Source organism: Eubalaena glacialis, chromosome 16 (assembly GCF_028564815.1).
Source record: "Eubalaena glacialis isolate mEubGla1 chromosome 16, mEubGla1.1.hap2.+ XY, whole genome shotgun sequence".
NCBI lineage: Eukaryota > Metazoa > Chordata > Mammalia > Artiodactyla > Balaenidae > Eubalaena > Eubalaena glacialis.
The window spans coordinates 71,974,578-72,262,935 of NC_083731.1; the positions used below are offsets into that span (position 1 = coordinate 71,974,578).

Sequence of the window (288,358 nt, forward strand, 5' to 3'; positions counted from 1 at the left end):
TGCTCAGCACCACCAATCATCAGGGAAACCCCAATCAGAATCACAATGAGATATCATCTCACAGCTGTCAGAATACTCTATTATCAAAAAGACAGTAACAAATGTTGACAACGATGTATAGAAAAGGTAACCATTGTGCACTGTTGGTGGGAAGTAAATTGGTGCAGGCACTATGGGAAAAAAGTATGGCTATTTCTCAAAAAAAATTAAAAATAGATCTACTATATGTTCCAGCAATTCCAATTCTGGGTATTAAGCAAAAACACTAATTGGAAAATATATATGCACCACTACATTCACTGCAGCATTATTTATAATAGCCAACCCAAGTGCCCATCAATTAATGGATAAAGAAGTTACACACACACACAAAATGGAATATTAGCCATAGAAAAGAATGAAATCTTGCTATCTGAGACAACATGACGAGACCTAGAGGGTACTATGCTAAGTGAAAATAAGTCAGACCGAGAAAAACAATAACTGTATGATTTCAATTATTTGTGTAATCTAAAAAACAAAGCAAATGAACATATAACAAAACAGAAACAGATTTGTAAATACAGAGGAAAAAACAGGTGGTTGCCAGAGGAGAGGGGAGTGGGAGGAGGAAAGAAATAGGTGAATGAGATCAAGAGGTACAAACTTCCAGATGCAAATATAAAACAGTTTTGGGTATGAGATTTGGGAAATATAGTCAGTAACTATGTAATATCTTTGTATGGTGACATATCATAAACCGACTTACTGTGTTGATCATTTTGAAGTGTATAGAAATATCAAATCACTGTGTTGGGCAACTGGAACTACCAGTGTTGTAGGTCAATTATAGTTCAAAAACAAACTCACAGGAAAAGAGATTTGTCCTTACCAGAGGCAGTGTGTGCGTGGAGAAGGAATTGGACGAAGGCAGCCAAAAGTTACAAACTTCCAGTTACAAGATAAATAAGTACTAGGGATGTAATGTACAACATGATAAATATAATTAACACTGCTGTATGTTATATATGAAAGTTGTTAAGAGCGTACATCCTAAGAGTTATCACAAAATTTTTTGCTATTTCTTTAATTTTGTATCTATATGAGATGAATGCTCACTAAACTGATTGGGATAATCATTTCATGATGTCTGTATGTCAAATCCTTATGCTGTACACCTTAAACTTGGATACAGTGCTGTATGTCGATTATATCTCAATAAAACTTAAATAAATAAATGAATAATACCTTAATAAACCTAACTTAGGAAAAAACTTTATAGCAAGATTAAGTGAATCCTATGCCAGGACTCCAATGTTTTGGTTGTTAGGAAGTATATTAATATAACTAATCAGCTTACAAATTTAGGAAAGGCATGTGACCAACTTGATAGATGCAAATAAAGTAGCATGGTAGAATATTACAGGTAAAAATTATAGAAATAAAGAAGATATTAATGCATATGTACTCAAAGAAATGTCGCATACCCACAACACTAGTTCACCTATAGAGAAATAATAGATTAATTTCCTCTAATTGTCAGAAAGATCACTAGGAGACATGAACACCTAACTTACTTAACACTTTGAGGTATTAGTAAAAAAAAAAATTACCACTGGAAAAGAAGGATTAAAATTATCTCCATTTGCAGAGCATATGGATATATATCTAGTAAGCCCAAAGAACAAGTGGAAATTTCTTACAGAAAATAAGACAATAAAATATTTTAAAGACTATAACATAAGCATGTAGTACACAGTTCATATAGACACATCGCAAGCAGTTACCAGGTATGTTAAAAGGGAGGCTGCAATTTTTAAAGTATAAAATAAAAATAAATCTAACAACACATGTGAAAAGCCTATATGAATAAAATTATCATGAACTCCTTATATAGATAATACAGATTCGAAGAAAAGGAAAAATCGATTTCCTTAAATATAATAAGAAATCTTATATAGAGAGAAAAATATACCAATATGCATATGTGTATGTATATATTTGTGTGTATATTTGTGTGTATATGTGCATGTGTATACATATATATACACACATACAAATATTTTTCTGGGGATAGATAATTTATTGTTTACATAAAATATGAAAAAATATATAAAATGTACATAAGATAGAAATTATTAATTATTTAATGAAATGTTATTTTATGAAATTAAAGATTAGTTATTAACTTAAATATATTTTACATACAAGATACTTTATATATGTTTCATGGAAACTACAAAGAAAAAAAAATCTATTGTAGTTACACAAAAGATTAATCCTTTTTCTTTAAAAAGAATTAATTCATATCACATCAAAAAAAAATACAAAGGAACTACAACAACAACAACAAACAGAAAATAATGAGAGTCCTTATCAACAATTAACTTAAACATTAACAGATGAAATTCTCCAATTAAATGACACAAAGTGGTTGAATTAATTTTAAAAAAGAACCTACAGGGAATTCCCTGGTGTTCTAGTGGTTTCACTGCCGGGTACCTGAGTTCAATCCCTGGTCGGGGAACAAGGATCCTGCAGGCAGCATGGCGTGGCCAAAATAAAAAATAAAAAAATAATTTTAAAAAGAACCTACAATATGCTGTCTACAAGAGACTCAATTTAACTTTAAGGACATATATAGGTTAAAGTGAGAGGATGTAAAAATATATTCCATGCAAATGGCAACCCAAAAGAGAGCAGGAGTACCTATACTTAGATAATACATATTTTCAATCAAAATCAGTCACGAGACAATGTTACTCTACAGTGATAAAGGAGTCAAATTATCAAGAGAATATTACAAGTATAAATATGCACCCAACACTGGAACATGTAGACATTTAAAGCAAATATTAACAAAACTACATACAGAAAAAGCAATAAAGTAACAGGGTACTTCAGTACCCCATTTGTAAATGTGGATAGATCATCCAGGCAGAAAAATCATGAGAAAACATTGACCTGCACAACACTTTAGAAAAGTAAACCTAACGGATATATACAGAACATGCCATCCAAGGGCACCAGAAAACACAGTCTTTTCAAGGGCACATAAAACATTCCCAAGGATATGTCATTCCTGGGCCAAAAAGCCAACTTTAACACATTTAAGACTAAAATCTTATCTCAAAGCTTTCCAACCACAATATGGAACTAGAAATCAATAGGAGAAAAATCTGGAAATTTTACAAATACATGGAAATTAAACAACACACTCCTGAATAACCAGTGGGTCAAAGTAGAAATCAAAAGAGAAATTAGACAGTATCTTGAAAAAATATAAATACAAAATACCACAATTTAGGGAATACATCAACAGTAGTTCTTATGTGCCTACATTTTAAAAAATGAAAGTTTTCAAAAACAACCTAACTTTACACATCAAGAAAGTAGGAAAATAAAGAATTAAGCACAAGATTAGAAGAAAGGAAAGAGAAAAGATTAGAGGATAAACAATGGATAAAGAGACTGGAAAAAAAAATTAAGCTAAGAGTTGGTTTTAAAAAATAAAGCAAACTGACAAACTTTTAGCTAGACTAACCAAGGAAAAAAGAGAAGTCAAAAAATCTGATAAATGGAAGAGGAGACATCAAAGAAATACAAAGGACCATAAGAGTATATTATTAACAATTACATACCAACAAATGAGATAAATTATAATAAATAAATTCCCAAAGCATGAACCTACCAAGACTGAATCATGAAGAGAAAGTCTGAACAGACCAATAATAAATGAGCACATTGAAACAACAAACATAAACCTCCCGACAAAGAAAAGCCCAAGACCAGATGGTTTCACTGGTGAATTCTACCAAACATTAAAAAACTGGACTTCCCCGGTGGCGTAGTGGGGAAGAATCCGCCTGCCAATGCAGGGGACACGGGTTCGAGCCCTGATCCGGGAAGATCCCACATGCCATGGAGCAACTAAGCCCATGCACCACAACTACTGAGCCTGAACTCTAGAGCCGGAAAGCCACAACTACCGAAGCCCGCGCACCTAGAGCCCGTGCTCCACAACAAGAGAAGCCACCGCAGTGAGAAGCCCACGCACCACAACTACTGAGCCAGAACTCTAGAGCCGGAAAGCCACAACTACTGAAGCCCGCGCACCTAGAGCCCGTGCTCCACAACAAGAGAAGCCACCGCAGTGAGAAGCCCACGCACCACAACAAAGAGTAGCCCCCGCTCGCTGCAACTGGAGAAAGCCTGCGTGCAGCAACGAAGACCCAATGCAACTAAAAATAAATAAATAAAAATAAAATAAAAATTTTAAATCTATAAAAAAATAATTAACACCAATCATTCTCAAACTCTTCCAAAAAAATTGAGGAGGAGGGAAGACTCCCAAGCTCATTTTATGAGTTCAGCATTACTCTGACACCAAAGCCAGATAAGGAACACTACAAGAAAATAAATCTATAGGCTGATATGCCTGATGAACATAAATGCAAAAATTCTCAGCAAAAGTCTAAATAAATCAATAAGGGTGATACACATTGCTAAAAGAATGAATATATGATCCTTTCAATAGATGCAGAAAAAGCAATTGACAAAATTCAAAACATTTTTATGACAAAAGCTCTCAAAAAATTGGGAACAGAAGAAGCATGCCTCAAAATAAGACCATATAATACACAACCACAACTAACCTTGTACTGTACCTTGTAACCCTGAATGGTGAAAAATTCAAAGCTTTTCCCTTTTAATCAGGAACAAGATAAGGGTATCCACACTCACTATTATTAAAGACAGTACTGAAGTCCTAAGCAGAGCAATATGACACAAAAATAAGAAATAAAAAGGCATCCAAAATGGAGAGGGAAAAGTAAAGCATCCTCTGTTTTCAGAAAACATGATCTTATATACGACCTCTCCTCCCCCCCAATATGGTAGAAAATAAATTCAATAAAGTTGCAGGACATAGAACCAACATACAAAAGCCAGTTGCATTATATGCAATAGTAACAAAATATTTGAAAGAAATAAAATAATTCCATTTACAAGTAATTGTTGTTCTCGACCACCCTAAGGGTCCCCGGGCGTCTGTGACAGCGCGGGTCCAACCTCTTTAGTCGGCTGAGGCACCCATCCCCCGTCCCCTCCTCCCTGGTATTTTATCTAATAGCGGAAGGAGCGCAGAGGCACTTGGCTAAATCAGGAGACCTGCTAGCCTGTGGATGAGTTTTAAGCCCGAGAGCGCGAGAGGCAATTAAACATTATTGGAACCCACTGTAAGCGGGGGGAGGGGAGGTTAGGAGGCGGAGTCCCGCCGCAGCGGGTCCCGCCCCAGGACCCCGCACAGACACGCCCCCGCCCCTTCCCCGCCGTCAGGAGGAGGGGCTCTGCACCTCCCCCTCCCCGATTCCCCCCAGGACGCGCAGGTTTCCACCCCCACCCCGGGGCCCAAGCAAGCCGGGCGGAGGTCAGGGGCGAGATGAGGGACCCAAATTCCTCTGGACTAAGGTGCTACGGGGCAGCTCTTCCTAAAGAGCAGTCGCAGCTCCGAGCGAACCCCTGCGACTCGAAAGTTGGCCTCACGACCCCCCCGCCGCCCCCGCGGGCGGTGCAGGGTCCGGGCCAGCTTACCTGGCCCGAGTCCCCAGGGGCGGCCGGGGCCTCAGCGGGCGCGGTCCGTCGTAGCGCAGCGGCCGAGCGGCCGTGGGCTGGCTCCGCGTCGCGCCGCCCTCCCCTCTGGCTCCCAGGCAACTCAGCTAGGGCGGATGGATGCAAGAGAGGCCGTGCAGGGAGTTCGGGCTCCGTAGGGACCTGGGCTCCATTGCGGGCGGCGGGGCGCTGGGCGCTCAGTCACTTGCAGGGCCTTTTGTCCGTTCCCTTCCTCGCCCCACCCCGGGCGTTAAACGTCAGGTGCCCCGGATTTAGGGCAGGTGGCGGGCATCTAGTCACGTGACCCGGCTCCACTCACTCTGCCTCTCAAGCCTGAAACTTCAAAAGTCGGAAACTTCTCCTTGATCCCAGCACCTAACATAACTTTTGACGTAAAGGCTGGGATCAATGACTGTACAACAGATGGATAAGCGAGAACCTTCTGCTGAGGGGAGGGGCGTGGGGACAGGAGGGGGAGGCTCAGATGGAAAGGGAAGAAGGAAGTTGGGGGAAAACTCGGAGAGGAAGGGCACAGGTATGAGCACAGCCCACCCACCAAAATACCACCGCTTTTACAGGCTCCACGTTCAGGACCACCAGCCCCGTTTTCCAGATGCCAGCACCCACGCAGGCCTACAGCTTGCAAACTGCAAGCCCAAGAGTCAAGCCAGGTATTTCTGGGTCCAGAGTCCTGCCTCTGGAGAAGCAAAGGGCAGTCACACCGCAGACAGCCTGTGAGGCTGTCCAGCCACTGGGCCACCTGACCAGGCTGGAAGTGCCCCATCGGATGCTGAAGGGGCAGACCTCTGTCCTCTGTGTGAGGCGAGGCAATTTGGGCTAGAGAGTGAGAAGCGCCCGGTTACCAACCCCTCCTCTCTGGGCACGTCCTTGGGGTTCCTCCATCCCCATTTCCCAGCCTGGATGTCTGGCCGGGAGCTGCGGGGGGGATCCGCCGGTGCTCCGGCGCCCTCTAGCGGCCGTTCGCTCTAAGGCCAACTCTTAGCCCTTCCTCCTGCCTCCCTCCCCAGCCCTGGGGGCTGCACTGGCCTTGGGCACCTGCCAGCCTGATTTTGTTCTTCCTCTCCCTTTAAGCACAATGAAGTGCCCTACAGAGGTTTAGAATCTCTTGGAGAAAGAAGCTCTTTTAGTCAATACACCTTGACCCTGAGAAGGTGGTTTCTAGAATGAACCTGAAATACTGTATTTTTCTCCATGTGTTTCCAAGAAGAGAGAGCTCTAGTTTTCTAAGTCAAAAGAAACACAAAGTTATAAATACGATGTTGTGAGCCAGAGATGGAAAATCAACATTTTAGAAAGTTTATTTTTTTTGAATGGACCTTTCATTGAAGACAGAATAAAGGATTCCCCTGTAGATTCCTTAAACTGTAAACACATAAAATCTCTCTGGACTTGATTGATTCAGTTGTGACATTTAAAAGAGAAAGCTAAAACTGTGCATGAGCAATTCTTCTTGACAAAACCGTTCGATCAATCAGCCCCCTCAAATCCTGTGACCCCTGTAGATCAAACAGGCCCCTTAAATACTGAGACCCCCTTTGATTTATCAGCCCCCTTAAATCGAGTGACCCTTGTTGATTCATTAAGTTCCCTTATATCACGTGACCCTTTTTGATTAAAATAGCCCCCTTAAATCCTGTGACCCCTGTATGATCAAGCAGCCTCCTAAAATCCCGTGACCACTGTTAGATCTATCAGCGGCCTTAAATCCCATGACCTTCTTTGATTCAATAAGCACCCTTAAATCCTGTGACCCCCGTTAGCTCAGTCAGCAAGATAACGGTTCTGGTTTCACAGGGAAATACCAGGAAGTGTTATCAACAGCACAGTCCTATTTAGGCAAGCTCATGCAAAAAAAAAAAAAAAAAGGCTTTTGAGGTCTGTATACATATCCTACTATTTAAGACTTGCAGACCATTTATCTCCTTTTCCTCAACTTTAGAATTTCCATTCAGCTCAAAACACATTTGAATCTTTTATTCTGGTTGCTTTGCACCTAATGAGGCTTAAATTATGGCTTCAGTATCTTTAGCAAAGTTCTTCTGACTGATAAACGATTTATGATTTTCTTTTGTCCTCGGTTGCTTTACCTGCCTTTCAGGGACCGCCCTCATTTTCAAGAACTTGAGAGTGAGACTTTGTGATTAGAGGGATTCCAGAAGAGGATGCATCCTTATAAGGTTAAAAAAAATAAAATAGTGTCATTTAGTAGTGTACAGAAGTGTGAGGGCCAAGATAAAGGATGAAGTTCCAGCTTCTTAAAAGTGTGGAGGAAGGGGTCTTCTGGTGGCGATAAAGACATGGGTTAGAATGTTTCATGAGGGTCACTCATCACCACCTGGTCCCCCTCCCTCTTCTGGGACCACAAGCCAGTAAAGAAGCTGGTCCCTTTCAAATCGTACACCCGTGTCCCTGAGAGGAACCAGGTGAAAGTGCGTGGCTGGATCAGAGTAAAACACACATCTAAAAGGATCTGCGTTAATGAGGCTGAAGGGCTGGGACTACTGCCTTCGTATACAAAGGACAGTCCTTTTTATTTTATGTTATCTCTTGTCTACTTGATGACAGCCATCCTGACAGGTGTGAGGTATCTTATTGTGGTTTTGATTTGCATTTCCCTGATGATGAGTGATGTTGAGCATCTTTTCATGTACCTGTTGGCCATCTGTATGTCTTCTTGGGAAAAATGTCTATTCCGTTCCTTTGCCTGTTTTTCAATTGGATTGCTTGATTTTTTGCTGTTGAATTGTAGGAGTTCTTTACATGTTTTGGTGTTTACCCCTTATCAGATATATGATCTACAGGTACCTTCTCCTGTTCTGTTTGTTGCCCTGACTTCTGCTTTCTGATATATGATCTACAGGTACCTTCTCCTCTTCTGTTTGTTGCCCTGACTTCTGCTTTCTGGGTGACAGGGGTCCAGGCACTCGGGATCCTCTGCTTCTCACACATGTGGTTACAGTAGTGGCCGGGGCTGTGTTCCGATAAAACTGCACGTGGCCATGGATCACTAACCCCTCTTCTAGGAGGTGGCATGCGGAGTGCAGTGGTGGGCGGGCACGATTCCCCTGAAGTCATCAGTCAGATGGTCATGTGGGGTTCACATCTCCCAGCCCCAAAGTGATGGGGCAATTTGTAAAGGGAGGACCTTGCAGCTGAAACACTGAGCAGGTGCTCTTGTTCCTTGTTGGAACGATCTGGAAACCAAGTTGTGTGGAACAGGGAACTCCCCCAAGTCACAAAAGCTCAGTTCAGACTTCCTGGGATGCTGAGACCTGCTGCGAGTCACTCTCACTGAGGAGGGAAAGACCTCAGGCAGGGACGGGAGGAGCTGCTGGATTGCCCTTGCCCTGCTGGTCAAGGATCAGCTCTGCGATGTGTGGCACATGCCTTTTGCTTTGGGCATGTAAGAGGAGTGGTTCTTTGGGGAGACTGGCTTTTTCCTCTGGTCGAGGGCCTCCTGTGTGCCAAGCACAGCAATCCTCTGTCACGGTTGGAAAGCTAGGCACAGAGAGGTCAGGGAATGTTTCCAGGTCACACAGCCGGTAGGGGCAGCGCTGGGGTCTGATGCAGACCAGATGCCCAGCCCTCACTCTCTCCACTTTCCCAGGAGCCATCGTGATCCCACATGTCAGCGTCCCTCAGAGAGGCCCAGGCATCGGCGCTGGGAGCCTTCCCTGCCTAACAAGCCAGGACGCCGTAAGAGGGAGGACAGGATGCCCAGAGACTGCTCTCAGCGAGGGACCCAGCACACACTGGGCGGTTTCTCCTTGGAAACACATGGAGAAAAAATACAGTATTTCAGGTTTATTCTAGAAACGACCTTCTCAGGGTTAAAGTGTATTGACTAAAAGACCTTCTCCAAGAGATCCTAAACCTCTGTAGGGCACTTCATTGCACTTAGAGGGAGAGGAGGAATGGAATCAGGCTGGCAGGTGCCCAAGACCAGGGCAGCCCCGGGGCGCTGGGGAGAGAGGCAGGAGGAAGAGCTGAGAGTTGGCTTTAGAGCCGATGGCCGCTAGAGGGCGCCAGAGCACCGGAGGCTCCCACCTGTGGCTCCCTGGCCCGACCTCCAGGCTGGGAGATGGGGTTGGAGATGGGGTTGGTGAACCCCAAAAAGGTGCCCAGAGAGGCGAAGCTGGTTACCGGGCACTTCTGACTATCTGGACCAAATTGCCTCGTCTTCCTGTTTAGGAAGAGCTGCGCAGCATCCTAGTCTGGGGAATTTTGGTCCTTCATCCCGCCCCTGCCCTCCCACCGTCTCGCTAGGCCCAGTGTGGGTGGGGAGGGGGCCCCGCCCTGCGCGTCCCGGGGGAATCGTGGAGGGGGAGGCCCAGAGTCCCGGCTGGAGTCGCAGCGCCCCTCCTCCTGACGGCGGGGAAGCGAGGGGGGTTGGGAGGGCTGTGCGGGGGACGGGGGGTCCCCGGGCTGGACCTGCTGCGCTGGGACTCAGCCTTTCAACCTCCTAACCCCCCTCCCCCACCCCGCCTCCCTTTCAGTACGTTCCAATAATATTTAACACAGATCCGTGCGCGCCACCTCCAGAGTTTATGATTCGGTGGGTCTAGTATTAGAGCCAAATAATTTGTCTCTCTGACAGCTTCCCAGGAGCTGCTGCTGCTGCTGTTGGGAACCGCACGCTGAGAACCGGCGCTTTAGCTATTCACTTTACTTAGACAAACTGTGCATTTTCTCTCCTGGGGGGTACAGTGGATGACAGCACTGATGGTGAGGAAGCGATCTGACATCTACTGAGCACCTGTGACATCTGCCGTGTGCCAGGTACCTCAGCAGCACTTTACACGTATTACCCTACTTAATCGTCTCACTCGGCCCGCCAATCAATTCGTAATTATTTATTGAGACCCCGTCCTGTATCATGCCATGTGCTGTGCTAGGCTCTGAGGATGTGAAACCAACCCCACAGACATAATCAGGGAAACATTCTTGAGCAGATAATTATAAGGGCAATTAGCCTAATCCATAGAAAGTGGAAGACCAGAGAGTTGAAATAACTTGGCTTGGGTTACGCAGTTAGTGGGTGACAGAGGAGACAGAACAAAGACCACTTCGTTCCAAAATGTACAGTCCTTCCGCTAAACCAGAGGTTCTCTGATTTTTGGTCTCAGGGCCTCTTTACACTCTCGAAAATTATTAAAGACCCAAAAGATCTGTTTGAGTTAAATCTATCAACATTTACTGTACTGTATTAGAAATTAAAACAAAATGGTTCACACTTTGAGAACCACTGCACTAAACCAGGCTGCAAATAGTGACATCTTTCTTAGGTTCTGAACCCTGACTTGTTTTTTGTTTTTTTGTTTTTGGCTGCGTTGGGCTTTGTTGCGTCCCATCTTCGTTGCTGCGCACGGGCTTTCTCTAGTTGCGGTGAGCGGGGGCTACTCTTCATTGCGGTGCGTGGGCTTCTCATTCCTCTAAGATGTGCACAGATCCTCTCAGCTGACACAGCTGGGCATGCTATCCCCTGGCCCCCAGGACTGCACTCAACCCTGACCAGCTACTGTGCAGAGGGGGAGTTCCTGCCACTGTTCAGGGCAGCTCATTGCTGACAGAGGTTGGAGGCGGTGTGGGAAGGGAACATCACACCTTTTCCTGGTCCCCGTTTGGTCTCTGCCAACATGCCATGGCTCCTGTCCTGGGCAGAAACCCCTAGGCTCTCATGGCCTCAGTAAGGGTACTGAAGTGGGTTTGGTACTGAGTAGGATAAAGCTGTTCTTATCCTTTGAACAACCAGGCCAATAAGGACTCTTTTTTTTTTTTTCTTTTAATTTTGGGGAGGTTTAAGAAATGCTGGGTGTCTGTGGTCCAAAAAAAATAGGTGTTCCTCTGCACCAGCAAAGTTCACAGTTATAGGAAAATTCCCTGTGGGTGGGAAGGGCATTGAAGGAAGAAGAAAGGAGGAACAGGATGGAAGGAACAAGTGAGGGGAGGAGGGGCAAGGCCCCAGTTACAAGGTTTTAAATAGTTGCTTTGCCTGTCCTGTGTGTTTCCCAGCATCACTAATGGGGGAGAGTATTCAAGGAAGGGACAGGAAAGAGCAGGCAAAGAGGAGGGGGCTCTTCTAACAGCCCAAGACTTTATATTCTGTGGCCAGAGGCCCATTTGCCTCTGTAACTGAAAGGTGCAGGGAAGGTGGCAGGGAGGGGTGAGGGTTGCTGGGTCTAGTGATGAAGATCAGCGACGACAAGGAGAATGGCAGCACTGAGTCCTGTTTGGATCCTCACATACCATTTCCTATATACGAGTCCCAATAACATGCACAGCATGCAGGAGGTGGCTGCGTACCAAGGGGACGCTTTTAAAAGTAAACCTTAATTAGTCCCTGGGACTCACTGAAACTAATTTTTAGAAGCACATCACGTACTCTGATTCTAATCTTGCCAGACACCTTTATATCTGGTTTTGTCTTGTTTTTTTCTTTTAAAGGTATCCCAAACTAGCCTGCCTAAATTAAAACATGCTTATTCACTCCACATTGCTTCCCATCAAGGGCCAGGGAGCTACATTTTAAGGCTTTCACCTCAAAGAAAGAGTACTGGCCTGGGCTGAAGCAGAAGCCTGGGTCTTGGACCTGCTCAGTTCCTGATGATAAACCAAAGTGATTTCTAGACAGAAGGGGGAGGGGGGAGGACTGGGAAGAGGCTGAGGCAGTTCCGTGGTGGTTTGTCCTGAAACCGTAGTGGAGAAGCCAGTAGGAGGCACCTGCTGAGAGAAGCGCCCAGAAACCGCTGGCTGCATCTGTAAGGAGTTAACAGTAAAGAGGTAGGAGTGTGCTTCTGAATCCAAGCGGAAGTGTCTCAAGAGGGCCCCCACTGGTGGTCCCTGAGCTGCCTCCCTTCCACGAGTGGGAAGAGCGAAGCCCATGCAGAGCTGAGATGAAGCAGGGATGGGGTTCAGGTGGGCAAGAGCTGTGCTGTGCCAGGGAGCCCCACAAGTCAGAAGAGAAGAACTAATCATTTGTTGCAAGAAAACTTGCTGAGTACTGGGGGCAAAAGTGAGAGGGGCCACAAAAGGAAGGTGGAAGTTCTTTGATGGAGAGCAGAGAAGCTTAGGCACAGTGGCCCTGAGTCCACACTCGCCCTGATCTTTTAAAAGTGATGTGTCCCGGCTATTGTAACTAGTGCTGCAGTGAACATTGGGGTGCATGTATTGTGGAACTAAGCCCAGTCAGTGTTAAGTCCTAAGTATCTCACAGGTTCTAAAACTCCTGCCTCTGAGCCCTGGGTTTGAATCCTGCCCCGCCATGGGATCAGTGGACAATCGGGCCAGTGACCCTCTCTGCGCCTCGGTTTCCACACTTGTAAAGTCAGGATAATAAGAGCACATGCCTCACAGGTGGTTCTAAGGTTTGAGTTTAGTATTTGTGAAGCACCCAGAACAGGGCCTTCTCAGAGCAGGCACCAGCTCGGCCATAGATGTTCTTAGAGGGTCCTCACTGTCTTGCATCCCCCCACTCAGCGCTCCCCATGCCAGGCCACTCTCCTCCTGACCGACCTTGCTCTGACAGGCAGGATGCATGTCACTTCCTGCTGAAAGGCCAGCTGCCTCCATGATGGCCCGAGATCCTTTGGGTGGCATTGAAGGCTCTCCTCCCGGCTCCCTCCACGTGTCCACACGCCCAACACTCAGGGCACACACCTGTCAGTCTCTGGGCACACGTGCTTCATGCTCATGGCCCCTTCCGCCCAGATTCCACACTGGAGTGGAATTCCCTCTCCCACTGGCTGCGAGCCCCGCAGGGTAGCTGAGGGAGCTCAACATGGGAGCGTCCCCTGGGCCGGCACATCACAGACTTTGCCTCATTGATTCCCTGTGAGGCAGCTCCTCTTTTTGCCTCATTTTACAGGTAGGAAACTGAAGGTCAGTGATTCTCAAGATCAAACACTTGTAGTGGAGCTGGGATTAAGTCCAGGCGTAGCTGTCCCCAATGTCTGCATGGGTCCATCGACACCGCACAAACCTCTCATGTCGCTTAAGAGGAAAAAACAGCCAGAGGTCTTCAAGGGGGGAAAGACATTAAGAGGATGTGGAAACACCTCCTCCAGTGCAACACGTAAGTGGTGGGTTTGGGATGTGTCCATTTAGCTGGAACACGTTCCCAGTTTCCTCTCCTGCACGGTGATGAATTAGGGCTGGGGTCAAGAGAAAGTTGGCAGTGTTGCAAGTGGAAATGAGGTGGCAGCCACACTTTCCCCGGGAAGGTCGGGGCCATCACAGCGCAGGATGTTGCCGCAGGCCTGCTGGCTCACCCTGCCGCTGGGGCCTCAGCCCCCCTGCCCCTCCTCCGTCAGCTGCTCCAAATCTGGGCTCAGCTGGGGGAGCTGTACAGTGAGTTGTGCGGTCTTACAGTCAGCCACGGCGTCGGAGGTGGAGGCTGGCAGGCCGGGAAGGCGGTGTGGGTTCCAGATCATATCCATGGATTCCAGCTGTCCTCATGGGCGCCCACTTCAATCTATCTTCCCTTCCCTGCTGACTCAGGCCCAGTGCCAGACGCAGGGGACAGGCTTACGAAGGCTACTTACCCAGCCCCCACAGCACATAGGTCTGACCCCTACAGTAACTCTGTGGATCAACCCCTGACGGGCACAGAGAGTGAGTTCAGTGAATGTTGGTTGAATAAATAAAGATTTTGGTTGCTTTATCTAGGCTTTAAATTTCAGAACTAAAATGAGGGGAACTCATTTTTTCAACCTTCGCTAATGGATAAATTATTAATGTATATTACAACAACATGTTCTTCCAAAAGGCCCCTGCGATCACAGCTTTCACGTAACATAGATGGCTCACAGGGCAGTGATTAAATTACAATCGATATTGAATTAAATGATGGTAAAGGGACTGGGACTTTTTGTATGGTTCTGTGACTTTCAGGGTATTGGTAATTGTACACCCTCCCCCTGGGAGGGAGTGATGAGGGACTTGGTGATCTCAACAGGATCGTTTGTACATGCATCAGAACGTCTGCCTTGTGGTAGCCCCGTGGTGCTGGGCCGCTGAGGAATCTGAAATGGAGGCACGGCTGGCTGGGCAGCAACCAATCTATCAGGAAATCTAAGCTGATATTATGTCCAACTGCAAAAGTCAGTCAGGAAAACAGAAGCAGATGCAGAAGAGTGGTTTGGAATTAACACCTGTGTAGAGTCAAGAGATTGCTCAAAATGATACAGAAATTCAAGATGGGATAACCATGCATAGGTCTAATTTGATCTTCCAACACCAGACAACCACATGGAGCAAAGTTACCCCCTGAAATGAAACTAGCTTTTGAAATCTTTCTATTGAGTTATCCTTTAGGTGGAATCCAGTATTTCCTCCTTTCCTTGGGGGCCATGATGAATGAGGTGTCTGCCCCTGGGGTGGAGTCGAAGAGCAGGCCTGGCGGGAGGCGGCTCAGACATGCAGCCTAGTTTCCAAAGACATGGGCTCTGGAGTCAGACTGGCCCTCAATCCTGGCTCTGCTGCCAGCTGTTGGACCTGGAGAAGTTACTCACCCTTTCTGTGATCCAGTGCTCTCATCCATAAAGTGAAGAGTGATACGACAGGGTCTCTGAAGAGGCTTAGTGCTGGCCAGGCTGATCATTTTGTCATACTTTGCTTTAATTACGGTAGTCACATAACAGCGCTTTCTGTATGTCAAAAACAAAATCACATCCTTGTTCACAGCCATCTTCTGTCTTTTCGATCTTCTTAGAAAGACTAAGTCTAGCTTTTCCAGGTCTCTTTTTGTTTCCAGCCTTTATCTAACTATGGGCCCTCATTAAAATAGCCAACACCTTCCTGAAAAAACACGCATGAAAAGATGTACATGCCATACGTACAACATTCTTTTGGATAAAACAGAAAAAAAAAGTAAAAGATATAAATCTTAATTTCCTCTAGTATAGTAGACTAGAAAGATCTGTAAACCTATTTTGAAACAACTATCTTTTCATATTAAAAAAAAAAATCCTAGTGATTTTTGAATTTCATTTTCCTTCACTTTATTACAATCACTTTCAAGTCCTGCGTAGTTTCCAGACAGCACTATGGCTCAGAGCAGCTGCGTCTCACACAGACCAACCAGTGTGGCTGGCGACAGAGGCTTTGGAAAGCTTGCTGCCCCTCCTCAGCATACACTGCTCCCCAGAGCCCTCCAGGACGAGAACCCACAGAGGCTGGCAGTCAGAACACTTGCTCAAGGGCTGAGTGCCTCTCGGCCTTTTCTCCCAGGGTAATAATCCTAACATTTGGGCAGATGCCTGGCTTTAGCCAGAGCCTCGTCCAAGAACATTATGATTTCAATCCATCCTGGCTTCATTCTAGGACCTTCACCCCCGGGAGCCTACCAGGCAGCAGTGGGGGAGGGCACGACATAATTCCCCACCCCCAGGACCTCCCCTCGTTCACAGCCTTGAGGATGAAAAAACGAATAAGAGCAGGAGCTTGGCCTCCGGCCACCGTGGCTTTGTACCCCAAGTCTAGTCCACACTGTCTGGGATAAACTGCTTAGAGCCTCAGTTTCTTCAAATATAAAATGGGAATGACTCTGGCTGTGGTGAAGCATCAATAACGTGAAGTGTTTCTATACTGCCTGACAGGCGGCCCTTCTTGGTCAATGGCAGTGAGCCTCACTGGGAGGATGGGACAGCCAAGGACAGGGGAAGTGGGCATGGGGCCTCTGGGCAGCCTGGGGTGCCCTCCGCCTGGGGCTTTCCCTGTTTGGAGCAGTGACAAGAACACAGAGGCGGGACATGCAGAGGAATGAAACCGACCAAGGAATATGTGGCACCTTTTCATTTAGTCAGTCTTTATTTAAATGTGTGCTTTTGAAATAGCTTATTAAATATGACTTTTTCAAAACTCAATTCTCACAATATTTACAGTGACTTTTATGCAAACATATTTTAACTGTGAGCTTCTTGCTCCCTCTTTCACGTTAATAATCTACAAATTTGTATCACAGCAAAATCCCAGCTACTTCATTTATGGCCTTTTAGACTAGTTTTGTTTGTGAGGTACTAAACTAGGATAAGGGATTGCTAGGAACGAGCTAATTCAAGCTCGGAGGAAATAAAATATGTTTTTATTTATCAAAAAAGAATTATAGAAGATGGCCGAGTAGAAGGACGTGCTCTCACTCCCTCTTGCGAGAGCACCAGAATCACAACTGGCTGCTGGACAATCATCGACAGGAAGACACTGGACTTCACCAAGGAGGAAACCCCACGTCCAAGGACAGAGGAGAAGCCACAGTGAGACGGTAGGAGGGGCGCAATCAGAGTAAAATCAAATCCCATAACTGCTGGGTGGGTGACTCACAGACTGGCGAGCACTTATACCACAGAAGTCCACCCACTGGAGTGAACGTTCTGAGCCCCACGTCAGGCTTCCCAACCCGGGGGTCCGGCAACGGGAGGAGGAATTCATAGAGAATCAGACTTTGAAGCCTAGTGGGAATTGATTGCAGGACTTCGACAGGACTGGGGGAAACAGAGACCCCACTCTTGGAGGGCACACACAAAATAGTGTGTGCATCGGGACCCTGGGGGAGACTGAACCAGACATAACTGCTGGTGTTGGGGGGTCTCCTGCAGAGGCAGGGGCTGGCTCTGTTTCACCGTGGGGACAAGGACACTGGCAGCGGAGGTTCTGGGAAGTACTCCTTGGCGTGAGCCCTCCCAGAGTCTGCCATTAGCCCCACCAAAGAGCCTGGGTAGGCTCCAGTGTTGGGTTGCCTCAGGCAAAACAACCAACAGGGAGGGAACCCAGCCCCACCCATCAACAGTCAAGTGGATTAAAGTTTTACGGAGCTCTGACCGCCACAGCAACAGTCAGCTCTACCCACCTCCAGAGCCTCCCATCAAGCCTCTTAGATAGCCTCAACCACCAGAGGGCAGACAGCAGAAGCAAGAAAAACTACAGTCCTGCAGCCTGTGGAACAGAAACCACATTTACAGAAAGATAGACAAGATGAAAAGGCAGAGGGCTATATACCAGATGAAGGAACAAGAAAAAACCCCAGAAAAACAACTAAATGAAGTGGAGATAGGCAATCTTCCAGAAAAAGAATTAAGAATAATGATACTGAAGATGATCCAGGACCTTGGAATAAGAATGGAGGCAAAGATTGAGAAGATGCAAGAAATGATTAACAAAGACCTAGAAGAATTAAAGAACAAACAAACAGAGATGACCAATACAATAACTGAAATGAAAACTACACTAGAAGGAATCAATAGTAGAATAACTGAGGCAGAAGAACGGATAAGTGACCTGGAAGACAGAATGGTGGAATTCACTGCTGCGGAACAGACTAAAGAAAAAAGAATGAAAAGAAATGAAGACAGCCTAAGAGACCTCTGGGACAACATTAAACGCAACAACATTCGCATTATAGGGGTCCCAGAAGGAGAAGAGAGAGAGAAAGGACCAGAGAAAATATTTGAAGAGATTATAGTCAAAAACTTCCCTAACATGGGAAAGGAAATAGCCACCCAAGTCCAGGAAGTGCAGAGAGTCCCATACAGGATAAACCCAAGGAGAAGCACGCCGAGACACATAGTAATCAAACTGGCAGAAACTAAAGACAAAGAAAAATTATTGAAAGCAGCAAGGGAAAAACGACAAATAATATACAAGGGAACTCCCATAAGGTTAACAGCTGATTTCTCAGCAGAAACTCTACAAGCCAGAAGGGAGTGGCATGATATACTTAAAGTGATGAAAGGGAAGAACCTACAACCAAGATTACTCTACCCGGCAAGGATCTCATTTAGATTTGATGGAGAAATCAAAAGCTTTACAGACAAGCAAAAGCTAAGAGAATTCAGCACCACCAAACCAGCTCTACAACAAATGTTAAAGGAACTTCTCTAAGTGGGAAACACAAGAGAAGAAAAGGACCTACAAAAACAAACCCAAAACAATTAAGAAAATGGTCATAGGAACATACATATCGATAATTACCTTAAACGTGAATGGATTAAATGCTCCAGCCAAAAGACACAGGCTTGCTGAATGGATACAAAAACAAGACCCATATATATGCTGTCTACAAGAGACCCACTTTAGACCTAGGGACACATACAGACTGAAAGTGAGGGGATGGAAAAAGATATTCCATGCAAATGGAAATCAAAAGAAAGCTGGAGTAGCAATACTCATATCAGATAAAATAGACTTTAAAACAAAGAATGTTACAAGAGACAAGGAAGGACACTACATAATGATCAAGGGATCAATCCAAGAAGAAGATATAACAATTATAAATATATATGCACCCAACATAGGAGCACCTCATTACATAAGGCAACTGCTAACAGCTATAAAAGAGGAAATTGACAGTAACACAATAATAGTGGGGGACTTTAACACCTCACTTACACCAATGGACAGATCATCCAAAATGAAAATAAATAAGGAAACAGAAGCTTTAAATGACACAATAGACCAGACAGATTTAATTGATATTTATAGGACATTCCATCCAAAAACAGCAGATTACACGTTCTTCTCAAGTGCGCATGGAACATTCTCCAGGATAGATCACATCTTGGGTCACAAATCAAGCCTCAGTAAATTTAAGAAAATTGAAATCATATCAAGCATCTTTTCTGACCACAACGCTATGAGATTAGAAATGAATTACAGGGGAAAAAACGTAAAAAACACAAACACATGGAGGCTAAACAATACGTTACTAAATAACCAAGAGATCACTGAAGAAATCAAAGAGGAAATCAAAAAATACCTAGAGACAAATGACAATGAAAACACGACAACCCAAAACCTATGGGATGCAGCAAAAGCAGTTCTAAGAGGGAAGTTTATAGCTATACAAGCCTACCTAAAGAAACAAGAAAAATCTCAAGTAAACAATCTAACCTTACACCTAAAGAAACTAGAGAAAGAAGAACAAACAAAACCCAAAGTTATCAGAAGGAAAGAAATCATAAAGATCAGAGCGGAAATAAATGAAATAGAAACAAAGAAAACAATAGCAAAGATCAATAAAACTAAAAGCTGGTTCTTTGAGAAGATAAACAAAATTGATAAGCCATTAGCCAGACTCATCAAGAAAAAGAGGGAGAGGACTCAAATCAATAAAATCAGAAATGAAAAAGGAGAAGTTACAACAGACACCGCAGAAATACAAAGCATCCTAAGAGACTACTACAAGCAACTTTATGCCAATAAAATGGACAACCTGGAAGAAATGGACAAATTCTTAGAAAGGTATTACCTTCCAAGACTGAACCAGGAAGAAGCAGAAAATATGAACAGACCAATCACAAGTAATGAAATTGAAACTGTGATTAAAAATCTTCCAACAAACAAAAGTCCAGGACCAGATGGCTTCACAGGTGAATTCTATCAAACATTTAGAGAAGAGCTAACACCTATCCTTCTCAAACTCTTCCAAAAAATTGCAGAGGAAGGAACACTCCCAAACTCATTCTATGAGGCCACCATCACCCTGATACCAAAACCAGACAAAGACACTACAAAAAAAGAAAATTACAGACCAATATCACTGATGAATATAGATGCAAAAATCCTCAACAAAATACTATCAAACAGAATCCAACAACACATTAAAAGGATCATACACCACGATCAAGTGGGATTTATCCCAGGGATGCAAGGATTCTTCAATATATGCAAATCAATTAATGTGATACACCATATTAACAAATTGAAGAATAAAAACCATATGATCATGTCAATAGATGCAGAAAAAGCTTTTGACAAAATTCAACACCCATTTATGATAAAAACTCTCCAGAAAGTGGGCATAGAGGGAACCTACCTCAACATAATAAAGGCCATATATGACAAACCCACAGCAAACATCATTCTCAACGGTGAAAAACTGAAAGCATTTCCTCTAAGATCAGGAACGAGACAAGGATGTCCACTCTCACCACTATTATTCAACATAGTTCTGGAAGTCCTAGCCACGGCAATCAGAGAAGAAAAAGAAAGAAAAGGAATACAAATTGGAAAAGAAGAAGTAAAACTGTCACTGTTTGCAGATGACATGATACTATACATAGAGAATCCTAAAACTGCCACCAGAAAACTGCTAGAGCTAATTAATGAATATGGTAAAGTTGCAGGATACAAAATTAATGCACAGAAATCTCTTGCATTCCTATACACTAATGGTGAAAAATCTGAAAGAGAAATTAAGGAAACACTCCCATTTACCACTGCAACAAAAAGAATAAAATACCTAGGAATAAACCTACCTAGGGAGACAAAAGACCTGTATGCAGAAAACTATAAGACACTGATGAAAGAAATTAAAGATGATACCAACAGATGGAGAGATATACCATGTTCTTGGATTGGAAGAATGAACATTGTGAAAATGAATATACTACCCAAAGCAATCTACAGATTCAATGCAATCCCTATCAAATTACCAGTGGCATTTTTTACGGAGCTAGAACAAATCATCTTAAAATTTGTATGGAGACACAAAAGACCCTGAATAGCCAAAGCGATCTTGAGGGAAAAAAACGGAGCTGGAGGAATCAGACTCCCTGACTTCAGACTATACTACAAAGCTACAGTAATCAAGACAATATGGTACTGGCACAAAAACAGAAACATAGATCAATGGAACAAGATAGAAAGCCCAGAGATAAACCCATGCACCTATGGTCAACTAATCTATGACAAAGGAGGCAAAGATATACAATGGAGAAAAGACAGTCTCTTCAATAAGTGGTGCTGGGAAAACTGGACAGCTACATGTAAAAGAATGAAATTAGAATACTCCCTAACACCATACACAAAAATAAACTCAAAATGGATTCGAGACCTAAATGTAAGACTGGACACTATAAAACTCTTAGAGGAAAACATAGGAAGAACACTCTTTGACATAAATCACAGCAAGATCTTTTTTGATCCACCTCCTAGAGTAATGGAAATAAAAACAAAAATAAACAAATGGGACCTAATGAAACTTCAAAGCTTTTGCACAGCAAAGGAAACCATAAACAAGACGAAAAGACAACCCTCAGAATGGGAGAAAATATTTGCAAACGAATCAACAGACAAAGGATTAATCTCCAAAATATATAAACAGCTCATTCAGCTCAATATTAAAGAAACAAACACCCCAATCCAAAAATGGGCAGAAGACCTAAATAGACATTTCTCCCAAGAAGACATACAGATGGCCACGAAGCACATGAAAAGATGCTCAACATCACTAATTATTAGAGAAATGCAAATCAAAACTACAATGAGGTATCACCTCACACCAGTTAGAATGGGCATCATCAGAAAATCTACAAACAACAAATGCTGGAGAGGGTGTGGATTAAAGGGAACCCGCTTGCACTGTTGGTGGGAATGTAAATTGATACAGCCACTATGGAGAACAATATGGAGGTTCCTTAAAAAACTAAAAATAGAATTACCATATGACCCAGCAATCCCACTACTGGGCATATACCCAGAGAAAACCGTAATTCAAAAAGACACATGCACCCGAATGTTCATTGCAGCACTATTTACAATAGCCAGGTCATGGAAGCAACCTAAATGCCCATCGACAGACGAATGGATAAAGAAGATGTGGTACATATATACAATGGAATATTACTCAGCCATAAAAAGGAACGAAATTGAGTCATTTGTTGAGACGTGGATGGATCTAGAGACTGTCATACAGAGTGAAGTAAGTCAGAAAGAGAAAAACAAATATCGTATATTAACGCACGTATGTGGAACCTAGAAAAATGGTACAGATGAGCCGGTTTGCAGGGCAGAAGTTGAGACACAGATGTAGAGAACAGACATATGGACACCAAGGGGGGAAAACTGCGGTGGGGTGGGGATGGTGGTGTGCTGAATTGGGCGACTGGGATTGACATGTATACACTGATGTGTATAAAATTGATGACTAATAAGAACCTGCAGTATAAACAAACAAACAAAACAACTAATACTAAACTTTCATTGGGTTATTTGTATGGAAATATGTTAATATAAATGTTTCAGACATTACATGAAATTTCTAAAAATCTTATATGTTCTGGTATAATGTTATAAGTCATAATCCTAGTTATTACTTTAAAATGTATATCTCAGAAATAACTAATTTTCTTGTCAACTGCATTATTATGAACTTTCATCAAATCTTTAACCGTGGTCATTTTTAAGTCTTTTGTCATTTACAGACAGTTCTGGGTGTACTCTGATGCTTTTGTAAATATGTTCCTATAAAAGGGTTTCATCTTCAGGAAATTCATGGAAAAGACTCTGACAAGTACAGGTTTCTGGTACCTGACTGTACTGCTGAACTGAATGAATAAGCATTTTCAGAACTCTAATGAAAAACTGATGAGCTCATAGAAGTGCTAACAAAAGATCAAGATGAAAAAAAAAAAATTAATTACATGGGACTGAGTGAACTGATGAGGATGAGTATAATTTTTGTGACTTTCTGTTTGAATTTAAAAAAAGAAAAAATCCCACAAGGACTCAGAGGCAAAGAATATACAAATCAATTTTCACTGCAAAGTAAAGGAGCTGTTACAGTGGAGGATTACTGGACTGAATGTCAATATTATGACATAGTATGAGTGTGTTTCATGTTTGGTAATTGCAATCATTGTTGCTTTTGTTGTGGTCATCCACGTAAAAAAAAAAAATAAAATAAAAAAGAATTATAACAAGGCCTTGCTTTCCAACTGAAAACATGTGTCCCATGATGTGTGGAACAGTATTTAAGCAATGAAATACATTTCCAATGGTCATTATTGCGCCGCCTTCTTTTTTTAAAAAAATATTTACACTCATCTCTCTTAAACAAATAAACAAAATCAGAAAAGTCAAATTTGAAGAGACTATGGACTGTCGGGGAATGTTATAAAAATAATCTGACCTCAGTGACTGAAGAATGAAGGTCATCAGACGGCCCGGCACTGGCCAGAGCTGCTGCAAGAAGGTCCTGCAGGCCCTGCAGCATCTGCCTCAGGATCTGACGCTGGGCACGGAAAGACACAGCCAAGAAGGATGAAACCGCACCAGGTGATTCTTCAGATGCTACATCTACAAGGGCACTGATCCTGGAGAGGGATCTTTCCCTCTCTGGGTGGAGAAATATCTGGTTGAAGAACACAGTACCCAATGTTGTAAAAAGTGAAGATTCCTATGGAAGGCAATAACTCATGATTTGGAAACAGAATTATGAAAAAAATACAGATTAACAATTGTACCTTTAATGTCTTGTAAATATAGCTTAAAATTCCGTTTTATACACTTGATGTCTGAAAACAAACCATGGCCTTTTTAAAAAACACAAATTAATTCCTTAACCATCCTAGTATGCAAGAGAGTATTTGAGACCAACATTTTTATAAGTTTTCTACCTTTTCACTGAGGAATTTGATGTGAAATTAGAACGACAGCTTATTAGAAAATAAAGTGAAAAAAATTTTTAGTCCTTTGAGGATTTTTTTCATGCATTTAATCATTTGCACTTCCAATGGCAACGTTCCCTTATTTATAAAGGCCTGTGCAACCCTCTGGACCCATGGTTTTGCACATGCTAGGCATCTCAATGCAATGATTCCTACTCTAAAACACACTTTCACCACAAAACTTTTTTCCCATAATGAGAAGCATGAATGAAATATTCCAAACATTCACTAACCCGACAGAAGTCTGTGGGAAACAGCAGTGACTGTCACTAGGGCTGTGGTTCTTACCCATCTATTCCAAGTTCTCAAGTGAGCAGGTCCTACCCTGTGGGTCCTCTACGCCCGTGACCCTTGTTAGTCCATCCTGTTTGGACTTAGTTGGTCCCATGCTAACCTGGTCAGAGTGGGGGAGTGTGTGTGTGTGCGTGTACCATGAGTTGGTTATGCTGAGGAGATCCATTGGGGTGGAACGTGGGGCAGTAAGCAGAAAGGTGGGCATCAATTCCCTAGGAAGTTAGGAATGAATGATTACAGTTAAAAGATATGGGCAGGGAACAGAATACGTAATGACTGAAAACATGGATCTTATTTTCTTGGTGCCTTGAGAAATTTGTTTGTCCAAGTACAGATAGGCAAAACAGTTTCGTGCGTCTTGCCCCCATTCCCAGTGCCCCATGCTGAGAATTTAATCCTCTTCGAGGACTCAGTGACGCCCATTCTTTGGGCTCCTACTACTTGGTGGCTCGTGGTGACCGAGGGCTCAGGTCTGCAAGCCCACAGCCTTGTTGCCCTTCATCAAGAAAGGGTTAAAATTGCTTTTATCAATGTCTAAAACAATGGCTCTGATTTCACATAAATAATCACAGACTCGATTAAGATGAATATATTATTCTAAATTAAATTTTTTCTTTCAGACATTTATATTCCATCTACCCTGAACAATGAATTGAGAAAAAAATAGCCACCTCCAAAGCCTTCCCAAGAATGACTACTTTTTGAAATGACACTTTTTGTACAAACTGAACAAATGAGACAGTGACGGTGGCAGGAAACTGGGTGAGACTTCAAGGCGCCGTTTTCTTCAAGTCTCGAATCTGTTTAATCAAGTAGTTCTTCTCATCGGTGAACTGCTCATCGTCCGTCCTTTCTTTTTGGAAGCTGCTCAGAAACTCGATGAGTTTGGGTTGGTTTTTTAGTAGAATCTCCACAATAGGCTGTGTTTTGTGAGGACTGGCCACAAACACCTGAAACATGAGAAGCAAACACCTAGGACAAGGAATGCACATCAGGGAAAACACGGATCCCACCTGAGTCTCATTTGTTACGTGTGTTAGTAAAATACAGAAAGCCCCAGATTTTACTTCCTTATTGAGGAAAATGCGTAATTCCCCATTCATATCCATTTTCTACAGAGAATATACAAATATATTTAAATTATATATTTAATCATATATTTTAAATTACCATTATAACTAAATATGTGATTATAAAATTAAATAAATATATATAATTATATATAATGAAATAGATAATATATAAATATATAACCATATATATAAAATATAAAATATATTGAATATATTGAATATACTTAATATATTCATCTGGCTCAAAATTCAAAAAGGACAAATGTGAAAAGTCCCCCTCTCACCTCCTCTCCCTGGAGGTCACCAATGTTATTATTTTCTTATGTATGTGGAGCTTTAAAATTTATAACTGCCTAGGTCCCACCTCCCAGAGACTCCAGTTCAGTAGATCTAGAGGGGAGGTCTGGCTTTCTGTATTTTTATAAAGTTCCACAAAGATTCTTATGTGCACTCCTAGTTGAAACCATGATCCTGGGCTAATAACTCAGCTGTACTATAAAAGACAGTAACAACTATAATAACAGGACACAATAACTCAAAACTATAATGCTGGGACTTCCCTGGTGGTCCAGTGGTTAAGACTCTGTGCTTTCACTGCAGGGGGCGCGGGTTCCATCCCTGGTTGGGCAACTAAGATCCCACATGCTGCGAGGTGCGGCCAAAAAAAAAAAAAACCAAAAAACCAAGCATATTAAAAAAAAGAAAAACTACAATGCTGACTGGTACAGTATTTTGCAAAGGACACACTTCCTAGTAAGATGCTATATATATAATGACATGACCAGAATACCCATAAAACTGTTGACCGCTATATAGCTCTCTGGTTTCATGTTCTGGGCTCCTCACTCCTCAGAAGGGCTGAGTGCTTCACCACCAGCCCCTCTGCACACCACCTTCTCATCCTGAACCTTCAATAGTGCACAACTCTACTCCGAACACACTATGGCCAGTGACTGGCTATGGGGACAGTGGGAGCTACAAGGTTGAACACTCAAGGTTCCTCCAATCCAGCAAGCATGAGGAAGGAAAAACGACACCAGGATGTTAAGGACCTATGAGAGGGAAATGAAAAGCTGTGGAGGTTCAAAGGAGGTGGAGATAACATTCGATTTCTGAGTTTGGAACAGGAAGGGCTCATGGTGTAGGTGAAATGAGAGTCCATGAATCAGATTTTCTCTCTTTTTTTTTTTTTTATATCAGTTTGGTAGTTTGTGCATTTCTAGGGATTTGTCCATTTAATCTAGGTTATCTAATTTATTGATGTACAATTATTTGTAGTATTCTCTTATAATCTTTTTTATTTCTATAAGGAGGTTGAATCAGTAACCAAAAACCTCTCAACAAAAGCCCAGGACCAGATGATTTCACTGGTAAATTCTACAAACTTTTAAAGAAAAATTAACACCAATCCATTTCAAATTCATCCAAAAAATAAAAGACAAGGGAATACTTCCTAACTCATTCTATGAGGTCAGCATTACCCTGATACCAAAGCCAGACAAAGCTATCACAAGAAAACTACAGACCACTGTCCTTTATGAATAAAGATGCAAAAATCCTCAACAAAATACAAGCAAATGAAGTCCAGAATAATATTAAAAGGATTACAAGCCATGACTAAATGGGATTTATTCCAGAAATACAAGCATGGCTCAACATAATAAAATCAATTTATGTAATACACCACATGTACTAGACTGAACTGCATCCTCTAAAAAGATGAATGTTCAAGTCCTAACCCTTGGTACCTGTGAACATGACCTTATTTGGAAATAGGATGTAATCAAATTAAGATCAGTTCATACTGAGTTAGCTTGGGCCTGAATCCAATTACCAATATCTTTAGAGGAAGAGGGAATTTTGGACACAGAAACACACAGAGATACGCAGAGGAAACTGCCATGTGAAGATGGACACAGAGATTGGAGTTATGCATCTATAAGGCAAGGAATGCCAAGGATTGCTGGCAACCACCAGAAGCTAGGAGAGAGGCATATAGATTTTCCCTGAAAGCTCCAAGAGGAACCAACCCTGTTGACACCTTGATCTTGGACTTCTAGTTGCCAGAACTCTGAGACAGTGACTTTCTGTAGTTTTAGGACACTTAGTCTTTGGTACTTTGTTATAGCAGCTCTAGGAAACTAAGATGACACATTAGTACATTGAAAGAAAACCATATGATCATTTCAACTGATGCAGAAAAAGTATTTGACAAAATCCAACATCTTTTCATAATAATAATAATAATAAACACTCAACATGGGACAACTAGATATCCACATGCAAAAAAATAAAGTTATACCCTTACGTTGCCCCATAAACAAAAATTAACTCAAAATTGATAAAAAAAAACTAAATATAAGAGCTAATAAAACTTTTAGAGGAAAATATAGGGGTACATCCTCATGACCTTGTATTTGGCAATGGTTTCTTAGCTACAACATCAAAAGCATGAGCAACAACAAAAAAAATGGATAAACTGAACTTCATCAAAATTTAAAAATTGTGTGTATCACAGGACACTATCAAGAGCGTGAAAAGACAATATACAGAATGTAAGAAAATATTTGCAAATCATATATATGATCAGCATCTAGTATCCAGAATATATAAAGAGCTCATACAACACAACAACAAAAAGACAAACAACCTTTTTTAAAAAGGGGCAAAGGGGGACTTCCTTGGTGGTCCAGTGGGTAAGTCTCCGCGCTCCCAATGCAGGGGGCCCGGGTTCGATCCCTGGTCGGGGAACTAGATCCCGCATGCATGCTGCAACTAAGAGTTTGCATGCCACAACTAAGAAGTTCACAGGCCGCAACTAAAGATCCTGCATGCCGCCATGAAGATCCCGTGTGCTGCAACTAAGACCTGGCACAGCCAAAACAAATAAATAAATAAATATTAAAAAATAAAATAAAAAGGGGCAAAGGACTTGACATTTCTCCAAAGAAGATATACAAATGGCCAATAAGCATGTGAAAAAATCCTCAACATCATTAGATCATTAGGGAAACACAAATCAAAACCACAATGAGACTAGGCCAGCTACAATTAAAAAAAAAAAAAACAACTAACAATAACAAATGAGGAATGGAGCAATTGGAACCCTGTACACTGCTGGTGGGAATGTAAAATGGAGCAGCCTCTATGGAAAACAGTTTGGTAGTACCTCAGTAAGTTACACACTGAGTCACCATAAGACTGAGCAATTCTGTCCCTAGGTATATACCAAAAGAATTGAAAACATTTGTTCAAACAAAAACTTGTACATGAATATTCATAGCAGCACTATTCACAACAGCCAAAGGTCCATCAGCTGATGAATGGATAAGCAAATTGTGATATATCCTTACAATGGAATATTATTCAGCCATAAAAATGAATGAAGTACTACTGATCATGCTACAACATGGATGAACTTTAAAAACATTATGCTAATAGAAGAAACCGGACACAAAAGGCCACACATTATATCATTTCATTTATATCAAATATCCAGAACAGGTGAATCCATAAAGACTGAAAGCAGATTAGTGATTGCCAGGGACTGTGGGTAAGAGAAAAAGAGGAGTAGTTGCTGAATGGGTATAGGGTTTCCTTTTGGGGGTGATGAAAATGTTCTGGAACTAGAGAGTAGTAATAGTTGTATAACACTGTAAATACTAAATGCCACTGAACTGTACACTTTAAAATGGTCAAAATGGTGAATTTTATGTTATATGAACTTTACTACCATAAATTAAAATTGTTACTTATTAAAAAAAAGTACCCCAGGCTCGTTTACATTGTTACACAAAATGCCTGATGTTTATAGAACACCTAGTATGTTAGGAAATCACATACTGGAGCCAAACGTGTGGCTCCTCTGGCTACCATTAGTTTACAAGTGAGCTGCTGGGAAGTTTCAGCTAGGAACTGTCTGGCATTTGTGGTAACTACAGCAATAACTCATAACAGTCTTTATTCCCAAAAAATTTTTTAGAAGATTAAATATATAGAACAAACTAAGCTTCTCTGTTTGAATCCAAAATAAATGTAAAACGTAGTGGAATTTTGCAGACAAGGCATCACTGTATCAACTCTACTGAATCTGTACACTGTACAATAGACCTAAAAAAATGTTCAATTTGTTTTCAAGTTTAAAATTTTTCCTTATTTTTATTTTTTATGGCTTCTGAACTCTGCTGCCTCTAAAGGTAGTTGCTGATTAGAGGTGACTAATGCTCTAATGCACAATTCCTTTGGGGTACCCGGGACACTGAGGACAACCATTCTTGTTCTGTATACTTTTTCAGGTGAATTGTCAAGCTGGCCTTTGGATTTTGGAATAAGCTAGGGTGGAGCTTCTTGTTTTCATGGAAATGGCTATTGTGGCCAACTGCTAGGATCTGAGCGGCAGAGTAGTACACTCAGGCCCATTTTCGGCAATGGCCATGCTTGAGTTCCAGCAGCTCTGAGAGGTGAGCCGAAAGGCACTGGCCATCCCCACCCTCTAGGTTCGAAAGACAGTGGCAACATGGTCCTTTGCTATTAAGGATGTTAACAGGGAAAGGAAAGAAAGATCAGCTCATAGCTGATCCCTAAATTCACGTTGGCCATATCTCTGGAAGAGGCAGGATCACAGAGACAAAGGTCTCCTGAACCTAGTATCTTAGAATTAGACTTTTGATTTTAATTTAGCTTTTTAAATTTAACATTTTGCAAGTGAGGAAACAGATCCAGATGGATTTGCCCAAAGTCACTGGTGGCAACCGAGCCACAACAAAGACCAAGGTCTCTTGACTTCCATGACTTCCATCTAGTCCTTTCCCATCATACCATCCTGTTCGTCAATAGCAGAGAAAACATGAAATGGCAACTCATTCAAGTCCTTGAACTTTTCAAGCAAGCTAATGAAAACTGGCCACTAATAATCTGGCAAAGACATTTTTAGTCATGTGTTCCACATTTTCTGTACTTTATGGAAGGTACCTGGGGAAAAAGACTATTAATAAAGAACTGTGAAAAAACCCTAGGACTCAGCTGTTACTTTTTCTAAATAACAAAATATTTTTGGCAAGTAAACAATTCAGTTTGCCCTTCAGTGCAACGAACATAGTTAGGGTCCAGAGTAAGTCCAGTTTATACACATACAAGTAAACAAGTGGTCAACTATTTTTAAATGCACCTATTCTGTCCAATAATGAGATGATCCAAATTCTGATCTCAGAGGATGGAAGTAGGTTATTTATATTTTGCCACCCACTGAATACTTCCATAATACTGCATTTTGGAACCAAGTTATATGAAGCATGTTCTCATCTAGGATGATATATTAAAATCCTGTGGGAGCTGGAAAGACAAGACACACAGCCTTCTAAAATTTCCTCAGTCAAAAGGGAAGGGTCTTAAGAGGGCCTATCATTTTATACTCTGCAGGCATTTTCCTGTCCTACAAGAGCCTATTTTTGTCTCATCCAATTTGTGTTTATTCTTTATGAAATAATTCTAACACAGAGAAGAGCACAGCAATAACATATCAGATTTCAAGTTCCCACCATCAGCTCTATCATTTTTGCCATACTTGCCTTCAGAATTTTAATAAAATAAAACATTACAGTTATAATTAAAGGCTATTAGACATTTCTTCATGATATCATTCTCTTTCCTACCCCTCCCCTGAGGTGACTGCTATCCTGAATTTGGTATTTATCATTCCCATGCAGGTTTTTAGACTATAACTGCATATGTCTGAATCCATACATAGTGTTGTTTTGCATGTTTTTAAACTTTAAATAAATAACATCCTTTTAACATTTGCTTATCCCACTCAGTGTTTCTGATACTTATCTACACTGATCCATATAACTCTATTAATTTTAACCCATTACTATATGCTATTGTATGAATACATCACAATTTATTTTCCCAGTCTCCTGTAGATACCCATTTTTTTTTTCCATTTTACAACATGCAAAACAATGTTGCAATAAACATTTTGGTACAGGATTCCTTATGCATGTGAGCAAGATTGTCCCTAGGAAATTGCCAGAAAATGAGATTTCAGGACTGAAGAGTATGGACACTTTCAGTACTTTATTTTGCTAAATTGCTCTCCCAAGTGCTTGTACCAATTTACAGTGTATGACCTACTGCCCTCCAACCTTACCAAAATTTGATGTTGTCACACTTAAACATTTTTGTCAATATGAAAAATGTAAAGTGATATCTCGTTGATATTTTAATGGCCATTTCCACAATTACTACTAAGATGAGCATCTTCACCTATTTGTTGGCCAATCAGGTTTCCTCATCTGTAAATTACCAACTTGTATGCTTTGCCTATTTTTCTATTGAATTGTTTGTCTTTTTCTAAATGATTTGTCAGTTACATGTGTCACATTCTGTCCTGTTTTTCACTTTGCTTATGATGTCTTTTCAAAAAGAAGTGTTAAATTTTAATGTAGTCAAACTTATTTTCTATTATGTTTTGTGATTTTAAATTCTTTTTAAAAATTCTTCCTTCCCCAACATCATAAAAAGTCTCCTATTTTCTCCTTTAAAAGTTAAAAAATTTTGCTTGTCAAGTGTAGCTCTTTACCAGAATTTATTTCTGAATATAGTGGAGAGTAGGGTTTTCTATATGAATAATCTATTACCCTAGAACCATTTATTAACAGTAACCCTTTCTTCACTGATTCACAATCCCTCCACTACGAAATATCAAATTTCATATTTGCACAGGATTATTTCTGGGCTTTTTACTCTGTTTTGTTGTTCTATTTATCTATCTCTATGCCAATACAATATTGTCTCCATTTACTATAAATCCATAATAAGTCTTAATATATGGTAGGGTGGATTTCCCTACCTTGTTTTCCTTGAAAATTGCCATAGATAATCCCAGGCCATCGTTCTACCTTACAAATTTTAGAGTCAGCTTGTCAAGTTCCAGGAAAAGTTCTGCTGGGATTTTGATTGTAATTAAATGGAATTTATAAACTAATTTGGGATTTGAACTGCTCTAGTGGCCTTTTGGACAATAAAGATGTGGTGGCTGAAAGATGGACTAAAATTTTTTTTTACCTCTCAAAGCAACAATTACATACCTTATAAACTGCCATGTCTCCCATTTATAGACTTATAAATTCAATCACTGAATATACATTATAAAGGCCCCCCCCAAAAAAGCCTGGAACTCTCTGAATCCTTAATTCTACTCTAGATACCTATCCTAAGAAAATAATCCTAAATATGGAAAAAATTAGCTGAATACATAAAATGCTCATTGTAGCTACAAACTGAAAATAACCTAAATATAAACGACACAGGAATATTTAAGTAAACTAGAGTAAGTATACCCAATGAAAAACTATGATGCCAATAAAACTACTGGCTCTTTTTAAACACTATATATAACAACAATGAATTAATGTTCACTTACGGCATAGCATTGAGTGATAAAATTAGTGTATCAATTGTGTGTACAATGTAAATACAGCTGCAGAAAAAAACCTTCAAATATGTGCACAGGAAAATAAAATTTACTAAAATCTTTACAATACTTAAGTCAGGGGTATGGGATTATAGATTAGATTTCTTCCACCTACCCTACTTTTAAACAAATCTATTGTTTAAAGTTTCTAGGAGATGATTTTATTACTCTTACATCAAAGAAAAGATATTAGAAAAAGCAGGTGTTATATGGACTACTTTTCTTTCAAAACGCATTAAAATATTTCTAAGCAAGTAACAAAGTGAGTAGTACTCAGTGTTTCTTTAGGTTTCACTTAAAGTTCAAAGAAACACTTCAGGCAGAAGCAAAGCATTCAAATTCTGACACAGGTTTTCGGCTTCAACTCAATCACTGATTATTTTAGTAACTTTTGGGAAACAGTATCCCCCTATTTTCTCAGTGAAAAAAATGAAAATATGTCTAGATATGGATTAGTTAGCAAATCTTTTAGAAACAAATGGGCATTCATTAAAATAACTCTAAAATTTCATCTAAGTCATGCAAAACAGAAAGACTGCCTATTTAATTTTCTCTCAAGTATCAAGGAGGGTACAAAGTAGGGAGTTTGCCATTTGCAACTGGAAAACAAATGCCCACATTATTTCTGCAGCTTGCACTTTACCTTAAAGACGTGAAAGGCTTCAAACTGGATGTTGGGACTTGTATCCCGGAGGAGGTTCATCATCAGTTTGAGGTTCTCTGGCTTGCTGATGTACTTTGTCATGATGGCAAAGTTGTGCCGGTCCAGGATCAGTTCGCCTAGCAGCTACAAAAAACACAGAATCAAAGTAGAATCTGTCCGAGAGTCATCTTATTAAAAATATATCCCACTTCTTCACACTGGAAAGCAAAATATAAATGTGAGTTATGAATGTTGATATGAAAAAAATTCAGAGTCCTTAAGTGCATCTTAAAGCATAGGTATGGAAGCTGTAGTTAGTATTAAGTTATTTTTAAACTTTTCATACAGTTTTGCTAAAGTCAATGCTTAATGCATTTCTGAATCTTTTTTTTTTAAGCCAGTCATTGCTACTGCTTAAAAAAGCTGTCTCTGCTGCTCTCATCAAGAGCTAGCCAGAAATGAATTTATTATTTTCATCCCTTACTTTAATGTGCTTCCCAGTAATGTATTGCTCCTTAGGCATTGAGGTAGGACAAGAATAAAAAAATTGACTTTACAATTATACCTTCCTTATCTGAATAAATATACTCTAGTAGCTTACTGGAAAAACAGGTTATATTAAGTGACTCTTACCTTCTCCCTAAATTTTATTACAAAACCTGATATAGGGCCAGAAAAAAAACTTTGACCCTGAATTCATATGAAATTTAATATGTGCAGCAAGTTTTTATAAAAAAGTAAAGCAAAACATTTTCTGGTGACAAATTATTAATTCCTAAAATGCAGCATTACTCCATGTTATGAACTGAATGTTTATGTCCCTCTAAATCTATATGTTGAAATCCTAATCCCCAATGCAATGGTATTAGGAAGTGGGGCCTTTGGAAGGTGAATAGGACATGAGGGTGGAGCCATCATGAATGGGTTTGGTGCTCTTATAAAAGAGATCCCGGAAAGCTCCCTTGCTGCTGGCACCTTGATCTCAGACTTGCCAGCATCCAGAACTGTGAGAAATAAATGTTTGTTGTTTAAGCCACCCAGTCTATGGTATTTTTGTTATAGCAGCCCAGACTAATACACTTCAAAACAAAATAAAACTACCAAGAGTGAGAATTGTTGAAGATCCCCTAGCAGCATATGGCTGAACTTTTATTCTCACTGTAGTGGTAGCAATTCCTAAAGCTTCAGCAACCAGGTGGCTGAAATGTACCCTTAACATAATTTTATATATGATATACTTAATGATGACCAGGGTTGGATGTTAGATGGTCACCAGTTAGTCTCATACATATGCAGTAGCAATTGCGTAAATTTTTAGTCTTCATCTTTCTTAATCTCTCCTCAGCATCTAAAGCTAACTGGATACTCCCCTGGAAACTTTTCTTTGTTCTTGGTTTCAAGGCCACTGCTTTCTTCTCTTTTCTTATCGCTTGAAGCGAGTTCCTATGCTGCCTGTTACTGATTCCCCTTCCCTTTAGGCACTATACATGCAGGGATTTTCCAAGCTCTATTTTATCTCTTTATCTCCCAACAATCTCATCTTTGCCCATGGCTTCAGCTATGACATCCAGGAAGATGTCTCCCAAGTCTATTACACATCTCTGTTTTAATTTCCTTCCTAAACTCTATACCCACATTTTTAACTCCCCGCCCCCCACCCCCAGCCCTGGTTGAACACTTAGCTGGCCTATCACATTCAACATCTCTACAACCAATTCCCTTTCCTCTCCTCGTTAATGACATCATGATCTGCTAGTCCCCTGGGGAAGAGAGTTGAAATCTTTCTCAGCTCTTTTCCTTCCTTTACTTCTCATACCAAATCTACATCTAAGATCTGCCAATTTTCTGTTTTTAAATGTCTTGAACATCCTTCGTTCCATTTTTACTCATTCAGACCCTCCTACCTTCCATCTGGACTACTGCAACAGCACACACAATGGTCTCTTTTTCAGTCTTCACCCAATCCAACCCATTCTGCACATTATGTCAAATGAATCTTCCTGATGATCAGCCTTATTCATGTTACTAATGCCACTTATAACATGAATGAATAAACAAACAAATATCTAGATTCCTTCGAATTGGGGATAAAAATTGAAGTCCTTAGTCTGGCATTCAAAACCCACTGTGACTGGAGTCATTGCTACTGCATCCTTTCCTCTGCCCCCTCACTTATTCTTTCTCATTCTTCTGCTTCTGTGGCTTCACTACCCTTGCTCCAAATTTTTCCCAGCTTTACTGAGGTATAATTGACAAAACTGTATACATTTAAATTGTACATCATGAAGATTTGATATGTGTATACATTGTGAAATATTTATCACGTGCAATTTAATTAACACATCTATCGCCTCACATAGTTACCCTTTTCCTTTTTGTGGTGAGAATGCTTAAGATCTACTCTCAGCAACTTTCAAGTATACAATACAGTATTATTAACTATAGTCACCATGCTGTATGTTAGATCTTCAGAATTTATTCATCTTATAACTGAAAGCTTGTACCCTTTGACCAGCATCTCCCATCCCCCTCCCCCCCACCCATAACCACCATTCTACCTTCTGCTTCTATAGTTCAACTCTTCTCCTCAGCTGAATTTCCTCTCTTGCCTCTTGTGCTCTTTGTTTTTTCCTAGTTGTACTCACTTTGCCTTGCGGTGCAGAGTTACTCATGAGCTTATTTAGAATATAAGCTCCATAAGGGCATGTGTCAATTCCTACTAGTGTTTGTATCCCTTATAACTTAACTGTGTGAGGTGTGTGGATATTGTTGGGGAAATAAAGTCCAAGCAACACAGAATCCTCTCTACAAAGTGTAAAAAGAAAGAAAGCAGTTTTATTATCGAATAAGCATATTCAGAGCACAACACTGTAGGTAATCTACAAAAAAGGCATTACGAACACATAAAATTCTACCTTATTTATACAACCAAGCAGCTACAATCCAGCACATATATATACTCTCAAGATGAAAGATAACTGGTCCCCTATAAGAGGACCAGACAGCGCCATTTGCTGTGCACCCTTTCATAGTTCACCCTGAATTCACCTGGCCATTGAAGTAGCCATTTGTTTTACTTCATTGCTTTTATCCAACTAATGTAGAGAATAATAAAACTTCTCTTATCTCTCTGACAAGCAAATGGTTACAGCTTGGAGAGAAGCATCAAGGTTAAATTTTTCTGTGATAGACAGGAAGGAGAGCTATCTTCCTAGATGTTTACACTCCAGGGGGATGGCTCCCGGATTCTCAAAAAAAAAAAAAACCAAAAAACATTCTGGGTTGTAAAGCTGACAAGAAGCTTCTAAGGATATATATGTATATATATATATCTTTATATAATTATAATATAACCCTGGTGGTCCAGTGGTTAAGACTCCATGCTTCCACTGCAGAGGGCATGGGTTCAATCCCTGGTTGGGGAACTAAGATCCCGCCCGCATGCTGTGTGGCGTGGCCAAAAATACATATATAGCATACACACATACACATATCAAAAGGTCTTCTAGCAACAGAGCAATTTCATTTAAAAAATTTAAAATTTGTATACATACACACATTCAGTAAATATTTGTTGAAATGACATTTATGAGTTAAATTCAGATTAAGTCATTTCAATTCTTATTACATGGGGATGCCTATATATGAATTCTATCCAATCTATCCTCTGCTTATATAATTTCACTACTTTTTGGAAACAATCAACTATGTTAAATCATTTGGCCAAAAACACTGAATCTTTTAGCCATTAAATATTAATCTATTAATACTGACAGTGAAAAATGCTGCATTTCATAGTAATACAAAGCATTATACAGCAATACTATACTAAGTAAAAGGAAAAAAATTCATATTTTTTACTTCTTTAACTTTCATGTTATAGGCTTCATAGTATACAGTGAAACCATGCACAATAATGAGTTTTTAAAAAACTTTTGTGTTTTAATGATATTGGCCAGAGCTCTCCCCAAATCCAGAATTCCACCAAGTTTCTTTTGAATTATAATCTTTCTAGTGATTAAATACCAGGCCTCCGAAGAAGATAAGAAATAAATTCCTAAGCTATGTCACATAGTGAAAGGAATTTCTCTGTTAATTATTTTTTATTGACACCAGGAACCTAAGCACCCCAAGATAGTTCAGAAAAATTTAGAATTTGATTAACAAAAGGCAGTAGGTAGCAACTACTTTGGAATCAGAAAATAGCCTAGTAAATACACTGTTACATTAATCTAACCTCTCTTGTTTTCTAAAATTATGAAACATCTATGTGCAAAATATTACAGAATCCAGAGATATAAACATAGTAAAATCAAAATAGAACATACTACTACCACAGATCTAATTACCCAAAGGAAAACCCAACAGCACACAGTGGAGCTCTCCAGAACAATGTTCTGATGAAGAAAAGAGCAAACAATACTTAAGGAGCTCTTTCCTTGAATAGACTGGTACAAGACCATCTTAGCAATATATCTGCCTATAATCCAACATTCAAAAAAGGCCAACTCTTCAGTAATGATTTTAGCAATTTTTACATTCTTGATATGCTTTATCTACCTTTTACTAGTGCTTTTCACTGTCTAACCAGTGCTTGGTTTTACCACATTGTAAATCAAATATTTGTGAGACAGTCAACTGTAAAGGATTTTAAGTGGGAGTAGCAGCCCATGTAGTATGTGTGGGTGCATTAATAAAGAACAAGAAAGAGGCCTTATGAGTGGGCTGGGGCATCTGTAAATAAGTAGAAAACAAACAATCAGCGTGAAAAGGGAGAGTTTAAAGGAGACTTTCTATACCACATGCTGTACAAAGTCAGATGCTCTTTGCCATGTCACTGGAATAGCGCTGAGGTCTCCAGCTGGACAACTATGTGAAAAGAGGAAGAGAGGCTGGATGGTGGAGAGCCAGGTGGCAGCAGACAGAGGTGAGAAATAAGTCTTTCTTGCTCCCCTTTGCTACCTGCTAAATTTGTATTACATGTTGTACTAATCATACATCTACTGGGTTAATAGGCTTCGATTTTTAAATGCAAATGCATCCTGGTAGGAAAAAGTCTAACTCATACCTTAGTCCCAATTATTTATTTAGAATAGATCGGTGCCTTCAGTTCAGAGACTGAACTCTGGGGACAGTGACGAGGAATATTTATTAATGAAATTTATTTCAATTTTCTTTAGCAAATATATCCAGGTCTTACCAAGTGGTAGGTTCTGCTCTAACCATTTTACAAATATTAACAAGGGAACAGGACAAGGTGGGGTTGAAGGCATCCTGAGAAGAGAATGAGGGCAATGGGCACATGGGTAGGAGGGGATGACAGGACAGCAGGAAAGAAAAGCAGGAAGAAGGCCAAGAAGGGAAATGTCTGGGTAAAAAACTGTAAGCTTTATAACTTTGCCTAAGGCCCTAGAGACAGTCGATCACAGAAAAATTTCTGTCACAAGCTCTTATCACTGTGGAAAATGGTACAAGGATAAATTCTAAAGTCCATGACCCTCAGCTTTCTTGATCCCAGTTTGGTTCAGTCACCCTAGTTCATATCAACCCCTCTACTTTGGCCCAGTACCTGACAGATTCCACTGAAAATAGGAAGGACTTGGAAAATTTATGAGCAATTAGCTATATATTGGCCCTTCAGAGCATCGTCACCTCTGTTTACTGTTCCAATTTCCACTCCCCGCCAGGATGACTGTCTCTGTAACACAGACAAGCTTTCCTGGTTTGACTGTCCTTGTGTCTATTCTTTAAGTACACGGCTGTCCCAACAGGATGTATCCTTATCTTCAACTGCTTTTAAGAAGCTTTCTGGACATGGGAGAGCACAGCATTGACGTCCCTGCCTTTGCCTGGAGCTCCATCTCATTAATTCAGGCTCCAGCACAGACAGCAGCACACCCATGATATTTTTTTTCTATGTGGATTACTCTGTATGGGTTTCTGCACAAGGAGAAACTCAATCAAGAGTGCTGAATGACTGGCTGAAAATAGTACACTGATCTCTCCATCAACAGGTAAAGCTGGAGCAGCAAGGGCACAAGTACAGGGGAGAGTGGTCAAGGCTGACACATAATCATGGGGAAAGTGAATTCACAAATATGTGGTACAAAATAGACTTAATTTATTGCTTTAGCTTAAAACTGTATCCAATATTTAGAAACAAATGCATTGTTCTATAATGTCATCATTCCAACATTTAAAAAATACTATATTTTTATAATTAATATATAAAATAATATGAATATATAATAATATAAAATAATATTTAGTAAGCTCAAGCATCATACAAATTGCTTGACCAAAAACAGCCAATTATTATCTACCAAAAACATTCTTTTGAATATCTGAGTAGGATCTGAAGGGCAGAGATGCAGCTCTAGCCAATGTCCTACTCCCTCAGGAGCTGTCCCACCTCCTCTTGACCAAATGGCTGCTTCCAGGCACCTTTTCATTGAGGGAGGGAAGGCCACTCACAGATGGATGTGGCCCGATTCTGCCAGGTCCCTGTCTGATGAGGGAGAAAGGCATTTCAACAGGCATTTCATAGGAGATAGAATCTCAAATCAGAAATGCCGTTTGGTTACATACAAATAAAAACATACCCCTCATCCTGTATTTATTCTGTACTTATTACTTATATTGTTACTTCCAAAAAGTATTTGAAGCAGGGCACTTACCTCGTTTTGCTACGAAGTACAGTCATAACGTTGAATGTACTTCTCAAGTTACAAAAAAAGAGAATAATTTTTCTGTATTTACTTGTCCACTATTAAACCTGTCATTTACTAACAAGAATATCAACTTCTGGAGACTCTAACTTAAAGAAATTTGATATTACCTTTAAAGATTGTCTCTTAGTCACATAATTCTCAGACTGAAGCAATTTCTCATAGTCTTCAAAAATCTAATAAAAGAAAAGAAATATTAGAGTGTAAACCCAACAGTGATTTCTCTGCATTAAGTTTGCTTGCTCTCTCACTTCAGAAGTAAATCCCCAACCCTTTAGCCTAGCCCAGCCCAGCTGCTGTGCTTTGTATCCCTGGGCTGATCACCACTGTCCATAGGGAGGTTTCCCCATTTCACCATCCTCATTTACACGTAGGGATACTGGAGGACAAGGAGTCAAGTGATACCAGAGAGATACTTCTCTTTGTTTTATTTTAGTTCTGTAAATTAGAAATTGAGTAGAAAAATGAAGTAATTGAGTCCTCCCAATAAATCACTTTGAATAAAACGTCTGTTAACTCATCTAATGAGCTACAGGATAACTCATTTTATGCCATTTTAAAGAAATCTGTTTATGTAGTCTTGCTGGTAGCTATTAGTCTATGAATAATTTGAGAAAAGATTAAATACACTTAGCAACTCATAAAGAATCAAACTGTCAAATTCATAGCATGAACGGGTAGAGGAATAGGGCTACTTCTGCCACATAATGGCCATGTTAATCCCAAGTGGCCTCTCTGGGGCACTTCCACTCTCCCCAGAAGCTAGGGGACGCTGGTGATTGGGGCCCGTTTCCTAATGTGATTGGTCGTCAATCACTGCCCAGGCCCTTCGGTTGAACACAGAGTGCCAGCGGCTGGCGAAGCTCAGTGTCAACCTCGCATCACACATAGACACACTCAGAGACCACTTAGGTGGGAGGAGCAAGCCTGGCAGAGAACTGAAGGCAAGAGAGCTCAGGGGCTGAGGAGGGTAGAAAAGGGTCCTGGTCCTCAGAGGAGCAAGTGCCAGGTGTGTGTGCGTGTGCATGATGAGGCCAAGCTGTGCACGCTGAGGATAACTTCTGATAGAGAATTAAGAAAGGGAAAAGTAAAAACAAAATCATGCAGCTCACATTAAAGTCACAGGAATTATACTCTTTTACATAAAGGACTTGTTTATTCTAATTGTCATGGAACACAAGGAGGATTTTTCACTAAATCTGTCACACGAATGTCGTGGTAAATTTTAATTGTAACTATAAAATGCAAATACACGCATGTAAGGTATTGTTGACTCCCCAAGCTACCAGTTTCATTACTTTAGGTCATATATCATGTTCTCCAGCTTCAGGTTTACTGCTAAAGAAATATGAAACTCAAGAAGTATGAAATGTTTAGGGAGTATGAGTTCTCAAAGCTAATGTTCAGGTCAGTGTAGCAGGCTCAGCACCTGTGAAACTACTAAATTACACATGAAGTGACTATAGATACAGAGAAAAATTTAGGTAAATAAGGGTCAAAGAGAATGAGTTTCTGGTCTCTCAGATTATTGCTTATTATCCTTGAATGCAAACTGTACAACACGTTTATCTCACTCATCCTATAGAAAAGATTAGTAGTTAATACTACAGGTTTTGTTATAAACTATCTTTGCCCTCTTTATTTTCATTTATTATAAATGTAACATCTAATGAGTCTTTAACATTCCATCCAGCATCTATAGTTACTGAACAACTAAACTATAATAACAATTCATTTCCTAACTTCAAAAATATGTGATTTTCTTTTAGTCTTGAAGCTTTTGGATATCTCTGGCAATAATCTTTTTCTCCCTTCATGTTTTACACTTTGATCAAAGTTCTCCAGTTGATCCATGGGTATTCTCTTGATAATTTTAGGATATGAAAATCACTTTTGATTTCATGATCATATTGATAATTCTTAATCTCAAACCAAAGGAAGATCAGCAAACAATTTGTGAATAAAAAATCCATAGTTTAATTTCTGTGACTTGGATGTATGAAGACACAGGATACTGATAGGGTATTTCATATCTTCCCAGAGTCATCTGTTTCCTTTTACATTTTTGTGTGGCTAACTAGAAAATTTTAAATTACATAGTGGGTTGCATTGTATTTCAATTGGACAGTACTGGTCTAAAGCAGCTAAACTAATACTGGAACAAACCTTATAAAGTTTTGCTTCTAGGTTTGTGCTATGTTTCACTTTCATTATGCTATTCCTATTGCTGATACACTTAGCAAAAGCATAGCAGCTCTTGGATGGGTCGGTTCATTCAATATTCATTTAACACCACCAAATGTATGGCACTGAGTTAGGTATTAGGGATGTAAGTAATAATGATAAAAATTAATACATGGTACTATCCTAAAAACTTTAAATCCTGTCAAATTCCTACAGCAATCCTATGAAGCAGGTATTATTAATATCTTCATTTTTTGGTAAGTGCAGTAACTTGTCCGGGATCAAATGATTAGTAAGAGGTAGAGCAGGATCCTGAAGCAAAGCAAGTGGACACTAAAGTCTATACTGTATTCTGAACCACTGTGTTTGACAGATAAGGTTCCTGCCTCCCAGGGAGCTTAAGAACCAGTCAGGAAGATATAAAGACACACCATAATAATACAATGTGGAAAACGTGTGAGAGAGAAGGAGAGAGGGAGAAAGGGAGGGAGGGAGGGAGGGAGGGAGAGGGGAAGAGAAAGAGACAGAGAGAGAGAGAGAAAGAGAGAGAGAGAGAGAGAGAGTGTGTGTGTGTGTGTGTGTGTGTGTGTGTGTGTGTTTGGGGGTGGGGGGATTACAGAAAGCTTCCTAGAAGAGTCACATTATGAAACCGAGCAGGACCCTGAGAGGCTTTCCCAGGAACATACCCTCCTGAGTCCCCCACTTCTTGTTTGTAGAAAAGCTTTAGCCTCCTAGGTCTTCCCCAAGTTTCAAAGAGCAAATTTAATCAGAGAAGTGAGAAAATGCAGAAACAAAGGAAAACAGCCAAGCAAGACAAACTAATAATAGTTTAGCCATAAAACAAAGTCAAGGATCTTTAGTTCCTCCTCAAGGTCTATAGATAATATCCTGAGGCATATCCTTGAGTTGTTTTGCAGATACTGAAACCCTCACCAGGTGGAAGAAGTTAACTGCATACTGCCCACAGGCATGTAGACCTCATACTGGTTGGAACCAAAAGGTTGATGATGTTAACCCCTGAAATACCACCCTGTCACCTTACCACCAACCAGTCAGAAGACTGTCCATGAGCCGATGAGGCACCCCACAACCCTCACCCCTTCCTTGAAAACCATTTGGGATTGGGGTCTTTTGAGCATTAGCCGCTCCACATTCCTTGCTCGGCCTTGCAATAAATGTTGAATTTTCCTTCATCACAACCCGGTGTCAGTAGACTGGCTTTGCTGCATGTTGGGTGAGTTTGGTTCTGTAACAATTACAGCTAATTATCAAAAGGTTGAGATGGATTCACCCTTAGAGAAGGGAGTTGGAAGACAGATGTGTATTTTGGTATTTCTACTAGTAAGTAAAACTAGTTATCAAACCAAGTAAAATGATTTATACTAGTAAGGGTGGGGTGCTCTTCCATTTGGAGTTTGCTACTGCCTCTTAAGGGCAACATGGATGCTCTTAAGTCAAGATCAAAATGAGCAGGTACTAGTTGTTTCCTGGAGCTCCAGAGCACAACAGGAAGAGATGTGAAAAACGAGAGAGCCCTTATCTCCTGCCATCCTCTATTTTCCATAGTTTCTTGATGACCTGGCTTCTAGGTAATAAACCAATCGGGTGTATGGTTGGTTTCAATTGTGTATCATAAATAGGAGTAAGTGCTAACAGATCTAAGAAGGAGAGAGAGAGAGGAAGAGAGAATGAGGTAAAGACTTAAAAATGACTTCTACTTACAGTGTCATAATTTTGTTCTAAGAAGTCTGCTACCAACACTTTATGTCTGGTCAGTAAATCCTAGAAAAAGAACAGTCAAGTGAAACAAAATTATTATAGGTAACAAATGTTATAAATCTATCTTTTTCTTCTAAGATTTTCTAAGTCCATTAATTTGAAACATAAAAGTTTCAGAATATTTTCATTTACATCACAAAATTACTTCCATTCTTAGTTTAAGATCTGAAATACAATTTGTTTCATGCTAAAAACAGCAGAGTGCTTTAAATTCATACCATAGAAATAATTCAACTAGTGAAACAAATGTCACCTAACAGACAAGTGTACAGTATATTTCTTCAAGCCATAACTCTACATTGTGAAAATGATATAATAAATATTCAAATAAAGTTTATGACGATCTTTTAAAAATGTCATTAATAACCATTTATTAAAAAAAGAACTCTGAATGGACTAAAACCATATCTCACAAGTTAACAGATTTTCAACGATTAACCTTAATTTTTCTTAACCACTTTTGAAACGTAAGTGCCTAGGATGCTGGGAAGCACAAGAATGACATTTAACAGAGCCATCTCAGCATCATCCCGCCCTTGGGTTAATGGGCTGGGAAGTGTTGTTCAGTTACTAAGTAGCACAATGCACCCTTTCAAAGTTGAAGACAAGTAGCCTGATCTAACTACAGACATAACTCTCAGAAAATTGAACAAAAGCATAAAGGAATGTTTGACTGAAAATTCATACCTAAGTTATATCCTTAATTCACCTTAATGTTGAAAGAAAACAAGCCTCAGCTAATCCGTTTAACATGCTTAAGGGCTAAATACCCTGTCTAGGTACTATGCAGAATTTAATTAAAAACGTAACAAGAATTTTCAAGTTTTCCAAAATAAATTCTTATACTTTAATACATATTTAATTAAAGTTTCTTAAAAGCATATACAAGATACACAACATAACCTCACAGAGAAAAAGAAGGCAGCAGCAATGGTAAAACTCACTTATTTCTATTTCAATAAAAAGTTAAATATTTAAAGCACTTTGCACTACAATTTTCTTCAGTTTTATTTTTATTTTTTAAAATTTTTATTGGAGTATAATTGATTTACAATGTTGTGTTAGTCTCTGCTGTACAGCAAAGTGAATCAGTTATACATATACATATATCCACTCTTTTTTAGATTCTTTTCCCATATAGGTCATTACAGATTATTTGAATAGAGTTCCCTGTGCTATACAGTAGGTCCTCATTAGTTTGCACTACAATTTTCAAGTTCAAAAATGAGACTGGCTATTAATTTCATTTCCTATTACCTATTGTCACAACTCGATTGACCATTGGGCCGATACAGTAGGTCCTCATTAGTTTGCACTACAATTTTCAAGTTCAAAAATAATGAGACTGGCTATTAATTTCATTTCATATTACCTTTCATCACAACTTGATTGACCTATCAGTGGAGAAATGTACTTTTTTCCTCAGGAGAACATGTAGTACTGTTCTGGAATCGCAATTTTAAAATGGGAAAACCCTCTAAGGAATTCATTCCTGGTCCATCCCAGGTCAAAATTCAAACCAGTTCCTATGTCGGGGGACACCTCAGAGAGTAAGGTAGTTCCACAGCATCCTTTGGGGTCCCTAATCTTTTTCTAAGTGGATATTCGGGATGCCTAGTTTTCAGATACTCTCTTCCCCAATCTCCTGAGCAGTATCAGTGATTTTCTAAGCTGACCCAGGTTAGAAAGTTCTCTCCATGGGCTGCAGCAGACACTGTGGATGGCTGCACCCATGGGGTTCTGCATCTATTATGACAGTCATCAGCTTCGGGTATGAGGACCATGACCTCCCATGGCCTCAGGCCCTGCACATACAGTGATGGTGGCAACGGAAAGAGTACTTTGCAGATGAGTGCTGCCTGGAAAGGTTTTCCATTCGCTATACATTAGTGTTACACCAAAGAAAGAGGAATAAGGAGGGGGTTCTGTTAGTAGCAGCTCCTTCAAATTCTAAGGGAAAAAAATAACTTTAAAATCTGATAATAGAAAATATAATATGGTAGGGTAGAATTCCTCCAGCACACGTGTATGATGATACAGCCAATAAGTGATTCATGCACATACACTCTTACACTTGAGTGTGTATACATTATATATACATAGATACACCCTCCAATTTATATACATAATAAATGTATGCACAAAACTGGAGGGATTATACCATATATATATACACACATACAGACATACATAACATAATACATGTATATAAACATAATACATAGACAAATACAGATGTTGCATTATTATAGATCAAATAATTGAGTGGGAGAAAAATTGCTAGGATCCCACCCAAAAAGGAAAAAGCAGAAAATTGCCAAGAAAAATAAAGTTCAAATTTTAAAGAATTTAAAGTTTAAAAAAAGTATTCGAAATAGTGTACTCTTTCATCCCACCTCATAACAATTGTTTTGACAGGGCTACGTTCTGCATAGTCTAAGTATCATGCTAAAAAAATGTTGATATTGATATTTTAGTGAATTCTTCACAGCTTGGGAGAACTCGGGGTGCAATGACAGAGACAGACATGCAATGGCAGAGACACGATACTACATCAGCCAGCAGCAGCTGCATTTATTGAGTTTTTACTACGTGCTGGAGAGTGTGCCGAGCACCTTACATACGTTATTTCTAATCTTCACAACTCCGCAAAAACAGATTATTTTCCTCATCTCACAGATGAAGGACATATAGCAAGTCAGGTGCAGAGAGAGATGGAATTCATACCACTTCTTATCATGTCGATTCTTAGAGGGAGAGGTGAAAGAGATTGTGGTTGTAAGGAATCTTTTTTGGGAAAGGACAATTTGTAGACAATACCATGACAAAAACATAAGCCAACAATGTGAAAACATCAATGACTAACTGGGCAGTAGTCATCCTGCAGTTCAAAACAAAAAAGGTTAAGCCTAAGAAGTTAAAAACAAAAGCCCAAACCAACCAGCCAACCAAGTAAACAAATCCCCTTGAAACCAGCTACTTAAAAAAAAGTGACTTACGGTCATTACATTATATTAACCACAGCATTTTGGTAAAATATAGAACATAGGCATTTTCAATATCAGTAGCATACTAGGAAACTTTTTAAGGTTATTTAGATTTTCAAGGACTTGACTTAAGTTCAACGGAAAATATGCTCATGTACAAATCACCATAGTTTATTTTTGTGATTCAATATTGTGCTGAAAATTAAACTGAGCTGAACATATGATGCAAGACACTATTATCAAGTATAGTTTATTCTATTAAATGTTGAAAAATCTTTGGGGAAATTTTCAAAAATAAATGCTCAATTGAATTTGATCTTCCCCCTCCATTAGAGTTGTTCTATGTTTACAGTTATTTGTGAAGTCTTATTTATGGATTTTTAAAAAAGGAACTAACTTGTTTCCATGACAGCACAGAGTCATCAGATAGAAAAGGAAAAAAAATGGCACTACAGTAGCTACTAATAGAGAACATCTCCTCAGTTGTTTAGGCACAGATATTTGCTAGAAAGAAATGGAACCATCCTTTGTGTTAAATGTCCTTCTTCCTATTTGATGCACCAAGGCCCCTCCTACCATGTGTTCTAGATATACTCTTGGGGGCTTCATCTGTAGCCACTGTACAACTGTTGTTTTGCCAGGTGAGACTTGTCGCCTATGAAACAGAGAAGGCTCCTGGGGTTTCTCAACACCCTGAGCACAAGTCCATGTTTCTTGCCCTCGCTGCTCCTCTTCCCTCCACCCACCGCCAACTTCCTTAGAGTCTGTCCTCTGCCCTTTCCTCCTCTTTTCCTTCCTTCCCTCACTCTTTGCTCTTCTCACTGGTTTTCTTCTTCCTTACTCTGTGTCTTTGTCTTCTTCATAAGCCCATATGAGCTTATGACAAGCATTTGGAGTTGCTTTTTCCACAATGTGACAGACGGGTCTAATTGCATTCTACTTACTGAATCCTCTTATGATCCACATCATACACAGTTGGCTACGCTCTGACCTAAGGAATACAATTTTCTGCTTTTAAAAGTTAAACTGCCTCTTAGAGGCCAAATGACTAAATGTTGAAATTAAATAACCCAGCCGATTCAGAAAAAAATTACCTTAAAAGTAGCATAGGCGTCTGAAGCAATATCAAATGTTGACAACTCCACATACTTAAAGAAATCTCTGAATTGATTAGAAAAGAGGATGATTTTGGCAAGCGGTTCATGTCGAATACATTCTCTCAGCATAATCCCACAACGTAAGGCGATCTGTGGGGTTTCATATCTAAAGCATAAACAAGAGAGAAACAGAGAACTATGTTGTTTTATTAACAAAATAATATTAATGGTATCAAAAGAACCATTTCAATACTGCTGTTAATGGAAGCATAGATACCATTTGTCACAGTTCATTCAAACACCATTCTTTCAATGCCCACTAAATATCCACAATGTGCCTGGCACTATTCCAGATGCTGGGGATAGAATAGTAAGCAGACAAGGTCACTGCCTTCCTAGCATTCACAGTTTAGTGCAAATGTTTCTGGTGGGGGAGGAGACAGACTATAAACAATGAAAAGATAATTACATATACTTCAGTGCTGTGAAACTGAAGACAACAAAATAGGTACACTATAGAGTGTACTTAATTTGCTTTACTTTAGACTGAGTGGTCAGAGAAGAGGCAAAGCATTCAGGCAAAGGGAACTAACTGTGCAAAGGCTCCAAGGAAAGAACCAGCAGCTTTGTAAGCCAAGGTAAGGAGTTTCATTTTTAAGTGTGATAGGAAGCCTTCGGATAGTTTAAAGAAAGCAATTAACACAGTCTATCATATGCTTTAGAAAAGATCACTCTGGCTACCTGTGGAGAATCTTGTAAAACAAGGAAGAATGAGCTGGGGAGCTAGAGTGGAAGCAGGGAGACTAGCTAGTAGGAGGAACAGAAGCCCAGCTGGGGATGATGGGGGCTTGGATTGGGGTGGCAGTAGTAGAATAGAGGACTGTGGGCAGGTCATGCATATTATTCAGGGGAAGAGTCAACAAAACTTGTAGATGTTGTAGTTGGGGTAGGGTGAGGAATAAATTTGGGGTGAGGGAAATTGAGGATTCAAGAATAATAAAATAATATTCACATGAAATTCAGAATCAAGAATAAAATCTCTTTCCCACAATTTAGGAAATAGGCTACTTTGCAACATCAGATTTATAAATACAGTAGGGAAAATAGCAAAGAAAGGTATTTGACAGAATTCATTAAACCAGTGTGGTATTTATTCATTTTTTCCCCATTTTTATGTGGAATAATATTCACAAATATCATCTGAATATTCCCTGAAAAACTCATATTAACATTAAATGCTAATATATTCAGATAGGCACTATTCTTTGCAGAATATTAAAAAATGCCAGTTTATAGTGTTAGCAATTTCTCTTATCATAAGAATTTGAAAATCAGCCTATTGGCATGCATGGAAGAGTTATAAGGTGGGTTTTATTAAAGATGTTATAAAGATGGGTACGTTTTCTGAAATGTGAAGGAGAAAAACACTATCATTTATTAATAGAGTACTTAGGAGAATATAAAATGAAGACTGTTGACTCAGAGAAAGAACCTAAGGGGCAGACAATTAAAATCCAGACTTATTAGTAAGATATTTATGGACTTTCATAATTTTGCTTTAAACTTAACTTTTCAATTTCATCTCTCATCACATCCCTTAATTCCTTGGGGTACGCCATCCTCTCAACCTAGAATGCCCTTCTCCTTAAGTTTCCACCTCTAAGATTCTCTCTCATCTTTCAAGACTTAGTTCAAATGCCACCTCCTCCTTGAAGTGTTTCCAGTCACCTACCATTCAGAATCACTCTCCCTTCATACTTCATATCTTCCTTCATACTCCTACAACAGCTTGTCTGTAATTCTACTTTAGCACTTTTCTCATTCTGCGCTATAGTACATTGCAATTAATTGTTATAAATCTGTTTTCTTTACCTCATTACAAACAACTTAATTGCTAAGGATATGTTTTACTTATCCTGTTACCTTCTCCTCTCCTCCATATGGTGCCTATGTCTTATTTACTGTTACCTTCCCCCATCCCTACCCCAGTCTCCGAAGAGTGCCTAGGATAATGCTTTTCACAAAGGCATATAATGAATTTAATAAACTTCAAACTCTGATTAAAATTCTTAATACTAGAGGACTCTAATGAGACACAAACTTTGGCTTAGAGAAAAAGCTGTATGATCTCTAGCCAATGTTTTCTCATTTCTTAATTCAATTGTCAAACTGAAACTATCTATAAAAAAAGTTTCTACTCCAACTTTTGTGTATAATTAGTTCTCTTTTTTCTTTCATTTGGTGAAGTTTATTGGAATCATCTGTGATGCACTGACTATTTATTCTTGAGAACCAAGAGAATATTTTAAAAGATGCTACTCTGGGTCAGAACACTTGTCATTCCATCCTAGTAGTTTGTGCCCAAGAGTGGAACTGTCATTTCTCTGAGATGACAACTTCTTAAAGTTAGGAATATATTGGGATATATAAGGAAAGTCCTAATTTTCCTCAGTACCTTTAAGGAATTTATAATTCACATACATCATTTCAACCTGACTACCCTCTAGGATATTGACTTTTGATAGTTTATTGCCTACTATATAAAGAAGTGCTCCATAAGTTAAGCCTACCTTAAGTTTCAAATCCCAAGAACATTAATATACTTAGGTTTGGTAAAGAATCAATATTTACCTCATCTATTTTATTCTACTTGTGGATAAGGGTCTCAAGGACAAAAGACCACGATAAATCACTATGCTCTCCACAACAACTAACTTAATGGCAGGTTGCTGATAAAGGTTAATCCAATGAATGTTGAATCACTATTTTATAGAATTGAATCATATCTTCCTGCTGATTTGTAGTTTGGATCATATAGTCCGGACTATATAATTAACTGTGTCATTGTGGAGAAAGCACACTACTTTATATGTATGCTTATTCAAATAATAACAGTGTGTAAGATCTGTTTCAAATTTAATAAAAGCCAAAGTGTAAGAGAAATGATCTCATCTAGCAGTGAGCTACAGTAAACATTACACAAAAAATGGTTAGGAGAAAGAGCTTGTGCAAGAATATCTCAATTTAAGAACACAGATTATATTATGTAAGGAGAAAAATGACTTTTGTTGTTACTGATGGAAGAAACAAGGTCAGCCAGCTCTAGGAAAAGTTTTGTAAAATGCCATTCAGCAAACACTTGGCCTCCTCAGTATAATCAAGTTTTGCTTCTAATCTAGAAACATTTGCTTACTTTAAAAATAGTGAGCTAACTCTGTCCACTGAAAAGGTCTAGAAGCAATAACAATCCAATGTCAATGAGCATCCCTAGCATCCAGATTATAGTCCCTAAGAACCATTTCTAACTAAAAGGAGCAAGAGTCCTTGGTAGAAATGGCTAATTCCAGGTCTGTGTTAGAAAATGTACAAGATGGGCCAGAAAGCAAGGAAACTCTCACAAACTAATGGGAGTGATATCAAAAGGACATGGATCAACTTGAAGAGGCCACAGACAGATAATCAAGCATCAAAAAATTTTTTTAAAAGTACAACTATATAAGATGTATGAAAAAACACTAAGTCCACTAGTTCATAATGATACTCCAGGGATACAGGGGTGAGGAGAAGGAGGAGAGAAGAAGAGAGGAAGAAGGGGGAGAGGGAGAAAGACAGGGGGAAAGAGAGAGAGAAATAAATGGACACCAATGGAAGTTCCTAGGTTAACAATTTATTACTTTCTAAACTGATAATTGAAGGAAAAGACTTAGGCATTTATTCTTCCTCTCCAGTATGGATTGTACTTCAGACTAATTAAATTGTGGTGGAAGAGGGAAAATTATTCTCTATAAAACTAGTCCAGTCAATAAATACACAAGGAATAATAAAGTTAGAAAATCACCTTTTTGTAACCCCTAACAAAATGACTGAATCAGGCAATGTTCATCAATGGATGATAAAACAATTAAGTGTGGTTGATGGGGAACTTTATAGTGGATTAGGCTGCCACCATCTGAACTCATTGCTAAGTCTTAGCATTACTAAATGTATGTCTCCTGATGTGATGAAACACAAACTACACAGCACCACTTACAAAATATGACTGCCATAATAAAACTGAACCTGAATCTAATCAAGCCTTTAAATATAACCTCCAATGAAGCAATCTGACAAACCTAGAATAAAGGAAATTATGTAGGATAACTGATTCAGTTTTTCAACAAGTCAATGGCATAAACATGGGAGACGGTGCTGTTTTAAATGAAAAGGGACTTAAAAAAGACTTAAGTGACATTATAAGCAAATACAATAAGTGGACCTTATTAGAATTCTTGTTTGAACAAACCAACTAAAATTTGGCGGGGGGGGGGGCAATCAAGGAAATTTGAGTACGGACTGGGTATTAGTTATTAATGAATTATTATTAATTTTAAAGTGCAAAATTACATTGTAGTTATGTAAAAATTATCTTATTTTTGAGATGCGTATTGATGTGTTTAGGGTTGATACGATGATATTACATGAGATTTGAGATTTGCTTTAAAATACTCCAGTCAAAGAAAAGAAAAAAAAAGAAAAAACAAGGGAAGGGGTGTTGGGAAGACAGATGAAATAAACACAGCAAAATACTGACGGTTGTTAAGGCTAGGAGATGGGTACTGTCTTTGTACTGTCTTGTTTTGTATATGGTTGAAAATTTTTGCAATAAAATTTTTAAAAATAAGATTATTAGGAGAAATTTATTATTTTAATATTGGACTTCTGGAAAATCTTCCACTGGCAATGGTTCTTTATGGATCACTGAGAGCAGTTTAGTGACCTCACTCTCAAGTTCTCTCAGTACCCTGAAATGTCATTGGCATGGGCCAGGAGAAAAGTTCGTTTGAAGTGAGAAAGTCCTTTTTAATAATCTTTTCATAAAATTTGGGTTCCAAATACTTTTACCATGTTTTGTATCCCATATCCAAATGATTCTCCTTGATGGACAAGAATCAATTTCTTTCTGTCTTACATTCTTTATGGTTAGACTTAGGTCCAGTATAGCATGTTACTATCATATCCCTAAATGACATCATTTTTTTTATTTCTTTCTTTCTTTTTTTCTTTTTCTTTTTTTATTATTATTTTTATTGGAGTATAGTTGATTTACAATGTTGTTAGTTTCTGTGGTACAGCAAAGTGAATCAGTTATACATACACATATAACCACTCCTTTTTAGATTCTTTTCCCACATAGGTCATTACAGAGTATTGAGTAAAGTTCCCTGTGCTGCACAGTAGTTTCTTATTAGTTATCATTTTATATATAGTAGTGGCAAAGCACTTAGTTCTGTTGAGACATGTTCTTACTAACATGTTTAAAGAATTGAGATAATTTCAAAGAGCAATTCAACTAACAGAATAATGCGGACCTCCATCTTGAGCCATATTCATCATCTGACTCCACTGTCTAGTCTTCTTTTTTTTTGCATTTCTTCTCTTTTTTTAATTTTTTTAAATTTTTATTGGGGTATAGTTGCTTTACAATGTTGTGTTAGTTTCTACTGTACAGCAAAGTGAATCAGCTATACATATACATATATCCCCTCTTTTTTGGATTTCCTTCCCATTTAGGTCACCAGAGAGCACTGAGTAGACTTCCCTGTGCTACACAGTAGGCTGTCATTAGTTATCTATTTTATACATAGTATCAATAGTGTATATATGTCAATCCCAATCTCCCAATTCATCCACACCCCCCTTGCCCCCTTGGTATCCATATGTTTGTTCTCTACGCCTGTGTCTCTATTTCTGCTTTGTAAATAAGATCGTCTATACCAATCTTTTCAGATTCTACACATATGCGTTAATATACGATATTTGTTTTTCTCTTTCTGACTTACTTCACTCTGTATGACAGACTCTAGGTCCATCCACGTCCCTACAAATGACCCAATTTCGTTCCTTTTTATGGCTGAGTAATAGTCCATTGTATATATGTACCACAACTTCTTTATCCATTCCTCTGTGGATGGACATTTAGGTTGTTTCCATGTCCTGGCTTTTGTAAATAGTGCTGCAATGAACACTGGGGTGCATGTGTCTTTTTGAATTATGGTTTTCTCTGGGTATATACCCAGTAGTGGAATTGCTGGGTCACATGGTAGTTCTATTTTTAATTTTTTAAGGAACCTCCATACTGTTCTCCACAGTGGCTGTTATCGATTTACATTCCCATGAACAGTGCAAGAGGGTTCCCTTTTCTCCACACCCTCTCCAGCATTTATTGTTTGTAGATTTTTTTTGTTTTTTTTTTTTTGTTTGTTTGTAGATTTTTTGATGATGCCATTCTGACTGGTGTGAGGTGATACCTCATTGTAGTTTTGATTTGCATTTCTCTAATAATTAGTGATGTTGAGCATCTTTTCATGTGTTTGTTGGCCATCTGTATGTCTTCTTTGGAGAAATGTCTATTTAGCTCTTCTGCCCATTTTTTGACTGGGTTGTTTGTTTTTTTGGTATTGAACTGCATGAGCTGTTTGTATATTTTGGAGATTAATCCTTTGTCAGTTGCTTTGTTTGCAAATATTTTCTCCCATTCTGAAGGTTGTCTTTTCGTCTTGTTTATGGTTTCCTTTGCTGTGCAAAAGCTTTTAAGTTTAATTAGGTCCCATTTGTTTACCTAAATGACATCACTGTTCGATGTCTGAATGCACCAATCGAATTATGTCCCCAGTTTTCAAGCAACTTTACAAGAGATAATTGAGTAAAAATGCTGATCTTTAACAAAGGGCTAAACCTCTAGCATTTCAAGCTAACCTAGAAGATGGTAATGGGTAAAGCTGATTCAGGTGCAGTGGTTCCGTTCAGGGCTTCCTGTCTACTCTGTCCTCAGGGTCTTCTATAATTACCTCTCCCTTCTTATCTGAAGGGCTTCAAATCTTATTAAGGACGTATTAATGGTTAAGAAGATGGGATTTAGAATCAGATCTGGATTGAAAAATTGGCTCTGTTACTTATTAGCTGTATTTATAACCTTGAGCAATAGCCTTACTCTAAGTTTCAACTTCCTCATCTGTAAAATGGTAAGGATAATACCTAGTCCTCATAGTATTGTTAGAAGGATTAAATGAAATAACGTAAGACGTTGAATGTAATACCTGGCACACAGCAAACACTCAATAAATGGTATCTATAAAACAGGATGTGAAGCAATGAGTTTAAAGTTTGGGTTAAAAAATAAAAGAAGAATCATTATAATATAGAATAAAAACCAGAGGAGTCATCATCAAATTGTTGATAATGGTTTCTTTGGGAAGGATTATGGTATGTACTCCCTTTCTATATTATAGATTTCTAAACTGTTTGAATTTTTAAGATTTATTTTTATTGAAGTATAGTTGAATTACAATATTGTGTTAAAATGTCTGAATTTTTAAATAATAAACATGTATTACTTTGAATCAGAAAAAATAAAACATTTTAAAAATATCTACTCTTATACAACATTGTAAAGCAATTATACTCCAATAAAGATATAAAAAAGAAAAGAAAAATAAATAAATAAAAATATCTACTCCTCTTCATCCCCAATATCACCATTAAAGTTCTGGCCCTAATTATCCCTTGCTTGGACTCTTCCAAGCTGGAATCTCAGACCCCCAATTCTCCAAGCCATTTTCTATACTGCCACCAGAACTCATCACATCTAGTCCCTGGATGGTTCCATGTTGCCTTTAGAATAACATTCAGACTCCTTGGTAGGACTGAAAGACTTATGAAAGACTCTTCATAACTTGGTCTTAGCCCTTCCAGCTTTATCCTCATCCCTACTTTCCATTCACACTAGGTTCCAGCTGCATCAGAATTCTTATCATCCTCCAAACACATTGTGCAATTTGATGCCTCTGTGGCTTTGCATGGGAGGTACCTAATCCTTCTACTCTCTGTGTCTATTTGGAAATTTTCTACTTTAAGACCTGCTTCATTTTTGACATCTCAAGCAGAGGTGATGGCTTCTTCATCTGTGCTCCCATAGAATATACTGGTAAAGAAACAACAATGAGTTGTAATGAGTTATCTCTGCTCACTGTAGACTATAACTGCTTGAAGACTGGAAAGCTGGATATTGTTCTGAGAGCACAGATTCTGGAGTCAGACTACTAGAGTTTAAAGCATACTGGCTATGTGACTTTGGACAAGTTACTTAACCTCTCTGGGCTGCAGTATCCTCTTCTACAAGATGGGTATAATAAAAATAACAACAACAAAAACAACAATAACTACCCACAGGACTATTATATAAATACAAAGCAGGGCCTGACATATACTAAGTACTATGTTAACTACTACAATTACTATACTTACTATTATTAGTGCTATTATTACTATTATTATTGTAGACCCCTAATAGATGAATTAATAAGCAGTTTTAGCCTTACAAACTAAACTAATTATTAACTTTTCAGAAGATATGGAAAGACGCTTTATAAAACTTTCCTGATGAATCAGATTTGAGGGAGTTATGCTTAAAATAAACAATTCCTATTTTTCTATTGTGACTGCTATTCAGTGACAGCAGCTACATGAAGGAGATCCTCCAAACAAATAATTACCACTCCAGGAATGAAGTCCGTGGAGTTGCGTGTATCCTTCACATAACGACCCCACGATGGAAGATACTGTTTTAGACCATCCACACAACTTCTCTTCCACATCAGCTGATGGGCTCTCCAATATATTTTTAGGACAACACATTTTAGCATTCTCAAGGGATCATTTATTTACAAACTAACTTTAAATGATTATTTATTTATCTTCACTTCCTGAAACACAAATCTGATATTCTTCTTCCAAAACTCTCCAGTGACTCCCCATTTCCTACAGGATAATGTCAAATGCTTTAGCTTAACATTTTAGAATCTCCAGAAGGGGGTACAAATTGATCATTCCAGCCTTATCCACCAATGACCAGCTGGGCAGATCATAACCCATTACATTTTGTAGATCTTATCTGAGCTAGAAACAAACACTTCCCTTTATAATATTATTCTGACACTTGGGTATGGTCTTAATTGTATTTGTTTAAAATTGCACATATATCTCAATGTGAACTGCAGCTCTTAAGAGGGATAGGGATAATAATTTTTTAGACTAGTAGTTACTGAGTACTGAGTACCATGTGCTTGGTACTATGCTCTGCAAGAACTACCTCACTAAAGACTCAAAATGACATACTGAAGTAGGTATTATTATTGTCTTCATATTACAATGAGGAAATCGAGACTTAAGGAAGTCAGGTAACTTGCCCAAGGTCTTAGCAAGTAAATAGCAGAACCCTGACTGAACACACAGGTCGGTCTGACAATGTATAGTCAAAGGCATATAACGCAACATTATTTTAGGCAAAGGTAATATTACAAATTTTACTCTTATTTTATAGATAAGAAAACTGAGGCTTGGAAAAGTGCAGTGACTTGCCCAAAGTCGCAGAGCTAAGAAGTGTAAGAGACAAGAAACAGGAATAATCAGAGAGCAAAAAAAGAGCTCTTATAAATTAAAAATAGGGTCGCTGAAAGGAAAATTCAGTAGAGTTTATCTTCAATGGAAGATACAATGAAGAACATCTCCTGGGTAAGCTGGGATGAAGTGAGAGAGTGGCATGGACTTGCATATACTACCAAATGTAAAATAGATAGCTAGTGGGAAGCAGCCGCATAGCACAGGGAGATCATCTCGGTGCTTCGTGACCACCTAGAGGGGTGGGATAGGGAGGGTGGGAGGGAGACGCAAGAGGGAGGAGATATGGGGATATATATATGTATAGCTGATTCACTTTGTTATAAAGCAGAAACTAACACACCACTGTAAAGCAATTATACTCCAATAAAGATGTTAAAAAAAAAAAGAACATCTTCTGACAAGTAAAACAAAAAGACAAAGAAACAGAAAATAGAAGAGATATGAAATCAATCCCAGAGATTTAACTTTGACTAATAGGAGAGCGAGAAAGTGAGAACAGAGAATATAGAAGGGAATAAATTTTCAAAGAAACAGTATGTGGCAGAGAATGTTAACTGTCCACAGAAATCCTTGCTCCTCTTCTTCCTGGGCACTAACTACATTTCTCAGGTTTCCTTAAGAATTCAGAGGTCAAGTGACTAAGTGCTCTCAAATGGAATGTGAGTGCGAGTAATGCAAGCCATTCCCAGGCCTGGCTCATAAATTCTCCCAAGTATTTTTGCCTTCTTGTGGGCTGAAATGGCAATCAACAAAGTGATCTTAGGAAGCACATGTTGAAGGAACCCCTGCTGACCTAGAACATCTGTTCTTCTCTATTATGTGAGAAATAAATTTATCTTGCAGTTGGCCACTCTATTTTGGGGTCCATTTGTTATAAAGCTTAAGGTTTGTTATAAGTTTAGCCTACCCTAACTAATACGTGATACAAGTATATTTCCCTTTCCAGAACTGAAAGACTGAATTCTCCAGTAAAAACAATATTTCGTACTAAAAAACAAAGTAATTATAGTACACTACTTTGTTCAACAATGAATAATAATTATATAGCTATAATAATATAAATGTGACTAATAAAATAAAAAATTGTGATAAAGTATATTGGGAGGGTTAAGAGAAGGAAAATGGAGTAACAGTGGGGGTGGAAATACTAAATTGTCATCTAGTCTATGAGAAAGTTAAAAGATATTTTTTAAAATTGGTAAATCAAAAGTTAGTAAAAGCCCATTATTGATAATATAGAGGTAAATACCAGCTGAACAAATAAAAAAGATGAAAGTGGTTGTCTTTGGGCAATGGGACTGAGGAATAGAGAAGGAAGAGGCAAAGAGCTGATGTTTGTTGATATTTCTGATTTTTAAACTATGTGGTATGTATTATTTTGATACGATAAAATGTTTTAAAATGTACAAGAAAGGATTTGGGAATTGAACACAGACGAGATGGACTAGGTATGGAAGAGCACAGTAGGTTCAAGATGGTAAAGTAGAAAGATAGAGAAGGGGAGACAAAAGATAGTCTGCTATCCCCAAGCCTTTCTACATCCATATTTCTGGTTTTAGGAGTTGGAGTAGCCTCAAAATGCCCAAGAAACATTTGTAAATGAGTACACATAAAAAGTAATAATCAGGAATTCTATTATCTGACCAGACTTTAGTTTTTTGGCTGCCCTGTGGTCCCATATACATACAGTGATATTTATTCTATCCTCACGTGGAAGCATGTCACCATAGTAGATGCTAGCCATTGAAAGGATATCGTGTGTGTGTGTGTGTGTGTGTGTGTGTGTGTGTATTTGTGTAATGAGGGGATTCAGTCTTATGCAAAGAGGCTAAGTGGGCAGCTAGAAAAAGGGCAGATTGGAAAGCACAAGCAATAATGTAATAGGAAGAGATAACAGGAAAGTGGAGGAAAGAGAGGCAGTAAATGGAAGGGAATTTATTTAGAAAGGATTTTGCTGCAGCCTGAGTAATCCCAGAGACATAGATTTGGAGGGCTAACTTCAAGCGTGGCAAATATGAATCCAAAAGGGATCGTTTTCTCAAATGAGGCTAATGCTATATATTACTTTTAACAACTTTTCTAAACTCAAACCTACTTTAAAGGAAAGCACGCACCTACCCTTTGAGGAGCATAAACAGGATATGAGGATGAGCACTAATGTACTCCACAGTAGGACTCCGAGTGCCTATCTGTCGTCTCAGGATGTTGTTAAATATCTGGGTCACGTCTTTTTTTCCCTGTAAAAGAAACAACCAACCATTAAGTTGTATACTTTAAATGGGTGAATTGCATGGCATGTGAATTATTTCAAAAGCTGTTTATACACACACACACACACACACACACTCATTCCATTTAATATGACATAGTATTTTCCCACCTGAGACTGTGAATTCTTTGACTTAATTTGTCTAATGATAGGTACAAAAATATAAACAACCAAAAAAATCAAGATCAAATAAAATCAATGCCCTACACATATAGTAAGCATTTCAAATTGTTAAATGCATGAAGTACAGTCAAAGCTTGTGTCTCAAGGCTTTCTGATTTCTCATTTTTATAGTAATAAAACCAAAGGTTAAGGACCACTTTTTAATGAGGGCCAGGGAACAGAAAAGGATCTTTAGGGGATGGAAATTTTCAAAAACTTAGGACCATAAAATGGCTTATTGAGAAGCTGATCCTGGAGTGCTTATTTTGCTTATTTTTTTAAAAACGTAGCAAGAAATAATCATTAGAGATTAAATTATCACAGTAGGAAGTTTTCTGCTTTTTTTTTTAACATCTTTATTGGAGTATAATTGCTTTTCAATGTTGTGTTAGTTTCTGCTGTATAACGAGGTGAATCAGCTATACGTATACATATACCCCCATATCCCCTCCCTCTTGCGTCTCCCTCCCACCCTCCCTAGGAAGTTTTCTGCTTCTTTGAGCTGCTTTCTAATTCAAACTGAACAGTTGACTTTGCATCCACCCTATTTTCACAAGGCACACCTGCCTTTAAAATGAATGCATCAACTCTTACATGCAATACATTTTCATCCTTTGATCTCTTATCACATTGTGTTTCAAAACATCAAAGAGTCTAAAGCTGTGTCTTGAATAGTGGCCAAACATCAAAAAACACAGCTCTGAGTTTGATCCTGAGCCCACAAATCAGAAACCTTGCAATCTCAGCCATAACTCTTTTTTTTTTAACCTCATAAGAATATGCTGAAGTATTTTTTTTCTGTCAGCAATTTTAAGGCTTAAAGGATTAGACAAAAATTTATGGCTATAAAGTAATGAGATTTTCTTTCAAACAATTTTAACCCAAAGGTCTGTCTTCTAACTAGCCGTTATTCACATAACAGCAGGATCCTCCAGTACTTTCCTCACCCCAATGGACCACTTTCCTCCTGATTCCTGAAGAAGAAAATGGGTTTGCCACACAGATTCCTGAGTCAGTCTCTGCTACCCAATCTAAACCAATGCCTTGGGCCACCATCACTGTTGTCAGCTCTGGATTTCAAATCCCTGCTCCTAGCTCCTCTCAGCCCTTGTTCATTGTCTTGCCTTCTACAACTAGTTATTTTCTCAACTAGTTATTTTATATACTGTTTATCCAAGTATAGAAAACCGCCTCTTCTCCTTCATTTGACATATACTATTAGTACATAGTTCTTTTATCAAGGGTTTAAGGGTAACAAAGGGTAATTATAGCACAGTGCAGAAACAACTTCAAATTGAATCCTACACATCATAATTAAAGATTATTAAAGATTCCTCAGCATTCCTGATCGTCTTTTTCCTTAAGCCCCTTCCTCTGTCATGGCTCTGGAGCCTTCTCTCTCCCTTACTCCAAAGCCTTCTCCTATCTCTCTTCTATTTCCTACTCCTATCAAATTTAGCCAAAGAGACGGCATTTCTCAAATTTCTGTTATTTTACTCTGCAAAGGGAATCTAAGCTCTTTTCTTTCAGTCTTTTTCCTTCCAAACATTGCCTAGAGACCTCACCTTTCACAACTAACAAAAAAGCCCATGTAGGTGTCTTCTAAACAAAAGTTCTTTTTTTTTTTCTGTAAGGAATGCTCCATCCTTTTAGGTTATCTGGCAAAAGCTGCAGCCCTTCCGTAAAGTAATAATTTTCCTTTCCTGTTATAAAAATATACCAAAGATTTTACAGTCAAATGACTGTTATACTCTTCAAAGAAGCCCCAGGAGAGGCTATTCACTTACTGAAGTATTATCATTATTCTTGAATTATGCTCTACACATTTACTAATTCTTTAAGAAAAGTGGCTTACTGCTGTGCTTCAGGACATCTTCCTTTGTTCCAATTCCCTTACCTCTGCTTCTATTTCTCATTCTCATACCTACATTGATTCATTCATCCAACCAATAGATATGGAACTAGGCGTGGGAAATGCAGTCTTAGTACTCAAGATACTCTCAATCCAGAAGGAGCTGTACCAGGGCTACCTAAGAACCAAGAGATGAGGAGGGTGGGGTTCTGTGTGATTAGACTGAGTTTTGAAGTTAGGGGGAGTTTTATCAAATGGTCACTAGTTTATATGGATACTTTAAGCTTGAGAAGGAAAGTTGCTGCCTGTGGGCTGATCATTCATGCTTCCAGTCCATAGCAATACACAGCACATTTCTGCAAGCGGGCTCATAATGCTAGTAATGGTGCATCCTTCCTGAAAATACTATGAGTATATAGCTGGTGGAATGCTTAAAACTGAACCATTTTCAATTTTAACTGTTTTTCATTCATTCATTCAACCAAGAAGTATTTATAAGTATTTATTTTCTATGGGTTTGATTGAGGAGGACAGCTTCACCTACTGAATATCACATTCATTTATAACTATGTTCTAGGCATCAACTGAATGAACAAAGTCAAGAACCGTCTGGTCAATTATTCCTCAATAAAGCTGAAAAAAAGAACTGTCTGCAATTATCATGATAATAGACCTTCATAATGATAGTGTTGAGCCATCAGTAAAAAATTATTACATCTAGTATATAATTTTGGAGGAGAGGCAAGTATACAATGCATGTTATAAAGAAAATGTAAAGTAATCCACAAAAGTAATCTACTTAACTTTCTTCATTTGAAGAGTTAATCTTTAGCTACATGGAAAATGCACATATTCAGAAAGATAATTTTTTTCCCAAGGATTCCAGAGAATAAAAGTTTACTCTACTTGATAATGTATAAGTCAATTTTTAGGCAATTGAATGTCTTAATCACCAAATAATTTTTAAGTAAACTTCTCTATATTTATTTCCAGTATACCATGTAAAATAAGGGAAATTTGCATAAGTGTTTTTTACTGTTCCTCTTTTGTTTTCTAAGCCAAAGCTGCACAAAGTTGTGAGGCACCCAAAGTTGTTCTCTGGTCTACTCCCATCTCCCCAATTCTTGGAGAGCACTTTGAACCTATGCTATTCTGTGGTCGCTCAAGGCTTCTCCAGGTCACTGGACCTGATGACATCTCATCCCTGACTCATTCTTCAAAACATAACCAACCTTGGTCATATTCCTTCCAGCATCCCATTGCAAATTAAGCTAATCTCATAAACTAACTCAAGCTAACATATTAATTAGTGATGACAATAGCTTAATACATTGCTTCTTTCAGGGAAATGTGCAAAACAAGGGGAGATTTATAGAAATATAATACTGTATTCCAAGAGCAGGGAGTTTCCCAGTTTTGGTCACTCACCAACTAAATTTAAAACTAAAATAATAAACAAAGAAACAAACATCAAAGGTTATAACAAAAATAAACCAGCTTACATTTAACTTAAGTTTGAGAAAGAGAGAAGATGAAAATATACTATCTGACATCTGTATATATTTGCACATGTATTTAGTGTTCTTCCATAACATGTATATGTATATATATTTTGCTTTGTTTAATATTTTAAAACAATGATATAAGTTCATATTATTCCTATTTTATAGATGAGAAAGTTTAGTCTCAAAGAGGTTATGATACTAACTATCAAATGGCAGAGCAGGGACTCTATAAACAATCCTAAATCCAAGTCAAGTGTTTTTCCACTATGCACAGCTCCTACAAATGTCCATAATACTTCATTTTAAACTAAATTTAAAAAACATGAAAGTATATAAACACAATGATAAAACTACACTTTAACTCCACATATGCCAGGTTTAAAAAGGAAATGGGGAGTAAGATGGGGAGGGAGAGTGACAAGCCAGGCAAGAGGAAAAAGTAGGAAAGGAGATTATTGAGCAGAAAATGTCAAGGTTAGAGAAACAGATAAGAGAGGGAAGGAAAGAAAAAAACAGGTGTTTCTGAAAGGAAGGCTGAGTTGAAGTCTGGGCCCTGAGAGGCCCTCAGTCAGTGTAGTTTCTAGTCAACACACCTGACTTCACATCTCCAGAGCAGTCTTGCCCTGCATTCCTCCTCCTCTGCTCCAGTCAGCCAAAATCTTCCCCTATCTAAACCATCCAGAGAGCTGTGGGCTAGTATTTCCACAGATCCCCAGAGCCCTGACCTTATCTTGGTCTAATCACTGTAATGAGTTTCTTTTAACTTCCTTGGTGACAAAACTAAAAGCAATTTACTTCAGAAATCTCCATTCTCTTCTATCTTTGAGAATTAACGGAGATCCAAGCACTTACCTGAGAGTATCAAAAGCCTGATAGTAGTAACAAAACAACAAACAAATCAAAACCAAGACTTCCATCATTGAAATGTGCCTTACGTATATATATTTCATTGAAAAACCACTGTTCTAAGTTAGATGTACCATAGATAATAAAATGTTTACACATATTCACCACTTATGTTTCTAGGTGTTGTTTTATTATTTAGGTAATTAGGTATAATTGCTTTCAAAATGAGATAAATATCCTATATTAGTAGCATTTAACAAACTTCTTAAATCATTGGTATAAATATTTCAATTAAAGAAACAGGTCTGGAGACAATAAGTTTGAATCTCAGCTTAGGCTCTTAGTAACTGAGTGACTTTGGGGAAATTACTTAATATCTTTGAACTTTAGGGTCTTCACCTGTAAAACAAGACTAATAGTACCAATCATATATAGGTTGCTTTAAGAATTAAATGAGATGAGTGCTTGGAAACTGTACAACATGCAGTAAGCACTCAACAAATGTTATCTATTATTATTATTATTATTGACCAGTAACTTTCTTACTTAGCTGCATAAAACTTAATTCCAGTATACCTTTTGCTTTTTTAAAAAAACGATTAAGATGATTTTAGAACTTTCAGGGGAAAATGGGATTTTAAATAATATATAAACAGTAATAATAAAAAATTACAGTCAAATATGTATGTACACAAATATGTATGTACATAAAAATTGAAAAGCAGAATTGTCATCCTTTTGCAGATAGTTTACCTCAAAGTCTATCAGCTGTAGGTCGGCTATCAGTGTCACCAGCAGCCCACTATTGTAGAGTTCTTGTGCTAGCTGAGCCACAGCTTCTGTTGGGGGTTCCTTGTCACTTGTTCCACACAGAATTTCCTTCATTGCTTGCAGTGATTTCGACACTTCTTCTGAAGCCTAGTGACCAAAAAGTATGCTAATAGTTGAGTAATAAAAAATTTCAGGTTATAAACAAACAAACAAAAATCACTTATTGAGCCCTGCTTATTTATGATTAAAGAACTCTGTACAGTTACAAACAAAAACCATTCAGTAAGCACTGCGTTTTTTATTTCAGAAAATGTTACTAAAGTTAATTTATAAAAGAGAGATCTTTAGTATTTCTACTTAGAATAATTGAAATGATCTTCCTTTATTTTTAAAAAAATTTTTTAAATTAAAAAAAATGTTTTTACTTTTTGGCTGCACTGTGCAGCACGTGGGATCTTAGTTCCCTGACCAGGGATCGAACCCACACCCCCTGCAGTGGAAGTGTGGAGTCTTAATCACTGGACCGCCAGGGAAGTCCCCATGAACTTCCTTAAATCATACTCATACTGAACTTTACTAGTGATTAATTATAAATTTAACTTATAAATTAAATTTCCATTTTGAAGACTTATCAGTAGCTAGTAGTCTTTATTTAAATCATTTGTTAATGTTTTTCAACAAATCCCTATCATTCTGGTTTTTTTAATGGAGTAGGTACAAAATCATATATTGTCAAAACCCATAACCTTTGTCAGTCCACTGATCCCTCACACATAACCATTATCTTTTTGTTATCTATGAAACTTAAAAAAAAAAAAGCAAAAAATCTCACTACATTTTTTAAAATGTCCTCATATTTTATATGTTACTTTGCTTTTATTAATTCTTAAAAAACTTTTTAAAAATTAATTTATTTTATTTTAGCTTGTGTTGGCTCTTTGTTGCTGCGCGCGGGCTTTTCTCTAGTTGCGGCGAGCGGGGGCTACTCTTCGTTGTGGTGCGCAGGCTTCTCATTGCGGTGGCTTCTCTTGTTGCAGAGCACGGGCTCCAGGCACGCGGGCTTCAGTAGTTGTGGCTCTCGGGCTCTAGAGTGCAGGCTCAGTAGTTGTGGCGCACGGGCTTAGTTGCTCCGCGGCATGTGGGATCTTCCCAGACCAGGGCTCGAACCCATGTCCCCTGCACTGGCAGGCAGATTCTTAGCCACTGCACCACCAGGGAAGCCCTCATTACATTATAAAGAATAATAGGAGAATACATAGTGGTAGACAGTACATTAGTGAGTATTAGGGCCTGGGGAAGGGAGAACGAGGTGCTGAAAATGTTCTGAAATTAGATAGTGGTGATGGTCACACAACCTTGTGAATAAACTAATAACCACTGAATTGTACACTTTAAAATGGTGGATTATATGGTATCTTAATTATATTCAATAGAAAAGTTTTTTAAAAACAGGTGAAGATAAAAATATAAATATATAAATAAATAAATAAATAAATAAAGCAAGCATGGGATACCAAAAAAAAGGTGAAGAAAAAAAAACAGGCCAATTAGTTAACAATTTGCTGAATGTTTTTAAAGAAATACAGTTTTATTACTTTCAAGTATTGTACTCTAATCATTATAATTGAAGAAGGAAATGAGAATAAGGGAAAATAATAAAAGTAACTCATAGTAGCATGACACTACTTAAAAAATTAATTTCCAGATACATTTTATGATATTGCTAAAGCAATCCTTAATTTATTAAAGGTTGGAAGTTCCTTAAATTGTGACATATATCCACAGAAGATTACTTTAAACATATATAGAGTTAAGAATAATTATAAAGCAAACACCAGTGTGACCATAAGAGAGGTCAAGAAATAGAACATTTTTAGCATCCCAGAAGTCACTTGAATGCCCCTTTTTCAGCCGGAAGTAAATCCTTTTATGTTTTTGATGACAATCATTTATTTACTTTTCTTTATAGTTTTCTCACCTATGTTTGTATCCCAAAACAACACAGTTTAGTTCTGCTGATTTGGAATAGTACCTGTACCCTCTTATGATTTGCTTCTTTCACTCAGCACTGTATTTGGGAGGTTCATCCTTGCCGCTGCATGTAGCAGCAGTTCTTTAACATTCATTGCTCTCTAGTATTCCATCAATGGCTGGACCACAACTTCTCACTTCTACTGTTGATGGACATCAGGATTGTTTCCACTGAGGGGTTACTATGAACAACAATGTTATGGACATTCTTGACACACATCCTGGTGCGTGTTTGCAAGAACATCTCTAGAGTTTATACTAGGAGGGGAACTGCAGGGTCTTAGAACACGTATATCTTCATATTTAACAGATAATATACTAAACTCATTTCCAAACACCAATTTATACTTTATCACTCATAGTGAATGAAAGTTCTTATTGCTCTCCACACTTGTCAACATTTAATACCATCAGACATTTTTCATTTTTGACAAGATAGTAGGAATGTAATACAAATTTACTGTTGTTCTAATTGGACTTTTCCTGATCACTAATGAAAATTAGTGTCTTTTTATGTCTTTTCCTTTTTCCTCTCTTTGGTTATTTAGATTCACTCTTATATGAAGGTCATTTCTTCATTCTATTGAGCCAATATTTCGCTCAATATTACAAAGCACACTAGAAATAAAAATATATTTCTACATTCCTTATAAGATGTAGGATAAAAAATATATTTCTACATCATTACAAGAATACAATATTGTATCATTCACTGGGACAGAAGATACTATTAACTCAAGGGTATTTATTTTACAGATATCTTGAATCTTGCCATAAACTAGTCACTTTAGAGACAAATTATATATGTAGGATTCAATGTCCCTTTGAAGGAATAACTAAATTACTAAAAACCCCTTCCTCTGAGGAAGCCCTTCTTGGTAGGACTTAAAAACAATGTTAAAATGAGGCTGCACTGGGAATTCCCTGGCAGTCCAGTGGTTAGGACTCCACGTTTCCACTGCAGGGGGCGCGGGTTCGATCCCTGGTCAGAGAACTAAGATCCCACATGCTGTGTGGTGTGCCAAAAAAAAAAAGAGGCTGCACTGTAGTAGAAACTATCAGTTGAGCTATAAACATAAACGTTTTACCCTCCATGTCAGTATAATATTATACACCAGTATAACTCCTTAGATTTTTTTTTCATTCTGAGTTTTTTTCCTTCCAGTTTTATTAAAATATAATTGACATACAGCACTGTATAAATTTCAGGTGTACAGCATAATGGTTTGACTTACATACATCATGAAGTGATTATCACAATAAGTTTAGTGAACATCCATCATTGCATATAGATACAAAATTAAAGAAACAGAGAAGAAAAGAATATATTTTTCCTTGTGATGAGAACTCAGGATTTATTCTCTTAATAACTTCCATACATAACATACAGCAGTGTTACTTACATTTATCATGTTGTACCTTACACCCCTAGTACTTACTTATCTTACAACTGGAAGTTTGTACCTTTTGACTGTCTACATCCAATTCCCTCTCCCCAATACCCCTGCCTCTGGTAACCACAAATCTGATCTCTTTTTCTGAGTTTCTTTGTTTGTTTTTGAAGTATAATTGACCTACAACACTGTTAGTTTCTGTTTTACAACATAGTGATTCAACATTTCTATACATTTCAAAATGATCACCACAGGACTTCCCTGGTGTCCAGCGGTTAAGACTATGAGCTCCGAATGCAGAGGGCCCGGGTTCAATCCCTGGTCAGGGAACTGGATCCCGCATGCCGCAACTAAGAGCCTGCATGCTGAAACTAAAAGATCCTGCACACCGCAACTAAAAGATCCTGCACACTGCAACAAAGATCCCGTGCGCCGCAACTAAGACCTGGCGCAGCCAAATAAGTAAATAAATATTTAAAAAATATATATATAAAAACCCAAAATGATCACCACAATAAGTCTAGTTATGATATGTCACCATACAAAGGTATTACATAGTTATTAACTATATTCTCTACACTGTACCTTTCACACCCATGCAACTGGAAGTTTGTACCTCAATCTCCCTCAGCAATTTCTTCCCCCTCCAACGCCAACCCACCTCCCCTCTGGCAACCACCTGTTTGTTCTCTGTGTCTATAACTCTGTTTCTGCTTTATATTTGTTCATTTGTTTTGTTTTGTTTTTTAGATTCCACATATAAGTGAAGTCACACAGTATTTGCCTTTCTCTGACTTATTTCTCTTAGCATAATGGACCTCTAGGTCCATCCATATTGCTGCAAATGGCAAGATATTATTCTTTTTTATGACTGAAATGGATTGGTGGTTGCCAGAGGTGGAGGGTGGGTGTTACCCCTTAGTTTAAGTCTAGAGGGATCCAAGGTTGGTCGTAGGCTCTAGAAAGTGAACGAAGAGTTCAAGATAACAGACTCAACAATTACCAGTTGCATAAAACCTGGAATCAATTTAAACATACTTACAAAGACCCTACAAGTGCATCACAGACCATGTTTAGGATTCTTCATTAAGCTTTTACATTGGCTTTTTTGGTCTATTCATGTATTTTAATAAAAATGTTATTATTTTAGCTCATACCTTATCTGTCTTTTTGTCTTGCTTTTCCAAAATGGCCATGTTGTCTTTCAGAATTTTCACGATTTCTGCTGGATTTTTGTGCGATTTACTAAACAAAGGCATTTTTTCATCTATAGAAATCTCTTCTTCCAATGTGAAATGCTGAAAACAAACAAATAAACAAAAATTATAATTATAATTCTTAACATGATTAAATTGTTATACCAAAATGTCTTATAAGTTTTCAATAACCAATTCAGTAATATGAAACATTAAAATCAGTCAAACTAAAACAAGTTTCATTGGGACTTCCCTGCTGGTCCAGCAGTTGAGACTCTGTGCTCCCAATGCAGGGGGCCCGGGTTTGATCCCTGGTCAGGGAACTAGATCCCACATGCCGCAACTAAAGGTCCTGCATGCCACAACTAAAGATCCCACATATCAACTAAAGAATCTGCATGCTGCAACTAAAGATCCTGCGTACTGCAACTAAGACCCGGCGAAGCCAAATAAATAAATACGTAAATATTAAAAAAAAATAATAATACAAGTTTCACCAAGTTTTGTGCCAAATTTAAATTAATATAAAATTTAAGAAAGATATTTTTTAAAGTTTACCTAGAAGTTTTTACTCAAAGTTTAAAATCTTTCCTCTAATAGAAATTCAAGATTTATGCAAGAATGGGAAAAGGAGTATTTTTAGAGAATAACCTGATATTTAAAACTGGATATTTTGACTAAAGAGAGTGATGATGATGATGATGATGGTGATAATAATAATCATAGATAAAATAAAACATGTAAAACAAAAGTGGGATTAGGATCCACATACTTTGGTAAAGCAATATTTAAAAACATGCCACTCCATAGCAATCACAAAATTACAATGTACAATTGTTTAGAATCTGTTTTTTATTTACTCTTCAAATATTCAGCTGGCCATACTCACTGATGAAATGAGGACTACCATGATGGGGGGTGAGGTGGGAGGGGAACAGGAAAATCAGTTCTTCTTTTTGAGAACATCTATTTACATAGAGCAGAGAAAGCCAAATATAGCTGTCATTGCCCTATTTACACTAAAAATGTGTTATTTTTTTTTAGAAAAAAATCTAAAATTAAAGGCTCCAGTCAGTAGAGGCATATTCATTTACTTTACATTTATTAGCAAAAATATTTCAAACATTACAGAAATATGATGTAATAAATCAAAGGCTCCCATTAACCAGTCATCCAGAGGCAACAACTATTATCAGTTTTGATACATATTCCTCCTGAATTTTTTCTATGTATATAAAAATATATTTTTTAAAACCAAAATAGAATACTAAATATAGTATTTTTCAACTTTTCCCCACTTTTTATATCTTGAGTATCATTCTATGAGTATATGTTTAGATGCACTACAATATTTTTATAGCAATATCCATTATACAGACATATTATGTAATTACTTCTAGTATTTGGTAATTTCTTATTAAATTATTATATAATTTATTTTACCAATACCTTTATTGATAGACTTTTGGGTTAATTCCATTTTTCCTCATATTTTTCTTATTAACAATGATGCAATTAATCAATAAAGAATATTACACACAAATGGACACAGCAGTTGATAGCAATACTCTAAGCAGTTATTCCTCTGGCATAACCTTGGCTACGGTTCTAAATATTTACTTCATCTCCCTAGACTCCTACTTCCCAAATCTGGTTCCCTAGGACTTCTGTCAAATCTCGGAGTTACCTTATACCCTTCCAAAAAATTTCTTCAGTATTTGTTCTTTGTGATCAAGAATAATGCTAACTGGCAGTCAACATACCTGCTAAACAAACAGGAGGTACTTAAACCCCCAAATTGTTCTGAGTTGGTAATTCATCCACTATGATTCAGAAGTTATCACCCTTGTCTGCACGTCATTTGCTCTATCTGCAAAATGAGTGTTTTGTTTCTTAACTGTGAATTCACCTAGTCATATCATTTAACTCATATTTTTTTTCATCTCATTCACGAAGATATCAAGAAAAATTTTGCCAAATGCTCTGGGAAAGCCCAGATACATTATATTTATTTGTTAGTACCTGTTTAGTTACCTTATTTTATTTTTTAATACATCCCCATGACTTACTTATTTTGTAACCGGAAGTTTGTACCTTTTGACCCCCTTCACCCATTTCATCCACACTCCACCCTCTGCCTCTGGCAACAACCAATTTGTTCTGTGTACTTATGAGCTTGGTTTTTGGTTTTTTTAGATTCCACATATAAGTGAGATCATACAGTATATGTCTTTTTCTGATTTATTTCACTTAGCATAATGCCCTCAAAGGCCCATCCATGTTGCCACAAATGGCAAGATTTCATTCTTTTTATGGCTGAATAATATTCCATTATACATATATATATATATATATATATATATATATATATATATACACACACACACACACATACACACACACACACATAGAACATATGCTTTATCTGTTCATCCATTGATGGGCACTTAGGTTGTTTCCATATCTTGGCTATTGTAAATAATGCTGCAGTAAACATGAGGGTGCATATTTCTTTATGAATTAGCTTTTTCATGTTCCTCGGATAAGTACCCAGAAGTGGAATTGCTATATCATATGGTAGTTCTTTTTTTAATTTTTTGAGGAACCTTTATACTGTAAGGGGGATTCTTAAAGAAAGATAGAGCATCATATTTTGAATTAGATAGGCCAAATACAGCGAGCTCTAGCATATTCATCACTGGTCCACACCCATTCTAACTCCATCAAGGCCAAAGATAAAGTATGTAAGGTGGAGTCCTGAAAATGGTGCCTCCTTGGGATAAAGTGGTAATAATAATAAATTCTACGTCAGAGTTTTTAGAACACACGTTATATTTCAACAACACAAGAAGCAGGAACAGGAGAAGATGCCACGCTAAGTCCAACAGACTGACACTAGGTGAATGCCTCCTGGGCACTGAAAACTGTGGTGAGGTTGCACACATCAACCTGCCCTCCAGTGTTAGTGCTGACAGCAGGCCATGCAGCACACAAATATCAGAGGACTGACATGGGCCCTATTGTACTTTTCCACTTTCCAAAGTAAGCGAACAGAATAAACAACAAATAAATAGGTTCTACTAAAAAAGAAAAAAGCACAAGCAAAGGGGAGAAATGCCCTGTGGACTTCGACAGGAAAGGTTACTTCCAAAATTAATTCTCTGTAGGAGATAGAATAGATATAATTGGTAAAATAAAAATTAAAAAAAGGAAGAGAAGAACTTAGACAAAAAGGGAGCTGGTCAAGATAAAAGATCAAAAACACATAATATACACACATATACAGAAACACCCCAAAATGCAGCATGGCAATCCAAATCTGCATACAGCAGAAATGACCCCACAGAAAATTGACTGAGGACAACCAAAAGGTACACAATTAGTTAGTCTATATTTATTCATTCAGAAAATATTTACTGAGCACCTGTAAGGTGTGAGGCGTTGCACTAGTAAATGCAAAATAAGCCTCGGAGGGTGCACAATGTAGTGGGAGACACAGCCACACAAAGGGTTTTGCCAGAATGCCAGAAAAGGTTAAACAAACTTAAATGATGGAGAAAAGGTACTCGGCGTGTGTTCGTGTGTATGTGTGTATAGTATACATTATGGAAATATGGAGAAGATACAGTGTTATATCCTATAAAAACGGGTATTACAACAATGAAAAGAGGTGGAGGAAGATAACAAATGCAAAAGGAACTAAAAAATGGAGAGAAGCAACAAAGATAAAACAGCTTAAGCAGAAAAAAAGATCTAAATGTGGTCATTTACAGGATTTTTCTAGTTGAGATTAATGATGAGACCCCAAATTCAGTGCCTTGTGGCTTTTAGAAGAAACCAACATTCTTCTCTTAAAGCTCATTCCTACAAAATGACTGTCAACAACAAAAAGGATAAAAATTAAGTTGTCTTTGGACTTCCATAAAACTACATGTCATAAAACCATGGAGAGAATCTATAGAGTTCTGAAAGGGAAAGTCTATAACCTCACAATTAAGTCTCTAGCCAACATATTTATGTGTGAATAGACTGTGTACAGTTACTAAAATTTTTACAAAAAGATGAGATGGAGTCAAACCCACAAGAGTTCAGGAAAATAAATGCTAAAAGCCAGAAATAGTTCTTGAAAGGGAGCCTTGATATTGCTGGCAGAACATTTGGGAGGGTGTAAATCTACAATTCATTCATGTGGGAATAAAAATAAATAAGGATTCAACTAAATAAGTTAAAAAGGAAACTGCCTCAAAAATCTCAAGAAAAGAATGATGGAAATAACAATAGAATTAGAAATAACTGAATCAGGAAAGTAAAAGAAAAAGAAAATCTCTGGTACTTTTTGGTGCCTGTTTTTTCTGGTGCTAGACCTGTCTGCTCTCCTTTCCACCCAACCCTACCAAAAGGGTGGGAACATGACCCAGGCGGGGCCAGAGTATTCCTTCCACTGCCCTGGCTACAGCAATTGGCTCACAAATGGATTGTGACACCATCAAGCTAATCAAAACGCTTCAACAGGACTTTTTCCCCTAGGTATTTTAATTTAATTTAGTTTAAATAAAATATTTAGGGCATCTAGAAGAAGAAATAGAGAACAATGTAACAAGTTCCTGTCTATTTACCACCCAGCTTAAAAAATAAAACAACTAAAGCAACACCCTTGGTACAATTTTCTGATCCCATTTCCCTCTGGCTCATACTGTACCTATTTATCATGTACCCTTACCTATACATGCTTTCACACTTCTACTAATATTACAGACAATATGTGATATTGTTGTGTATGCTTTAAAGCGTTATAGAAATGGTATTACATGGCCAGTTTCTTTTTTTCTCCCTCAACACTGTGTTTAAGAGATTTATTTGTGTTAATACACAAATCTCACGTTTATCTTACGTGCTGTATAGCAGCCCACTGTATGACTATACCACAATTTATTTATCAGTTCTCCGAGTTCTAATTGTTTTCGATTGTTTATTATTGCACGCATAATCATAACACAGATTCTTTTGCCGGTCTACTTATACATTTGTATGAGAATTTCTCTAGGGCAGTGGTTTCAACTTCTTAAATAGTGACTTGTAGTAAGAAATGCATTTTATATTGTGATCCAGAGCAAAGGAATGTATAAATGATTGTACAATTGTTTCATGAAACAATACTTGACCTCTGGATAGATTCCATTCTGTTCTATCTGTTCTATCCTACATTATTTTTTTTAAAAGTGCTGATCATTATCCATTAATTCACTACCTGCTAATTAGTATGCAAGATGTCATTACAGGGGGAAACTAGATGAAGGGTATACAGGATCTCTCTGTATTGTTTCTTATAACTGCATGTGAATCTTTAGTTATCGCAAAGTAAAAAGTTAAAAATAAAGAATCCATCACTGTGGAAAATCGACAGTGATAATCCAACGTAAGGATAATTACCGTTCCTGAAGTAGAAAACGAACAAATGAAAGATGTACTTAAAGATGTACAAGATGTGTCTATTTGTCTACTCAATCCTTCAGCAAGCCACCCTTTAAATTGTATACAGCCACAGAACTACTTCTGGAATGTGGCTCAGCTAATGTTAATGGTATTATCTGAATGAGATTTGTGATACATCTAAAATTTTTTCATCTTGATGTTTTTCTGTATTATCTATAATGCGCACATTTCTTCTTTCCTGAAATATAAATAGAATAGTGGGGAATAAACCCATGTAACTAAGAAAAGAACCGAATAGAAAAACCTATTTTGGTTTTGAATAGAAAAACTGAATATTATTAAAATGTCAATAATCCTAAAGTCCATAATTTGATACAATTCCAGTCACAAGTCCAAAAAAGTTTTTAGTAACTAAATTAAGCCAAGAATACCAAAAAAAACTCACAAGGATAACGAGTTTTAAAAAGGAAGATTTCTTACAAGGGAATGAAATTAAAAGTGTTATCAAGTGCTATAAGTGAAACAGTGACACAAGAAAAACAGACCAATGGAACAAAAGAGGCCAGATACAGATGTTACTATAAGTGACTTTCAAACTTCTGGATGTAAAATAATGTCTCCAATTTTAGAAGTGATGAAATAAATCTCAAAAAAAAAAAAAAGACTGACATATCAGTTAATATAAATATGTTACAAATCTAATAAATTGTTTTGAATTTTTATGGATAAAATAATAAAAACATTGTAGGCAAACAACAAATAAGAGAATTCTGTGATATGAATATGAAAGACAGAGGGCTAATATCATTATAAAAGGAGATCTAAGACAAATAAGAAAATCATTAAGAAATAATGCATAGATATTAGAAAACTGCAAAGGAGGAAATACAGTTAAACACATAGTAAATGTTTATTCTCTATAATGGAAAAATGCAAACTTAAAGTGAAGGACTATTTTGCCCATCATATAACAAAGTTTTTTGTTGTTGTTTTGAGAAAATTCAATTCTATTGATGGTGAGATGCAACAGGCCCTCTCTTTTCTTACTGGTGGGAGTATAAATTGGACAATAATTTGGCAATATGGATCTAGAGCCTTTAAATATTCACAACCTCTGACTTTAGTAATTCTGCTTCTATCAATCTGTCCTAAGAAAATAAACTAATAAAGGTTACCTTTATAACTTTTTTTCCCACATTTTAACATCTCTAAAATGTGCATGTGTCTTACAATTGATGGGACCTTACACTAACTGGCAGGGGATTTTTTTGTTTTTGTTTTTTTTCTTTCTTAGTGGTACAAGAGTATATGCCTTACAACTAATGGCTTCTTAGATTTGATGAAATATAGTATATGGCTATGAAAATGTTTACAAAGAATGTGAAATAAAATGTACATGTTAAAAAAACACCATCCCATAATATAGAGCATAACTACAACTATGTAAAAGCAAACAAAACCACAAATACACAAAACCTATGCATAGAAAAAATAATTTTAAAAAGTTAACAGTGATTGCCTCTGGGTAGTTGGCTTATAAATACTTAGTTTTCTTCTTCCTTCAAATTTTCTCTTTTGTCCCCAAACTTTGTTCAATAGATCATGCAAATGTTTTTACAATGGAAACACCTTCTCATAAATGATACTTTCAATGACTAAATAACCGTTTTTTAAAGTTCAAACTGTGGAATATCTGATCATCATGTCTTTTCAAAGCACTAGTCAAACAAATATGATTTCTGTTACTTTGGCTATGAAATTTCATTAAGAGTAGCACTTGGCTCAGATTCTGGAGAGAAAGCCAAAAAAAATTCTTCAGCTCTGCTCCCAGGGAACTCAGGCCCTGTAGATTTTTAGTAGATTTTGGCAGCTTGGCAGCATTCCCTTTCCTAAGACACAGTAGAATACTTCATATTCCTAACTTATGTGTGAGTGCCTCTAAAGATGACCCAAAGTCAATCACTCAAATGCCTCATCTGAACATGTTCAGTGACGTAAGTGGAGAGGAGTGTGTTTGAAGGGGGACAGGGAAAGGGAAGCTAGGAGAAGAGGTCATTTGGGGCATTAAATACCCTCACTGTTATCCCTTAAAGTATTTTAAAGGGGAATAAATGTCTATCTGTAGGTGGCTAATGAGTATCTCTAGGCCTTTATGTCTAACCTCTAAATGTGCCGTTCAATAATAGCTTTCATTTCAAAGATTTTCCACGAAAGCTTAAGGGAGTGGGAAATTTATCACTGAAGACAAGAGAAGTCTCAAGATTTCTATAGGTAAAACCATAAAAAGCATAACCAAACTGCTAACTTATTGTAAGAAAGTCAACTCAAAAATGAGCCTTGTTTTCCTTCATATAGTTATTTTACAATGAACAATAAGTAAGAAAGGAACATTTACAAAAGTCTTTCATAGAGCTTGCTAATTTAAACTTAGTCACAGGTACCTTCGCTCAAACTAAAAAAGTTAAACCATCACATTAAAATAAATTTCAGGAAAGTTCAGTAATTACCATTCTTTTATCTTTTATTCCAAATAGGACTCACAGATAGAAATAATGCAATCAAAAAGTACACCTATGGCAGATAATTGGGCCAATAAGGTTCATTTTTAAAAATCAATGGGATGGAGATTACATGAGTACATGTATTTGTCGATATTCAGTGAACTGTTCTCTTAAAATGGGTACATTTCATTGAATGTAAACTTTAAAATAAAAAAAAGTACACCTAAAAGTTCTACTGTATTTGTTGCATCCCAAATAGGCCTCTTCCCACCACAAAATCATTGATTACTTTCACAGATATAATAAATTACAAAGCATATCATTATTGTTATATATGTTATGATATCAAATCCATTATAAAACATATTACATATGTCAAAGTACCTTCCAATCAATGCCCGCTATCCCTCAACCATTCCATTTTAAAATATACTTCCTAGATGTAATTAGAAGACACCACAACTGCATTTTGTACTTGAAAACCTATAGAAACGAGTGAAAATCACTGGACAAAGTATAAATAAGAACTTTCACTGATCATCCTTTTTCTCAGTTCAAAATGACTACGAATGAACCTGTTTTTATAAGTTTTGTTAACAGAGTTTGAGGGAGCACCATTTTCAAAAATGAACAATTTACATAGAAATGAAAAACTTGTAAGAAGTGTTTTATGCACCCTTACTCATTTGGAAGCCTTGATCAGACTTACATCAGAATAAAAACTCTTTTACAAGAAAAAAACCCATGTCCTTGGGAATTGCTCCTTAATTCTAATGTATTGTAACCACTGAAACAATTTAAAAATAGAACTAGTTTATGAAATTAGGAAGACATACAACTACCAATTTATTATTATAAATATTAACTTACTAGACTACTGTTCCAGGAAAAACAACCAGAAACTTCATTCACCGTAATGTTTCTGTTGACAGCTCCAGTCATTTGTTGGAGTTAAAATTTTCTACATCTATTAGCTAATAAAGATTGTCAATGGATAATAATTTTACATTTGAATTTCATAATCTCAATTTATAGCAGAGAACTGAAGCTAGGTCAGTATTCTCAAAGACTAGGAAGTGTAATCAAAGCATCAGTTCTCACTGAAATTCACAAATGGCTATTTTTCACAACAGAATTATCAAGGGAAACTTGTAATTCTTTTTTTTTGGGGGGGGTGTCTTTCTTGTAAGCACATACATATACAAAATAATCATCAAATTTTGGTTAGATACTGTTACTGGTATTAAGGCAAAGTTTATAGTTACAGTGTGAAATACAACCATTTCATAGCTTCAGTAAGCCCTGCGCCTATCTATGAACTCTCAATCTATAAAACATTAACATGGGAGAGTAAAGATGAATGTGATTTAGCTGAAGTTATCTCTCATCCTATAGACTTCCAGGATTGTAAAGTTCTTCTGGATGGGTAAGTTAATATGACCTCTCATCCTTCCACAGCTGGAAGAGACTAGATGAGTTTCTGCTGGAAATTTAAGACATATAAGTCATAAAATTAAAATATTTATTATTTCATTTAGAAGCAGTAAAGATTTCATCTTAAACCAACTATTTTAATTACCAGTGGAACACAAGTATGTCCATAATTAAAAAGCATGCTAATATAGATTTTTTCCTTGTTAAGGGAATCTCAGCTAAATATTACCTTTAAGCTGCATTATAAATCTATACATGCATGTACACAGACATCCATACCTCAGAAATGGAAAATTGTCCAAACTATTCCACATTATTTCATTCAATCATTCAACAAATATTTATTAAGCACCTATTATATGCCACTTGGGACTACTCAAAATCATTACTTTTAAAATATGATTTGAAATAGAACATGGAAAGTATTTTTTGATCAAATGGAAAGGTTTTTCTGCCACTAAAAATCATCTAAGTATAATCTGCATTCATTGTATTGTTTATTTCATTACATATGTTTACTGCAGTACTAACTTTAACATTTTATATCTTGGCCTTTTAGAGAGACTTTTTTTTAAAAATTGAAGTATAGTTGATTTACAATATTGTGTTGGTTTCAGGTATACAGCAAAGTGATTCAGTTATATCTATATATATATTTTTTCCAGATTATTATCCATTATTGTAGAGAAACTTTTAGGGCCAGTGTAACTAAACTTAATTTGGATAGACCTAATTTGAGTTTTCCGAATAGGCCACATTTCTTCATATGGGTCCTAGTACACATATGCAAATACATAATTCTTCTGAGTTAAAGTTGACACCTTACTTCAGAATGTCCCATGTACTCAAGATACCAAGCCTGTAAATTGCCTCCCCTCATCACCATCCCTACTCATTCAGGATTACCCCCAAGTTACACCACAGTCTTCTCTTTTTCTCTTAACAGTTAGGCCTATTCTGTACTACTATTGCTTTGTTTGCTTCTTAAAATTCAATTCTTGACAGGCCCTCTCTTTCTTGTAATGAAAACTGTGTGCCCCTAAACCCCTTTCCTTTTTGGGGTACCTTGGAAAAACTACTCAGTTCCATTTTTGTAAACCAAAGAAAGAGTTCAGTCCCTATCTGGTAACTATTTATTAGGTACCTACTTATATGCCAGACACTGGGCTAGATCTCAGAAATGGCTGATAAGCATAAAAGCAATGGCTAGAAATATTCCTGTAGCAAGGAAAAGAAAAATCACTGATTTTAATATAAGATTAGATCTCATAAACAGTGCAATTAATCTTGGAAGCTCATAAAAGTACCTAGAAATGCTGTTTATAAACATACTGCTTTTCTTCAAGTATTAATATTTAGGAAAAATAATGTCTTATTCAACCTGTAATTGTTTTTATATTTAGTTTCATCACTGTAATTGATTTTCTAATATTTTTCAGGGTGGCGATGGTTTTTCTATTGTGTAAGTGAAATATAAACTTAGGCTATAATAAACACCAAGCAATCATTATTTGTTAAATTGTTTCCCAGAGAAGATGGTTCCCAAATTCCCAACAACCCACTAACAAATAAACTTCTAAGGTACGAAACACTTCGAAATTGGGGATGGCTTATTTTTTATTTCTATATTTACAATCCTATAGGCTTAAGAAATGGTGCCACTACTAAGATAATATCAATGAATTACTAGTTTAAAATAAAAAATTATTCGGAAGATTGTGAAGCTATGTGCAAATCTTCCATCAGTCTAAGGACTGAGTGTCGGAAATTCTGTAAAGAAGTAAAATTTGGTTTGTGATATAAACTCTATTGTATTTACTTTTGACTTCAAGTATAAGATACTAGTCCTGAAAAGGTTTTCACAGACAAGCCAAGTTTCTTTTTAGACACTGGTCAATAAGTTAAAAAAACTCCACAAAACAAAACCTGTTCTACAGGCTTCTGCACACATACAGGAAATATTAGAGAGAGTACAGTCGTTTTACATTATATCTAGAGTACAAACCCTTTTAATAGGTTCATTGACACCCTGCTTAAGTTTTCATTTCTGCTAAGTTGTTCTGCCTTAAAGGACTCACTTGAATCAATAACTAGGACATCTTTTTTGAGGCTGGCAAACTAGAAACATTGCTTAGAATGATGCATCTTTAAGCAATGACTCACTTTTGCAGCTAACAATATATACTTCCTTCTTACACAGAAGAACGATTACATGCCTTCCATCGATGCCTTTAAAAAAACATATACAAAATTAGCATACAATCTCCCATGTTAAGATTGTACAAATGAAGTTTTTATTGGAATGTGAATATATATTTTAAGAGTTTTTTCTTTTTTCTCTTCTCTATTGCTTACATACATATATGCATCTGGTTAAAATAGTTCTTCAGCAGAACAACAATATTATATAAGAGTTTGGTGCCAGCTATAAGAACAAAATAACTGCCTTATTCCTTAATTTGAAATGTGCATTCATTTTGTATCAAATGGTAAATTTGATATGTAAATTGTCTAATTTTTATTTTCACTCCAGAACTTTGAAAAAAATCATGTGTCGCTTATTGGATCTAACAGAAGCATTCAACATTCAAATTACATATCCCTTTATTTAATGGCATCATTAACATTTCTAATTGAATTATGAGGGAATGCTGTAATTTATAATATTGATAATATCAAACATCACAATGATTATTTTAAATTTACTGAAAATAGACAGAACGAGGTAACTTTTGAATTTTTATTCAGTTGAAAGAGAAACATGAAAAATGGTATCCTGCCACTATTTTATTTTTGGAAACTCTTTGTAAATAAAAACCCATTTCCAAAATAAGATATTCCATGGACACGGAATAGTTGGTAATGATTCAAGTGCCTTAGGCAACAGAGAAGTATTGTTTTATAGTTGTTTTTTAAAACCTCTCCTAGTAACAGCAGTTTATCATGCACAAAGAAACAAGGTAACAGCACAGTTTAAAATGAAAATATAAGCAATAACTGTAAAACCTCAACTAAACTAAAGGTTATCATATTAACTCCATCTCTGTGAACCATTATAAGTAACCTGGTTGATACTCACCAAATGTTACAGAAAAGCCTAGGCTCGCCTAAGCAACGAAAAGTAGACACGTGGTGAGGTGCTGAAGACAGCTCTCTCTGGGGCTCAAAGCACTTCAGATGAAGTAGCCTTTATCTTCCATTTAATAGAGGGTGCCTCCTATTACCAAAGAGTGGCAGAGAAGAGTTTCCACAATCCTGTCTTGACTTTCTGTCTGCCTCTTTGAAGAGTAAGTTACCACCGGAAAAAGTTAGCAGAAAATGATCACTGAACACTCACACAGGGCAGCTGTAAATTTCCACTCTCTTTGCTTGCTCTCAGATTCCAAGCCTTGCTTGTCTCTTAATCTGTCACAGGCAGTTCTGTTTCTGGTCAAACCAGCTTGCTTATGCGTTCTCCTCTCCTCCTCTAATGCACTCTTTTAGATACATACCACACAGTCACAGCTCCCTCTTTTTCTTCCTCCTTCCCAATCATGCAATGTCACAAGAATGTGCGTAAAGCAATTAAGTTGAGGCAAATTTAATTCTTGGCCAAAGGAAAAAAAAAAGAGTCTAGGGATAAACAAAATTTTTTTCTCATCACATTTTTTCCTTTTAAGTCCTATACTTGTTCATGCATGGTTTTGTCAACAAATTAAATTGGCCTGACCATCTTGTTTAAAAATTTAAATAACAAAGGCATGTTGATAGTGATAATAACAGATTCATTTGCTAATATGTTAGTTCCCCAGGGAAGATGCTATTCCTAATCATAATAAGAAAGTGTAGCAAGTAAATACACAAGTATTGTTAATTTAATCTTGAGATTTTAAAAAGCAAGGGAGGCGGGGGCGGTGGGGGGGGGGGGAGCGCATTGGCACAATGGATAACGCCTCTGACTACGGATCCGAAGATTCTAAAAAGCAAGGGAGGTGTTAGAATGAGTATTCATAATTTAATTTCAGTTTAATTTTGTGAAAACTTAATTTTTTAAAAAATACGGTATATTTTGAAACTTAGAATCAATTTAGTTATAAAAAGGAAATTATAAAGAACATAGAGAAATATTAACACCAAAACTATTAAATGGAGCAGTTTACACCATTTATGTGCAAACCAAACGTAACTATTTGGTGTAGAATGTCTCCCCCTCCCTCCCCACCCCATCACACACAAGCACTATTTGTCAGGATACATAATACCTCTTCAATGAGAATTTTAAAAGCTGAATGTTTCAAAAAACATTTTTTCATTAATATACATGTATAATTATAGAGTAAAATTTCTTAAAATTATGGATCTTTCTGCAAGGTTTGAGGATGAGGAATTAGGTAGAAGGCTGAGTGGGATGGCTAGTGACAGGCTTAGATGGCCTTTATTAGATTCTTTGGAGTTAAAAGGTAAGCTTGGAATACATGCTAGCTCTGTGAGGATGCTAGTCAGAGCCTGCTTTGGGGTTTTCTTTTTTTAATTAATTAATTAATTAATTAACTTATTTTTGGTGTTGGGTCTTTGTTGCTGTGCGCGGGCTTTCTCTAGTTGCCGCGAGCGGGGGCTACTCTTCGCTGCGGTGCGTGGGCTTCTCATTGCCGTAGCTTCTCCTGCTGCGGAGCACCAGCTCTAGGCACGCAGCTTCAGTAGTTGTGGCACGCGGGCTCAGTAGTTGTGGCTCAGTGGGCTCTAGAGCGCAGGCTCAGTAGTTGTGGTGCAAGGGCTTAGTTGCTCCGAGGCACGTGGGATCTTCCTGGACCAAAGATCGAACCCGTGTCCCCTGCATCGGCAGGTGGATTCTTAACCACTGAGCCACCAGGGAAGTCCTCTGTTCCAGTTCTTTAGCGCCAAAGACTTTTAGGTTCTCTGTCTCCCACTATGTTTCCAATCAAAAGTCTTGTGCTCTTCTAACAGATCTCCCAATTACAGAGCTGACAGAAATAGTTGTTAGACCTATTATTACTTTAATCTTACTCTCTGCAGAACTAAAATATCTCTAAGAATATGAGCTTAAATAAATTGAAAGGTAATTATTTGTACTTAGTTGTTTATCCTTACAAAAAATAAGCGAATAAATCTTGACTTTATTTCTTAATCTATATATCATATATATTAAATATATATTCCTTAACTTATATATACTTATTTTAAAATATATATTTCTTTATCTGGCTCATTTAAAGTACAGTTTAAAAATTTAAATATGTTACAAGGAAATTTTAACACCTAAAAATTAGGCATCAAGAAGACTAGGGCTTCCCTGGTGGTGCAGTGGTTGAGAATCCGCTTGCCAATGCAGGGAACACAGGTTCGATCCTTGGTTTGGGAAGATCCCACATGCCGCGGAGCAACTAAGCCCGTGCGCCACAACTACTGAGCCTGTGCTCTAGAGCCCGTGAGTCACAACTACTGAGCCTGCGTGCTGCAACTACTGAAGCCCATGCACCTAGAGCCCGTGCTCCGCAACAAGAGAAGCCACCACAGTAAGAAGCCTGCGCACCACAACGAAGAGCAGCCCCTGCTCACCACAAGTAGAGAAAGCCCGTGTGCAGCAACGAAGACCCAACGCAGCCAAAAATAAATAAATAAATAAAAGAAGACTAGAGATTAGTCTGCTGTTTGTTACTTCAAATTAGTAGTTCTGTAAATCTGGAATCTTATTTCCTATTTTTAAAGAAACAATAAATGGAAATTATCCCCAAACCCTAAAGGGTATTAAGAGCCTACTATCTTTTTAAGATTATACTCAAAGAGTTCTGGTATAACTGAAGAAGTTCAGAATTTGTAAGGGTAGCACTTAGAATAACTATAAGGCTGATTTTTTAAAAGTCACTTTAAAATTAGACTTTATATCAATCTGTGATGGAGTCTAAGGCACAAAATAAAGACAAGGCATTTAATACATAATTAAGCAGGTTGTCTGCATATGAATGTATGTTTATATTTGATTCCTACTAAATACCATTTTTTAAGATGCATACAAAGAAATCACAAAAAGTGACCTTATATTAGGCCACAAAGACATCAGTAAATTTTCAAAGGAGAAATAGTGCAAACTTCATTCTGTGAATACAACACAATAAAACTAGAAGTTATTTTTAAATTTTTCAGAAGATAAGCAAACTGTTCTTTAAAAATACCCTATTAATACCTGAAAATTAAAAAAGAACATTCTTTCAAAAATTATTTGGACAGAGAATTAAAAGTACAATTGTAGGGACTTCTGTTTCAAACTATGATGGAGTAACAGGGACTAGATTTACTCTTCTATCTTACATAATTAAAAAACTGGACAGAATTAATAAAACAATGGTTTTCAGACACTGGACACCAGGCAGCTCAGCCCAGTAATCCCTAAGAGAATGGAAACAAACAAAGGTAAGCTTCACAATTGCCCCAGTCTGCAGAGCAAGAAGGGGAACCCAAACAGAGCATGGCAGTCTCCCTGAGTTCAAAAGACAGAGTTGATAATTCAAGAAGGCCAATGTGGCTAAAATTCACAGCGCAAAATACCGGAGAGGGAGAGCTGCAAAGAGAGCCCCAGAGATCTGCAAAAAGTTCCCCTCAAATCTTCACTGAGAACTGATCAGTGCACGTCCATGAGAAAACTCTCCAAGGCCAAGGAAAGAACCACTGGAAAGAAGCAGGCTGAAGAATTCCCACTACACACACAGACTGAGAATAAATAGGTCATGTTCCCAACAGTCAGAGTAAAGAAATCTCATAATAAATGGGAGATTGGGTTGAGTACTCAGAAAAATATTGCCTCAGTAGCAGGACCAAATTAGTCTTAAAGGTTGTTCTGGTCCCCCCCTAATAGAGCTTACAAGTGAGCTTGAGAGGATCAAATTGTTTCCAAATAACTTAAGTGTATCCTAGAGTAGAATTAAAAATTTTTAGAAATCTAGCACACAACAACATAGAATCCACACGTTTAGCATCCAGTCAAAAATTACCAGGTATGCAAAAAGCAGGAAAACACATGCATAATAAGGAGAAAAACTTAATCAATAGAAAATAACTCAGAAATGACACAAGTAACAGCATTAGTACAAAAAGACATTAAAACAGCTACTACAAATATACTCCATAAGTTTAAGAAAGTATAAAAAAGCATAAGTATGTTAAGGAGAGCCCTGGAATATATTAAAAAGACCCAAATCAAATTTCTAAATATTAAAACTACAATTTCTGAGATAAAAATTATACCAAATAGGATGAACAGATTAGACACTGCAGAAGAAATAATTAGTAAACTTGAAGACAAAACAGAAGTTATCAAAATGAAACACTGAGGGAAAAAAAAGACCAAAAAAAAAAAATTAACAGAGCATTCCTAACTATGGGAAAACTTCAAGCAGCCTAATATATGCATTGTTTGAGTCCTAAAAGGAGAGAAGAGAAAAGGGGAAACAGAAAACAATGTTTGAAGAAATAATGACTAAAAATTTTCTAAATTTAATGAAAATTAAACTGAGAGAAATGAAAGAAGAAAAATACAAATCTACTGCTATAGTCCAAGATATAAATACTCTTCTTTCAATAATTCATAGAAAAAGTAGAAAATCAGTAAGTATATAAAAGACTTGAACAGCACTAAAACCAATTTGATCTGATATATATCAAACATACAAACATAGAAAATATGTTCTCTGATCACATTAACTTAGAAATCAATAATAAAAGATATGAGAAATTCCCAAACATTTGGAAACGAAATAGCACACTACTAAATAATCTATTGGTCAAAGAAGAAATAAAAGCAGAAATTAGAAATTATTTTGGGGAATTCCCCGGCAGTCCAGTGGTTAGGACTGGGCACTTTCATTGCCATAGACCCAGGTTTGATCCCTGGTCAGGGAACTAAGATCCTGCAAGCCATGCAGCATGGCCAAAAATTAAAAAGGAAAAGAAAAGAAAAGAAATTATTTTTAACTGAATGAAAAGGAAAACCTAACATCAAAATCTGTGGGATGCAGGTAAAGAAGAATTTAGAGGGGCTTCCCTGGTGGCGCAGTGGTTGAGAAACTGCCTGCCAATGCAGGGGACATGGGTTCGAGCCCTGGTCTGGGAAGATCCCACATGCCGTGGAGCAACTAGGCCCGTGAGCCACAATTACTGAGCCTGCGCGTCTGGAGCCTGTGCTCCGCAACGTGAGAGGCCGCGGTAATGAGAGGCCCGCGCACCGCGATGAAGAGTGGCCCCCACTTGCCACAACTAGAGAAAGCCCTCGCACATAAATGAAGACCCAACACAGCCATAAATAAATAAATAAATAAATAAATAAATAAATAAATAAATAAATAAATAAAATTAAAAAAAAAAAAGAATTTAGAGAGATGTGTTTAACATTTAGCACTTATATTAGAAAAGAAAGCATGCCTCAAGCTAATGACCTCAGCTTCCACCTGAAGAAACTAGAGGAGTTAAGCCCAAAGCAAGCAGAACCAAGAAAATAATAAAGAGCAGAAATCAATAAAGTTAGAAACAGAAAAACAATGAAAAAAATCAATGAAACAAAACCTGATTATTTGAAAAGATCAATAAAATTGCTCAACATCTTACAAGACTGACAAAGAAAAAAAGACAAAAATATCACTATCAGGAATGAAACATTAAACCATAAAAAAGTTATGAGAAAATGCTGATATTTATTTGATCTCTGGGTAAGATAGTTTTTTCAGACCAGATCTATTTAAGAATAATGTTTTAATTTGTTAAGCCTTCTCTCCTCTTCCTTTTTAAAAACTGATTCTGGACTTTTCAAAAAACCAAGACAATTCTGTTACAGAAACTTTTGAGAATGTGTTTTGTGGTGCCATTTAACTTGTTCTTCTATCCCCTGTATTTCCTATAAAAAGGAAATTAGCTCTGAAAGCATAATAAAACATAAACATTTTTTACAAGATAAGTTCATAATGAATCACACCAAGAGGCAACAGTCTCATTGTCCCACTATTAGTGATCTATGTTTGATGACTGAGTTAGGGTAATAATAGCACACTTCTTTATTGAAAAGACATTTCCCTTTTTGACTAGCTAGTAGGATATAGACTGATATTTTTTTCAACCTGCAAATATGCAATTCTCTCTCAGTGCTTCCTCCAATGATTTTAGTATTCATTGGTGATCCTTCCCTAAATCAATTACTTCACCAGGGTTGCAAACTGGTAATTTTAAAAATTCTATTCTTTCTATGTATATTGGCTGGCACTGTTTTGTAGAGAAGAGCTTCTCCTCAACTATACTTCTAATTGTTTAATTCTCTTTATTTAATTACCAATTTTGAGAGTAGGAAGCTAGTAATATTCACTTCCAATGGTGGCAAATGAGAGATTCGATTTTTGGTGGGGGAAGTCTTTCTCTTCCCTTGAATATCACTATAGGTTCAAAAATTTTTATAAATTCAATATGTTTCAATCAATTACAGGCATTATTCTTTTTGGTGCTGTCCTCGTAGCCTGGGTTGCCCCCCAAAAACAGGGTCTGAAGCAAAAGGCTCATGTAACACTATTTTAATAAGAAATCCAATCACAGTGAGCAGGAATGAGGGAATAGGGGAATAAAGCAAAGAAGGAATATGTCAGCCAATATGACAATGCATCATCAAGCTGGCCACCTGTTAAATCTATCAGACTGAACCTCTTAGAAGCTATATGAACTGCATTTCAGGATCACCCCTAGGGTTCGGGGGTGGGAGGGTGGGAAACGAAGAGGAAGAATTTATCTACTGGTTCTCATCTTGGATTGATCAAAGTCTTTCCCCAAAGGGTACTAACTCCCCTACATTTGAGTTTAACTCCTCTATTCTTCCTGGTTGCACATGTGTGGGTCTGGGCACTGAGTGGACCCCAGAGCAGTGGCCACATGGAAGCCCTGCGGCAGGTAGCAAAGGGCTTGCAGAATGACAGGAGATGAAGCTATTAGGTTATGCCTGCATGAGGGTTTGCATAGAGGTGAAATGAGACAACTGAGTCCTAGAGGATCTGCAATGGTATATAAGAGGTATCTAAAACAATTGCTCAAACTTCCACAAATTAGGCCAGCGGGAGTCCTTTCAAGATAGCTCCTACGTCCTTCTGATACAGTTTCAATAATCTTTGAACTTGCATTGCTTTCTTGTTCAACACAATGGTGCAGGCTCACCTTGTATTTATTTTCTCCCAGATCTGGGCCATTTCTCCAGGGAGAAGTTTTCCAAATGTGAGGAACAGTGCACTTACCCTTGCTCAAAAGTGTTTACGTACTGCATCCAGCTCCAAGATCTCTGTTGGTTTTATGCTTTTTAATCAAATTTGAAGTAGCTCCTTATGGTCTAGCATTCTATGGCTCAATTATAAATTTACTTCCCCACCCACCCAGGACATCTAATAAACAAGGCAAAAGGAACACAGGATACCAGGAATAAATACTCCCACATGAAAAAGGGTAAGTGAAGAAACGTTCATCTGTAATAGGTATGATACTTTGCTGGACAGGAAGAGCAAGCTTCCCTGCCTGGGAATGAGCTCCTTAGCTACCAAACTGGTTGCCCCCGGTTCTAATCTCTCTAACCCCTGGGAGAATCCTTCCTATCAATTGTCCTCCAACGTCACATTTGAGAGGGTCATTGTGGATGGTTCATGACTGACAGCTCTCCTGCTGAAGCCAGTCTACCTGTTTGGGGGCCAGATTTAGGGGTCTGGGAGTTGCCAAGGGATGACAGAACTTTATTTCTCAGGCTTGAATTTCTTTGACAATACAACTGTCTTGGATTATCATTTGGCTTTTAATCACTCTGCCTTTTGTCTTCTACTCATCAAAGCCAGAAACTGTTGAATCTATTGTGATTTTTGTCTCTAACCAGCTTCCTTGGTCCGCCCATTACTCAAGTCCCCAGGTTAAAATGCTTCCTTCTTGGTCTCTTCTTCCAAAAAAACGGGGGAACCTCCCCTTACACCCAGGCCGCATCCCATTAGATTGCTCTGTATTCCGGGGTTGACTGCGCCACAAGGCAGAAGTAGAAAAAGATGCTCGGGTTTTCGGGCTTCTCCTAGATTCTAATCATATCTTTCTCACACTTTGTGCCTCCTTACTTTTGCTCAAACTAATTTAGCTCATGGCTGTGATCACACTGAAGAGACAAATACGCAGGCATAATGCTTAGGAAGTTCTTAAGCTCTCAGGATCTGTATATGCCTTTTTAGTTATCCTTTTCCATATGAGCTCATTATCTCTTACTCAAATTCCTTTGACTCAAATTCTACCCAGGTGGAGCTCTGCAAAATCACATATTGCTCCACTTGAATGATTATGATTCATTTCATTAACCTGTGACTTTTCTTATTTACAATATCATTATCATGAGAAGGGTGGCTTAAAATCTGGCAATTGGAAGTGATGTCTGGAAGGTCTTAAATAAGACATTCTCCCCCTGCCCCGCCTTTTTTTTCTACTTTACTCATATCATTGGGTCATTCAGCATTTTTTATTGCAAGAAGGCAGAAATTTTATAGCCGCCTTTCACCCTTACCTTGCGTGCATTTTCTTAAAGACCTCTTAGCCTAGTACACTCATTACTTAAATAAATTCCTATTTATCAGTTCTATCCATCACTCTACTTCCCATGGTCCACTTCGATATTTAACTCCCTATAGAAAGGGGTCAGCCTCTATTTCCCCCACATTCTTCTCTCCTGATCAATAACACTGTAGTTACCTACATAGATAATAAAGTTTGTTTTTGTGTTTGCTTTAATTACACTTCTAAGGTTGGTGAGGGTAAAATAAAACAAGAACTCTAGTACTTTAACACAGAGTGTAAATTAACATAACTTTTTCCTGTAGGGATATTAACAATAAGTTGCAAAAGGCTTAAAATATTCATATTCCTTTTTATTTAGTAATTCAATGTCTACAAATTTATTCTAAGAATAATAAGTATGCAAGGAAGAATATATAGGGATATTTATTACACTACTTATAGCAGAAACCCCCAAAACTAAAGTCCAAAGTATGTGATTGATTATAATCATTGGGTTCCATGTGGCATGGGTATTGGCCAACCAAAGCAGATGTCCAAACAACCAGCATAGTTGCAGGCCATTCAGCATGCCTACTGAATATCGAGCAGGGTTCATTCATTAATACAGAATATCATGGTCAAGTTGTTTAAGAACATTTAAAGAAATGGGGATATATTTATTGCATAATATCAAGTTTTAAAAATCCAAGATGCTAAACTTAGTAAAGAATACGAGCCCCCAATTTTTGTTCTATTTTTTACATAAATATTTCCTTCTATTTGGACATGGAAACAATACCAAATGTTAACATTAGTTGGAACACCAGTGATTACATTCATATATTCTTGTGTTTTCCAAATGTTCTATAATGAACATGTACAGTCAGTTTTGCTACAAAATGAGGTAAGTGTTCCTAAAAATCTCCATGCTATGCAATATCATGCAATAAGAACCACAGGAATTGTGGGGAAAACAGGGTTGGAGCTCAATACTCAAAAATTTCATCAGAGACGTATTTTTTCTCTTAAAGTAGGAACCTAATAAAAATAGTAGCACACTTTTACACATGTTAAGTGGTTTAAAAAAATACATAAATACCACAATAAATATGGTAGTTTTCCTTGAAAAAGACCTGACATTTTGCTTGTGGCGGTGGATGTTAGGAGACTTATAGCTTGTGAATTATTTCAAAATAGTGGAAATAGGATTATCTGAAATCAGCTGGAGAGTTGTAACACCAAACGTGGATGAATGTGACTCATATAACATGTGGTACACAGAGATAGCTAGTACATGCTTGAGGTGTGTGCATGTCTATGTTTTGTGCATTTCTCCATGGCTTATGTTTTGTGCACTTCTCCATGGCTTGGTTCAGCTGGGTGTTTTTCTGCATTCGTAAAACTGTACAAAAGCAAATGAGAAATCTGCATTATGCTCAAATGTTTCCTAATATATCAATCATATTGGAACAAGTTTGTGTTTTCAAAACAAGTGTTAAAGCAAAAATGACTATTACTTTCACCACTGTAAAATATATGTATATGTATATGTTGAATATGCTAACAAGTACTGTGAACCTATTGTTATAATTTTGCTAATTTGGGTAACTACAGGTTTTTTTTTTTAAGTGGTATTCACCTCTTACTCTCGCTGTTTTGTTTTTTTTTTTTAAACATCTTTATTGGAGTATAATTGCTTTACAGTGTTGTGTTAGTTTCTGCTGTATAACAAAGTGAATCAGCTACATGCATACGTATATCCCCATATCCTCTCCCTCTTGCGTCTCTCTCCCACCCTCCCTATCCCACCCCTCTAGGTAGTCGCAAAGCACCAAGCTGATCTCCCTGTGCCATGCAGCTGCTTCCCACTAGCTAGCTATTTTACATCTGGTAGTGTATATATGTCAATGTTACACTCTTACTTCATCCCAGCTTACTCTTCCCCTCCCCATGTCCTCAAGTCTATTCTCTGTCTGGTCTTTATTCCTGTCCTGCACCTAGGTTCATGAGAACCTTTTTTTTTTTTTTTAGATTCCATATATATGTGTTAGCATACGGTATTTGTTTTTCTCTTTCTGACTTACTTCACTCTGTATGACAGACTCTAGGTCCATCCACCTCACTACAAATAACTCAATTTTGTTTCTTTTTATGGCTGAGTAATATTCCATTGTATACACATGCCACATCTTCTTTAGCCATTCATCTGTCGATGGACACTTAGGTTGCTTCCATTCACTGTCTTTTTTCTCCACACTTCTCATCTATGCTTTTGTTTCTCTATTTTTCTCTTTTCCTAAAGATTACAGTATAGGTACAAAATACCACAGCTACAACTTCAGGTAGCCCAGGAATAACATTTGACTTTTCTTCAATAGTCTTATGCCAAAAAGGGAGCCCCAAAGGAAAGAATCTATTTATTATCTTAGGAGTTTGTCATGCTATCCATGTACCATAGATATCTCTAGTTCTTCTCATAACTCCCATTTCAGACAGAATTAACATCGTGGCCCTGGAACTTGCTTAAAGATATTCAAATTGCTTTCATAAAAGCAGAATATAGAAGAAATGCCAGAGGACAAATGCTTTAGAGGTGTCCAAGTTGCACTGAAATAGGGGTTAATTGATAGAATGAAAACACATTTCCAATTGTCCATTAATTGCTAATCCTTGGCCAAATTTGGAACTCTTTAAAAGTTCTTAACTTCAGCAAGATAACAAAGCTTCCTCATTAGTCTGTTCTCTCTCTTACTCTAACTCTGCTTCCATCTCCTCCTTCTGCTTATTTTAGGAAGGAGGAAGCTTGAATTACAAAATTTAGGTGACATCTCTGCCCATTGGCTGTATTTCCAAAATGTCAGAGCAATCTCTCAAAGCTGAGACCATCAATCTTTTTTTCACTTTCTAGCACTACTCTGGCCCCCTACTGGTACTGCACTGCAGTGGCAGCTGCAATATTTGGCCCTCAGCAGTAACATCTACTATGCCAGTGCAAGGAATGACTGCCTTGTTTCCCTAATGCCAAGATAAAATATATCTCTACGTATAACTATTTAGTAATAAATAAATATAGATATATAGTCTCTGAAGGCCTTTATGTGATAAACTATTCTGAACACTCTTCTCATATCAAGTGCCTAGTTTCACAGTCCATAGCATCTTTGAAATTAGGCAGACCCAGATTTGAATGAAAACAGATTGTACATAAGTAACATATCTTTAAATTGGAGATAACAGTATACACTCCAGGACTAGTTGTGAGCGTCAAGTGAAATAATATACATACATGCCTGACTTAGTTAACTGTTAAATGTTAGACACTGCTCCACTCATAAAAAACAAACAAACAAACAAAAAAAACTCTAGCATATATTAAAAGTACATCATCCAACTTGCAGTTGCTCTGTCACTACTCCTGAATGGGGCAGATCCACTGGAGGAGTCACAAGCAGTTTGTAGTCAACCTCATTTACGAAACACTTAGTAGATGCAAAGTGCTATAGTAGGTGCTCCAGAGATACTCATAACCCACACACCAACAAGTCATTAACTATGTATTTAAGGACTTTTAAATTTGTCTTATATACCAGCTAGACCAAAAGAATTCCGTTAAAAGAATTTTGGGTGCAGCTTTTTTTTTTTTTTTTGGCCACACCACGAGGCCTGTGGAATCTTACTTCCCCGAGCTGGGACTGAACCCCGGCGCTCGGCAGTGAAATCACAGAGTCCTGACCACTGGACCGCCAGGGAATTCCCTGAATGCAGCATTTTTAAAAAGCATAGGATAGGAGTACAGAAACCCTGGAGTTTAGTCTAATTTACTCTAAGCAAAAGACAGAGTTGGGGTGGGGGCAAGGGAAACGGGACCCTTAACCATTTGATCTAAGTAAGAAAATTACAAGAAGTCTCAAAGGTTCCATAAACGGTGCAGGGATTCCAGAATATTTGTGAATTTGAGATTAATAGCAAATTATCAAGGAGATGCTCTATAACAATGTTTTATTTTACACTCGATTAATCCACATCTTTCATTCTAACAAACAATTTGGGGGTATTTTCTATATGACACAAAGTCGTTTTCATAATGAACTTCAATTAATACTGTCCATACTTTCAGGGTTGCTACAAGCTTATATGGTACTTTGGTAAAAGTCAGAAAAAGGGACAGGTGCAGTCAAGCAGACGCATAGATTAACCAGCAGATAGCACCTTCATACAAAGAACAAGTACCCATTTCACAGGCAGATGCAGCCCTGCACCAGCCTGGCAATAGTTTGATGTGACAGAAGTGGGGATGTGAGCTGGATTTCAGGCCCCACTCACTTCCCCGGCCAGGAGCCTTTGGGCAGTGGACAAGCCATACAACTAAATGCAATGGCCCTGAACACTTGACAATGGCAAGGCTCTGTTACAACTTTCTTATCACTTCAATGTATAGGATTCATTCATCCAACCATCTGAGGGAAATCTGCTCTTTGGGGGTACAGAGTAAAATAAGAAATTCATATTTTATTAGGGGATATAAGACATGTACCAAAAATAACTATAGTGTAAGGCAAAAAGTTATGAATTACAAATGAAAAGACTAATGAAATACCAAAAAATTCAGAAGAGCCAAAAAAAACATACCTTGAGGAATCACAGAAGGTTTCATAGAAAAGGTGAACTGAACTCAGTTTTGATGGGTATGATTTGGTCACATGGAGATAGGAACAGAGTATTAGGAAGTACAAGATATAAATAACAATAATTTAGCTTATCAGAAGCAAATGCTATGTGAATGACACTAAAAAAAATTGAAAAAAACAGGTTGGGATCAGATTATGAAGAGCTTTAATACTAGGTTAATGAGTTTAACTGTTAATTTGTGGGCAAAAGGGAGCCATGATGTAATCAAACTCTCTTTCATGAATATGAATGTGGCAGTGTATAAGAAGAATCAAGAAGGCAGAGAAACAGGAGGAGATGAAATTAAAGGCAATTGCACTAGTCTAGGATGGCAATGAAAGTAACTAGGCAGTGGGAATGAAAGGATTACATGAATATCAGAGACAATAGGTTTGGCAACTGAATAAATGTAGATGGTAATTGAAAGAAGAGACAATATGATGAGTTGCCATGCCTGTGTGAAAGAGTAGATGGGTAATATCTTCAAAATAAATAAGGACCAAAGAAGGAAAAACAAATTTTTGCAAAATAACCAGTTGCTTGATATGTAACAAGTTTGAGGTGCCAGCAAGACTTCTGGATATAGATGCCTACAGAGGCAGTTGAACACACAGAATAGAACTTAGAGAGAAAACAGAGCCAGAGATATATTGGGGGTCACTCATTCTGCCAGTGCAATATGAGAGACCAAAAAGAAAGCCAAGAACAAACCTTTAAGGAACGTCTATAAGTTGTGATAGAAAAAACTGACTAAGGAAACAGTAGTTAGAGAAGGACAGGAGAACCAGAAAAGTATACTATCACTATGAACAAAAAAGAGAGCATCAAGAATATGAAGTGTGCAACAATACGGAATACTGTAGAGCAGTGATGAGCATCCTGCCTAAACCTGTAATCTAATTTCTAAGGCCCTCTTTCAATTCTTACAAACCAAAGGTATCAGGGGAAATAGGGATATTCAGAGAACCACTTAGGACAAGGAAAAGGACCTTTAAGAATTCATATTCCCCTAAAAGCCTAAAGACATAGGCTGATAGAGAGGCCAAAGCCAGTCTGGGATCACCAGAGCATACCGTACTACAGCAAAGCATAAAGCAGGCAGAGGACTCCAAGCCAGTCCTTCTGGGAAATTGGTAATATTCGTTCTGATCCAGGTAGCATGGCTCAACTGACTTGCCTTGAACACTGGATGAGAGGTTGGAGTCTTAGTAGTACCTGACACACAACAAACAGTCCGGGGCAAAATTAGGATTGTAAGAGGTTAGGGATGAGGTAATGGAGGCATGAGCATATATTACTGTTTCCAAGTGTTTGATAAGGAACAGAAGGAGAGCTTGAAGGACTAATGAAAGGGATTTTTGTTGCTTGCTTGCTTTTTTTTTTTTTAACTTTGAACTCTCAGTAGATTGGGTGGAACAGATATCAGAAAGATGCAAGATAAGAGGATAATTAGTGAGGCAAGAGTCTTAAGCCCACAACGGAAGATGGGATCAAGAACATAAGTGGAAAGTTTAACCCCCAAGAAGAATGATATATATCTTTCTAAAATGAAAAAGGAAGAGAAAGTGTGAGTAAAAAAAACTGTCCAGGTAAAGAGAAATGAAGCTAGAAAGCACATGATTGCTTCCATTTTCTCAGAAAAGAAGGACTCAAGATCATCTGAAGAGAATAAGAGTGGAGTAATAGAATGTGCATTTGAGCAGAGTGAAAATGGATGTTATCAAAAATCATATAGGGACTTCCCTGGTGGCACAGCGGTTAAGAATCTGCCTGTTGGGACTTCCCTAGTGGCGCAGTGGTTAAGAATCCGCCTGCCAATGCAGGGGACACGGGTTCAATCCCTGGTTGGGAAGATACCACATGTCGCGGAACAACTAAGCCCGTGTACTACAGCTACTGAGCCTGCGCTCTAGAGCCCAAGAGCCACAACTACTGAAGCCCGCGCACCTAGAGCCCATGTTCTGCAACAAGAGAAGCCACTGCAGTGAGAAGCCTGCACACCACAATGAAGAGTAGCCCCCACTCGCCGCAACTAGAGAAAACCTGAGCGCAGCAACGAAGACTCAACACAGCCAAAAACAAAATAAATAAAATAAATAAATAAATAAAAAGGAAAAAAAGAAGAATCTGCCTGCCAATGCAGGGGACACGGGTTCAATCCCTGGTCGGGAAGATCCCACATGCTGCTGAGCAACTAAGCCCGTGCGCCACAACTACTGAGCCTGCACTCTAGAGCCTGTGAGCCACAACTACTGAAGCCCGCCCGAGCACCTAGAGCCCATGCTCCGCAACCACAACAAGAGAAGCCACCGCAATGAGAAGCCCGCGCACCACAACGAAGAGTAGCCCCCACTCGCTGCAACTAGAGAAAGCCCGCACAGCAATGAAGACCCAACGCAGACAAAAATAAATAAATACATAAGTTAATTTTAAAAAAAAGAAATGAAGGGGTGCCAAAATAAATAAATAATAATTTTAAAAAATCATATAAATGTAGTAAGAAGAAAAGCTAAAGGCTATAGCTTGCATACATCAAATTCTAAGGTCAATAGTTACAATTCCACTTACAATTGCACCACAAATAATAACCAGGTGAAATACATGCTATGGTATTCCTCCAACTTCCCAATTCAAGGAATAACAAAGAATGAGGTAAGAAAGAAGTCACGGAATCCTCAGATACAATATATCAATACAATAGCATCATAACCAACAAAAATGGGCTTAGTGCTATAACCATAGTCAGATGGTAATGACTCTTATTTCCCTGCCCTTCTTTGCTGGATCTATTTTCTGTTTTTTTCCACAGTTGATACTTGTATGAAAAGTTCTTCCTTGAATCAATTAGGAACACAACATAGCTTTTAATGAAAGAACAACTCTCATCCTATCAAGAACTGACACATGTTCGTTCTCTTTTTATAAAGTACGTCATCTTCCAATTTCCTGAGTTTTTACAAACTTTCACTTTGCTACAAATTATTGAAATCAGAGCTATACAAAAAATTTTATGTTGGAAAATCATATTACTTCTGTTATAACTCTTTAAAAGTACAATTTGTAAGCTGGTGCTCTAGAACCAAGAAGGAAAACAGGATCTAAAAAGAACACAGAAAGGACAGAGAGATTAGGCTGAATAAAGGGACAGAAGCCCTTGAGTTACAAATTATTCGGTTTAAAATGTCGTGGGAGGGAGAAGCGAGAGGAGGCGTTGGCGGCGGCACTGGAGGGGGGCGCGGGGCGGGGCGCGAGAGTGAGTGAGCGGCTGAGTGAGTATCCCTATGAGGCGGTGAGAGGCCCGGGGCCTACCTCCGAGGAGCGGGGCCGCGGCGCCAGCTAGCAGCAGGCCCCCTCCCTGTCCCCGGCCCGGCGGCGGCTCAGTTGCGAGGAGGCGGGGAAGCGAGTGCCCGGCCCCAGCCATGGAGGGCGTGGACGTGAACCTGGACCCCGAGCTGATGCAGAAGTTCAGCTGCCTGGGCACCACCGACAAGGACGTGCTCATCTCCGAGTGCCAGCAGTTGCTCGGCTTCCAGCTCAACCCGGCCGTCTGCGCCCTCTTCCTGGACATGACCAACTGGAACCTACAAGCAGCAATTGGCGCCTATTATGACTTTGAGAGCCCAAACATCAGTGTGCCCTCTATGTCCTTTGTTGAAGATGTCACCATAGGAGAAGGGGAGTCGATACCTCCTGATAACTCAATTTATAAAAACATGGCGGATCCAAAATTCTGGGGCAGACGCCTGGCCTCCAGGGGTTTGTCTTAAATATGTCATGGGAGACCAATTTGGACATGTGAACATGGTAATGGTGAGATCGCTAGAGCCCCAAGAGATTGCAGATGTCAGCGTCCAGATGTGCAGCCCCAGCAGAGCAGGAATGTATCAGGGACAGTGGCAGATGTGCACTGCTACAGGACTCTACTATGGAGATGTCATCTGGGTCATTCTCAGTGTGGAGGTGGGTGGACTTTTAGGAGTAACGCAGCAGCTGTCATCTTTTGAAACGGAGTTCAACACACAGCCACATCGCAAGGTAGAAGGAAACTTCAACCCGTTTGCCTCTCCCCAAAAGAACCAACAATCAGATGAAAACAACTTAAAAGACCCTGGGGGTTCCAGGTTCGACTCGATCAGTAAAAACACATGGTCTCCCACTCCTGACCAAACCGAGCAAGATGAGAATAGACTCACAGAAGTCTGTAAATCTGTCCCCCAGCAGTCACTCAAACAACTTATCAGTAGTGACTTACAGTAAGGAATCTCCTCTACCCTACGAGATGGCCACGAGAGAGCTCTGTCTGCCAGCATCTCACCTGGATTCTAGCACACTTGCTATTACATGAGATCTTGGGGGCTAGAATTTCAAGTAGCGAATAGCCTTTTCTGAAGTCTTTAATGAAAGGGAAGTCAAACCCAACCAACATCCTTCATCTCCTTGTAGGACTTTAAATAATATGTTTTCATTCACAAAAAATAATAATAAAATAAAATGTCATGGGAAACTAGTCTCAAAGTATCTCTTCCTACATTTTGAAGATTGTTGATAATGGAAAGTACTTTTTGACAAGATATTTAATTTTCATATTCAAACAAAGACACTGACAGCAAACAACACATAGAATTACAATAAAACATATTCACTGAATGGAAAAATCTCTATGGAATTAGTTCAGTAACTATAGTTGGATTTCATTATCTTTATAAAACACATTTTACCATAACTCTGAAGACTTACAAAACATGATCTAGAATAGGAGAAATGATTATAATCTATTAATAACTACAGACCACAGAAAAATACCTTTAATAAATGCAAACACAGAATGGTATCTCGTTTTACAAATAAAATACGAACTAGTGTACTTTTCTTGCTATATTAATTCTTTAAAAATATATCTTTTAGCCTTTTGATTTCAAAATAAATGCTCACTGTAAAAAAAAAACAAACTAACTTTTTATTTTATATGCTTCTCTATTGTTTGAAAATCCCCTCCCTTCCTCTTCTCTAATTACACTCCCCAAGGTTAACTACTAATAATAGTTTAGTTTTATTCTTCCTGACATTTGTTTCCAGGCAAACACAGACAGACACACGTGTTGTTCGAGTACACACACAACTTTTAAAACATGGGATCATACCACACATACTGTTTTATAAGTTATTTGTGTTTCTTAATAGTAGATCCTGGATTTCTTTACATGCCAGATTTGATAGATCAACTTCATTCTTTTTAAAGAGCTGCACAGTGTTCCTTAATATTGGTGTACCAATTTTGTTAACCACTTCTCTACATGTAGATATTACAGTAGCTGCTGCTCCCCAGCCCCTTCTACCTTATAATCTATTTTTAACTTATTCACTGATAATACAAGTATAAATTAGGATTAAAAATTATGATGCCAGTTCCCCTTTGAAAGAAGCTGTAATGTGGTCATCTAATAGTAATAAACTTTTTTTTACTTTAAATAAAGATTTTGGCCTTTCATCACTGATAATCATATGCAAAAGTTGTCATTGTTTTCCATGCAATGTTATCAATAATTCTGAAGATTTTCACATATAACTGATTTTCAAATTAACTACACATTATAGCCTAATTCTCCACTATCACTCAATTACATGTAACAACTCTTTATTGGTGTTTCTACAAGCCTACTGTAGTACGGCGTTGTCTAAGGAATTAAAAATAAGTTTTTCACAAAGGACTTGCCTTCAGGGAGCTTACAACTTTTGGGGAAAAAAACTTAGTTACATATATGAAACAATTACACCAGAATATAAAGACTGGAGAAAATGTAAAGGGAAGAAAAAATAATCAAGGGACCAAGTATTATAAGGTACAATATAGAGATTACCTAGTGAGGAGAGAAAAGGTAAAGAACTAATGGAAGAAATGGGAATTTAGATGCACTTTGGAAAAGTACTAGGATCTGGATAGTGAGATAGAAAAGGGGGGAAGATACTCCCGGCAAGGGAAAATGTTTTAGGAAAATCTTGAAGACTGGCATGAAAAAAGAAAGGGGAAACAGTAGGATAGGGGAAAGAAAAAGAACTAGGAAAAAGGGAGAAAAGAAAATCATGGTTAAGACAAAAGCATACAGGAAAAAGTTTCTGAGATGGAGTGGTGGGCAGGGAGGGTTGTTTGTTGCTTAGGCACATGTATTTACTGTCAGAGGAAGAAGCCTGGGGAGAGGTAAAACTAAAAGATCCTAGTGGGAAAAGAAGTCAGTGGTAAAGGAAAGAGTGAAGAGAACAGTGAGACACAGAGATATCCCCTAGAGGGAAGAAATAACCCAAATGGTAGCTGTTCCCTAAACACTTGGCCAAATGTTTTAGTCCCATATCAACCAACATTTAGCATTCAGCTCCTTCACGGGGTTCTGCAAGAAATCCAGGTACACCAAGGATTTCCTAATTTCCATACGTTTTTATTTGTGGGGTCACAGTGAGAGTCACATTACACAATATACAGCATTTCACTTGGAAAGTCTCATCTAACAACTCTCGAGGGTTCCCATTCCCCTCCTGCCAGATTTTCCCTGTACCTTTCACTTTTTTCTTCCCATTATTTCTGTCCCAGCTTCTACTTCCAAATCTGTGTATGTGACTCATCCTGAACCTTAACAAAACAGGCCCTTCCCATGGACACAACACACCTCTTTAAAAGGCAATTTAACAACCATCTTCTCATACTTGAACAAGCTCCTTGTAGACTCAATATTCATCACAAATGAATTATCAAGGCATTTCTTCCAAACAAATTCAGCATTTTCTGCAAAAACAAAAATTCTTGTGCCAACTACTAAAAGACCGACAATTTCTCCATCTCAGTACAAAATCAAAAATACAGATGAAAAGTTTCCACCTTAGTAAAAGAAGCATAACTGTTATAAGAAACAGAACCAATCTTCCTAAGAAATAGAAGAAAGATTTTTTAAAACATAAACTACCATTGGCAAGAATGTGGTGAGACAAAATCTCATATGCTGCTGTGTAAAATAAAATCACTAGGAATATATCTAGAAAACAATTTATCAGAATATTCATGCTCTTTAACATACTATTTCTACTAACAGAAAGCTATCCTGAGAAAATAATCAGAGATATGGCCAGGTAGTCAACGATGTTATTGTAATGTTATTTATAATAGGAAAGCCTGGACTGTTTACAAAAAAGAAATGGCTGAATAAATTATGCTATGCTACCATCTTATAATAGAATTTAATAGAGGTGTCAAAATAATATTTTAAAGTGTCATATATTCATATAAGAAGAATATGTTAAATAAAAATCAAAAAATAGAATAAATGAGTATTTCAAATTCACTTTTATTTTATTTATTTATTTTTTAAATGTGAGCAGTTTATTAGTGTTGCTTTGAAACACTATCCATCCCTTTGATTCACTCATTTGACACAGCTGATTACCCCCTCGGTTCTTTTTGTTTTTTGTTTTTTTAATTTATTTTGGCTGTGCCGGTTCTTTTTTTTTTTTTAATTAATTAATTTTTTTGGCTGCGTTGGGTCTTTGTTGCTGCACACGGGCTTTCTCTAGTTGTGGCGAGTGGGGGCTACTCTTCTGGCGGTGTGCAGGCTTCTCATTGCGGTGGCTTCTCTTGTTGCGGAGCATGGGCTTTAGGCGTGTGGGCTTCAGTAGCTGTGGCACATGGGTTCAGTAGTTGTGGCACGTGGGCTCTAGAGAGCAGCCTCAGTAGCTGTGGCGCACGGGCTTAGTTGCTCCATGGCATGTGGGATCTTCCTGGACCAGGGCTTGAACCCGTGTCCCCTGCATTGGGAGGGTGGAGTCCTACCCACTGGACCACCAGGGAAGTCCCTCAAATTCACTTTTAAATTATATATATATACACACAACCATTTGTGTGTCCATACACACATATAATTTTACATAGATAAAATTAGAAGGAAATACAATGAAATTTTAGAAGTAATTTTCTTTGGGTGTTAGGATTGATTACTTTTTCTTGTTTTATTCTTTTCTGTAATGATCAGAAGCGAGATGAGGAAGGGAATGTCATCATTTGCAAAGCATAGCAATAAGACACACATGCTGTGCCGCTGTTGTGGCTCTAAGGCCTACCACCGACATGTCGATCTGTGGTAAATGTGGTTACCCTCCCAAGTGCAAGAGAAAGTATAACTGGAGTGCCAAGGTTAAAAGATGAAATGCCACTGGCACTGGTTGAATAAAGCACCTAAAAATTGTATACAGTAGATTCAGGCATGAATTCCCTGAAGAACATCACCTAATCCCAAAAGAGCAGCTGTTGTAGCATCCAGTTCATCCTTAAGAGTTTGAATAATTAGTCACTCAACAAATGTTTAAAAAGAAAAAAATCAAGTTTTCAACCATAGCATTCGTAAGTGGAAAAAAATGTTTCTTTTTTTTAAAGCAGCAGCTACGTTTCTCTATAAACAGGGATTTTTAATTTTTTTGACACAAGAAACAGGTATTTTTTAAAATGTAGGCTCTGATATATATAATGTATACACTCTACACTGTTGTATTCTGTGACTATGGTGAAGTCTGCAGAGTTTCCATTATAACCCCATGTTGAGGAAAGTTATGAGTGAAAAGGAAAGGAAAGGAATAAGTTTGCTGTTGTCCTGATTTTTACTTCGTAACTGACAACTTTAATGACACTAGAACATAAGGTAATGTGAAGGAAGGGAACTTTTGTGTTTTGTTCACTGCTTTATCCTCAGCAAATATTTGTGAATAAATCTCCAATTGATTTTTTAAAATTATGAATCACATTCTTGTTCTACTATATTCTTTGTCTTGAATAAAAAAGTAAGACAAAGAGGAAGTGCTGACTCTTAAGTGATGAATTGGGGAACTCATTAAAAACAAATTAGTTCTGGTTTTGTTTTTATTTTCCTGCCCCTACAAAGGGGATGATGCTTTCTCTCTAGAGAAGCTCATCTTAGGCTTACTCTGAAGTGTTCTACTTTAGTACTAACTTTCTTCATCAATTGTATCCTGCTACTCTGATTAAATCATCTCGCCATCTCTTTTATTTTTCCTATATCTTTTTTCTCTGTGTATGGCCTTCCATGCACAGTTGACCCTTGAACAACTTGAGGTTTACGGGTACCAACCACCAACAGTCAAAAATCTATGTTTAACTTTACAATCAGCTTTCCATAACTGCGGTAACCACATCTGTGGATTCAACCAATTGCAGATCATGTAGTACTGAAGTACGTATTTACTGAAAAAAATTCACACATAAATGGACCCGTGCAGTTCAAACCTGTGTTGTTCAAGGGTCAACTATAGTTTCTTACTCTTTTTAACTGTGCCTTATATGCTGGTTTAACATATTATTTAATTTTTAAGTTCTATTATGGGATTTTTCATTTCTGATATTCTAATTCATTCTTATTTTAATGTGCCTTGTCATTTTTATAGTCTATTACTCCTTATTTATGTTTTAGAATCCCTCTTTTTTTTAAACATCTTTATTGGAGTATAATTGCTTTACAATGGTGTGTTAGTTTCGGCTGTATAACAAAGTGAATCAGCTATACATATACATATATCCCCATATCTCCTCCCTCTTGCGTCTCCCTCCCATCCTCCCTATCCCACCCCTCTAGGTGGTCACAAAGCACCGAGCTGATCTCCCTGTGCTATGCGGCTGCTTCCCACTAGCTATCTATTTTACATTTGGTTAGAATCCCTCTTTTATTTATTAAATATATTTATCTCATGTATTGGATATTTCTAATAGCTGAAATATCTGTAGATCTGTTTCAGTTGTGATTTCTGCTGACTCTTGCTCATAGTGTTTTGATTTTTTCCCCTTGTTATGTTTTGTGATTTTTTTTAAAAAAATGAGTTTATTTGTTAGAATTTTAACTATGATTATTTGATAACTAGGTTGATAATTCCTTCCATGGAGGAATTGTGATTGTTTCTGGCAGGTACTGAAGAGTGTTACAGACCCAAGTCTATTTTCTTTTGGACCCAAGTCTATTTTAAATTAAAACTCTCCATTTGTAGAGTTTAAGGACCATGAAAATAGTATAAAATAAGGCCTCAAATCCAAGTGAATGTAAGCAGGTAACCAGGAATTATTCAGGGGGATTTTAACTCCACCCAGAGCTGTATGCCTCTCCAGGATGGTCTCTGATAGGCCCCCTTCACTTTGCAGAACGCAGGGAATTTTCCTCAGTCTCCATTCTTCTCCATGCACAAGTTTCTATGCCAACAGAAACTGATGGATGCCCCCAAAGTATTCAGTGATTTCAGCACTCGTTTACCTCACAGGATATACTTGCTTGGTTTCTAGCCCCAGAAAGTTTCCCTTATTTTCTTATAGGTTCATCCATTCATTTTAAAGGATTTTTAAAATACTGAATCTAGTATTTTACATATTTGGTGGATGTCTTGTCTATCATACTGCCAGAAATGGAAGTCTATTTAATACTTCTACGATTGCTTTGTAAAATTTAAATCAGGATATTATAATTACTCCTGTAAATTTTATTTTAGTGTGTTAACTGTAATCTATAAGTCTGTCAAGGGTACTTATAATCTTGCGTGAGTTATTATATTAGCTTACCTTAGAAGTTGTGTATCATCTGCAAATTTTCTTCAACTTTCTCAGCCTTCACCAAAGTCACTGATCAACACAGCTTCTGACAAAAAGAAAAGCTTAAAAATTAATTTTAAAAATCTTTATAGAAATTCAACGTTTTTCTTATTATCATGTACATAGAATTATAAATTGAATTTCCATCATAATCATACACAAATGAATCAAATTAAAATAGGAATATCTCCCTACCCCAATTACTTCAAGTGGTAGACTTTTTAAAAAGTAGTACTGAACCAAATAAAAATATTTCATCATTAGGGAAAACCAGTAGAAATGTGAAGGGGTGGGTTGGATGAGGGGAACTCTAGCACCACTGAAATCTCTATCAGCCCTAACCTTCCACAGGAGGAAACCACCTTATCTAAACTAGTATCTTAAAGGCCAATACAAAAAGGTTGTGCAAAGCTTAGAAGAGCTTTGAAGTGTCACGAAGGGAAGCTTTGAAAGGTTTTTTGCTTTTAACAGCATCATGAAAACCCATGCCTGCTAGATTTTTTCTTTTCTGCTTTGCCATAGTTTTTTCACATCTGTCACTAATTTCAGTCATCAATGGCAACTTTTATAAAATTTTAATCTCCAACATCAGTATGAGGGCGTGTATGTGTGCATGTGTGTATGCTTACATTTTCCCATTAGAAATAAGAGAAAACTTACACTCTCTCCTTTAATACAATGCTCTCGCATGAAGAACGTATAAACCACTGACTTTGGGTCTGCATCTTTATTTATTTTCTGAGCAGCAACTACTGGTTTAAACAGAACATTTAGCTCTGGATGTTCTTTCTTCTCAATATTTGATGTATATCCTGCAATAATGTAGTAGAAAAAACACAGGCTTTGGAATCACATAGATCTGGGTTTAAATCTCAACATCCCTCTTAGGAAAATACTATCACAAGTCTCAACGGGTAGCTGCAAGAGCCAAATTATATAGCATATATATAGTGCCCAGCACAAAGCCTGCTACGTAACCTGAACTCTGTTATGTTAGCTGTCCTTCTGTGTAATTTTGTACTTCATTTCTACTTTGCTCAATCTATCAAAGGACTTTCCAGACTAAATTTTCTAAGTCATAGCCCTGATAAACTACTGTGGTTTTGTTCAACAATTAACATTTTGCAACACTTATTTTACCCAACAATAGACATAAAATACTTTAAAAATAGCAATACAACAATTATACTACTGAATATACCCCGCAAAGAAGGTACAGTTATCCCTTGGTATCCACGGGGGATTGGTTCCAGCTCCATCCCCCCATGGATACCAAAATCCACGGATGCTTAAGTTCCTTATATAAAATGACATAGGGTTTGCATATATCCTATGCACATTGCACATATACTTTAAATCATCTCTAGATTACTTATAATACCTAATACAATGTACATGATATGTAAATAGTTGCCAGTATGGGGTAAATTCAAGTTCTGCTTTTTGGAACTTTCTGGAATTATTTTCCCTGAATATTCTCGATCCGTGGTTGGTTGACTCTGCAGATGGAGAATCTGAAGATACACAGGGCCAATGTACAGTCCAAAATCTATGTTCTAAAGTCACTAAAATTGTTCCTTTTCTTGTGTGGCTATGTCACCAAACTTCTATATAGTTATGTAAATTTATTTCCTTTGTAGATTTTTCTTCTCTTTCTACCTTTTTACTTAATTTTTGAATATGTAAACATACATGATTCTGAGACTGAAACCATGTAAACAAGTTATAATTAGAGAAATCTCTCTATCATTGGCACCTTTCCCATTCCTTCCTTCTACATATTTAATAAATTACTCTATATACTCTTCTGTGCCTTTGTTTTTTCCACTTTGTAATATATTCTGCAGATCACCCGATATTGGTACATGGAGACTTTCTACATTCTCTTTATGCCTTCTGGTGAAAAGGGTGACTTGGAAGGGACACCATCAACCTGGAGATTATTCCATTGCTGCATGTACTTTAATCAGTTCCCTATTAATGGGCATTTTGGTTATTTCCAATCTTTTGCTAATACAAGTAATTCTGTTGTGACTAAATTGATACAAATGCCAGTTTATATTTTATGCCAGTGTGTCCTTAGAACAGATTCCTAAGTTTGATGTCTGGGTCAAAAGACACATGCATATGTGATTCTGCCAGATACTACTAAATTCCCTCCTGGGCTTTGTGCTTTTGTATCCCCACCAGAAATGCATCAAAGTGCCTGTTTCCCCGCAGTCCATAGAACATTTTATATAACTATAGATTTTGGTGAGAAAGGTTTTAGTGTAGTTGTGGTTTTTAGAACAGCTTTCATTTGTATTTCTCTTTGTATGACTGAAGTTGAACATCTTTTATATGTTTTGTCATCTGCATTTTTTTCCATGAAATCTATTTTCATATCTTTGGCCTGTTTTTCTACCAGGTTGATGGTAATTTGCCTTGATTTTTGGAGGTTATTTTCATTAAGGAAATGAGCTCTTTGTGCTGTAAATTCAAATATTTCTTCCCAGTTTGTCACTTGTCGTTTGACTTTGTTCATGGCATTTTTCACCATGTAAATATTTTTTTAATATAGTGGAATTTATCATAGTTTTAATTTTCTTCTGAGATTGAGTCATAGTTATAAAATCCTTGGCTTACAATTTCATAGACTTTAAATTTGTTCCATGCCTATTTTGCTTTGTATGTTGCCATTGAGAAGTTTGTTGCTAACCTCTTCTTTCTGCCTGGAAGCCCAGAGGTACTTTTCATGATCTTCAAAGTCCAATAGCTTTATTAGGACATGACTTAGTGTTGACTACTTGGGATCAATTTTCCCAATACACAAGGAGAATTTTCAATACGTAGATTTAAATCTTCTGTTACTTCCAGAATGTTTTCATGGATTTAAGTTTAAATATTACCTCAGCTACTGTTTTTTTCTTCTTAGGAACTCTAATTTTACATATCATCTATATAAATCATTTTCTCTCTGACTTTTTACCTTTCTTCATTTAATTTTCATTCTTTTGTCTGTCTTCATATTTTTTCTCAATGCCCCTTATATTGTTTCCGTTAGGTATCTTGGACTTTAGCTTCATTTTAAAAGATGATTATTTTTTGTCTTCATTTCATTTCCTGAGTTCAGTAAATTCACCTTCAATTTCTTCCCTTCTTTTTTTGTCTTGGGGTTCTGAATTTGAGACTTTATCTCTGCAAATGCTCATTTAAGGGTATTTCATTCGGGTAGGAGTATTTAATTCAGGTAGTTTTCTTTAGCTCTTTAGTTGAGTAAGCTTTGGGGGAGACTTTTCATCAGCTGAAATATTTTGATTCTCATTTTATTTTTTCTACTTATAGTAACCTTATATGGGTGTTGCCTGCCATTTTCTGTTCATTTTGAAGGGTTTCAATTTTCCTAAACTAATTAACAACGGTACATAGACAGGAGTGAGGGATTTGGAAGAAATGCTGGATTTTTTTAGTTCAATAGCACCTTCTGTTGGTTTAATAAAGTACAGACTTTTAAAAATCAGTGACTCCTTTTTGGGTGAAAAAGGGTTCATCTATCTTCTACTCTGTTTCACCAAGATCCTTAATTTCTACTACCTCTTCGTTCTCTTTACCACCAAGCCTCCAGGGAAATGGTGACCCTTCCAAGTCATTCTGTTCCCAGAAGCAATACCTTTCTGAGATGGCCTCTTTGATCCCGTGTACTTTCAAGTCCCTTTTGTCTAAGGAGTCTCAAACCTTAGTATTTCCCTCCTTATGGTGGGGTTTTCTCTTTTTGGAGTTATTTTACTTGCATTCTACTGATGCCAGTTCCTGCTTCCTTTTTCTCTGTTCTGAAGTCTCAACCTCACTTGTCACCTCAGCATGGGGTCCAGAGCTAAGTCTGCTGCATTTCAGTTTATCTGCCTACATAACCATAATTTGAAATTACATTAGTTAGGCAAGAGTGGTGGTGATTTACTTTGCTCTCCTTACAGATCTGTATGGGGTTTTTAAAAAAAATAAATTTATTTATTTATTTATTTTTGGCTGCATTGGGTCTTCGTTGCTGCGCGGGCTTTCTCTAGTTGCAGCAAGTGGGGGCTACTATTCGTTGCGGTGCGCGGGCTTCTCACTGCGGTGGCTTCTCTTATTGTGGAGCACGGGCTCTAGGCACGCGGGCTTCAGTAGTTGTGGCTCACGGGCTCTAGAGCGCAGGCTCAGTAGTTGTGGCACATGGGCTTAGTTGCTCCTCGGCATGTGGGATCTTTCCAGACCAAGGCTCGAACCCGTGTCCCCTGCATTGGCAGGTGGATTCTTAACCACTGCGCCACCGGGGAAGCCCTGTATGGTTTTTTGAAAGGATGTATGGAGAGATTTGGATTTAGACAGTTGCCACCATCCTACAGAAACCCTGACCCAGGTTTAATTTTTTAATTTTTAAATTATTTTCTAGTCTTATTACATGTGGTCAAAATTTTGACTTTTTATATTTTGGAACTGATATATTCTTTGTGGTCTAATACATAACAGATTTTTATAACTGTCCTATGTGCATTTAAGAGGACATATTCTCTATTAATGGATTCAAACTTTGATACAAATCTGTAAGATCTACCTCACTGATTATGTATAATAATGACTAATTTTCTTGGTCCACTTAACCTGACATTTTGAGAGAGGTGTGTTAAAGTCTTCTATTATTAGCAGGTTTCTATTCCTTTTTACATCTAGTAGTTTTTACTTTATGAAAACTATTGATGTGTCATTTGGTAAATAGATATTTTTTAAAATCTTCATTGTAAATATAACCGTTAGCTTTATAAGGGCTATTTTATAATATCCTTCATCTTAATGCTTTTTGAACTAAACTCTGCTTGTCTGATACCAAGATGATGAACCTTGCTTTTTAAAAAATTTGCATTTTTCTGATATGTTTTCACCCTTCCCTCTATTGTTGTTATTTTAAAATTATTCATTTCTTATGAACTCCTTTTATTATTCATACTTTTTACAACTGTATCTTTTGCATACAGCGATCATTAAGTAAGTTGAGCCCATATACATTTATTAATACACCTGATATATTTAGTGTTGTGATGATTCATGTTCTATTCATTTTGTGTATGTGTACAGATAAGTACATATAGAAAATAAATACGTATAGAAATAAAATACATATAGAAAATGTGTGCATATCATTACATAGTTCTCTTTGCTCTTTTTAGGGTAGGAATTTCTTTTAGTATTTGGGAAAGTTTTTGTTATTGGGGTTAACTCTATAGTAATATCTTTATACAATACTCTTCATTCCCCTCCCCTCTTTTTAAGATACTGTAAGTTCCCTGCGATTAGCAGTAACAAAATTAGTAACTTCCTCTTCTCCCCCACCATCTAGTTTTGATCACTGGTATTACTTTTATTAGTGTTTTATCTTACACATCTAAGTATACATACTTATTTATAGTATGATTATGTCCATCAGTCAGCTTCAAGTGCTATCCTTTTCCTTACAGCTAATTCCTATGAGGCAAGCAACCACTTTATTCTACTTTTCACTTACACTCCCCTTCCCCCCTCCCTTTTTCTGTGGGCTATGTTATTTCTACATCATCAGATTATACAACATTTACATACCATTCTACCACAATTATTCCCATCTTACAATCTTAGTGCTACACAGATATACTCAGTGCTTACAACCTGACCTCGTGTCAAAGATTCTCCGGTCATTTCCTGGTTGTCTGAAATTTGTTCTCTAGTATATTCTTCAAGAAAGATTCATAGGAACAATATTCTTTGAGTTGTTTCATGTTCATATATGCTTGTTAATGGCCTGAATTCTTGAAGTATAGTTTGGTCAGATATGGAGTATTTATTTCCTTGAATATTTAAGAAATGTTGCTTTGTTATTATCTGGCATGAAATGTTGCTGCTAAAAAAATCTAATCCAGGGCTTCCCTGGTGGCGCAGTGGTTAAGAATCTGCCTGCCAATGCAGGGGACACAGGTTCGAGCCCTGGTCCGGGAAGATCCCACATGCCGCGGAGCAACTAAGCCCGTGAGCCACAACTACTGAAGCCTGCGCGCCTAGAGCCGGCAACAAGAGAAGCCACCACAATGAGAAGCCCGCACACCGCAACGAAGAGTAGCCCCCGCTCACTGCAACTAGAGAAAGCCCACGCGCAGCAACGAAGACCCAACACAGCCAAAAATAACAAATAAATAAAAATAAATAAATTTATATATTAAAAAAAATCTAATCCAGTCTAATTTTCTTTCCAGGTTTACTTGGTCTTTTTTCCATGGGTGCAGAACTTTTTTTCTGTATTTTTAAAATCCAACAATTCTACAAGAATACTTCTGTGTTAACTGACTGTTCTGGGTTGAATTCCCCAGATTCACAGTGTGCCTTTCAACGTATATAGATTTAAACTTTCTTTAAAGTTTTCCTGAATTATAGTTCTAATAGTTGTTCTGTTCCACTGCGTTGGTTTACAATTTTTTTTATCATGGTAACATAAACAACAATAATAAACAACATAAAACGTACCATTTTAAACATTTTTAAGTATACAATCCAGTGGCATTAAGTATATTCACAATATACTTGTTTATGTTACATAACCATCACCTCTATGCTTTGGTTTAACAAAACCAAATACACTCCTAATACACTTATTTTGGCTCTCTTTGTCTGTCTTGTCACTTTCTTTTCTTTAAAAAAATATTTATTTATTTGGCTGCGCCGGCTCTTAGTCACAGCACATGGGATCTTCATGGGATCTTTGTTGTGCCATGTGGGATCTTTAGTTGAGGCATGCAAGATCTAGCTCCCTGACCAGGGATCGAACCCAGGCCCTCTGCACTGGGAGTGTGGAGTCTTAACCACTGGACCACCAGGGAAGTCCCTGTCTTGTCACTTTCTTTTGGCCCCTTTTCAAAAAGCTTCATCTGTTTGATTTTCTTCTATTTTCTCCTATCTACTCTTTATTTCTCTTATTGTGCTTTCTATGATGTATATTCACTCTTGTTTTCTTTCTAATTTAATCATCATTTAAGATATCCTTTTTTCTAATTCTTTCTGGAGTTCTGCCAGCTCTCATTTCACATCCTTCTACATAGCTTATTCACCTCATTTCTGAGCCCCTTTTATTTCTGATTTGTGTGGTTCTTTCAAAGGTTTCATCTTTCCCTTAATTTCTCTTTGCTTTAGTTTGAAATATTTAATTACCATTTTCACCTGCTCTTTGGCCACTTTTTTTCTGGTGTGTTTTCATTATATGATGCAATGCTCCACGGCTCATTTGGTTTTTTTTCTTATGATAACTTAGTATGTAATTATCTCATAGTCCCTTTTCCAATATATTTATATGTTATCCTAGACTAAGAGGTTCGTTCCTGTGTCACATTGTACGGACATACTTCAGTTTTTAAAAATCCATTCCCCAGTTGAGATATCTGGGTTGTTTCCAGTTTTTGGTGATTATAAATACAACTGCTATAAATACTTGCAGAGGGGAGACTACAGGTTTTCATTTCACTTTTCATGAGAAAAGCATACAGCAGTTGTTGGGGAAATGCAAATTAAAATCATAATAAGATGTCACTTCATATCTCATTATAATGGCTAAAATTTTAAAAAAAAACAACTGATAATTCCAAATGCTGACAAGAGAGAGAAGCTAATGGAGCTCTCATATCTTGCTGGAAAATTTCAATCTAGGAGTGGGATTGCTAGGTCATATAATAAAGGTATGTTGGATTTTATAAGAAACTGTCAAAGTCTTCCAAATGGCTATATAGTATTTACATTCCCACCAGCAAGATTTGAGTCCTGTTGCTTTGTATCCTTGCCAGCACTTGTGTTATTTCTTTTCTTTTTCTTTTTGTTTTGTTTTGTTTTTTTGCCATTCTAACAGGTTGTATAGTGGAATCTCACTGCATTTCCTCAATTACTATTCTATACTTTTCTCATGTAACACAAAATAATGATCATTTTTCTATGTCATTAAATAGCCTGTATCACTAAATACCCTTTGAAAATAATCCTTTTAAAAGGCTGAAATATAGCCTATCGTGATGGGTGTGCCATAATTTATAAAACCATTCTTCCACCATTGGGTAATTTTTATTTCCAATTTTTCACAAGTATAAAATTACATTGTGATCAAAAAGTTTTGACTCCATCTCCATTTTCATAGAAGCTTCCTAGAAAGGGTCAAAGAGTATACATATTTATGTCTCTGATGCATTCCGACAAATTGCTTTAAGTATTTATTTCTTTAATTACAAGTTAAATACTTTTCATGGAAGCTGTTTGTGCTTGTACTTTTGTCACCACGAGTCCATGTCCTTTGCTCATTTTCTGTCGGGTACAGATGTTTTTATATGTTGATTTGTAACAAATGAATACACTCACCAAAAGTATAGACCACACTTTACATGTAAAGCAATATAGGCCTACCTCTGACCTCCCCACTCAATTCTTTATTCTATTTGAAAAATGAAATACACTTCAAATGAACAAACATTTATCCAATATCAACTACATACAAACATGTGTTCATCAGACTCAGGAAGTAGTCTTGCCTTCCAAGGAGTTATTTTGTTTCTCACAAGCTTGTAAGAAGCAAGTAGCATTGTATAAAATGCACAATTTGAGTATAGCGTGATTAGAAGAGATTGTGATTGAATGAAACCTATTTATACTTTAAGAGGAAGTTGAGCTAGGCATTGATTACTTTCAAAAGAAAGTAATTTTGGACAGTGGAAATCATTTTTACACACAGAGAAAAGGAAAGTACCAGTCCCTAGGTCTGCAAGTGATAGGCCATGAGCACAGTATTTGAGGGTCACAAGCAACCCACCTTACTTCTCCCGAATGTAACTGAAGGAACCTAACAGAATCATCAAAAGTTCATGAAATCATAACAGAAATGATGAAATTGTTACTTTAAAAAATTTTGTAAAGATATTAAAAATAACTTTCTAAAACCCAAGGTTGAAAATAAAATCCTACTCCTACTACCACTTGCAAATATTCTGCCCACTCCCCGCCCCCATACATTTTAGCCTTTAAGTTAAAAGCCTGTGGCATATAATGGCAGGAAGTGAAGCAGCATCTTGGTCCACAAGATGGAGCTGTATGAGGATGGCAGAGCAACAGGTTAGAAAGAGCTTGGGCCCCTGACAACTTTTTCTAGCAAAGCTACCTGGTCAGCTCATACTTTTACATAGGAAAGAAATAAACTTTTTATTTTATTAAAAAAATATTTTTTTAGACAACAATTATTTTTCAGTTTCTCCATCACAGAAGCCAAACCTGTATCTTAACTAATACAAAGTTCAAGTTAAGGAGTATGGGCTTTGTCAATAATACAATGGCATATAAAATGTTGTTAAGAAAAAGAAAAGGAAGGCCTAAATTAGGGCAGTGGCAGTGAGAGCAGAAAATGAAGAAAGCCATTTTGGAGGCTAAAGCTACAGATTATACAATTGGGCAAAAGGAGAGGTAAGAATATGAAGTTTTACATCTGAGCCCCTCAGAAGATGCTTATCCCATTAATCAAGATAGGAAACATGAAAGAGGAAGAGTAGTATATAAATTGAGTAGATCTAATTGTCCAAAAGGCTGTGAGAAATGTGTGTTAAGTGCTTAAGAGAGCAGAACTTGACCTTAGAATTAGGGCTCATTTGCACAAAAATGATGGTTTAAACAGCAGGAACAAATGAGATTTCAAAGGGAGAAGTCACAGTAAAGGCAAAACTTTAGTGTTTCAGTTCCCCTATCTTTTAAAAAAAACAAAATATATAATAATTTAAAGTTTACTCCTTTAAGTGAAATATGAATGTCCCATGTGTTTACCTCACAATCATTTTCAGTAGTTAAAGGACATTCTCATGATTCAGGCATCCAATCAATTTCATTGATTAGCTGAACACCACAAACCGCAGTAGTCATTTTGATCTTTATATAGGTTTTTTGTTTTGTTTTTCTTTTTTTAAAAATTGAAGTATAGGGACTTCCCTGGTGGTGCAGTGGTAAAGAATCCGTCTTACAATGCATGGGATGCAGGTTCAATCCCTGGTCAGGGAACTAAGATCCCATAGGCTGTGGGGCAACTAAGCCCACGTGCCGCAAACTACAGAGGCCATGTGCCCTGGAGCCTGCGTGCCACAACTAGAAAGAAGCCTGCGCACCGCAAGGAAAGATCCCGCATACCTCAAAGAAGATTCCGTGTGCCGCAACTAAGACCCAATGCAGCCAAAAATAAATAAATAATAAATCTTTTTAAAAAATAAAAATGAAGTATAGTTGATTTACAATGCTGTGTTAATTTCTACTGTACCACAAAGTGATTCGGTTATACATATATACATTTATTACATTCTTTTCCATTACGGTTTATCTCAGGATATTGACTATAGTTCCCTGTGCTATGCAGTAGGATGATCTTTATATAGTTTTAAGTCATTTTTTTTAGTCACATCATTTAATTTATTCCCATAATGGACCTTATTGGTTGAATACCAGAAAAATAATGGTGAAACACACCAAATTAAGGAGGAATATAGAAATATTTCTGAAAATCTCAAAAAGTTCCCCCAAAGTGACATTTATATGCTCAAAATTATTTACAAAGCCCAGCAAGGTATTTCTGGTACTTCAAAAATCTCTAACATATCAATCTAAGTTAAATGACTTTTACTTAAAGTCACTTAACATTGTTCATGCAAAAGTGATATTTTAAAAAATTTCTACAGATCTTCAGATTATATATTATGAAATCTAGAGAACTGTATTCTTCAAAGAAAAATCTGAAGACACTTACCTAATTTGTTATTTTAAAATTACTTACATACAGAACATATTTACGCAATATAGTAAATGTAAACGTAGTATTTTGACTTTAAGTTGTGTTAAAAAGAAAATAGATTGGGATTGACATATATACACTAAATGTATAAAATGGATAACTAATAAGAACCTGCTGTATAAAAAAATAAATAAAATAAAGCTCAAAAAAAAAAAGAAAATAGAAAAGCAATAAATTTTCTTCAGCAGAAGAGATCGAAGGCACTAATAAGTTTGGTATCATTTACTGAAATTATATGCTTTCAAGAAAAAATGGCAACTACAGCATTATTACTTGAGGGTTCATTTTCATTATCTAAATTTCCCTATAGTAGGATCTCATAAACAGACCTCACAAAAGATTTATGAACCTGTCCTCATTATTACTCACATGTATAAAGTGGAAGCAACAAATAAATTTAGTTCAAACAAACTGAAGGTCAAGTTTTCCAGAAAGCAGATTAAAAAATTATGTTTCAGTTAGGCTAAAAAAATGTATATAGCCATACCTCCCAATTACTGTATGTTTTAAATGTATTCAATCAACAATTACACTTTTGAATATATACCAGGAACTATGATATGTGAACGCTATACAAAAGTTTTTGCAAACATTTACTGAGCGGCTACTTTGTGTTATCGGTGTTTGTTAGCCACCAATTGCTTACTTTTTTTTTTTTGGCTGCACTGCACAGCTTGCGGGATCTTAGTTCCCCAAACAGGGACTGAACCCGTGCCCCCTGCAGTGGAAGCACAGAGTCCTAACCACTGGACCGCCAGGGAATTCCCACCAACTTTACTTTGATAGCCTATACAGTCCTCCCTGGAAATCCGCCCAGGATTGGTTCCCAAACTCTCCACAGACACCAGCATTTCTTACGTACGTAGGACCTTAGCCATCAACTCAACACTAAATTACTGATACTTGAACTCTTGCAACTTTAGTTTTTAAGACTCATGAATAAAAAGTAAAATTGTAAAAGAAAATTAATTTTCATTTATTATTTTACTGCTGTTCTCTTTGGTATTCCTGCCATGGTACTTTTGAGTTGGGTTACCAGTTAACCTTGGATAAATGAAAACTAAACTCAAGGCAATAAGTCTCTTTGCTTTCTTCTCATGAGTGTCAAAACTGCTGAAGTTAATCACAAAATATTAACCTTTTAGCTCGGTTTTCAGATCCGATAAAATTTCCCCTCAAATGAATGACCATGCGTGCTTTCTACTTCGATTTTTTTAAATAATAAGGAGGTAAAGGAGGTCATCCCTGTCTCCCTCCTCCCATCCCCAAAGAGCTCAGAAGTTAAGATGCTTTTTCTTACAAAAACCTCTCCCTACCCATGACGAAGCAAGCAAGGATGCCAAGGCAAACCCGGAGATTCCTAAATCTTCAGCAGATTGTAACAAGGAAAACCAAAATTTGACAAAATTCTTCCTTCATTTCCACTGCTTCTGCAAAGATCAACCACTTTCTTGCTTTTAAAAAAAGATCACTGCAGGAATGCTGGCTGTACACTAATGAATAAAACTGCCCTAACGCAGAACCTGACGCTCACTTCTACCAAAGGAGGGCCTTAGTCAGAGGTTAACTACCGAGTAGGGCAAACACTTTAGCAGTCACTCCCTCGCAAACGAGAGAAAATGAAGACGTCTCTTTCGAATCTGAGGACAGTCGTGAGGTATCTCCCCCTGTCCCCTTCCATTACCAGCAGTGTTCCTTTCTGAATCAGGAAGTCCATCAGCCAACCTCCTTTGTCAGTAAAGAGGGTTGATGGTCAGAATCTTTTCGAGACAAAGATTATTGGAATACTTCCCTGAAACCCAAGGGATCACTGTTAAGGCATCAGAGTCCTCGCCAAGCCCCGACAATAACAAACCAACCAAAGCCTACGATCCCCATCACCGCCACCATTTATCGCTCTTCCTAGCCAGGGCTGAGACTCAGACCAGGAAAACCTTTCCCTTTCAGGAAAGTAAGAAGGCGCCAGGTCTGTTTCCTCAGGCCCTTCCTCTCCTCCACCGCTCCCTCAGAACACCTCTACATCTTGAGCTGCTAAGTACGCTTTCAACCGCCAAGCAGCCCAGTCCCAGACACACCCAAGATGGCTCCAACCACCTACCAGAGGAAACAGCTGAGCCACCACTCCAGCGATGCCGTCCTCTCGACTGCGGATATCCCCATTGGTCCAGCCAGAGAGCGCGAGACAACCCGAGAGTTCTGACAGCCAATCGGGAGACGGCGCGCTCCGGCGCTGCCGCGTTGCCGACGGTACGCGCGCGGAAGTTCTGAGGCGTGGACCCAGTGGGTGTGCAGCCAATGGGCTCCGGGCCAGGTGGTGGGAACCTTCAGTGTCCGACTCCTCCCATTTCGGGTTCGCGTTAGGTAGGCCTGGACGTCAGAGATTGGGCGGTCCTCCGTCCCGGCTGAAGCGAGGCGGGACTGTTTTCGCTGAGGTGAGGGCTAGTAAATGGTGAAGTACTTCCCGGCCAGAGGGCACCTGGGGCCGTGGGGTCTCGGTGGCGTGCAGTGGGAGAGGAGTCCGACCCGCGGGGGAACCCAGCCTCGCCAACGGAGCGGGAGGAGCGCAGCCCTCCGGTCTGGCGGGCGGCGTGGAAACCGCAGTCGAGCCGGTGTAACCGAGGCACGGCCGTGGTTGGCCCTCCCGACGGCTCTTTCGGCCCAGCACCCGGGAACGCGGCGAAGCTCTCGGCCGCGTGGATCCCAGCCCTTGTCACCTCCCTTCTTTCACCCACGTGCAGTCCCGGGCTGGAGAAGGGACTGCGGGCGCACTGAGTTCTCAACCCGCATTCCAGTCTCTTGTCACCCGGTGCACATCTTCATGTGAGGTGATTACTAAGCAGCTGGGGAACCTGAGGCTGTAAAAGGGGCTGCGGGGAGTGGACTGCAGTCCAAAATCCAGAAGCAGAATTTGATGGTTTAACCACTGACCCATTTCACAGGTAAGACCACAAAAACCCTAAATAAGTAAAATCATTTACCCAGGATCACGGAGTTGAGGTCAGATCCTAAGAGCTCCTGACTCTCGTTAACCACAATCCAATAAGGAATTATCCCCAACAGGTAGTAAAATAAAATAAGGAACAGTATGTAATTGTGCTCTTCGGTAGGTGGAAACCTGCAGTAAGTTCTGCATGTATTAATGAGGCGGTAGATTGGAATAATCAAAAAACGGGCTCAAAAACCAGGCTGCTTGGTTCCTTAGTTGTTCTCTGCCACTTACAGTGTGGCAGCTTTAGCTTCCTTGTGAGGAAAACGGGCATGCTAATTTATCCCACATGATTGTTAGGCACATTAATACGAACACGTGAAGTATTTAGAAGCCTGCCTGTCACATGGTTTATACGCAATAAATGTTCCTTACTGTCATCACAAAACATAACAGAGAGGAAATGGTCACAGTTTCCTAAGAGCCTATTTGTAAAAACGAAAAGGAACCATAAATTGAAGCGAAACAGACTATTTTTCTGCCAAAATGAAAAAGAAGGGGAAAAAATATGAGCAAATTTTAAAATCCTGTTACACTCTCAAATAACACTGGTTGTCTCTGGATGATGAGATTATGAGTGATTTAAATTTTCTTCTCTATGCTTTGCTATATTTTGCAAATTTTCTTCAGTAAACATGTTTTAATTTTGTAAGTTCAGTTACTTTTAAATTTTCAGAAGGTATGAACAACACAGGTGAGAGCTTTCTTTAAAACGAAGCTATTACTGAGTGTGCTTATATGCTACAGGTGGAGGTATAAATTGGTAGAACATTTCTGGAAGGCAGTTCGGCAGTATGCTCCAGAAGGCTTTAAAATAGACAGTCCCTTTTTGAAAGTTATATACTTAATTTTTAAATTAGTGCATTTTTACATTTTCCTTTTATGAAATTAGAACCTTACAGATAAAGAGCACAATCCACAATCCCTGAATTACCTACCCCCTTCTCCCCCCATTCCACACTCAAGACTTTGATGCAGAGCCTTTAAGTCCTTTTTAACACTCACATATTCTCTGTAGGTGCATATATGCATTTGTAATTCTAAAAACCAAATGGTATCATACTATATAATTTTGTAATTTTATTCACTTGACTGTTTTTGCAGTGTAAACGTGTTATTTTATAGCTTGTTATGTTATTTACAGCTCGTTTCTTTCACCTGCTCGATAGTGTTCCAATGTATTACTGAATTGTTCTGTTAATGCAAAATATTTCTTTGTCTCATTTATCGATTTTCATGTTAAATTATATTTTGCTTGATATGTACTATGTAGCGCATTTTATTTACCATTCTCCTCTTGATGAACATTAGGTTGTTCAGTTTTTCACCTTTCAAACAGTGCTGCAGGGATATCCTTGTATTTGTTTTGCTGTGCACACGTGCTGTTTCTCAAGAATATATACCTAAAAGTGGAATTGCTTGGTTTTAAGTTATGAACATTTTTAATTTTAATAGGTATTGCCAAATTTGCCTCCAAAATACTTCTACTAATTTACACATCCTACAAAGTAGTCTATGACAGTTCAATTTCCCTACAATCTAGATCAACATGAGATACTATCTTTGTACTTTTTGTCCATCTGATGGATGAAAATTATACTCATTTAAAAATTTTTTTCATTCTCTGATTACCAGTAAAACTGCAGTATCTATTCATATGTTTATTGACCTATAATATATATGTTTCTATAATTTCTTTTTTAAAATTGCCCATTTTTCTATTGAATTATCTTTTTCTTAATGATTTGAGGAGTTCTTTATGCGTCCTGGTTACTGTGTATCCTGTATAATTTTTAAAAATTTCTTTAGAGTCTGTGGCTATATCCACTTTTTGTTATTGTTAAAAAATTTTACAAGCATTTTCTCCCAACTCTTTGATTGGCTTTTAACTTTAAGTTAAAATTTTAAGTTTGTTAGTTTTCAGTTATATTTTTCTCTTCTTTACAATCTTTAGGTCTCTTTTTATTTTACTGTATTTCTCTAAGACTTCCAGTACCAAACTTCCACTGGTGGCAAGTGTCCCCATCTGGTGCCTGACTGTAACGAAAATGCTTCTGATGTTTCCTCGTTGAATATGATATTTACTTCTTTGTTTTGGTAGGTAGTCTTTATCTGGTTAAAGAAATTCTCTTTTATTCCTAGTTTGCAAGAGTCCCTCCTCTTCCCCCGCCCGCCCCAGAATAGTTGTTGACTTTTATTGAAATTCTTTTGTGTGTCTTTCTGTATTTAAGATGCTAGTTTTCCTCTATTTATCTGTTAATGTAGAAATTTACATTGAGTAACTTTACAATGCTAAACTTTTTGGGTATTCCTGGTATAAACCATACTTTGGTAACATACTTTTACTCTACTGCTGCATGTTTTTACTTACTATATTTGCTTCTATACCAAGAAGTGCGTTTGGCCTTGAGTTTCTTTTCTTATGCGTCAAGGTCACAGTAACCTCAAAAAAATGTTGAGTAGCCTCCCATATTATTTCTGCTCTTGAACAGTTTGTATACTATGGAAATTATCCATTCCTTGAAAGTTTTGTAGAATTCATCTATAAAACTTTTTGGACCTGGTATACTGGGAGTGAGAGATGGGGATGTGTGGCATGCAGCTCTGGTAAGATCTTTAATTGTTTTAATTTCCTTTTCGTACTTATCCCTCTAATTGTTTTTTTTTTTTTCTTTTTTTCTTGAGCCTAATTGGTATTTAGTCAGTAAGTTCAATTAGATATTCATGGTGAATTGTTCTGTCAGTGTAAAATATTTGTCTCTTTTATTGGTTTTCATATTAACTTTTATTTTGTTTGATATGAATGTTTCTTCCTGTATTTGCTGGTATGTCTTTTTTTCACATCCCTTCATTTCAACCTTTTGATGACATTTTGTGAGATTTAAGTGAGTCTCTTATTTTAAAATATAGCTAGGTTTTGCTTGCAATTTAATCTGAGAGTCTGTCCTTTAATAAGTAAGACTTAACACATTCACCTTTTTTGTGATTATTAACATAATTGGCCTTTTTCTTGTCGTCTTATTTACCTTGCTTCCCATTGTATCTTTTATATCTTATATTTTTCCATTTCTCATTTTAATTGGTTTGCCCCAAGTTTTCTTTGTTCTGTTTTCTTTTTCATAGATTACTTTTACATTTTTTTCTAAAGATTTATTTATTATTTTTAAATTTTATTTATTTTCGGCTGCGTCAGTCTTAGTTGCGGCGCGCGGGCTCTTCGTTGTCTTGCGCGGGCTTCTTTAGCTGTGGCTTGCACACTCCAGGGTGCGCGGGCTCTAGTGGAGGAGCGCGAGCTGAGTAGTTGCGGCGAGCGGGCTTAGGTGCCCCGCGGCATGTGGGATCTTAGTTTTCTGACCAGGGATCGAACCCACGTCCCCTGTATTGTAAGGCGGATTCTTTACCACTGGACCACCAGGGAAGTCCCTACTTTTACATTTTTAACACAATTATTAAATTTATATTTTCCTAACAAAGTCTACATTTCGTTTGTATTGATATCCTCCCTACGAAGAACTTAGTATGCTTCTACTTTATTTTCTCAGATCTTGCAAGAATCCTCTTCCATCCCTCCTTCAAAAAAGAATATAAATTTCCTATGGTTATATCTTCTAGCATTTTGGTTTCATTTGTCATTAAAACCCATTTTTAATCTGTATTTATCTAGCATTAATGTGTTTTACTCATTTATTTGCTCACTTTTGCTTCTTTTACCTCAGTACTTCCTTCTACGTTAGTTTTTATTCATGAAGTACTTCTTTATTTCTTTCAGAGAGTCTTTGAGTGTCTGTAAAAGCCTTCCCGCTGCCGCCCCCCTCCCCCCCCCACCCCCCCCACCCCCGCCACTATTGAAAGATACCTTGGCTGAAATAGTATTCTGGATTCGGACTTATTTTCCCGTAACATTTTGCATCTGGCATTTCTGATAAGAAGTCTGAGTACCAGTCTGATAAACATTCCTTTTAAGTTTCTGAGACTTTGTCTTTCTTCTTGATATTCTGAAGTTTATCCATGGTTTGTCTAGTGGTATGTGTTAAAAAGTTTATCTTGCTTGATGCTCAATGGACCCTTACCCGCACTAGCCACATTAGTAGGCTAATGTGTTTTCCAGTTCTGAGAATTTTTTGGTCATTATTGCCTCTTCTTCATTCTAGTTATCCCTCCTTTTATTTCTTTGCTCTGTGTTCTGAGTGAATTACTCAACTCAGTCTCTCAGCTTACTAACTGGCTCTTCATCTGAGTCTATGCTATTATATCTATCTATTGAGTTTATTCAATAACTGTTTTTATATCCAAGATAGCCAATTGGTTACTTTTTAAAATTGTATGTTTTTTTCATAGATGAGGTTTCCTTCTTTAGCTCTTTGATATTAAATACAATATTTGCTTTAAAATTATTTTCAGTATGCTCTATTAATTCTCCTCCTTAATGTAAGTTCATCAGTTTGGTGGGCTTGTTAAGTCTCTTTCATGGTATAGCTTTCTTCATATGTTTGATGATTCTTGGTTGTGTATTCATCTCCTCTGAGAGGATTTGCTCTTCCTTTTGCCGTGGTGATGTGTTTGTGGTTGGCATTATCTCTGCAACTTCCCATCTATTTCCTTTCCCCAGAGAGGTCGTGCAGACTCAATCTATAGAGAATTCCCTTTTTGTTTTCAGCATGACTTTATATTTTTAATTACAAAAAAAATTACCATTTCTTCAGATTTGGTGTGGCAGTGGGAGAAGAATTTATATGTTGACTAACATCTTGAGACTAAAATTGCTGACCTCTTTTTGACCTTTTAGTTCTACCTCTAGGTGTATATCTTCAGGAAATAATCAGAGATATGCATAAGATATATTCCAGCCTTATTTATTATACTGGAAAAATAGAAATAATCTAAATGTACACTATAGAGGTTTATTTATAGTACTAATTATTAACTTATTAAATTTTAATTATTGCAGTTCTTTAGTGTAATTTAATATATGGATTATTGACCAAAGTACATTATACAGCCACTTAAAAGTCATATTACAGGAAAACATTAATGACGAGAGAAAGTACAGGATATATTATCAATGAAAGATTATAAAAAATTATATATACTAAAATTCAAATTTTGTTTTAAAAGTATATATACTGAAAGAATAATAATAATTGCTAGCATTTATTGAGTCCTTTGTAATGTGCCAGGTATTATTCTAGGTGATTATGTCTTAACCTCACAACAATCTTTTGAGGTAGTTAGCATTATTATCCCCATTTAAAAAGTTTTAAAAAGTTTTATAAAATGGAGATAGTTTATATTAATTAACATATATTAAGTAGGTGATTCTTAATTTTTCTGTAATTTTCCTAATATTGATATTTTACATGTTTTTCCAGTTAATATGTATTCTTTTTTCATACTAGTTCATGCTGTTTTTAAAGATAGCACTATTGTTATAACAATCTCTTTTTTCTTATATATTTTATTATTTACAAATATGCACCATTCCTTATTGTTTTCCTTACAGAATGTTTCATGCATTCATGGACCGAAAGATGGAGTTGGTTTTTATTTTTAAAATGATATTGTCAGTGATCTGATACGACTATGAGTATTCACTTGATGAAGATGCATGGACTTGTCATTAAGTTGGACTAGTGATCATTTCTGAAAGTTTCTTCAACCACAATTGCTATTTGAAAATTCAAGTATCAAAGAATATTTGGTTTAGAGTGGTATAATGATTCTCTGAGTACTGCAAATTTCATAGAGACCACAGTTGGATTCCAGTTATATTCTACAATCAAAGTGATTCAGTTCTTTGATAAAGTTAATTTTGAAGAATTTTATGTTTGTAAACAACGCCAAAAGATGGGAGAAAAAAATGGTAGGTTGAAAAAACATTGTTAAACTTTATGTTTAAAAGTATATAGACTACTTAATGAAGCTGAATTGTGGAATTTTCAAGGTTTTTCTGTGCAAGTAACTTTTCTGAATTAGAAAGAATTAAGGATTTATAGGATTTACTCTCATGTAGCAACAATTTTGATTGTCTTTATAATTAGTTGTGTATCTGTAATACTAAGTCAGTACCTTAATGTACTTTTAAAAAATACACTTTATTTTTTTTAGAAAACTTACAGATTTACAGAAAAATTGATAGTACAGAGAGTTCCCATATTCTCTGCACCCAGTTCTGCCTATGATTAAAATTTTACATTTGGCTGGTACATTTGTTACAATTAATGAACCATTATTGACCCATTATAATTAACTGAAGTCCATAGTTTATTCTTATTTCCTTACTTGATGTCTTTTTCTATTCCAGGATCCCATCCAGGATACATTACATTTACTTATGTCTCCTTAGGGTCCTTTTGCATATGACAGTTTCTCAGACTTCCCTTGTTTTTGTAAGATTTTGTAGCCAAGTGTTTTGTAAGATGCCCCTTTATTGGACTTATTGACTGATTTTTTTCTTTTCTCGCGATTAGACTGGGGTAGTGGATTTTGGGGAGAAAGACCATAGAGGTAAAGTGTCAGTTTTACAAAATGATATCAAGGGTGCATGTTACCAACATGATTTCTCACCTGTTGATGTTGAGCTAGATCACCTGGCTGACATAGTGTTAAGTGGCTTCTCCGCTGTAAATTACTACTCTTTTTTTTCTCCCTTTCTCTACTATACTCTTTGACAGGAATTCACTATGTGTAGCCCATACTTAAGGAACATGAATTTATGCTCCTCCTCTTTGAGAACAGAATATTTACATTAATTATTCAGAATTCTTCTGCAAGGGAGATTTGTCTCCTTTCCCCAGTATATGTATTTATTCAATCATTTATTTACATCAGTATGGATTCATGGATACTTAGTTTATACTTTGGGTTATAATCCAGTACTGTTTTATTTTGTTCTTCAAATTGTCCCAGGATTAGGCATTTGGAGCTCTTTCAGTCAGCTTCCTGTCCCTTTGACATACCCCCATCAATGTAGGTGGTTTTTGTTTTGTTCTTTGTTTTTGGTTTTTAGCACTTCCTTATCTTCTGGTACTATATGATGCTCCAGGCTCATCTTGTATATTTCCTGCCATAGTCCTAGAATGAGCCATTTCTTAAATGAGCCCTCCTGGTTCCTTTTATTGGAGAATGGTATTACAAACTAAGATCTGGGCAGTAGGTGTATTCATTTGTTATTGGGGTGTCTTGCTTCTGGCCCTCTCAGCTGACAGAGCAAGGTATATATAAATATAATTGTATAAACACATATCTATAAATATTTCTATATGTAACCATCTGTATCTGTATTGAGCTAAACATGAGTTTATACTGATGTTTCTGGCTCTAATCCATTACCACATGGATTATTCTAGCTTACTCTCCTTGCTTATCTATAAATTCCCATTATCTGTTATCCATTTATTTAATTGCTCAATTCTAGTATATATGTATAGCAGTATCAGAAGTACTATAAACTTATTCTCAGGTGTGACACCTCAGTGCTTGTGCAATTTCCTTTTGCCTATAGTTTTACAGAGTCCATTTATTTCCAAAGTTATTTAGGTCAACACCTTTTCCACCTAGCCCTTCAGAGAGGTTGTGTATACATTCCTTCGTGGGATCCCTGATCTCTTAAATGATATTTTAAAATTTGCATACATTAAGCTTCACTCTTTGTGCTTTCAAGTTCTGTAGGTTTTGACGAATGCATAATGTCATGTATACACCACTACAGTATCATACAGAGTAGTTTCACCACCCTTTAACATACTTGTAATACGGGGATTGTTTACAGATTGTAGTACTGATTTCACTGGACAGTTATCTAGGCCAGCGGTTTCAAACTTTCTTTTGGTCTCAGGACTACTTTATACTCTTAAAAGTATTTAAAACCCCTAACAGCTTTTGTTTGTGTGGATAATATCTATTCATATTTACTGTATTAGAAAACTGAGAAGCTTCAAAAATGGTAATTGGCTTATTTTTTTTAAAATAATAAACCCAACATGTTAACATAAATTACATTTTTGTGAGACATAACTATTTTCTGAAACGAAAATAATTAGTGAGAAAACCATTGTTTTATATTTTTACAAATCTCTTTAATAGTTGGCTTAATAGAAGAGAGATTCTCAGATCTGCTTCTGCATTCAGTCTGTTGTGATATGTTGCTTTGGTGTAAATGTGTAAAGAAAATGAAGCTTCACACAGACAAGAAGTTGGAAAAAGGAAGAATATTTTAATAGCCTCTCAGATAATTGTGGATATTTTTCTTTGATACAACTACAAAACTCAACAAGTAGTCATTCCTTCAAGGTTAGTTATAGTGTGGAATCTGAATTCATATCAGTGAGCTTTTTTTACACTATGTTACATTAAAAATCCATTGGTTTGTCTTGCACTTTGATGGGTCTTTTACACATGTATGATTTTATAACATCATGCATTGGCCACTTGGAAAACATTGGTTCAATGAATTATGCAGATTTTTCCAAATGTTGACACATTTGATCATACAGTATTTAAAAATTACATTTGTTAATATTGCTACCAATCTCATCAAAAAGTGATTAGTTATTGAGAAGCTCTCAAGCTTACCATGGCAGATGCAAGTTTTCTAAATTTTCAATTTAAACTTGATAGCTTGAATTTATCATTAGCAACAGATGCTGTTAGTTTTGTCCTTCAAGTGATAGGCTCCCTTTATTCATGTTTGAGAAAATGTGTACCAAACACCCAAGTTGGAAAAAACCATAATTTTTATTAGTGGTTCTTTTAAGGAAAAATGGTTTTCTATGAAAAAAAAAAACCAGCTAGTTTAGATTACAACTCAAACAATCTCCCTAGTGCTTTTCCTTGAAACAGCCATTGTACTGTGGTAATTATTTATGTTGCTTTATCAAGGACCTTCTTAAGTGAAATTGGTGGTAAATAATAACAATGACTTACTAGTAGTTTGGTGCAACTGCCTTGATTCACACTAAGGCTCCAACATTTGTACTCACCAGTGCTTTTGAACCATCAGCTAATGTCAATATAGGGAAGAAAAAGGCAAATAATGTCTTGATATTACTATTAAAATAGCCTGACCTAGCGTATTGTCTGAAAGGATTTGGGAACTCCCAGGAGTTCATAGACTACACTTTGCTGATAACAGGCTCAAAGGTGTCCAGAGATTCTCTGGACCAATGCCCTGAAGCTCTTAAAGGGATGGATGGAGAAATATAGATATATACATATACACATACCTAGGTCATTATTGATGTATTTAGTAAGCACTCCATAAATATTCATCTAGTAAATGAACAGATAAGTGTGATTCATGAGCATTGCCTATTTACAAAGATTTTCTATCTCAAGTGAAATTGGAAGACATATAGTCTAACTATACAATTTACTTGTCTTCCTTCTTTACAAAGCTGCCATACCTCTTGCTTCATGATTATGTTCTTGCAATAAATAGTCATATCTAGATAAGTAATGGAGCAAGCTTGGACAGACAGTAGAGTTATCAGATGGTATTCTTCATTTCTGGAAGCAAGTAGGGGCAATATTAGTATACTGATTTGATTTTCAGTTCCAGTACCTGCTGCTGTATTCCTTCTCAGTCTCCATGGTTCCTTTTTCTTGTACTAATCACTTACATGTTGATGTTCTACAGAAGACCCTCTTCTCATTCTACACATTCTCTCTAACCACATCTATTCTGTGGCTTTAGCAAGAATTTGTGTGCTGTTGACTCCAAAATTTGTATATCTGGACCAGATCTTACTCTGGGGCCTGTGTATCCAGTTTACTCACCCTGCTTGAATTTCTCACTTGTCTCTCTACCTTTACTCCCTATCGCAGTGGATACTGTTATTATACATATGGTTGCCTGAGTCAGAAATGTAGAAATCATTCTTGTCTCGTCCCTCTTCCCACTGCCACTTGAGTGATATTTTTAAGAAGCAAAATTAATAACATAATAAGATGCTTAAACCTCTTGAGTGGCTCCCCATAGCCTTCCATATAAAAATAAAGTTGCTTAGCATGGTACTCAAGGCCATGTCACAGCCCCTATCTGTCTCTAAAACATCATTTCTCATTTTGTCCTTTCACATTGCATTTTTTTCAGATGTTGAAACCTTTGTCTGAACTGTGCTATGGGGAAAAAGGAAAAGAGGCTTAGTCTTGTGTAGTACACATCAGGCCAGAGAGTTAACAGGGAAACAGCACCCCTCCTGAGGCTTCTATGGTAGCAGCAGCCCTAATTAGCCAGAGGTCCCCTTTGGTTAGATGACTGCCAGGGAGAGTTGGGACTCTGAGTGCTAAGTCTCTTTTGAAGAATCTCACTCCATTACCAACTTGGAGGTTCTGGGTTTAATTTTTAATATTAAGGAAAATGTATTTTTTATAAACTTACTGCACTGTCTGCTCATTAATCCTCCCAATGGCTTCTCAAGTGACCTTTCTACAGTGCAGTTATTGTTATGTTTCTCCTTTGCTTAAGGCCCTATTCATTTTAAACATTTTATACATTAATTTTATATATTTTATAAATAATTTGTGTTTAACATTTTAGGTATTTTTTGTTACTTTTAAACATAGTGTAAGATTTGACTTTCGCCAATTTATTTTAATTGCATTTCTTGTATTTCTGTTTTCAGCTTTGAAAGGATGATTTCGCTAGAAAATTTTTGATTAAGGTGTTAGCTTGCTGGGCATCTGAAATGTTGGTTTATCTATATAACTTTATCTATAAAAGCTTTAAACATTATTTTGCCTCCTGTAATTGTGAACAAAAAATGTTGCCTGCCATTTCAGTAAACAATGAATATTGCCTGCCATCAAGCCCTCTTCCACTACATCCGCCCCCAACAGCACGCCCTGAGGGGAATTCAGAGTGTAGAAAAACCGGATACTAGTCCTAGATAGTTAAGATGCGTGTCTGAGGAATAACTTCAATGAGCCCTAACTCTTGCATCTCCCCAGACACAGAAAAGCACTAAAATCATTAAACTGAGATGTCTGTCTTTTGTGATTAGCAGTAATCTTTTGATGTTTGACTACATGTTTTATTACCACCACCACCCAGCCCCCACTCCCCCCAGCAAAAAACTTCTGTATATCCTGGCTCCTCCCTTACCTCTTCGGAGCAGTTCCTCAGAGCTGTCTGAGAGGCTGCCTCCCAGGCTGTGGTACTCAGTAGTTTGCCAAATAAAACATAATGTGCAACTTGTAGGTTGTGCATTTTTCTTTCAGTCAACGTAATTATTAAAAAGTTAATATCAAAGATAGTTTTTAAAGCATTATTGTTAGGCATTTAGTTATTTCAACAATTGTTGAGATGTTTCATTCTGAAACCCTCCACTTCCATACTCAGTGGAGGTTATGTCCTTGAAATTTTTTAAGTGAATATGTGTCTATAAATACACCCACTCCCACCCCTAGAATGAAGTCATTCCTTCTGTTTTCCAGTCAAGAAATAGTGTCACTACACAGAAAGAAAAATAAATTGTTTAGGCATTTAAAGTTTAAAAAAAAAATAGTGTCACTAAAGTTTTCAACACGTTTTTTTTTTTAATTAGCAGAAATAAGTGAGATACCCAGTTCATATTTTTTGCTTGTAGGTCGTTGTAAAGAAACAGTGACCAAAATCTTTTTCTTCAAGGAAAGTAATAGGCCAATTAAATTTTGATTTTTATTTAGAAACCAAGTATATTCTTAATAACATGTGCCTTAGGAAAATTATGTCTATTGAGTTCTTAGGCTATTCACTTATTTTTTCTTTAGGTGATGCAAAAACTTTCTGGATGGAGCTAGAAGATGATGGGAAAGTGGATTTCATATTTGAACAAGTGCAAAATGTGCTGCAGTCACTGAAACAAAAGATCAAAGATGGATCTGCCACAAATAAAGGTATGAAGCAATAAAAAAGTTCAGTACATTTCATGCTGAATATTACCCACTGATAATATAGTATAATTCTGTTTCCAGTATTGCTGTTCGTTTTAAAAGTCAAATAACTTCTTTTGTTTTTTAAGAACCTAACATCAGTTCTACTTGCTTTGTGTGTGTGTGTGTGTGTGTGTGTGCCCCGCTTCTATAAAAACTTGTTTTTACCATACTGTGGACATTTTGTAAAACTGGATGAAGCTGATTACTTTGAATAATAGCTGCTGAATTTATCTCTATTTATCTCATGCTACCTTTTTCTCCCTCATTTTATCTTTTGTTTGGGGGCGTGAGGGGGGTGTACTGCAAAACTAATATCTGCTCATTGTAGAACATTTGGTACATACAGAAGAATATAACAGAAATTATCTATTACCAAATCATTCAGAGGCAACTTATTTTTTTTAATATAAAAGTAAATATATAAATATATTTTGCCTGCTTTAAACAGAACTTGCCTTAGTAGTCTTCAGAAAGCAAACCTTGCGTTCTACATAGGCAGTCAGTTCAGTCAACCAAGTATATTTTCTGCTTCTTTGTCTTCAACCTAAGTGGTTGTAGAACATAGACTTTTATATGGAAATTTCCTTCATTCCATCAGAACATATGATTTTCAAGCAAAAGCTCCCCCGACTATCCTTTATTTTTCCCCAGGATATTCTTAATACTGTATGGATGTTCTTATGACATTAATCTATGATGTGCTTGTCCACAAAATTAATACTATTTTTCATTTTAATATTTCTTCTCATTCCTTCATGAATCAGATATATCTAGGTTTGAATCCAGTTCTACCACTTCCTAGCTTATTGACCTGGAATAAACAGCTTAACCACTAGGCCTTAATTTCTTTGTCTTTAATGTATTCAGTAGATAATCATAAGAACCTCTTAGAGGAGTTGTGAAGATTGAATGAGAAAAAGTATGTAAATTGCCTAGTACAGTAGCTGACATCTTGAGTGAAGATGATACTGCTGCTGATTGTTTTCATTCTTTTTTCCTTTCCTTAACAGAATACATCCAAGCAATGATTCTAGTGAAGGAAGCAACTATAAATAATAATTCAGCTTTGATAAAGGGTATGTACATTTCTAATCCCAATCTAGAATATTCTCTGCTGTTTTCTTGCTTTGAAGCAAGCCAGCCTTAATTATGTCACGTTAACTGAAGACAGTTTAAAATAAAACTGTAAGATCCATATATGGAAATCAGTTTCCCTAGTAAATGAAAAGTCAGTTTCCATATATGGAAATCAGTTTCCCTAGTAAATGAAAAGTCCTACACATCCAGAGATAGGAAATGCATACTCTACTAAACCTCTCCAGGAAGGAATGAACAAATGTATCTCTTCTTCAAAAACGCTTCTACTATAAGAAGGGCAAAAAGAATTCCAAGACTCCAAACCACTATAAACCTATTGATACTTTGTGTAAAGAACAATACTAAAAGGTACATTCTGGTATAGATAAATTGATGGAAATTTTTTTCATTTCTAGATTATTATTAGACCGTGAGTCTAACAAATTTATTTTAGAAGTAATTGAACAAAGATAATGTACCAGGATTATAAAAAGAAAAATTGAAGAGTTATTTTAGATAAACAAGTCCTACTGTATAGCACAGGGAACTATATTCAATATCCTATAATAAACCGTAATGGAAAAGAATATGAAAAAGAATACGTGTGTGTGTATATATTTATATATATATATATATATATATATATATATCTGAATCACTTTGCTGTACACCAGAAACTAACACAACATTAGAGATCAACTATACGTCAATTAAAAATTTTTTTAATTAAAAAGCAAGTTATTTTATCAGAATCACTATCCTATAAATCTTAGACTATCACTAATTTGCTAAAGTGTTGAGGAGGTACATTTACTAAATTTTAATTAATATTGGTAAATATTTTCAACAAATTGTAATTATTTAAACTGTCATAATTTGGAGCCATAAGGTTTTAAATCTCTGAAAAATGGCTTAACATCATCAGTTTTTATTTATTTATTTATTTATTTATTTATGTATTTATTTTTTGCTGTGCCGAGGCATGCGAGATCTTCGTTCCCTGACTAGGGATTGAAGCCATGCCTCTGCAGTGGAAAAGAGGAGTCTTAACCACTGGACCGCCAGGGAAGTCCCAAGTTTATTTTAAAGAAAGCTTTTGTTATTCAAAAGTATTTTCAATTTCAGTAGCTAATGTACAGTTTTAGAAGAGTAGATTCTTTAAGAAAACAGTCTTTCTCTCAGTATCCTTCAATAGCACTTGGAGTCAACACACCCTTAAGGGATTACATTTGCTTTGCAGGAGAGAAGCTTTTAAATGCAGGAGGTGGTAAGAGGAACTAATTCTAAACAATGTTGTTTCTTTTTTTCTCTCTGAAACAATCTTTCCCACTAAAAGAAAGTAGGTTGGGTTTTTGTTTTGGTTCTTTTAAAGTAATGATTTCATCAGTAGAAATACTGAGTACTACAGTTTCATATTTTTATATAGTTCATCTGAAGTGTAACAAATTTATCAAAATAAAAGTATATGTTTGCTAGTGGTAGAGCAATGTTTTAAAAGTAATTGGGGAGTTATGTAATTGACATTGCTAGCATATGTAGGGATTAAACACTTTCTAGTAATAAAGATTCATGTTAGTATTTATATTAAAAGGAATATTGAGACTGGGGGAAACAAAAGGACTTGGTGTTGAGGTCAAAACAAGCCATCCCAGATCCAGCCTGAATTCTCCAAACCACTAATTACCTTTAATTTTCTTTGATTGTGTATAATTCTGTAAATACCTGCTGTATCCCCATACGAAGAATTGGATACTGTTTTCTTGAAAGAAATTATTATTTCTCCTTTCTCCCCTTATCTAACGGTTAATATAAAATCTCCATGTTTTTTAGCAAATCTTATTTCTAACTATGCTTATATTTATTTGTTTTGTTCCTATTTGTAAATATGGCTTTATATGGCTCATTCAAAGAAATTAGCTGGGAAATTCTTAACTTGTTAAACTTATTTAATTTTTAATCAGTTATTATATTATTTACTCAGCTCTCTTCAACTATCAGATTTTAAATCTTCTTTTTTCACCTGGATAACTGAAGAGGGTTATTTATGCTTTCTAATTAGCCAAGGATGACCTTGGATTATAACTTAAACTATTCTTTTATTTACTTAAACTTTTTTTTTCTTTTTAATAAGAGTGGTCTGCACTAAAGGACCAATGCAAGTTAATAATCTAAGGCAGGATGAGAATCACTTTTTTTCTTAAGGTCCACCACTGCATAGGAAAAAGCACAATTAAAAACAATTTTTTAAAACCAAACAAAGAATATTCTACATATCCATTTTTTTCAAAATAAGAGCAGGAAATCTATAACTTTTTCATTAAATACATAGCTTATTTCTATAGTGGAGTCATGTTAGAAAGAATAGATGAAGTTGAAAAAGAAGAGACAAGAAATGAGATGAAATTAAGTGTGGAAAGATATAGGAGAAACTAAGAGAAATATGAAAATACAAATGGAAAGACAAAAAGAGGTACCCAAATACCTCCCTCTCTCCCCAAAAAATAGATAGTAATAGAATAATGAGAAAACAAAAGATACATAAACTTTCCATTTTGTGACCTTAATAGAGCCTTTAAGAGTTATGTTTTTTGTAAAATACAAGCAGAAATAGGGATACTTGATGTTTCACTTTAAAGGTTGATTAAAATTCAGATAAAGTTCGGCCAAACTACAGTTTCTGCAGTAGAAATCTCTTCTATCCTAAGTCTTTTATTTTATCCTATCTTATTTTCTTAATGTTTTTGAAAATGTTGACACCTAATTTTTTGACTCAATCTTGAAATCTTAATATGTTTTCAGATTTAAGGGCTATATATATATCTAGTCAATAAAGATACTATTTAGATTTTACAGTGAGTGATTTTTAACTTGGTATTCTTGTTAAGTTTGTAATTTTTTCATGTAGATCATACGTCTGTGACCCAGAATGCACAGGAAAACAAATCAAGTTCATTGCCCTCTACATCACATGAAGACTCCTTTCCAGAAGACTATACCTCTCTGTATGTATATAAGTTAAATTTATTTATGTCATTAATGCTTTTGCTCCCAAAAAGGGATTTACTGTTGCTAATCATTTGACGTAAGAGTAGATAAAATATATAAAAAAAGATGCTTTCCCATCAAAAGTTTTAAAAGTTGTGTATTTTATGTACATCAGACTTGTCAAGAGCTGGGAAATCAGTTGGCATTCTGTGAAGCCATGTTCTGCCTTGTAGTTCAAGGTGTCTAATGACAAAACAGTTCTCAAGCCAAATACAAAGAGAGAAGCGCCTATAGTGACTGATAGAAGCAGTCACTATCATCAGTTTACCCCTACCCAGAGACTGGCAGAAAGATGCAGACAATACCAGATAACCCTGCTTTACCTACGTATCCTTTGTTTACTTACAGCATTTTTGTGTTTTTGCAGGGTCAGTAACTAGGTCTACAGCACTGTGCATAGGATTGGTTTTCTTTATTTTTGTTTTTGTTTTTTTCCAGTAAAGTATCTTCATACATGTAAGAAAGTTGATCTTTCTCCCCACAAAATTGGATTGAAATTAGGTTACTTAACTCCTGAGATTTGTAGTAGGTTGGTTTTCTTTCATTTGTTTTATGAAATGAAGCACAGATAAAAAAAGAATCATTTCTTTTTTTTTTAAATTAAATTTTAGGAAAAGAATCACTTCTGAGGTTCATATCAGTATTTCATTTCCATGTTTTTCTGCTTTTCTAACTTTTCTTTACAAATATAAAAAGACTTTTCCTTTGTTAATTGCCTGATAACTTGAGCCTTACACCTCTTGATTTTTATTAGTCACCAGAAGAGTACTTGTAAGCCAGCTTAGCTAACTTTCTTGAAACCCTAAATTCCAAATTACAGATTTTACCAGCATGTTTACTCTTACATTTTAGTCGTAAGTAGTTCTAATTGTCTGTTGTTCCAGTAATGACTAACTTAGAGCTGTACTTATTAAGTGTCACATGAGGAAATTACGTAAAAATACATTGTAAACTGTAAATTACTGTACAAATTTTAGTTTTTATTTAAGAACTAATGATAGCTTATATACAATTTTCTCTCTTCCATATACCCTAAGTTAATCCCTTCATATTCAGAGAAGAACTTTTTGAATCTTCAAATTAGTATTTCATATTCCCCTTCCCCAAAAATAGGGGAAATCAAATGATGACATTTGTAGAAAAGAATGCCACAGAACCCAGTTTGGAACATAATTTAGTTGGTTAAGTCAAGCTGAAAAGGGAAATGAAACATTCAGTTTACTGGTTGTACAACACTGTAGCTATATAAATCACTTGAGAGTAAATTAGCCTATATCAAAACAAAGAACAAAGCTGTGAGAGCCTAAGAGAATTTATTACAGTGAGTACTGAATGAAACCAAACAAAGGGATCTATATCTTAGGTAGACAAGTAAATAGTACTGCTCATAGTTCAGAATACATTATAATGAAAAAGTGGTAGAAAGGAACTTGGCACTTAATAATAGGGGAAAAGCAATTCCAGGCACAGGCTTTAAAAAACAAGGAAATATTGGATACCTAAATAAATAAATAAATAAATAAAAACAGAAACGTATTATAGTAGACTAGGTTAAAGAAGATAGAAGTTAAATGGAAGAACAAAACAAAAAGTACATTATAGAATATATTTCTTACTATGGGATATACCCCCAGCATGTTTCAAAAATACTAAAATAGACTGAAGTTATTTAAGGGGAAACATAACTTTACCTCATTTTTTTCTGCTTTTCCCCCCCTCTTTTTTAATGTATTAGGTGCTACTGCATTGTAGTCCATGGGTAGTGATGGATTTGCATTGATCTTTTAGCTGCATTCTCATCCAATATTTTTTGCTATCTTTTCGAGAAATTTTAAAGATTGAAAACATAAAAAGGGATATGGCAGAAATCCATATTCACATCATCCAGAATCAACAGCTATTGACCTTTCATTGTATTTGCTTCCAGTCTCTTTTTTAAAAAGAAAACAAAACACTATAATCTCTTTGAGCCATACCTAACTTCTCACCATGACAAAGTTCTGTTGCCCTCTCTGCTTCTCTAGGAGCAGTCACTATCATCAGTTATTTTTCTAGTTCATTTTTTAATATTTATATAGCCATAAATAATATATAGTGCTATTACTTGTAGTTTTTAAATTTTACATAAATATTCATATATGTACCTTCTTACTTGTTTTACTCAGCATTCGTTTTTTGAAAGTTTTTTTTTTTTAACATCTTTATTGAAGTATAATTGCTTTACAATGGTGTGTTACTTTCTGCTTTATAACAAAGTGAATCAGTTATACATATACATATGTTCCCATATCTCTTCCCTCTTGCATCTCCCTCCCTCCCACCCTCCCTATCCCACCCCTCTAGGTGGTCACAAAGCACCGAGCTGATCCCCCTGTGCTATGCTTTTTTTTTTAATTTAATTTATTTATTTTAATTTTTAAGGCTGTGTTGGGTCTTCATTGCTGCGGGCAGGCTTTCTCTAGTTGCGGCGCGAGCGGGGGTTATTCTTCGTTGCGGTGCGTGGGCTTCTCATTGCAGTGGCTTCTCTTGTTGCAGAGCACAGGCTCTAGGCGCGCAGGCTTCAGTAGTTGCAGTACATGGGCTCAGTAGTTGTGGCTCGCAGGCTCTAGAGCACAGGCTCAGTAGTTGTGGCGCACGGGCTTAGTTGCTCCACGGCATGTGGGATCTTCCCGGGCCAGGGCTCGAACCTGTGTCCCCTGTACTGGCAGGCGGATTCCTAACCACTGTGCCACCAGGGAAGTCCCTACTCAGCATTAGTTTTGAGATCTAATCATGTTGCTTCCGTGCTATAGATCTATTTCATCTCCTTGTTTGGATTTCCATCATGTGAGAATACATTTTATTAATTCCATTCCTTTAAGGATGGATAATTAGATTGTTCCAAATATTTACTATTATAAATAGTAGTGCAGTGATCAGTTTTATCCCAGCCTTTCTTTTAAGAAAGTATTCATTGTGAAAGTTAATTAAGGAAATTAAAGGTATAGTCTGGAATCTTTAAGATTACCCCAAATGGGGACTTCCCTGGTGGCGCAGTGGTTAGGAATCCGCCTGCCAATGCAGGGTACCCGGGTTCGAGCCCTGGTCCGGGAAGTTCCCACATGCCGCGGAACAACTAAGCCCGTGCACCACAGCTACTGAACCTGAGAAGTCCGCGCACCGCAACGAAGAGTAGCCCCCGCTCGCTGCGGCGAGAGAAAGCCCGCGCAGCAACGAAGACCCAATGCAGCCATAAATAAATAAATAAATAAATAAATTTTTTTTAAAAAAAGAAAGATTACCCAAAATGCAGAAGAAAAGAGCAAATGAAGGAGAAAAAGAAGAGAATGATGAATAATGTTCTCAAAAAAGAAGCTATTAACAGAAAACCAACAATTTTAGTGAACACTGTAAAATATTTTCAGGATCATCCATATGTTATAATGTTCTTTACAAAATGTTAAGAATTTCAAGCTAAGGTGACAGAGTTAGGACCAATGTGCTACTGCTCACAACTGCAGTGCAGATTTCACAATGTCTAAACTAGGATTCAGAATTGTTCCAGCAACTAGAAAATGAAAATACATATATTTTCCTTTAAACAATTTGGTACTTAAATAAATATGAAATGTAGATGTTTTCAGTATATTAAAAAATAATGTAAACTTGCCCGACAGAATCATTGCTTTTGGAAAAATCTGCCCTATATTTTCTGAACTAGAACAAACAAATGAACAAAAACATGAGAAGCTAGAATAAGTGAAGCAGAAGCAATAGTCAAAGAAGGTAACTTCTGAGTATAAGAAAATATCAAGTCTGGAGGCAAAAGGTTTTACCAAGTACCACAGAAATGAAAATTACTAATAGATAAGTATTGATTTTTTTAAAAGTTTTAATATCAGTCTTAAAGTATAAATATCTTACAAGTATCAAAACAAACAAACAAAAAAAGCCAACAAAACAGCAAAAATCAGGCTAGCACCTTTGCAAAAGCTCAGAAAACATCTATATACATAACCTTCTGGAAAACTTTCTCAAAAATCCTCTTGCTGACCAAAAGAGGAGTCAGAATGTATAAGACATGTATTTAAGAAATGGCAGTGGCATGGAAACCATCTAAATATAGAGTTAACTATAATAAAGATGAGTCCTTAAACTAGAGACAATGGAGACCCTGCATGGTATGCAAAGTTTTATGTTTATAGTGTATTTCTAGAGAGAGTTCATAGCTTTCATCGGATTGTCAAAGGGTTTATGGCCCTAAAAAGTTTAAAATATCATTATTGTGGATATGGAGCTTCTAAATAAAATTTTAGCAATTCTAATCCAGAGAAATATTAAAAGAATGAGATGACTTAGAATTTATACTAGTCAAGCAAGAATGATTTAGTATTAGGAAATATATTATTTTACAGAAGTAAACCACAGGAAAAAAGGCTTATCTTAAGATAAGATGCCAAAAGACTTTTAAAAGTAATATGAACCATTAGAAATAGAAGAACTTTTTTTTTTAATTTTTGAATTTTATTTATTTTTTTATACAGCAGGTTCTTATTAGTTATCTGTTTTATACATATTAGTGTACATATGTCAATCCCAATCTCCCAGTTCATCCCACCCCCACCCCCCCAATTTCCCCCCTTGGTGTCCATACGTTTGTTCGCTACATCTGTGTGTCTATTTCTGCCCTGCAAACCGGTTCATCTGTACCATTTTAAAGAATTCTTCCTTAATATGGGAGAGAATATGTTTTCTTAAACCAGCATCCACGTCCTATATACTGATGAAACTTAGAGACATTTCCTTTAAATAAAGATTAAGACAGAAGTGCCTGCTATCATAATTGTTATTCAGTATTTTTATGGAAATTCTAGCCAGTATAATAGAATGTAAAAGAAAATATGATTATTGAAATGTACAAAGTAAAATTATTTGTAGATAGTCTTATCCTTCTAGAAAATCTAAGATGCAAGTGTAAATTTATTAAGCTAAAATGAGGGTTTAGTGACATAGTCACATAAAATAAAACTGTGAAACTCTATACCTTTAGAAAATATGAAATTAAGTCCCCATTCACAACACCAGAAAGTAAAATAAATGAGACTAATTACAAGAAGTATATACCTGAGGGAAATTAATACTAAAGATTTTAATGAATGGATAAACTTATTACCATGTGCCTGGATGGGAAAACTGCATATTATAAAAATGGTAATTCTTCACAAATTAATTTATAGATTTAATTTCACATGAAATCCAAGCACTTGGATTCTTTTTAACTTGGCAAGCCATTATAAATTTAATCTCAAAAGATAAAAAAATCAGAAAACACCTAGAACATGTTTAAAAGGCAAAATAGTGAGGAAGGACTTGCCCTGAGAAATATCAGAATGTTCCATCATAGTATGGAAAACAATGTTATATTGGTATAAGAATTAACAGTTCCATCAAAAGGCAGAATAAGTCTAGAAAATAGGAGGACATTTTTATGTATTTCTAAGAACTTGAGATATGATTAAGCTAGTAAGTCAAAAGTCAGAAGGTTAAAGAAGGAGGTATTCAGTAAAAGACTCTGGAACAATTGGATATCATTTGGAGAATTTAAGTTAGATCTTCATGTTACATCAAAATAAATTCCAGATGAAACTGGATTCCCAAACCATAGAAAAATTAATTATAAAATTAGAACCCTAAAAAAACAGAAAAATAATAAATATTAGATCTCTTTCTATAACATGTATCATGGCATTATTCATAATATTGTTTATACTTTATTATGAATACTTAGTTCACTGCCTAGAATGTAAGCTCCTTGAGATCACAGAGCTCTCATCTTTTTTTCCGTAGCACCTGGCGCATAGCAGGCACTCAAGAAATCGTTGATGGAAGAATGAATGAATGAATGAATGAATGAATGAACGAACGAACGAATGAACAAGCCCCCAGTAGGAAAATGGACAAAGCATATGAATAGACAGTTAACCAAAAGGAAAAAAAATCAATAAACATGAAATTATGTTCAAACTCCTTATTATTTAGAGAAAAAAATTAAGGAGGTAATAAAATATTTTTCACCTATGCAATTGATGAAAAATTTTAAAATAATATTCAGGTAGATGAGCATTCATCCATGCTATGAGAGTATAAATTGGTCCAGCCTTTTTGGAAAGCAGTTTGGCATTTTATATTGATTAAAATATGTGTACCTCCTAGTACCATGATTGTAGTCTCTAAATGCCATTTCTCATTAAATGGACCCATAGTCCCTTAGAGAAATGGCTGATTCCAGACCTGAGATATCTTGTGACAGAAAGCAAAAAAGCTATCAAAAAAAAAAAAAAATACCGTATGCTAACACATATATATGGAATTTAAAAAAAAAAAAAAGGTTCTGAAGAACCTAGGGGCAGGACAGGAATAAAGACGCAGACATAGAGAATGGACCTGAAGACAGGGGGAGGGAGAAGGGTAAGCTGGGACGAAGTGAGAGAGTGTCATGGACATACATACACTACCAAATGTAAAATAGCTAGCTAGTGGGAAGCAGCTGTATAGCACAGGGAGATCAGCTCGGTGCTTTGTGACCACCTAGAGGGGTGGGATAGGGAGGGTGGGAGGGAGACGCAAGAGGGAGGGGATATGGGGATATATGTATATGTATAGCTGATTCACTTTGTTATACAGCAGAAACTAACACACCATTGTAAAGCAAAAAAAAAAAATCTGTCACTTTGGTAGTTGCTAGTATACAACTCATCATTCTGAATACTAGTAATTAAAGAAAAAGAATCAAGCATTTATCTGCCTGCTTATACTAACTGTATTTCAGGATAACCCAAGAATTGATGAGTAAAATTTCTTCTTTATGAAAGCACTCTAGCCGGAAAATGCAGTAGGAATGATAGAATTAGAAGACTGTTATTTTTACAACTACTACCCCCATCCCACCCCGCCCCAAAGAAACAGTGGCCTTAGCCCAGTGGTCTCAAATGAATTGTGGTCAGAACAGGTGTTTTGTTTTAAACTTCTAACTTATTGAGGAGTGATGCTCTTGTAAAATGCAGTAAAATGTTGCAGCAATGTTAAATTGCTGTAAAAATTTCTAAACTTTTGCACTTTCAATTTTTGTACTTACCATGAATTGTTAAGAAACCACGGGGAACTGGCACCACCACACCTTAACGTAGCACTGGTCTAGACAACGATCATGAGTGAATGCCAAAACTGTTAAGTGAAAGGAGCTTTAAAATGGATGGAAACACCCAAACCCACTTATAAATCTAAGCATCACTAAACGTGAACAATCAGACATTGTTTGTCTCCTTATGTGATGCAATAGGAAATTCATAGCACCACGTATGAATTATCTCCCCCGACCCCCCACCGAAATTGAACCTGAATCAAATCAGGCTTCTAGAACTGACTACTGCTTTGCCAGGAATGGAAGGGGGTGAGTTAAATGACAACACCACAAGGAAGGCATCAGCCAAATTCCAGAATGTGAGAACTACTATAGGACAAGTGACACAATTTATTTAACTTTAACCAATAAATGTCATTAATGAAGAGGGAGGGAGCACTACATAAGGTTAGAGACATAAAAGACACCTGAATCAAATACAGAGTGTAGGGGTTGTTTGATTCTGATTCAGACAGATTTTAAGACAATCAGGGAAATGTGAAGATGGGCCATTGAGATTATATATTTTTAAAAAGACTTATTTGTTAGAAATACGTACTAAATTATTTCAGATAAGTGTTTGCTTTAAAATACTCCAGTGTTTCAGGATGGGGCAAAAGGGGTGGAGAATAGATTAAATAAAATAGGCAAAATATTGATAATTATTAAAACCTGGTAATAAGTGTCAAACATAAAGCCAGACATTAGCTGTAGAGGTGAAAACAGATTTTATTCACTAACTACTGACAGTAGGAATAAGAGCTGAGCTCCATCATGATTTGTGCTGAGGTGACTGGCGTTTTAAAGGGCAATGGGGGAGTAAGGAAGGGAGTACAAGCTAGGGCTCAAGTGAAAACTTACTAAAGGTTAATCAGTGTGAATGCCCATGAGGCCAGCTGTGTGTGCTGGCTGGCAGTCATCAAGATAAGATTCTGTCCTCCCACAGAGACTGGAGGACAGAGACCCTGTCCTTCCTGATGATTACCTTTCAAAAGAATGGCTTTCAGGTTTTTGAGAAAAATACTCTTGAGTTGTAGAAGGTACATATACATCTCAGAGAGACCCAGGAAAGATTCATAATTTTAAGATCTTCTTAGTAAATGTTCTAAAAAAGGTCAGGGGCTTGTCTTTAGGTGTTGGCTAGAAGAAACAGCCTTGAGCTTTCTCAGGGAGGCATTTTGTTGAGAGGCTGGGGTTATCCTAGAGACATGCATGTCCTTATGCTGCTAGAAGCCTTGCTAGAGTTTGGTTATCACTCAGTGCAGAGGGTTGGACAGAGTCATTATGTGCTGGGAGTTCTGGAGTTCTCACAAGTACATGAGGGTCCAGTATATCAGTCTTTATGAGAATACTCTTAAGTGTATGTTTGAAAGTTTTTTAATAAGAAGTTATTCTTAGTGTATATTCCCCTTGATCAAGTAATTCCTCTTAAAGGAATGTATCTTAAGGTAGTAATCAGAAATTTGGTCAAGGACTTATGTATGAGGATGTTCATCAAAGTAGTAACGAAGAGAAAAATCGGAAACAAATATTTCCAACATTAAAAGATTTATAAATTATAGGACATCCTTTCACCTACTAGATTATCAGAAATCCAGAAACATCAAGAGCCTCTGTGAAAGCAGGCGCTCTCATAAATTGCTGGAGAGGCTGACCCCATGGAGAGCAATTAGGCAATCTTAACAAAATTACTAATGCATTTACCCTGTGACCTAGCATTCCGGTTTCCGGGATATCTTCACATGTATGAAATTATTATATGCGAGGTTGTTCATTACATCATGATTTGTAATAGCAAAAGATTGAAAACAATAGAAGACTAGTTATATAAATTGTGGAATTTATGTAGAGGATTACTATACAGCTGAAAAAAGGATGGGGCACCTCATATCTGTGCATTCAGTATGGTACCAACTAGCTACATGTGGTTATTTAAATTTGAACTAATTAAAATGAAATTTAAAATTCAGTTCTTTGGTCGCAGTAGCCACATTTAAAGGTATGCAGTAGCCACATGTGGCCAGTGGCTGTGTCATTGGACAGCACAGATAGAACATTTTCATCAATGCAGAAAGTTCTGTTGGACAGTGCTGCTTTATATAGTGAGTATAAAAGATTTTCTAAAATACCTATATTACTTTTATAATAAATAACAGATACCTAGAGATAGATTGAAAATATTATGTAACACAAAACAGTTTTTTTTGTGTGTGTGAAAGTTTAAAACCTGAGTTTGGAACACATGGAATCTTCACAGATTTTTTTTCTTAAAGTCAATAACCTCTCCATTTTCTCCTGTAGTTTACCATTTTCAGATGTGTATGAGACCAGGTGGGTTACATATTATAGGGAACGTTCACTTGGTACAGTTGTTGAAGGCAAAAAGAAAAAAACAGCATAAAGGATTCTTAATGAATTAATTATTTTTTTACCTAGCCTTTACTGTTTTTTGCTTGAACCAAGCTTGTCTGAAGACATAACCTTCCTCAGGTCTTTATTTTTATTTATTTATTTATTTATTTATTTTATACGGTACTCTTCAGAACAGTTTTATTTATTTATTTATTTATTTATTTATTTATTTAATTTATTTATTTATTTTTGGCTGTGTTGGGTCTTCGTTTCTGTGCGAGGGCCTTCTCTAGTTGCGGCAAGTGGGGGCCACTCTTCATCGCGGTGCGCGGGCCTCTCACTATCGCGGCCTCTCGTTGCGGAGCACAGGCTCCAGACGCGCAGGCTCAGTAGTTGTGGCTCACGGGCCCAGTTGCTCCGCGGCATGTGGGATCTTCCCAGACCAGGGCTCGAACCCGTGTCCCCTGCATTGGCAGGCAGATTCTCAACCACTGCGCCACCAGGGAAGCCCCCTCAGGTCTTTATTGAACTCATGTCCTACATGAGCTCTAAATTTGCTAGGTGCTATTGGTGTAGATGTAGCAAAAAGTTACCACTGTAATCACAGCTTTCTGGAATACTCTGAAATTAGACTGATATAATAAGAAAGATACTTGCTTTGTCTGGGTCCCCAGCACACAGCTTCTAAAACCTTTGGAATCTCCTGAGTGGTAGGAGTGTCTTTGGCGTGCAAATGAGATGACTTGGTGAGGCGCTCCTAGTTAACTTCAGGATGGAGGTTGGACGCCAGAAAGACAACCTTGGTTAGAAGCCTAAAACTTTCAGCCTACCTCCCAACCTCCAGGGAGGGGAGAAGGGCTGCAGGTGGAGATAATCACCAGTGGCCAATGATTTAATCATTCATGCTTAAGCAGTTAAACCTCCATAAAAAACTTTAAACAACAGGGCTCCTGGAGCTTCCTGGTTGGTGGACAGTTTGAGGTGCTGGAAGGGTGGTGCATTTGGAGAGGGCATGGAAACTCCATGCCCCTTCTTACCTACCTTGCCCCATGCATCTCTTCCATTTGGCTGTTCCTGAGTGTATCTTTTATTATAAACTGGTAATAGTAATTAAAGTGCTTTCCTGAGTTCTGAGTCTTTCCAGCACATTATCAGAGAGAAAGGGGTTGTCAAGAGTGTGGGTGACCTGGAAACTGCATTTGGCATCTGGCATGGGGGCGGTCTTATGGGACTGAGCCCTTTAACTTGTGGAATCTGTTGCTGACTCCAGGTCGATAGTGTCAGAATTGAACTGAATTATTGGACACCCAGTTGAAGAAGTGGTGCTGGAAAAAACACCACATATTTGATGTCCAGAAGAAAAAAACCCCTTCAGGTATAACTTTATGTGGCTGCAGAACATAGTAAGATGTTGATTTCAGAGTCTGGCTTATTTTAGTGTTGTCTAAGAAGAAGCTAATAGGAGTTAAATACCACCTTAGTGTGCAGTGTTTTTTTAAAAAATGGGGATTATGCTATACATTTGAGATACTAATAAATAATTAATTTTAAACAGATCTACAGAAAATAAGGAAATTCCCCCTCTGGAAAATAAAGTTGCAGACTTAAGAGAAAAAGAATCATCTTCAAATTTATCTTACCAAAAGCATGACTGCTCTGGTGCCTGTCTGATGAAAATGCCACTTACCTTCAAGGGAGAAAACCCTCTGCAGCTACCAATCAAATGCCACTTCCAAAGACGACATGCGAAGACAAACTCTCATTCTTCAGCACTCCACGTGAGTTATAAAACCCCTTGTGGAAGGAGTCTACGAAACGTGGAGGAAGTTTTTCGTTACCTGCTTGAGACAGAGTGTAACTTTCTATTTACAGATAACTTTTCTTTCAATACCTATGTTCAGTTGACTCGGAATTACCCAAAGCAAGAAGAAATTGTTTCTGATATGGATATTAGCAATGGAGTGGAATCGGTGCCCATTTCTTTCTGTAATGAAATTGACAATAGAAAGCTTCCACAGTTTAAGTACAGAAAGACTATGTGTCCACGAGCATATTATTTAAACAGCTTTTCCAACATGTTTACTGATTCATGTGACTGTTCTGAGGGCTGCATAGACATGTGAGTAGAAAAACATGGCATTTCAAAAAAATCTTCTGAATGTAGTGGTACTTATCAAGAAGTCCTGCTGTGTATCAGTTTGTCTGTCTGTCTGAAACCAGTTCATCGAGAATCTAAAATAGAAAGATGCATCTCATTAGCAATAGGAAAGAAAACTCTTTGCCAGTTATTTTAGTAATTTGGGAATTATTTCTTCCAATGATAAGTATTCTCTTTAATCTAGTACCATACTCTTAATAGCAGCAATTACAGCTAATGCCTTGGAACTGTGCCAAACACTGTGACAAGTGCTTTACATATATTTGCTTGTTTAGTTCTCACAAAACCCCATGGGGTAGGTAATATTATTTCCATGTTACAAATGAGGAAGTTGAGAAGCCAAGTGTAAGGTCAACAAATTTAAGAACCAGGATTTGAACCCGTGCTCTTAACCATTATGTTACATGTTGTATTTTACTTTTACAAGTCATTTCCTTGCTACTTTTTTTAGAAAGTTAATGGTGCCTCTCCTGATCATAAAATTGACATTCCATAAAAAAAAAAATGAAAACATGTTCTAATATATTAAGACTTTGAAAACCATTTTTTTTCAGGGTGTGTAATTTATTGGTATTTGTAGGTTTGCATATGTAGAGTGGAGTTGCATTATATGTACATTTAATTTAATGCAAATTTAGCTGCCTGTACTAGGAAAAAGAAAAAGCATGAGCGAGATAAAGAGAAATAATTTAAATTATATAGATAGTTTTCACCATCCTCTCAGAAGGAGTGTGAGATGAGATATCAATCTGCTGTTACCTCAATTTGGCTCAGTTTCTTTAGGTCTGTCATAGAGGAAACCTCTCACTGTGCCAAGTTTTATTCTGTTTAAATATAAGTTGTTGTTTTTTCAGCATTGCCTCTAAACGTAACCCATCTACATCTGGCCAAGCCCAATCTCTTTCAGTGATGGAGGAAAAAAACTAACTGTTGGACAATGTTTACTGTACTTTATGGTCAGTTTAACGGGGTTTTTTAAAGAATAATTTTGACTGTATGTGATTTTTGCCTTAGACTGTAGAAAGTAACCCCCATGTAACATGCACCACCAGCATATATATTTTCATCTATTGGTCAGAAATTACAAGAGAAGTCACAAAATAAGCAAAAGCTGAAGCCCACTGGGATCTGGAATTGGACATGAGCACTGTGGCCAGGGATTCTAATCCTGACAGGAATGGGAATTAAACATGTCCTATGCGTGGTAGGGAGTGGGCACTGAGCTCTTTGGAGGGACAGAAACAGGGACCTGCACAAGGCTGGGAAGTAGGCTAATAACTCACAGGGCCTGGAATTGTATTAATAACAACTGGGTTTAGAGCTGTGAAACCCATAGGTCAGAGCCAGAGCAATGAGGAAAGCAGCCAGTGTAGAGGAGCACCCAGGAGTAAACTCCACGAAAAGTTTGATTTCAAATAGTCAAAGCACACAAAGACATTTAGGACCATGAAGGCAGCATAAGTCCCAACAAATGGCAGCATTCACATCTGAAGAATCAGAGGTAAATGTAGAATCTGACTGAAAGAGACTTTAAAATAGGTATGTTTAAAATGTCCAAAGAGATAAAATATTAGCATCCATGAAACAAGAAAAGGAGATTATTTTTTAAAGTATACTGTGTATGTAAAAGAACCATTTGGAAATATGGGAAATAAAATATATGGTCATTGAAATAAAAACTAAATAGATGGACTAAATGGTAAGCATTGGTATAGCTAGAGAAAGAATTAGTGAATTGCAAGGCAAAACTAAAGAGATTCCCTCAGAATGCAAAGAGATAAAGATATGGGGAAAATAAATTTACAGGTTAAAAAATATGGAGGATAAATGAAAAATTCTAACATACATCTGAGAAGAAAAGAGCATTATTCAGAGATAATAGCTGAGAATTTTCCAGAATTGAAGAAAGACAGGAGTCTTCAGAGTGAAAAAGCCTACTGTATACTAGAAATGGAAAATAAGGTAACTATATCTAAATATATCATGATGCAACTTAAAAAGTATCTAGGGCAAAGAGTAAATCTCACACTATCAGATAGAAAAGAGGAAAAATAGATTGACAACACACTTCATCAGAAAGAATAGAAGACAAAAAGGAGGCATATTAGCTTAAAATGCTGACGGAAAATAAATGTAAAACTAGAATTCTGTACCAACCCAGACGGTCATTTGTGGGGAGGGAGGAGGGTCCTCACACAATTACACAGCAGTTGAAGACATGCATAACTACTTTCTAGCAGTAGTACTTTTAAGTCTGTCTAGAGCATTGTTTTTCAAGCTACAGGTTTAGTAGGATGTAAAATCACTTGTAACTAGCATTTTAAAAATTAAATCATACAGAAGGTACCCACATGCATCACACATGATAAGGTAGTTTCATGCCACTTATTTCTGCTTGTACGCATACACACATATATAAATATGCATGCCTCTGTAGGATCGTGAAGAAAATATATTTCTTATTGTGAGTCATAGTCAAAAATATTTGAAAGCTACTACCCTAGAGATGCTTACACATGTGCATAAGAATAAGGATGTTGTAGCATTGTTTGTTGTATTGAAAACTAGAAGCTACTTAATTGTATACCAAGCAACTTAATTGTATATCTAAATGCTGTGGAAAAGTTAAAAGGAAATAACTAGATTTGTATATAACACAGATGGGTCTCAAAAGCATTATATTGAATGAAAAAAGTTGTAGGATAATAACTATAGTACTTTTTAAAAAAACAATACAATATATTGTTTGTAGATAAATATGTATGTAAAAAGTATAAAGGATGCCTCACCAAACCTCTTGAGAGTTTAGTTTTATCTGTAATGCTTTTTTTTTTTTTTTAAGGAAGATCATATATACAGTATATATGTTTTAAATTGCAGTTGGCCCTTGAACAATGCAGGGGTTAGAGCTGCTGACCCTCCATGCAGTAGAAAATATAACATATAACATAGTTGGCCCTCCATATAAGCGGTTCCACATCTGTAGTTCCACATCCGAGCATTCAACCAACCGTGAATCATGTAGTACTGTGGTATTTACTCTGGAAAAAAATCCATGTATAAGTTGACCCATGCAGTTCAAACTCATATTGTTCAAGGGTCAACTAAAAGGACTAGACAAAATGATGACAGCTAATTCTATATGGTCAAAATATGAGTGTTTATTGTATTATTGTTTGTGTTTTCCTGTACTTTTTAAACTTTGCAAACAAAGTCATACTAAAAAAAGCAACAGTAGATTTCTACATCTGTAAATAGAATCCAAATTAATGAATTTATTGCTTGTTTTTTTCTGTTGCAAACAGTAGTTACCACTCTGACATGTATTGTGTATATACAGAAAAATGCAGAAGCAAATCATAGAGGAAAAGACCTTAAAGTCACTTACAATTCAACATAGGATACAGGATTCAGAGATTTTAACCAGCTTACCAGTGGTTACATACCTAGTTTATAGCCAGGATTCAGAGATTTTAACCAGCTTACCAGTGGTTACATACCTAGTTTATAGCCGAGATAACCAGGTTCCTTACTCCCTATGGAGTTATAAGTCCCTGTCATGTTAGATAGTTATCTAAATAGTTAAAGGGAAAATTTTTTTATGGTTGCATGTTTACTGCTTAGCAATGTTACGAAAAACAGATTGTAGTAGCCAGATACCCAGCATCAGTCTCCCCAATTTATTTTCATGTCATTGGAGGGAGAGATAATACAAGACATATGCAAAACTATATATGCCCTTTTGAGTTTGACACATATAAGTTTATCCATTGTAAGAGAGCAGACATAGGAGAATTTTTACAAAGAAGGTTTTGCTGAATAGGAAATGAAAGGAATTCATTTTGAAAAGTTAGAGTAAACTCATAAGGTTAAGTATTTATTTCATGAGCAAAGAGAGGTACAGGGCAGTTTATAATTATTTATAAACTTTTGGTAGATGTTGTCTTTCAAAGAGGTCTTTTTTATTTAGGGAAGAAGTCTAACAGTCCATGAACCAAACAACTATTCTAAATACAATTACATCCTTTACACTTTTGTCAAGACAGTCTCTTAACTTGGTGCTTTTTTATTCTGACTTCTCCATCCATTGCCTTTTAGAACAAAATGTGCATGTCTTCAACTGACAGCAAGGAATGCCAAGACTTGCCCCTTGTCAAGTAGTAAAATAACCACTGGATATAAATATAAAAGACTACAGAGACAGATACCTACTGGGTAAGATACCTTGAGGATCTGTTGCAGGGTGTTTATATCTTTGAAGAAGGGTACTTTATCATTGTGGCCTGTAGTCTTATAAATGTTGTTAAATCTTAATTTCTTATACCAAAAATCTAAATTAAGGAATTAAAAAAAAAACCTATATATTGTTCTTGGAAATGGAAGTCAGAGGGCACACATGTAACATGCAGACTATATCTGACACTCATCTGCTTTGAGTCTGACTCTTTCCCTGCTAGGGTTAGCTTACTTTGGGTAGACGTTTCCCCATTAAGATATATACTGTGCAAAGCTTGTCTGAGAATTGGGAATTTTCAACTTCTTATGGTTGTTATTAATAAAAATAAACAGAAAATTTTCTTCCTAGACTTTCCCTTCCTAGACATTTCCTTCGTAGACATTGCTAGACATTTTTAAAGAGCTAACCTTTACTATGTGCCAGGCATTGGCTCAAGCACTTTGTAGATACCAACTCATTTAATCTTCACAAAACAACCCCATGAAGTAGGTAGTATCATATAATCCCCATTTTAAAAATGGAAAATTGAAGTACAGAGAGGTTAAATTCAAGGTCATGCAGCTAGTAAATGCTGGAGCTATGATGGGAACCAGGCAGTCTAGCTCTAGGAGCCTTCACACTTAGTCTGTCTCCCTTGGTAGTTATTAGTGAGGTAGCAGTATAAAGTGCTTTTGCTTTAAGATGTCTGCTTGATTTTTCTCTTGTATATTTTATTGACAGCATTTATGAATGCAGCCTGTTGTGCAAATGTAATCGACGAATGTGTCAAAACCGAGTTGTCCAACATGGACCTCAAGTGAGGCTACAAGTATTCAAAACTGAGAAGAAGGGATGGGGAGTACGCTGCCTAGATGACATTGACAGAGGGACGTTTGTTTGCATTTATTCAGGTAAAGCAAAGGTTTACTTTCACATTACTCTATAGTAAGATCTACATTTCTGAATCTCCATTTTACTAGTCAGGGCCACTGAGATCTTATAGCAAGGACAAGAGCAACAATATATAGGAGGAGCATCAGAGGAAGAAAAGTGACTGGGAAATTGAGCACTGAAGGGATGAAATGCCTTAGGAGGAGGTATCAGGTGTTCCAGAAAAGAAAGGCTAAGGGATAAAACTTGGGTTATTGTGTGAGGCACATTTTTTGGTCTCTGTGGCTGCAGATGCTTTGGGGTAAGGTAAGAAAGGTTTTTAAATAGGAAATCTAAATGACTGATTTGCTAAGGTAAAGATGATTAATCAAAGACTGTCTTGTTCAGTGTCTTGAGCTATTAGAATTTAATAGGTTAACATTGTAATAAATACCTTCAGGTGATGATTCAGGCAAAGCAGTTCACTCCATTTCAGGGACTCGAGAGAGTTGCCCATGTTCTGAGCGAAACTTTCCAACCAGTGTGTTACAGTTGTGCAATTACTGATTCTTTCAGGCCATATCCCACAGGCCAGACACGTTGGTCTCTAGTTGTCTCTTCCTTTTACCCCAGAGTGTCAGGCAAAAATCCTCACTTTCTGTGCGTACCATGAAATGAGAAAGGTTGGAGAAACACGACTCTCAAGGCAGTCTAAAGGAAATGTGCTAGGCAGCAGGGACTAGAGCAACCCTCCTCATCTGAAATTCCAGGTGCACTTCAGTGAGGGCAAGAATTATCAGAGTTCAGAGTAGTCACACCTGGATCCCTGCCACATACCACTTACAGACACACATACTACACAACTTGCCTAGACAATTCGTCTCTCATATTTCTCAAAATAACTCTGATGAAAGACAGCTGCCCGTAAAATGCCAAATCGTGTCCAGAAAGTATCATTCATTGGCTTTATCTGCATTGCTAGAAAATGCACCTAAGTTATCTCTCTGATCTAGCTGCTAATTTTGACTTGTTAACTATAGTTTTGAGTTCCTTGAAAGAAAATGCGTAAGCTTCAGATGAAGATTTTAATTACACTAGGGCTTAATATGAGAATAGGCATATATCACCACAGATTTAAATAGGTCACTTTATAAAAAGAGTAAAGGTTTTAAATGATAAAGCATTTATAACTAGACACAAAAGCTGAAATTTTAAGACTAGAGTTCACCTCTCTAATTTTCTAGAATGCTTTCTGATCTGTATTTTTGTTTTATATTATTGTAGCTAAATCTCTTCTCTTTCATGTTATACCACAACAGATAAATACTTCTTTTAGATGCCCTGTATTTTTTCATGTACTGGGAGATATGAAATCTCTTCTTGGTCTTTTATATATTATTTCTTACAGTAGCTTTCTAGGATGAGTTAGTGTTTATCTTCATTCTAGAAAGAAGGTATACCTTACAGGATCCTTTAGTAATGGAGCAGAAGAGATTCCCTTTTGTTGCTAGTAATTGTGTTATTTTATGTTGTGTTAAGCTCTTTTACTTTTTTCTTTTAGGAAGATTACTAAGCAGATCTAACACTGAGAAACCTGATGCTATTGATGAAAATGGAAAAGAAGAGAATATTATGAAAAATATGTTTTCAAAAAAGAGGAAAATAGAAGTCACAGATTGTGAGGTTGAAGTTATCCCATTAGAACTGGGGACGTATCCTAGAAGTGCTGTGACTGAGGAGTGTCCACCTAAGCTCCATAATAATCCCAAAGAGCCTATTATGTGAGTGAGATCTTACGAACCCAATCAAGATTGATCTATACTGTATACTATTGATCAAGAGTAGTTCTTTCTCTTTCCTCTTTCTTTCTTACTTTCCACCTCCACTCCTATATATCTCTTGTATATCAACTTGCTTCACAGTTGTAAGTTTAACACTGTGAGAAATCTAGGGCACTTAGATTTAAAAATCTAGCCAACATACTTTATTTCCTCAGTTTCCATTTGTGGAGTTTTACCTTTAAAAACTTTGACTTTAATCAGGTTCTTTATGGATGTCATAACTTTTGCAGTTCTTTTTATTTTCTATCACCATTTTATTTGCAAAGCTTTTCTTAGGTTTTCTTCAGTTTTTTAATATACTTCAAAAATGATTGACTTTAAAATATGATTATACTTTTTTCTTCTAGTGAGGGATAGGCATAGATGTTATAACTTAGATTAATTTCTAATGGATATTTATGTAACAGTGAAGCCTATCCATATTTCAGGGCACGATAAAGAGCATTTTTAGTGATATACAGAATTACTTTTTTTTCCTTTTCAGAGAAATGAAATGTAACAGTATTTCAAGAATTCAGTATCATTCAGTCATTAGAAGTCCTAAAACCAAGACGGCCAGTATTCAACACAACGGGAAAAAGATGGTAAAAACTGCAAAATGTAGATGGTGCCCTTCTGAGAACATTAACTATTACTTAGTTCAAATTGTTTGTGTTACTTAATAATGTGTAGGATTTCCTTTATTATTTTGTAATGTGGTGCTGTTAAAGTGTTAGGACTATGTTTTATTTACTTAGTATCCTCCATGGTGGTTGGCGTGTTCCCAATTAGATATATAAGGAGAATGTTGGTCATGATCTGACAGTGTATTCTACTGAGACTGAGAGCTATCCAGTCTAAGAATTTATAGAAGAAGCTAAAGTGTTCAAGAGTTGATAGTATTACATAATAAGAAAAAAAGGATGGAGTGATTTAAGTTAAGGAGAGATGGTTGTGAGATGTAGGAGAAAGAAGAGAAGCAGCCTAATGAAAGAATCATCAAGAAAGCAACATTTTACATGATAGCCTCTGAAGGTACACTTTTCAGTCTGTACTGAGAAGAATAGTCAGAGACTGTAACTTCGAAACAGAATGATGCAGGAAAAAGAACAGGCAGACATAATGGTAGTTCACGTTAAGGCTTGTTGATGAAAAATAAAAACTCTGCCCTAGGTGGTGTGCAAATATTTGCCCTCTGCTTAGTAACATACAGTAGGTACCTCTTCAGTACCACATGATTATGAAAAGATTGGGCTGGGGGATCACATAGACTTGGGTTTGCCCTCCAGCACTGCAGCTTACTAGCTGCTTGACATCTCTCTGTCTACATTTCTTTATCTGTAGAATGAGAATAATACTATCTATCTCAGAGTTAAGAGGATTAAATGAGATAAACATCAGAAACTTTGTGTAGCACAATGCTTGACACCCAACTAAGTGCTCAACACATGTTGACCATTGAAGTACATAAATAATAATAATAATGGTCAACATGTATGGAGCACTTAGTTGAGTACCAAGCATTGTGCTCAGCATATACCCCTTTTTGAAAGTTAATCATTACCATTTAAAGTGACTGCAGTGTCTGCAACTCATGGAGATAGGCAATTCCTTTAACCTTTTCTTTGAAGTAACTAGCCAAAGAGTGTTTTTAATCTTTGCACATCTTATAGTTGAAGCCAAATTTATAATCTGGCATCAGAATTGAGGGATACAGACAGGTGTGTTTGAATTTTATTTTGAACTTATAATGCCTAAAGAGTGTCTTGACAGTCCTTATAATTTTCATAGCTGTTGCTCACTGAAGTGCTTAGGAGTAAAATACAGCCATAAGGGCTCCAATCACTTCAGAGAGGCTTTCAAAACTAATCTAGTAAGCTATAGCCTATGAAGATTGACACTTGATGAAAGAGGCCTTACTGCTAAATTAAATTTTTTTTCCTGACCTAGGAAGTAAAGACATCTTCCTTGTTTTCTTTTAAGGGATTTACTTCCTCAGAGTCTGTCACCTCAGAAGATAATGGTGGATTTAAACCAACTCAAGTACATCTGAACTCTAAAGCCAAGGAAATGAGAGGTAGGCTTTGTTTCAGTCTGATTGCCTGCCTCTTCTGCCTTTTTGTCTCCCTTACTCAGTACTTGTGGCTCATTTTCTCAGACTCCATAACAAAAATGTGGCATTCATCACAAGAGTTTCTACTGGTTTAGATCAGAGGTTGGCAAACTATAATTGGTGGGCCAAATCCAGCCCACTACCTGTTTATGTATAGCCTATGAGCTAAGATAATTTTTACCTTTTAAATAATAACTGAGAAAAAATGGGAAGATAAGTAATACTTTGTGACACTTGAAAATTATAGGAAATTATAATTTCAGTGTTCCTAAATAAAGTTGTATTGGAACAGAGCCACACTCTTTCATTTACATGTTGTCTCTGTCTACTTTCACACTATAGCAGCAGAGCTGAATAGTCACAACAGAGACCATGTGGCCCACAAAGCTTACAGTATTTACCGTTTGGCCCCTTACAGAAGAAGTTTGCTGACCCCTGGTCTAGATGCCAACCATGACTTGATGCATGGCAGGAGAATGGGGTGGTCAGCTCCAAGTCTGCATAGTCCATCTATGGCTTTGGAAGCATTGTCCAATGCAGCTATTTCCTAACTCTTCGTTTAGCCTCCTTAAAAATAAAGACACATCATTCTCCTGCAGTATTCCAGCCAGTGCTGCTGCAGGGGATGCTTAGCAAAAAGTGTAAATATTGCTACCCTGAGTGCTTATCTTTCAGTGTTACCGGACCTGCCATGGTTAATATTACAACCTGACAAACTTGGATTTTGGTTCATTTGCATTTCAATATATCCCTCAGTGGAGAGGCATTGCTGAGACATGACCCTTTGTGAAGAACTGGCCAACCATTGCCTCTTCTGCCTTTGGGCTTCCTTGCATTTGCACCCCCAACTCCCCACCTGGTCTTAAAGGATGGAGACTGGGGGAGGCAAGGCAGCTCCTTGACAGAAAAGGTCTATCAAGAAAGGGCACTTATAATAATTTCACCTGTAGAGGAGGAAAATCTATTTCTACCCATCTTAAGCTGTCCAGCCAGGGCCCTGTAAATTAGACTGACAAAAGACAGATTGAAAAGAGAAAAACAGAAGTTTATTAGTATGCATATTGTACACATAACACATGAGTACTCAGAGATGAGTAACTCAGAGAGGTGGCTTAGAACTCTGGCTTATCTAGCATCTTAGTCAAAGAACAATAAATTTTTAGAGGAACAACAAGACAGAGGAAAAGGGCCTTGAATCTCTCGGGGTGGAAATTGTGGGAACCCAGATACATGTGAAACCAATGGTAGATAAAGGCTAGTTAGTCAAGTTTGCTATGTAGATTGCTCTGGTTCAGTCTCCAAGCTGATAAAGGTCTAAAGTTATCTCTGGTAATTAACTTTTGTCCTTCCTAGTATTATAGAAGGAGGGACACCTTTGTAAATTTATATCCTGCTTTTAGACAGATGGGGGGAGGGCTGAGCTTTTCCTGTATTGCTGCTTAATTGCCCTTAGCTCAAAATAGTCCTTATGTCAGAGATGCACATTTTGGGATGACATTCTGATATATCACCATTTAATGCATGTGAGCCATACGACTACTGTTACTTTTGGTTCTTTTGTCATTTCCATTGACTGCTACAATGTATATAGCAGGCACCACAAAAATTAGTTATGTACTATTATGGCTCACAAGTAACCCATGATTAAAATATGAGTACATGTAGGAGTAGCAGCCAGCAACAGTGATGATTACAATAAAAACATTAGTTTTAGAGAAGTATAATTTCTTCGTGCCACTGAATTAGGTGACACAAATGACTTTTTAAAAATCAATCATTTTATTCCATTTGACATGCATTCATACTTTTGAATATTTTCAAAAAATTATTTCCATTGGATAAGAAAAATAAGTAGTTCATCTTTTTCTTAAGTACTGTTGTTTGTAAAAGTGTAATTATTGAATGATCATCTAGTAAAAACTCCAAACACTAATGTATACAAAACCCATAGCAATAGTTATTACTATTGTGACTTACAGAGGGTGACTCCATCAGGGTCTCCTCAGGCCTTTCATTGGTATATTAAAGGCCTAAAGTGCTCCCTAAATACCCTCTCTGTTACAGCTGTTTAGAATACACTTAAATGCAGATTCCAAAGTTGAAGAGAGGTAAGTCAATTTCTAAGGAGTAGAGATTAAATATAGTAACAGGAAGCAACATGTATACAGATTCATAAAAAGGCATTGTAATGTAGTAGAAAGAAGGCAGGCTTTGGAGTCAGATATTTCTGGGTTTCTTACCCCACTTCTCATTACTATTGCTAGTTAGGTGAATCCCTTAAGCCTTCAGAGGCTTGAAGTTTTCATTTGTAAAATTGGAGTACTGTCTACCTTAATACATTGTAAGGATTAGCAATAATTAGCACAGCTTGCATTTAATTAGTATTGTTACTCTCAGCACTATTGCTCAGCCAATTATATTTCCTGACAATTCCTTCCACAATGTTTATTAGAGGACTCAAGCTCAAACCAAGTTGAAGATTCTGAAGACAACCCTGTGATTGAATCAGATGTGATAGATATAACTAAATGTAGAGAAGAAACTCCACCAGGGGGCAGATGTCACCAAACAGTCACACTGGATGATCAGAATGAGATTCAAATACAAAAGCCCCAAGAGGAAAAATCTCCAACATGTCAAAACCAGCAGGTCTTTTGTGATAAAGAGTTACCAAGTGAAACCAAGAATGCTTCATCTGATTCTCTAAAGAAGTTCAATGAAGGGAATGTGTTTTTATTGGATGCCACAAAAGAAGGAAATGTGGGCCGCTTCCTTAATGTGAGTATATGGGCTGAGGTTCCTATGTCTAAACACATTTTTTTCCCCTAGGCTTCTTAACAAAATCATGAGGAAAATATGATTAAAAGACTCCAAAGCCAGACTACCTAGATTAGAATGCCAGTCCTAACCAACTATACTTCAATTAAAAAAAAAAAAAAAAAAATGCCAGTCCTCCACTTACATGACCTGGGGCATGTTACTTGACCTCTCTATGCTGTATTTCCCACCCCTATAATATGGAGATAATAATAACTGTCTAGGATGTAGTGAAGATTAAATGTATTATATATAAAGTGCTTAAAAGGTACCTGGCACACAGTAAACATTTGCTTGAGAAAGCTATAAGAAATAGTAAGAAAATCATATATGTTTATTGAAAGGTTTTCAAGATTCATTACTTCAAAAAAAAATCACAATGGGACACATAGAATAAGCTTCTCCTTTGTGTCTTATATAATACAGTATGTCTTATTCAGAAATGCCTCTATCTATTCAAAAAAATCAGTTGGGAGTACTTACGTTTTACTTACTCTCACTAAGTTTTGAGTGGTTTAGTGGCTTAGTACAGAAAACCAGTACATTTATCAGAATATTGCATTTTACTGTCTTACTCCTTTTTTTATTCCTAAACCATAGTCGTTTTCTGTTTCTGTGTATGTTTGGGATATATGTAATGAGATTTATTTTTATTTATACAGAGAAATATTTATGATTTCTCTGATTTTAAGGTTTAAGACCTAAGACTCCTGGCATCTTCATGATAAGAGGGATAACTTGTATCATTGGCCATAACTACTGTGTAGGGTGGAATTGGAGTTACCTTGTAGCTTTCCCATCAAACCGCTATTCTATCCTGCCTCCTACCGTCACACATGCTTATCAAAGAATGTACGGTCCCAGGAATCCTACAGGAAAAAAAAATCCCCTCCAACCTCTAGTCCCAGTGTGTATATAGACTGTCCTTTCTTTGGCCAACTGGACCATGTGGAAGCCACCTGTATGCCCCCTACTCTCTGGGCTCCACTTTGTCCTTGCTTATCCTAACCAGGAGAGTGAAGAGGAGTCGTGGAAGGAGGATGGGAACTTTGATACCCTCCACACATCTTTGGAAAGGTCCACTCTAGTACACTGACCCCTGGATATGGCCTTAATTTTTCTCTTTGATCTGTATCAGAGCTCTTCTTCCTCTCTGGGGTTGAATTAGTGGGATGGGCAGCTTTGCTTTTTCCCTTAAAGTAATGGGAAGCATGCATGGCCCATGATTCTTTTATGCATTCCCTTTGCTAAGCTCAACACCCCTTTTTTTTTTTTTTTTTGGCCACGCCGCACAGCTGGCGGGATCTTACCTCCCTGACCAGGGATCGAACCTGTGCTCTCAGCAGTGAAAGTGGAGTCCTAACCACTGGACCACCAGGGAATTCCCTCAACACCTCTTTAAAATGACTTTTGAGTAGTTTGAAGTTGACGTTCAGTGATTATTTTTATTTTAATTAAATTAATTAATTTATTTATTTTTGGCTGCGTTGGGTCTTCGTTGCTGCGCGCAGGCTTTCTTTAGTTGTGGCGAGCAGGGGCTACTCTTTGTTGCGGTGCGTGGGCTTTCTCATTGCGGTGGCTTCTCTTGTTGCGGAGCATGGGCTCTAGGCATGCGGGCTTCAGTAATTGTGGCGCACGGTCTCAGTAGTTGTGGCTTGCAGGCTCTAGAGCACAGGCTCAGTAGTTGTGGCGCACGGGCTTAGTTGCTCCGCGGCACGTGGGATCTTCCTGGACCAGGGCTCGAACCTGTGTCTCCTGCATTGGAAGGTGGATTCTTAAGCACTGCGCCACCAGGGAAGCCCTCAGTGATAATTTTACATGTAATTCTGGTGCCATTAGAAGAGAAAATACTCTTAAGTCGGAAAATCTTTAAAACCAAAGAGCTTTTCTCCTTGCTAGATAAATCTGTTTATTTGGCTTTTTTCTTTTTCTCTCTCCTAGTTAGGAGGATACTTGGTTAACAGGGAACAGAATCCTCTCCTCCTTTCCTCTTCCCTACAACTGCTTTTCTCTATTCCACTTTCACTACTTCTACACTATTGCCAAACATGCTAGGAGCTATTAAACATACCTGGAGAGCCAGAAGATCATTAAAGAATGATCTCTAGCAAAGGACTGTTGTGGCTTCCTTTCTGGTAGGTTATGTTGAATGGTGGCTGAGCTAGAACTATATGGTTGTTTTCACCAGCTGGGTCCATCCCTTGTTTATAGGAGGAAAAAAACAGGGCTTTTCTTTCTTTTTTAATTTAATTTTCTACTTAGATAATACATTCACATGATTTCAAAGTTTAAATAAAATAAAAAGCCTTAGAGAATACATACATACATACAGCCAAACAGAATTCTGTTTCAAGGTAGCTCTGACCCTGCCAAGTAGGCGCCATGAGTAAAGCTTACCAGGCCCAAATTGAAAAAACTGTGTGGACAGGAAGTTATCACTGAAATTTAATGGTGGCAAATATGTCTGAGGAATATTGCTGGGATTTGATCCCTTTATGAATCTGGTGATAGATGAATGTGTAGAGGTGGCAGCTAGTGGGCAACAGAACGATATTGGAATGGTGGTAATAGGAGGAAATAGTATCATCATGTTAGAAGCCTTGGAGAAAGGAGAAGGTCATGTTCAGCAGAGAAATCAATTACTTATACAGGTACCCTTTCCAACGGGTCTGTTTGACTATGTTGTAAAACTCAGGTCATATACATTCTTCATATTAAACTTTTTGTTTTGTTTAAAAAAAAATGTACTCTGCCCCCATTCACCCTTCCCCCACTCCACCCTCTATAGTAAGATCATTTTTATTACTTTTTTGTGTATTCTTATAGTTTCTTTATGCAAATACAAGTAAATATAAATATATGTTCTTATTCCTACCCATTACATAAAAGATAGCATATTATATTTACCGTCCTACACCTTGTTTTTTTTAAATTAGCAACATGCCCTGGAGATCTTTCTAATCAGTACACAGAGCTCCTAGTTCTTTTTGTTTATATTAATAGCTGCATAGAATTCCAATGTGTGGATATCCTAAAGTTCATGTAACCAATCCTCTTTAGATAGCTATTTGGATTGTTTCCAAACCTCTACTGTTAAAAACAATGTTCAGGGCTTCCCTGGTGACGCAGTGGTTGAGAATCTGCCTGCCAATGCAGGGGACACGGGTTCGAGCCCTGGTCTGGGAAGATCCCACATGCCGCGGAGCATCTAGGCCCGTGAGCCACAACTACTGAGCCTGCGTGACTGGAGCCTGTGCTCCGCAACAAGAGAGGCCGCAATAGTGAGAGGCCCGCGCACCGCGATGAAGAGCGGCCCCCACTTGCCACAACTAGAGAAAGCCCTCGCACAGAAACGAAGACCCAACACAGCCAAAAAATAAATAAATAAATAAATAAATAATAAAAGCTTTCATCATAAAAAAAAGAAAAAAAAACAATGTTCAATGAATAATCTTACACATGGATACATGTGCAGATATATCTGTCGGATACATTTCCAGATACTGGATTGCTGAATCAAAAGATATGCATCTATAATAACGATAAATATTGACAGATTATCTTCTATAGGGGTTTGTACCATTTTGCATTTCTACTGGAAAGATGTAAGAGTGTCAAAACGGCTTTTCTGAATGGATTCCTACCGTCAACAAAATTGTAATGAGCTATGATATTCTATATACTAGTCAGGAAAAAAAGGATATAAACAAAAATAAGTTACCTGTGTTGGAAACAGAATGGTATTCTAATGCTGCAAAGAACAAGGTATCAAACTTTATGCTATGTCTAACCTCTGTGTTTATTTTTTTTAACAGCATAGTTGTTGCCCAAATCTTTTGGTACAGAATGTTTTTGTAGAAACACATGACAGAAATTTTCCATTGGTGGCGTTCTTCACTAACAGGTTTGAAAAATTTTTTTATATGATTAATTTTGAAATTGTGACTTTAAAAATAACAATAGAAAAATATTAAAAGAAGATATATGCTATAGCCCCACATATCTGGCACCCTAGAATATTCAGTTATCCCAAACTGTTTGTGGTCAATAAAATTTTAAATAGCTGAAATTTTCATTCTTATCTCCTCTTAGAGTTAATGCCTGGAAAGGCTAAGGATGGCAGGCCTCAGCCAGTTCAGTTCAGAGGATAAATGATGCAGAATGCTACATCTTTGAGTCCAAACTGCCCCCAACTACCACACCACATGCCTCATCACATTACTGGGTTCCACTGTTTGCAAAACACACTTCCTTCCTTGTGGATATTGACAAGTTTCTTCTTACTTACGATTTTAGTAGATTTGAAATAAAACTTAAATGATTATTCTTAATAAAAGAGCATTCCTAATTGGTTGGTGTTGGAGAGAGAGAGAAAACCATATTTTTGAGGATGGTTAATGATGTTAATATGAAAATTGATATAATCAAATTTGGTTCATTTGGTAGTTATTCAGGGTAATTTATGATTATTTTTAAAATTTCTACTTTCTAGGTATGTGAAAGCAAGAACAGAACTAACATGGGATTATGGTTATGAAGCTGGGACTATGCCTGAAAAAGAAATATTCTGCCAATGTGGGGTTAATAAGTGTAGGAAAAAAATATTATAAATCTGTAGCTAGTGCCTGTTCATGAAATTAGCTTATCAAGCTGAAATTAGAGCCATGCAAAAGAAACCCCAGTGGTCAGTGGAATTAAGTTATGATCCATCAAGAGAATTCCTCTCAGTTTACCCTTGTTGGGGGGTCCATTTGCATTACTTAGAAACGCTAGGAACAAAATAAGGACATTTTCATATGCATAGGGTATCTCTTTATTCTTACTGCTGTTCAACTGTACATGAGTAGGATGGAAGTGTATATTTTATATGAAATACTGCTATATAATTTGTAACTTATTTGTAAATTATATATTAAGAAAGACAAATGGGGCTTCCCTGGTGGCGCAGTGGTTGAGAATCTGCCTGCCAATGCAGGGGACACGGGTTCGAGCCCTGGTCTGGGAAGATCCCACATGCCGCGGAGCAACTAGGCCCGTGAGCCACAACTACTGAGCCTGCGCGTCTGGAGCCTGTACTCCGCAACAAGAGAGGCCGCAATAGTGAGAGGCCCGCGCATCGTGATGAAGAGTGGCCCCCGCTTGCCGCAACTAGAGAAAGCCCTCACACAGAAACGAAGACCCAACACAGCCAAAAATAAAAAATAATAATAAATAAATTAAAAAAAAAAAAAAGACAAATGTCACAATTGATTTCAGCACTTCTTATTGCTTTTGGAATTATCTTTGACTTTCATGGCCCCAAAGGGCCAAAGCTCACATCTTTACCTACAAAATTTATTTATGTTTAATTCCTGGCAAATAATTTACCGTTGTGAACCATAAGGTGGGCAACAGAGCCTGAAGAATCTGTCGAAATTCACTTCATGCATATTACTTCCAAGTATTTTAATGCTAGTTGGAGAAGCTGTATCTGGCTCCATGAAAGTGTCCCATCAGTCCGTTTGAATGAGAAGGGGGAGAAGCTCTCCTGTGGGGAAGGTTTTGGCACACTCTTTGCTACTCAGTTTCTTTTCCACAGATTCTCTTCACTCCTTCCACATAAACACAGTCAGGAAAGGAGGGAATAGAAACTTGAAGGAATTAGAATATTTTTGTTCTAGATAGAATAGAGCCTTAAGAAAAGGAAACTTAGAAAATAGTCAGACATGGCTTATTTAAGCCAGAAGAGATTGTGCTGGGCAAGAATTTCACTTAACAAAACAAAACAATTCTACTGAACTGCAAAGTCTGAAACAGACCCTTGGACTGTCCTAGGCATGATGGGCAAATTATTTTCCTAGAGAAAAAGGGAAAGAGTTACTTTGCTCTAGGTTACCTAACCATGATTGTCTAGTGGAAAGAGGATGAGAATCTCCAAGAGTTAAAACTAATTTTATCTATAACAAAGATGTACATGTGGCTGCCAGGAACTTCCCACTAGGAACCAGGGTGGGAATACTAGCTCAAAAAGGAGTAATTAAAAGTAGCTCTGGTTTTTGAGGGTTTTTTTTCTTTTTTTTTTTGATCTTGATTCTGGGTTTAGTTTGGTTACCTTTCAAACAAAAATCTCTTCTAAGTTTGGACCCGATTAATTTCTTTAAAATATTGAACTAAATAAAAATTTAACTTGAAATTGGTTTAGAGAGTGGAAAACCAAAGAGCTAGGAAAGGGAGCAAAAAATTATAACCCAACAGCCTGTAGACAGATGAGGAAAGTTGAGAAGTCCATTTATTCACAGTAAAGATGCAGGCATTTTAGGCAATGCACTAAAATAAAGTGAAGACACTTGATAAGTATGGAAAATGTTTTTGTGCAGAAATGGACATATTGATCTGCTTCATTCTGTACTGGTTCACAGCTGTCATCTTCCGTCAGCGTCCTGGAGATTCCCTTTGTCTTCCCTATGTCAGGTCTGTTTCTAGTTAAATCCCGTTATTTCCCCTTTCCTTGATTTACTCCCACATATTGGTGAAGCACATCCTCCAGTAGATTTTGAAAGGGAAAAATGAGAGGTGAATATTTTGAGCCCTTGTATGTTTGAACATGTTATTTTTACCCTTACACTTGATTGCTATTTTGGCAGGGTATGGGTACTCAGAGTTCGTGAGTAGCTTCCATACCCAATTTTGAACACATCTGCTACATTCCAGTGTTGCTGCTTTGAAGTCTGAAAATGTTCTCACCTCTGGCCTTCAGGGTGACTGTTGGAAGTCAGATAAAGCCAGCTGTTCTTTATCTTTTGTATACGTGGCCAGTTTTTTTCAAGCTTATAGCATTCTCTTTGTTCCAATGTTCTGTTCCCAGTAAGAGTCAATTTTCATTCCTCATACCAGGTGCTTGGTGGGATCTTTCAATCTGAAAACTTTGTTCTTCAGAGAAATTTTCTTGAACTATTTCTTTAATGAAATAGTTCTGTTGTCTGTTATCTGTTGTCTCTTTCTAGAATTCCTATTTGTCTAGACATTAGACCTCCAGGATTGGTTCTCTCATTTTCTTATCTTTTCTCTTAATTTCCAGCTTTGTCTTCTTGCTCTGCTTTCTGGGAGATTTCCTCAACTTAATCTTCCCAATTTGTCTATTGTGTTGGGTTTTCATTTGGGGGGTTTTTGGGGGGTGGGGATTGGGTTTTGTTCTGGTTAGGTTTCTTTTTTGGTCTCAAATTTCTAGAGCTCTCTTCTCTGAATGTTTTTTTTCTTCAATATCCTATTTTTGGTTCGTGGTTGCAGTATCTTATCTCTTTGAAAATACTATTTATATAGTGTAACATACATACAGGCATTCATATCTATATTTTCTTCTTCCTGAATATTCTGTGACCTGCAAGGTTTGTTTCTGTGTTTTCCCTGTATGTGTCCTTCGGTCTTTGTCTTTCATGTTTTAGGCTTTCCTCAGTTAGTGATCTTGGCAGTCTGCTCATTCTTTTTTTTTTTTTTTAAATAAGGGATTTTTTTTTTAACATCTTTATTGGAGTATAATTGCTTTACAATGGTGTGTTAATTTCTGCTGTATAACAAAGTGAATCAGCTATACATATACATACATCCCCATATCTCCTCCCTCTTGTGTCTCCCTCCCACCCTCCCTATCCCACCCCTCTAGGTGGACACAAAGCACCGAGCTGATCTCTCCCTGTGCTATGTGGCTGCTTCCCACTAGCTATCTATTTTACATTTGGTAGTGTATGTATGTTCATGCCACTCTCTCACTTCGTCCCAGTTTACCCTTCCCCCTCCCCGTGTCCTCAAGTCCATTCTCTATGCGTCTTTATTCCTGTCCTGCCCCTAGGTTCTTCAGAACCATTTTTTTTTAAGATTCCATATGTATGTGTTAAGTCTGCTCATCCTTAAGAGTGGAACACTGAAAAGCTGAGATTATAAACTGAGAGCGGGGTAAGTGCGATGGTCCAGCCACCGCAGGGGGTCTTTCAGGTCCCGACGGAGAGGGGTAAGGGACTGAATAGTACCGTGAGTATGGGGTCAGAAGGACCAAGACAACTGATGGTTGCAAGGCACTTTATATAGAATCTACTGAATCTTATATAGATAGAAGAGGAGCTCATTATTAGACAATGAACCCATAGAATTGTTTATCGTCTCAGTTCAGTCACTATCATGGACGTCAACAAGTTTACAACAACTATCCTTGAACATTATCTTCCCTTAACCAGGCAGACATACAGCCCCCAGCCATAAGGAACAACCAGGACTCTCAGTTCCCTGAGGTCTCCTGGCTTGAGATAGCTTTGCTAATCTCTTTTACATTCCTCAGGCCTGGGAAAAAGTGCATTCCAAGGTAAGGGCTTTGCTTTTTGTGAGAGACATACTGTCTCCTCCAGGAGTTACCTCCGGCTAAGACTGCATTCTTCCCACAGGTAAGGGGCTCTTCAGCTGCTTCACCTGACCTAGCTGAGCTATTCAGTTTCTTATCCAGTCTCTTTAGGACTTTCTGGCCTGGCAAGGAGTACTCTTCCATCTTACTGCTTGAAAGCAAAAAAACTTTGCTGCCAGAGCGTGTTCTTTTCTCCCGTTTTGCAGCTCCACACTCTTGCTTCTGTAACCCATTTGTGTTTGTCAAGACTATCCAAGTTATCCTTTTTAATATTGTTCTCTTTTCTGTCCCCAGTTTGCCTCCTTTCCTCTCTTTAAAATCTGCTCAAAAAGCGAGACCTCCAGGAGTTTTCCTTTGATTAGTTCCTCAGCAAACCACCAGCTATTACATGCTTCTTTTACAGAGCAACTTATTTTTTAACTGTAATTTAATTATATGCGTTTGTGTTCTCTACATGTGTATTTGTTCCATGCACCAAAAACCTTGTCTTGTATGGTGCTGTGTACCCAATGGGTGCTAAATAAAGGCTTGCGACTGGCAACTGGAATTACTCTGTTAATTCTGCGTCCGTTTATGATAGACCTGTTTAGGCCAGACTTGGTGTGATACAGTTTTTAGAAAATAATGGATAAACCCTCAGAAGAACAATCATTTCTCCAGCTGAGTCCAGGGGCTTCGGCCACCTTTACTCCGACTATCGGTTAAGTGGGCGCAGGGTGGGGAGCTCCTGGCATGATTTTTTTTTTTAAAAAGCAATTCAAATTCAGACTCAGATTTGGAGAAATTGCGAGTTTCCGTTTGAGAACTGTATCTGCAAAGCCGAGGTGTCTCTTCCTGCTCGGGACTTTTCCCCCGGGCAGGGGAAATAAATCATCATGATTTCGCCGAAACGGACTTCCGGCTGCGCGGGCGCAGTTCGCAGCCATGGAGCCGGCGGGACCTCACGAGCCCGAGTCGAGCTGCGGCGCCAGCCGGTCCGAGGCGCGGGCTGTGCGGGATGTGGTCCCCCTCCCAACCGGTGAGTACTGCTCGGGGGGCGGTCAGGCGGGGAAGGCGGGGTCCGGCAGGGGCAGTCGGGGCCCAGGGCAGCTCCCTGGTCGCCGCCGCTTGGGGGCCCGCGAACCCGCCTCCCGAGACAGCGCTGAGGTCTTGGCTCAGCAGCCCCTCGGCCACTGGGCGTCCACCGCCGGCGGCCCTGCGCCCAGACCGCTGCCCAGGGCCTCTCGTAAGGGGCGGGTTTGCCTTCCGTTTACCGTTTACGGTTTACCGTTTACTGTTTACCTCACCCACTGCTAATGGGACAGCCCATTGCTACAGTCCTACAACGCTAGGAATACAGCCAGCAACGAAAACCGAAAACCGAAGGAAATGCCTGGGCGTTTACTCTCCCAGCGCGGTTCCACCCGCCCCTCAAACAATGCAGTCGGAGAAGTGCTCTGGGGAGGAAGGCTGGAGGGGGACCCCTCTTGAAGAGAAGTGGTCAGCTAGGTCTCAGGAAGCAGTTTGAGAAGTTCCCACAGAGAATGTAACGTTTTGGAACCATCCCATCCTTTCCATGTAGTAGTTCAAGTCTGTGGCCCTCTCCTTAAGTGAGGCAACAGCCTTCTGACTGGGCTCCTTCCCTTCATTTCAACAGATGTAGAGCGCTTACCGTGTGCAGGCTCAGCGCCAGGTGCCGGGGATGCAGAGACGAATTAGGCAGACCCTGCCCTGGAGAGTCTAATAGGCAACTCGTGTGTGACCTGCTGAGAACCACAGAGTCGCACATGATGGGCTCCTCCAACTCAGCCTGGTGGTCAAGGAACATCCTATCTTAGTTTTAAAGAGAAAGAGTCACCCAGAGATAGAAAGGTTGAAAAGGTGGTCCAGAAAGAGGTGAAGACTCGAAAAAATGCACCAGCCACAAAACATCAGATGTGGCAACCACAAGCCAAGCAGTTGACTATTTCATTTAGGTAGTGTGTATACAGAATGCAAGATGAGGAGTTACTGGAGATGAACTTCCATCCTGACCTTTTCCCCAAACTCCAGACTTGTATAACCAACTTCATTAATGCCAGGAACGATCTCAAACTGAGTATGTCCCAAAGAAAACTCCTGTTTGCCTGCACACACACACACCCTCCAAACCTGCTCAACCACTACCAGCCTTCCCCATTCCATTCACCTGGTTGCTCAGACCAAAACCCCAGTGCCATTCTTTGTGCCTCTCTTTCTTCCTTACCTCCCAGCTAATGCATTAGTCAGACAATCAGTTCTCTCTTCAGAATATATCTCAAGCCTGGCCTCTTCTCACCGCTCCCATCACTGCCATCCAAGCCACCATCATCTCAGGCCTGGACTATTGGTCTCCTGGCTTCCACTCTAGCCTCTCATACATACAAGCCTGCACAGTAGCCGAAATGATCTTTAAAAAACAAAAAGTAAGTGTGATTCTCCTACTCAAAGCCCTCCAATAGTCTCTCATTACTTTCAGAATAATATTACTGTGGCTACAGTGTACCCCATGTCCTGATCTGATCCAGCCCTACCCATCTTGATGACTCTGCTACCCCTCACTGCACTGTGAGTCCTCTAAGCCCCCACCATATTCACATATCTGTTCAAATGTACCCTCCACAGCCTTGCCTGCCCATCCTGTTTAGAAGAGCCCTCCCCCACCCTCATTAATTTCTGCCTCCTTCCCCTGCTCTGTTTTTCTTCATAGCACTTAACACATCTGGAAATAATACTTGTTTGATGTCTCTGTACTACTAAAATGTAAGTTCCATGAGAGTTGAAATTCACATCTTATTCCCTGCTTTATTTCTAGTGCCTAAAACTATACATAGTAGGTTCTCATTAAGTATATGTTGAAGGAATGAATTGGGTTGTATGTAGCACTAAAGAGCTTGGCTTCTGATCTTTAGGTGATAGAGAAGGGTTTTTAGCCGGAGAGAAACATGGGCAAATGTACATTTTAGATAGATCACTCTGGCAGCAACGTGAAGAATGAAGTGGAGTCATGACAGGGAAAGCAGAAGGAGGGAAATGAGATTATCAGAATGAACCAGGTAGAAGACAGTGAAGGCAGGGCAGTCCACTTTCCACTCTGCTGCCGGAACTCACTCTCAAGTGCACATGTGCGCACGCACCTACGTACACACGTGCCTACACAGAGATCAGGTCATGGTACTTCCAGTGTTAATTAGGACTTGTTGGCTACAAATAGTACAAAATCAACTTGATGTCATTTAAGCAAAAGGGATGTTTGTTACTGGAAAGCAGGGAGACCACACTCACAGACCCCAGGAACATGGATGCTATAGCATTTATCAGAAAGAGCCAGGAAATAGGGCCTGAGAAGCCATCATAAACTTTGACAGCACTCAGAGAATCTGCTTTGTTCTCTTTCTTTGGTCCAGTTTTCCTGATAATGGGATAGAAGATGGCTACCCTCACAGCTTCTCAGTTTTTACATCTCCTTCTTCAAGAAACCAGCCCAATCTGAACTAAAATCTTCTATTCTGAATTCTGTATATCTGGGAGATGGGCAGGTAGGTCCTCTGGGACTGTCAGCTGTGCCTAGGGAAAGAGAGTCACATAGTATGAACATGCCTGCTGGGGCTTATCCCTGTGTATGATTGTGAGTCAAATGGATACCCTAAAGAAGTCCACTGAACATCCTATTCCCTGGCTGCCTGCCTGCCACCCCTCCCTTACAACACAGACATCCTTATTCCTCTTTTCACATTCTGAAGCTGTCCCCAGTAATGCATTCTGGCTATCCCAAATATACATCCTGCCAAACTTCTCCGAAAGTTATATCCAGTCACACCATCCAGAGACAATGTGATGAAGCCATTCATTTTCCAAGTCCATTACCAAGCCTCTAGGTAATATCTACTCCCCTTCTGTTTTGGTCAGTTCAGGTATGCAGTCACTGGACTCAGTAATAACATCTACACATCTGATATACAGTGGCAGAACTAAAATAGTAAACTGCAATGAAAACTATTGATCAAAGGAGAAAAGAGGAAGGAATTTCCAAGCCAGCACCATAAATTGGTTGCCAGTCCAGAACATAGACCATACCCTATTGGAAGGGGATTGTAAATGGAAGTATAGGGTTAGTGAATCTCATTCTATCAGTTTCACTCATTTCTTTAGTGGTGGAACGTGTTCCTTGGCCATCCTATCTGACTACCCCAGATTCTATCCTCTGGGTGGGTTGCCCTTGTCTGGTGAGCTTTAAGACCGTCTCTGGGAAGAGAAGCATTGGGAAGACAGCCCTGCAGAGGCTGTGGCCTTAGCAATCCCTTCCCGGGTGGAGCTGAGCCTGGAGATTGCTGGCGAGACTGCCACTGTTGGTTTGAGTTAGTCGTAGTTCATGTATTCTTGGCTTATAATTTTTCTTCGGCTTCCTTCTATAGAACCTTTCCTGGTTACCAGTTTCATTTTTGAGAATTCTCGTTGAGTCAGTCTCTGTGAGTCCTTAGGCCTGCTAGACCCGGTAGAAAGACCTTGGGGAGACCTACATATCTTCATTGTTCTTGGTCGCAACTACTGATGGAGACCAATGGACTCTTCCATAATATGGAATGTCCCAGCCCCCATGATACACCTGTCCCTCACTGTCTGAATCTATACAGTTCCTGAGTTCAGATAGTGAGGAATATCAAGTTATCCAAATGTATTTGGTCCATGAGTTTCAGATAATGTGTAGCAAACGTTCAGATGTGAGGGATGCCTGTCTGTGTAAAAGCCTCTAATGTTACTCTCCCAACTACAGAGAGTTCTGTGATCTCCCAGTCTAGAAGAATAAACAAGTTAGAATAGCCAGGCTCTTTTAGGAAATTGTGATGAGGGGGTGTTTTAGCAGGAAAAAACTCTTAGGTGGAGCCTGTGTGTCCACCTTGGGTTTCTGTCTATCAGCACTGGAAACTCCAGATCAGAGGGCAGCGATGTTGCCACCACCTCTGTGTTCCCAGGTGCCAAGACCCTGCAGACTTGGGAGTGTAGCTCAGACAGGCAGAGTCCCCAGAGCAAGCACAGGGGACCACACTCAGGTATCAGCAGCCTGATAGCTCAGCCCGATGCAGTTCACCTGTCTGCAGGTGCAGCTCTGCACAGGAAAGGGTGACACTGCAAAAATGCCTAGCTCTTACACAAGGGGTGCTGCATAGCCTATCAAACATTATTATATTTTTTTATTAGGGAATTTTAGCACTAGTAATTTAACTGCCTGAAACTTTTTTTTAACCTATGCTTTACAAATTTTAATGTCCAGTTTGAGTGTTCTTTTAAATAGGAACACAGTGTTTAATCGAAGTAGATTTTGGGTCCAAGGTGAATAAAATTTGGGGATATTTTTTTCCCATTTTCATCCTAGGATGGAGGCTTTGTGTGGTCAAATATTAAAATATATTCTAAAACATTGAAAATTGTGAAGTGTTGAATTGGTGGGGGAAGTGACAGATCAGTGGAACAAATAGAAGTATGTAGAACAAATCTAAATATATGTAATAATTAAATATATGAAAAAAGATTTTAAATCAGTGGCTAGCCATTATGAAAATAAGTTAGATCTCCATCTCATACTTTACAATAAAATAAATTCCATGTTAATATTCTAATGTAAAAAATAAAATTCTAGAGGAAAAGAAGAGGTGTCTTCTAAGTTATATTCCCCCCACCCAAGAGTGAGAAATGATAAAGAATTGATATAATTTCATCAAACAAAACCTTTAAACATTCTGTATATCAGAGAACATTATAAACAAAGTTAAAAGGCCACATGTATGATTAACAAAGAGTTAGTATCCTGGATACACCACAAGCTCTTATAAATCAGTAAGGAAGTAGTGAATAAACCAATAGAAAAATGGACTAAGGACATCAGTGCCAGAGAAGAAGTGCAAATGCCACCTTATGGTAACTTAAATTCATAATTAGAGATTATGATCCACTTCTCTCTGCACTTTGTGTTCTTTCTTTTGACATGGTCATCTAACCTTCTGTCCCAGCTGTACCTTTCTTTATAGTATGTTTTAAAATCAGATAGGTAGACACCCTGTCTTTTTTTGAAAGTGTTCTTCACTGCCCTTGCCCATTTATTCTTCCAAATAATATTTTTTTTCAAGTTCTTTAAAATAACCTTCTTGGGATTTAAGTTGAAATGGCATTAAATCTAAAACTTATGTCAACTGAAGAAAAACACACAACCTAAAAATTGCGAGTTATGTTTTATTTGGGGTTAGGCTTACTGAAGACTATGGCCTGGGAGACAGCCTCTCAGCTCTGAGGAACTGCTCTGAAGAGGTAAGGGAGGAGCCAGGATATATAGGAGTTTTTGCTGAAAACAAACATGTAGTCAAACATCAAACAATTACTGCTAATAACAAAAAACAGACATCTTAAGTTAATGATTTTAGTGCTTTTCTAAGTATGGGAAGATGCAAGAGTCTGGGCTTATTGAAATTATTCCTTAGAAATGTGTCGTAACTGTCTAGGGCCAATATCCTGTTTTTCTCCATCCTGAATTCCCCTCAGGACACACCATTGTTGGGGGGGGGCGGGGTTTGCTGCAGTGGCTGATGGCTTGATGTCGGGCAACATTTTTTTGTCCGCACTTATCTGAGATAGAGTTGACAGCATTATAATGCCCAGCCTTCCTATCCAGGTGCACCGTATTTCTCTCCATGTTGAAATGGAGCTTAAAACAACTCTTTCATCATGCTATCCCCCTGCTCAAAAAATCCTTCCTGGCAGCCTTTCACCATCTGTTTCTCAAGTTCTTTTCCAGCTTCCTTTGCATGAACTCTCCTCTTCAGCCTGGCTGGTTTTCTGTCTCCCAGTCAGACCTCTTGGTCTCTTACATATCTCTGCTTCTGTCTGCAACGTCCCTCCCACCCCGACCCCCCTTCCTCTCCATCTCAAGGTTGTACCAGCTCAAGGAAGTGTCCTTGACAGCACTCCATCCCACAAGGAGCACTTCCTCCTCTGTCCATAGCATATATTGTATTTCCTACTCAGCAGTTACTCGTGCCATGTATTCTGTTATTTTATTTTCCAGAATACTATTTGGTCTCCTTGTTTATTTTGTAAGCTTCTTGCAGGCAACAGTGCTGTCTCATGTTTTTTTATATCCTCTGCTGTGCCCTTGCGTACAGTAGCCACTCTCCACATATGGTTCTTGAGCATTGAAAATGTGGCTCGTCCAGTTGAGAGGTGCTGTAAGCACAAAATACGCTGGGCTTCAAAGACTCAGTACAAAAGAATGAATGAATTGTTTCCTTAATTAAATGTTGAGAGCGTAGTATTTTGGATATGTTTAGTTGAATAAAGCTTATTAAAGTTAACTTCACCCATTTCCTTTTGCTGTTTTAAATGAGGCTCCTAGAAATTCTTCATCTGCACCTGTGGCTCACATGATGTTTCTGCGGACAGCGCTGGTCTAGAGCTCTCAGCGCAGTGACTCTCGTACAAGAGGTGCTCCCAACTCGGTGGTGGTTTGAGATGAATGAAGAGCAGCAGTTAGCCCATTTCATCTCATCTGAGGAGTTTTGTCTCAGTCTCCCCCCTTTTTCTTGGTTGATGTGAGCAGGAAGATTACTAATTTGTAGCCCTACTAAGTAGGACCCAAATCCAGGAAACAGACGTTAATTAAGGAAGAAACTCATCTGAATGTGAAATAAATGCTAGCTCCAAAGTGAGGTCTTCTGACATTGTGAGATGCAAGATGTAATTTAAGAGAGACACCAAGAGATCTTACACTTTTAAGTAACAAAAAGGACTTTCAGGAAGCGCTTAAGCTGTTAACCTCATTTAAATTAAAACCTTTCACCATTAAATGGTTAAATGAATTTTTGTTTCAAAACTAAAATTTGAAGATAAAATTGAACGTGCTTTCTGCTACAGAAAGCTAAATGAATAACAGGATGAGCATTGGAAAAGGCAAAGAAATGTTAAATGGATGCTTGTGGCCAAATTAATAGCAAACTAATAGGTTAGAGAAGATTGCCTCTCACCGATGCATCCAGTGGATATTGGGAACAGCTGGCTTTTTTCTCCCTCTGTCTCTTCCCTGTTCTTCCTAGCTCTCCTTCGCTTAAGCTTCTTTCCTTTCTTTATTCCTCTCTTAAAAAAAAAAAAATCTGCTCCTGCCTTCATGTATCTTTCTCTCCTAGTTTATTATAATGCTAGATTACAGCACATTTAAAGTATATTGCTCATTTACTTCTTTAATTCACCCCAAATTTATTTTTGAATATAGTATGATATAGGGATCTAAATTATTTTTTACAGGTAGTGAATCAGAGCGTTATTTCTTGAATACACCATTGTTTTCTTGTTGATTTATAATGTCAGTAATTATTATTGAGAGCTTACTATGGGCAAGACAATGCTTTGAGAGCTTTGTATTTAAATTCCTGCTTATGTTTCTTAAGTAAAGGTTTTCCTCATGTTTAGACATTTTAAATGAAACATTTCTTTCTTTTCTTTCATTAAGCCATTAAAAAAATACAAAGTTGCTTTTCTACTTGGGTCCCAATATTTTTTTCTCCCTGTGAGTTGAGACTCTCTCATAAAACAAGTTCCCTGCCCTCTACTTTAAGATGGGTGGAGGAGTTGCGGACACCAAGAAATTCCACTTTTCCATTTCTCATCAGGGATGTTACTTTATAGGTGTCTTTCAGGTTGCAGAAAAGTTGCAAAAAAGGATATGCGCGCTTTGCCCCAAAGACCTCGAGTGTAGTGTCCTGTACTTTGCACAGTCAGAGAATATAGCTGCTCATGAAAACTGTTTGGTAAGTTACTTGAAAACACATGAGTCCTTTTAGGGAAGGACATACCAAAATAGATAAATGTACTCTGGATACGACAAAGAATAACACGTTGGTTGCCCATGGTTTGGGCTTTTAGGTGGGGATTTGGGGAGCATATTTTTCCCTTTTTAAAGTTTCAGATCTTAACACCTTATGATTACTTTTAGTTTTATTTATAACTGATCAAACACACAAAGAACTATGCTGAAGTTCCTTTAAAGATATTTTAATTATTTCAAATATAACAGATACCCATAGACACTTCACCCAGATTTATAAAATCATGATAGTATATGATATTTGCCTCAGCTTGATTTTTTTTTTTTAAAGAAAAAAAAAAACATAGATAGTTAAGGACTCTCTCTTCTCTCTGTTCCCTTCTCTCCATCCCTCCCCAGAGGTAATCGCCATCACAAATTCCGTGTTTCTTATTATCTTGTGTTTTTAATTTTATGCTCCCACCACGTTTAAGTATTTATAAACAAATATATTGTTTTACATGTTCTTGGAGTTTATAGAATTTCTATCAGATTCTGTGGATTATTGAGATTTATCCATGTTGATAGATGTAGTTCTAATCTTTAATTTTAAATGTTATAGTATTCCATTTTATGACTGTAATCACCATTAAAGTATTCTGTGAATGAGCATTTATGGTTTTCCAGTTTTTTATGTGACTAACCAGCTGTCATAAATATCCTTGTATAGGTCTCCTAATTCATGGGAGAATTTCTCTGGTCTAGGGCACTTAGAACTGCTGGACATAGGAAGGGAACATTTTGCACCTCATTAAATGTGCCAGATTGCTCTCCAAAGGGATCGTACCAAGTTTGACTTCCACTATTTTGGAGTTTGTTTCTCTTCTTCCTTGTCAACACTTGATTCTATGAGATTTATTTATTTATTTTTTGGTATGGTAAAAGTATGTTTAATTTTGTAAGAAATTGCTGAACTGTCCTCCACTGTGGCTGTACCATTTTACATTCCCACGTGCAATGAATGAGAGTTCATGTTGTTCGTATTTTTTTAATTTAATTTAATTTATTTATTTTTATACAGCAGTTTCTTATTAGTTATCTATTTTATACATGTTAGTGTATATATCATGTTGTTCATATTTTAATTTGTAATTCCCTGATGACATATGATGACATGTGGTGTTGAGCATCTTTTCATATACTTATTTGCCATTTGTATATCTTCTTTGGTGTTGTCTGTCCAGATCTTTTGTCCAATTTTTAATTGGATTGTTATTGTTTAATTGGGTTTAATTGGGTTGTCTTATAATTAACTTTTAGGAGCTCTCTATATCTTGGATACAAGTCCTTTATCAGATATATTTTACCAATATTTTCTCCTAATCTGTGGCTTTTCTTTTCATTCTCTTTACAGTGCCTCCCTGGATCTATGGTTTGGTGTCTATCATGATACTATGAGATTTTCATGTTTTCCTCTCTGATGGGTGTGAGATGGTCTCTCGTTGTTATTTGCATTTGCAGTTCCTAGATTACTTAGTGAGCTTGCACCTCGTTTGCTGTGCTCCTGTGCGGTTCTTTTTTTCGATTCTGTGACTTGTGTTCATAGACTACACTTTATCTTTGAGATCTTAGTTTTGCTTATATGTATTTATTCACATATAAATAAATTCTAATGCTTTATTATATATGTTTGCTTTTAATTTTATTTATGGTGCTTTCTGTCATACAGAAGCTTATAATGTAATTAACATTCATCATTATTTTCCTTTATAATTTGTAGGATTTTCGCCCTAAGAAATTCTTTTCCGAACTAAGGTTCTATCTTTTTTCCAAAAAGTTTAAAAATTTTGCTTTTCTCATTTAGCTTCTTGATCCAACTGGGATTTATTTGTATTATCGTGTATAGTAGGGACCTACTTTTAGTTGTTTTCTTTTTAATGCGATTAACCACCTCCTCCAGCACTATTATTGAAAAATCTATCCTTTCCTCACTGATTTGTAGTGATAATAATGATAACTGTTGTTATTATTTGGTGTTCACTGTGTAAGGTAATGTTCTGGGAGCTTAACCTATATTTAACTGTTAATCCTCACAACTACCCTAAGAGGTAGGTATTATAATTACGCCCAAACTAAAGGTGGAACAACTGAGGCACAGAGAAATTAAATCACTTGCCCAAGGTCACAGGGCTGTAAGTGACTGAGCCGGGACTCTCACCCAGCTATCTAGTTTCAAACCCTCATGCTAATCCGTTGCTCTAACAGTATTGTCATATGTGCACAGATCTCTTTCTGGCTCTCCATTCTCTTCCATTGGTCACTTGTGTATTCCTGAGCTGGTACAACACTCTTTTTTCTTTCTTTTAAACAAAATTCGCATTTTATTTAGGTTGAAATAAACTATACAAAATTGATTTTCTTCACCAAAAATAACAAGCAATATTTTCTGTATTATTCCTAGATAAACCACAAAACACTTATTTTTGTAGGTTTTCTAGGTTTTGCTTGTAAATCAAGATGAGGCAGTAGATACAGTCATGGAAAAAGACAGAAGAAAACAGACAAATCAGTTGTCAGTATCCATGGCCTCTGATCCTGTCTTGACCGTGAAACAGAAGTGTTCAACGTATACCTGCCAAAAAGCTTATGACGATGTAGGCTCAGTAAAGGAATGTAAACGGCAACAACCAGATGTGGAACAACAATGGCAGGCTCTTCCATTCAAACTTTAACTATAACTTGTTCCTTTAACTTCATTTGATAAAGACAAAATCTACACTGAAATTCTTGTTTGGCGAGCTCACACGTTTCTCTTACAGTCTCATAATTTTCTTAACTGTCCCTTACAGATTTTTAACAGCATGCTTAAAACTCCTACTATTCAAAAGTCAGTCATGAGCTTCATTGTAATGTTTTATGAAACGTATTCCTTCCTCCCATACCTCCTCAAAATTTATTTCTTCAAAGAGCTGATAACTCAATACCTGACAGTTGGATCCACAGTGATGTTATGTCTAAAATGACTTAACTAATACAATTCCAAAGTGCCATTAGCAGAGATCACACAGAGTGTAACATGGTACTTTCAATGCTGTCTTCTGGAAGAACAGTTAGGTCTCCAAAGCATGGGCGTTCGAACAGGCCATTTAAACAGGCAGATTATCAGTGACTAATGAGCTGGTACAACACTCTTAATTACTATGATTTTATGATAAACCCTGGCTATTTTTTTGGCACTTTGAATTTTGGGATCAGCTTATCAGGTTTCACAGAAATTTCTATTGGGATTTTAACTGGAATTCCACTGAATTTATAGAAGAATTTGGGAAAAAATAGACACCCTCATAATATATTAGTCTTTCTATCCATTAACAGGGTATGTCTCTTCAACTATCCAGGTCTTCTTTGATGAATTTCAAAAATGTCCAACAATTTTTTTTCTATAGAGGTCTAGAACTTTGGGTTCGGCCTATTCCTGGGTTTGTTTCTTTTTTGTTTTGTTAATACATTTTTAAAGTGAGCTATTATTGGTATACACAAACACTGTCAATTTTTATTTATTTTTTATCTCATCCAACAATCTTGCCAAACTCAAATCTAAAAGTCAGATTCAGCTGGATATATATATATTTTTAAACATCTTTATTGGAGTATAATTGCTTTACAATGGTGTGTTAGTTTCTGCTTTATAACAAAGTGAATCAGTTATACATATACATATGTTCCCATATCTCTTCCCTTTTGCGTCTCCCTCCCTTCCACTCTCCCTATCCCACCCCTCTAGGTGGTCACAAAGCACCGAGCTGATCTCCCTGTGCTATGCGGCTGCTTCCCACTAGCTATCTATTTTACGTTTGGTAGTGTATATATGTCCATGCCACTCTCTCACCCTGTCACATCTTACCCCTCCCCCTCCCCATATCCTCAAGTCCATTCTCTAGTAGGTCTGTCTTTATTCCCATCTTGCCACTAGGTTCTTCATGACCTTTTTTTTTTTTTTTCCTTAGATTCCATATATATGTGTTAGCATACTGTATTTGTTTTTCTCTTTCTGACTGACTTCACTCTGTATGACAGACTCTAACTCCATCCACCTCACTACAAATACCTCCATTTCGTTTCTTTTTATGGCTAGGTAATATTCCATTGTATATATGTCAGCTGGATATCCTCATCTTTAAATAAAGACGGCTTTTTTTCCTTTAAATTTTTGGGCCTCTTAATTTCTTTTTCTTATTTTACTGCATTTTTCTAGAACATTGTGTTATAGTGGTGATTAAAAGCATTTTAGTGAGCCTTGTCTTGTTTCTTTTTTTTTTTTTTTTTAATTTTTGGCTGTGTTGGGTCTTCGTTTCTGTGCGAGGGCTTTCTCTAGTGGCGGCAAGCGGGGGCCACTCTTCATCGCGGTGCGCGGGCCTCTCACTATCGCGGCCTCTCTTGTTGCGGAGCACAGGCTCCAGACGCGCAGGCTCAGTAGTTGTGGCTCACGGGCCTAGTTGCTCCACGGCATGTGGGATCTTCCCAGACCAGGGCTTGAACCCGTGTCCCCTGCATTGGCAGGCAGATTGTCAACCACTGTGCCACCAGGGAAGCCCTGTCTTGTTTCTTATATTACTGGGATGCTTCTAGGTTTTATCATTAAATTTGTGCATACTTTAGCTTTTTAATACTTTTACTTTATTAAAATTAGGAAGTTTCCTTTTATTTCTAGCTTGCTACAAGTTAAAGTATTAAATATTATGAAATGCTTTTTTCTGCATCTATTGTAATGATCTTCTGGCTTCTTTCCCTCTCTTTCTCTGGCCATGCACAATGCTAGATGCTTTATTATTTTTTTTTTTAATTAATTAATTTATTTATTTTTGGCTGTGATGGGTCTTCGTTGCTGCGTTCGGGCTTTCTCTAGTTGCGGCGAGCGGGGGCTACTCTTCGTTGCGGTGCACAGGCTTCTCATTGCGGTGGCTTCTCTTGTTGCAGAGCACAGGCTCTAGGCGCGTGGGCTTCAGTAGTTGTGGCTCTCGGGCTTAGTTACTCTGCGGCATGTGGGATCTTCCCGGACCAGGGCTTGAACATGTGTCCCCTGCATTGGCAGGCAGATTCTTAACCACTGCGCCACCAGGGAAGTCCGATGCTTTATTTTTTATGTACAAATCTCAAACTTACAGAAAAGTTGCACATACAGTACAAAGTACCTTTTTTGTTGGAACTGATGAAAGAAATATTCACATATTGAGATATAGGGAAGTCATTCTGGCTTATACATGAGTTAACTTGAATTTTACGCTAACTAAAATAGCCTGTCAAATATACACTGTACGTCTGCTTTAATTATTAGAGAAAAGGACACACTGACCAGAAGTAAAGAATGTCCATGTTAAAAATAAAGATTACATGCCCCTCCTCCTGGGATGCCAATGCTGGTACTCCTTTGATGATAAGACTCCCTTCCCAGGTTCCAAGGCCATACTGACTCACTGTGTATATGCTAGTCTGTTCTTTTTTTTTTAACCTTGAAGAAATGTAACCCTGACTCGTTTAATGCTCTTTGTTCTGACAAGATATAAAACTGTGCTGGAAGCAATGCTTCTCCAGAGCAGTTTCTCAGAGTAATCTGGGAAGTGGGCTTCCAGGGTAGTCCTCAATTTGGCTCAAATAAAACTCTTTTCTATTCTTATTATAGACTGTTTATTGATTATTTTCGTTTACAGAACCATTTGAAATTAAATTGAGACATGATGCGTTATCTTTCCTGAATACTTCAGTATGTATTTTATACAAAGGACATTCACATAATCACAATGTAACCATCAAAATCAGGAATTTAACATTAATATATTACTACGATCTAATCTTCAAACCACCCAGGTTTCAGGTTCAAGTGTCCTAATAACTTTATAACAAAAGATTCCGATTCACAGGTTACATTTGGTTTTCATGTCTCAAATTTTCTCCTTTTAATCTGTTAGTAATAAATTATGTGCTTGTTTATTTTCTGCTGTTAAACCATTCGGAGATTAACACTATTTGATTGTGATGTTTTATTCTAATATACTGTTAATGTTAATTTGCTATTTTTAGTTAACCTTGTCAGTATAATTTACATTAAAAAAGCACCCATTTTAAGTGTACAATTCAGAGAGTATTAAGACATGTATTTACTAATGTAACCACCACCACCATCAAGATGTAGAACATTTCCATTACCCCAGAAGGTTCCCTCATGCCTCCTTGCAGCCACTTCCTCCCCACCCCAGCTTCTATAGCTTGAGCCTGTCTTTCTCATCTCACATGAAAGGAATCCTACAGTATGTATTCTGTGTGTCTGGCTTCTTTTGCTCATTACAGTATTTGGAGATTCATCCATGCTGTTTCTTGTATGTGTATTTTGTTCCTTTTTATTTCTGCACAGTATTTCATTGTATGGCTCTATCACAATTTGTTTATCCACTTGCCTGTTGATAGACGTATTATTAATTCCAGTTTGAAGATACTAGGATAAATCTGTGACGATCTGAATATGTGTCTTCATGTGGGTGTACACTTTTTTTGTGTTATAGTCACTAGTTAATTTTTTTAGATTCCACGTATAAGTGATAACATGCAGTATCTGTCTTTCTCTGTCTGACTTATTTCACCAAACATAATACCCTCCACATCCATCCATGTTGTTGCAAATGGCAAACTTTCATTCTTTTTTATGGCTGAATAGTATTCCATTGTATGTATGTGTATGTGTGTGTATATATACATATATATATACACACTACATCTTCTTTATCCATTCATCTGTTGATGAACACTTAGGTTGCTTCCATACCTTGGCTATTGTAAATAAGGCTACTATGAACACTGAGGTGCATATATCTTTTCGAATTAGTGTTTTCATTTTCTTTGGATATATACCCAGGAGTGGAGTTGCTGTATCACGTGGTAGCTCTATTTTTAGTTTTTTGAGGAACCTCCATACTGTTCTCCACAGTGGCTGCACCAGTTTACGTTCCCAGCATCAGTGCAGGAGGGTTCCCTTCACACTCTCAACAACATTTGTTTGTGGTCTTTTTGATGATCGCCATTCTGACAGGTGTGAGGTGATATCTCTTTATGGTTTTCATTTGCATTTCTCTGATGATTAGTGATGTTGGGCATCTTTTCATGTGCCTGTTGGCCATCTTATGTCTTCTTTGGAAAAATATCCATTCAGGTCTTCTGCCCATTTTTTAATCAGGTTGTTTTTTGATGTTGAGTTGTATGAGCTGTTTGTATATTTTGGATATTAACCCCTTACCGGTCATATCGTTTGCAAATATTTTCTCCCATTCAGTAGGTTGTCTTTTTGTTTTGTCAATGGTTTGTTGATGCAGAAGCTTTTAAGTTTAATTAGGTCCCAGTTGTTTATTTTTGCTTATGTTTTCCTTGCCTTTGGAGATAAATCCAAAAAAAAATTGCTACGATTTATGTCAGTGTTCTGCCTATGTTTTCTTCTAGGAGTTTTATGGTGTCCTGTCTTACACTTAGGTCTTCAATCCATTTTGAGTTTATTTTTGTATATCATGTGAGAAGATGTTCTAATTTCATTTTTTAACATGTAGCTCTCCAGTTTTCCCAGCACTACTTATTGAAGAGACTGTCTTTTCTCCACTGTATATTGTTGCCTTCTTTAAATGTGGACAATAATGCTTTTATTTCTTGAGTGAATACCTACAAGAGGAATGCTGGGTCATAAAGTAAGTGTATGTTTAACTTTAAAGGTAATTGCATCATTTTACACTTCTACAACAATGTGTAAGAGTTTCATTTGCTCCACACCCTCATTGACACTTGGTATTTTCAGTCTTTTTAATTCTAACCAGTCTAGTGAGTGTGTATTGGTATCTCATTGTGGCTTTGATTTGTCTGAGGGTTGATGATTTTGAGCATCTTTTCACGTGCTTATTCACCATTTTTAACTCTCCTTCTCTGAAGAGTCTGTCCAGATTTTTTGCCCATTTTTAACTGAATTATTTGTCTTACTGAGTGGCAAGAGTTTTTCCTATATTCTCGATATAATTTTTTTGTCAGATATATGAATTGTGAATATTTTCTCCCAATTTCTGGCTTGCCTTTTTGTTTTCTTGGCAATGTCTTTCAAGGAGCAAAAGTTTTAATTTTGGTGAATTCCAACTTAATAACTTTTTCTTTATAGTTTCTGCTTTTTATAAGAAATCTTTGCCTGTGCCAGTGTCAAAAATTTTTTATCTTATGTTTTTCATGCCCTTTATTATTTAAGTGTATGTGTAATGGTGATCTTTCATTCAGAGGTAGTTTGGATTCTTTTGGTTTCGAGAAACTCTTAGAAGCTCGAGCCAACCTAAATATAAAAGGGGCTTTGCAATAAGTTGCAGGGGCATTTTGTGGCTCCTGAAGGCAGGCACACAGGTGGGTACAAGAAACGGGAGCTGGGAAGCCATCAGGAACCCAGGATGTCCTCTCTAGCCCTTGTTTTTGTTTTCCTCTCTTTGTAGACTGACTTGCTCTGACCATGTGGCTCAGAGCCTGTTTTAGTCCCCTAGGATAGGGACTTTGACTGGCCCAGCTTGGGGTCAGGACCCCGACCAGGTCCAGTTAGCCACTGGGGGTCAGGGTAATGCAGTATAAAACATGTCTGGGGATCAGGACAACTCCCAAAGAAAAGCAGGGTGACTTGAGATCTGCTCACACACGCCAAAAGGTGGTCACTGTTCTACCCCCAACCCATCTTCCACTCCTGGTGAGTACTTTTTGGTACCATTTTCTGCCTTGCAGCTTTCAGCATTACTTTGTGCATACTCTGGGTTTTTTCTTTTCCCAATCTGCAGCTGTATTCCTCAGCACTTGTGGAATGTGAGGATCATGATCCGCTTAATCGTGATAGAAATTTTGATGTGGAATCAGTAAAGAAAGAAATCAAGAGAGGAAGGAAGTTGGTAAGTATAAATGATTTTATTACTCACAAAGATGAACAGACCCTTGGTGATGCTTTCAAAAGAAAGTCTATTTGATTGATAAACCAGGGGATAGAGATGCAACGTGGAGAGCTGAAAGAAGTAGGGCCTATATTGGAAACTTAGATTCAACTGAATATTTTAATATTTTTAAATGAACTACAATATGCTTCATCGGCAAAGTAGACATGAGGTAGAATGCTTTGGCTATAAGTAGAAGGAACAAACTGGCTTTAAAAAAAAGAAAAAAAGGGGATGCTTATTTTCTTAACTTAGCCAGGGGAAAAACTGGCTTCAGGGTTGGTTGATTCAGTGGCTCAACGATGTCATCAAGGGCCCATCATCCTTTCCGCCCTCCTTGTCCACAACATCAGCTGGTCCCTTTGTGATCATAGGGTGGCCACAGGCAGCAGCTGAAGCATCAGGCTTTCTTGCTCCTATCTATCACAAGAGAAAGTTCATCCCCAAGCATGGATTAAGAGCCCTTCTGAAAGTTTAATTAGGCCACACCCCTCTTTCTGCACCGATTGCTAGAGGCGACCATAACTAATCAGGATCTGCCTCCCCCTGGGAAGGAAGAATGCTGAGTAGTTGCTCTACTGGGCCTGCTGTAGTAGACTCCCTCCGTGACAGGCCGTTCGCAGCTTAATCAGCGGTACAGCAAGCGTGAGCACTAACACCCTAACCACCACCACACAATCCACAATCAGGTTGGTGACCTGGAACAAACATTTTTTCAGTCCTTGCGAGACGTCAGCATATACCTGGGCAGTTTCCGCATTGCCTGATGGGCTTTGAGAAGCGTCAGCAGGGGGCGCTCAGTGAGCAGGCAGATCAGCACAGTTGGGGCTCAGGAAGCCTTCCTAGTTGGGAATGCGGGGGGGAATGAGGATGGGGGAGGGGGAATTTCAGAGAGAGGGAACAGGGTGTGCAAAAGCGTGGAAGGCAAGAGAGAAGATGTGGCACATTCATGAAACCATAAGCATAGGACTGTCCCTGGCATTCTCTTCACTGACCTCATGGAATTCCATAGGATGTACTGGAAGGCGTGAAGCCATTCCCTGCCCTTAGATAATGAGTTGACACTGATTTTCACTGTAATAGCGAATGCTGCAGAAAACATCTTTGTGCATTGTCCTCGTGTGCTGGTTTGACTGGTGCTATACAGCACATTCCTAGAAGTGGAACAGCTGAGTCAAAGAGAATTCCCTTTAAAATCTTTGAAACATGCTGACAAACTATCCCCCAGAAAGACTGTACCACTTTATGCTTCTGTACATAGTGGATGAAAGAGCACTTCTCCCAGCCCTTGACGAAAATGAACATCTCAAACCTCGTTAATTTTTGCCAGTCTCACAAAGTTTTACCTTGCGTTTCCCTGATCACTGGAGAGGTTGAACATTACCCCTCTTTAGTAATCATCCCAATCTTCCCGGCTCACCCAGCTCCAGCAGTTCTTCAGTGATCCCTGGCCATGGCCCAGCACAGCAGTCACTCCCTTGCAAACCCCCTGGACACCCTCCTTACTCACTGAGCAAAGCCTCAGCCTGGGGAAGTGTGTCTGTCTGATGTCTGCAGGAGCTGAGTGGCGCTGGCAGTTGAGCAGTTAACCGGAGAAAAACCCACAGATGTTTTGACTGATCTTAGATTCATGGCCATGAACCTCAAACAGACCATCAGCACTTCATCCTCCACCCTGCACATTTACTCTTTCATATCCTATCATCTCTCTTTGAAACCTTGCTCCACCCCAACTTCTTGCCAAGTTGATGACTATCCCTGATTTTTTTTTTTTTTTTTTTTTTTTTTTGGATAAACTTTCTTTTTTAGAGCAGTTTTAGGTTCACAGGAAAACTGAGGGGATGGTACAGAGAGTTCCTGTATTCCCCCTGCCCCTACACGTTCACAGTCTCCCCTTTATCAACACCCTCCACTAGAGGGGACATTTGTTACAACTGATGAACCACACTGACACATCAGAAACACCCAAAGGCCATAGTTTACATTAGGGTTCACTCCTGGTGTTGTACATTTCTTTGCCAGATTCTTACCGAGAAAATGGAAGCGACTAGACAGAAACCCCTACTGTCCAAACCACTGCCCACCTGCCTGTCCCCAGACTCTCAGACCTCCGTCCTGTCAAAGCCAACCCTGCACGTGGGCTTTGGAGCCGTCCTCCTTCCCTCCTTAAGGACTAGGTTCTTGCATTTTCCTCTACCCCCTCACATCAGTATCCCTTCTCTCTAATCGATTATTCTTGTCAGCATATAAACATGATCAACGGATCATGTCATCTTCAAAAAAAAAAAAAACTCCCTTACACACAAAGAGCTGGTCACTTACAGTGTCACTTGTCTGACCTTAGTTGACCTGTCAGCAGTATCACCACACAGTGGTCCCTGCCCTGCATCTTGAAGCAGTTCCTTCTTTTGACTTCCTGGACATACGCTGCTAGTATGTCTTTTACCTTTCTGGCTGCTGCTTCTCAGGTGCCTTGGCTGTTTTTCCTCCTCTGCTCAACTTCTACAGTTCGGAGTGCCCAAGGCTCTGTCCTGGGCTCCTTCCTCAATCTGAACATCCTTCCTACATGACCTCATCCAGTTCCCATGGCTTCAATACCATTCTTATGCCGGGACTCTCTCTATCTCCAGCCCCAATGACCAACCTGACATACCTACCTGGATAGGTAATAGCCTCTCATGTTAAACTGGCCAGAAAAGAATAGTTCCATCCCCTACACACTCATACACACGATCCATCCAAACCTGCTCACTTCTCCTCAGTAAACAGCACATCATTTGTCCGCCATCATCGCCTCTCAACCTCAACCCAGCATCGGGTCCATCAGTATCACCCTACGGACCTTGCATCCTCCTCTTCTCTCTCACTGCCACTCATCCACTGTGGTGAAGTGTGATCTCACTCTCTCGGACTGTTGTTGAACACTGCTGATACTTGTCCTTCTTTCTCTCTTGCCTATCCCTCCCCAGCCCATTCTCCACGCGGCCGCCAGAACAGTATGTTTAAACTATGAATCGGTTTATGCTCCTCTTGCACAAAGGTAAAACCCCAACTCATCACTGTGGCTCGTAAGCCCTCCATGACCCAGTCCTCACTTACCCCTTGGATCTTAGCTCAGACTGTCCCCCTTGCCTCTTCTCTGCTCCAACAACGCTACCCATCCCTCTTGCCCTTCCTGTGAGTTTGCCAGTGGGGAAGCTCATTCTTGCCACGAGCACATAAGGCCTTCTGCTTACGATGTCCTTTCCCCTGCTTTGGTGCAGACTAGCAGCGCTTATTATTATTAAAATCTAAGCTTCTATATCACCTCCTCAGAGAGGCCTTCTATATCACTGACCACCCAATCTGAAGTAGGGACCCAGAGACACTCTGTCACTTTGCCTTAATTCTCTACAAAGCATGTATCGCTATGTTTTAAAGTTTACTTTATTTGATCATTGTCTCCACTAGAAAGAAAGTTAACTTCATGCAGGCAGGTACCTTATCCACCACTGTTTTCCCCGTCCTGGAAGAGGGCCTGCCACGTCACAGCTACTCTGTAGTCTTTCAGTGAGTCACCGTTTATTAGCTGTTTGTATTTCTTCTCTTCCCATTTTTCTGTGGGCTATCAGAGTCTTACCCTTTATCTACTATGCAGCAAACAGTCTTTTCCTTTTTTTTAAATGGTATCTATCACCTTAAAAGTGGAGCTTAAATTTTTTATATAGTCAAATCTGTCAGTCTTTTTCTTTGTGGCTTCTGTGTCTCCTGCCTTGCTTAGAAAGCCTCAATACTGTCCTTTTTTTCTTTTATATTTTCTAATTTTTTGCAGCTTTTTAAAAATACTTATTTTTTATATAGTTAAAGCTTTAATCCACGTGGAGCTTATTTGGGAATATATTGTGAGGTAGGGATCTAACTTTCTTTCTTTCCTATACATATAGTCAGATGGCCCCCCAACATTAAATGATCATTCTTTGTGCTCTGACTTCAAATTCTGCCTTCTGCACAATCTAATTTCTCACCCACAATTGAATTTCCTTTATTTATATAGTTGCTTGTGCTGACCTTGGGATACTGTGTGAGCTGTCACCTCCTATTTTGCTAGGTGGTTTCATTGTGTGCCCACATCGTTCAGCCAGAGCATGATATAAACCAGCTGTGGTCATGGCTCAGATACCCCCCAAACAGTTAGGTTTCTGTGGCCACGTACTGTCCTCCTAGCCATCTCTACGCCACCTTCCTATCAGACCAATAGACTGATATATAAAAGCAAGAGATCAAATGAGTTGAGCTAAGAAAAAAACTTATTCCTTAGGGGCTTTTTTGTTTTGGTTTTGTTTTTTTTACATTTTTGGCCTTTCTACATAGATGCCAAAGAGATTTCACTTCCTTTCTCTCACGTCTCCTCAGTAGTGCCTCTGTAAGACAGGCAGTGTGATCCCCAGGGAGGAATTCGGGTCTAAGAGAGGGGAAGGGACTGGCTCGAGGTCACACAGCTGTTAGTGGCAGTGCCGGGAGCTGACCTCGGCCACAGGCTCAGTGTCCCCAACAGAACCTCTTGCCTAGAGCTGGACAGTGTTGCCAACCCTGCTTTTTAGAAATCTCTTTTAAAAAGAGAGGAGAGGGGTTTTTTTGGAAACACAAAGGGTTTTCTGCTTTTAATCAGATCATTACAAAACATTCCAGTTAGTTGAGGTTTTGCTGAAATTTCAAAATGAGCAGCTAAATGTCAGGACCCAGTGTTTGTAGCTGAGGACATTAGGGCTGCCAACTTAAAAATAATATTTGATGACATCTTTAACTTTAAATTTTAACAAAGATTCTGAAAAATCAGGTGCTTACTCAGTAAAATCTGTTCTTCTGTAGAAATGCACATATTGTGGGAAAGCAGGAGCCACCGTGGGATGTGATTTAAAATCCTGTCTCAAGAATTACCACTTTTTCTGTGCCAAGAATGACCACGCAGTTCTACAAGCTGATGGATCTGAAGGAACTTACAAGTATTTAATAAAACAGTTTTAAAGCCACATTTGGGGGATTGGAATAAGGACAAGGAGATTTTTTAAAGCTAATTTTATGCAAATGATTTCCAAGCAAGAATGTGGTTTGGGAGATGCCCAGCTGGGAACCTAACTTCAAAGCACCTTCCCTAAGTGTCATAGGAAGAAAAGAAGCAGGGTTGGTTTTGTTTTGGGTTTTACTCTCCCTGCATCCTTTCTTTCCTCGTAGAAAGCACTGGTTGACATGGTGGCACAAGTAACCTAACAGGTGGCCACGAGGCTGGGAACCAGTTCACACTCGCTCTTTTCTGTAAACAGGAAAGGAGCCTGACTTGTTAGTTCTAGGTCCATGCTTTACCCATCTTGTCTCCAAATGAATGTATTTTCCCATCACTGTCACCACCCTCTTAACTATAAATAGCCTCTAAAAATGATAAAGAAACTATGCAGCAAATACAGTTATCAGTCATTAAGTCCTTGAAGAAACTTACACCTTGTCTGTGTTGCCTTTGGCTTTGAAATCTTGCTCCTTGTTTTTCAATAATTCTTTAATGTTAACTTTGATCCAGTAAGGCATATTTCAAGTCCAAAACAAGTATATTTGTTTTATCCAGGAAGAAACTTGATCTTCCTTCTGATGAAAGAAGTCAGTTCAGTTAAGTCATTACACAGTTTAGTCAGAAAAAATCAGTAACCCAGTTTTTAATTGATTCAGGTCATGTTCAGCGAACTCTTTTTTGTACGTAGATGCAGTCTAGAATATGTCATATAAAGGTGAAGGAAATAACAGTCAAAAGGTTAGGTTTGACCTTTTTAAAGTTATGAGATGGAATAAAACAGAGAATGATGGTCTAATGTTGACGAGCCAGGGAGACACTTCTCACTTCTTTGGGGCATATGAATAGATTCTGATTGAACTGGACATTTTAAATTTCAGTGAAACATATACATTTTTTTCAGGCATAGTATCTGAATAACAGGATTAGTGTTATGAGAGAAGTATTTTTATTTTTTAAATTTTTTTAATTGAAGTAGTTGATTTACAGTGTTGTGTTAGTTTCAGGTGTACAGCAAAGTGATTCAGTTATACCCATATATATATATTCTTTTCCCTTTATAGGTTATTACAAAATATTGGGTATAGTTCCCTGTGCTTTACAGTAGGTCCTTGTTGGTTACCTATTTTACTGATATATAGTAGTATGTATATGTTAATCCCAAACTCCTAATTTATCCCTCCCAGAGGATTATTTTTAATATGATTTTTGTAAGATCTGTTACATTCCTAAATGATACTTTAAAATTCCATATGGAGGGTAGATTTTTTTTCCCCCTGTGGGCATATATCCCCAATTTTATCAGCGTGTTCCAGAACTATTTTATTTTACTACTTTATCTTTTAACCACTTACTTTATGCCAGGAATACTTCAAAGTACTTTACAAATGTTATTTCGTTTAATACTCATAATAGCCCAGTAAGGTAGGAACTATTATCCCCATTTTAAAGATGAGGAAACTGAGGCCCTGACAGTAATTTGTACCCAGGCCACACATTTGGTAAGAGGCAGAGCTGGGCTTCAGGGCTCCAGAGTCTTTGCTCTTTGACACCATATCCTCTTTAAGCTTAGTGGCCATAGATCCTAAAATGTGGGCAAGCCTAACATTCAAAGAAGTTTGTTAAATAATTTAAAATCTGATTTTACACAGGTATTTTCTTGCTTGAGACTAGACAGGAAATGTGTAAATATGTTAATTTTATATTCTTTTTATATTTGATTTGCTGAGAAACTCATGGATTGAAATATTCTGTTTCACTTTTATTATTTACCTTCCCAAAGAGCTTGTTTTATTATGACTTCTCCAAAGACCTAAAACACCCACTAGAAAGACTACTATTAGCAGAGCTACAAGGTCAAACAAAAAGGAGTCAAGTTCCTGCTATACCTTAAAGTCTGAAAAAATACTGATCATACATTAGTAGAACCAATGAATAGAGACTCATAAAATAATCTTCTTTGTCATAGTTTTATCAAGTATCAGGTGAACTTTTATTCATTTTTAAATTGAATTTAAACATTCGGAGTGGCTGTCATGCACGAGACCCCTTGTTAGGTACAGTGAGAATATAAAGAGAAACAAGACGTGAACTAAAACTATCACCTCACAGGAGGACCAGTAGGTCAAAACTAGTAGGAGCACGTGGCCTGATGGGAGCAGGAGGGGATTTACATGAAACTGGCTTGGGCTTCAGTTGACAATTGTTGAAAACGGGTGATGGGTTGGGGGCATGGGAGTTCATCACATCTCCTCCACTTTTATATATGGTTGAAAAAAAAAAATTAAGTACCTGGCAAACAAAAGTGCTGAGAAACCAGAATCCGAAGGGCGAGGAGATTAATATCGATTGGGGGTGGGCGGGTGGGGTGCTGGGAAGACTGCATGGAGGGGGCGGGAACTGCTGTATGACAGGAGGAGTTCATACATTCCCCTAGGTGAGGGGACCCTGCATCATGAGGGTCAGCACCATAAGGAAGGGAACTGGGGGCTGCGGAGGAAGAAAGGCTGGAGAGAAAACAGGGCCTGAGCAGCTCCTTCAGGTTTACTCACTGCACTTCTTTGCTCTAGCTGCTCTGCTTCTTCCTTCTCTTCTAGGGCACTGACCAGTTCTAAGCTCATGCAGTTCAAATCTAAGATCTGGGGGAGATGCATGTTGAGTTAGAAAACTACTTCCCCGCCAGATAATGCATGCAATTTTGTGCTTATTGTTGAAAATCAGCAGAACTTTGTGTAGTCAGATGAAACCTTGTGTCTTAGCTGTTGGATCTCTAGGTGTTTTCTTTATACAGTAAAAAATCTCACTGACCACTGTATATGAACAAGTATTGTTCAAAATATGTAGTCAGCACTCACCCCTGCAGAGAGCACGCTGACCTGTCCAAGGTTCAAGGGCACAGGGGATGCTGGCACAGGGTCCATCTACACTTGATGTGTGTCAGTAACTACACAGGCTTGAACAGCAATTTTGTTTTTAACAAATAAATATTTAAGGTTAAGCCCGCATGAAAAACAGATTAGTTCCCTTTTAAATTACAATGCAATAGGCATAATATTTGAAAAGTGTAAATATAATTATTTGACTCTTTGAAATTTCATGTTTTCAGAGTATTGTGCCAACAACATGCTGACCCTCAAAATGGTAAGTCTCTAAAATTTAGTGTTGTGGGTTTAAAGAAAGGTAAACGTTCGGTAAGACATGGAATAATCTGATTTACTGGCCTAAGTTAAAATACAAATTTTTGAGTCAAAATGTTACATACTTTTAAAATTGTCAGTCCCTGTGCAGTGTGCAGTATGATGGACTAAACTTTTCTTCTTCGTGAACTAGACCTACTCTCAGTGAAGCCTTTGTCTGGTGTCTTCCATCCTCACTTCAGTCAGCAAACCGAACCGAAACCCGGTGAGGAGCTTTGACTTTTGTGACTACTTGTCTTCTAAGAAGACTATCAGAATTTTCAGTAGATAAAACTGATAAAGTGCTGTATGTTCCCTGAATGCAATTCTCCTAAGAATGCATGATTAGCCTTTCCGTTCTGAGGAAAACTGGGTCCTGGCTACCTGGGGTTACCTGGCCTTTGTGTACTGCCGGAAGAGCAGTCTTGCCAATACTAGATGTGGAACGCTCTCTGTGGACAGGAGTCGGCCCTCTTTGGAAAAGGCTTAGTTCCCTGTCATGCCAGCTGCAGTTTGTGGTGGTAAGCAACGCTCTCTAAACAATAGCGTTACCCTTCAGCCATTCTTCAGCCATTTCCCTTGCAACTTATCAGAAATACTATCAAAAACATTGCTGTCAGTCAGTGTTTACTGACAGGGAAAGATGACAATAATGTATTCGTTTTAAAAAGCAGATTATAACACTGTTTGTAATGAATCCTCTCCCCAGAGGAAACCATCGTTGTTTCTTTCCAATTCTTCCAAAAATGTTCTGTGTATAGAAACATACCTACTACTATATTTTGCTTTTTCACTTTGTATATCTTAGAGATTCTTCTCTATCAGTGGGTATAAGTAGATCTTACCTCATTTTTAAAAGGCTTCATGGTATTCCACTGTGTATATTATTCAGTTGTATAGCTGAACCACAGTTGAACTAGTCTCTGCGTGACTGTCATGGAAGTTATTTCCAGCTTCTTCTATCACATTTAATACTGTAGCTAACATTTTTCTCCACTCATCTTTGTGCCTTTATGTAACAATACTATTAGAAAGACTTCCTGTAAGTAGATTGCTGGGTCAGAGAGTATAAACAATGAAACTTTGGGTAACTGTTGGCTAATTATCTTCTAAAGAGGCCGCACCAGCAGTACACATTGACCCAAATCCTTGCAGACATTATATATTACACATCTTAATCTGATCAATGAAAAATTCTACCTGTTTTACTTTGCGTATCTTTACTTATGGGTGAAACTGAGTATATTCCCCTATCTTTTGATCAATTATATTTGTTTTCCTGTGACCCAATTTATTTTTCTGTTTAATGAACACTCTCTCCAGAGTTCCCCATTTGCCCATTTTTCTACCCAATTGCCTTTTTCGTATTGATTTATAAGGTTTTTATATTTTAAAAATTGGCCTTTTGTCGTTTTTTTTGCAAACATTTAATCTAAGTTTGACATATCTTTTGACTTTGTTATAACCTTTGGCATATAAGAGTTGAACATTTTATGTAGTCCAGCATCAGTCTTTTCCTTTATGGATTCCAGTATCTACATAATTTATATTTTTCTGCTTACTTTTCAGGAGTGAAAAGAAAAAGGGGAAGGAAAAAACGTCTCTCAGCAGGCAATCCTGTACAGGTAATTTGACTTAATTTCATTATAGCTTTAAGTTTCTCCATACAATGTCTTTTTTTTTTTTAACCTTCTGAATTTCAGGTGACACAATGATAGATGATGATGAATATTAAAGAGAAGTTGGATGTGTCTTGGGTATCCAAGCACATAACCTCCAGGAGGTGACTGTCCCCTGGCTCCTGTAACACATCCCCTGGTACCAAATCAGGGAGAGGATCTGAGCCCACAGGGTGTTTATGGTCTTAAAACAGGTATAGGTGCAGTGGAACATCCTTGCCTAGCCAAGTATTTCCCAGCTGCAGGATCCACATTTCACCTAATTTGTGACTCATAATTTTCTGGATTCCTGTTCTCTGTAAAGCATATGAAAATGTTTTGGGGATTTGCAACAGCTCATGTAAGCTAAATTAATATGAGCCAGCAACCTTCACCTCTCACCCTATTTATACAAGAGGTGCTTGTTACACCTGTTAATGTTTTATTAGACAAAACAAAAATACATTTGATGTTTACATCTACATATGAACACGGAACATGATTTTCACCATAAGCATATCACTGAATTTGGTTTTCATTTTATGCAATACAGTAAGTCCCCTACATACGAACCTTCAAGTTGCGAACTTTCAAAGATGCAAACGTGCATTCACACGTCTAATCACATTCATGTGTCTGGAGTACATTGTCACGTGCGTGCATCCTCTACAAGTGGTTGTGCTTTTGTGTACTTTACCGTACAGTACTGTATACAGTAGTACAGTAACTTTATTTCAAGCACAGGACCCGAACGTAGAACAGTACACGAAGGCTGCAGCAGCTGTTAAGAATGCAATCCAGTGCTACCATGTCATCGATGACAAGAAAAAAAGAGCTACTACCCAGACATCATGGGATCGTTTTGTCAAGAGGGTAGATAGAATTGAATCCAGCAAGGAACCAGAACTTGTGCCATCAACGTCAGGCGTGAGTGAAATTGCAGCTCGCCCTCCGTCTCCTATTGCTGACAATCCTTCAGCTCTACCATCTCCCACCTCCTCTCCCTCCTCCAGTCAGGAACTCTTCTTGCCTGTTTGTTCAATGCCAGCCCGTGTGTGCCAGTTGTTGTACTACTGTACTTTTCAAGGCACTGTTCTGTAAGATTAAAAATGTTTTATTTTTTATGTTTGTTTTTTATGTATTATTTGTATGAAGAGTATCATAAACCTATTACAGTACAGTACTATATAGCCAATTGTGTTAGTTGGGTACCTAGGCTAACTTTGTTAGACTTACGAACAAATTGGACTTACAAATGTGCTCTCAGAATGGAACTCATTCATATGTAGGGGACTTACTGTATTAAATATCAACAGTAAAAAATTAGTGTAAAGTAATCTTGATCTTTCTCTCCTTTTAGCCACCGGAAAGAATGGCACTGGATAGGAAGGAAAAGGATGGCAGACACACAGGTTTGCTATAAGTTTTGTCTGTTAACAAATATGACTTACAGTACTTAGTACCATTTCAGAGTTGGTATCCCACTTTATTATTTAGAATTTCAGAGTTGGTATCCCACTTTATTATTCTAGACTTGTACTAATGAATTATAAGAACAGAAATCTTTTATTGTAATTATTCACTCCATCATAACCCCAACAGATCAAAATAACTTAGGTTATAACTTAGGTTGGGATGGTCTAACTGCTCTTCAGTATTAAGAAAGGATACAGCTCTTGATATAGAAGCCAGGGTTGCCTGAGTTCAGAATCCAATGACACGCCACCCCTCACACTGTGACCCCCCCCCCCCCAAGAAGCTGAAGCCAGTAATTGTAACTTTCTGTTAAGGAAACAGACATTCCATAATAACAGTCAACTGTGACAGAAAAAAATGAGGGAGGCTGTTATCTCAAAGATTTGAAGCTAAATTTTAGAAAATTCTCTTTATTCATATAATTATTCTAAGCATAGAAGTTTTTTTCACTTTTTATAACATTTCATTCATTGTTTCAGCTTGAAAAAAATGAGGTATGATGAAATTACAATTAATGGAAAAGATAAAGGTGCTGTACGTATTATCTAATAATGCTCATCCACCATTAGGCAAAGTCTGAAGTGACCATAAAATGATGTATGATAGCTGTCCTGAGACAGACGATTTCCTTCTGAAATGTTTTTTTTATTCTTAGATGCAATTGTGAAAATTGCTTTTCTTAAGAAATGTAAAGAAGCGGGTCTTCTTAATGCTTTATTTGAAGAAATATTAGACAAACTTCATTTGATTCAGGAAAGACTCATGGATGAGACCACTTCAGAATCAGGTATTGAAATAACAAAATTTCTACATATAGAGACTTCTCACAGACCTACATGTTAAACAAAACAAACAACCCCCCCCCCCCCAAAAAAAGTACACATTTTCTTTCTGCGCTGTTTTTTCTTTTCCTTCTTTATCTCATTCTTGAGAGCTTGTTTGGAGGTTCTAGCAGGGGAGCGCAGCTACTCGTATACCCTTGACCGAAGAACGGTCCTCCTCCATCGGGGAAGGTCATCCTCTTCGACCGAGCGCGCAGCTTCAGGAGGGACGCACGTGGAGTGGTGAGGGAGGAAGGGGACACCCGCCTAGCCAGCCAGATAGCCGCATCAACCCTGGCGATCAGTGGGGTGACAGATGTCACAGCCAGATCGCCCTCACAGCCTTTATCTCATTCTTCAATACAATTTATTGTTCCAATCTCTTATCTTTTTATAAATCAACAGGAGGTAGGTAATTCACAAAATCATTACTTTAGTAAAAAATACCCTGATTCCCTGAAAGTTTTAATGTCTCTTCCAGAGGTTCCTAACTGACAGTGACCATCAAGAGAACGGGCAAGTTCAGAACCAGGTTCAGTCACACACCTGCGCTCCCCCCTCCCCGCAGCTGAGCATGCTTGCTGCTGAGATCTGAGAATGACACTCATTATGCTAGTTTTGATTTGACTCTAATTCTGTTCCTTAAACAAGCAAGTGCCTTTTTTAATACTGTAAAGTATAGAAGAAAGAAGTAATTTTAATGTTTTGGTTGATGTTTGGTTTAGTTAAATGTGGCCTTTCAGAAAGAGCTCTTCGGGACGCTGAAGTTCCATTTGTACATGCAGGTATACAGCCACTTAGCCTTCTCATAACCTGTGTTAGGAGCTTAAAAACTTTATTATAAATACAGTCGACACATAACATGGGTTTGTACTGTACGGGTCCACTTATACCTGAATTTTTTTCAGTAAATACTACACAGTAAAATACTATACAATCCGTGGATACAGAACCACAGATACAGAGGAACCACGTATTTGGGAGGCCGACTGTAAAGTTAGTTATGCTTGGATTTGTGACTGCACGGGGGTCAGCACCCCTAACCCCACATTGTTCAAGGGTCGACTGTATAGCTGTCTTAGAAGGAAAACCTTGACAGTCTGTATTTTAGGCAACAATGTAAGATGTATGATTATTTGAAAGGGATTTTTTTCTACAGGACAAAACCAAAAAGTGTAGTTAAGAGAAAACAGACATTTCCCAAAGCTCATTCATTACATTCTTTTGTTCATTTACTCTTGTCTCTAGACCAAGCACATCTCAAACTTGAGCATGCCCCTCAGAACCACCTGGGGGGTTTGTTAAAACAGATGGCTGGGCCCCATCCCTGGAGGTTCTGATCCAGTAAAGGTGCTAAGAATCTGCATTTCTAACGAGCTCCCGGGTGAGGCTGCTGCCACTGCAGACCACAGGGGATGCCTGCTCTGTGTGCTTTTCCTTTTTGAGGGTTATTCTGTGAGGTGTTTCTGCCTATGTAAGTTACTTAAATTAAAACTGAAAATGTTTTTCTTCCTCCAGACTATGAAGAAATTGGGACTTCACTTTTTGACTGTAGATTGTTTGAAGATGCATTTGTAAATTTTCAAGCAGGTATATGAGTTATAACTGAGCAGCAAAGTTTATAAACATTTATCATATATATTAAAATAACACTATTCAGGTGATAAAAATCCTATTTTAGAAGAATGTTCACCGTTGCATTAAATGAAAAAGCCCATTACAAAACAATATGAGCCCTCACACACAGAAGAAAAAATATATATACACAGGGTCACACATGCACACAGAAAAACTGCACATAAATGGAAACAGTAGTTATCTGTAGGTGACTGGATTATAGTAATTTCTTTTGTCTTAGTGCTCATTGTATTTTCCACATTTTATACATACACACAATGCTTTTGTAATCAGAAAAAGGACTCATCTAAAAAAGTGGAAACAAAAAATTTATTGCGAAATGGAAGTATTTGGGCACCACGTTTGGAAATCAGCAGGAACTGGTGAGGCTGTGATAAACCATGCTGCACTATCTCCCTCTCACTTAGTATATGATGTGTATAAATTTCAGTTCTTTCAACATTAATCTTCAAATCTAATGGGAGAGGGAGGGTTGTGATTGATTGATTCTAAAGTTCATCATCAAAGAAAAAAAAAATAGCCAAGAAACTTTTGAAAAAGAAAACCTAGTGAAAACAGAGTGTTAACCTTTCCATAAAACATCAAACAAACAGTGGTCCTTTCACCACTATTTCAGATGCCTTCAAAACAGGCTAAGTTTCCACATTGATGAGTCTGACCTGACTTCTCCATCAAGGCTGCCACACACAGCTGGGCAGGCTGTGCACTGCACATCCCGGCGGGAGTGGAGGGCACAGGTTGACAAAGAGTTTAAGGCAGATGGCTCCCCCTGAAGTTGTACACAAACAGTGCCCTAAACTCTGTTCTTTTCCAGAGATGTATTTGTCTTTCCAGCAAGTGTATTAGGAAAATAGATTTTTCCCTGTGGAGAAAATATTAGTTCATATTCCTGTCTCAGTATACACAAGCCTTTCTCATTTTTGTTTTCATATTACACATTTCTATTTGAATTTTGTATTACATTTATAATCAGCAGAAAAATAGTCAACAATATTGTGTTTTTTTACCAGTCTCTTGAGAATGTCTGCATACATCTTATGGGAATATCCTTTTTTTTTTTTAAAGCAGCCTTTAAATTTTTTTCTAAAAAGCTTTATTTTGTAGGTGACTTTCATGTGTGTTTATTTTTCTTTCATATAAAAGTTAACATGTTTGGAACATGTCACTACCTAGGTTAAGTTAGTTGGGAGTACATACAGTATAGTGTAGTATTGGGGGGGGGGGGTGTGAGCTCCCAGAGGTGACACTATTTGGAATCGCATGAGAACCAACTTAAAAGACTTAACTTCTCACACCCCAACTGATAAAGACTCTTTTGCTTAATTCAGCCTTTTCAGTGTTCCAGAAAGTTAACTGCAGGTATACAGATATTCTAAGATTTTGAGGTTTTTAAAAAATTGCCACTGAGTAATGTTATAATTTATAAAGTCTAACTAAAGTAGCTTCTAAGTTTCCACAATAAAAGCATTCCTATTTCTAAATAAAACCAAAAGCTTTTATGTAACATTAAAAATTGGATGCATTTCTCTGAAAGATTTGCCCTTAACCCTTGATAGTCTAATGGCATCCTCTCAACAAATGGATATTGTGTAGCATGAAGGTTATTTAGTCGCTGCTTTCAAATCCTCAAAAGTATACAGAAGTGCCTTTTCTGCTATAAATGTATACAAAATTTTAAAGATTTACAGACCAGCTTTATGTGTGATAAATACTAGAATTCTATACTGAACTAGAAGAGAAAGCAAAGGCATAAAAGCATCAATTCCTGCTCACAAGACCCTAGATCCTTTTCATTTGGGGCACAGCATTGTGTACTATGCACTTTCAAAAGAGGCTAGAAATAGTACATTGTGTATAAAACTACTGAATAAAACCTGAAATAATTTTCTTATTATAGCAATAGAGAATAAAATTCATCAATCGGAAGAAAGGCAGCGGCAGCTGAAGGAAGAGACTGAGCTACTTCAGGACTTAAAACAAACCTTGTGCTCTGAGCTTCAGTCAAGTTCTACTTCAGATTCTTCTGTGTCTTCTTAAGAATGACCATTTCCTAAGCCAGGAATCAAGCACAGTTGCAAACAGGCTGAAAGCTGGAGACGGGCCTGTGAAAGCCACACATCTTTAGCACTAGGCCCCTCGTGTCTCTCTGGCCCTCAAACTTTGATCCTCACCAGCCCTTACCTGTTCTTGCTGATTTGGCATCTTATGCCTTTTTACTGCCTCCTCTTCCTCATCATCATCTCACTTCTACCCCTCCCCCCCAATAAAATATTTCTGATTCTACTTGAGTAAATTGGACCATGCCTCCCATCGCTCTAAAAATCCTTTGGTGGATTTTCAGATTTTTAGATCCCGCCTCCCCCACCCCCACTACAGTGAGCTAAGTGGATTCCAGGTGCTCCTGCCCCCAGGGCCTTTGCACATCCTGCTGTGAAGTCTTCACTGCTCCTCCTGCGGATGTCCTCATACCTATTCCATCTGAGAGTACTTTCTCTTCATATCCCTTCTCGGTGTAAGCCACTCTATCATACATCAAACCACTGGAGTATAAGCAGTCTGAGGGCAGAAGCTCACTATTCCTGTGTTTTCCTCCCTGTCACATTCCCAGCAGCTAGCGTGCTCAATAAATGTTGAAAAAATGCATAAACTGTTTTTATCTTTTGAGACTAGTTCCAGCCCGTAATGCTTCTTTGATAAAATAAATCTGAATGTTATACCTGTACCAAACATACCTGTGTGTTTTTTAAATTTCTCTTCAGCCAGTCAGCACATGGGCATAACATCATCTTCAAAATAAACATTTAAAACTGGATGGTCTCTTTGAAGGTTTTTCTCAGCCTGACAATATACAATTCAGATTTGTACGCCCTACTACCATGTCTGACCTCTGAAAACTTCACATGTCTACTTTTCTACCACACTACTTTGATCCACAGTAGTGCTACATTTCAACATGAGTTTGATCTGAGTCTCCAACATGGTATCTGGCACATAATATGCTCAATATCTGCTGAAGAATATGATGTAAACGAAAGAACGTGTCCATTCCTGTTGTAATGGCAACCCCAGCCCAAGACATTAATAACTGAGGGGCAAAATCTCAGTGGTTTTCAAATTTGGCTACACATCAGAATCACCTGAGGCACTTAAAAAACTACGGAAGCCGAAAAAAGATTTTAGAAGATGGCAGAGTAGACAGACTCTGAGCTCACCTCATCTCACAGGCACACCAAAATTACAACTATTTATAGAACAACTATGGATCAAGAAGACAGAAGCAAACAGAAAAGATCTTCTACAACTAAAGATACCAAGAAAACCACAACCAGACGGGGCGGGGGGTGGTGCAGAAACACAAGACAGTCGAGACCCACACCACTGGGTGGGCGACCCACAAATGGGAGAAAAATCACAACTGCAGAGGTTCTTCCCAAGTAACAATGGGTCTGAGCCCCACATCCAGATCCCCAAACCCAAGGGTCTTGTGCCAGGAAGCCAAGCCCCATAACATTTGGCTTTGAAGGCCAGTGGAGCTTACCTTTGGGAGTCCCAGAGGGCAGGGGGAAATAGAGACTCCACTCTTAAAAGACGCACCCAAAAACTCATGCTCCAGGACCCAGGGCAGAAGAAGTATTTTGAAAGGAGCCTGGGACAGACCTACCTGCTGATCGTGGCAAGTCTCCCAGAGAAGCAGGAGGCAACTGGAGCTCACCCTCGGGACAAAGACACTGGCAGCGGCCATTGCTGGGAGCACATTCCACCACGAAGACACTGGTGCCTACATGCGCCATTCTGGAATCCTCCCTCTAGCTTATTAGTCTCAGGATCCAGCTGTGCCCCTGCTCACTAGCCTATAGGTACCAGTACCGGGATACTTCAGGCAGAACAACTGGGGTGGAGCATACACACCCCCTTAAGACCCCTTGAGCCTACAGCTGTCCCTGGACACAGCCCTGCCCACCAGAGGGCCCAGGACCCAACTCCACGTACCAGTGCACAGGCACCAGACCTAGACACCCTGAGACCCAGCTCTGTCCACCAGTGGGCAGGCATCGGCCCTAGAATCCCCAGGGCCCCAGCCCCACCCACCAGCAAGTCTGCTCTAGCCTTAGGACCAGCCTCACCCCTACAGGACAACCACAGTCCTGCAGCCTGCCCATGGCAGGCCGCAGCTCACCCACCAGCAGGCCAGCACCAGTCCTGGGGCCAGCTGAGCCCAAGGCCCGCCCACCAGGAGGTAAACACAAGCTTCAAGACACCCCAGGCCCTGCAGCCAGCTGTGTCAGGAAATGACCCCACCTGCCAGCTGTCTGACACCAGCTCTGGAACCCCTGGGCCCTGCAGTGAGACCCCAGGACCTGGCTTCACCCACCAGTGGGTGGGAACCAGCCCCGGATCTCATGGACCTGACTCCTGGCTCCAGTGAGCCAGCATGAGCCCCAGGGCCAGCCTCCCGGGGTTCCACAGCTGGCCACCTCATGATCCTCTCTGCCAACCAGTGGCTGGCTCCTCCATACAAGGCAGGGCCTGGCAACCAATCAGACCAGAGGCCAGCCACACCCACCAGGCTGCCCACAGTACTCAGCCCACCACAGCAGAAGGACCCACACAGCCATATGGAGGGTGCCCCTATAGCATTCAGCTCTGGTGACGAGAGGGGAGTGCATTGCTGGGACACGTAAGACATCTCCTACAAAGGGCCACTTTTCCAAAGTCAGGAATCATAACCAACCTACCTGACACATAGAAATAAATACAGTAAGTTAGGCAAAATGAGGGGACAGAGGAATATGTTCCAAACGAAAGAACAAGATAAAACCCCAAAGAAGAAATAAGTGAAGTGGAGACAGAGTTCAAGGTAATGATCATAAGGATGATCAAGGAATTCAGAATAAAAATGAATAAACAGAGCAAGAAGTTAGAAGTTTTTTAAAAAGAGTTAGAAAACATCAAGAACAACCAAACAGATGAAGAATACAATAACCAAAATGAAAAATACACTAGAAGGAATCAAAAGTAGACTAAATGACACAGATGAACAGATCAGTGAGCTGGAAGGCAGAGTAGTGGAAATCACGGATGCTGAACAGAAAAAAAGAAAAAAGAATAGAAAGAAATAAGGACAGTTTAAGAGACCTCTGAGACGACAACAAGCATACTAACATTCACATTACAGGGATCCCAGAAAGAGAAGAGAGAGAGAGAAAGGGCCTGAGAACATATTTGAAGACACAGTAGCTAAAGACTTCCCTAACCCTGAAAAGGAAACAGTCACCCAAATCCAGGAAGCACAGAGTCCCAAACAGGATCAACCCAAAGAGGACCACACCAAGACATATTATAATTAAAATGGCAAAAATTAAAGATAAAGAGAGAATATTAAAAGCAACAAGGTTTTCCCTTGTTGCTTTCCTTAAAAGCAACAAATTATCAATACTTATAAGGAAACTCCCATAAGGATATCAGCTGACTTTTCAGCAGAAACTCTACAGACCAGAAGGGAGTGGCACAATATACTTAAAGTGATGACAGGGAAAAACCTACAACCAAGAATACTTTACTTGACAAGGCTCTCGTTCAGATCTGATGGAGATAAAAAGTTTTACAGACAAGCAAAAGCTAAAAAAGTTCAGTGCCACCAAACCAGCTTTACAAGAAATGTTAAAGGAAATTTTTTAGTGAAAAAGAAAAGGCCACAACCAGAAACATGGAAATTATGAAAAGAAAAAGCTCATTGGTAAAGGCAAACATACAGTAAAGATAGGACATCATCCATGAACAAAGCTAGCAGGAAGGTTAAAAGACAAAAGTAGTAAAATTGTCTATATCCACAATAAGCAGTTAAGGGATACACAAAATAAATAGATTTAAAATATGATGCCAAAAACAGTAATCATGAGGGGAGGAGAGTACAAATGTAGGGCTGTTAAAATGCAGTTGAAATTAAGAGATCAGCAACTTAAAATAATCAAATATATATATAGATTGCTATACAAAAACCTCATGGTAACTGCAAACCAAAAATGTATAATGGATACACAGACAAAAAAGAGAAAGGAATCCAAACATAACACTGAAGATAGTCATCAAATCACAAGGGAAGAGAACAAAGGAGAAGAAAACAAAAAAGAACTACAAAAACAACCCCAAAACAATTAACAAATGGCAATAACTACATACATATCAATAATTACTTTAAATGTAAATGGACTAAATGCTCCAATCAGAAGACATAGACTGGCTGAATGGATACAAAAACAAGACCTGTACACATGCTTCCTACAAGAGACTCACTTCAGATCTAAAGACACATGTAGACTGAAAGTGAAGGGATGGAAAAGGGCATTCCATGCAAATAGAAATCAAAAGAAAGCTGGGGTAGCAATATTGTACCAGACAAAATAGACTTTGGGGTGGGAGAGGGAGGATGGACGGGAGGCTCAAGAGGGAGGGGATATGGGGACATGTGTATGCATATGGCTGATTCGCTTTGTTGTGCAACAGAAACTAACACAGTATTGTGAAGCAATTATACTCCAATAAAGATCTATTAGAAAAAAAAAAAAGACTGTAAAGAAGGACATTACATAATGATCAAGGGATCAATCCAAGAAGATGTAACAATTGTAAATATATATGCACTCAACACAGGACCACCTAAATACATAAAGCAAATATTAACAGACACAAAGGGAGAAACTGACAGTAACACAATAATAGTAGGGTACTTTAACACCTCAATTACATCAATGGACAGATCATCCAGACGGAAAATCAATAAGGAAACACTGGCCTTAAATGACACATTAACCATTGACAAAACAGAAAGACAACCTATTTAATGGTAGAAAATATTTGCAAATGATACGACTGATAAAGGGTTAATATCCAAAATATATAAACAGCTCATACAACTCAACATCAAAAAAACAAACAACGAGATTAAAAAATGGGCAGAAGACCCGAATGGACATTTCTCTAAAGAGGACATACGAATAGATGGCCAACAGGCACATAGAAAGATGCTCAACACTGCTAACACCAGGGAAATGCAAATCAAAACTACAATGAGATATCACCTCACACCTGTCAGAATGGCCATCATCAAAAAGACCACAAATAGGGGAGCTTCCTGGTAGTCTAGTGATTAGGATTCAGTGCCTTCACTGCTGTGGCCCGGATTCAATCCCTGGTTGGGGAACTGAGATCCCACAACTTGCACAAAGCAGCAAAAAAAAAAAGAAAAAAGAAAAAGACCATAAATACCACCAAATGTTGTTGGCAAGGATGTGGAGAAAAGGGAACCCTTGTACCCTAATGGTAGGAATGTAAATTGGTGCAGTCACTGTGGAAAACAGTACGGAGTTTCCTCAAATAACTAAAAATAGAACTATCATATGATCCAGCAATCCCACTCCTGGGTATATAGCCAAAGAAAATGAAAACACTAATTTGAAAAGATATGTGCAACCCAATGTTCACAGCAGCATTATTTACAATAACCATGATACAGAAGCAACCATGTGTCCATCAACAGATGAATGGATAAAGATGATGTGGTGTGTGCGTGTGTGTGTATACTAGTCAGTCATCAAAAAGAATGAAATTCTGACATTTGCAGCAACATGGATGGACCTGGAGAGTTTTATACTTAGTGAAATAAGTCAGAGAGAGAAAGACAAATACTGTATGTTATCACTTATATACGGAATTTAAAAATAAAACAAACTATTGAGTATAACAAAAAAGAAACAGGCTCACAGATACAGAGAACTAGTGGTTACAAGTGGGGTATGGGAAGGGGGGAGGGGCAAGATGGGGGTAGGGAATTAAGAGGTACAAACTACTATGTATAAAATAAATAAACTATAAGGATATACTGTACTGCACAGGGAATATAGCCAATATTTTATAATAACTATAAATGGAGTATAATCTATAAAAATTTTGAATCACTATGTTATATATCTAAAACTAAGATAATATTGTAAATCGACTATACCTCAATTAAAAAAAAAAAAAAACCAAGACTCCATCCCACACCCACTGAATATAGATTTCCCCTGGTCTAGATGATGCTGTAACTTCAGCTTCCCTCCCTGATGTTACATCCTATAGCAAAGCTTATCTGAGTAACAGTTCTGATGTCATGATGTTTATTTCTTAAAAAAACCCTCTGTCCACCACTTTACTTTCAAATTTCATGGTGGTAACTCAGTACAAGGGAGCAACATGTATTTGTCATCAAGTGGCAAATATCGGGCAAATTAAAACAGACCTGGATTTTTACTTTAGCAGTGCCACTGCTGAAAAAAATTATTTAATATGAGACTAATTCTGCCTACTTTATGGTACAAAATGTGGGCACTAAAAAAGAAAATGCATGTGAAGCACAGGGCACAAAATGCCCGGCGTTGTGGGAAATAAATGTTCTCATCCACACCACACACACAAACACATGCCCTCCCCTTGCCAACATTTCTGCCTGAGGGGCCCTGGTTTATTTTCCCCATTCTAACCAAACAAACTTCCTTATGGTAAAATTCTGGAAGGCTCATTATTCCCCACCTCTAAGCCTTTGCTTGGGCCACTTACTGCTGTTTTGGAAATGAGCTAAAAGGACATTTGTGTTGCCCCCTCTGCTGCACAAACATGACCTTCAGAACAATTGCTTCTCATACTAACCCTATTGGGTTTCCTCTCAATGACTTACAAAAAGCTGTTTATAGATGTTATTATGTTGTTAATTCCTAAACCTCTCTCCCAATAATTTTTACATTCCTTGAGGATAGGGACCATGTCTCTCCCTTCATTTATAAGTCCCCAAAAGGATCCAGATACATTTTTCTACTGTGACAGTTCAATTGTAGTATCTTTCAACAGGAATAAAACCAAAGCATATCTTCTGGGGTGGGGAGGATAGTTGAGAAACAGCATGTTCATGGTGGTACCTGTTTTTAGTCTGATACCCAAGAATCACAGTACTGGTTTTTTTTTAAAACTGTGGCAAAATACACATTACCACGTTAACCATGCTTAAGTGTACAGTTCAGTGGCGTTAAGTCCATTCACATTGTTGTGTATATCCATGCACAGAACTCTTTCCATCTTGCAAAACTGAAACTCTGTACCTATTAAACAATAATCCCTCATACCCTTTTTCCCAGCCCCTGCCAACCACCATTCTACTTCCTATGAATCTGACTACTCCAGGGACCTCATGTAAATGGAATCATACAGTACTTGTCCTTTTGTGACTGGCTTATTTCACTTAGCATAATGTCCTCAAGGTTCATCCAAGCTGCAGCATGTGTCAGAATTTCCTTTCCTTTTAAGGCTGCATATTATTGATTTTTGAGAGGGAAAAAATAACTCTACATGCCTATTTTAATAGATTGCTTTATTTATTAATATGTCACTCTAAACACTACATAAATACAACCTATATAACTAGTGTATCAAACCTTGTTCCAGTAGGAAGTTCAAGAGTACATTTTAGGGCTATTTGAAGAAATACCAATACTTTGGCTTTCATTATTATATCAGATGAACAAAACAATTCAAAGAATAGTTTCCATCTCCTGCTATGATTAACAACAAAACCAAGTAGAAAAATAAGAGAGCATATTTAAAAAAAAAACAACACAAGATACTCAAGTACTTTCTGAAAGACTTTTTTCTGTTCTCTTCACTGAAAATATACTCATACAAATTATTCAGTAATCTAATATGATAAGTGGTTCTTCACCTATTGGGAACTCAGTAAATATCTGTTTAGTGAATGAACTATCTATGGAAATGGATCTATGTTAATTTGTGCTTTTTTAAAGTTTTTTTTCAAGTAAGAGCAATAGTAAACTTACTGAAGTTCTTGTTTTGTCCAGATCATAAGCCTATAGACAGTGATTGTTAGAAACACTACCCATCATAGCTAATAATCAAATTAATGTACATTTATCAACCTAGTAAGAAAATTCTATTATGTTGCAGAACTAATTCTAACCTAATAACTCATTGGGCTTCGATCACTTGCAACATGGTCAAGAAAAGGGGGCTGGGACTTCCGGGTTTGTGTTTATTTCACCTATCAATGAATTTCCATCTTTGGGCCCTCACCCCCCAACATACACTTAGAAACATTGCTAAAAACAGTAGCTGCAGCATCTCTTCACCCTCTTGTTAATTGGGGTCTGAAAATGGATTCGGTCTCTAAATTCAGATGGAGGACCTTACAAACAGGAAACAGTTCACTAAAGGAGCTCCCACAAATGGAAATGAGTCCGTGGGCCAGAGAGCAGAACAAAGCTTTGTTCTTGAAGCAAGCTCAACGGGCACACATGATAAAACTCAGAGTTGAACACTCTTACTTCCCAAAGTCACATTTCATAACCAGACCAAAAAAACGCCCTCATAATTTAGATCCTTTTTCAAAGTTACCTAACACAATTAAAAGGAAAGGAAAATCAAATGTGAAAGCTGGTGACATTTCAAATAAGCAAAATGTGTGACAGCATTTGGCATAGATAAAAATCGATAAAACAAATTCTATTAAGTCCTGTAAGAAACTTGGTTTTAAGAACCACTTAAAAAAAAAAAAAAAAAAAAAGAACCACTTATTTGAGTCAGACGTAGCAGACCTGATGATTCAGCAACCACAATTCAGGAAGGCAAGAGTACACTGAATATATCACTATTTTCCTCTTATATGATTAGCATTTAGAGGAGAAAAGGTGGGGGGATTTAAATTTGGGTTCTCAAATTTAACCTTAATAAAACGCTGTTAGTAGTGGAGACTCTGAGTTATAAAATATCCACTTTCACCCAAATGACGTTTCTTTCATTATCAAGTTTTCACAGATAGTTCTACATTACTACTCTTTATGTACTTAAGTCTTAAGAGAAACCCTGACTAACCTAGAAATTCATCTTCAAATAATTATCATTTCAATAGGCTTATATTAAATTGAATATTATTTTGAAGTTAAAAAAGTCATCAATAATGCAAATACACAAACAAAAGCCTCAGGCAATCTTAACTATTCCTTCACAGTGAGGCTACTGAACTAGCAACTAATGGAGCCCTTCAACAAGCCCCCAAGTCAGCATCTGTCATTCCCAGCGGGGCCTCTACATCTCTCACAGTTGGCACCCTATCCCAACCCCTGGCGTCAAAAGGGTTGTTGATATGTAAGCCAGGAGACTTGCCACAAAGCCCCCTTTCCAACTTCAGGAGTTCCTCTAATCAAAACCAAACCAAACAAAAAACAAACAACCAGCTAGACTTTCACCCTTTTACGATGTCCCAGCCAAACGTTAAGGTCACATTTAAAATATACACATCTGGAAATAAGGGTTGTTTAAAATGGGTTCAGGAAAAGCCGTACACGCTTCCTGTATCCCTACACAGAGAACTGTATCTCCATGTGAGCAAAACAACCTGATGGGCTCTTTTACCTGCAGAATGACATCACCCACAGAGCACAAACGGCACACCAGCACCAGCCCCAGAGCACTCACACAAAACCCAGCAGTCTTGGGCTTCAGTTCTTAAAGGCTCCACATTTACTGGCTTTAGCAATGAACTCCTTTAGCAGAGGGCCATCCATTTGCCAAAATGCTGCAGTCTGTGTAACTTCTGTCAAATGATTGATGCAAAACTTAAAGCAGAATTCTTCTAAATCCTGGACACACACAACAAAAATAAAAACAAGAAGAGGCCTTTTTTAATTAACTTCGAATTACTTCTCTCCAGCTCCCTCACCCTCCCCCAGAAGAGATTTGAGGCCAGAAACCTCAAACTAGGCAAACAAGTGACCACAGGTACATGTCAGAAAAATACAAACTATTTACTCACCACACGGTAAAAGCAATGGTTCCCCTACTCAAGTCTGACTCTTCAAAACACACACACACACACACACACACACACACACACACACTGGGGGGGTGATTTCCTCATGGTTATCACATAGTCTAGTCACTCAAAGACATGGTTTTAAAAAGCTGAAAGCAACTTTTGTCCATATCATATGTTTTACCACATTCAAGAAGTCAGAGAAAAGAATTAAGATGTGGGTCATTTGGTCCAAGGAAGAGAAGACTTTAAGAAACAGAAAAGTGATGAAGAGAAATGGTCAACCTAAAGTGACACATTAAAAATAAAACTTCCAAAGACCTTAAATTCACTTTCATGCTCTCCTATATAAAAATGCCTTCATTTTTAAAGCCACAAAGAATAATATACTACAACTTCCACCACGCTAATTTCTCGGATAGTCAATCCACAAAAGAATAGTCACAGAGACTTGACTTTTCAGTTAGACAAATGGAAGTTACCAACTACCAACATTCAGAGGGAGAGTAACATACACAAGTGGCAAATCAGAACAATTTAAAAATCTATTTCTGGGGCTTCCCTGGTGGTGCAGTGGTTGAGAATCCGCCTGCCAATGCAGGGGACACGGGTTCGAGCCCTGGTCTGGGAAGATCCCACATGCCGCGGAGCAACTGGGCCCGTGAGCCACAACTACTGAGCCTGCGCGTCTGGAGCCTGTGCTCCGCAACAAGAGAGGCCGCGATAGTGAGAGGCCCGCGCACCGCGATGAAGAGTGGCCCCGGCTCGCCGCAACTAGAGAAAGCGCTCGCGCAGAAACAAAGACCCAACACAGCCAAAAATAAATTAATTAATTAAAAAAAAAAATACCTGAATCCATGTTTTTTAATAAGAGATTCCCAGTGGGGTGAATGGACAGCTGAATGCTCAGATGTATTACAATAAACTAAAATGTTAAACAATAGAAAACATTCTCTCTCTCACATTATTATTAAAGAAAAAGCACTACTCCTGGTATCATAACCCAATGGTTAATAAATAGCTCTAGGGACTAAATTATATTCCATGGAAAGATGAAAGTCATATTTTAATCTTGTTTATCAAAAATAGAAAACTAGTTTATCTACATATAACTTAGGAAGGAGCCAGTCATAGCACAAAAAGTTCTTCAAACCATGTAATGTAACAGATAAGGATCTTTAAATATTAAGTTTTAATTACATAATTTCAAATTCAAAGGAGAAAGAGAGGGCACTAAATTCTGACACTGCAAAACCTTACCACTTCTATATCTGCTTATTTGGAATTAAAGAGCTTTGTAGTATAATGAAAAAGTGAGTTTATTCAGTTTACTAACTGTATAGATTACCTTGAGTATAAACTTTAAGAACTTTTTTATACAGTACAGGTATACAAATGGTGCTTCTAATTACAAATCAGTTCATATACCTATGAAAATAGTTTTATCAAACTGCCTTCCCTTCCCCTCCAATTAGTTTGGAAAGATTTCTCAGTACAGTTGATACTTGAAAAACACAGGGGTTAATCCAAGTATAATTAATAGTTGGCCCTCCACAATCGCAGGTTCAACCAACCGTGGATCGTGTAGTACTGTAGTATTTACTATTGAAAAATATCCACATATAAGTGGATCTGTGCAGTTCAAACCTGTGTTGATCAAGGGTCAACTGTATTCAACAGTTTCAAGAATACTGAAAATAATCTAAATCTGGGTTGTTTAAATAACTAATTACACCTTGGATAAGGCAGAACTTGGGAAAAGGAAGCATTGAACACACTTGAAGAGAGAAACTGGAATTTGCACGTTCATTTGCCTGAACCAGAGAGTGGCACAGCCAAGCACATTCACTTCACAACCTGAGCCAGTGTGCTATTGATGTTGACGTGTGGATTAGATAAACACCCTTCTGATAATTCTTAAATACTATAAAAACCTACATGATCTGTTCACCTCACTCTGCAAACGATCAGATCTTCAATTACCTAGAAGAAAATGCAACCCTTACCCAACTAATAAGTCAACTATAACAGGACTGCTGGGCTTTAAAAAAAAATTTCTAAGAAGGATGAGAAGGAGCACTTGACCAGTAGATGAAAAAAGTTCCTAAGAGTCTTCTCAAGGCCATGGAATAAGAAAGTGGGGAAGGGTGTAAAATCAAGGAGTCTAATATGGTATTCTTGGTGTTTTAGAAACCAAAGTCCATGTTTATGACATTCTGTGGTGGAATTATTATAAAGTGGTTCTGAGGCACATCAGATTTGTTATAATTAGTAAGGAAGATCAAAATAAAATATTGCTATTCTAAATTTACAAATTTGCTCCAAATCTTTAAGCATTTAAATTAAATTATTCCAATCACTATACACACTCTGAAAATAAGTTGTTTTTCCTTTCCACAGATTTTCTTTAGAAACCAAAACACAGAGAATTGATGGTCTTAATATCCACATTTTAAAAATGCTAATGCAGCCTTCAACGGAGTTCTTATCCAGCCTTAAAATCTAAAATACATGAGAGTGCTAAGACTTCCTGTGGAAGGACACTTGGCCAGGGTGAGACCTCTGTGTCACAGGCCACCCTTGAGACACATTTCAGATGGCAGATACCGAGAACCACACCTAACTGTCCAAACGTGTTGTTAAAATAATTAGATAACAAAACCCAAACACTGTAAGTCTCGAATTCACTTGATAATATAGTTGACCCTTGAACAACGCAGGTTTGAATTGCACGGGTCCACTTACCCAGGATATTTTTCAATAGTACATACTACAGCACTACAGGATCCAAGTTTGGTTGAATCCGCAGATGCAGACGAACCAGGGATATGAAGGGCTGACTGTAAGTTATACGCGATTAACCCCTGCATTGTTCAAGGGTCAACTGCATATCAAGTACAAAATATTCCACATCAAAGTAGGTTTTGATTTTGTTTTGTAGAATGTATTTAAGTGTCTCACTATACTGGAAAAAAATTTTAAAGGTGCCTTCTCTCACTACCCAAAAAGTATTTTACAGTCTACTGATCACAAAAAACTTTTAATTTAACCCCTTGAAAAAAGAAATAAATGCTGACCATCTGGCTTTAGCATGAAGTTTTCCAATACTCATATCCCAAATCAGTTTTGGAATTAGATTCCTGGCTCATATTTATTGCTTCCCACCAAAAGCAAAATTTTAAGACATAGCTGCTCAGAAAGGAGGATTTTCTGGAAAGTTCTCTACTCTGGTTAAACAAAAAAAATTCCCCAACTGTTTCTTCTAATGTTCAAATAGACACAGAAAACAAAAATCTCTTGAAAAGAAACAGTATAAATAGAAGCATTTCAAAATGTTTATAATGTGATCAGAACTATCACGAGACAATGTTTTATACGCATTTTCTCCCTTGATGTCGATACTTATTCAGGTTTGTACTAGAGGAATATTTAAGTGCTCCTTCTCCAAGTCCTTCTTTACTTTTTAAAAACATGCAGAAAGTTTGACAATGCATTCATAATGCAAGGGTTACACAACAGTTAGCTTACTTTTTAAAATCTCCACAACTACTGAGTCAATATGTTTTTGCTCTTTTTATGTACGTCCATTTGCTTCAAAATTCTCTTGTCAAAAGGAGGCACGGGCTTCCCTGGTGGCGCAGTGGTTGAGAATCTGCCTGACAATGCAGGGGACACGGGTTCGAGCCCTGGTCTGGGAGGATCCCACATGCTGCGGAGCAACTGGGCCCGTGTGCCACAACTACTGAGCCTGCGCGTCTGGAGCCTGTGCTCCGCAACAGGAGAGGCCGCGATAGTGAGAGGCCCGCGCACCGCGATGAAGAGTGGCCCCCACTTGCCGCAACTATAGAAAGCCCTCGCACAGAAACGAAGACCCAACACAGCCATAAATAAAAATAAATAAAATTAAAAAAAAAAAAAAAAAAAAGAAAATGCTCCCTATTTAAAAAAAAAAAAAAAAAAAAAAAAAAAAAAAAAAAAAAAAAAAAAAAAAAAAAGGAGGCACGGAGGGCTTCCCTGGTGGCGCAGTGGTTGAGAATCTGCCTGCCAATGCAGGGGACACGGGTTCGAGCCCTGGTCTGGGAAGATCCCACATGCCGCGGAGCAACTAGGCCCGTGAGCCACAACTACTGAGCCTGCGCGTCTGGAGCCTGTGCTCCGCAACAAGAGAGGCCACGATAGTGAGAGGCCCGCGCACCGCGATGAAGAGTGGCCCCCACTTGCCGCAACAAGAGAAAGCCCTCGCACAGAAACGAAGACCCAATGCAGCCATAAATCAATCAATCAATCAATCAATAAATAAGGCACGGAGGAACCACAGTAATTTTTAGAGCAAAGAGAAGAAACATGAGAGGCAGGTAGTCTCCATCCTCCCAGCATTTCAACCAACAGAGTGAAGGGAAAGTCAAGTAGGGTCCCCAAGTTCAATGTCTGAAAATAACGGATTTTGCAGCTAATTTCCAATCTGCCTTAGGAGCAGCTTCCCATCAACTAATATATATAGTAAGTGGGTTTTATTTTTATATTCTAGAAACTTCATTTATTTACTTTCTACATTCTACAGTATTAAGGAAATAAAACGTAAAGCTACATTAGTCAATTACATAACTCCCAACACAATCAAAACCATACAACCTAGAAAGAAGGCTTTCTGCCTTCTATTTTCTAATTTTTCTACAGTGAATGTGTAATATTTGTGGGGTTGTGAGTTGTTGTTTGTTTTTACATTTTTTTAAAAAAGCACAACTTCATGGTGAGGTGTTTCAAATATTACACATTCATTCGTTCATTTAACTCAACATACATTTCTGAGTGCCAACTATATGCCCGCACTGTGACAGACTCTGGGGAAGCACATGCGTTTGTGGTCTCAAACAAGGGACAGCTTTTAATGTATCTATACCTGATATCAGAAAAGTGAACACTAGTGAAGGAAATGATCAACCGGCCTCGGTAGAAGTGGAATAAGGCATTTTCTATAAACTTTCTGGGGTAGATTTTAGCTGAAAGTGAGAAAGAAATTTCCAGCAACTCGAGCCGAGATATCTGCCTCTGCCCAGGTGGTTCTGACTGGTTTTGGTCAGCAAGATCCTAATCCCAAGAATATGGAACTCATCAGCACTGAGGAGGAGTATGGTGAGACACAGAAGATTCTAAAGTAAATCACCAAATGGACAGAAAAGCCATGGACCAATTTAAAATTACATAATTGGGCAAAAGTAAAATCTAAAGACATAGCGTTTCTAATAAAGATGTTCACGATGACAAAGAAAAGGTAGGAAGAAAACTGTATTTCCATTTCCCATTAGAAATGACTGACTTTGATCATCATTCCATCTGTTGAAAAGGTCACAGAGAAAATCAGCTATATCTGACTTTATCAAATATTTATAATGATAATATAACCTGAAATAAAGATAGGATACATTTTGAAATTGCAAGATATAATGGTCCATTTCGATCCCCACATGTGACAAAGATGAAGTCTATCCTCCACCACATCCCCAAGGCCACAGCTGCAGATCTTCATGGGTGTCTGGTAAATTCCCTGATACCAGGTAATCTGCCTCATCATATGATGACAAAATACCTATAAGAAAGACTAATTGTGCCATTTAGGGTACACACCTTAGCTAGACATCTGGAACTCCAAAACTCTTGCTCTTTGACTTTTATTCTCCATGAATATGTAAAACCAACCATACCAGCCTTTAGTTCACTAATTATCCTTCATGCATCCTTCACGCGGTACAATCTTCATTCAGTTCAACAAACATTTATCACGTGCCAGGCACAAGGCACACAGATGAGTAAGATACAGTTCCTGCTCGGAGGGAGCTTACAATCTGATGATATCGTGGCTCTAAGTTAACTTAAAGAAAATGTACATAAATGTCCCAAAACACAAGACTCCCTAAAGCCCATTCATTCAGAGACTCTCTAGAGATCCATCAATCAATCCAATATAAAAAGAAAACAAACAAAAAGGAGTCCAGAGCAAGCTCTTCACCCATGAATAACCGTGAGTGATAATTAGACGATGACAGAATTTCAGAGCATACACAGCTATAAATCACAGGGCAGCCTTGGCTTACGACAGGGGAGAGCTGGGGAGACAGCAAAGTGGATCTTGAGAAAAATATATTAAGCTGACCTGGAGGAATACTTGAAACTAAAATATGCTGTTTTTTAGTCCCATTAGGTATGGCACTTTATATTCCAACCTGCAGTATAGCTGCTGGGACTTCAGTTAGCTTCCTATCTTAGGTAAAAATATAAGTAGAGAAATAACCATTTTTGAAACTATGAACAGAGAATAAAGCAAGCCAGATTTCGTTTTTTAGGGGTCAATCAGTTCAATGATTCCCTACATAGAAGTGAAGTTACTCATCACGCTTCTTGTCTCATACAAGAAAGGGGGGAAACGTGCTCACGGGGAGTTAAGGGCGGTTTGTGTTTCTGCTTATTGTTTTATGTTACCTCTGCATCATATCTGACCGCGGCAGAGAACAATGAAAAGGCATTCTCCACAGTGATTCCTCGCTTGATAATGTGCTGACAAAGTTTCTTCAGTCTGTTTTCACAGTAAGACGTCGCCAAATCCAAAAGGCCTAAAAGTAAAATGTGGAAAGCTTAACTGAGGTTCCAATAATTTCCAATAATTTATAAATATATATATATTTCATTTTGGTGAAGAGTTATGTAGATAAATCAGCAGAAGCTTCTTAGGGAATAACACTCTGAATTTTATTAAATAAATTCTCTTTTTCAGTCCATCCCTTCCCCACCTCCCAAACATACCTCTCCTATACTCACTTTATACAATTCCTTCTGTAGTACAAAGGAAGGGGAAAAAATTGAATTTCCCCCCTCATTTTGTTTCCAAAATGATACGCTAAATCCATTAGCAACTTATACTTCAGTATTAAAAAAGTAAAATAAGACCATAGTCATATATAGTGTCCATAATTATTAACCATATCTATACAATACTATCTTTAAAAAAATTTTTATTGAAGTACAGCAACTTATACTTCAGTATTAAAAAAGTAAAATAAGACCATAGTCATATATAGTGTCCATAATTATTAACCATATCTATACAATACTATCTTTAAAAAAATTTTTATTGAAGTACAGTTGATTTACAATGTGTTAATTTCTGCTGTACAGCAAAGTGACTCAGTTATACACAGGTATACATTCTTTTTTATATTCTTTTCCATTATGGTTTATCCCAGGATATTGAATATAGTTCCCTGTGCTATACAGTAGTGTTGTTTATCCATTCTATATGTAATAGTTTGCATCTACTAACCCCAAACTTTGAGTCCATCCCTCTCCCAAATACAGTACTACTTTTTAAAGGCATTTACTTCAAATCTTTCGTAAAAACCAACAAACCTGAAACTTTTTACATTTCAATACTGTAAGAATACAGGGAGTTATATTTTTGACCCTGTGCCCTGGTCAGTCCCAACGTGGCTGGTACCTATAGCATCTTCAGGCGGCAGATCCACTGTATCTGTGTAGAGGTACTGGAGAAAGGCACGGTACACTGGGTAGGAAAACTGGTCTATTTCTATCACCTCCTTCATGTCCTCATTCCAATAAGACTGGAACATGGATCGAAAGTGCTCACACCTAAAATGGAACAGCAAAAGTTACCTAATTAAGTTGATGAAATCACGGATAAACAAATATTACAGGTATGCTTAACTACTACTATCTGAGTAGTATTGGGTTGGCCAAAAAGTTCGTTCGGGTTTTTCCGTAAGATGTTACGGAAAAACCCAAATGAACTTTTTGGCCAACCCGATACATTCATTCCATGTACAAGAACCCACACATATTCCGCAGGCAAGGGCTTTTACATTCACCTTTTACGTACACTCACTTTCATTTTTTTATACTGCCTATTAAATAGTAAGAATTATACATGGAGCCTAGAAGTACCTACCACTTCAACAGTACCACTGTTTGCATTTGATAGACCCCGTTCAGATCAAGTTTTTCTGCTTGCTTGTTTTTTTTAAAAAATGTTGTATAGAAGGGCATTTTAAACAATGAAATTAAAAGAAATTCAGAAATGAGTGTTCAAACTTTTGATATATGTTCATGTCATTCAAATGATTCATTTTTTGTGTGTCATGTAACCAGCATATTCTTGAAACTGTTTTAAATGTTAACTGAACTATATTTAAGAGGATTTTTTTTCCATTACCTTACATGACAATTTTCCTTCTTTTCTGACTCATCTTCAAAACAGCCACCGCCGCTATTTTGTTCTTTTGCTCTGACCTGCTCCCCTCCCTCTCCTCCCAAGCCTGTTACCAATTTATTTATAAAACACATTCACTAGAATAGTCACATATTTCTTTCAAGAAAACCTAAATAGGTCTTTTCGTATTGTATTTCATACACAAATCCACCTATATGAGGAACTGATTTCTTTCTATTTGTTTATTTATTATTTTTGGCTGCATTGGGTCTTCGTTGCTGCACGCGGGCTTTGTGTAGTTGCAGCGAGCGGGGGGCTACTCTTCGTTGAGGTGCACTGGCTTCTCATTGTGGTGGCTTCTCGTTTCAGAGCACGGGCTCTAGGTGCGTGGGCTTCAGTAGCTGTGGCACGCGGGCTCAGCAGCTGTGGCTCACGAGCTCTAGAGCACAGGCTCAGTAGTTGTAGCGCATGGGCTTAGTTGCTCCGCAGCATGTGGGATCTTCCCAGACCAGGTATCGAACCTGTGTCCCCTGCATTAGCAGGCGGATTCTTAACTACTGCGCCACTAGGGAAGTCCCTATGAGGAACTGATTTCTGAATATTCAATTTTCTTCAAGTATAACATACTTTATAATTTTTAAAAAATCACCTTTTCAAATCCTTTTAAAATGAGTTACACTATAAACACAAAAATACTTTCAATATCCATTCAGAATACTAAAAGAATGGCTCCACTTACAAAGGAACTTACCTCATCCGGGAAGTAAAAAGATACAGTTGTCTAAGCAAGAACTAACAGATGAAATCGGTCAGAAATATACAGGAAAGGAACAGACAGGCTGGCCACAGGTTCACAGATAGAAACATTTCCCCTTCACCTTTTCAGTTAATACTTTGGTGCAGATACTTACTGCCTTAAAGTAATGAATGACATAGCTTTTCGGTTCCTTAAAACTTGTTATTTTGTAAATAAATATTTAACTACATTTTCAAAACAGACTTGTAAGTGGCTAGTTTAACTCTCAGTGGTCTGATTTTATGTGCCTCTTTCTCTGTAATGGCAGCCTCAGTGAGCAATGGTCCAGGTACTAATAAATACAAAGTTCCCTCACATTTATACAAAGAACTCCTGCCATTTACTATATTTAAAAACATTTCTTTAATTGTGAATTAGATGTCTCTCAGGGCTAGGAAGTCCAGTATTCCTAAGAGTTTTCTGCTTATGGAAAATGAATCTTTAATTAAGAGTAAAAAAAGATATATATAGGCTTTTCACTGATAATCTTTTGTATTTTCTTAAACCTTATATACAAATTTTTTGATCAAAATAAATATTCACGATCTCCATTTGAAAAACAACACAGAAAAATACATTACACTTTTTCTAAAAGGCACATGAGTGCACACACACACAAACACACACACATAACACGCAAAACTCTTCATAATGAATGGATTGAGTTGTGCCATTTCTCTCTACTACCAAGATTATTTCTTATTAGTCCCCATTTTGTGGAATAACAAAGAAATGGATATTGTAGAAGAAAGTAAGGTTATTGATGACTCTAAACTCATGTGAAAATACCTGATTTTCAAAACAGCTTTATGGACATGGATATATTTCCCATCAATTCGAAACTTCAGATCGGCAGTTTCTGGACTGTCAAATTCTTTCTTCAGTGACTCTGCAACTGTTAAAAAGTCTTCATGCTCTGAAGGAAACGAGCACGTTAATACAGGAAGCTCAGGAAACATGTTCAAGCTTTGAAAGACTTCAGAAAGATAATGATTAGCATGATGGATAATTCCATTAGATTTTTTCCAGAAGAGTTCAGACCTTACTCAACAAATCAATTTCACAGTATTAAATTAAAATCAATGTCACAGAAATTAAATTAAATTTCACAGGCTAATGGGGAAACAAAAAATCAGGGACCCTCACTGGCACTGAATGAAGGTACTATAGACGCAGGAGACAGTTTTTGTCGTCCCCTGAGATGAGAAGGTGATTCTCAGCAGCTGCTGTTACCTAAATGTCCTAAGTGTATAAACTTCAGAAAAAGATACATATTTGGAAAGGCCAAATACCAGTCTGACATGCTAAGTTAGACATTAAAAACGTGTATTTTTTTAAAAAAAGAGAAAATTATAGATCATGATTAGGTAACTACTTCTCTCAAAAATTGAGTGGTGCTCTTCTAAGGCTAAGAATTTATCAATTTTCCTCGACAGAAACTCTAAGGACACCTTTGCTCTGCTTTGGGATAGTTTCACGGAGTTGGTAAATTTGACTCAAGGAGTCCTACGAAACAAACTCACCACTTACGCTACGAGTTGTGTTCTTTCACAGGGTGACCCTTTTCCCTCGATATCTGGAATCTAAACGTCCTTCTTAACGCTAAAAATTAATGCAGTACAAGCAATAATCCTTACACACTATCTAAAGGCAGAGCAAATTTACTTAGTAGGAATGTATACTTAGAAAGAACAGCCTGATACAAAACCATGATCAGACTGCCTGATAGGAAGGTGTAAGTACATGGCATTCTTATATGTAAGTAGAATTGTGCTATCACGAAGAAAAGTAAAGGCACTTGTACAAACTCACGCAACACTTCCTTGTGCTTTCCATGTGTGAACAAAGGGAAAGAGGTAGAAGAAGGCTAATGGGGAAATTTTTAAATTCCAGAGACCCCCGCTGGCACTGAATGAAGGTACCATCGATGTAGGAGACAGATTTCCACGTCCCCCGAGGTGAGAAGGTGACTCTCAGCAGCTGCTGTTACCAGGGCAAGTCTCAGAGGAGGGACAACGGCTAAAAACTAGGCTGAAACTTAACAAAGGAGCTTTCCACGAGCTTTATTATCAGAATCTCCCAAGGAAATACCATTTGCCTAAGCCCTATTCCCTTAACGTACATCCTCCCCCTACCCTGACAATGCAGAGCTCTCTTGGCTGTGGAGGAGAGGTGGATAAGCTCTCAAAAACCAGGCTTTCCCTGACCCTGTAACCTGAATCCCCAGTGAATGAAAGGAAATAACTAAGATGGGCAGAGTCCAAGAGTCTAGATTGCTACCCAACCCCCACACCGAAAAAACAGCTTCTTATCAGTGCCTCAACTCCTGCATCTAGTCCTAAGGGTTGGACCATCTTGGTTTCTAGCAACAACTATAGTACCTCCCTTCAGAGAAGAAATGTTCTTCATAGGTGTGAATTCATCCTCTGACTTTCTTCCTGACACTCAGCTGAGATCAGAAACTGAGAGGAAACAAACACTTCTGACTTTTGGTGAGTGGACGAGAAAGAAGTCCCCTGGGAGATATATTCAGGGACCATACTTTTTCCAAACTTAATAACAGAAAATATTAGGATGTTTGGTCTGAAAAGAATGTCTTTTCAGGATTAGGATTTTAAAATGCAAGAACCTGAGGGAAGCCTTTTATAAACAGGGCCAGGTTAAGCAGTATATGGGACTCTGAGATGTGTACAGGGTCTATACATAGGTGTGATTACGGCCAAAGAGTCCCATTCTGTGAACTAAATTTTCTTTGATCACAATATTCACTGCAAAAAAAATACTGTATTATAAAGAACCTGGAAAAGTTCCATTTGTTTCACTTTAAGTTGAGCAGCAGTTTCACTTTTCCTAAACACACTCTTGCCCCCATGACCATACAGACTGGTCACCTGATGACGGGACAGCTCCAGCTACCTGACACACCTGAGCATGACATGTTATTACAAGACCTTCAATATCAATTGTTGAGCAACCCAAATCTCGTGTTGTCAACAGCTATATTAATTTTCAAGCACAGGGTATCATGACATTTATTTCCTCTGCATCACAAACAAAAGAACGATTTAGAAGAAATACATTGGCAAAAAGGTAGAAATAAACAAGAAATAAAAGAAAAAGAGATTAAAATCATCATGTTAATGGCTACTCAGCTTGATTACATTTTAACATTTTCAATCAACAATGGACCCTTGAAGAAGACAATATTCAGAAAAGGGACAGATTATATAACCAAAGATCAACCTGAATTCCACTATCCTTTTTTTTTTTAAGGCCAGGCCATGCGGCATGTGGGATCTTAGTTCCCTGACCAAGCATCGAACCTGGGTCCCCTGAAGTGGAAGCTCAGAGTCTTAACCACTGGCTACCAGGGGAGTCCCCCACTATCCTTTATAATACCTCTGTTTTGATCCCCTCCCCAAAAAAAAGTATTTGAGATTCATTGAAAGAAAAATAGGGAAGGAAAATGGAATTAACAGCTCCACAAAGTTAACAAAACCACAAGTTCTTCATTTTTTTTTTAAGTTCATTTTTGGTTCATGTCATATTAGATTATGTAATAAATTTAACATAACAAAAGCACTTAAGAACAGGTTCCTCAAACAAATAATTTGTACATGAACGTTCATAACAGCACTATTCACAATAGTCAAAAGGTGGAAACCATCCAAATGTCCATCAACAGATAAATGGATAAACAAAATGTGGTCTACATATACAACAGACTACCACTCAGCCATAAAAAGAAAAGAAGTACTGATACATACTACAACCTGGATGGGTCTCAAAAGCATTGAGTAAAAGCCAGACACAAAAGGTTGTACATTGTATGATTCCACTTACATGAAACATCCAGAACAGGTAACTCCATAGAAACAAAAAGCAAACTGGTAGTTGCCAGTGGTTGGGGGAAAGAAAGAATGGGTACAGGGTGTTCTTTTCGGGTGATGAAAGTGTTTTAGAACTTGATATAAATGGTGGTTGCACAACACGGTGAAGGTACTAAATGCCTCTGAATCGTACACTTTAAAAATGGTTAATTTTATGTATGTGAATTTCACTTCAATTAAACTGAAAACACTGAAGGGGAGAAAATAATAAATCCATATAATAGTCCATAACATTTTAATAAATTGTATTATGCAAATCTAATTTGGGGAAAGGTATTAAAGCTAACGGAGGATAAAACATTTTGAACCTAAAAAAGCCCACAGCCAGCAAATGTGCAGGAACACTGGTCAGCTGATGATACCCTTCGCTGGGGGAAGCAGCCCTGAGCTTCCTTACCTATAGACAGTAGGCGCCAGGTGACGGCAGGCGTGGCGAAGCAGGCGAACACGTCGTCGGTGGAGGAGAAGTGGGTGAGGTGAGGCAGGGTCACCGACTGGCCCCGGCAATGGCCCCACATGTACACGTGCCCTCCCTGCGTCTTGGCTGCAGACGTGTGGGCAGAGTGGCAGGCCGCAATCTCTATTACCCTGGGAAGTTTTCAGAAAAATGCACGTCACTTCTTTTTCACAGAAGCCCAAGCGTGCCACACAAGGTAAATAAAAAGTTCGTGCTCAGAACACCTCAGAAAGCCCAAGATCCAGGGACTTTAGCTACCAAGTCATACTGACAAAAGCAAAAGACTAGAGCAAGAGTACTGTGTGTCTCCCTTCCTGGCTGCCCCACTTCTCATGCTAACCTCATTCTGAGTTAGGATGAATAATGCATACCGTTGAGGAAAACCTGGATAAAGGGAATAGAAACCAAAGTAAATGAGGGAAGTGGACACTGGAAAAAAATGTCCTGACAGTTCTGGAGGCTTAGACAGTAGCAAAAAATACTGTATTCAATATACCATTTCCTTACAAATACAACTTTATCTCTCACCCCCTACCAGTGCTCAGAACACTCATTAGGCTGACAGGCACTGGTCCAGGGGTCATGGACTCTGAATGTCCCAATCCAAATGGACATCAAGCCAAACTTACTACATTCTCCGTATGCTTCTTAGGCAGGGTCCCAGAATCAGAAGTCAACATTCTAACACTTAGTGGGTAAGACTTTACAATATAGCTGAACAAACATTAAGCATCTATTCCAGTAACACACATTAAATCAAATCAATATTTAAACAGATAATGTCCTTTCAAGGGCAGATTTTATTTGTTTAAAAGTTGTTTTAGTTGGCTCAAAAAGAAGAGTTTATACTACGCTTTAAATTTCAACATGGTGACAGACCCTACTTTTCTTCCCTACTAAACAGGCAACAAGAAGCTGCAGGGATTATACCCAGATGCATTAATGCCTACCAATCTCAGGTGGTTATTTGAGAAAGCTGTGTAAGGATCACGTCAACTTCACGTTCATTCTGACTGGTACAACACTCCTTTGTTCAAAATGAGAATGTTAATAAACAGAAGAGCTACAAAGCCAAAGACCACAGCTCCAGCACACACAGTCCCAAGTCCCAACGCACACACAATCCCAAGACATGGTACCGACAAGTTACCTTTCTTTCTCCACCATGATGTGTGCTGGGCTTAGCAGGTTATTTTTATTGCCAGTTCCCAGCTGCCCATACGTGTTAGCTCCCCAGGCATAGAGCAAGCCCTCATCAGTTAGTGCTAGAGTATGTGCATAGCCGCAGACAATCTGCAAGTAAATTTAAATGGTTACCATAAACAGGAGAACAGGAAGGGCAGGGAAACATCTACTTAAAGATTACAGCCAGCTTCTGCAGAATGCCAATTCATCATCAGGTGTGGACTGACATTCTCTGGAACATTAAAAAAGCATTAGAAAAGCCTATACCTGAGACTACAGGATATTTTTCCGTTAGTTTTTTTTTTTTTTTTTTTTTTACTTATCAAGACCAGTGTGCCAGCACCATGGTCTTGCTTCCCATCATGGGAATTTAGGAAAGATATAATATTAAATGTGGAAGATGAAGGCACAGGGTACTCTTCAAAAAGACTCACTAAAGAGTAAATCTCTGGGAATTCCCTGGCGGTCCAGTGGTTAGGACCCCACACTTCCACTGCAGGAGGCATGGGTTCGATCCCTGGTCGGGGAACTAAGAGCCTGCAAATATTCCGCCAAGTCAGAGCAGGGAAGATAGATGGGGACGAGCACCTAAGGGTCCACCATACGTACCTGGTTCACACAAACGCTGTGCAAAGCTGCCACTCTCACGGGGGTCAGCTGATTGCCGTTGTTTCCCAAGCCTAGCTGACCATTGCCGTTGTAGCCCCAGCCATATACCTTAGACAGAGAAAAGGGGAGAACAGGCTTTTAAAACTGCTGGTAAGAGGGAAGAGCTAAAAATGCCATCCATCTAAACAAATCAGATACTTTTTTCACTTCCAACACTCACATTCCACTAAATGTGATCCTACAACTGATCTCCAAACAGAAGATGCTTTAGGGGTAGGGATGACAGAATCTGGCAGTTTCTACTCCATAGCTTACTAGTTGGATAGCCTTGGGCAAGTCATTAACTCTTGTTTTAGGCATGAGGAAGCTGAGGCTCATTAACAATTACTAAGTACCTACTGTATCTCAGGACGTTGTGAAAGGTACTAGGAATAAGTCTTTGGAAACAGTTTAACAGGAGAGATGGACACATGCAATTTTTTTGCAGCCAGGTGGCAAGTGTTATAATAGAGATATAATCAAGGCACTACAGGCAGAGAGGAGAAAGGATTTAGCCACAGAAGAAAGTTTAGGCAAGACTTTTCAGAAAGCAGAAGTCTGAGCAGGGCTGAAGGCACCTCAGGGGGAGGGCACAGAATGTGCTGGAGACAGGTGCAGGAGACGAGCACGTTGGCCTGGCTGGATACAGCTGGGGTGGTGGCTGGGGAGAGACTAGAAGGAAAGGTAAGGGCCCAAAGGGCCAAAACACAAACCGAGGAAAGTGAAATGCATCCATGCATCTCCCACTGAAATATTCCAAAACTGAGATCAATATGACTATATTTGTATTCTGGAAAGATCACGCTGGCGGCAACATGAAGGGTGGCTGCAGCGTGTAAGACCAGAGGCAGGGAGACCTCGACATATAAACTCATCTCCCAACAGCAAACAGGTGAGCTCTGATGAGGGTCCAACGAAGGTGGTGACAGCGGCACCACAAGAGGTACCAGCAAAGAGGTTAAAGAAGGAGACATAAGGGAATGTGGCGGTCTCTTAGACGCCCTAAGCCAAGAGGCGGTCATCAGCTGAAAGCAGCAGAGCTGGGCATAGGTCTGACAGTGAGTGTTAAAGGTTTAGAATGGCCAGCATGGGACATGGGTAAAGTACTGGTCAGGAACAGACAAAAGGCCTGGCTCACATCAGAAACACGAGATATGGGTGGCAACACGCCCCATGGCAACACAGGGCAAACGGGCATCGGTGAGGGCCTTTCCAGTCAGGGTGACAGAGGGAAAAAGGGGACGTGGAGTTTAGGGTACTAACAAGAGATGGTTAAAAGCACTTTCAATGTCAGAAGTCTAATAGGTCTGAACTTTCTGGGGAGAAATTTGGCAATAGCTATCAAAAATTCTAATGACATACTCCCTGACCCAGAAATCCTATTTCTGGGAAATTATTCTATAGACATACTTGCATGAGTGTGCAAAGATATACACACTCACAAACAGTAACACAGAAAAGCAGTGCAACAATGTTTATAAACAAATATAAAAAACAATTGAAAGGCCCATCAGGAGAGCTCTGGATGTGGGTCATGTGCACAAGGAAAACCAACATCCATACAAAGAAAACTAAGCAACTATTATAATGGAAAGCAACTATCAATGGTCTGATAATAGATTCAGGTAAACATATATGTTGTTAAGCAGACTGGCAGAAAAAAGCAGTAGGTATAACAATCCCATTGTTTAAAGAAGGTAATTATACTCAACCATACATAACTAACTATAGAGAAAAGTCCAAAAGGATATACATCAAACTATTAACAAAACTGAAGGAAAGGTATTCACTTTTTACTTTATATGCTTCATCTGTTTTCCTTTGTTGAAATAATCACATAATAATAATTTAAAATTTAAATTTATTTTTAAAAATAAAGAAGTGGGAAATACTGGAATGGAGGATGTTAGATGACTATCCCAAGGAATTCTGAAGTCCTCCGGCGTGATATCAGGATTGATTCAAAAAGTGAGCTAACACAGCCGAGTATTCAGTAAACTCTAAACCACCCTCGCACCCCAATGCAGGATGCCATACGTCTGTGTCCAAAGAAGCATCTTTGAATAATTCTTGTGCACTGAGACAGGCACAGGTGGTAACAAGTCCATTTAAGGAGAAGCTTCAACCAGAATTATTTTATAGAAATGACCATCAGCTCAAAGGTGACTATGGTAGAAGGTCACTGAAAGGTGGGTTTTTAAAAGTAGCTAATAACAATCAGGACGAAAAATTCCCCTTTTGCAAGTTGCTTCTTCCTGTGGACAAACATTCCAGATGTAGGTAGGTACAGAGCCTTCATGCCCATTAGAGTTACTGCTTATAAACATCATCAGCTGACTTTAAAGAGTGCACATTGCCTCTTGCCTTCTGAGATGGCCCGCACTCTGTCAGTGGGGTGTGTTTCTCCCAGGGCCGCTCTCACTTTCTGAGATGGACCGCGTTCTCTCTATGCAATGAGTATCTCTCTAAATAAACCTGCTTTCACTTAAAAAAAAAAAAAAAAAAAAAAGAGTGCATCGTTCACTTTTTCATTGGAAGAAAGAGGTAGTATTAAATTCTTTTATCTGTTACGTTAAATCACAAACAAATACCTATAAGCATTGGGCTATTTGGATCTGGCAAAAACACATTAGAACCTTTACTTGCAGATAAATCTTGGAATTTAAAAATTCATAATGAGGAGCAAACATCCTGTGGTTACAACCTCAATCAGTTAACTATCTATGGAGCTATCAAAACAAAGCGGTCTTCCTTCCAGAAGCTACCTGGAAAGAAAAGGACATTTCACTGAAGGAGGAGGTAGGAGGAGAAAGGGGGATGCAGACATCGCTCACCTCACCATTGTCCAGAACAGCCATGGACGAGGTCTGACCGCAGGCAATGCCAACCACCCTCTTAATATGTAAACAGTTTGTAACTTTGCGAGGAGTTGGTTGATTTGCTGTAGATCCCGATCCCACCTGGCCACAGTTGTTATAGCCCCAAGCAAACACCTACACAACAGAAGGGGAAAAGAAAAAGAAAGAAGAGTAAGGGTGAAAATTCTACCTGTAACACACAATAACAATCGTAACATAAAAATAAACCCACTTAATGAGTACTTACAATGTGCTAAATGGTCCTAAGTGCTTTACATGCATTAACCCATCTAATCCTCATAGTAATCCTGTAAGATGACCCTGGGATAGGTACTAGTATCATCCCCATTTTATACATGTAAAATAGAAACACAGAGAGGTTGAGTGACTTGCTTGAGACTCCACAGCTAGCAAGCAGAATTTACTACTAATTTGAACCCAAGCAGTCTAGCAGTGCTCTTAACCACTATGTTATACTGCCACTATAATTATGGCAGCTATACAGGATTTTTAATCCGGCATCAATAGGAAATGAGGTATATGCCACATAAGTATGCCACAGTGATACGAAAAAATCAGCCTAACTCTCTGGGCACAAATAGTCATTTTTTTTTCATCGAAACTTTTGAAACCATACTATGCTTCTCCCCATCTCACTAATCACCAATAGGAGACATTATATAAATTTTCCTGATGACACAAGCCTACCATCATTGTAATTATCAATCATAGTTCCACGTCCTAACACAGTCATGCTCACAAGTACTAAGGAGACGATGTCTCTACAGGAATGACATGGGGTTGTTAGGCTATTCTTGATAACATTTTCTGAGTTCTCATTTGCTGTCTGTCAGCTCCAAGCAGCTCCCCTCCTCAACTGCATCCTGCTTACTTTTGGCCTGTGATCGGCCATAACCTGAAAACCAGATTTCTAAGGGAGAGAGACACAAATAGAGCTCTAAGCTAAGTTAAAGAAGAAAAACAAAACTAAAAATCACTTTAAGTTAATTATTAACTGAGCCTATCAAACAAGAGTGTGACCGGAGAGAAGAATTAGAGGAGGGGGGGGGGATGCTGGTAGCAGAGGAGATAACTTCCTCCGTCACTAGAAGAATTTGTAAGGACCCCTCTCACCCCCTTCACTTGCCTGTGGGAAGTGGTCCTCACACATCCTGAGTTCCGGCTTCCACAATTCTCTTTTCCTCTGTCAGCACTTTCTATCTAAGTTCACGTGTCTGAGGCTGCCCACGTGATGTCTTAAAACCCACGGCTGATGTCTTAAAAAGAATATGTGCTACAGGTTCATTTCATAGGCACAAAAGAAATAACCTGCCATACTTCTTGAAAGTGGATTCACAGGAATAGCTAGTGTAATAATGCAAATATTTATCCAAAGTAGCATATGCTTAAGGTTAAAATAAACCAGGAATCCAGGCTGCACAAATTAGCAAGTTCTAATTTCAACAATCATTCTTCTGCACTTATTTTCAAATATCCTAAGTTCCCTTCCAATGCAGTTGCTTTTTATTTTAAAAATGGGGACGAGGGTTCCATTAACCAAGAAACAGACTAGGAACAGCAGATTCTGCACATAAGGCCTGCTAGGCCTGGCTCCAGCACGTCCCAGCCATGAAACCTTGATCTCCCTGAGGTGCTTTGGTTTGTTCACCCATAACCTACCCTACTTAGTAAAATCACTGTAACACCACTGAAGGACTTTAAACAGGAAATGATATGATCTGATCTGCATTTCATAAATCACAGGGGGCAGAGAAGTAATACTGCACAGGCAGACCAACTAAAAAGCTATGGAATAAAAGAGACCATGGCAACAGTCCAGGAGATGACAAGGCCTGACCTAAGGTTATGGAGAAGGAGAGGAACAAGATGATACAAAAGACTGGGAGGTAGAACCAACAGGATGAGTAACATTTAAGATAAGCATGGAACCTGGGGGGTGAACAAGTTGTTCAGAACCAACTGGAATGTTGGTAAAGTTATTTTCTATGACATCATTACATTTACTGAAAAACAAAATAGACCTTAGGGGATGGGGGTCATTAAAAAAACAAAAGTATAGAACACTGTCATACACATCTGATTTGTAATCTTAGCAAAAAGCATGAGACTCAACTGCCTTAAGAATTAATTCTACTGTCTTCAAAAGAGTGGTCCGCATCACACAATGTAAGTTGTATTAGAAAAAGGGTTCATTCCCATACTGTTCTTAGCGACGCACACAGGGTTGCTATGTTCACACCATATCCAAGTACAAATGTGGTCATCTTATTTTAAAAAGCAAGGCACTTTCACAATAGCCAAAGGTAGAAATGACCCAAATATTCATCGACAGATAAATGGATAAACAAAATAGACAATGAAATATTATTCAGCTTTAAAAAGGAATGAAATTCTGCCGCAGGCTGCCACATGGATGAACCTTGAGGACATTATGCTGAGTGAAATAAAGGCGGTCACAGTGGACAAATACTGTATGATTCCACTCATGTGAGGTACCCAGAGTAGTCAAATTCTTAGAGACAGAAAGTAGAATGGTGCTTGCCAGGGGCTGGTAGTAAGAGAAAGTAGAGAGAGTTAATGTTTAATTGGTACAGAGTTTCAGTTTTGCAAGACGAAAAGAGTTCTGTGGATGGATGGTGGTGAGGGTAGCATAACAATGTGAATATACTTGTCACTGAACTGTACACTTAAAAATGGTTAAGATGGTAAATTTTATATTACATGTATTTTACCACAATTTAAAAATAAAGAATAAAAGCAGGGCACTTACCTCTCCATCAGCTGCCAGAGCCATTGAATGATGTGAGCCACAAGCTACTTCAACCACTTGCTTGATCAAGAGGTTGGTGCAGACTTGGATGGGAGCAATGCCTTGGTTGGTCGTCCCATTCCCAAGCTGGCTATATCCATTGTGGCCCCAGGCATAAACAACTCCATCTATACAGGATGGCCGCACACAAAGAATCAGCTCACAGAAGAAACAGTAACCCCTGTACTTTGCTCAACTCATCTTCCAACCTTAATTTCTTTTTGTGACATTGTGATTTATAAGAAATATATATTTGGTCATCCAGATTACAAAAATACATTTATCTTGTATATTTAGTCTTCACCCACAGTTCCTGTCTCACAGCTCCCAAAACCGGTGGAATATCCTAAGTGTTGAGAATGATAAGGGTATCTTTTGTTATGTGAATGAGGTGACTTCTGGAAGCACCTAAGGATGACGGGTCTGTTGCCAGAAGAACCAACCACAAGATTAGAGGGTTGGAGGGGAGAGGGGCTGGAGGCTGAAGTAACTGCCACTGCCAATGACTTAGACAATCCTGACAACGTAATGAAGCCTCCATAAAAACCCAAGAGGACAGCTAATTTTGGCCCCTGTTCAGAGAGTTGCCATGTCGGGGAACCAGAACACTTACATGTGCCACTGTGCCAGGCACCAGGCTCTACGAGGACGGAAGCTCCTTTATTCGGGCTGGTAACTCATATCCTTTAATATCCTTTTATAATAATCAGTAATCTAGTGAGCAAATGGATTTTCTGGAGTGTCGGGAGCCATTCTTGCAGATTAATCAAGCCCAAGGAAGGTATTCCCTGCCGGTCCAGTGGTTAGGACTCTGTGCTTCCACTGCCGAGGGCCCGGGTTCGATCCCTGGTCGGGGAACTAAGATCCCACGTGCCACATGGCGGGGCCCAAAACAAAGAAAAACCCAAGGAGAGGGTCACGGGAACCTCTGATTTGCAGCAGGTTAATCAGAAGCACAGGTAACAACCCGGGCTTGTGACCAACATCTGAAGTGGAGGGTGGTCTTGTGGGACTGAGCCCTTTACCCATGGAATCTGATTCTATCTCCGGATAGGTAGTATCAGAATTGTGTTGGATTCCTGGACACTGTGCTGGCACCCGAGAATTACTTCCTGTTGGGGGATGCACACACACACACACACACACACACACACAGGAACTGGGTCCAGGAACTCTCTATTTAGTTGATGTCAGAAACAGGATTTGCAAGAACAGCCCTGGCTCACAGACACGTGGTTTTTGAAGACAAAGGATAAAAGGGCAAGGAATGAGGAACCTTTGATTCCTAGCCGGCTACCTAGTCACCATGGTATGAAACTGCAGCTGTGTTGCAATCAGTTACTAAAGGCAAAAGTTAACCAATGCCGTTTAGAAATGGGAGTAGACCCGACTCCCAAGGAGTTGGCTCAATGGATATATAAGGAAATGCAAAATAAGAAGCAGCACACTAAATAAACAATTCCTGGGACTTCCCTGGTGGTCCAGTAGCTAAGACCACGCTCCCAACGCAGGGGGCCCGGGTTTGATCCCTGGTCAGGGAACTAGATCCCACACGCCGCAACAAAGATCCCACGTGCAGCAACAGAGATCCTGCGTGCCGCGACTAAGACCCAGCACAGCCAAATAAATAAATAAATGCTTTTAAATAAATAAATAAACAATTCCCCGCTTATTTCATATGTAAGAGCCAAAATGAAAATAAAAGAAAGTGCTTGGCCTTGATGCTGATTCAAGCTCAGATCTGGGTCAATCTGAGCTCCAGCCACTAGCCTCAAAGCTGCCTAGAAAGGGAAAAATTATGCAACAGAAAGTATCTCTAGCACCTCTGGGTCACCAAGAAAACAGTTACCAGAGGAGAAGGGCAAAAACAAGAAACAACTAAAAGCAAGGGATACAGTGTGAAGGAACTGGCTCACTTTGAGCATTAGCATCATCAGCTTCCTGAGGAACCTTTACTGAAATGGGTTATGAGAGTAACTAACTTAAGGGCTGTGTCTTTGATTTTGAAGGCTGCAGAGCGGAAGAGCATGTCTGGGTTGATGCAGGACCCACTGCTCTCTACTGAACAATCACAGGTGGCTGTACATGATCCAGACACCCAGGAGGTGATTCCCAAGGAGACAGCCAGGTTGGTGGACTGGATAAAAGCCACTGTAAAGTCTGTTTATCCTGATAAGAGGGATTTCCCAACTCCCCGTATTAATGCCAGATGGAACACCCCAGATGAAGCAGCTGAGATGCTTCGTATGCAAGCCATGTGGGACTGGCTTTATGATGACTGGGATATTCACCCACTGAATACGCCCATTACCCAGATTATGGTAAATGCTGGGATTAAGGGGGTCCCTGTTACATGGGCACCTCATGTAACTTTACTGCTACAAAATCAAACAGTTTGAGACACCTTATCTAATTTGCTATCTCAACTTCCCCACAGGGGTCTTACTAAGAATATTAATTATGAAAATAGAGAAAGACAAAGGGGAGACTCAAGGGACTCACCCCAGCAGAGTGAAGGTCTTCAAACGGTTGTTACAAAGTGGGATGAATAAATCGGATACTGATGCAGTTGAAACCAAGGTGTGGCTGCAGCACGACAAGAGACTGGTGAACCAATGGGACCCCATGTTGGTCTCTAAAATTAAAGGGCCCCAAACAAGTCGGCTCTATTTATCCCAGCTTGGAAGGCGATAAAAAGCCAGAAGGTAAAGACTAAGGTAAGAAAATTGACCAGGAATGCCCTGGGGAAATGGTAAGGAAGATAAAGATTGACCTAAAGGCCAGGATCTTCTGGCCCGACCCCCAGCAAGGCACCCAAGGGCATATGCACATGTGTGGGTGAAACAGCCAGGGGGAGGAGAGGAAACTTTTCTGATACAGGACCCCAACGCACTGTGATTCCAAAACCTGTTGGTGAAGTCTGAACAGCTAAGGTTAGAATGGGGGATACAGATGGGTAACAGCTGATGGGACTCAAGTGAAAGTCTGAATGAAAACTGGGGTTTTGGAACAGATTCTGTGTGACGTGGACACATCCCCCTTACCTGAACGTAGTCTTGGGATGGATATTACATCTGACTGGGGACTGCTTCCCCAACCTAATATTGTAAAACACAAGGCATGTAAATCTGCCCTCAGGCCGGTTTTACTGGGCGCTAGATGGGAACCACTAGAACTGCCTGAGCCCGCACAGGTGCTTAACTTAAATACAGAACACCCTGTGGACAGAAAGAGCTCACCATTTTAATTAAAGCTGGAACACTGGTACCAATGCACTCACCGTACGGTAGCCCTGTGAGGCCTGGGGAAAAGGCAGGTGGCTCCTGGGGGCTAACAGTAGTCTATGGAGGCATAAATAAAGTTGTGCCGCCTACAGCCTCAGCAGTTCCGGACGTGGCTTCAGCCTCAAAGAAGATGCAGCAGGCCAGCAGAAGCTGGAACCCAGGGACTGACCTTGCACATGCTTCCTTCTCAATCTCAGAAAAAAGCCAGCAGCAGTTTGCCTTCATGTGGGAAGGATCCCAGTTTACTTTTACCATGTCGTCACGGGGTTATCTGAACTCACAGACTTACTGTCACAATTTGGTCAGAAGGGATCTGGACTTGACACAGGTCTCGAGTGCAATCATACACTATATTGATGACATTATGATAATGTCAGAAACTGAAAAGCAGGCAAGGAGTGATCTGAATGCCATGGTGACACACATGCCCCACTGGGGCTGGTTAATAAGTCCCACAAAGGTCCCAGGGCCTGCCCAAACAGTAAAATTCTTAGGAATAACCTGCCGAAGCCACGAAGAACGTTCCACAAGAGACTGAACTAACCTGCTGTCGCTACCCACCCCTAGGACCAAAGAAGAAGCAGCAAGCCAGCATTTGGGTGGTTTATCTGGCATTTGGAGAATACATATTCCACATCTGGAAACAATGCTAGCTCCCACCTATAAGATTACCCGAAAGACAGCTGTATCTGAGTGGGGACCTGCGCAAGGGCAGCCTGGGTCTGAATTAGCAGAGGGCGGCAGCTCTCCCAATGCTTATGGGGCTTCACGGCCCCATCAGATATGATTCTGAGGGTATCTGCCACCTGCACTCTGCAACAGGAGCTTATGGCAAACCCGGGAGCACCTCCCGGCAGTGACCACTGGGATTTTAGACCAGAAAATTCCCAGATGCTGCTGTCTGGTACACACCATTTGAGAAAATTAATAGCCTGGGCATTAATTGAGACTGCCTCAATGACTGAAGGACATAAAATAATCATGAGACCTGAGATGCCCATAACATCTTGGGTGGTGTCGGAGAAGCCCTCTAATAAGAAAGGCAGTGCCCCGAAGAGTTTCATAATAAAACAGAAATGGTTTACAGGGGAGCGTGCTGCTGGGGGAATGCAGGCAGGCGTGAGCAGGGAGCCTCTTTTCATCTAGGACCGACTTTGGAGCTGCCTGAGGAGCTGCTGGAACCCACTGCCTTGTGGACGTGCCCTGTGAAGCTCTAACTGAACAACAAAGAGCCGCTTGCTTTACATACAGACACAGTTCCAAGGTGAATGGACAATATCCCATTTGGAGAGTGCCCACATTAAGACCAGTGGATGGCAAGACTGACTGAAGGAGTCAAGAATAAATCAGTGCAGTGGGCTGAACTGCAGGCTGTTTTCCGAGCAGTGATGGAAAAATTAAGCAATGGTAAAAACCCGTATGTTTGGGTCTTTACCAACTCATGGGCTATAGCCAATAGCCTGGCTGTATGGTCAGGTAGATGAGCAATGGAAACTAGACTGTTAAAGGGATGCCCACATGGGGCATGGCCCTATGTAATTACTCTGGGAATTTAAGAGGCACATTGAGGTAGGACATGTTGATGCCCATCACAAGCAGGTGACTGGGACCACCAAGTGGACCATTTGGTGCTCTCCCTTGAGGCGGCCACCTGGGCCCATGGAATGAATGGGACGGTGGGGCTGCAGCAATGCAGAGGTGGGTTGAATCTAGACATATTTCTCTTACACCTTGAGAGGCACAAAATGCCAACAAGAACCATTCTGTCAAGAAGAGAGCCAGGGACTGCAGATGGCTATGGGGAAAACTCCCCGGGGGGCGGGGGGGAAGGCCCCGCACAGAGCTAGCAAGGGGATTACACTGGAGCAATGCCAGTAGCTTCAGGGGCTATAAATGGGGTCCTAACAGGAAGAGATCCTTTACTCTGGACTGAGCTTTGCATACCAGGTAGTACAGGCAAATGCTCAAAATAGTGTTAAAGGATTAGAACAGAAAATACTGTACCTTTTTTTTCCTTTTTGCTCAGACAAATCACTGATCAATGGCATGGGTAAAATAAAGGCATTTTAAAGACAGTGTCTCAAAGATTTCTCTCACACCTGCTTCCTTGGGAAGCTACTAGAGATGTGTTTCACCCAAATGAGGGTATAATCCAAGGAGGAAGACACAGGACACAAAAAATAGGGGATCCAGAAAGGACAAAGGATCCAGAAAGAACAAAGAAGGGACATCCGAGGATGACGGTGAAATGAAGTTTTAGGCCAACGGCTGTGCAACAGCCTAGAGTGACCAGTCCAGGCTGGAGTAGGGGGACAGAACACTCCGGAGAGGTACTGATATGCTCAGAGGTGCCCAGAAGCAATACTGTGCTATAGGGACTTCCCTGGTGGCGCAGTGGTTAAGAATCCGCCTGTTAACCCAGGGGACACGGGTTCGAGTCCTGGTCTGGAAAGATCCCACATGCCGCGGAGCAACTAAGCCCGTGCGCCACAACTACTGAGCCTGCGCTCTAGAGCCCGCATGCCACAACTACTGAGCCCACGTGCCACAACTACTGAAGCCTGCGCGCCTAGAGCCTGTGCTCCGCAACAAGAGAAGCCACCACGATGAGAAGACCAGGCACTGCAACGAAGGGTAGCCCCCGCTCGCTGCAACTAGAGAAACCCCACACACAGCAACGAAGACCCAACACAGCCAAAAATAAAATAAATAAAATTAAAAATTAAAAATAAAAAATACTGGTGCTCACTTCGGCAGCATATATACTAAAATTGGAACGATACAGAGAAGATTAGTATGTCCCCTGAGCAAGGATGACACGTCAATTTGTGAAGCGTTCCATATTTTTGTAGTGAGGTGGATGGACCTAGAGTCTGTCATACAGAGTGAAGTAAGTCAGAAAGAGAAAAACAAATACCGTATGCTAACACATATACGTGGAATTTAAAAAAAAAATTGTTATGAAGAACCTAGGGGCAGGACAGGAATAAAGATGCAGACCTACTAGAGAATGGACTTGAGGACACGGGGAGGGGGAAGGGTAAGCTGGGACAAAGTGAGTGGCATGAACATACATACACTACCAAATGTAAAATAGAGAGCTAGTGGGAAGCAGCCGCATAGCACAGGGAGAGATCAGCTCGGTGCTTTGTGTCCACCTAGAGGGGTGGGATAGGGAGGGTGGGAGGGAGACACAAGAGGGAGGAGATATGGGGATGTATGTATATGTATAGCTGATTCACTTTGTTATAAAGCAGAAACTAACACACCATTGTAAAGCAATTATACTCCAATAAAGATGTTAAAAAAAAAAAAAATACTGCGCTATAGAAGAGTTCCAGCATACGTTTATGACAAACAAGTAAGCCCAGGAAAACAAACAGTTGTGTAAGAAAGGAGATGGCTCAGCTATAAATAATACTTATCGAGTCCTAGTAATGTGAACACTGAATACTGATTTAACCAAAATGGTGATATTCCTATAGTGACGCAATAAGGTGAGGGAAGGTAGGAGAAAGAGAGCTAAACTCTATCTGCTGTTACAAAAAGTCAAAGGATAATATCTAAAATAAAAAAATTCAGAAATAGCAGTATAAGCATGTTAATTTAAAAATATGAGACTAAATACCAGGAAAAAACACCTGAAGGAGTTAAAAAGTAATTCCACCTGAAGAGCAGTTTCTAAGAGTAAGGAAGAATGAGGCAGAGTCCTGTTTTCTACTAAAATCCATATACTATTTGATGGTTTAAAGTGTTAAATTGTTTGTGAACTACGTGACTATTTGTAATACTTATAAAATACACACAAATATATGTATCAAACATACATTAAACATCCTATACATCATGTATCATACGTATGTTGTATTAAATGTATTATAACAATCAAAACTGAATTAAAAACAAAAAGAAGACTATTCCCACAAGAAAACCAGTTATTTATATTTGTGTTTTATGTTTATTTATATCTTAATTGTAACATTCAAGATAGTTAAAACTGTAGGATCTGGACTCTGAAAATAATTCCAGAAGAAAAGTTATAGTTTCCCAAGGTCACCACTTTGAAGAAAACCAAGAATCCGAATGCATATGTTTCAGTATGTTTGCTCCAAAAAAACCACTTCAGTATTTTATGGTCAGAAATCAATGCCTCATTAAAATTAACATGTGTTAGGAAAACATTAAATCATCAGGTCACAATGGATGACAAGCTGAACCAGTCAGCAAAGAAGCAACTGCTTGAAAGAGCCCGTGTGATGCCAGAAGGCATGATTACACAATGCAGAGGCAAGATAATCACCTCATTATACTCCACACCAGTTACACTCTTACCAGACAATCATGCTCACATCTGGATCTCACAGCTTGAGAAAGATGTGCAGAACTTGGGAGTGGATTCAGATGTAAGTTAAAGGCTGTTAAAAAGCTCAATACCAAGACCCACGGTAACATCCGAGGAAGCTGTTGATTCCCCAGGCTAGAGACAGAAAGGCAGAGAAGCAAACGCTCCCACGTGCGCCCTACAGTTTACCCAACAAAAAGCTAGAGAGCAAGAACTAATGTGCCTAAAACATAAAGGGAAGAAGCTGGGTTATATATGACAGATTTTCAGAGAGCCTGGGTGCCCACAGTATAGATAAATCACCAAGGAAGAATGCAGAGGCCCCTCTGGTGATCTTGGGGAGGCAGAGAGGAAAAGAAGAATCTACCCCACATTCTTTCCATATGGCACCCACACAAATGCCAAGGAAAGAACTGAGATTTCTTGAATTCAAGGAATTCAAGGAAAACCAGTACTACCTGTGTTTTTAAAACTGTACCAAGTGGGCTTCCCTGGTGGCGCAGTGGTTAAGAATCCGCCTGCCAATGCAGGGGACACGGGTTCGAGCCCTGGTCCGGGAAGATCCCACATGCCGCAGAGCAACTAAACCCGTGTGCCACAACTACTAAGCCTGCACTCTAGAGCCTGTGAGCCACAACTACTAAAGCCCGCGTGCCTAGAGCCCGTGCTCCCCAACAAGAGAAGCCACTGCAATGAGAAGCCCGTGCACCGCAACGAAGAGTAGCCCCCTCTCGCCGCAACTGGAGAAAGCCTGCGCACAGCAACAAAGATCCAACGCAGCCAAAAAAAAAAAAAGTACCAAATAAAACCTTGACGTTGCCTTGCTACAACAATTCACTGAAAAATTAGGCTGAAGGACCACTTCATCTGCTATAGTTCATCTTCCACAACTTTACATAAGTTGTCGAAAACCTCAAAAGTTTGCTTAAATTGCAAGTCATCCTATGGCTGTTCCAGAGGGAGCCTGAAGTGTTTAACTTTTACCTGTTTCGTGTACTTCCGCTCAGAAATTAAGAAACAAATCGTTCAAAATCCAATATCTGATACAAACCCACCACCCCTTAGCTTACAATTAACTGCTCGATTTCCCACAAACAGAAGCTGGACTTATTCCCACTTTACCTTCGGTGCTGAGAAGAACATGTGGTCCGCTCCCATAACTAAGGCTCTTAATCTTCTTTCCACATAAGGCTTCCAGCTTTTTGGGTACAAGTGTACTCTGGTTATCTCCAGTTCCTAGACAGTTACTGTAGTTCAGTCCAAATACAAAGACCTGGGAAACAAATAGTTCTGTCTGAGTCACTTGGCCTACAGTTACACAAAGGGTCTCTTCTCCACTCTGAATATAAGACACACTAAAACTCAGTTTGACAGCTCAGTAGCTAGGAAGAAACTGACATGGTTGTTAAGAAACATTCAGGGCTTCACTGGTGGCGCAGTGGTTAAGAATCTGCCTGCCAATGCAGGGGACACGGGTTCGATCCCTGGTCCAGGAAGATCCCACATGCTGCGGAGCAACTAAGGCTGTGCGCCACAACTACTGAGCCTGCGCTCTAGAGCCCACGAGCCACAACTACTGAAGCCCATGTGCCACAACTACTGAAGCCTGCGCGCCTAGAGTCCGTGCTAGGCAATAAGAGAAGCCACCGTGATGAGAAGTCCTCGCACCGCAACGAAGAGTAGCCCCCACTCGCAGCAACTAGACAAAGCCCGCGCACAGAAACGGAAGACTCAACGCAGCCAATACATAAATAAATAAATAAATAAATAAATAAAATCTATTTAAAAAAAAGAAACATTCAACCTCTGCTGACTAAAGTTTTAGAATATTTGGCTATACTATGAAACTCAAAGAGTAGTAGGGATGAGGGGTATTAAATCAAGAAACTGAAAGAAAAGACAAATTCTATCAAAGACAGCCATCTTTTTGGATTTTAGGCTCTCTTTATGCCCCACTTTTTCTTAGTCTTCACATTGCACACTTTAAAGCTCAACCACAAAATAAGCCCTAAAATTAAGCCCTGGGTTTTGAGAGATGCTTACCTCGTCATTGTCAGTAACATACAGTGCCTCGCTGGCTGAGGTGCCGAAGACACAAGCTTTCCGAATAGATGCAATTTCTTGAGGTGAGAGCAGAGTGAAGACTGGCCACTTTCCTACATCCACCATGACTCTGGTTTCAAGTAATTCCTAAAAATAAGCCGACATCTCTGCTGTAACAAACAAAAAAAATTCCAAAATAAAAAATTAAATAACCACTAAACTAAAACAAAAAAAGACAATGTTAATAAAAGGAAACAAAAGCTAATTTCAGAATAAACCACCTACTTTTGGTTAAATGGATCGCTCACTTGCCCCAGCAACGTGTCCAATCCTTCCTCTACCTTCAAACCTGTGCCTTTTCCTGTAACGGGAGGAACAACCTGCTAGAACCAACTGTCTGTCTTGCCCACTTACAAGTCAGTGCTCATCTGTCACATACATGTTTATGTGCAACCCGACAGCAGACAACGGAGAGAAGACATGCCAACTAGATGAAATCAAGGTCTTGTCAGGTATTTTCCCCTCCAGGGTATTGAGATAAAGTTAAAGGTTACAATACTCATTTGTCTAAGGCAGTTAATTCTCAACTAGGAGTGTGTGTGTGTGCTATAAAAATCAGAATCATTATTTCTACCTCCCCACTCTCCCACTACCACCCACAGGATGCCCTGAAAGACTCTCATCCCTTGTAGAAAATCACTGCCACACTGAGCCACTGTCTAATGATAGAAATGGGACATCCCTCAGATAGCCTGGAGTGGCAAAAACATTAAGAAGCAGTAGCCTAAGATTTATTGGATGAAAACATAAAAGAAAGTATTATGTTCTATTCCTAATTTATATGACCACATATATACATGGACATTTCATTTCACACGGAGAAAAGTTACATGAACAAGGGTCAGAGAATTCACCCTCATCGTGGTGTCAGAGCTGATGACTACAGACTTGACTACTTGACTATGCAAGTAGCAATTAGCTTAAAGAGCACCCTATAAAAAGTAGAGATATGTATAAATTTCCATAAAACTCTAAATTTCATCTAAGAAGTTTTACACAAAGAATCCTGGTCATAGCTCCAATTCTTCGAGAGTTAAAAAGTATTTCTAGAAAGTCCAGGGGGCTGCACAAAGCACAAAACCTATCATGCCAAGTGAGTTTCCATTCTGGCTCTCACCTCTGGAAACTGAAATAGAACCAAGCAGTTGATAAACACAACCAGGGTTTCCTAAAGAGCTACATAACTCATGAAGTTCCTTCCCGCCCACCCTCTTTTCAGACCTCTACAAATAGCCAAGCGAGCCAAGGTCTTTCTGGCCCCAGAACCTCCAACAGCACCTATAGAAGAGATCCCTGGGGCTTGGGCTTACTTAGCCAGGGCCTCAGTTTCCACCACCGAGGGAGGTTTTATCCATCAGCGCCAGCTTGGATGACAAGGATCAGATGCTTGCAATACCCCAAGGATCACAGCGCATATTCAATAAGCATTAAACACCATCAGGACAGGCTGGTCCCTATCACTGCATAGCCAGACTCCTGGACTAACATTTGAATATTCTGAAAAGTGTGCATGAATGTGTATGTATGTGCGTCTGTGCGTGTGTGTGCGTGTGTGTGTGTGTGTGTGTGTTGGTGGGAAGAGATAAAGGACTTCGGGGAGGGTAAAAATACATAAACATGTTAAAAATTTTTTGTTTCAAATGGTACAAAAGGATAGAGGAAAGTAAGTCTCCCTACCATCCCTCCCCAACCCTCTCCTCAAAGGAAACCACTGAAACAACTGATTCTAATTCCTTCCACAGACAGTGCAGACTTACATAGCATTATATGTGTGAGTGTGTGGAAGCTTCCCCCACCCCCCGCCACTTAACAGTACATCTTTGAAATCATTCCTATTAGCACATATAAGAATTACTTCATTTCTTTTCAATGGTTCTACAGAGCATTCCATTACATCGATTTAACAGCTTACCTGTTTCTACTGGGAGACATTTAAGTCACTTCCAGTCTGTTGCTAACATGAACAATACTGAAACTACTGTTTGCATACATTATATACATGTCTTTTTAATATATGTTTCTAAGACAAATTCCTAAAAATGGAATTGCAGGGTCCAAGTCTTAATAGCTGTTTTACCTTTAATAGCTATTTCAAATTGTCCTCTACTAAAGTAGTACCAATACATAAAAGAACCATCCATGTTGGCAGCCCCTTTCACCTGCATCCTTGCTCACGGTGTATTATCACGGTGTCTCAGTTTTGTTTAAACTTTAATGTCTCTTATGATGAGTGAGGTTGGGATAATTTTTTTAAAATAATCACAGTCATAGCAACAATAACAACTAACACTTCTTGAGTATTATGTGCCAAGCACTGTTCCAAGTACTTTACATTTATTAATTCATTTAATCCTCACTTTATAGACAAGGAAATGGAGGTAAAGAGACTTTAAGAGTTTGCTCCAACTAGTAAGTGGCAGATTCGGGACCTGAAGCCATGCCACCCGAAGCCAGCATGTGTACCCTTCACCTCTCGGTCTCATGTGATTAAGAGTCCAGGTGCCATTCTCTTACATAAAGTCCCTATTTTTCCTACTGGACTGTCATTCTTTTCTTTGTTCTTGATTTATAAATGTTCTTTGTATGGTTAAGACGATTGTCTTAAATGCTTTTAGAAGTAATAGAAAAGATACCCCCCAGGGCTTCCCTGGTGGCGCAGTGGTTAAGAATCTGCCTGCCAATACAGGGGACATGGGTTCGAGCCCTGGTCTCAGAAGATCCCACATGCTGCAGAACAACTAAGCCCGTGCACCACAACTATTGAGCCTGCGCTCTAGAGCCTGCAAGCCACAACTACTGAGCCTGCGGGCCACAACTACTGAAGCCCGCGCGCCTAGAGCCCGTGCTCCCCAACAAGAGAAGCCACTGCAATGAGAAGCCCATGCACCACAACAAAGAGTAGCCCCCGCCCTCTGCAACTAATGAAAGCCCGCGCACAGCAATGAAGACCCAATGCAGCCAAAAATAAATAAATAAATTTATTAAAAAAAACAGCAGAGGGGGAAAACACAAGAAATGAAACAATGTGGATATCTATAAGCAGGTAGATAAATTCCAAGAAAATCCAGATGCCTATTTTCCTAGAATATGAACTGTATCAAAGCCTGTATCAAACTGTATCAAAATTTAATATTTTATGGTAATATACAATTACATTTTAGATGGGGGGGAATAATTACATTGGCCAAAAATATGATTCACCACCTTTAAAATTACAACACAAAAGGATATCACCATTCAAAGTTATACAACTTCCTGACAGCACTACAATTATTCTGAAGTCATTAATCAGTTTACAGGCAACTCTGCCCTAAGGGTTTGGTAATCTGCTGAAAAAAAAATCAAGCTAACTTGCATAATGATGGCTTATTATACGAACTGAGTTTACCCACTGCTAAATTACTTGAAGCATTATTTTACGAGATAGTTCTCCAAACACTAGTAACTTGAGAGTCAATATAAAAGCCAAGTCATATATCTTCCATGTCCACACCCCTCATAAAATCAGAAAGCATCACCAGTAGCCCTGGCCTGGTAGAAAGGACGGAGATTGCTGAGGCCTGGGTTTTAGTTCCAGGTTTACTTTTAATCAAAAGTAACCTGATACTTTTAATCAGAAGTAACCGTGATAACCTTCCTGAGCCTGAGTTTCCCAAAAAGCTGTTCTATAAAAATCTACAATTTTATGTTAAAGATGTAAGGAAGAAGCTATGTGGATTTATGAATGCATGAGAACAACAAAGGCAGTAACACTGGCCAAGCAAGTAATTGACTGCTAGCAACTCAAGAAGTTAGTAGGATTCAGCAGTAATTAACCAAGTGCCTAAAGGAAGATAATCTAATGTTTTTCCTTCCCATGTTACTGCGCATCACAAGGGAAGATGCTAACAAAAAGCTAAACTATGTGATTATTCCCAAGTAAAAAACAAAAAACAAAAACAAACCAAAAAACTCACAAAAACCAAAAGTACTCTGTAAGACTGAAGTATGTTATAAAACAATATGTACTGTGACTTCCCTGGTGGCACAGTGGTTAAGAATCCGCCTGCCAATGCAGGGGACACAGGTTCAAGCCCTGGTCTAGGAAGATCCCACATGCCGGTGGAGCAACTAAGCCCATGCGCCACAACTACTGAGCCTGCGCTCTAGAGCCCGCGAGCCACAACTACTGAGCCCGCATGCCACAACTACTGAAGCCCGTGCGCCTAGAGCCCGTGCTCCGCAACAAGAGAAGCCACAGCAATGAGAAGCCCACACACCACAATGAAGAGTAGCCCCCGTTTGCCGCAACTAGAGAAAGCCTGCGCGCAGCAACGAAGACCCAACGTAGCCAAAAATAAAATAAATATATATAAAAAATCAATATGTACTACGTGAATACAATTTTTTTAAGTATAACGTATAAAGAAAAAGGATATACACACACCAAAATGTACTTCTCTGGAGAGAATAGAGGTGATATTTTCTTTTTTGTTTAAATATATTCCAAATTTCTGTAACACACACTTTGTGATCAAAAATAAACAAGTATTTTATTTTATTTTATTTAACATCTTTACTGGAGTATAATTGCTTTACAATGGTGTGTTAGTTTCTGCTGTATAACAGAGTGAATCAGCTATACCTATACATATATACCCATATCCCCTCCCTCTTGCATCTCCCTCCCACCCTCCCTATCCCACCCCTCTACGTGGTCACAAAGCACCGAGTTGATCTCCCTGTGCTATGCAGCTGCTTCCCACTAGCTACCTATTTTACATTTGGTAGTGTATATATGTCCATGCCACTCTCACTTCGTCCCAGCTTACCCTTCCTCCTCCCCGTGTCCTCAAGTCCATTCTCTACGTCTGCATCTTTATTCCTGTCCTAAGTATTTTAAATGAAATTAAAGCTTATTTTAATTATGTTTACCCCCTAAGCTGTTAAGTTTTAAGAGGTATTCTTGCTTTCAATTCACAACCTAGGGTGGCAGAATGTTTCGGGCAAATCTGTAAAATGAGTTTTTAATATAAACTTAAATGTAGAAGGTGTGAATGTAAAAGGGTACAGCCAACATGGAAAACATTATGGAAGCTCCTCAAAAAATTAAACATAGAATTACCATTTGATCTAGCAACTCCACTTCTAGTGTATACCCAAAGACTTTAAAGCAGGGACTCCAGATAGTTGTACAGCAATGTTCAAAGCAAAATTATTCACAACAGCCAGAAGACGGAAAACCCAAATATCTATCAACAGATAAATGGATAAACAAAATATGGTATCTACCTACAAGGGAATGTTATTCAGCCTTGAAATGAAATACTGACACACAGTACAATAGGAATGAACCTTCAAGACATTATGCTAAGTGAAATACGTCAGACACAAAAGAATAAATACTGTATAAGTCCACTTACATGAGGTACCTAGAGTAGTCAAATTCACGGAGACAGAGTAGAATGAGGCTGCCAGGGCCTGGGTGGTATGGGTTTGGGGAGTTATTATTTAATAGATACAGAATTTCAGTCAGGATGATGAGAAAGTTCTGGAGACTGAGAATGATGACACTGGCATAACTTAATGTCATTAAACTGTATACTCAGAAACGGTGAAAATGATAAATTTAATGCTATGTATATTTTACCACAACTTTTAAAAATCAAATAATGATCCCATGGGCTTTTATCAAGCCTGTATTAATACACTCAAAGATGTATTTTTAAAAATTAAATGTAGAAGTTTCAGACCTAAAAAATAATTCTGGAAAAGTATAATCATAATTCTGTCTTGGGAAGGCAAGCTCAGATTAGGGAAATTCTGAATGCAACATTTCTAAAAGAAATATCACCTTCTTAGAACTTTCCAGAACTTACAGCAATTCAAACTAGATCAAACTAATTGCCACAATGAACAGGTCCTTCCAGGGCTTGATTGATAATCATAAAAATGAGTTGTAATTAGCATGTCAGTTATGTTAAATAGTTACTTGTGAAGTTCAATGAGATAGTGATTTTTTTGCAACATTATTTTTATCCATTTTATTTAGGAAATACTTTCTCATAAATAGCACTGATATGTTCAGACTGAATTATCACTCGTGCATTAATAGATGAATCAATGATTTTTTGCTGTATGGAGATAAAGCAAGGACAGAAGAACAGAAAAGAGAAATGGAAGCAGAGATTGGAAAAGAGTTTAATGCTCTCAAAGGATAATATGCCAACCCACTTGGATCTCCTTATTTTCTTTGGCACTTGAAAATACATCCTGTGTTCCCAAAGACTGACTCTGTGTCCGTTAGTACTACAGATCTATATCCCATTCCCTGGGATGGCTTTTCCTAGTGACTGGCACCGTCCCTCAGAGAGCTGGTGGCATGGGGAAGAAAAGGTTATTTCATTTTACACTCTGAAAGCAAATGCAATCAAGAGGACAAACACAGACCTTCCAATTTTAGAAATCTAAATCTACAACTGGAAGACTGAAGGAGTAAGGTAGCAGCCAATCTTCTGATCTCTCTAAGCGCACATTTGTTATCCCTTCCCCTAAGATAACCAAGTGTTAAGAGAGGGTGAGGGGAAGGCTTTGTTTTACTGATCCAGCAAAAATATATTTGAATATGTCTAGAGAGTTCAAAAAAACAACAGGAAATAAAGAAAATAATATAGGAAAACTTTGTTTTTGATGAAATAATGGTCTCAATACTAAACAATACCAGAAATTTAGGGTTGCCTTGTAAGCCAGCACGTGGCTTCCACAAAGACCTCGACCCCCAAATTCTAACCAGATGTATTTGGCGCAAAGGAGACTGATGTTACTGATGAGACTTTACACCTCCCAACCCATCTTCTGCTGACCTAAGAGCTTGCTAAGGAAAAGAGGTCAAAACAGAGTGAGCAACCCAGAACTGGTTAGCCCCGAGATTCTGACTCCTTTTCTGGTGTCATCCTTCGGGCATGAAGTGAACTTGTATCATTCTTTATCTTGGAAGCTGATATCCTCACGGGAAACAGGAAGGACTCTGAATGTTGGGACAATCCATTTAAAATGGCCTGTACGTTCCTCAGCATACAAGCCATAGCCAGGTTTAGACTATTTGAAACAGCAATGTCAAATATGAAAAATGATTTTTTAATTGCAAAAAACTTTAATTAAATTAAAGCACTTACACATAAACTGAAGATTCCTAATAGAGGTTTCTCTATTTTCATAAACTGGATGGGTGATGATTTTACTTATCAGTTTAGTTGCTAACCCACCTTACAATAGGAATTTATTTACAGTTTATGAGCTACTGATAAAGTCTAAGATGCCTTGCCAAAGAAAAACTCTTCCGTTATGATAATGTGAACAAAATGATAGTATATATTAATTCTTCTGACAATGACCCCATATACAATAATGCTGGGGGAAATCATAAAGCAATACAATCATGGCCCCTGCCTCTGAGGAACTTCATTCAGGACTAACAAAGTCAATCCTAGTAAGTGGAAACCTAGAATGCAAATGCAAGTGAAATAACTAAGCAAGCAATGAGATACAACATGCAAACATATAGCCCATGTGATACATGCAAATGGAAAAAAATTATGTGCACAATTACTATATAAAAATTATGTCTCCCAGAAAACCATTACATGAAATCTCAGAAGTCAAATTCTCAGTATTGTAAGCATATGACAAAATGTAAGCATTTCCTCAGTGAAGATCATCCAGGTTTCCTGCAGGAACAAGTTTTTTCATAGCCTTCTTCCTTTTTCACCAGCAGAAGTTCCCATTTGAAGACAAAAGATTTAAGGGTGTGGCCATCTTTCCCTATTTTTGAGTACATTATATTTCAATTCGAAGAAAACTTTCAAATAGAGGAAACAGGAATAGGGTTTGGGGTAAACTTCTGGGGCACAACTTTACAACTCATTATGTCATATATCCACGCTACAGCAAAAGCAATTCAAAAAACCTCTCAAGTTACAGAAGAGCCACATGTTACTCATAGCATTTTCTTCCATACCTATTCTGATGAGCTTTTTGAGACTGAGCAGATGCTACAATTCTGATTTGGACACCAAATGTATTTCCCAGGTCCAGACAAGCCTCTGAAAGAATCGGCCTAAAAGTCTTTTAAACAAAAATACACTTTAAAACTATTTCACCTATTCTCTGGTATAACTACATCAAAGGAGCAAAGTTTCAGAGACTTGCTGAGACACTGATGCTGTTACAGGTAGAACAGCTGTCATCCACTTCTCTTTTCTGCAATATTACTGTACTGCAAGAATGAAAACGAAAGAATGTCCTGAATACTTGACATATTCCACAAAGACTAAGGGACTCTAAGAATGCAGCATTCCCCAGAGGAGTTTCTGCCATCCTTCATAAAGATGCAGCTGTACAGGTGACAAGGTAACCCTCCTAGCTTCATTTAAAGACCACATGCTGCTGTCTTAGAATTTCCTAACACTCACTGTGATTCCCCTTTGCCTCATCAGTTTCCTTCAAATTCATCACTCATTTAAGAAGACAACTGTCACCTCCCAACCACCAACAGGTTACTTAACTCGAAGCACAATTTGCAATAATGGCCTCAGGAAGCAATTCTTAAGCCCCATCATCCAAGAGCCTGCTTTCATTTCATTGCACAGAAGCTTTAGGCAATTCTACTAAGTTGGGAATCTGACCGCTCATTGTAAGTGAGGAAAGAATTTTACTGAAGCCAAGTGTTCCGGTTAGCAAAGCAAACAACCCAAGTTGGCAACAGCATTAGCAACAAAAAAGAATAACATTCAGGGTTGTGAAGCTGACTATCTTGCTTTTACAAAACATTTTTATTTTCAAAAGAAAACCAGAACAGAAACCTCCATGATTACAAATAATTTTCTTCTATGGTTTTGTGTTTTTTTTGCATGAAACATACAGACTTTGCAAAATAGACTACATAAAAATAGATGGGTCAACAATTAAAGAAATGGATAGAACACAATAATAGTTCATTTTATTTTCCTAATAAGTCCAAGGCTGGAATGGAGGGGCCCAAGTTCAAACCTATTTATGGTATCGTGAACCTCTCCTACAGGGACATCTTTGAAGTGATTTCATCTACTAGTCTCTGCTGCATGAAAAGTATCAACTGTGCCCTGTAATGGCCTAAAGCCAAACTAAAATTCCAGCAACAGACAGGCAGAACCACACTATATTCACTCCGTAAATGTTTACTGAAAGTCCTCTAGGTAAACATGACACACAGCCAACATCACCCTCTCACCCCCAGCAGAACTTCCACGTGATCAGGGGGGTCTAGGCACATAAACAGATGCTCACCACAGTGTGGCCATGCTCTGACCGGGAGGTTCGGATGCTACTGAATCACCAGAATTAGGAAGTGTCAAGTACCTGAAGAGAAGGCAGGCACCTGGAACAGTGAACATATATGCCAGGTAAAAGTCTGGTGGAGGAACTGAAAGAAATTCAGCACAGTTGTAGCCAAAAAGCTTAGACTATCCAAAGAGCAACACGTAACCACTGAAGGATCTTAAGCAGGGAAGTGGCGTGATCAGGTGTATGTCTGTGAAAGATACTTTGGCAGAATGTAGAGACTAGATGGGGGTGATGGGGGAGACATACTCAGAGCCTAAGGTGGCTGCAGTAACCAGGAAAGAAAGAATGGAAGCCTATGCCAGGGAAACGCAAGTGGGGAAAACAGGTAGGCTCAAAAGCATTCTGTAACCGACTGAAAGGGAGGAGGGAGCTGGAAAAGGAAAAAGGCAGAGCCAAGGCTTCCACTCAGATGCTCAGCTTAGGCAGTGAGAGTGACCTGTAATGCCACTCACTACAGCAGACAGAACACAGCTAGTTTCAGGGGGAGATGAGGAATTCTACCCTGGACATTTTACCTTTAGCTACCTGTGGGATATCAAAGTAGGTGTGTCCAATAGATAGATTTATAAATCTGAAGATCAAGAACGATCTGTATAGATATATACATATATGTATAACCAATCACTTTGCTGTACACCTGAAACTAACACAGTACTTGTAAATCAACTATACTTCAATAAAAAGAATAATAATTTTAAAAAGAAAGAGATCTGGATTGGAAAATTGGCAATTTGGCATGAGATCACTCAGGAAAAAGTGTGTGGAGTAAGAAGAGAAGATGATCTTGGACAGAACTCAAAGGAACTCCAACAGCAAAGGGACAAGGAGTGCTCCATAACAGAGACTGAAGGAACAGGCAGAGTAGGAAGATACAGGAGAACAGTGACACAGAAGCCTAGGGGCGTGAGCATCACACAGAGGAGGTAGTGTCAGTGTCGGACGCTGCTGAGAGGCCAAACAAGGTAAGGACGGAGAAAGATCCACAAGATTTAACAAAAATTGCTGGTGACCTCACAGTGACACAGAAGCCTAGGGGCGTGAGCATCACACAGAGGAGGTGGTATCAGCGTCGGACGCTGCTGAGAGACCAAACAAGGTAAGGACGGAGAAAGGTCCACAGGATTTAACAAAAATTGCTGGTGACCTTAAGAAGAGTTTCAGTGAGGCTGTGGATAGACGAGGCCAGGCTGCGGCAAGTTGAGAGTGTGCGAAAGGTGAAGAGGAGGAAACAGTGAATGGAAAGAACTTGTTCAAGAAATTCGACTGTGAAGAGGGGCCTCCCTGGGGGGCGCAGTGGCTGGGAGTCCGCCTGCCAATGCAGGGGACACGGGTTCGAGCCCTGGTCCGGGAAGATCCCACATGCCGCGGAGCAACTAAGCCTGTGCGCCACAACTACTGAGCCTGCGCTCTAGAGCCCACAAGCCACAACTACTGAGCCCGCGTGCCACAACTACTGAGCCCGCGTGCCTATGGCCCGTGCCCCGCAGCGGGAGAGGTCACCCCAATGAGAGGCCCATGCACCGCGGCAGGGAACGGCCCCTGCTCGCCACAACTGGAGGGGGCCAGCGCGCAGCAGCGGGGACCCAACACAGCCAAAAATAAATAAATAAAATAAATAAATTTATTTAAAAAAAGAAAAAGAAGTTTGACTATGAAGGAAAAAGGAGAAAGAGGGTAGTAACTGTAAAATGGGCTGGAGCTGAAGGACATATTTTGGATGATCTTTTTATTCCAAACATGTTAGAGACCTGAAAATGTTTAAATGTTATTGGGAAGGAGTCAGTAGAAAGATAGAGGAGAGGACATAACTAAATGAGGTTTCTGAGAAAGACCAGGGAATGGGATCTGAAGCAGAGGTGTACATAAGCTATAGAAAGCGGGGGAATCTTCCATACAACACAAGAGAAGGACGGATACGATGAAAGGGAGTTTAAAGGTTGGGGAACCAGAGGTTGGAGGTAATTTCTTTCTTTATCATTCTCTCTGCTATTGAGACTCTGCTAAAAGAGGCTGCATTTTTCAGTTCCACCAGCAGTTTATGAGGGTTCCAATTTCTCCATATCCTCACCTAATTATTGTCTGTCTTTGTCATTATAATCATCCTAGTGGGTGTGAGGTGGTATGTCATTGTGGGTTTGATTTGCATTTGAGGGCATTCTCTCCTGAGGTCACCAATTCTCCCAGTGAAGGAAGATGGAAGGCTTACTGTTGAGAGCAAGAGGGGAGGAAGCAACAGAAAATGGGGTGAAGCAATAAAAACAAGGGTCTGAAGTCTGAAGCAGCCACCAGGAAGGATGGGAAAGAGCACTGACCAGGGAAACCTAAAAAGATGCTAAGACAGAGCCCGGTGGGAGTTGGAGACCATAAGTCTATAAAGGCATCCATTTGATCTCCTGTGAGCTTTTCTTCTCCAAGAAAAGAGGTTTTTCTGGTTTTCTGGGTTTTTTTTAAACCGAACTAACCAGAATTGGAATGGAAAGTTGCTCAGAGAACTTTTTCATTTAAAGGCAATAAGAAGTGCCCCTGAAAAATCCATCAGTTATTTTTTAAAGTCCTGCAACATATCCATTAGAAATGACAGTCTGCATAAGATTCACTCTCCTTGACCCTTGAGAGCAAAGCACCTCTCAAGACATGTGTTCACTGCAGCAGATCTTACATCTGTACTGTCAAGACTTACGACTACAATCATGGTGCTAAATTCAGCAAATGGCAAACTGCAAGGAACACCACACATCCGTCATCTCAACAATTGGCAATTCCTTTAAAACATGTCAGATAATCCTATCACCAAGTGTTAAGACTGATAATAACAATCATATATACAAATAATAACCAAATACACAAAAGAAAATGACTTTTGACTTAACCAGTTACCTAGTACTCGACACAGCCAGTCTTCAGTTTAATCAATTCAGTAAGTACATCCCTATGTTAATATGAAGTAAAGATTTAATTCATTTAGAGATTTATCTTTAAAGCATGCCACTGCATATGCTGGCCACAATTTTGTGCTCAGGGATCCCATCTTGGAACTGACTTACCTGTGAACCAGATTTATACCCAGGGTTTGTTACCTTTTGCTGAGTAATATGCCATTCCAGAAACTCAGTGGCTTAAAACAACGGCAATTTGCTATTTCTCTCAATTCTGTGTTTTGACTGGGCTCAGCTGGGGTCACAGGCACTGGGAACTTGACTAGGGCTGAAACAGGCCTTGCTCGCATATCTCTCTCAGGTGGGCTCTCTTTCTCCACCTAGTCTAGCCCAAGCCTCTGTACGTGCTGTTGGCCTCCAAGAGGGTAAATGCTGGAGCTGCCAGGCCTCTTAAGGACTAGGTCCAGAACTGGCACACATCACTTCCACCACGTTCTACTGGTCAAAGTAAGTCACAAGGCCAGCCTAGATTCAGAGGGAGCAGAAACAGACAGCATCTCTTGATGGGAGTAGCAGCAGTAGTGGAGGGGTGGGAGGAATTGCTGACAGTCATCTTTGGAAAACACCTCTACCACAGCTGTAAACAATATTACTGAATGCTTTACACAATACCACCTGAGTTCAGGATTGAAGCACCAGAGAGGGGATAGACCTTGTCTATTTCCAAAACTAGAACTTTTTCTTAAGCATGAAAAAGAATACCTGGGCAAAAATATTCTTTTTCCCCCATGGAAGGCTAAGCTTAGAAAAGCCATGGAATCTTTTCTGGGGTTGTGGGATAAATAGAGACCATCCTTCAGGAATGGTCTGAGTATAATCTTCCCCAGATGGGATTCATCATTTTCTGAAGTCATTTCACACCTTACAATATATTATGTATGCATGAGTATGATCTCATTTTTTAAAGTATATCTAATACTAAAAAACATAGAGGTCTCCCCAACTATTTGAATTCTTGCTATCCAAACTCTATCTAAACTCAAGAAGCAAACAGATTTGGGTAAATTCTTCAATACTCAAACTTTTGCTACTGTCTCTCCTAGGCTCAGGAATGAACTAGATTTGGATATCACAGTATCTCTTACAATCTGGAATCTCACTATTTGCACACAGCAACCCAGTAAATCTGTCTTGTAAAAAGGACTTACACACCAGGGCTTCCCTGGTGGCGCAGTGGTTAAGAATCCACCTGCCAATGCAGGGGACATGGGTTCGAGCCCTGGTCCAGGAAGATCCCACATGCCGCGGAGCAACTAAGTCCGTGCGCCACAACTACTGAGCCTGCGCTCTAGAGCTCGCAAGCCACAACTACTGAAGTCCGTGCGCCTAGAGCCTGTGCTCTGCAACAAGAGAAGCCACCTCAATGAGAAGCCCGCTCACCGCAACTAGAGAAAGCCCGCGCACAGCAACAAAGACCCAACACAGCCAAAAATAAATAAATAAATTTTAAAAAGGGCTTACACCCCAAAATATTAACTTGTTATCTTTAGATGATATAAATTACATGTAATGTACATTCTTCTTTATGCTTCTGCTTGGACTCTAGATTCCTTGAGGGTCCAAACCTTGTTTCCCATGCCTGTCTTACTGTTTAATGTAGTACATACAGAAGGAACAGCATAATAATAATAACAATAAAGGTCTTAAAAAATAAATTAAATAAATAAAATTCAAAAAAATTTAAAAAAATAAAGAGCGATGCTTACGCCAAAAAAAAAAAAAATAATAAAGGTCTTTGACTTCCCTTCAGTTTCATCTTCCCCACTCTGACTTTCAGATAAAGGAGGACACTATCTCAGACTTCTCAGCTTGAACTGCTGATTATTAAGATGAAGCCAAGCTCTTGTTGGAACACAGAGGTAATGCTTTAAAATTTTTTGAAGAATTTTTTTAAAGCTACAAACTTGACAGCATTGGTTTTTATGGCTATTTGATTTCCGAAGTTCTCAGAACTTGATCATTTGGATCACACATAAAAGCCACCGTGGAACAAATCTCTTTAGAGATTAATATCCCCTCTTCAAGAGAAACGCTGGGGGGTAGGAAAAAAAGGACCTGTCTAGAAGTATTAATAAATGGACTGGTATTTGCACAATGGATTAAAAGATATCCATTCCACAGATCAACTGCTATATTAATAGAATCTAAATATACAGTTACATATTCAACCCTGAAAGCAGTTTAAAAAGGCGAAATTCACCAGTGCTCACTTCAAGTGGATACTTTCTAAAATCTAAAGCACACTATAAACTGTTGTCAGGGTTAAATCATTTTTCCATTACTTTCAGCATTATATATACCTTGGTATTTTCATGTTACTAGCTCACAACGCACACCAGCTTCAGCAACTCATAGTATTTGCCTCCAAGGGCTATAATCCTCCCCCCAAAAAGAATAGGCCAAAGACAAATAAGACTATGAATGGGGGGGGGTTAAGTGTTATAATATTGCTTTATAAAATTGTAATCCCCAGGTGCAGAGTTCTGCAGCAGATCACTTCGGAGAGTCTCACATGCAAATAAATATAAACAAAAAGCTTACTTACGAGAGCAGACCAGAGCGTGCCTAGATGTTCATCTCAAATATTATAGAGCAGGTAATCTACCCGAGGCAGGACAAGAAATGTCTTTTCATTCGGTTCATCGCACTCCTGGATAAAAGTCCCTATTAAGTGAAACCCCTTGGTGGACTCCGTGGTGTGGGGGAAAGGGAAACAGCGTAGAGTATGGTTTGTGACATTCGGAATTGAGGAAGAGATGCTAAGATCTTGGGAAGGGCCGAGGGAGGACCGGGAGAGTCGGAGGGGAGGGCTCCTCTCACGCAAACAGCGTCGAGAGCAGAGACAGACCAGCTACGAGCAAAACCGCGTCCCTGAAGCTCAAATAAGAGAGGGAGCAGGGAAAACTTTCCCGACCTTCTCCCAACCCTGTCCCCCCTCCTCCTCGGAAGAAACGCTAGCAAAGGCGCTAACGGTGCGGAGCCGGCCGCCCCATCACCCGCCCGGATGCAGCGCCCGGCGGCCGAGGGGCCGGGGGTGCCGGGAGACGCGGGCCGGAGGGCGGGAGGGAGGGCGCAGGAGTAACGGGGCGCGCCGGCCAGGCCCGCGGGGAAGGGGGAGCAAGGAGAAGGCAGGGGCGAAAGGGGCCTCCGCGAGCTCGGGCCCGCGCCCCCCCTTCCCCACAGCTACCTGGGAGGCCAGCCGCGGCCGCGCGCCGTCCATGCAGGCCCAGCAGCCGGGAGCGCCGCGAGGACCTAAGAAGCGTCGCGGGCCGGAGACTCCCCTGCGAGCGGCGGGCGAAAGGGCGGAGCTGGAGAGTGGGCCGGGGACCGGGCCGCCGGGTCACGTGGTCCGGGCCGCCTCACGTGATGCCGCAGCCCAGCTCGCCCGGCCAGCCCCGGGCAAATCCGCTCGCCGGGCAGGCTGGGATCCTGTAGTCTCTCGGCCCTGGGCCCGCGGGCACGGGACTCCTCAAGAAGCCGATTGGCCGTCCGAATCCGCCCCCAGGCTCTGCGGAGAGTCGCGGTCGCGCTCGGTGGCTGCCGAGACTCAAAGGCTTTTGTCTCTCAGGGAACCAGGGACGCGCGAGGGGCGGGCTCCTGCCGCCCTCCCTGGATGATTGGCCGTGGGGAGGGCCGTCCAGCCACCCCAAAGGGACCTAGGAAGGACATGCAATTGGAAACTCCCCTCCCTGCTCCATAGCGCTCCCTACCCACGTGGGCATTACTGAGGTGGTGCTTGCAGGGAACAAAGGGCCTCGGAAGGGAGACTCGTTTTACTCCAGAGACGCCCCCACCATCCCCCCCATTTATCTACCAGTCGAAAAGCCCCTAAGGCCCGGGGATAGAGACGGTGGCAACTGAACCAAGATCAGAAGGAAGGAGGGAGTGAGGCACAGGGCCCAGGTAATGGAAGGAAGGCAGCAGTACCTCGGGGAAGCAGGCTGTCAAGATTGGAAGGGACCTAAGACAGCAAAAGACCCATTTTTTTTCTTGTTATAAATGAGTAAACTGAGGCTGGGAGTGGAGATGCGTCCTGCTGCTTCATGCAGCCTAACATCTATTGAGACCACAGTCATCTTTATAAAGTACTGCACAGCTTTCTGGAAACTCCCTGGCTCTACAGTATAAAGTCCCAACTTCTTGGCATAACTTTCCAAGCAATTTTGTTTAAACTTACTTTTCCCATTTAAATAGGAAAACACAGCATTTTCTAAGCTAAAAGAAGCCTACTTTCCCTCGTCTTCCAGCGCTTGTGCAACACTACTCGAGGCTCTGGCTGCAGAGAATTCCTGTTTTCCTTGACTGCTCAATTTTCTTTAGATTACTTACTTTTTCCCTGAGTTTGCTTTACTCCTCTTTATGTTTATTCATTCTTTTGCCTCAGTCTGAAATGCCTTGAATCTGCACCCTCTCCTCCCATAAAGAAAACCAGAACCAGACAGTAGTTAAGGCAGTAAAAACAGATTTTAATCAAAATCTATTGCAATAGGGGAACTGAGCCCAGTTCTATACTGAGGTTTCTTTTCCCCTATTGCAATAGTTCCTGAATAAACTCTGTTCTTACTGCTTTAACCACTGTTGAGCCCTTGTTATCTTTAACAACACGCCAAGGTACACATCAGTCTCCTACTCATCTTTCAAAATCCAGGTCAAATACCACCTACTCTTGTCTTCCTACCCTACATCCTCCTCCTGATTCAACAGCATCGGCAACTGAAGTTCATTCAGATGGTGGCAGATGTAACTCCTTCCCTGATTTCCAGGACCCTGTACATATTCTGATACATAAATCTCACATTGCTCAAAAATGTACTGTTCACTTCCTCTAAGAAGTAAATTATCTATCCCTATCTTCTTCCCTAGATTATAAACTCTTTAAAACAAGACTTCTGGGCTTATTTCTGTGCCCTCAGTAGCCACTGAATGAGGAGGGTCCATGTGGTAGGTCCTCAACAACCACTGAGTGAAGGTCCACATGATAGACCCTTAACATCCACTGAACGAAGTGGCTTGACCAAGGTAGCAGCGGTTCAGTGAATTTACTAAAAGAGGCCTACTTTTCTCAAAACACTGAAGTCAGTTTTTTTAGGCTCCAACCTGATCAAAATTACTTCAATAAAACATGTTTGAGAAAAAATGGGGGTTTGCGTCATCGAACACTTCCTGAACAATCACTGCTTATCGTGTGCCTGATGCTGTATTTGCAGCATCTTGGAGGATGAAAAATTGAATAAGACATGGTTGCTGATCTCAAGGAAGGTGTAGTCTGGTTATTCCAGCCCAGGGTGAAAAGTGTGATACAGAATGCTTCAGTGAACACAAATGGGGGACCACGAGTTATACAGGGGGTTAGGAAAAAAATTTCCTGGGAAGGTGAATTTGGTTGACAAGTGGTAGTTAGATAAAAAAGGGAGGGAAGGCTCTTCCAGAAGAGAGAGCAGTGTGTTCAAAGATAGGGAAGCCTGAAACAGTGTTATATAAGAAAAGCAAGTAACCCTGACTGGCTGGACTTGATGACCTCATTTACATCTGGAACAAAGGAAACCTAATTAGGTTAACGTTAATGTACTTGAAAGAATTTGCCATTTATTAGTATTAGTATTATTTATTGGATTGAGTAACTTTCCATTAGACAAATCCTAGGCTCTTCACCTAAAATTGACCTGTGCACTAGTGCTGGGTGATTTTTTTTTTTTTTACTTTTTTTTTTTCCAGCCCCCAAACCTCTCTATAATTGTTATCTGAAAACAGCAAAATTAGTTGTTCCAAAGAAGATTATTTTAGAGCCCTCTGAACTTTTTCTACAGGGCAAAAGAACTCAATTTACAAGTAGTACTTTAAGAAGAAACTGGGCTCTATCGCCAGAGGTGGGCGAGGAGGAGGACACTTCCTCCTGGTGTTCACGCTAATACAGGACTATGCTGGTAAAAAGCATCTGTCAAGAACCTAGGGAAACACAGTTAACGGAAGGATTAAGGTGGGGTGGGACATAGAAGAACAATTCTAATCACTCTTAGAGGCTTCAGAAGTTCATTTCCAAAGGTAAGCTTTCAGTAAATGGAAAATTAGAGCATCACCTTTTGTTTGCTCCCTTTTCTTCCACTGTGCTCTTCTACTGTGGGTGTCATTTGGGGCAGGTGTGGGTCAGCCAATCCAGCCCCACTTCCTTCAGCTGGACTATCTAACACTTGATTGAGTGCACCTCTTACAAAATTTTCTTTGCCAAGAAAATCTTCTGAAGGTCCCCTAGGCGGACACTTGTTTTTCATACGTCACTCGAAAGTTCTTGACAGTCAGCAAGCAAAAATAAAAGGGATTTCAGTTACTTCCTCAAAGACTTGAATGTTATTTCTCCTGAGAGAATGAAAACAGCTGGGAGCACTCAGATTATCTCCACCTTTTCTTCTCTGCCCCTTCCTCTTCTCATGGTTGGTCAAGATTGAGAGAAATAAGCCAGAGAACCACCAACACTTATAACGGCTAAATAGGGAATATTTAGGTCACTATATCAGATTGTTTACCTGTGTATGTAATTCATAGTCAGGAAATCTGTCTGACATTCTCAAAAATATCATTATTTCTGAGAATTGAGAATGACATAACTTTTAGGATTCTGCAAATGTAATAAAATATAGAATCTATCTAGAGGGAGATTCCACCGTGATTTTCAATTAGCTTAACCAAACAGGTAAACATGATCAGTCACAATAAGTTTTACAACCTCAATCCTTACTGATCAAACTACTTTGGGGATAATTTCTGCTCTTATAGTTGGGATAAATAAACATGGCACAAAACAGGGCGGGGCAGGGGGAAGCTTGAGAGAAGTGATAATGGAGACTAGGAAAAGAATTTTAATTCTAATTCCTTTTTTCCCTCACCCCGAGAACCAGATGAATTCCCTTTGCTCACCATGAAAACACATTAAATAAACAAACAAGCATCTTAGCCCTGGCTAAAGTAGACTACTCTGCTGATTCATATCTTCACCTGCACTGAGGCAGATGCTACGCTGAACAGGTGGCATAAAAAGATAAACCTGGGGTGGGATAGGGAGGGTGGGAGGGAGACGCAAGAGGGAGGAGATATGGGGATATATGTATATGTATAGCTGATTCACTGTGTTATAAAGCAGAAACTAACACACCATTGTAAAGCAATTATACTTCTATAAAGATGTTAAAAAAATAAATAAAAAGATAAACCTACTTTGCTCCCTGGGCCAGGCATGAGACTGCTCCTCTCATAGTATCAATGTCACTCCCACATAAGATCACCTTTATGTGTAAAAGTGATCCAATACACTCTGTTTAGAATTGCTTCCTTGCCCTTTGTCAGATGAAAGAGCTTCTTAAATATGGAATTCGACCAAGGAATCCACTTTATAACAAAGGAGAGGTAGCAGTGGGCACATGGCTGTGGAATCCACTGTACCTATCCCTTGGCAAAACACCCAGAAGCTACTGGCCTAATAAGCAATAGAGCAGCCTGTTGAAAGCTTGGCTGAATTGCCAGCTTGGGGATGATACCCTATGAGGATAAAGTGCTACCCTCTAGGAAGCAGTAATGCTCTAAATCAATCACCATTATATGGTGCTGTATCCCCAGAATACCTGGGAATGAGATCCAAGTGTGGAAGCAGGAGTGTCCCTATTTACCATCAATTCCAGTGAGCCACTTGGAGAATTTCTGCTTTTTCATCCTCACAACTGTAACCACAGGTTTAAAGGTCTTAGTTCTCAGAGGGGGAACATTTCTACCAGGGAACACAGCAGGAATATCCATTGAACTTTAGGCTACACCACCACCCAGGCACTTTGGGCCCCTCGTTTCAAGGACCAGCAGGCAAGAGTAAGATCCTGGTGGGCGTAATTGACTCTTACCATCAAGAGGCAGTAGGGCTACTGTTACACAGTGGAGGCAGGGAAGCATGTGTTTGGGGCACCCAGATAATCAACTTAGACATCTGTTAGTACTGTCTTGTGCAATTTTGATGACAAATGGACAAGAGCAGCAGGTACAGCCTGAGAAGGGCATGGTAAACAGTAACTGGAACTCATGGGTTTGAAGAGTCTGAGTCACTCCACTGGGTAAATCACCTAAACCTTCAGAGGTGCTAATTGACAGTGAGGCGGGACAGGATGGGTACTGGTTGCAGCCTCAAGACCAACTGCAGCAGCAGGGGCGTTGTAGTTCATCTTCCTAACATTCCTCTTTATACGTTTCGCGAGGAAAAATGGCACCCCAGTGTCCTGAAGGAACTGCTCCTCAGATTCGTGTGAAGGAAGTGGATCTGAGTGGCGCAAGGCGTGGACCATCCTGGATGTGATACGGCCCTGCCCAGACCACAGCTGCAGCCCTCTTAGGAACTGCTTCAGCTGAAGAGAACTGGTTTGCTGAAAGTCAGCCCCTTTCTGGGAAGCCAGCCTCCGCTGACTGACTGCTGCTCAGTCTTACTTTCTTTTGTGCAATAGGTGTTAATTAGAGTCCCTCCTAATAAACTTTCTATGTGCTAATCATCTCAGAGTCGACTTCCCAGGAAATCTTATCTTTGACAGTCTCTTTAGTGTAGATTGCAGTTTGAAGGAGAAGACACTAAACAAGTAAAATGAATTTATGACTTGTACTCTGAAGGAGATGAGCAAGATGCAGTAATAGCAAACACAGGGAAGGTGTACTTGGAGAGGAGGTGACATTTAAGCCAAATATTATACGATAGCAGTCAGCCATGGGAAGAGCAGGTAGGAGAGTGTGTCTTAGGAAGAGAAACATCTTGGATAAAGGCTCTTCCCAAAGAGCTTAGCCTGTTGAAGTACCACCCAGAGATCTGTAGTCCTTTTAAAGGATTTTGTCTCAAATGCAATGGGAGGCCTTTAAAGGCTTTTTAAGCAAGAGTGTAAAATGCTGTGATTTGCACTTTTAAAAAATTCTCTCTGATAGTGAGGAAAAAGACTGGATGGGAAGAAACCATTAAGGAGGTTACTGCAACATCAAGAAACATGCCCACCCAAAGTTTGCCCCTTCCCTCCAAACGATGTTCCAGGTGCCCAAGACCATGGAATTCCCAGTCCACTTCTAGGACCTGCATGGACCTCTTCTCTATATCCATCACCCCTAAGACAGACTGCACACCCTTAGGGCCATGGGGTGGTCAGGGAGGGACTGTTGTAGGGCTTGGAAGTAGAGTGTCCCCAAGCATATGTGTAAAGCTCCTTGCAGTGTGGGATGAAGCCAGGATTGGAAAAGATGGGAGATGAACTCTGGGACAGGGACCAGGATGGTACTCCCTCCCTGCTGTGCCAAGTTCCAATATGGAACCCCCAAAATTCCAAGAATACTAAATTCAAGGCTTGGCCATCCAGGTTATTAAAAAGCTGTATTTGTCAAGACACAATAGAATATATTTTATTCAAGTTGTTGGCTTGATTTTTAACTCATAAATTTTTAGACATATGATATATGGGCCTCCATTTGTAATTTTGCACTGGGTTCTACAAATGTTAAGGATGGGCCTAAAAGTCACATTCACCTACAAAGAAACAATACACATACAAAGCTGGCTTCTTACAAACAATAGATGACAAAGATAATGAAATAATATCTTCAAAATGATGGGGGAAAATATCTGTTAATCTAGAACTTTCTATCCAGTTAAGCTAACATTCAAAGGTGAGGATAAAATAAAGACATTTTCAAACCAAGACTAAGAGAATTTCCCACTCACAGACCCTTGCAGAAAGAAGAAAAATAAACCAAGGAGGAAGGATTAGAATGCAAGAATCAATAATGAGCAAAGAAATTAGTAGATACATTGGTAAATCTAAGTAAACACTGACTATAAAAAATTACTAATTTTTAGAGGGTAAACACAGGGTGAAACTAGGATATTACACAGCAATCACATTGAAGATGAAAGGCAAAATTCAGAGTTAAACATTCTAAGGTCCTTATGATGTTGCATATACAATGTTAAAAAATTTATCTATTACTTTTAATACTTTTAAGGAAAACATCTTAAGCAAATATGCAAAAAAGAAAGAAAAAAATGAATAGTTAGGATGGACTGAAAAAAAGCAAAATAAGTTTAACCGGTAGTACATATAAAATCATCCTCGTTTCAAAATGCAAAATCAGGCACCAATGTATTCTTTGTAAACTTCCTCTAACTGAAACCACAGACCATGAAATACCATCTCTGCCACTATTGTCCCCCAATTATAAAGTATTGTTCAGCTGTTGCTCTTCGTTCTTATAAAACTCCATGGAAGATAGATACTAAAATGTTAGGGGGAATCTCATATACTTGGGGCTTTTATACCAGTGAGTCTAGTATCAATAACTATTTGCACAAAACTCTACTCTTTTCTGTGGGCAATACCACAGAAGGTCTCGAGGAGACCTTCAAGACGGCAGAGGAGTAAGACGTGGAGATCACCTTCCTCCCCACAAATACATCAGAAATACATCTACATGTGGAACAACTCCTACACAACACCTACTGAATGCTGGCAGAAGACCTCAGACTTCCCAAAAGGCAAGAAACTCCCCACGTACCTGGGTAGGGCAAAAGAAAAAAGAAAAAACAGAGACAAAAGAATAGGGACAGGACCTGCACCTCTGGGAGGGAGCTGTGAAGAAGGAAAAGTTTCCACACACTAGGAAGCCACTTCGCGGCGGGGATGGCGGGGTTGGGGGGGAGCTTCAGAACCACGGAGGAGAGTGCAGCAACAGGGGTGCAGAGGGCAAAGCGGAGAGATTCCTGCACAGAGGATCGGTGCCGACCAGCACTCACCAGCCCGAGAGGCTTGTTTGCTCACCCATCGGGGTGGCCGGGGGCTGGGAGCTGAGGCTCAGGCTTCGGAGGTCAGAACCCAGTAAGAGGACTGGGGTTGGCAGCATGAACACAGCCTGAAGGGGGCTAGTGAGCCACAGCTAGCCGGGAGGGAGCCCGGGAAAAAGTATGGAGCTGCCAGAGATGCAAGAGACCATTGTTTCGCGGTGCACGAGGAGAGGGGATTAAGAGCACCGCCTAAACGAGCTCCAGAGACGGGCGCGAGCTGCGGCTATCAGCGTGGGCCCCAGAGATGGGCATGGGATGCTAAGGCTGCTCCTGCAGCCACCAAGAAGCCTGTGAGCAAGCACAGGTGACTATGCACACCTCCCCTCCCGGGAGCCTATGCAGCCCGCCACAGCCAGGGTCCCGTGATCCAGGGACAACTTCCCCAGGAGAACGCACGGCGTGCCTCAGGCTGGCGCAATGTCACTCTGGCCTCTGCTGCCGCAGGCTCGCCCCACATTCTGTACCCCTCCCTCCCCCCAGCCTGGGTGAGCCATAGCCCCCTAATCAGCTGCTCCTTTAACCCCGTCCTGTAAGAGCAGGAACGGACGCCCTCAGGCAACCTACACGCAGAGGCAGCGCCAAATCCAAAGATGAACCCCAGGAGCTGTGCGAACAAAGAAGAGAAAGGGAAATCTCTCCCGGCAGCCTCAGGAGCAGCGGATTAAATCTCCACAATCAACTTGATGTACCCTGCATCTGTGGAATACCTGAATAGACAACACCCCAAAATTGAGGCAGTGCACTTTGGGAGCAACTGTAGACTTGGGGTTTGCTTTCTGCATCTAATTTGTTTCTGGTTTTATGTTTATCTTAGTTTAGTATTTAGAGTTTATTATCATTGGTAGATTTGTTTATTGATTTGGTTGCTCTCTTCTTCCTTTTTTTTTTATATATATAGATATATATATATTTTTTCCTTTTTCTCTTTTTGTGAGTGTGTATGTGTATGCTTCTTTGTGTGATTTTCTCTGTATAGCTTTGCTTTTACCATTTGTCCTAGGGTTCTGTCTGTCCTTTTTTTTTTTTTTTTAGTACAGTTTTTAGCACTTGGTATCATTGGTGGATTTGTTTTTTGGTTTGGTTGCTCTCTTCTTTCTTTCTTTTTTTGCTTTTTTTATTACTTTTTAATTTTTTAATTTTTAATAATTATTTTTTATTTATTTTAATAACTTTATTTTTTTCTGTCTTTATTTCTTTTTTTCTCCCTTTTCTTCTGAGCCATGTGGCTGACAGGCTCTTGGTGCTCTGGCTGGGTGTCAGACCTGTGTCTCTGAGGTGGGAGAGCCGAGTTCAGGACATTGGGCCACTAGAGACCTCTTGGCTCCACGTAATATCAAATGGCAAAAGCTCTCCCAGAGATCTCCATCTCAATGCTAAGACCCAGCTCCACTCAATGACCAGCAAGCTACAGTGCAGGACACCCTATACCAAACAACTAGCAAGACAGGAACACAACCCTACCCATTAGCAGAGAGGCTGCCTAAAATCATAATAAGGTCACAGACACCCCAAAACACACCACCGCACGTGGTCCTGCCCACCGGAAAGACAAGATCAAGCCTCATTGACCAGAACACAGGCTCTACTCCCCTCCACCAGGAAGCCTACACAGCCCACTGAACCACCTTAGCCACTGGGAACAGACACCAAAAACAACGGGAACTACGAACCTGCAGCCTGCGAAAAGGAGACCCCAAACACAGTAAGTTAAGCAAAATGAGAAGACAGAGAAACACACAGCAGATGAAGGAGCAAGGTAAAAACCCACCAGTCCAAACAAATGCAGAGGAAATAGGCAGTCTACCTGAGGAAGAATTCAGAGTAATGATAGTAAAGATATCCAAAATCTTGGAAATAGAATGGAGAAAATACAACAAATGTTTAACAAGGACCTAGAAGAACTAAAGAGCAAACAAACAATGATGAACAACACAATAAATGAAATTAAAAATTCTCTAGAAGGAATCAATAGCAGAATAACTGAGGCAGAAGAACAGATAAGTGACCTGGAAGATCAAATAGTGGAAATAACTACTGCAGAGCAGAACAAAGAAAAAAGAATGAAAAGAATTGAGGACAGTCTTAGAGACCTCTGGGACAACATTAAACGCACCAACGTTCGAATTATAGGGATCCCAGAAGAAGAAGAGAAAAAGAAAGGGACTGAGAAAATATTTGAAGAGATTATAGTTGAAAACTTCCCTAATATGGGAAACGAAATAGTTAATCAAGTCCAGGAAGCGCAGAGAGTCCCATACAGGATAAATCCAAGGAGAAACACGCCAAGACAAATATTAACCAAACTATCAAAAATTAAATACAAAGAAAAAATATTAAAAGCAGCAAGGGAAAAACAACAAATAACATACAAGGGAATCCCCATAAGGTTAACAGCTAATCTTTCAGCAGAAACTCTGCAAGCCAGAAGGGAGTGGTAGGACATATTTAAAGTCTTGAAAGGGAAAAACCTACAACCAAGATTACTCTACCCAGCAAGGACCTCATTCAGATTTGACGGAGAAATTAAAACATTTACAGACAAGCAGAACTAAGAGAATTCAGCACCACCAAACCAGCTTTACAACAAATGCTAAAGGAACTTCTCTAGGCAGGAAACACAAGAGAAGGAAAACACCTACAATAACAAACCCAAAACAATTAAGAAAATGGTAATAGGAACATACATATTGATAATTACCTTAAATGTAAATGGATTAAATGCTCCCACCAAAAGACACAGACTGCTTGAATGTATACAAAAACAAGACCCGTATATATGCTGTCTACTAGAAACCCACTTCAGACCTAGGGACACATACAGACTAAAAGTGAGGGGATGGAAAAAGATATTCCATGCAAATGGAAATCAAAAGAAAGCTGGAGTAGCAATTCTCATATCAGACAAAATAGACTTTAAAATAAAGACTATTACAAGAGACAAAGAAGGACACTACAAAATAATCAAGGGATCAATCCAAGAAGAAGATATAACAATTGTAAATATTTATGCACCCAACATAGGAGCACCTCAATACATAAGGCAAATAATAACAGCCATAGAAGGGGATATGGACAGTAACACAATCATAGTAGGTGACTTTAACACCCCACTTTCACCAATGGACAGATCATCCAAAATGAAAATAAATAAGGAAACAAAAGCTTTAAATGATACATTAAACAAGATGGACTTAATTGATATTTATAGGACATTCCATCCAAAAACAACAGAATACACTTTCTTCTCAAGTGCTCATGGAACATTCTCCAGGATAGATCATATCTAGGGTTACAAAACAAGCCTTGGTAAATTTAAGAAAATTGAAAGTTGATATGATTATCAAGTATCTTTTCCGATCACAACACTATGAGACTAGATCAATTACAGGGAAAAGTCTGTAAAAAATGCAAACACATGGAGGCTAAACAATACACTAGTTAATAACCAAAAGATCACTGAAGAAATCAAAGAGAAAATCAAAAAATACCTAGAAACAAGTGACAGTGAAAACACGATGACCCCAAACCTATGGGATGCAGCAAAAGCAGTTCTAAGAGGGAAGTTTATCGAATACAATCCTATCTCAAGAAACAAGAAACATCTCAAATAAACAACCTAACCTTACACTTAAAGCAATTAGAGAAAGAAGAACAAAAAACCCCCAAAGTTAGCAGAAGGAAAGAAATCATAAAGATCAGATCAGAAATAAATGAAAAAGAAATGAAGGAAACAATGGCAAAGACCAATAAAACTAAAAGCTGGTTCTTTGAGAAGATAAACAAAACTGATAAACCATTAGCCAGACTCATCAAGAGAAAAAGGGAGAAGACTCAAATCAATAGAATTAGAAATGAAAAAGGAGACGTAACAACTGACACTGTAGAAATACAAAGGATCATGAGAGAATACTACAAGCAACTGTATGCCAATAAAATGGACAACCTGGAAGAAATGGACAAATTCTTAGGAAGCACAACCTTCCGAAACCGAACCAGGAAGAAACAGAAAATATAAACAGACCAATCACAAGCACTGAAATTGAGACTGTGATTAAAAATCTTCCAACAAACAAAACCCAGGACCAGATGGCTTCACAGGAGAATTCTATCAGACATTTAGAGAAGAGCTAACACCTATCCTTCTCAAACTCTTCCAAAATATAGCAGAGGGAGGAACACTCCCAAACTCATTCTACGAGGCCACCATCACCCTGATACCAAAACCAGACAAAGATGTCACAAAGAAAGAAAACTATAGGCCAATATCACTGATGAACATAGATGCAAAAATCCTCAACAAAATACTAGCAAACAGAACCCAACAGCACATTAAAAGGATCATACACCATGATCAAGTGGGGTTTATCCCAGGAATGCAAGGATTCTTCAATATATGCAAATCAATCAATGTGATACACCATATTAACAGACTGAAGGAGAAAAACCATACGATCATCTCAATAGATGCAGAAAAAGCTTTTGACAAAATTCAACCCCCATTTATGATAAAAACCCTCCAGAAAGTAGGCATAGAGGGAACTTACCTCAACATAATAAAGGCCATATATGACAAACCCACAGCCAACATCGTTCTCAATGGTGAAAAACTGAAATCATTTCCACTAAAATCAGGAACAAGACAAGGTTGTTCACTCTCACCACTATTATTCAACATAGTTTTGAAAGTTTTAGCCACAGCAATCAGAGAAGAAAAAGAAATAAAAGGAATCTAAATCAGAAAAGAAGAAGAAAAGCCGTCACTGTTTGCAGATGACATGATACTATACATAGAGAATCCTAAAGACGCCACCAGAAAACTGCTAGAGCTAATCAATGAATTTGGTAAAGTTAGCAGGATACAAAATTAATGCACAGAAATTTCTTGCATTCCTATACACTAATGATGAAAACTCTGAAAGAGAAATTAAGGAAACAGTCCCATTTACCATTGCAACAAAAAGAATACAATACCTAGGAATAAACCTACCTAAGGAGACAAAAGACCTGTATGCAGAAAACTATAAGATACTGATGAAAGAAATTAAATATGATACAGACAGATGGAGAGATATACCATGTTCTTGGATTGGAAGAATCAACGTTGTGAAAATGACTCTACTACCCAAAGCAATCTACAGATTCAATACAATCCCTATCAAACTACCACTGGCATTTTTCACAGAACTAGAACAAAAAATTTCACAATTTGTATGGAAACACATAAGACCCCAAATAGCCAACGCAATCTTGAGAAAGAAAAACGGAGCTGGAGGAATCAGGCTCCCTGACTTCAGACTATACTACAAAGCTACAGTAATCAAGAGAGTATGGTACTGGAACAAAAACAGAAATATAGATCAATGGAACAGGATAGAAAGCCCAGAGATAAACCCACGCACATATGGTCACCTTATTTTTGATAAAGGAGGCAAGAATATACAATGGAGAAAGGCAGCCTCTTCAATAAGTGGTGCTGGGAAAATTGGACAGCTACATGTAAAAGAATGAAATTAGAACACTCCCTAACAGCATACACAAAAATAAACTCAAAATGGATTAAAGATCTAAATGTAAGGCCAGACACTATCAAACTGTTAGAGGAAAACACAGGCAGAACACTCTTTGACATAAATCACAGCAAGATCCTTTTTGACCCACCTCCTAGAGAAATGGAAATAAAAACAAATATAAACAAATGGGACCTAATGAAACTTAAAAGCTTTTGCACAGCAAAGGAAAACATAAACAAGATGAAAAGACAACCCTCAGAATGGGAGAAAATATTTGCAAATGAAGCAACTGACAAAGGATTAATCTCCAAAATTTACAAGCAGCTCATGCAGCTCAATATCAAAAAAACAAACAACCCAACCCAAAAATGGCAGAAGACCTAAATAGACATTTCTCCAAAGAAGATATACAGATTGCCAACAAACACATGAAAGGATGCTCAACATCACTAATCATTAGAGAAATGCACATCAAAACTACAACGGGGTATCATCTCACACCAGTCAGAATGGCCATCATCAAAAAATCTACAGACAATAAACGTTGGAGCAGGTGTGGAGAAAGGGGAACCTTCTTGCACTGTTGGTGGGAACGTAAATTGATACAGCCACTATGGAGAACAGTATGGAGGTTCCTTAAAAAACTAAAAATAGAACTACCATATGACCCAGCAATCCCACTACTGGGCATATACCCTGAGAAAACCATAATTCAGAAAGAGTCATGTACCACAATGTTCATTGCAGCTCTATTTACAATAGCCAGGACATGGAAGCAACATAAGTGTCCATTGACAGATGAATGGATAAAGAAGATGTGGCACATATATACAATGGAATATTACTCAGCCATAAAAAGAAACGAAATTGACTTATTTGTAGTGAAATGGATGGACCTAGAGTCTTTCACGCACAGTAAAGTAAGTCAGAAAGAGAAAAACAAATACTGTATGCTAACACATATATATGGGGGAAAAAAATGGTTCTGAAGAACCTAGGGGCAGGACAGGAATAAAGAAGCAGATGTAGAGAATGGACTTGAGGACATGGGGAGGGGGAAGGGTAAGCTGGGACGAAGTGAGAGAGAGGCATGGACTTATATATACCACCAAATGTAAAATAGATAGCTAGTGGGAAGCAGCCGCATAGCACAGGGAGATCAGCTCGGTGCTTTGTGACCACCTAGAGGGGTGGGATAGGGAGGGTGGGAGGGAGACGCAAGAGGAAGGTGATAATGGGATATATGTATATGTATAGCTGATTCACTTTGTTATAAAGCAGAAACTAACACACCATTGTAAAGCAATTATACTCCAATAAAGATGTTAGAACAAAACAAAACAAAACAAAAAACACAGTCTCTCTCATCAGGTAGTTTACAATCTGTTAGGGAGAAGCAAGCTTTATAAACCCATCTGAAAATAAACCTTACTATAGAAGACAGCAAATGGTTAAGAGCCTTGGATTGTATAAATGTTACAGTTCAGTGTAAGTAGGATCCTTTCCAACCAGGATGTCTTGGAAGTCTTTGAATATGCGAAATTTGATCTGGGCTTTAAGAGAACTGGGAATAGGCATGAGCAAAAGCGTTAAAATATCAGAAAGTGTTGGAGCCAAGAAAAGACATTTTCAAGAAAGAAAGATAAGCATATCGTGAAGTACTAAGAGAAATCACTGAATGAATCATAACACTGAAGTCATCACAAGGGAGAAATAATTTAAAATATTATTTTACACAAATATAAAGAACAAACTAGTAGTTACCAGTGGGGAGAGGGAAAGGGCGTGGGGCAAAATAGGGGTAAGGGATTAAGAGGTACAAACTATGTATAAAATATACTGTGTATAAAATACATAACCTACAGGGATATATAGTACAACACAGGGAATACAGCCAATATTTTATAATAGCTATAAATGGAATACAACCTTTAAAAATTGTGAATCACTATGGTGGACACCTAAAACTTACATGATATAGTACATCAACTATACTTCAATTTTTAAAAAATATTATTTTAAAGATAGCACCAACTTATATTTTTAATTCAACTTTTCTTCTTTTATAATCTGTTAATTTTTTCCCCAAAGTGTATGTAGCAAATATAAATACAAAATACTGACTTTCTACAAGTTACATACGTGAACTGTTCAGATTTTTCCTACATCTACACGCAACTTTATTTCTCTAGTTTTAAAAAAAACGGGGGGGCCCAAGTCTTGTATACTGCAGAAGAGATTTACATACTATTGCTTGTGTTTTAAGTTCAGAGTTTTAGGCTCTTGGTCTGTATTATTAAGAGTCATGATATTGATAACATCTAATATTTATTAAACAGGTATTGTGCTAAGTGCTTTACATGCTATTTTAGTTAATGCTAGCTGCCATAATAGATAAATCCCAGAATCTCAGTGGCTTAACAAAATCGAAGTTTATTTCTCACTTACGTAAAGTCCAAAACGAGCGTTTCTAACAGGCATAAAGCTCTCCTCCACACTGTGCTTCGGGACCAAGTTTCCTTCCATTTCCTAAAGATGGTGGTCCTGGCATCTTTAACAAGTAGCTTCCGGGGAAACTGCAGAAGTTGAAAGAACAAGGAGGATCACAATGGGAGATTTTTGTGAGCTGAGCCTAGGAGTAGCATGAATTTCTTTCTCTTACATTCCATTGGCCAGAATTCAGTCTTATGACCACAATTAACTGCAGGTGACGATGTGGGATGTGGTTTAGCTGATTGTCCAGGAAAAAAAAGAAATGATTTGGTGAACAGTTTGCGAGTCTCTGCCACACATACATTTTTCCGCATTTAATCCTAACAACCCCATTGGATACGTAGTATGATTTATAGCACTTTACAGGTGAGGAAAGTGGAATTTTGACAGGTGAAGTTCCTTACCTCACGGTTAATAAATGACAACTCTAATTCAAATCTAGGCAATCTAACTAAAAAACTATATTCCTTATCAAGTTAACTGCAATATGACTGAAATTCTTGTTACTGAAGAAGAATGTTTAGGCTTTTTTTAGTTATAGGAGAGGTATGACAATTTTAGAACTGTAAGTAACCCAAGCCCATCATTTTAGTGATGAAGTAATTGAGATCTAGAGGTAGAATGTCCTGTTGAAGGCTCAAATCACTGCTGCTCAGGTATCATACAACGTAAAGAACATTTTATAAGAAAATATAATCTTGACAAATTAATAACTTATGTCATACTTTCTAAAAGTTAACTTTCTAAAAGATTTAATGTAGTTAAATGCAAGCATTTAGATTTGTTGCTTGAAAAGAAAGCACAACACAGAGTAAGCCTGCCACCGTGTGGCGTGAGCCAAACTTAACATCTGTTAAATGTTTTATTCCCATTTATTGTGTTTGCTTCTAGTATATTTATTAACCAACCTAGATTTGACACTGTCTTTGATAAGAAATTCACACCCAGCTATGGTAAATGCTATAGGTTTAACTATTTTTTAATTTCAAGATACATTTCTTCATCCAACTCTAAAAATCACTGCAATATTTCAGATCCCACTACAGGGGTGACCAACTTTTAAAAGGTGGCCCAGGCACTTCCACAAGAGGATTACTTACTTCAGTGCTTCACAAACAAGGAAACAAATTCAACAATTAGTAGGATTTGTCTCAGTCCACTCAGAAGTGAATCAATGAGCCAGATTAGAAGGCAGAATTCCCAATCATACAATAGGGATATCCAAGGAGTCTTCAAATATGGATAAAACACCCCTAGGAAGAAGGAGAATCAGAATTTATACAGGAGTCACCATTTCCTAGAGTTTTAGCAAGGTATAAGCTTAATATGTTGTTTTAGCAAGGTATAAGCTTAATATGTTGTAACACGCCAGGCAGACATTTCCCTGCCCTCTCCCTGCATTTATCAAAATAAAAATGATATCTAAAGTTGTTTAAAAGGCAACAGATCTAGCGGGGGACTAAATGGAAATCCGGTATTGCTGCTGCCTCTAACACTTGTTTCAAATGATTAGGGGTGGGGCATTGGTATTCATATCCTGATGTAGTTTTTACATGTCCCTCTTTTCTTTTTTAAAGTCTTATTCCTACTTCTTTCTTTTTCTACCACGGCAAACTCTGAAATATTAATTTCACATATAACTCACCTGATGTGACTGGGGAAAGCAGTTAAAGGGAAGAAAAGTTTTCAATGTTTGAGGGTTTAAAAAACCCCACATCTTCCTTTTCTCTTTTCTTTTTTTACTTTTTTGGATGGAGGGTTCATGAGAATAAGCCCACACATTGGTATGTAAATTTGTTATTCCTACCTAATGAGTTAATTGAGCTGGGAGCATCAATTTAATCCAGTGACTGTGTGTCAGTATCTCTCTAGGGGAAAAAAGTGTCAATGGAAATCCAAGCTTCTCTACACTCCAGATTTCTCCCCATCTCCTCACCTCCTCCAGCCTCCACATCTTTCCCAAGCATAGGTATGTACCAACCTCAAGAACACCACTTGGGCAATGTTTGCTAGGGGCCAAAAGTATATGAACAATCCTATATTGTGTAAACACCCATTCTTTGGGGAATGCTCTGCCTTCCCTCTAGAGCAGCCATTGATTTCTCATCTTATCGATACCTGTGCAGCCACGTAAGATTGGCCTGGGGAAGCTGCAGCACTCCCTGTTCTAGAAAGGTCTCCTGCAGATTCTGCAAATCTCTAGGATCACATAATTTCGCCTGTGTTTTAGTATTATACTTCTTACGGCCTTCTCAATATTTAATAAATTATTTTTTAAGATAGTAACAAAAGATAACCAAGGTAGACTTATATGTACTAACATGGAGAAATCACTGCAACATTGTTAAATGAAATGTTACAGACATCACAATTACATTAAAAAAAAGACCTAACCAAACAAAAATAAATAATAAAATATCTGTCTGCTCCAAAATATGTGAGTATATTATAGAAATATCACTGTAAAAATGTACATCAAACTGTGGATTCTGATTATCTCTGAGGAGGGGAGTAGTGATTTGGAGGGTGAGCTTAGGCATTTCACCTTGTAGACTTTTATATTGTTTGACGCTCATACAGAAAAATATATTCATCATAACTTATGTAATGATTTTTAATAAAAAGAAGAGAATTGAAGTAAACACTCTGCTGCTTGCTGCCCAGAGTGACAGTAACTCATCTGGGAAATGTAGTAAAGTCTCAAGTGCTGATCTGAGTTTCTGAGACATGACCATCCGAGCTCCTTCCTAACCAAGTGGTTTTCTTCCTGTCAACTAAAAATACACTATCCAGTTCAGGAAATGTGGCTGACTGAACAGCAGCTGCCGCTGAGGACCTACTTTGCATATTAAAACAACCTTGGAAGATAAATAGCAAAACCTCCCTGTCATCAGTTCCTGTTTTGAGGCACGGCTGGAGCTCATCACACATGTCTGTCTTGGCCTCCACATTATCCTTCCTGCATATTTTCAGGAGACAGTCTCTGGCCACTGTTTCTTTTCCCCCTTAGTGTCAGGAAACTTCCTGCAAATATTGTAAAAGCAGAAGCTGAAGGAGCTTCAGTGCAAAGCTAACACTCTTCAGATCTTTCTTACACTGTTTCAGAAAGCAGATCATCCGCTGCTGTTTCCTTTTCATGTGTGTTTTTTTTAAACGACAAAGATCAGCTGCCAAGATACTATTTATGTTCAGAGTGAGAGAGAGAGAGAGTGTAAGAAGAGACAGGCACAAAAATTTCCCCCGACTCTGCCATGTTCTTTACTCAGTTATAAACAGATGGTGTTTCCAATAAAATGGAAACTAGAAACAGTGAAAAGTTCTGGCAGATGAGCTGTGCTGCAAATGTAAAACACAAGCCAGTTAAAGTGATAATAACTCAAAGTACAATTTGTAATGCAAAATAAAGACATTTAAAAAGAGTCTGCAGGGCTTCCCTGGTGGCGCAGTGGTTAGGAATCCGCCTGCCAATGCAGGGGACACGGGTTCGAGCCCTGGTCTGGGAAGATCCCACATGCCGCGGAGCGGCTGGGCCCATGAGCCACAACTACTGAGCCTGCGCGTCTGGAGCCTGTGCTCCGCAACAGGAGAGGTCGCGACAGTGAGAGGCCCGTGCACCGCGATGAAGAGTGGCCCCCGCTTGCCACAACTAGAGAAAGCCCTCGCACAGAAACGAAGACCCAACACAGCCAAAAATAATAAATAATAAAAAATAAAATAAAATAAAAATAAATAACAGTGTGTGTGTATTAAAAAAAAAAGAGTCTGCAACACTATATTCTATATCTAATTCTGTTACATGATGTCCTAGTCTCCATATACATGAATAATGTTGACCTCTTCTGTTCACATGGCATGCAGATGCATTTTGAAAGGTTTTTAAAAAAATAATGTGATAGACTGTACAGAGCACTGCTCATAGCTGTTCAGTAAAAATTGCACTGTAACTATAGAATATTAGAGCTGAACAAAATTTAGAGATGACCTAGTCCAAACTTCTTGCTTTACAGTTGAGAAAACTGAGGTTCAGAAAGATTAAATAACTTACCCAAGGTAACACAGATAGAAAGTAGCAGATCTGGGGCTAGAATCAGATCTCCTCGTTCTTCAACCTGCCTTCTTCCTTAATACATGATGGTGCCTCACTAATCCAGCCTCGCTATCCTGCCCTGTCTCTCATTTTTAAGACAGCAAGCAAGAATTACTGCAGCATTTCCACTGATTTCTTATCTTTGGACTCGATGACCAGGCTACACAAGCAACCAAGTATGAGCACCTGGGACATGCCCGCTGGCACACACACACGCCTGTGCACACACACACACTGTTAACTCACGTTAAAGACGATCTTGGAAGAAAGCATGTGTGTAAGAAGACAACCCTCTACCATGGAATGCTGGGGAAATGCAGTCGACACTGTTGCCCACCCAACACTATTCCCACTTTCTTCTCACTACGAATAGTGCAACTTTATTCAGCTGTCGAGAGACAGAGACAGTACGCTCAGAGGTGAACCCTGCCTGGCCAAACCAAGTCGTTTCATTCTCTTGGACAATGAGATATCAGACAAAATTGACTGGGAGGCTTTGGGGGTATATTTCCTTCCTGATAAAATAAATACACACACACACACATGCACACAAACACACGAGAAGACTGCCACCTTTCCCTTCTTCCTGCTTTTAAATTCGGTTGTGTGAGGACGAGAAGCTTGGTGTTGCTGCACCGAAGAAAGGAAACATCACCCACAAGTTGATGCCAAAGCAGAAATGTGGAAAGAGATTGGCTCCTGGATGGCACTGCTGAGCTGCCCAACCAACCTGGAACCGCCTCCCTCCTTACCTACGTCGGTCGTGTGAGATCATAAGAAAACCTAGTTTCAGCCACTTGCAGCTGAAAGCATAGTTACTTTGCCTCTCTGAACCTCAGCTTTTTCTTAATAAAATGGTGATAACGATACCTACCTGGCACAGTGGTCAAGAGGAGGAAATGAGATCATTAAACGCCTAACATAAAGAACCCAGTAAATGGTGCCTGCCAGTACCATTACCACTATACTCATTACATCAAAATCCTCAACAGTGGGCATGTTTCCTCTATTCCCCAATCTCTGTGGCACCTGGAAGCCTTTCCCTACAACAGTGTCTGGGGACAGTACATCCAGCTACCACCTCCTCTCTGAAGGCTGAGGAACTCAAAGCATGGGTGCTTTGAGCCTGGGAGCTGGAGGGCTGGACAGTCTGTAAAAGAAAAAAAGAAAAAGAAAAATCCAACTTGTAAAATCAAGGCATAACTCGTAGTGCAACATGATGACATATTATAAGATCTGAGCAAGCCATAAAGCATTCATTTCTTCCGTCCTAGAAATACCAACTCTGGCAATTTAGCCAATGGAAATAATCCAAATGAAGAGAAAAACTTTATTCACAAAATCTTTAATTCAGCATTATTTTAGAAGTCATAGTATTTCTCCTTGATGTGATATAGTTATGAAGCCAACACAAAAGTTTTTACTGGAGACTATGTAGGGGTAAGGCTGTGTAATTTTCTATATAGACTTAAATGAAATAAATCAGAATACAGATGTGTATGTACACTCTGGTTACACCCACGTGGAACAGCTATAATTAGGCCAGACTATAACTGGCAAACCGATTATTAAGTGCAACGGAACACAAGAAATAAGGGGGCTGTGGATTGTTGAAGAAACTCTGGCCAGAAAAGGGAGGAAAGATGAGAAAATATGGCAGTGATAGTAGTGGGGCACACAAAGGGCATTTGTTTTCTCTCCACTAAGGCCATTAGATGGATTTCAAAATAATCCAGGCGGCTGAGCCCAGAGCTGAAGGCGCGGGCAGCAGAGATGCAGATGTGGGCCCACAGCTGTGCTCTGGGAAGGCCTCCCATCAGGAGCCCCAGGCCTAGGACACTCCACGCAGGCACTGGGGAAGATGTACCAGGAAGTCAGCCCAGCTCTTCAGATGCTGTGAGGGAGGCACAGAGCATCTCAAACCCAGGATTTAGGGAACACAGGGAAGCAGCTTCCACATGCCATTTGCAGAATAAATATTTCTTGTAGAATGTTTCCTATTGATTCACCCTCTGTTAGGAGAGCCTCATTTGTAGTTAAAGTACTAGAAAAGCATAGGCAGACAGATTTCTGTGTTCTGGGGAGATCTGTGGAGGGCAATGTATCAGCAATATTCCATGAAACCAATTGCCTAGGAAAAGTATGGAAAGGCACAGAGCTATCACAGATATATCTTTTTAAAAGGTATATGAAAAAATAAAATAAAAACAAATATATTTATATATTATAAATATCTTTGCAATTAGTGTCTACTGTACCTTATGCCTGATTTAGATCTTCATACACAAAAATTCCTTCCACGATGAATGTGGAGTTTTAGGGTGGTTGACTTGCTCCTGCAATACTGAGCATATGGTGGGACAGTGTTCTGCTCCAAGGTGGCCCATAGGACACGGTAGAAGCCAGGATCCATGAGGGTGAGACTGCACACTGCCTTGAAGGAACAGACTTCACTGATCAGACAGCAAGAAGCTGTACCCTCTGGCTGTCACCATGTATGACTTCCGATTTGGGGTCCCCCATTGTCATTCCACCTGGCTCCCCCATGACTGGTCCTCACTCATCCTTTCCTCTATCCAACTATCTCCTCCTATGGGAGGGGCCCCAAACAGCAACTCACCTCTTGTTTTACATAACACATATTTTACAATGTCCAATATTTTAAAATCAAGAAATGAAAATCAGAAATAATAGAATCTACCTGCCCACATGGTCTTGAAAGAAAATCAATATAATGCTTCAACTAAAAGATAAGGAATAAATAAAAGGAAGGTAAACGTAGTAAGAGAATCTCTGTTTCCATCATAAGTGCTCAGGCACAATCACAGCATCTAGACATAGAAATAATATGGCCTCCTTCCCTGGTGGCGCAGTGGTTAAGAATCCTCCTGCTAGTGCAGGGGACACGGGTTCAAGCCCTGCTCCGGGAAGATCCCACATGCCGCGGAGCAACTAAGCCCGTGCGCCACAACCACTGAGCCTGAACTCTAGAGCCCGCGAACCACAACTACTGAAGCCCGCGCGCCTAGAGCCCGTGCTCCGCAACAAGAGAAGCCACCGCAATGAGAAGCCCGCGCACCGCAACGAAGAGTAGCCCCCGCTCGCCACGACGAGAGAAAGCCCGCACGCAGCAACGAAGAACCAATGCAGCCAAAAATAAATAAATAAAAAATTAAAAAATTTTAAAAAAAGAAAGAAATACTGTGGCCTCACTGGCACCTGATACAGCATTTTCCTGTGTCTCATCAGCAACTTAAATGACGTAGGCATTGCTGCTGTCAGAGATGTGATTTTTTAAAATGGTGAACAGCTCACGCTAAAACTCCAAACAAAACAAAGTGCAAGCTTTCCTCAATTCACAGAGTAGTGACATTTCTGGAAAACGTCATGTACGTGAAACGATGCAGAAAATTGTCTGGGTTTACATATAAAACAAAATTAGGTTCTAGGATCAGATAATTTTTATAAATAGTGGGCTTTTAAAAACGACAGAAATGTCCGGGGCATTCGAAAGCTGAATTCAAATTCAAGAAACATTCTTTCTTGTGCAGAATTATCCTGGGCACTGTAGCACATCTAGCATCTCTGGTCCCCACGCACTGAATGCCAGCAGTGTGCACTCACCAAACTTTCCAAGTGCCGCCACTGAGAGTCACTGGTCTCAGTTTATCCGTCGACCTTGTGCTCTCTGCCCGCTTTCTCCGAGCCTGGGGAAAGCCTACCCATGGCCATACCTACCTGTAACCAGGTTCCCATAAACACACTGCACCTGTGGTAACCACCCCAAATTCAGATACACTGCTTAGGGCTCCACGGGAGTGCCTAATAAAGGATAGTCACAGATGGAGTTAAATGTCTGAGAGAACTTCCACTTTTAGCATGGTTGGAGTGTTGATTCCCACCACAATACCCCACAAAGACCACTTTCACACGCCCCTCACATCACCCACTGTGGGGGGGCTGCTGGCTGCAACCCCTCCCTGCCTCTCCCACTGACCCTTGACAGAGCCGATGCCTAAGAAACTGATTAAGAGAAGATTTACTCAAGAGATTAAATGCCTCAGAGTATGTTACCATTTGGGGAAAGAAAGAAAGGAAAACCATGAAAAACTAATGTATCATACTTGCTTACATGTGCACAGACTGTCTCTGGGAAAATATCTAAGAAGCCGATGATGTGGGTTTCTTTTCCCAGGAAAGCACCTGCATGGCAGGAGGACAGGGGTGAGAGGGAAACTTCCTTGACACTCGACCCTTTTGTACCTTTTGAATTTTGTGTGGAGAGCTTGAAAATATAAATGAATAAAACCTGATCTTCGAAAGATGCAGTCCTTGGAAACCAGTTACTTACTTGGGTATTGCCAAGTTGAGAAAGTGAGAGACTAGAGAAAGATGGGGCTGTAACAGACAGACAGAAAGCCAGGGTCCCCCATGCAGCCCAGGAAAAGGAGGGCTGGAAGGAGGAATTTGTCAGCGTTTCTCCAGCACTTTCCAGGGGAACAAAGCTCTGATTCTAGCACTTTCTCCCTTTGAACCTAACTGTAGAGAGGAGAAAAGAAAGCCGTCACCAGGCTCTGTTCCATGATAAACAATCCCTTAAAATCCACCAACTTTCCATTGTTTCCAAACAGCCTGTTCGGACGCAGCTTCCACGGTTGATGTATTCCCCTGTGCATCCGCCATGTCTCCCCTCCTCCCACACCTTCTCCAGGTGTGCTGCACGGAAAACTGGTCCCTGATCTTGGGCCGAATAGATCCCATTGGAAATGTAAGAAATAGCATTCTGGCCTATAAATCATTTCTTTGTGAGTGCAGAGAGTATGCCTCGATCCTCCGGGCCTGAATATCTGCCCAAGAATTGGCAAAAGTAGATTTCTAAACTCATTCTCTGAACCATGGGGCGCTATCCTGTGGCCATCATGGGAAGTCCTAAGTTCTAGGGACAGTAGAGGTGGGGCCCAAGACCCTCGTCTCTCCTGGTATCAGTGAGCCCAGCAGAGACACCCGCCTTTATTATAGTTCTAGAAGCTGCAGTCACAGACTTACAAAGCTGCATGTCCCTCTCCAACCACGCCTCTGCTTTTGATGGCTCCCCTTTCCTTATTTCACAGTACTAACCTGGGACTAGGTGATGTGAGTGACCGATGTGAGTACTTAGTGACGTGCCTTATGTAGTCCTCCCAATAACCCTTCAAGTTAGGTACCATATTATTATCATCTCCATTTTACAGATAAACAGAGGCACAGAGAAATTCAGGAACATGTATGAGGTGACACAGCAAAGAAGTAGTGGAGACCAAGTGTGCCCCCAGATGGTCCCAAACCAAAGCCCACTCTGTTACCTTTTGCTCTTCGTTGCCTCCCAGGTCAGCCGCCCTTCTACCAGCAGCCCTCTATAGCTCCCCACACGAGGGCGTCCAATGAAAAGCTTTCCTCCTTGCTGAGCCAAAGGGATGGGGTTGGAATGTACAGGGGTAATTCAGGCCACATGGCTTTCGGGTAGAACTAGAGCCCCATTCAACGTAATCGCTGTTTTCCTGCTTCTCATCTTCTCCAGCTTATAGGGACCTTAGCCCTCAGGAAAGGCTCCTTTATTTCCAGGGGAGACTGGTCAGTGCTCAGGGGTCCTCCCCCTGAATGCCTGTCTAGACCCTAGAGGGCGATGTTTCTCTAAGAGCCTGACTGTCAGTACCAAAGCCAGGCCTCGGGGCTTCCCTGGTGGCGCAGTGGTTAAGAATCTGCCTGCCAATGCAGGGAACACGGGTTCGAGCCCTGGTCTGGGAAGATCCCACATGCCGCAGAGCGACTAAGCCCGTGAGCCACAACTACTGAGCCTGCACGTCTGGAGCCTGTGCTCCGCAACGGGAGAGGCCGCGACGGTGAGAGGCCCCCGCTTGCCACAACTGGAGAAGGCCCTCGCACAGAAACGAAGACCCAACACAGCCAAAAATAAAAAATATAAATTAAAAAAAAAAAAAAAAAAAAAAGCCGGGCCTCCAGACGGCGTGCATGGCCCCAGGCTTCCCTGGAATCCTCAGGGCAGGAGGCTGGGGGAGTGTCCCTCCCTTCACTGTGTCACCTGGGGACACTCAGCACCCAAGCAGCCTGGTATGGTGCCTCTGAGCCCCTCAAGTCAATGGCTTCTTCAGTCTGCCAGACTACCTTCTCCCCTGGGCTCAGACAAGGGGAACCAGGGCCAGAGTAGCATCCCTGGCCCCTCAGCCCCCATGCACACCTTATCCTTAGCCTGCTATGTCCTTATCCTCTGCCGGTCCCAATCCTACAAAGTCCTGGCAGATTCCTTGCAGGATTCCCACTGATTTGTCAGCCAGGCCTGGACAGGGCTGGGTCACGGCTTCATCTAACTGCCCAGCACATGCGTGAGATGGACAATCCCCCCTCCAGACAGTCCTTTACTGCTTTGAGACTGTGCACTTCCTTATAAAATCCAGTTTTAGCAAGAACCCTGCTAAGTCTGTTTAATGAGAATCTCCACCCTCGATATCTGACCAGGTTCCTCATTCTCCACCATCCCCCAGGTAATGTCTGATCACACTGGCCTGTCTTTAGTGACGACTCTGTTAGGTCAGTTTAGCCAGAACCCCCCTTTCCAATGATGTCTCTTAGTAATTTTCCATCCACTGACACCACAGCTCTAGGCTCCTTGGCTATAAATCAACAGGACACAGTGGCGCCCGGGTTTCTGATTTTTCCCAATCGCTTCCTCCTATTAAAATACAGCAGCCTAATGACAACAACTGTTACAATAAGGTGCTTGCCATTTGCAAAGCACTTTCTCCATGAGTAACACGACATGATGAAAGAGAAAGAGACGAATTATAAATCTCAGCAAGACCATGAGCAAATAATTTATCCTGTCTGAGCCTGTTTCTTCGTTGGTAAGATGAGAGAATCACAAGCCCCAACCTGGTTCTTGACATTGTAATGAAAGAATGTGCCGGAAAGCAGAACTGTCACTGGTTACGAGAACCAAATCACTGGAGCTCCAGATCCAAATCAGAATCTGCTACAGAAACAAGGGCTTCTGGCTGGCCAATTTTTTGAAAATTCTATTTTCTGAAGGCATCATTTTTTACTGCGAAAAATATAATTACACTGTTCAAGAAAAAAACTTAAGCAATGAGCTTAATCACGCATAGTTCCACCCATTAACACAACTTTTTGATTTTTATGGTTTACCTTCAGTATATATATATATAGATATATATATACCTACTTTGGTTTACCTTCAACATTTAAACCTATTTTTTAAGAGTGTTTTAATCCTACTTAGGCAGTTCTTAAGCACATATGGTTCCAAGCAAATGAAAGAATCTCCAGGCACCAGAAACACACCGAGGCATGAGCTGAAGGAAGAGGTCTGACTCTCAGATTTCTCCACCGCGGGGATCCCAGGACTGAGAGAGGAGAGCAGGTGAATCGGCTGACCACAGCACGGCTCTGAGCCGGGCGCCCGCCCTCCTGCATACGGAGTCTGAGCTGCCGAGAACCCGGACTTGGCTCTGGGCCTGGCTGGGGGCATCTTTGTGGCACATCCTCAGCAGGACTGCTCTGCTCGGGGAGTCCCAGGGACGAGGGCGGGGCTGGGGAGCCTGTGCCCCGCCCCCAAGCATCTGGGAAGAGGAAGCACAAAAAGGGAGAACCGGCCACAGTCACTGTACTCGTTTCCCATCTCGCTCTCAGGACTGAAGGCAGCCGCAGGTGGAAGACCACCACAAAGGGGGAGCTTTCGGCCGCAGCCCAACACTGAGGTAACTTTAATTTCACTCTTCTACCCCTGGCACGAGGAATGAACAGAGGCTATCTTATTTTCCTCCAGGGGCAGCTGAAATATACTCCTGGGTGTGAGACGTCCCTCCCCCTGTTCCAGCCAAGCTTTCCCTGGACTAAGATGGGAACAGGTCTTAGTCTTAAAATTTGAGATTCTTGAAAAACCTGTGTAATGTCCTGGAGGTAATTTACCTTGGTAAGACACTGGAGGAAACCACTTTGCTCTGAGCCGTACATGTGTCCACGGTCAACAGTATTTATAAATAGCCACTGTTTACAGGATGCGGCCTGGTCCCGTGGGGGGGGGTTCCAAAGGAAGCAGAAGTTACCATGAGCCAACTGCCCCCCTCCGTCAGTGCACTGACCCCAAGATAGCTTCCCCTTCGGGGTTTAGGCTTACAGGAGGACAACAGAGGCTAGAAGCCACAGACCCGCAAGAATTGAAACATCTTTCAGTTTGTCTAACTGGAACTTCGTTGTGCCTCCTTGCTTTAACTACCAAGGAATGTCAGCCCACGTTCCGTGTCTTTTAGGGGGAGGCCCTGCCCTCTTCTCTGCAGCGGGCACCCCCGCCCCCAGATAGGTCAGCGGATGCTGACTCACACGTCCCTACTTCCCTGCCCTTTTGAAGCCCAGGCCTTTGTTTGAAATATGACACTGTAAAGATACTTTCCTACTTTGGGCGTAGAAGCTCTTCTCCCACGTGCCCGCAAGGATTTGTGTTCCTTCTGAAAAGAATGGCTGATGTGTGCACCCGGCCTTTCTCCCCTAGGGTCTGGCAGTGGCCCCCATGGGGTCTGCGAACTCCCGAGGTCACAAGGCGGAAGCCCAGGTGGTGATGATAGGCCTGGACTTGGCCGGCAAGACCACGCTCCTGTACAAACTGAAGGGCCACCAGCTGGTGGAGACCCTGCCCACCGTGGGTTTCAACGTGGAGCCTCTCGAAGCCCCTGGGCACGTGCCTCTGACCCTCTGGGATGTCGGGGGGCAGAGCCAGCTCAGGGCCAGCTGGAAGGACTACCTGGAGGGCACGGACGTCCTCATGTACGTGCTGGACAGCACAGACGAAGCCCGCTTGCCCGAGGCGGTGGCTGAGCTCACCGAGGCCCTGGACGACCCCCACCTGGCCAGCGTGCCCCTCCTGGTGCTGGCCAACAAGCAGGAGGCACCCCACGCCCTGCCGCTGCCTGAGATCAGAGACAGGCTGGGCTTGCACAGGTTACAGGGGCGCTGCTGGGAGCTGCAGGGCTGTAGCGCCCTCACCGGAGAGGGGCTGCCCGAGGCCCTGGAGAGCCTGAGGCGCCTCCTGAAATCCCGCAACCACTGTAACTCCAGGTCAGCACAGGGGGCGGGCTGTGGGGAGAGCCGGAAGCCTTGACCCAGGCAGAGCAGCCTGTCTTCTTCGCTCATGTGGATTGGAAGACCAGCTAATCCTGGAGAATCTCAAATTCAGTTTATCAAACAAGGAATCCCCCTGCGCTCGGACAGCATATTTTCTTCTTGGGACTTATTGTCACCGGTGTTTGTGTTGAAAATCAACTATTCTTTGAATAATGATACTCTGAGGGAAAAAACATACCTCAGCATACTTCGTTTAGTAACTCATTACCACGTGTGAACTAAGCAATTGTAATAACAGAAAAAGTGGTTGCAGAATAATTAAGACCTAAATTCACAGAGGGAAAGAGGTTTCAAAATCAAATCAGAGTATCACCTGGACGTGGGCATGATCTTATGAGTGACTTTCCCCGGCAGCCCCTGGGTATGTGCCACCATCACTCTGAGGGCAGGGAGTCAGGGCCAGCAGGATGGAGTCCGCTTCTGCAGGATCTTGGGTTTAGAAGTTCAGTGGGGCGCTCAGCCCTGGGCAGAGGCCGGGAGTTCAGGCCTTCCAAAACTGATCCTCTTCTTTGACCCTGATTAACCCTTCTCCAACTTTTTGTTATCCTGTACTGGTCTTTTTCTAAAACCCTTCATTGTTTTCTTTCTGTTTTCCTTCTCTTTCTCTCTCCTTCAAGCACGTAGGTTTCCTTGAAGATCAGATTCATCAATGATTTCATTCATTTATTTATTCACTTAATCAAAAAATATGCCGAGTATTGAATTTGTGGCAAAAGGCAAGGAGCTTTAGATATGAAGCTGGACCTCCAGATGGCAGGTGTGAATTTTGAAGATATGTATAACAGCAATGAACCTCTCACTATTAATAGTGAAAGAGAAAGTTGAAGCGTTTTCAGGTGACGTTACCTAAGATCCACGAAGCTCCTGAAATTATTTGCAAAATGTTATGCTTTGGGCCATTTTTCTAGGGAAGAAGATCCATAACTTTTGTCAGACTTTCAAAGGTACCTGTGACTCCCTAAGATAAGAATCACTGATCTGGTCTTATCCCTCATTCAAGCCAGGAATACTTTCTATACTTTTTAATGGCAAGTAACTTCCATTTGGTACCTATTCTCGTGTTAAACAACTAAATTTTGGATATTCCTTCCCATCCTGGGCTACCATCAGCCTCCTTAGGACTCCTGATGGTGGTTCTGCCCTCTCTGGAGTGACACAATCACTCCAACATCTGAGAGGTCCCTCTACCCAAAGTCTCCCCTTCTAGCATCAAGTTAGGTGTGCCTAGTTCTTTCTACCACGTGTCAATCAATGTGTTTCAAGGCTTCCTATGTTAGACACAGAAAAGGGCAAAGATGCAAAGACAAAGGAGACTCCAGCCTCATGGTCCTCTAGATGGGGAAGCAGGAGGACATGACTCCCATAAAAAGGAGAGGTTGAGAGTTTACTGTTTACTGAGCACGTACTGGGGCTGGTTCCTTGCTCAGTGCTCTACAGAGATTATCTCTATTTCTCCCAACTCTGCAAAGTAGGGATCATTTCCATTTTATATAATTAGACACTGAGGCTCAGAGAGGTTGTGACTTGCTTGAGGCACTGCTCTTAAGTGACATTTCTGGAATCCGAAACCAGATATTCTAGCCCTGATGATGCCTGCATTTTTCCACGACATCATGCTTCTAGAAGGTTTAAGCCAAGGTTGACCTTCAGTAGGCAGATGAGATGGGAGAGCAGCCTAGTCAGAGGGAAGAGACTATTGGAGGCATGAGGGAGAGTGTAGGAAGGACAAACAAACCAAAAAGGCTGAAACACGAGGTTGGGGTGAGGGGTGGGATGTATTATACAGGAAACAAAACTGGAAAGAAAGTTTAGCTCCAAATTAAGGAAGGCTTAGACTTTCATAATCAGGAGTTTGTCTCGGAGAAGTGAAACCACCTGGCTTTCATTTAAGAGGCTAATTTAGTGGCAGTGTGGAGGTGAAATAAAGAGAAGGGGGGACACTGGGGACAGAAAAGTGGGCAGCCCAGCTAGATGCCCATCGCGGTCACAGAGGAGAGGAGAGGAAGACAAGAACATTGAGAGCCATTTTTAAGACAAAAGGCTGAGAAAGGAAGAACTTGAAGGTGCCCAAGATTTTGAGTCTGCGTGGCAGGCGGGATTGGAATGAACTGAGAAGGTGGACACGGGAGGGGCAGGCTGGGAAGGGGCTAGAACCGCTGGACCCTGCTTTTGGAATGCTGGGTCTGAATGTGTTTATAGCTCTTTTCAGACT

At 38.9% G+C, this 288,358-nt stretch overlaps 4 protein-coding genes, 1 non-coding gene and 3 pseudogenes across 23 annotated transcripts; 6 read left to right on the plus strand and 2 right to left on the minus strand.

The window, feature by feature from the left end:
- Positions 1–23,917: 23,917 nt before the first annotated feature.
- Positions 23,918–119,006, minus strand: CAB39L (calcium binding protein 39 like). 4 transcript variants are annotated; one of them, XM_061170666.1, is made up of 11 exons: positions 118,895–119,006; positions 106,623–106,774; positions 105,933–106,005; positions 69,735–69,875; positions 65,135–65,299; positions 59,866–59,984; positions 48,307–48,475; positions 44,169–44,228; positions 40,373–40,438; positions 33,535–33,678; positions 23,918–25,294 (listed from the first exon to the last, which is right to left on the minus strand). In XM_061170666.1, exons 4-11 carry the CDS (start codon positions 69,834–69,836, stop codon positions 25,115–25,117), a joined length of 1,005 nt encoding a protein of 334 aa, XP_061026649.1. In that variant the 5' UTR covers positions 69,837–69,875; positions 105,933–106,005; positions 106,623–106,774; positions 118,895–119,006; the 3' UTR covers positions 23,918–25,114. The 4 variants fall into 4 exon arrangements, with proteins under 4 accessions (XP_061026649.1, XP_061026648.1, XP_061026650.1 ...); XM_061170665.1 differs by having other exon boundaries at positions 105,933–106,008; XM_061170667.1 differs by lacking the exon at positions 106,623–106,774 and having other exon boundaries at positions 105,933–106,008.
- Positions 98,734–99,686, plus strand: LOC133076379 (protein ILRUN-like; annotated as a pseudogene).
- Positions 103,361–103,660, plus strand: LOC133076380 (large ribosomal subunit protein eL37-like; annotated as a pseudogene).
- Positions 119,007–119,152: 146 nt separating the features above from the next.
- SETDB2 (SET domain bifurcated histone lysine methyltransferase 2) lies at positions 119,153–201,978 on the plus strand. Of its 6 annotated transcripts, XM_061170593.1 has the most exons (20): positions 125,460–125,642; positions 131,531–131,656; positions 132,706–132,771; positions 135,678–135,774; positions 146,884–147,447; positions 151,585–151,701; positions 152,444–152,613; positions 154,134–154,353; positions 154,898–154,997; positions 156,376–156,469; positions 176,358–176,479; positions 185,310–185,417; positions 190,305–190,438; positions 193,601–193,635; positions 193,825–193,896; positions 195,240–195,295; positions 196,689–196,740; positions 197,460–197,591; positions 199,144–199,215; positions 201,161–201,978. In XM_061170593.1, exons 1-20 carry the CDS (start codon positions 125,627–125,629, stop codon positions 201,298–201,300), a joined length of 2,493 nt encoding a protein of 830 aa, XP_061026576.1. In that variant the 5' UTR covers positions 125,460–125,626; the 3' UTR covers positions 201,301–201,978. The 6 variants fall into 6 exon arrangements, with proteins under 6 accessions (XP_061026573.1, XP_061026576.1, XP_061026571.1 ...); XM_061170590.1 differs by lacking the exons at positions 125,460–125,642; positions 176,358–176,479; positions 185,310–185,417; ... (6 more) ...; positions 199,144–199,215; positions 201,161–201,978 and adding exons at positions 119,153–119,735; positions 158,958–159,283; positions 163,138–163,226; positions 164,240–164,538; XM_061170588.1 differs by lacking the exons at positions 176,358–176,479; positions 185,310–185,417; positions 190,305–190,438; ... (5 more) ...; positions 199,144–199,215; positions 201,161–201,978 and adding exons at positions 158,958–159,283; positions 163,138–163,226; positions 164,240–164,538.
- On the plus strand, positions 161,740–162,382 carry LOC133076649 (small nuclear ribonucleoprotein G-like; annotated as a pseudogene).
- Positions 201,979–208,646: 6,668 nt separating the features above from the next.
- RCBTB1 (RCC1 and BTB domain containing protein 1) lies at positions 208,647–273,982 on the minus strand. Of its 11 annotated transcripts, none has more exons than XM_061170901.1 (13): positions 273,968–273,982; positions 272,823–272,950; positions 241,669–241,835; positions 240,748–240,898; positions 231,961–232,127; positions 229,146–229,304; positions 226,273–226,380; positions 225,629–225,771; positions 224,419–224,609; positions 220,921–221,047; positions 218,607–218,758; positions 217,595–217,725; positions 208,647–210,944 (listed from the first exon to the last, which is right to left on the minus strand). In XM_061170901.1, exons 3-13 carry the CDS (start codon positions 241,792–241,794, stop codon positions 210,804–210,806), a joined length of 1,596 nt encoding a protein of 531 aa, XP_061026884.1. In that variant the 5' UTR covers positions 241,795–241,835; positions 272,823–272,950; positions 273,968–273,982; the 3' UTR covers positions 208,647–210,803. The 11 variants fall into 11 exon arrangements, with proteins under 11 accessions (XP_061026884.1, XP_061026885.1, XP_061026879.1 ...); XM_061170902.1 differs by having other exon boundaries at positions 241,669–241,838; XM_061170896.1 differs by lacking the exons at positions 272,823–272,950; positions 273,968–273,982 and adding exons at positions 241,954–242,029; positions 257,212–257,442.
- On the plus strand, positions 238,025–238,131 carry LOC133076701 (U6 spliceosomal RNA). The gene has a single exon (XR_009697590.1). It is a non-coding gene; the product is annotated as a U6 spliceosomal RNA (small nuclear RNA).
- Positions 273,983–284,604: 10,622 nt separating the features above from the next.
- ARL11 (ADP ribosylation factor like GTPase 11) lies at positions 284,605–286,321 on the plus strand. Its single transcript, XM_061171006.1, has 2 exons — positions 284,605–284,726; positions 285,518–286,321. Exon 2 carries the CDS (start codon positions 285,536–285,538, stop codon positions 286,121–286,123), a length of 588 nt encoding a protein of 195 aa, XP_061026989.1. The 5' UTR covers positions 284,605–284,726; positions 285,518–285,535; the 3' UTR covers positions 286,124–286,321.
- Positions 286,322–288,358: the final 2,037 nt, after the last annotated feature.

Coding starts and splice junctions, on each gene's coding strand:
- CAB39L (XM_061170667.1), bottom strand. CDS start 69,836: ATGCCTTTGTTTAGTAAATCGCACAAAAATCCAGCAGAAATCGTGAAA. Junction 33,679..40,372: donor CTAAGAGACAATCTTTAAAG/GTAATATCAAAT, acceptor TGTTTTTTGTAG/CTGCTAGGCGAACTGATCCT. Junction 25,295..33,534: donor AAGCCTTTCACGTCTTTAAG/GTAAAGTGCAAG, acceptor CTCATGTTTCAG/GTGTTTGTGGCCAGTCCTCA.
- SETDB2 (XM_061170593.1), top strand. Junction 131,657..132,705: donor TGGATCTGCCACAAATAAAG/GTATGAAGCAAT, acceptor TTTCCTTAACAG/AATACATCCAAGCAATGATT. Junction 176,480..185,309: donor CTGCTCATGAAAACTGTTTG/GTAAGTTACTTG, acceptor CCCAATCTGCAG/CTGTATTCCTCAGCACTTGT.
- RCBTB1 (XM_061170894.1), bottom strand. CDS start 257,244: ATGGACGGCGCGCGGCCGCGGCTGGCCTCCCAG. Junction 229,305..231,960: donor CTCTGGCAGCTGATGGAGAG/GTAAGTGCCCTG, acceptor TCTGTTGTGTAG/GTGTTTGCTTGGGGCTATAA. Junction 217,726..218,606: donor GCCGCCTGAAGATGCTATAG/GTACCAGCCACG, acceptor TTTTACTTTTAG/GCCTTTTGGATTTGGCGACG.
- ARL11 (XM_061171006.1), top strand. CDS start 285,536: ATGGGGTCTGCGAACTCCCGAGGTCACAAGGCGGAAGCCCAGGTGGTG.